The sequence below is a fragment of the Dermochelys coriacea genome, chromosome 13 (assembly GCF_009764565.3).
Source record: "Dermochelys coriacea isolate rDerCor1 chromosome 13, rDerCor1.pri.v4, whole genome shotgun sequence".
Lineage (NCBI taxonomy): Eukaryota > Metazoa > Chordata > Testudines > Dermochelyidae > Dermochelys > Dermochelys coriacea.
Window position 1 is genome coordinate 19920322 of NC_050080.1, and position 288358 is coordinate 20208679.

The 288358-nt window shown below is 45.5% G+C and overlaps 6 protein-coding genes, 3 long non-coding RNA genes and 1 pseudogene across 27 annotated transcripts; 6 read left to right on the plus strand and 4 right to left on the minus strand.

Annotated features, from left to right (window-relative positions):
• Positions 1 to 2664: 2664 nt before the first annotated feature.
• Positions 2665 to 12826, minus strand: LOC122456526. Its single transcript, XR_006275461.1, has 2 exons — positions 12418 to 12826; positions 2665 to 3307 (listed from the first exon to the last, which is right to left on the minus strand). It is a non-coding gene; the product is annotated as an uncharacterized LOC122456526 (long non-coding RNA).
• Positions 12827 to 18520: 5694 nt separating this feature from the next.
• HNF4A (hepatocyte nuclear factor 4 alpha) lies at positions 18521 to 50097 on the plus strand. The gene is made up of 10 exons (XM_038369851.2): positions 18521 to 18766; positions 27569 to 27743; positions 30881 to 30975; positions 34524 to 34630; positions 38744 to 38899; positions 43090 to 43177; positions 44161 to 44316; positions 45517 to 45753; positions 47078 to 47200; positions 49018 to 50097. The coding sequence occupies exons 1-10, from the start codon at positions 18646 to 18648 to the stop codon at positions 49158 to 49160; spliced, it is 1401 nt and encodes a 466-aa protein (XP_038225779.1). The 5' UTR covers positions 18521 to 18645; the 3' UTR covers positions 49161 to 50097.
• Positions 50098 to 71415: 21318 nt separating this feature from the next.
• TTPAL (alpha tocopherol transfer protein like) lies at positions 71416 to 86245 on the plus strand. 4 transcript variants are annotated; one of them, XR_006275494.1, is made up of 6 exons: positions 71428 to 71558; positions 76540 to 76993; positions 77725 to 77918; positions 80848 to 80958; positions 81413 to 81651; positions 81901 to 82033. XR_006275494.1 is itself a non-coding variant. In XM_038370090.2 (5 exons), exons 2-5 carry the CDS (start codon positions 76555 to 76557, stop codon positions 82174 to 82176), a joined length of 1020 nt encoding a protein of 339 aa, XP_038226018.1. In that variant the 5' UTR covers positions 71416 to 71558; positions 76540 to 76554; the 3' UTR covers positions 82177 to 86245. The 4 variants fall into 4 exon arrangements, 3 of the variants coding, with proteins under 3 accessions (XP_038226018.1, XP_038226021.1, XP_043352185.1); XM_038370090.2 differs by lacking the exon at positions 81413 to 81651 and having other exon boundaries at positions 71416 to 71558; positions 81901 to 86245; XM_038370093.2 differs by having other exon boundaries at positions 81413 to 86245.
• A 1402-nt stretch (positions 86246 to 87647) lies between these two features.
• Positions 87648 to 101509, minus strand: SERINC3 (serine incorporator 3). Of its 2 annotated transcripts, none has more exons than XM_038369098.2 (10): positions 101226 to 101509; positions 96563 to 96724; positions 95394 to 95587; positions 94518 to 94597; positions 93565 to 93702; positions 92678 to 92847; positions 91296 to 91386; positions 90533 to 90710; positions 89594 to 89821; positions 87648 to 88559 (listed from the first exon to the last, which is right to left on the minus strand). In XM_038369098.2, exons 1-10 carry the CDS (start codon positions 101376 to 101378, stop codon positions 88421 to 88423), a joined length of 1533 nt encoding a protein of 510 aa, XP_038225026.1. In that variant the 5' UTR covers positions 101379 to 101509; the 3' UTR covers positions 87648 to 88420. The 2 variants fall into 2 exon arrangements, with proteins under 2 accessions (XP_038225026.1, XP_038225027.1); XM_038369099.2 differs by having other exon boundaries at positions 101086 to 101329.
• A 16145-nt stretch (positions 101510 to 117654) lies between these two features.
• Positions 117655 to 150342, plus strand: PKIG (cAMP-dependent protein kinase inhibitor gamma). Of its 12 annotated transcripts, XM_043495599.1 has the most exons (5): positions 119367 to 119407; positions 119476 to 119490; positions 127175 to 127245; positions 146907 to 147088; positions 149598 to 150342. In XM_043495599.1, exons 4-5 carry the CDS (start codon positions 146941 to 146943, stop codon positions 149675 to 149677), a joined length of 228 nt encoding a protein of 75 aa, XP_043351534.1. In that variant the 5' UTR covers positions 119367 to 119407; positions 119476 to 119490; positions 127175 to 127245; positions 146907 to 146940; the 3' UTR covers positions 149678 to 150342. The 12 variants fall into 12 exon arrangements, with proteins under 12 accessions (XP_043351536.1, XP_043351532.1, XP_043351538.1 ...); XM_043495601.1 differs by lacking the exons at positions 119367 to 119407; positions 119476 to 119490 and adding an exon at positions 117655 to 117758; XM_043495597.1 differs by lacking the exons at positions 119367 to 119407; positions 119476 to 119490 and adding an exon at positions 117838 to 117906.
• On the minus strand, positions 121756 to 195267 carry ADA (adenosine deaminase). 4 transcript variants are annotated; one of them, XM_038369100.2, is made up of 11 exons: positions 195100 to 195227; positions 177611 to 177672; positions 173908 to 174030; positions 173570 to 173713; positions 171526 to 171641; positions 169293 to 169414; positions 164511 to 164582; positions 164019 to 164120; positions 162197 to 162264; positions 161547 to 161676; positions 121756 to 122177 (listed from the first exon to the last, which is right to left on the minus strand). In XM_038369100.2, the coding sequence occupies exons 1-11, from the start codon at positions 195145 to 195147 to the stop codon at positions 122052 to 122054; spliced, it is 1113 nt and encodes a 370-aa protein (XP_038225028.1). In that variant the 5' UTR covers positions 195148 to 195227; the 3' UTR covers positions 121756 to 122051. The 4 variants fall into 4 exon arrangements, with proteins under 4 accessions (XP_038225028.1, XP_038225030.1, XP_038225029.1 ...); XM_038369102.2 differs by lacking the exon at positions 121756 to 122177 and adding an exon at positions 152566 to 152645 and having other exon boundaries at positions 195100 to 195224; XM_038369101.2 differs by lacking the exon at positions 121756 to 122177 and adding an exon at positions 156682 to 159896 and having other exon boundaries at positions 195100 to 195267.
• Positions 195268 to 208399: 13132 nt separating this feature from the next.
• Positions 208400 to 217924, plus strand: LOC122456400. The gene is made up of 3 exons (XR_006275325.1): positions 208400 to 208410; positions 208735 to 208740; positions 217824 to 217924. It is a non-coding gene; the product is annotated as an uncharacterized LOC122456400 (long non-coding RNA).
• Positions 217925 to 249004: 31080 nt separating this feature from the next.
• CCN5 (cellular communication network factor 5) lies at positions 249005 to 266170 on the plus strand. Its single transcript, XM_038370000.2, has 5 exons — positions 249005 to 249290; positions 256446 to 256662; positions 259357 to 259608; positions 260221 to 260423; positions 263980 to 266170. The coding sequence occupies exons 1-5, from the start codon at positions 249231 to 249233 to the stop codon at positions 264001 to 264003; spliced, it is 756 nt and encodes a 251-aa protein (XP_038225928.1). The 5' UTR covers positions 249005 to 249230; the 3' UTR covers positions 264004 to 266170.
• LOC122456498 lies at positions 259446 to 268133 on the minus strand. Its single transcript, XR_006275418.1, has 3 exons — positions 268061 to 268133; positions 267497 to 267613; positions 259446 to 259564 (listed from the first exon to the last, which is right to left on the minus strand). It is a non-coding gene; the product is annotated as an uncharacterized LOC122456498 (long non-coding RNA).
• Positions 268134 to 273687: 5554 nt separating this feature from the next.
• Positions 273688 to 274755, plus strand: LOC119842145 (annotated as a pseudogene).
• The last annotated feature ends 13603 nt before the right edge of the window (positions 274756 to 288358 follow it).

Below are 288358 nucleotides of genomic sequence, written 5' to 3' on the forward strand. Positions count from 1 at the left end.
TTATCATGGCTCCTTGTTATTTATCCCAAAGTGCTGCTAGACATTGCAGAGCTGGACAAAGCCATGGACCCTGCCCCAAAGAGCTTCCAGTCCAAGCAAAGAGACAAGATGAGGGAACACAAAACAGAGGCAGGAGATAGGGGAGATGGTAGACAAACCCAAGGGTGCTCCAGGACAGCTCTATGCCAGCTGCTTCTCCTCTCCTTTGCGCAGGTCATGATCTGGGGCGAGGAGAGAAGTAAAGCAAGAGTGCAAACTGCTCCAGGGATCCTGGGGGACAGACTGGCTCCAAGGTGATTGTTCCAGTTGCTTTAAAGTAGAGAATCTTTACTGCTGCTCTGACTGGCTCCAAGATCCACCTCTGGTTTCCCCCTCAGCTATGCTGAGTATGAGGATGCAGCACATTCTATAGGCACACGAAGGAAATACTTTGTTCAGCCCCAACTCCCCAGGCACATTAGCCCCTATACCATTCCCCTGATATTGCCTCTCTTTCTGGATCATATCTGTATTTATCACAGAACCTAGGGAGCTCCTTGGGGCGGGACTGGCCAGGCCTAGCCCCATGGGGCCCTCCATTAGGAGCGTGACCCCCATGTCTCTTACACATCACCCCCGCCAAAGGCCATTGCATTCACCCTGTGGGAATGAGCAGGGCACTCCTGTGAGGCATTTAAAGACTTGCAAAGGAAGGCCCAGCTTATATTGCTGCAGAGGCCATAGCAATGGGCTGTGTTACAGGAACAGTGATGCAGGGAAGCCAGCAGGTCTCTGCTCAGCTTTAGGCTGAGTCATGGGAGTGAGGTCGCTCCGGGTCCTCTTCTGGTCCTGGTACAGGTGTCAGGAGCAGAGTAGGTCTTTCACTCCCCAGAGGTTGGTGCGACAAGCGTTTCCTTTGACTTCTGTCCCGAGGGGTACAATTGGCCCCTCCTTGCCCTGAGTTTCTTGTACCTTCCAGATCTCAAAGCCCAACTCAAAATCAATCCAGTTTCACACTGATACTGTGGATTCTGTCTGATCAGGGTACAGAATTGTCAAACAGCCCCAGGTCTGTGAATCTCAGGGATCCTCTCTGGGAAGCTGCTCTTAGTTTGGCGTTTGTGATGAAATCCAGGGGAGCAGGCGAGCTTCCCGTGGGATGGAGGCTGAGTGGAGAAGAGAGAGGTTTGGAGCTCCTGAGCCTGCAGACTGGGTTTCAGTGGTTTCTAGCAACAGGGAAGCCTCTTTACCTGGGCTCTGAAATCGCCATGCACAAAACGTGACCTCTCAGATTCAGTGACTGACCACTAGGAGGAGATTAGCAGGTTCAGCAAGTGTAGAAGGGAGCACCCCTGGAGACCTCCTGAGAAGGAAGCATGATCTAGGCTTGTCCTGGAGTGGGAGATTTCCAGCAGCCCGAGCCCCAGGATCATGCTAAATACAGGGACATTACAACAGCTTTCAGGTATGAGCATTAAATCCATTGCCCTGAAACACCTTCGCCCACCCGCCAGGTGTCTGGGTGACTTCACTGAAGAGCTGCCCTGCTGCCTGTCTCTCTTGCATTGTCTCTCCTTCCTCCAGGAGTGGGTCAGGATCCCCCCACTACACAAACAGCTTAGGCGGTGAAGTGTCAGAACTCAGCATGTTCTGCCCTGTCCCGCTGTGCCAGGCCACCAGCATGGAAAGGTCGTAGCAGCTCTGCCGCCAAACAGGAATAGAAAGATCAATAGAGGCCATGGCACCCCAGTTCCTGGGATAAGGCCGGCAATGGCTCTCTCAAGGCTTCGTTCTACTTTGCCAGCCAAAAAATCCCTTTATTTGCTATCAAGCCTGACCATGCCTCTCCCTCCTACATGCCACACCACAAAGGGCCCCCGGGTCAGGAATAGCCTGAGATCACTCCAGCTGAAAGCTCTTGATTGTGTTGCAAGTTGAAGGACCTGGATTTCAGTTCTACCATCACCTCTGATAGATTCACTAGGGAAGGGACTGGCGGTTAAACCAATGCACGGAACTTGCTGACAAATGTCAACCCGATAAGAGTCCTAGCCCACAATAAATACACCCCGTCAGCCAGCAGCCTGGGTAAATAAAGGAGCCTTATTCTGTGCACCTGGTAGGTTCTGCTGAAGCAAAGGGCTAATTCCAGAACAAAAGGCGACCCCCCTCAAGAGCTCCCTGACACCCCCCCTGCCCAAGATTATTGGATGCAGGGATTCTTAGCCTAGGTGCCCCTTCTGATTTCACCTGTTACAATAGTGCAGGTAGCCACAGCCACGTATGGCTTTGTAAGTCAAAATCAGCGCCTCGTATGACACGTGGGAGTGAACAAGAGGAAACCCGTTCAGCGAAACATTCCCCATCTGGCTAGCAGCACTGAGCTGCAGCTTGTGTAGCTTTCAGTAATAGCCCCATATAGAGTGCACTGCCACTATAGCGAGACTAGGACTGTATAGCCCATAGGAGGTCCCAAAGGTGAGCTTATTCCCGGGGTACATCTAAAGATGGAAAGCTACATATCAAGCATGCTCTAATGCACTGACAGTAATAGTGCTAGTAACACTGCCCATATATAGAGCAGCCCAATGCTTTCGATTATTACATCACTCCCTATCCTTTCGTAATGGGGACTGTGGAACTTGTGCCCCTCTGTGTAGCACAGGAGACTCACGCGCAGGCTGCTGTACCAAGGTATTTTATTATGGATGTTTGTACAGAAACATTTTCATATAAAGGCCTTTTGCTTCCTCCTTACCTTGCAGAGACGGACTCACACCGAGTCGTTTTGCTAAACTCAGCATGACACGTTTTCAAAAGCAGCCTCTGCATTTGCACACGCAGTTGTCACCCCCAAAAGCTGCAGCTGTGTGTGTGCAGATATGGGGGTGCCAGATCAGAGGCCAGGGTTAGGACACTTTGAAAAGGTGGCCCAGAAGGCACAGGGCACCCCTAGGGGCATGGTCGCAGGGTGCAGAGCTCAGGCCACCTTATAATTCATGTTCAAGCATTTGTCAGAACTCTTTAAAAGCTGTAACTCCATTGTATGAACTCCGGCTTCCAATCAAATCTCATTGTGACCAGCATTAAGAGATTAGCTTATCCCTGCAGCCCTTATTCCGGCTGGCTTCCCGGTTACTTGCGCTGAACATGGCTCCTTGTTCACAGCCCTTGTGGTACTTGCTGGGTAGAAATCCCTGTCTGGGGGTGACATTGCTCTAGCTTCTTCTGGGGCCCAACGGATCCTCTGGAAAATGAATGGCAGCAGCTATAACTTGCTCCAGGAGACGCCAGGTACTGGTAGTAGGTCTTTAACTTTACAGTCAGCCTAGTGGGGAAAGAATGGTATTTTCATAGCAAGTGTTGTGAAAGTTCATCCAGATGAATTCAGCAGAGCTGTGCTAATGACCCTCCCCCACATCTGCTGTCCACATGCCGGACTGCTCTGAAACCCCCACCGAAGAGAACAGGAGAGCACCGAGAAAGCTCCTGGGCAGTGGCTTTGGGAAAACATCCCTCGGGGTCAGTGCATTAAGGGATCCTTCAGGGCTAGGCAGGGGGGTTCTGCCTGCCTCTGAGGTACCTCATGTGTAACCATCATGGCACTCGTCTGGTTTAAGAATCTCCCAAATCAACATTTCTCCTCAGCCCCCGTCTGCCCCTTATATTTTGCCAGCTGTTTATGGGTGACCAGAACTGCTGCAGCCAGCACTGAATTCTCTGTTACCCTGAAGTCTCTGGGGCAGGGCCTGAATCTAGTGCCACAGTCCTGTTATCCCAGTCACTAGGCTACTGTCTGGAACCTGTATTGAATTGTCTGTCCCCCGGAGGTCCCCCGCCACTGACCAGAAGTAGTCTGCATTTCCTACTCGTCTGGAGTACCTGGGACTAAGGCATTCTCCCTTATTTACAGTGACTGAAAAATAGGTTTAGGACCCTCAAAGGATTCACTCCCATGTTACTGATCCTATCTCAGGCCTGTAAGGGTATGTCTACTCTGCAGCTGGGTGCAAACCTGCCAGCCCACGTGGACAGACTCATGCTAGCAGGGTTCGAGCTAGCATGCTAAGAATAGCTGTGTGGCCGTTACCACTCTGGCAGTGATTTGGACTAGCCACCTGACCCCCTAGGCTCGAGTTCTGGTCTCTAGCCCAAGTCTCTGCAACACACAGCTATTTTTAGCCTGCTATCTCAAGCCCCACTAGTGCGAGTCTGTCTGCCCAGGCTTGGCGACTCACTGGCAGCTGCAGTGTAGGCAAAGAGATCCCTGACTACTCTGCAATGCATTTTGCCTTCTTGAGGGTGAACTGTGTAGTGAGATCATGGCCTGAATTGTGGTGACCATGATGTCTCTGCTTCTCAGGAATGATGGGACTGCTAGAATAGCAATACAAAGGTATCAAACCACCATGCACCCTGGTCAGCCAAGAAGGATTCCATTTCTGCATAGCGGAAATCAGGGACTCTGCTTGGACATCACAAGTCCTGGCACTCTAGTCCCATTTCAGATGAACATGTATCGTTTCAAGGTGACATCCCGTGATGCGTATAGTCACAGCATCTCCTCACATAAGTGCTTTGTTAGGAGAATGTGTTTGAGTAACAAGGGGCCTCTTCTCCCCTGGGTGCATGGGGAAACAGCATCAGACCAGCCCGAGGGGCACAGAAGTCGCAGGAACACAGTGTAAACTGGAAGGTGCTTGCTCTTCAACCAACCCGAGGCTGCAGAATTCAACCCCAGCTTACTGAGTGGAAAATGCACCTGCAAGCTGGAACTAGCTCCTTGTCACAGTGGGGCTGCTCCACAGCATGCCTCGTTGGGCCAGGCCTGGTACTGCAGACTCTCCCTGCCTTACCCCACAAGTTGTGGCTGCCTGCTCAGAGCAGGGCAGCCTGGGCCGTAAATTCAACGTCAGGTCCTATGCAGTTACAAACACAGAATTTGGCTGCCTGTATGTTCAACAGTCAAACATCAAAGGCATATGCTTGGTTGCAGCACTTGAAAGCAAGGATCTGACCTGGCCCTGGCATTCTGGGTTAGCACTGAGTGCTCCTCCTCTGTCCCAGTCTCACCCCACGCTTGTCCTGAGAGGCAGCAGGCAAGCCTTCTTAACTGACCTGCTGGCTCCTGATTGGTCAGTGTCTCCTCCTGGCCTTTCTAGGCCACGAAATGACTAAGTCTTATTGGTAGCCCAATGAGATAGTGGATTTGCCTTGAGCAGGGTGTTGTTAGGGTGTGAATATCTCCATCGGGGGCGCAGAAGGCCTGAGAGACTCCATTACACTCCCTCTATAACGCCCATGGGCTGGGATGTTCGCTGAAAGGAAAGAGGATGGGAATGTGGTCGAAACTCACTTTTGAATTGAGACTTAGCAATCCTCCCGGTCGTTTGCTCAGCTCTCCTCACCTACACACCTCCTCTTGTCACCAGAGCATTCTTCCTGTCTGCCGACGACTCGGGATCAGGAATCTTGCCATTCAGGGTCCTGCGCTCACTCTGGGCTAAACCCTACACAGAAAGCCAGGCCCAGAAGCTGGTGGGCAGAGTAAGGCAAACAACCCACAGGACTATGGGGGAGGGTCAAATAAATGCAGTCAAAGGGGTTACCTCTAGCCAGTCTCCCATGATATGTGCACTGGATGGATAAACTCGCGCTAGCAGGGCTTGAGCTAGCTCACTAAAAATAGCTGTGTGGCTGTTGTAGCTTGGGCAGGAACGTGGGCTCCCAAGCCTAGGAAGTTGGGGAGGCTGAGAGCCCAAGCTGCAGCCTGAGCTGCAACATCCACACTGCTAATTTTAGCGTGATGCCTCAAGCCTCGCTAGCATGAGTCTATCTACCTGGGCTGGGAGGCTCACTCTGAGCTGCAGCATAGACGTACCCCTATAGGCCCAGGACAGAAAGCAGCTGGCACCCAGTTCCAGCCGAGACAGAGGAGAACTCTAGGGCTCAATCCTCATTTAGGACCCAAACAAACTCCCACTGAAGCTACTGGGACACTATCCCTCAACAGAGCCCAGCCCTGTTCTCCTGGCTGATGTACCTTTAATGAAGCCTGGCATCATGTGCTGAGAGACAAAGCTTCAACCCTTCGCCTGCAAGTCACTGGGTAGAGTCTAACTCTCTCTATACTCTGACATCAGTATGAAGTGCTGCTACATTCTCAGGGTCTATCTGCTCTGCTGAGCCCTGCCACTACCACCACATGCACTAAAATCCCCTCTAGCTCTGTCCATGTGGAGCGGAGACAGACTTTTTAGGAACTAAATAGGACACTCTTAGTCTAGGGAATATCAGACTCTCCAGATGCAAACTTTGTAGGCTGAAACTGGCCAAATCCCTTCTGAAAGTCAGAGACAAAGTAGATGATGATGGGATTATTTTTTACTAGCCCTTTCCCCCTATGCAAGCTGCACAGGGACAGTCCTACAATCAGGAAACCTGGTGAGTGCCACATATGCAAACTCCTCACTAGCCAAGTCTGAACTAACTAGCCTGGGACTCCCTGTGTTTTCACTCATAGCTCACTAGGGAAAAATTAGATTTCCCCAGACAGTGCTAGGGAAATCCCAGACTGGGGCTCTGCCCTCCCTCTTGCCTACAACACTTCCTAGCAACATCCCTGAACTTAATTCTGACATTTTGTAGACCGCAAGGCACATGAACCCAAGACTGACACTACGCCAATACACATGGTGTATGTTCTTAGATTAGGATAGACAGATCGACCTCCACAACATCCGATAAAGATACTGGCTCTGTAGTCACTGCCATTGAACAATTTGTTGATACCTTTTGTGAGATGGGTTGGTAGTCTGCAGTGCCATTCCTGATTTGTTGGCCCTCTCAGGAGAGAGGCCAAAGACTGAATGGGGCATGGAGATTGAACTCCCACTCTCCATAGAAGCAATCTCTCAGGTCAGGGTTGCCTGCATTGCCAACACTGCAGCTGCAACTCGTGTTCAGTTTTGCGCCTGTCCTTTGTCTAAAGGGTTCCCGTCTGCAGAGCTAGCAGTTTTTCCCTTTTCACTGGCACTAAAATCCATTTGAATCAAACAAGAGAGAAAGAAATTATGGAGGGATGTGTTTTGTAAAATGTTCCCATCGTGTCAGAAGAAGAAACAAATGCTGCTGCTTCCGAGAAGCAGCCAGGTCCATGCCCTGTCAGCCATCTCTCTAGATAAAGTCATCCTCTGCCAGCATGTTTTGATTAAACCTGCTTTGAGGGCACTTGTACTGGGAGTTATACCCAGTTAATCATTGCATTCTTTATCAGTTGATGATTGATTTAGAAAAGTTCATGGCTTCGGTGTTTGAAACATTTAGTTGACTCAATGTATGCAGTTTATGGTCATAATATATTTTAATGCTTTTATGACAGAAGAGGCCATTAGCCCAAGGTGCTGGGGGAACCAATTGTGATAAATAATAATGTTATTCTGCCTTTGAGTTCCGGGTTCAGCTTAAAGGGGAACTAATGATTTGCCATGACCTGTTATCTTGGAAGTTAGCCAGATGGTGCTACAGCATCCACATCTGTGTTGTTAATGTGACTGTTTGGATTATAAACCTCTCCTGCTATGGAGTTACTGGTGATTCTTGTGCCTTAACATTACATAGATGACATCTTTCTTCAATGAGAGAATCAGAAATATGAGGGGCAGGAAATATGAGGTCATCCAGTGTATCTGCCTGTGTGGAAGAGTGCCTGGGGCATTGCCTATTTTTGACCAACTCCAGAAACCAAGATTATCCCAGAATCTCACTTTTGAGACTTTTTTTTTAATGTCCAGCATGATTTTTCCTTTTGCTCTAGTTCTGTTGATCTATTCCTCCACCTACACAGTTCTGCTCCCTCCTTGATACTGATAACCCTGAAATATCTCTGAACAGTTCCGATCAGACCCTTTCTTGTTCTTTTCTGGATCCTTTACAATTTCCCCATCCCTGTATCTTGTATTGGGATGCCCCAAACTGCACATGAAATCTTCAGGTGTTTTTGGTGTCAAACTAATACAAAGAGGCTTTGAACAGCAAATAGCACAATGTCATTTCTGCTGAGAATGATTGGAAAAGATGGATGCGGTGTCAAGAGATGAAATATTGTTCAGTATCATGGTGCTAGTGTAACCTAGGCTCACTCAGTGTGGGGCTCTGTTCCTCTCTAGAGGTGGCTGGGCCACCGCCAGAGTTTGACGAGCCTGCTATCATCTTGGATAATAGAAATAGCAGTACAGAACGCTGTACACATCTTATCATAGACACAGGCTACCACAGCATATAAAATCTCCCTGTCCTCTCCTCCTTACACTGGCTTCCCACAGAATACCACATCAAGTTCCAGGCCTTGGTGCCTATCTTCAAGGCGCTCCATGGCCTGGGCCCAGTATATCTAAAAGATTGTCTAAAACGGTGGGATGGACACCCATGGTCAACAACTTTGCTACTCTGGCACAATGGAACTTTCTTCAAAAAGTGGAAAATTTGTCTATGTGGGAGACAGAACTTTTCAGAGCTGGTCCCAGACTGTGGAATGAACTCCCACAGGAACTAAGGACCATCCCACACCTCCCTACCTTCCATTCCAAGCTCAAGGCACATTTCTTTGACCTTGTCTTCTCTCACATAAACAAGTAGCAACGTGAAAACAAACATGTGGCAGATGTTGCCCAGTAATGGGAGGCCTTCAATAGAGTAGAGCTGGGTCCTTTAGCTTAGGCAGAGAAGTTCATACTTATGACCCAGAAGTCACAGGTTTGATCCACATTGCCAACAACCCACCCAAGGCATGGCATTACACTACCAGGATAAATTATAGCACAAGGAAGAAACTGTAGTTAAAGAAAGATGTTTGTGGTGGTGTCCCCATGGAGTCATGTGGTGGAATGTGTCAGAATGATCTGTTCTTCTGAATGGCCCCACCCCTGCAGTACCTGAGTACCCCCACACATTTTAAATGAAGCCTTACAGATGGAGAACTGAGGCACAGAGAGATGAAGTGACTTTCCAATAGTTACACCGGGAAGCCAGGCAGTGCCAGGAATTGAACCTAGCTCTCCTGAATCTCTGTCCAGAACTCCCATCACCACCACCATAAGACCAACCTTACTCTCGCATGAGCAAAGAGGCTCTTCCAGCTGAGACCATTCATTACTGCTCCTTATTGGCTCAGACAGGGAGAGGCTAATGTTTAGTTCAACTGGGTGAGCTGCTACTGCAGCTGCTGCCTATGAACCATGGAGGTCTCATTTTTTAGTCTCAGTTGTGTGAACATGTAGGATGCATCCAGAGCATTTCTGGGCCCCAGATGAGGGACTCCTCTAATGGATTAACTCCATTTGACAGGCCTAGAGTGAACAGCCCAATGCCCAGAAGAGGTCTGCCATGCTATCCTGTGCAGGACATCCATCAGGAAGGCTTTTGTTCAGGAAGATGCTTTTTATCCTTTGGGAAATCTACTATCTAAGCAGTGACTTTATCTCCTCTTTCCTTATCTATGCTAGGACTGAGATTCTCAGCAGGACATAGTGGTCAGTGGATCCCCTACTTTTCCACACAGCCCCAGCTTCTAATCCATTTGGGCTTCGGAGCAGTTTACCATCTCTTATGGTCCCTTGCAATTAGCCCCATTTGTCCATTTCCCATTCCTCGCAGTGGATGATGCAAATGGTACAAACAGTGAATCAGGTCCCTTTCTGGCAGGCAGGTCGTTCCGAGGAATTGTTTTGCAAAAAAAAATAAAAAAATAAAAATTGCTTTGTAACCTTTGTTGATTTTGGCAATTCTCCTCTGACAGCAGCGATTCTGGGTATCACTCCACTGGCTGGAATTATCCAGGAGCTTTTTCAGGTGTGTATAATAAACATGAAGTAGAAGCAAATGAAACCTAAATGAACTGCAAATGGCCTGCAGGGACTAGTGGCAAGGCGCTCGCTGTGTCTGCTGAGCTGTATGCTGAGCAGGGATCCCTGCATTGCAGAGCTGCAGGGATTCCCTGAGTCAGAATGGGTGGCATTTATCTCCCACATGCTCCAGACTTGCATCACTTCATTCTGGCCCTTTTGTTCTCCTCGAATTTTCTTTTCCACGAAATGGTCATTTTGAAACTGAAAATCTGCCAAAATGTATATACTGTATTTTGAACATTTCACTTTGAAACCACCTTTCCCCTCAAGACTGGCTCTTGCTTTGCTCCAGAATAGGCTAATTTTCACTGGAATCAAGTTTGTAATGAATTATTCACAAACATGTGGTGCATTTGGGGCCAAAAATAGGTCCATTTGTAATATTAAAATAAAACATGAAATGGAGTCTGCAGTTTTTAGCCAAGCTGGGGGGCACTGTATAAAAGTAACTACATGGAACTTTTCAGTTCTCTTCCCAGCTGAGCCAGTGACTCACTGCATGATCTTGATTGAATCATTTCAGCCCAGATATTCAAAGTGGCACACATGGAATTGTGTGCAAAAACACATATAACTGACCATTTGCACATGCAGTTACCATGACTATAATGCAGACTCAGTGACTGTGCATACAGATTAGATGTGCAATTGCACTGGCATATCTGTGAGTGCAGTTGTATGCAATTCTGAAAACCTGGGCCTTAGCTCTCTGTGTTAACTGTCTTATTAAAAAATCCAAACCAACCAACCAAACAAAAAAATGGCAGTAACAATAATTACTTCCTGGGGGTGTTTAGAGGCTTTGTCAGCATTAATAAAGCCCTTTGAGATCCTGGGATGAAAGGCGCTGTGTGGGCTAATCTTACCATGGGATATGTTTAAATGGTCTGAGTGTCTAAGTGTTGACAGTTCTCTTTCCCTATCCCTTTTGCATGGCAGCTGTTTATTATGGTTCCTTTAATTAGCTCAGGCTCTCTGAGAATGTTCTTTGCAACTTCCAGTTCAAATATATGGATGGAGATTTAGTGGAATCTTTTCCCTACTCCCAAGCATGCCTTATTCCACATGTTCCAAGTGCTTTGGAATACTCGATACCCTAAACCATTCCCAGTGGATCCTTGGCAGCATAGCACATTTTATGGACAAGCAACTGATTTTTCCTGGGCTTGGACATTTTCAGAGAACTCCTCTTATCTGCAGTGGTGAACTAGCCTGAGGTTGATTTAAGCACTTTGCAGTGTGTTTAGTTTGTTGTGCCCTGATCATGCCCCAAATTCCTGTTAGCAGGCAACATGTTACAAAATACACAAGTAATGGCATATCTGCCACAAGTGTGGGCCCCCCGGGCCCAGCAACCAGTCTGACTTGGCTGCCTTAACGTGCCATATGCCAGTCCCAGGCGATGCAGGCATGGCATTATCTCCTGTAAACACCAGCCCCCAGAAACAACTGGCCCAGGTGCCAAGACCAGATCTACAGATAATTCCTAGGAATTTAAATACTGGGTCCACCCTAGGAGTCTGAGTCTGTTGTGGTTCTTACTCATCACTTTCACCCCTTCACAGACTATGTAGCTTTCAGATTATGCCTTAGGGGTCAGTTCATCCCCCTCGCGATGCCATATATATGTCCTAGTGAGAGTTATATGTGGAGAACAAGGAGAAAATAGACCCCTAATTAATTCTGCTGAACCTTACAGCTCCCTGGAGACTTCTCCCACCTGTCAAGAATATTTCCAGGAAGTGTTACTGGGCCAGAGTCTCAACTGCTGTATGTCAGCTGATCGACACCAGCTCTTTACCTGATGCTTGTTTCAATTGGCTAGAGAACTATAGCTCCCTGCGCCACAGACTGACTCCAGTCAAATTCCTCAGAGCTGCTTATTAACACACAGAAAACTCTGCTCCGTAATTGTTTATGGAACAAATTCCGGCAAAAGGCAAATGGGATTTGACAATGTGGCCAAAATATCCCTGTTTACAAAAAGTATGACAAAATACAAGCCCTTGGCTTTATCTTTCCCATTTGGAAACAGCCACAGAGCAAATATACTCAGGGCACAGAAGGGGGGGAAACTGATATTGACTTTAGAAAAACTGTTCTTTAAAAAAATAATCTCTCTAGATGCCCAGATGCAGTGCTGGACCCCAAAGTCTTGCATAAGGGTTTAAAGCCTGCCTGCTAGCTTGCAGGGTTTGTGTGTGAGCAAGTCATGCAGTAAACTATTCTCTGTTAATTTTTTAATGCAAAATAAACAGGCCAAGAAATGATTAGCATGCAAGCAAGTTCAGCCGAATTGGGGAAATGAGAGAGTGAGGAGGCTAGCTGGAGTTATCAGTTAACCTCATGAAGTGCCTCTGCTTCCAAGAGCTAATTCTGCCTGTTGCTTTCTGTACCCTTTTAAATTGCCTTTTTAAAATTTAAGTAATGACCTAAAATGGCTAGTATAAGCACAATGGGAACCCTTGTTTTCTCTTCTCTTTTTCTGTTTATAATGTCTGTGCACAGGAATTGCAGGTGTTAAGGGTCCTACCTGGGTTATTACAGATGATCAGCATCTTCTTCCCCATTCCCAACTTCGAAAGGAAGCTGTTAGATTAAGACAAAAATGTGGAAATCCACTTTGTATGTGCGCAACCGTTCTGGTGAGAGTTTCAGTATGATCCCAGCAGATCCAGCGAGTGAACAGAAGAGACTGCGAGGCAGGGAAAAAGCATAACTAGGTAGTTGCTTGGAATGGAGTTTGGTCAGTGGTCGGAGATCTATATTCTCAGATAGACAGGACTTTGTCCACAAACTGGAATTTGAAATTTCAAAGGGAGAAAAGCAGAAGGGACCTTTCTGGGTGTGGAGATGACTATGCTGACGTTATTTCCCCAGGACTTTTGTTCTTTAGCTTGTAACTCAAGCGGTTTGCGCTTCTCCCTCAGTTTTTTTGTGAATGAGAGACTGAAAGATCAGACAGACAGAGAGAGATGTTTGTTGATGACATTCAATGTGGCAATAAACACACGTTCCAGCTGTGAAGCTGGGAATCCAGTACAAAACTTTTCCAAAATTTGGGGTGGGTTCAGACCCAGTATTTTGGGTTTGAACCCAGCTCTGCTTTACATACACTCATGGCAAAGCCACTTTGGTCACAGTGGAGGCCTGGAGAATGTAGGCCGAAATGTTTAGAAATGGCCTCTACATTTGCACCAGCTGTGAATTATTCCTGCAAATTGTAGCAACTGGACAGCTAGCTCTAGGCCTGAAGGTGTAATGCAGGATCTTAGATATCCAGTTATTGCCATTTGGGCTTGAAATTTGTTGTGGGTACAACATTGTGCATGAAAAACTAGAGGCCACGGGGAGGCCCAGCTGAAAAACAGATCTTGAAGGTGAAGCCTGGATGGTTACTGTAAACTTGTATGTGTTTGAGATTCAATGCTCCCGATACTACTCATTCCAAACCATGTGGCTGCAGCACTACCTGCTGCTTTGGCAAAACTTCACCAGGGATCTTAAGAATGTTTATTCTAAGTCTTTCTGATCCAGGGTCTGCTTTAGGGACAACAATGCAACTGACCACTTGAGGACACACTTTTCTGAGGCCTCCCTAGTCTATTCTGATTTTCATGGACTCACCCATCTCCCTCTCCAGTTATGGGACTGGGGATGCAAACACTCACTACTCATCACGCCATCTCCCACTCCTTCCAGCAGCTCAGAGCCGTAACTCTTGCCTTAGTCCTTTTCTGATGCCTCTTCAGCTAGCTCTCCTGCAGCAGCACAAAACTTCACTTTTTCTGGTCTGCTAATCCAACTCTGCATGGAAACCTTGCAAGTGAACAGGGGGCCTTGGGATGGCCATTGGGGTCCGTAGGGAGTGCAGGACAGAGCATCTGTCTTTGGTTCCTGGGAAATCAAAGTTCACCTTTGGAATCCTATTTTCAAGAGATTATGGAGCCTCAATGCAGTGCTTTTGAGGCAATACTCCTCACAAAATTATTCTGCCATATCATTTTCTGCTTCCAATGGCTTCTGCTTACTATAGGCCTCAGGCCCTGGATGCGAGGAAGGCCATCTCCATGCTGAATGGAAGGAGAGGCCTGAAGAATTGCTTCCCCTGCATCCTTCGCTGTTACAGATAGCACTTACTGGATAATAAAATGCCTTGAGTGTCTATCAGCTAATACCTTCAATCAGCCAATGGTCTCAAGGACTTTACAAACATTAATTACTTCAGCCTTTGTCTGTTTTACAGATGATAAATCAAAGCACAGAGGCGAAGTGACTTACTCAAAGTCACAGAGTAAGCCAGCAGAACGGGGAATCCTAATGCCCAGTCTGCTGCTCTCACCACTAGGAACACTGCTTCTCATGCCTCCCATCTGGTTATGGCTTCTGAATCATGACAGATTGTGTTTTAAGAAGTCACTGGGGTTTTCCTTTCTCCCTAAAGAACAACAATGATTTTTCAATCCACTTTCAATAACTCCATTGACAGGACAAGGTATGGAAGTGCTGCCAAAGGTCATGTCCCTAAATATCTGCATATAGAATGGGGTCCCACTTTAGTCATAGGGCAGTGCGGGTTATGCGGCCGGGGTCATGTTCTCTGGTGGTATAGCTCCATCGAATTCAATGGGTTGCCACTTCCACCGACTGTGAAGCTAGTTGTGCATCCCATTCCCTTCTTCCAAATTTATTCTTCCTTGATATTTAGAAGGGCGTTGTTACATTTATTTGTAATAGAATTAACAATCTAAAATTATCAGTATATGCCTGTTATAGATTTTGGGCTCAGCCACACCACACATATAAGCAGGCCAAGAGACCCAGTTACAATCAGCAGCGTGGACAGGCACCATCTGTGTTGGAATTTTGTCGTGTTCACAGTATAAACTGTAACTGGATTAGCAGACAGTCATGTTATAACTTCAGTGGCTCTGTGCAGGTAGTACAGACAGACCTCTCCTGTGTCTCTCTGAGTGTGTCTCTCTTTGTCTCTATGTGCACAGGAGTTGTGGATGATTATATCCTTCCCATGCCTGTTTATTAATTGCCCTGTATCCTGCTCATTTAATGAGGCACGTATCTTATTTGCTGGGAATCCCCTTTCCTCTTAGTGAAATTGCCAAGCCTGTCAGTTTGTATATGGGCCAGGATTAGTCTCATATCACCCTTGTATGAGGAAAAACACAGGAGAATTTACTGCTCTCTAATAAAATTGAACGATTACCCCACGTGCAGGGTACTCTGGTTCCTGGAATTCTAACAGTTTCCTATTACAGCTGTCTCATGCAGTATGAAGTCCTGGGAAGGCAGGTGGGGAGAAAGATTGGTGGGGTGGTAGGAGGAAGTTTCCCTCACCAACTGGATTCTGTCTGGGGCTCTGCTCAGTGCATGTGGAGCTGCCATCCACCGGGACTCTCATCGTCAGGACAGAACATGGAGAGACCCATTGTCCAGCCCAGATTCCACCCTTAAACCCTCCATAGCTTCTGCCCTCTTTCCTCCAGCTGCTGCTACTTGCTGAAACTGGGCCAAATTCTCCTCTCAGCTGCACTGGTGTCAATGGGCCTGATCTTGGATCCATTGAAGTTGATAAGAATATTTCCTGTGACTTCAAAGGCCATTTTGTCAGCCCCAGTGTGGGATTACTCCTCTGAAGTCAGTGGATTTGCTCTGGATTTTTACCGGTGAGATCAGAATTTGTCCTTCCCTCTGACTGGTACTAAAAGGGAAACATCTGCTAAGTGGGGCAGAAAAATTCAAATCAGCCTAAAAAGGAAGAGAAGATTTGTCCATTAAATAATGTTTTAAGGAGTCCCCTCTCAGGCCACCCATTCGCCGGTCCTGGTCTAAGTGCTTAGCCAGGATAGGTTGGTGTGTCATTCAAAGGTGCCATCACGCAGGGACCAATTTACCACTGATTCATCAAGGGAGTCTCTCCTAAACTCCCAATAGAGAAGTTGTCAGTCTCTCAGGGAGACGGGAATCCTCTCATACTAGACTGGAGCTTGGGTAACTTGACTAATGAGTAGGATGGTCTATTGTTGATGGGAGCAAAATCAAGCATTGCCAGTAGTGTACTCCATCCCTGCTTTGGTGTGACCATCCTCAAGGATGCAGGAAGTATGTAGTCTCCTTGTCCCAGTCAGTCTTTGACCTCTCTGCTGAGATAAGGGTTTTGTGATATGGGAGTTAGGTGTCTTTGAAGATGTGGGCCTTGTACACTAGGCACTGATCTGAAAACACCAGTAATGGTGAATTGCAGTCACCGCCAACCTAGAGGTGAAAGGCTCCTATGTCCTGTTGACAGTTCCCAGCCTCCTATGCCATCTAATTTTCCTCAAGCTCCCACATTCCCCTTTCATATACATCTCTTCATTTTCTATTCCTAGCATTCTGAACCCTCCCTGCCATATGTCCTCCAGACCTAATGGGAGCGAGCAAGTATTTCGGTCTTATTTAGTCAGCAGCCTAGCTGAACAAAGACTTGTTTTGCTGAACTAAGCAAAACGGGCCATGCTTTTATGATATTTTACTAGACACTATGGCAAATCCTGCACATATTTGACTTAGTGTCTGCACCATTTATCTAATCAAAGGGATCACTCTGGCCAAGCCTAGATTGGGACTGAGGTCCCAGGAATGAGGCTGTTAAGGGGCTGTATTCTACCACCCCCACCTCACACACATTGTTTCAAACAAATGAATTCCTGGCTCAGAATCCTCCTTGCTGAAGGGGAAGTGATATACCAGCCATGTGAGTTCAAAGGGGGGGTCCTTTGTATCTTTAATGATCCTTCTGCTCCCACCCCAGGAAAGAACACTAGACATCAATCCCAAGAAAGGAATGTGGGGCTTTCCCATACCTCCAGCAACCAAGATGAAGCAAGGTACCCTATGGAGCATACCTCAGTAGCCTCAGGGTATGGGTGGTGTCTGTGCCTTCAGATATAGACTGTCAGTGTCTTGGGGCACAGACTTTGCAAAACACCATGTGGAGGACATTACCATGATTTTCCGTTCATGTGTCGAATGTCACAGCCCAGTGGCATGTACCATTTCGGAATCCGAGGTCCCAGGGTTTCAGTGTTGAGCTGCCATAGGGAAGCCATTCCTATCAGTCAAGTCTTTTTGACTCAACATGGCCCAGTCTGTCCTGTGTGCCTGTGAAGAGTGATTAAAACTAGTTCAGGGCCATTAACTCGCAGTGTGTAGATTAAATTGCCCTGCATTGATTGAGAAATAAACTGGGATGTTTTGATTACACAGAGAGCTGACACTAGTCGTTAATTACTGGCCCTTCTATGCAATTTCAGCTGATGCTGTTAAGTGATAAATTGATTTCCACTTGTTGATCTTGTGTTATTGTGCAATGGAAATTATAGTGGATTGTACACAACCTTCCCAATGCAAACCACTGCCACACACTGGATAAACTGGCATCTCATAAAACCCCCAGTTGAAGCCAGGAGCTCAGAAAAAGAGCACCTCTGTTTTCTGACATTTGTAACGTGCATTCTTACTGTCCTGTATTATTTGAAGGTCTGATCCAAAGCCCATGGAGATTAATAGAAAATCTCCCATTGATTTCAATGGGCTTTGGATCAGGACTTAACTCTACAGCATGTGTTGCATGCTATAGTATATAAGAAAGACACCCTGCAGAATAAAGTTCTGTTGCATTGTAAAATGCCTGGTGGAATTTTTAAAATACAAACACACAGGGCAGATTTTTCAGATTGGCCCTTGAAAATCAATTACAGGAAAATGAGCTGCTCTTCCGGGGTGAGATTTTTCAAAAATGTTAGACACGCTCAAAAAATGTCAGTGCAATTTTATGCCTAATCCATCGTGCACTCAAAATGCACATAGAGTCACACTTGTGCTCACATTTGACATGTACCTTTGCATGCTTGGCTCTTCTGAAAATTTGTCCCTAAAAGTTGTTGGGAAAGGCTGTGGAGTGTGAGGTGTTTATAGTGAGCTCTGGCCCTGTAAAACTTGGTTTATAGGGAAGTAAAATGAAAGTCGCCCATTGTTACCATGTGTAAATGGCAATTCCGGTTAAAGTGACCTTCTGTAAAAGGAAAGCAAGAGAGAGAAAAGGGTGTAGGGGACAAGTGGGAGAGAGAGCCGGAGGATATTGAAGGGGAGGGAACAGAGCAAGAACTTCTTTCTCCAGGAAGGGTTGTTCCAAGTTCTTACACTTCAGCTAAAATTAAGACCAATAATAACAATTAAGCATCAAGATCAATAGCCCAGCAAATGTACTTCACTCAAGTAAAATGCTCCTCTTTGAGCTGTAGCTCACGAAAGCTTATGCTCAAATAAATTTGTTAGTCTCTAAGGTGCCACAAGTACCCCTTTTCTTTTTGCGAATACAGACTAACACGGCTGCTACTCTGAAACCTTTCTAAGTGCTGCCACCCCAGCATGTGCCCGGAAGCTGAAATCAGCAAAGTCATGTAGATTCAATAATAAACAGTCAACAAAATCACTGCTGCCCCACCAAAAAAAAAAAAAACCCAACCATCCAGCTTAGCGTTCACCAGTGGGTGAGATGATTAAAGATTAACCCTCCCTCGCCCCCCCGCCTCTTGCCTCCACCCCTCTGGGGAGTATAGGCCTTGAAGCTCAGCAAATCCTTTCAGAGAAATATTTGAAATAAAAGACAACAGATAGGGGACGCAGTGAAGGCAGCGGGAGGCTGAGGGGCCAATAACCTCCAACGAGGGAATCGCTGCAATCTGGCCCGTGTTTGCTGATGATAATGCGTCTCTCCAAAGCCCTGATAGACATGGAGATGGCAGATTATAGCGCAGCTTTGGACCCAGCTTACACCACTCTGGAGTTTGAGAACATGCAGGTGCTGGCCATGGGCAACGGTAAGTCTGCCTCCGGGTTTGCTTTCGCCAGTCGAAGGTGGGATCGGTGGTAGAGCCAGCCAGTGCCTTCGGGAGCACAGGTCATCTGGCAACAGCCATGTAGCTGGTGCAGAGGGCACAGGGGGAGCTGAAGCACCAAGTCAGAGGGGGACTTTTCCTGCTCCTGTAAAGAATGATTTCTGTTTAACTAACACGCCACTTGAACTGACCGAATGACATTAACTCAGATACCAACGCAATGGGTGTAGTACAAGAACCTGAATAGAACAGAATTTTCCTGCTCAATATCTGGCCCCGGCAGACACAGCAGAGGGACTGGGAGCCCGAGCTGACCGCGACTGTCTCTCACAAGTCCCTAACCCAAAAGAAAGGAGACTGCAGAGTGAAGTGTGGTTCTTTACCTCCCTTCTAGGCAGGGCTTCCAAGTAAGGAGCTTGCCATGGCTTGACAGAGATACTGTGAAGCCCAAAGTTGGGATAGTGAACATGGACAGAGAGCAGCCCCTCTAGCAGTGAAGTAGAATGAACACCCCAGAAGTTTTCAGTGCATCGCACCATACAGATTGTAATACCTCCACATAGAGACAAACTGCTCATGTGCACAGGTGGTACGACATTTCTCTTTACAACAGCCTGACCGCAGCTAGCTTGAACCCCGTTGCATGGCATAATTGGTACGAATTGAAACATATGTGGGGCTCTGAAGGGAAGGTTCAGTCCTTTAACTGGAAATAGTATCAATGTATCTTATAGTGATGATAAAGGGGCACTTTCACCCACACACCCTGGGGAGAATCACAGTTCTATCAGGATTTGCAACATTGTCCCACTGATTATATTTTGGAACTTGTGAGGATTCCTTTTTATTAGACACTCAGAGACACAATCAATGAAAATTCCTCTCTGTGTCCCCCCAAGTCCTCTCTAAATACTGGGTTAATCGCTAAGCTAAGTATGCTGCAGAAAGCAACTAACTAGCTCTCAGGGCTACCAGAATGACGTCCCGCTCCCTGGTCAGCTCCCTGAACACAAGCCTGCTCTGAAGACACAAACAGCTGATCTAGTCTCACTGTGGCTGCAAGAGAGAACTTCTCCTGCCATAAATCATATAGAGTTGGGCTCCCCCTGTATATTGTTCCTCTGCTCAGTACTCCATGGGGTCAGCATTTCCAGAGCATGTGAATCCAGAGGGAGCAGACTTGAGTGGTGGGTATAATCTGGCTGAAGTGGGACATGGACTATAACTACCATTAACTGCATCAAGGCTGTTCAGTGCATCAAGTCCCAGTAGGCAGAGCTCCCCTCTCCAGTGCTGTCTCATGCAGCTTGGCTAAGAATGCTGTCAGAAAATCTGACAGCTAGAGGTGGGAAAGACTTATTAAATCTCCAGACTCTGCCAAGGGGGGCTAGTTAGGGGCAGAATGGGTGAGAGAGAGAGAACATAATGGGTTATGCTATGGAAACTAATTCCACAGCCCTGAAACATCCCTCATCTGCTGTAACTCCTCCAGCCCTTGTTTTGCGTCTTGGTCCCACATTTGCACCTTGGCAGGCTGAGCGATTTGGCTTGGAGAGTTCAGGGTATACAAGGTGGCGGGATGCACAGAGAGGCAGCTGCCTTCACACTCCATCTCCTTGAATTGCGTTGAACCAGTTGACTTGCAGCGATGCCAGTATTTATTCTTACAGCTGGGCCTAAGCTTTACTACTAAGCTTAGGCCCCCTATGCGGCCCTTGTACCATCTATCTAATTTATTGAACCCTCTCATCCGTGGGGAGTCATCACAACCTCTAAGGCCTAGAAAGCCTGTTGAAGCTTTGTAGGGCCAGAGCAGACACTATCATACCGAGTTTCCTTAAATGCATTTTAGCAGAAATGGCTGACAAATTCTACAGGGATAGCCCTGATTTTATAAGCTGTAGCAAAGGTGATCACCATGCAACAGGCCCTGTGGGGAGAGGAAGAGGGTATCAGCTTCATTTCCTACAACTTTTCTCTTCCAAGAAGTTTGTGTGTTCAGGCCGACTAGGAAAAATGCCCTAGAAACAGTCTTCTAGTAACCCAGCCAATTCATCTGAACAGCTTCCCTCTTCGTGATATGTGACACTCCGGGGCCTTTGAGTTATGATGGAGAAGATTTTAGTGAAAGTCTACATCAGTGGCTCTCAACCTTTCCAGACTACTGTACCCTCAAATTTCACCTCATTTAAAAACTACTTGCTTATAAAATTAGACATAAAAATACAAAATACAGCACACTATTACTGAAAAATTGCTGACTTTCTCATTTTTACCATATAATTATTAAATAAATCACCTGGAATATAAATACTGTACTTACATTTCAGTGTATAGTATATAGAGCAGTATAAATAAGTCATTGTATGAAATTTTAGTTTGCACTGACTTCACTAGTGCTTTTTATGTAGCCTGCAGTAAAACTAGGCAAATATCTAGATGAGTTGATGTACTCTTGGCAGACCCCTGCACACCCCCAGGAGTACGTGTACCCCTGGTTCAGAACCGCTGGTCTACATCTTTAGAAAGGATGGGGACATGAGGGTTAACTCCGCATTCTGGCAAAATTCCCACTCAGGCAACCACAACTGGGGTCTCTGTGAAGTGCTGCTGTGTGCTGTTAAACAGATATTATGTTCTATTCCAGAGGTGGCTGCATTTCAATGGTGGATGCAGTTCATACCTCCTTTTATAATTTTGATGCTTCTAGTTTTGGAAAATGCTTTGGGATTAGTCAGGATAAAAATTGCTATATAAGTGTTAGATTACTTTCAGTTTGATTAGTTCCCTGGCTTTAAAAGGGAATTAGCTTTTTCATCCTGTTTGTCCTAACTTCTGACTAATCCCCATTAAACAGGCATTGTTGGGACAGCCAGTGATAGAGGACAGTCATTTAAGTTTCTGACACTATACAAATAATAATAGTTTGAAAATTATCCATTAGCAAATAATTCTGTTTCCGTTTCCAGTCAATAAGAATAGGAGACCGGTAGACTGTAAGCTTTTTGGGGTAGAGACTGTCTTTTTGTTATGTTTGTGTACAGGCCCAGTACAAAGGGGCCCTGATCCCTGATTGGGGTCTTTGGGGATTACCATCATTCATGTAATAAATAATGAGGTGATTGTGTGCAGTGCTTTCTGATGTTTTTCTTCTCTGTTGCCATGTCTTTGTTTTATGTTATATATGGTTGGAGGAAATTGACATATACTCATTTTTCTGACATGATTTTCTCTCTGACTGTCTGAGACCCTGTGAACTGTCAAACCAAGAGGAGGCATGTTTATAGGCTGCAGCCTTCCTGCAAAGCATCACATAGGCTACTAGCCGAAAGCTAACAAGACGGGACTCACTCACTCAGGGGGCAGGTGCCAGATGGGGTAGCACAACTATGAAAGCGACCCCTAAAATCCGGAGTATCAATGAGAGGGAACAAACCTCAGAAGGGCAGAATCCATGGGGACAGGTAGATATGAGCTCAGAGAAGGAGCAAGTTCATGGATGATATCGAAAATCCGGAGGGTGATCTGGAATTAGAATCAGAGATGGAAGCCTGTAAAGGGGACACAGGTTGCAGGGAAGGACAGGAAGGGAGTGTAAAAAATAACCCTCCTTAGCCCACCACAGGAGAGATCATACCAGCTCCAAATTTAACATGGCAGTGCAGGCTGATACTACAGCCTCCCGCATATACCTTGATCCAGGGGGCAGGGGATATTGCATGCTCTGTATGATCACCTTTCCCTACTAGAGATGAGCGGGGCTACAATTTATTCTGTTCTGTGTAAATTCAGTATGGTCCTCTCATTCCTGGCAAGATGCAAACACAGCCTGCTGGACTTGACAACATTTCAGAGCCCCCAAAAGCAGCCACTTAGAAAGCTTACATCCAGACAGAACCCTCCCTCTTACCCAGCCTCAGTGGCTGCTGCTGCAGAGGATGGATCGAGCGGACCCAAAGCCTTAGGGCTTGTCTGCATGGGAGATTTGCCCAGTTATATCAGTATAATTATAGTGATAGAACTAAACTACTCTGGTTATACCAGTATAACTCCCCCATGCAGACACTCTTATTCTGAAATAGGCTTTCACTGAGTTTGAGTGACATAAGGCAAACCAGAAAAAGGCCCTCTGTTAGCAGAATAAGAGTGGCCATGTGGGAAGTAGAACTCCAGTGCTTTAAATTCACACCCCAGCTTATACCAGTATATAACTTCCCCACACAGACAAACCCTTACTCAGAGGTAAGCGAGGAGATGTTTTGCTGGGAGTTTTGGTGCCATATATCTCTATGCAGTGGGGCAGGGGAACAATTTCCTAGGCTGTAGCAGTCCAGTTCTCTAGCCTCCCAGGAGCCTGGTTAAACAAACAGGCAAACAAAAGAAACTTCCCACAAGCAGGGCTTTAGACAAAGGGCTCACGAGGCTCCTTCAGCCTGGCCTCTAAATGAACTCTGCAGCAACAGAGCTTTGCCAGCAGCATTGTCGTACCCTCCTCTCCGCCCCAGGGTTTTGGCTCCTGTTGCCAGCCCCAGCCCTTCCATGTACTCTTATCATGTGCTAGTGAAAGGCCTAGTTTGCCCAGCCTTGCTTCTCCATGGATCTCTGCACCAAGGCAGCTGTGGCCTGTCCTGAGAGAGTGTTAACCCTCTTCCTGCCAGAGCCTGCGTGAGGTCTATACATCCCTTCACAACAGGAAAGGAAATCATGGGTAGGCCTCGATGGTGGGTAGAATAATGGATTTCTTCCTCTCAGACCAGACAGATTCTTTGTGGGGATCAGGGCAGAGAGTCATTCACAGTGTAAACCCAAGGAAGCCAATGGAATTACCCCAAGGATGGGTTTGACCCCCCTCCCCAAGTCCCATGAGATCCAGTGTCTGCAGTGTGCAAGGCAAAGGTTCATTCAAACCTTTTTTAGGATTCCAGTTCAATTTTAGTTTACGCTCTCTGAGTTTTTGCTTTGAGTTTCACACCTGGGTATGAACAGAGACCGCATCACCATGGATGGTTGATCATGGCCTTCTAGAGCCTCGACAGAAATTCCAGCAGTCTCCATTAGAGTCCTTCAGGTAGCTTTCTAGGGTTTTCTCATGGTCTCTCCTAATTCCTACTGGCCTCTAGCAGTATCAGTTGCAGGACAGTGATGGGACCAGTAGAAATCAGAAGACCAGCAGACTCATTTCTCTGTTTCTATGACCATCTGGAATCAGTAAATAAATTTAATCTGGAATTTCCATTGGGATAGGTGAAGGTGTCTGTGTTGATACATGGCACATGGAAGTCAGTCATAGTTACAGAGTTAGCAGCATTCGATGCCATCAGCCTTAAGGTTTGGTTGGCTCCCATCCTTCCCAGTCAATGTTTATGCAAAGTCCCCGGGGGAGATGAGATCACAGAAATATCAGACTGGAAGGGACCTTGATAGGTCATCTAGTCCAGTCCCTTGCATTGAGGCAGGACTCAGTATTCTCTAGACCAGCCCTGACTAACCTGTTCACAAAAACTTCCAGTGAAGGAGATTCCACAACTAGAGCCCTGCGTGGATAAAATTTATATCTGTTATCTGCGGATATAAATCGGTATCCATGAAACTGCAGGGCTCTCCCGGGAACCTCAGCGGCGAAAGGTGCAGAATGTGGGGCCACCGCTCCCAGGAGCCAGTGCTGACAGCTCCTCCCATGTGACTGTACTGCCCCCATCCTTCTATGCAGCTGTCTGCGTGACTCCATCTCTTGTCTGTGGTCCATACAGTCACGCCGCAGGACAGGGCTGGGGATGGGTTGGGGGCAGTACAGCCATGCTGGAGGAGCCACCGGTGCGGGACGCTGGCTCCTGAGAGCAGCAGCCCCACGTTCGGCTCCTTTCGCTGCTGCAGTTCCCGGGAGAGCCCTATGTTTCCACGGATACTGATTTATATCTGTGGATATCCGCATCCACGGATATAAATTTGTAGCTGTGCGGGGCTCTATACACAACCTCCCTAGGTAATTTGTTCCAGTGCTTAACTATCCTTACAGCTAGGAAGTTTTTCATAATGTCCAACGTAAATTTCCCTCACTGCAATTTAAGCCCATTACTTCTTGTCTTGTCCTCAGTGGATAGGGAGAACAATTGGTTACACTCCTTTTTATAACAATCTTTCATGAACTTGAAGACTGTCATCATTTCCCACCTCAATCTTCTGTTCCCCAGACTAAATAACTCCAGTTTTTTCAATCTTTCCTCATAGGTCATGTTTTCTAGATCTTTAATTATTTTTGTTGCTCTCCTCTGGATTTTCTCCAATTTTTCCACATACTTCCAAAATGTGTTGTCCAGAACTGGACACAGTGCTTCAGTTGACATCTTATCAGTGCTGAACAGAGTGGAAGAATTACTTCTTTTGTCTTGCTTACAACACTCCTGCTAATACATCCTAGAATGATGTTTGATTTTTTTGCAACAGTGTTACATTGTTGACACATATTTAGAATGTGATCCATTATAATGCCCCAGATCCTTTTCTGCAATACCTTTTCCTAGGCAGTCATTTCCTATTTTGTATGTGTGCAATTGATTGTTCCTTCCTAAGTGGAGTACTTTGCATTTGTCCTTATTGTATTTCATTCTGTTTATTTCAGACAATTTCCCCAATTTGTCAAGATCATTTTGAATTCTAATCCTGTCCTCCAAAGCACTTGCAAACCCTCCCAGCTTGGTATCATCTGCAAACTTTATAAGTGTTCTCTCTATATTACCATCCAAACCATTTAGGATGATATTGAATAGAACCAGATCCAGGACAGTTCACAGCAGAACCCCATTCAATATGCCCTTCCATCTTGACCAGTGTTAGATACTCTCTGAGTACAGTTTTCCAACCAGTTAAGCACTGACTTTATAGTAGGTTTGTCTAGGTTATATCTTCCTAGTTTGTTTATGAGAAGGTCATGTAAGATAGTATCAAAAGTCCTACGAAAGTCGAGATATATCACATCTACTGCTTACCCCCCACACCCCACTCCACCCCGTGTACAAGGCTTGCTACCCTGTCAAAGAAGGATATTAGGTTGGTTTGACAAACCCATGTTGACTGTTACTTATCACCTTATTATCTTCTAGGTGCTTACAAATTGATTGTTTGATTATTTGCTCCGTTATCTTTCTGGGTACAGAAGCTAAGGTGACTGGTCTGTAATTCCCTGGGTTGTCCTTATTCCCAGATGGTGGCTTGGAATGTAATGTTCTCAGAGACTCGAGGATGCTCAGATCTATGTCTCCCAAGTTCTACGGTCTCACCCCTCTCTTTCTGGGCTGGATTGCGCAGCCCTGGCTCAGATGGGGGGAGCACTGACTCACACAAGTCAATGGGGCTCATCATGTGTGGAAGGGCTCCCTCACCTCAGTAAGGACTGCCCAATCTGAATCTGACTGTGCTAGGGATCGTCATGAAAATGAACTGGCTGTGGCCTATCCTGACAACCCAGGTGTGGTGCCTGTTGACAGGAAGAAGCATTTATAGCAGTGGGCTCAGGCTACATTTGAAGGAGTTTGTCCACAGTTTCCACCAAGATGATTGATGCCCTCAGAGAGCTTTTGGATTAATTGCTGCTCCTGAATTGCCAGTTGGAAACAGTGACCCATAAGGTATTTTTCCATCAGCAGTTGGCCAAAAGACTGTCATGCAAACCTCACAATAACTATCCCTGTGTTTGTCACTACACTTCTCTAATACATTCTACTTACAGCTAGTCTGGGCTCTTTGAAGGCTACAACTAGTGCAGAATGCAGCTGCCTCCCTATTAAATTGGGTGGCCTACACTGAGCACGTGACACCTATGCTCCAAGCACTGCCCTGACTAGCTGTCTGCTTCCAGGGGCAATTCAAGGCATTGTGGTCAGCACCACAAAACAGAAACTGAAATGTGAAAATCCCTGATGAATAACGGCTCTGTGCAGTGCTAGCTGTGAGCTGTGTTGCCACAAAGTTTGAGGCTGTGTCTGGATTCCAGACTATTTGGATGCTAATCACATGGTGTGTGTACAGTGACTCTCACCAGAGGGTCTTGATGCACTTTGCAAACATGAAGTATTTACTGTCTCTCTTAAACTGAGCCATTGGGTGGCCTGATTTTAAGGGGTACTGAGCATCCAACCCCCTAACTGAAGTCCATGGGAGCTGTAAGTGTCCTGCTCCTCAGAAACTCAGGCCACTTATTTGGGTGCCAGAGTAGCAGCCGTGTTAGTCTGTATTCGCAAAAAGAAAAGGAGTACTTGTGGCATCTTAGAGACTAACAAATTTATTTGAGCATAAGCTTTCATGAGCTACAGCTCACTTCATCGGATGCATCCGATGAAGTGAGCTGTAGCTCACGAAAGCTTATGCTCAAATAAATTTGTTAGTCTCTAAGGTGCCACAAGTACTCCTTTTCTTATTTGGGTGCCTAACTTTAGGAATCCAAGCTGGAACATTTTGACCCTGGGGCCAGATTTTCCAAGGAGCCGAGCACCCCCAGCTAGGTACATCCATAGCAAGATATTGAAGTACATGCATGTGTGTGCGTGCATAGATACTAGAACTAGGGGTGCTGCTGCATCCCCTGGCTTGAAGTGGTTTCCATCATATACAGGGTTTACAGTTTGGTTCAATGGCTCTCAGCACCCACATGATACAAATTGTTCCAGCATCCCTGTGTGTGTGTACATGCATGCAACAGGGTCTCCCTGGTTACCTCCTGCCTCCTTGGGTAAAGAGCGGCTTCTCTGACTCTTCATTGTCTCCTTCTCTTTGTTCTTCCCGACGTAGACACGTCTCCATCAGACGCGACAAACCTCAACGCCGCCAATAGCATTGGGGTGAGCGCGCTGTGCTCCATCTGCGGGGACCGTGCCACAGGGAAGCACTATGGGGCCTCCAGCTGTGATGGCTGCAAAGGCTTCTTCAGGAGGAGCGTCAGGAAGAACCACATGTACTCTTGCAGGTATGAACTGAGGGCACCAGGGCATCGTGCTGTGCGAGGCTTCAGCTGCAGCAGGGCATGTGCCATAGACAAGAGGGGGAACGAGTCTACCAGGAACTGCACTGAGAATCCCCCAGAACTTGGGGTCACTATTCCCTGTTGTCTCTCTTTACCCCAAATCTCACAGTACTGGCCCGTCCCTCCAGCTGAGGAGGGCTGGACACATCTCCCAGCAGAGCTCCTCACCAGCCTCAAGCCAGGGGTCTTGAGAATAGTAGGGAATGATGGCAAAGCAAGATAGGATGGTTCCTACTGCCGGGGGCTGAGTACCTTGCCTCCACCACACTCCTAGTCTGAGGGGCAGGCGTGGTGCTGAACTCCCATCCCTCCGTGCGGGGCAGTGCAACAGGCATTGAGATATTACTCCTGCATCGATCCCAATAGTCTGGTCTGGGGTAAAATTTCTAAAAGTACTGAAATAATTTTAGAAGCCTAAAGCCTATTTTCAAAAGTGACTTAGGCACTTGGGGTGGGGGGGCGTCCAGATTTTTAAAGGGACGTCAGCATTGCTCAGCTGAGCAGAGCTACGCTTAAACTCTCGGCAGCCCTCTTCCTGGTGGAATTTTCAGCCTGGAGTGAGGTAGCTCCATGCTGCCTAGGCTCCCTATAGAGTGTGTGGGGATAGTTGAGTGCCTAAGAAAGCAGAAGTTGGCCAGCTGAGCAGGGAGCTGCCTAACCAAGCCAGAAATGAAATGCTGGAGAGAGGAGCAGGACTTAGGGGCCTAAGTGGCTGAGCTGGTGCACCTGGCTGATGGGCCAGAGACAAATTCCTCCTTCCGCCTGGGAATCCCAGCTGTGAACCCTCTCCTGGAGTTATGCACCTAAGCCTAGATAGCCCATGGCCTAGCAGCCAGAACTACCTCTCTCTGGCTCCTGTTCACATTCAATACCTCACTCACCCTCGCCCTGAGTATATCTGTGACCCTGGCTATCTTGTGTGCAGATGCTGAGCTTCCCTCACAATTTGCAGCCAGCCCTCCTGCTTTAGGGGGTAGCAGGCATCAGGTCTTAGGCATGCTAAGAGCATGTCTATGGGATGGAGCACCGAGTTTGAGAATCCTGCTTTGGGGCCTCTGGGGTTTCAGTTTGAGCTGGGGCTCTGAGCAGCTTGTTAACTGTGGGGCAGCAGAAGCACTTAGGCTACCTTGAAAATGCTGACAGGCAGAAACGTAGACACCGTGGGGGTTTAGGCAGCACCTGAACTGCAGCTTTGAAAATGTCAGAGGGGCCCCCATGGTGACCGGAGGCACCTAAATCCTTTTACAAAACTGGCCGTTGACTGCCTAAGTTTCACTGAAAGACAATGAGACCTCAAAGTCCCTTTTGAAAATGAGACTGAGGTGCTTTTGAAAATGGTATCCTAGACCTCGGAGAAGCTGGCTGGGAAATCTACATGGCAGTGTGAAAGCAGCACCTGGGGACCAGAGAGGAGCCCCAGATGTGTGACAGAGATGTAATTTGAAGTGTAGCTTGGAGCCTAGGGCTAAACTTTTAAAAAATGAGTGCCTAATGTTAGACTCCTACATCCATACTTAGACGCCTAAATAAGTGGCCTGATTTTCCAAACTGCTGAGCATCCAGCAGCTATGACTGACTCCAGTGGTCACAGTGACACACTCAGTGGTTTGGAAAACAAGGCCACTTATTTAGGTGCCTAAACATGGACTTAGAAGGCTACTGCTAGGCACCTATCCTGGAAAATATTGGCTATGGGCTTTAATAGAGCACAACGAAACCTACACTCTCAAAAGCTAAACAATTGACATGGTGAGGGCCCTTTGTCCCTTGGGTCACCCTACACACCATACTCACAGGTTTAGTAACCTGATGTGATCAGCCAGCTGAAAACTATATAGCGAGCATGAGACGTGCTAATAAAATCTGTACTGCAAACGGCTGTTGACATTGTGCTACACACTAGAGCTATAAACAAGGGAGTGTCATGGATCTGGATATAGCAGTGGGGAAGGAAGAAGTTGATTTGGTTATGATCAGTAAAGTTTGGGGGTTATACTGGGAGATGGTGTTAAGTATCAGGGGGTAGCTGTGTTAGTCTTTAAGGTGCCACTGGATTCCTTGTTGTTTTTGTGGATACAGACTAACAGATTTATTTGGGCATAAGCTTTTGTGGGTAAAACGCCACTTCTTCAGATGCATGGAGTGAAAATTACAGATGCAGGCATTATATACTGACACATGAAGAGAAGGGAGTTACCTCACAAGAGGAGAACCAGTGCTGACAGGGCCAATTCGATCAGTGTAGATGTAGTCCACTCCCAATAATTGATGAGGAGGTGTCAATTCCAGGAGAGGCAAAGCTGCTTCAGTATATAATGCCTGCATCTGTAATTTTCACTCCATGCATCTGAAGAAGTGGATTTTTACCCACAAAAGCTTATGCCCAAATAAGTCTGTTAGTCTTTAAGGTGCCACCAGATTCCTTGTTGTTTTACTGGGAGATGGGTCTGTTCAAGCTTTAGTGCAGTGTTGTGCGGTGATAAAGAGCTGGGGTCAGGATGCCTGGATTGTAAGCCCAGCTCTGGGAGGGACTGTGGTGCAGTGAAGTGATTCTCAACATATTCCATACCACAGCACCCATCCTCCAGGATCTCTCTCCTATCTAGCTGTGTTCTGCTGGGGACCTCCCACTCATTTAGCAGTACAGGGGGGCAGGTTGGTTCTGACTCACCTGTGTGTGACCCTGCTGGGGGTTGTGACCCCCATCTTGATCAACCCTTGTCTAGTGGTTAGAGCAAAGGGCTAGAAGTCAGGACTCCTGGCTCGTATTCCCACCTCTGCCATTACCCTGCTCTGCAACCTTAGGCAGGTTTCTTGGCTCCCACAGAAATGAATGGGAGTTGTATGTCCGAATTCCTGAATTTCCCTGCTCTGCCTTACCTGCGATAATTCTTCCTCCATTCCTGGGGGAATTGTAGGTTAATTGAGAGCCTCATATTAAAGCAGCACTGGAAGGGCCAAGTGTCAGTGTTCTTTCCTTAGGATCGGGGGCTCAGCTCTGGTTTTGTGTCTCAGAGCACAAGGATCTCTCCTTAGGCTCTAGGCTGTTGCTGCTACTCACCCCCCTTTCTCCTCCCCAGGTTTAACAGGCAGTGTGTTGTAGATAAGGACAAAAGAAACCAGTGTCGATACTGCAGGCTAAAAAAGTGCTTTCGAGCAGGGATGAAGAAAGAAGGTAGGTCACTGTGTGCTCTGTCTGTTCTAATGCCAGCCGCTGGTTGGGGTGTGACACCAATTACACAGCTGGTTTGGTTGCCTCTACTCTGCCAACCACAGACACCTACATACAACTTCACACAAATACATACCAATCCAATTATGTACACTTCCAGAGATACGCCAAGATGCTACAGACTCCCACCTGTGCACCAACATCTACTTACACTCACAGACATAGAAAATATTTATAGGCAGGCACTCCCTCCCTCCCTCCCTCTGACACACACACATACCTTGCACTTGCACACCCAGTGTAGCTGTATAAACATGTATAGGTCCAATATCACTGAACCGTTTAAAGCTTCATAATGTTGGCAAAAGCACCAAGCTTCAGAGCCCCAGTTAGTTTGGATACCAAGAAGATCGTCACATAATTAAGACCCTGAGTGCATGAAGCACATCAGGTCTGTTCAGTGTGAAATCAGGTGTCTCTCACTTTATATTAATTATTTTTGAGGGGGTTGGGATTGGCTGCAAGTTCTCTCCCCCTGGAGTATCTGATCATTCTGGAGTCCGGTGATTAGTCACTGGGAATTGAGTAGCCACTAGTGTGTGCCACAGGGCCCAGCAGACTTTTTTGGCCTTTCCTCATTTGGCCTGTGCCCTAAACTAGAGGATAGGTTACCTGGTTTTTTCACACCCCTGACTGACAGTTATGCCAATATAAGTTTTAAGTTTAAACCAAACCTAAGGTGTGACTTTAAATCAATATAGTTATACTACTCTAAATCCCAGTGTGGACACTCTTATTCCAGTGTAAAGGGGTCGTCTTTGATTTAGCTTATGTCACTTGGGAAGCTAAACCAAAAAACGGTACTTCTGTAGTGGAATAAAAGTATCCACAAAGGGAGTTATACTTGTGTAGCTGTATAACCAGTAAAACTTTCCCATGTAGACAAGACCTCAGTAGTGTTTTGTATCTGCTTCTTTCTGGAATGAGTCATTAGGCTTTGCTCTTTGGCATTGAACTTATTCTGCTGATGAGGGAATGTGAGGGTCTCCATTTGGAGGAGGCAGACATTTTGTTATCCAAATGCATCCGATGAAGTGAGCTGTAGCTCACGAAAGCTTATGCTCTAATAAATTTGTTAGTCTCTAAGGTGCCACAAGTACTCCTTTTCTTTAGACATTTTTGTGTTTCAAAAGCCTGGCCAACAATTTTTTATGTCGTGGCAAAGTTAGAAAATTCTTGATCCTCCTGCCCTGAATAGGGATTGGTGCAAAGGGCTATTTTCAATAAAGAACATTTTTGAATGAATTACCTGCTATATTTTTTTATCCTGAGGAAGTGCTGGTGGCTTTTATATAAGGAACAAATAACCAGGGACATTTTACACACACAAAGAAATGCCTTTTCACAAGTTTACCAAAAAGCAAAACTTTATTCATTTTTGCTCAAAATTTTCATTAGTAACCAGACAATTATCCACAGTGTGGGGCATACTGAGGGACCCAGCAAAAGGCCCATGTAGCACTTAACTCCCATGTAATCCCAAGTGGTGCATAGACCTCATGCTGGCCTTCTGCACAGAGATCAATGTTGCCCTATACACAGGCAATGACAAAATGTCCACTCCAAAATGGTGCATTTCCACCTCTAAGAAAGACCCTGGTGGAAAGTGCTTATAATTCACCGTCAGTAAAATGTGTGAATGGTCATCAAAATATCCACTGTCAGGTGTGGCTACTCACCACGGCCTTGCTTCACTCCACACACTCCCTGCATAGCTAACTTTGGGACCTCTGCAGTGTTTCCTGCATCTGTAACAAAGACACGATGGGCCGGTCAGTGGCATAATATCAGAGCTGAATTTGGTTCTGCAAACGCACAACTTAAAATCCAGAGTTCTCCTGATTCCAGCTTGTGTCCTCTCTGCCCTCAGCCCGTAGAATAAATCGACCTCCCAGGATAACAGACTCCTCAAGCTGCTGCAGCCAAAACACGGGCCCTTTGAGAACACCCTAACCCTGCCTTCCATGAGGAACACTTCTCCCCGCACTAATAGGGACTAGGCATTGCTAAGAGCTTGCCTTAAGAGAAATCCTCTCTTTTCAGAGCCTACTCATCTTGTGCTCAAAGCTCTGCTTGTGTCTGTTAATATTCAATAGAAGTTACATTAGGTCCATGACCAGCTAATACTGAGCAAACATTTAGAAAACATCTTGGTGTGACTGAACCCAGGGCCCGGCCACTGATAATAAGCAGCGTAACCTTGAGAGCTCCTATTTACAGCTGCTGACTGCAGGGCTTTTATTTCAGCCGAGCCTAGTTATTGCTTTTTATCAGGCTGAATTATACATTCAGAAAATATAAATCCAGGGAGCCACAAGCATTGTGCAGAGATTTTCATGATACAGTAGATCGATAGCCTCTTCCAGCAGATTGCTCGGATGACTGTATCTCTTCCAGCGTGGTTTGCCTACCATGGGTCACAATCGGCACAAGTGCCTTTCAACAGATACTGGAATTAACCTCTTCAGCATTATTGCTCCAACAGCAGCCTGCTGACACTCCTTAGACTCACAGCCTAAGCCCTTCAGAGGAACAAACCAACCAGGGAGGTATAGGAGAGAGAAACATACCTGTCACTTTTCAGAGTAGCAGCCCTGTTAGTCTGTATTCGCAAAAAGAAAAGGAGTACTTGTGGCACCTTAGAGACTAACAAATTTATTAGAGCATAAGCTTTCGTGAGCTACAGCTCACTTCATCGGATGCATTCACTGTGACTCTCTTCAGTCTCAGATATTCTGTGTCATACCTAACCGAGAGCTTAGATACTCTGGTAATAGTTGCTGCAGCTGCACAGTGACTATTTGCAGTAACACCGTCACTCTTTCCTTTATCATTCACGCACACAGGTGGTTCCCCAAAGCACTATTGTACATCTCTACGCTGCATGAAGGCAAAGCCGTATTGGCCACATTTTTGAAGGCTTCCAAAATTATATCCACAAAATCTATTTGCACCAGCTTTTGTGTGTACAGAGTGAATAGCTGTGAGTGTATGACAGCCTGTTGTCACAAGTCACTGGGAGCGGGGGTTAGTGCTAACGACATTTTTCATGCATGGCTTAAGAGGTTCCTTTAAAAAACTGGCACTATAGCATAGGGCCAAGTGAAGACACCCATTTCTACACTTGGGAGCAGGTCCACTACCCACTGAGGTCGTGTGGGGGGGCTTTCTATTGACCTCAATTAGCATTGGTTCAAGCAAGCCCTTACACTCTGATATACCTCAGTACCAAGATGTTTTAGGCACCAAGGAGAGCCCAAATGTTGAATTATGCGCTACATTTTGGTCACCAATGTGTGAAAATCAGGCTACCTGTGTTTAAAACTTGATTCAGCCGCATACTGGCCTGCCTCCCACACTGTGTAGCTGTGAAACCTTGGCTAAAGAAAGCTGAGGATTTAGTGTGTAAAGGTAACACCAACAGAGTGTGAGGGCATTTGGTAAACACATTCCTGACTGAGCTTTGGCTGAGCAAAAATACTTCCTTGCAGCTGTACAAAACGAACGTGATCGAATCAGCACCCGGCGATCCAGTTATGAAGACAGCAGCTTGCCTTCCATCAACGTCTTACTGCAGGCAGAAGTCCTTGCGCAACAGGTATCTCTTATTTCCTGTTAGCCTACTGCTAAAGCATCAGTGCCAAATGTTCAGCAGAGCCAGGTGAATAATCCATCACTGATTCTAGGGTTACCACCTGGGGTGGGGTGGGAGGTTGTTACTTATCTGCAGACTGAACACCATTTTTCTCAAATGTGGTTGTTATTTGAAACCATTTGTGGTATAATGATTAGTCTGAGCTGATCTGTGAACAGGCTGCTGCAACTACTTGACATTTCAGCTATTTTGACACAAAAGGCCACATCTTCAGCTGATGTAAGCTGGTATAGCATCACTGAAGTCAATGGAACCATGCTGACTTACACTCAATCAGATTAATAGGCAGCAGATTTAAAACAAATAGAAGGTGCACTTCACACAAGGCACCTTCAACCTGTGGAACTCGTTGCCAGGGAATGTTGTGCAAGCCAAAAGTATAACTGAGTTCAAAAAACAATTAGAGAAGTTCATGGAGGATAGCTCCATCAATGGCTATTAGTCAAGATTGTCAGGGACGCAACCCCAGGCTCAACTGTCCATACCTCCAACTGCGAGAAGCTAGGACTGGACAAAAGGGGAAGGATCATTCAAAATTGCCCTATTCTGTTCATGCCCTCTGAAGTATCTGGCCACTGTCAGACACAGAATACTGGGTTAGATAGTCTGACCCAGTACGACCATGCTTATGTTCTTACACCATCTGGCCTGTAGGTCATATGGTATGTTTCTATTCCCTGTTTAGACAAGAATAAATCTTGGAATCAGGCTTCCGGTGCAAATAGTTGTGATTTATGAATTCAAGGTTTGCTTTATGCAAATATTTTTGCCAATATTTGCTCAAAATTCTCTGTTTCTGTAAACATTCCTGCCAGGACACTCATTTGCTAGAATATTCACAGAAAGGGGCCCAGGAAAAGGAAGCAAATTTGTTTAAGAATTTGAATGAATAGCCACAGGCTTAAAAAAATTGACTTTGTCTGAGAAGAACTGAGCCCCAGAATTCCAAGAAAGGCAAACACTAGGAATGTTCCTATCATGCCTCCAGGTCAGAAAACATTTCAAACCATCTCCTCGCCATCAGACAACCTGAATCTAAAACACTGGCAATATCCAGCTGTGCAGCCTTAAATCCAGTGACATAATGCAAGAAAGTCATTCAAACCATTACTACTACAATGCAAGAAAGGTCATCTTGCAAGACCATGCATCACCCAGCCCATCTCAAACCTGTTCACCTTAAGCACACTTCCTGCCCTCTCTGCTCTGCCAATGATGCCAACCTGAATCCATCCAGGGTCTTTATTTCCTTTGATAGGCATCACCACGTCTTGTGCCATGTTGCTGCTTATACTTGATCTTCCCAAATCTCCAAGCCAAACCACCTACCTCACCTCATTCAAATCTCTCCTAAGAAGGGCCGGAGGGAGGATAGGTAAGAAAGGCGAAAGAAGGAAATTAACAGAAGCATTAAGGCATTTCCAAGCACAGCAGGGTGACAATTTCTTTTTTTGCTGATAAATGCAGATTTGGGGTACTGAAATATTTCATATATTTGTGTCAAATTTGCCATATGGCTGCAGTCAAACCAACAAACAAAAACTACCCCGCCAAAAAAAAAAACCCTCCAAAATTCTGAAAAAATTGAAATTTTATTTCAGTTTTTAAAATATGAAATGACTTTTTGTTTTGAAATTTATTTCAATTTCATTTAAAACACATATAAAAACTTTGTAAAAGCTTTAAAATGAACAAAATGTTTAATTTGACCTGAAACTATTTTTTTCCTTACTTTTTGGGTTACCAAAAATTTTGAAAACTTTTTGTTTCAGGACAGTTTGAAACAATGTTTTGTTTTGCTTTTCGGAATGGCCAGCAAACCGGAAAAATCACATTAATTTACACAGCTCCATGTCCAAGCTCTAGGGCTTGATCCTGAGAAGTGCTGAGCATTCCTGGCTTCAAAGGGAGTTGAGGGCATTCAGGATCCCAAAGGAGTGCTCAGTAGCCTACAGGATCGAGGCCTAGTGAGTAACCATGTGATCTTTTTAACTGTCCCCCTTGTCCTTCCCTTCCGCCACCTCCTGTCTGGTGCTACTCTCAGCGGTGCATTGGATAGAATGTCTGGACAAGATTTTCTAAAGCCACAAGTGATTTGGGGTGTCTCTGTCTCAGCTTCCGGGTGCCCAACAGGAAAGGATTTTCAGAGTCGGGTGCCCAGTTGATTTTTCTCAGCATAAAACCAATGCTCCCCAAATCATGAGTTATTTCTGAAAATCTTGGCTCACGTCTTAGCTCATTCTGCGAGGTTCCTAGCACATTTATGGGCCCTGTAAAGATAACATCACAACTGTGCTGCAAGGTGAGATAAGGGTCCTCTTGCCACGAGGCTTGCAAGGGAAGAGCATTTTACAATGAGACTGGATGTTCTGAAGCAGCATGATCCTCTGTTGAGTCAGGTCTGCCGATAAAGCCAGCAGCCCCGAAGAAACTCATGGAGGCTGTTCCATTCCAGCAGAGCACATGAAGACTTATTAAACACTGGGGACCCTAGCATGCTAATCGGTAACTTATATATGCCTGGCTAATTAGAACAAGATACTGCTGAGGAGCTGCTTTCTCTGGGATCTCAGGTCACTCACCCAGAGGTCTGTGTTTATTTGCTAAGCCTTCCCAGCTCCCTGATTAGGGTAATATATGGTGAGATTTTTACAGTCTTATTTATTCAATAACAGCTCTAGAGCTGGAGAGGTTCCAAGAAATGCAACCTGGGAAAAATGCTGGTGCCTTTCAAACCAGTGAGGCCATGAAAGAGGGAGCCAGGTCTGAGGTGAAAGTGCTGGAATGCACAGGACAGGAAGCGCTGATGCTGTCCGGGATTCCAGAGGGCAGAAGGAAGAGAGTGGTGGGTCTGTTAATCACTCACAAAGTCATAAGGGAAAACTGGTGATTAAAGCCAGATTTTGAAACAAGCTGAGTATGCAAGTGTGCATGCAACATGTGCACACACTTGCGCGTCTGATTGGCATGGAAGTTTGCTGCACTTTTGCATGCAAATGGGGTCCCTGCACATAAAGAAGTGCCAGATCAGACATTTGCAAGTGAAATGGCACCATTTGCCTTTGCAATAACAATAATTCTGCATGCAAATTGGACACACAATGTGGGCATATTTGCACATGTACAGCTTGGCAAAATGTTTCTGACTTTAAACTGGGGCTTCAGCATTTCAAATGGGGATTTTAAATTTATATGTTCTGATCTCACTTAAGCCAGCTTTGCCGCTGGGTAACTGACCTCAGTGGAGAGACTCCTGATTTATTTCAGCATGAGTGAGAGGAGAATCAGGCGCTATATTCAATACACTAATGAAAAAACCTCGACAAAGGCAGTGATGGCTCTGTTTGGTTGGGAGCAGGGTATGGCTGGCATGGCAGGTAGCGTAGTTCTCTGAACCCTCGCTGGTGGAGAGAAGTTTTTTCTCTAGCACCAGCACTACCCTTGATGAGCCTCTGCTGAAGGGAAACTGGGTTTATATCAGTGAGCGTGCTACAGAAAGAAGGAATGACAGCTTCGTGTATGGGCCACATTGGGCTCTGGTGTAAATCCACTGAAACCTGACTTACTCAATGGGAGGAAGAATTCTTGACACTGGACGTGTTTCTCACATGCTTTACAGACCACTCAAGTTTGGTCAGGGAACGACATTTTGATAATGGGGGTATCTGGGCTTTGCCTCTGTTTGTCATTCCCTTCCTCCTGCAATAAAGAAAGAAAGCAAATCTGGATCCAACTCCTAAGTTTCAGGGGGCATATGTACTGATCCAGGCTCCCTGTTCAGGCCTATCTTAGAGATAGCTCAGTTGCTAGTACGGAGCATCATTCCTGACGTCTCAGCTATACAAAGGAGGAAAAAGCTCCTGACTCCATTGATATCTGCCTGCCTTTTGATCTGTTCTTTGATTAATCACAAACCTACATGGTGTATCAGAGAAGGCAGAAAAGATGCTGCCCCCACCTTTCATGGGTCTTCCCAGCTTCTGGGACTTTCCTATCTCTGGCTCTTGCAGCTCTGAAATATGAAGATCCTACATGAGTCCCTTCTCATCCTTGCAGATATCATCGCCAATTTCTGTGATCAACGGAGACATCCGAGGGAAGAAGATTGCAAACATAACAGATGTGTGTGACTCCATGAAGCAACAGTTGCTGGTGCTGGTGGAGTGGGCCAAGTACATCCCGGCCTTCTGTGAGCTTCCCTTAGATGATCAGGTTAGTGCTGCCATTTGACTTCCCCTGGCTCTTTCCAGTGGAAATTAATCTGTGGCCAAGAGGAATGGCCCGATCTGCAAAGAAGTTGCACATTGTTTATGCAATTATCATGACTGCACAAGCAGATCAGATAACTGATACATACAATACTAGCACTGGCCATTTGCATGTGCAGTTAAGCAGACTGTTTGCACAATCGCTGTAACAATGTGCTCAGCTAGACAAATAATCGTACACACATTTTGCAAACAAAATTTTGCATTGGCAGATGGTTGGTGAATCATTGGTTAATGCTACTGCAGCACTTTGAAAACCTAAAGCACTATACAAATGCTTAGGATAATTAGATTGATTAGGTACTGTATATTGGCCTAACTTTTGAAGGCCTTTCTGTTGCCTAAGATTAAAAAAATCTATCTTTAATTCATTCACTGGGCCTGTGGTTTCATGGTGTCAGTGGTAACTGTTACTGATAGTGATTTATAAATTATAATAAAAATGTGTCTAAGCTCCCAAACCAACAGCAGCATCTCTGCAGACTGAAAAGTTGCAAATATATTTGTATTTAAAGCAAGATATTAAAGTAACTTACTTACCAAGACCAGGATAGAGGGCTCTGCATTCCCTTTGTAAGAACTGAACCATAAGATCTAAGGGTATGTCTACACTGCCAGCAGAGTGCGATTTCAGACATACCCTCGCTAGCTTTAATCTAGCTAGCTCAGGTCCGTGGCAGCCCGGGCTTCAGCACAGGCCGGCCACCCAGGTAAGAACCCAGGGTTCCAAGAAGGCTTGCATAATGCTACTGGTCCCCCCACTAGCTAGATTGAAGCCATCTTTGGCATGTCTACACAAGCTGCAATCATACTTTAGACATGCCCTAAAGCAGCCTCAGTGGCACAAGGAAATGCTCAGTGTTAAGGGCTACATTTCAAAGTTGCGTGCAACTGCTGAAGTGGTGAAAATGCACAAATACCTATGTATAGGTACTCTTTCTCAAAATTCACACACATGAAAGTGGGGGTATGCAGGGAAAACTAGTGAGAGTCCATTTCTGTGGAGGGCTCACAGTGCCTGTAATGGGGCAGGAGGATGTTTCCAAGTTAATTGTTTTTTGTTCACAAACTTAAAAAGGGTCATTTTCATCCAGGATCAGGGACCAGTCCAATGACATCCGGATCAGGAGGTAGTTTTTACCGAATAAGAAGATTAGGATATTTAGAAAGTGAGAGTGCCCAGCTAGTCAAGAAAACCCACAGTCATCTCACAATGCAGATCACTGGGAAGTCTGCATATTTTATAGCCTTTAGGAATGCTCCCATCTCTGTCCATTTGGGTGCTAGCTTTGAATTATTTACAGTGATAAACAGCATGCTAAATTCCTAAAGCAAATACACTTAGAAATCACAAAAAACAAAATGGTGTCCAACGGCAAATTATATTTACCTAGCATACAGGCTGCAGCATATAGAGGACTAGATGCAGCTATTGTTCTATGAAGTCTTTCACTGCCACTTGGAATGGATGCTGTAAAACCCAGTTAATGCTTTATAGGATCTACAGCAGTTTGCACATGGACCGTCCTCACCAAGTGTCTTTGGCTCAGTCACAGGAATTTTTTAGAAAGGAAATGACCAAGGAGCAGATTGCCTGCCACACTGAAGAGAGGTTTTTCACATGCCCCCCTGCCCCAGTGTGACTCCTGGTCTGAGTAACTGCTCATCAGTGTGAGTAAGGGGTTCACAGTCTGGCCCAATATGTCAGGGAAGAATCCAGGAGGAAAACATTAGATTTTTTTTTCTGAAATGCACATTAAAAAACAAACCCACAATTAGACCCACATTTTCAAAGGAAGATGAACCACCTGACAGTGTGGGAGCCATAACTAGAAAAACATGGCAGCAAAAATGTGTGTGAGTCCCTGAGCTGGCTGCATAGAAGACACTAGAGAAATTTTCCATCAGAAAATGCAGTTTTGTGGAAATCAAAATGTATTGTGAAAACGTCAGTTTCAATGTACGTCAGTTTCAATATACTTTCCAACAGAAAGATGTCAAAACAAATTAATGTTGAAACACTTTGTTCTAAGGTAAAATACTTCATTTCGGCTTTCTCATTCTGAGTCATTTTGTTTAGACTTTTATATTCAATTAAAATATTAATCTTAATATTATATTGGTATATGTTATAGATAATATTTTAATCAAATATAAGGTCAAAATGAATCAACAATATCAAAACAAAACATTTCAACATTAACAACATAATTCAAAATTATTGAAACAAAATGTTTCGATAGTTGTGAATCAAAACATTTTGGCATTTTCATTTCATAGGAAATTGTGAAACTTCAGCTTTCCGTTCTGATTCAAAACTATTTATTTTTTAAGTTCCGAATTCCCTGAGGAATGGAAATTCCAGTTTTGACCAGCTCCAGTACACACAGATAGCTGTAGTTACACAACAAACTGGGCGACTGCACATATCTAGCCATCTGCACATGCACTTCACGTTGTGTTGCACAAATGAGGATTTCACAACACCTTGAAGCATTCACCCTTTTTGCAGAAGTCCCTGTTCTATTTATTTGCATAATACCTTTGTCCCCTCAAGTGTCAGCATCTTTTCTAATCAGAGCTTTGTTCTAGCCCATTTGCATTCTCTTGACACTTATGGTAGAGTGAGGTTTTCCTTGGCTTCATCTGGTGCTGAAAGATAACACCCTGGAAAACTGATATGTTCTTGCTCCGTTGCTTCAGTCTCCTTGTCTCCCTGTTTGTTCAACGCATAGAGGCTGGACCATCCTCATTAGGACACACTTTTCCAAGTCTCTCCATTAATGTTTAATAGTTGTTTTCTTCAGCCAACATCCCTGGCTGGCTATTAAGAAGCAGCTTGGCCACACTGTCCAATAGTTAACCTTTATTTCTACAAAAGCTTTGAAATTGTTAACAGAAGTGGGAAGATCCGGGACATTCTCAGGAACTACTGAGGGGTGTAACATGAAGAACGTCAATTATTAACGTCAGGGCAGAAAAACATCTCTGTGCCTTCATTGGTCTAAACGGTCCATTGCCACTGGGGGAGCAAATGACCAGGAGATGACCCCACCCGCTGGTGGGACATAGCACATGGCATGGTGATCCCATCCGCTGGTGGGATGTAGTGCGTGACACGGTGACCGCCCTCCTGGTGGGATGTAAGCATGTGAGATTGTGACCCCTCTCAGTGTGGGACAAACGGGGGACATGGAAATGATCTACTCATTGTCATGATGTAGAATGTGAAATGGAGACCGCCCTCTCCCCTGGCATGAATGCATTATGCAGGAGTGACCCCTGCTCCCCCAGCTCTCTAGCATGGCACATATCATGCAGGAGTCACTCTGCCTCTCTGGTGTGAGTGTCCAATTCTATTCCAGTCAATGCAATATTATTGGTGTGACAAGTTCTGTGAGAAAAAGACAGACATCTCAGGTACCTGTCTGAGGCAGGAAGCCCCCCATCAGGCTGGGTCACAGACTCTCTGCTTGTCTTGATCCCTGCTTGTCACGACTATCCATTCCTGAGCCAGTGGCTGGCTGCTCTGTGGGGTGATGCCATCTCTCTCTTTTCTCCCAGGGTCAGTCACAGTTTCTCCTAATCACTTCTTGCCCTTCCTTATACTTGGGACACTGGAGCAGGAAGTGTGTGTGTCTCTCTCAGTCTCTGCTGCCATGCTGGGTGCACAGTTGCTTCTCAGACTGGGCTTTGTACCTCCTGATTTCCACCTCTTGTGTGTGATCAGCAATTGTCAGAGCCGGCCTTAGTGTTGCACATGCCAGTGCAGTGAGGTGGGTGAGAATTCTGAGCAGGGATCTGGACCAGTCCAGCTTGCTGCTCACTTTAATTTGTTCTTCCCAGTGGCTCGTAATTGTGTGTTTCAGATGCTGGGCTAGTATCTTGAGCATCTTTTGGTTTAGATTGTTGACTCCCTGGCCAAGGGGTTGGAGGTGCTGCAACTGAGGAGCAGTGAGATGGAGGAGTACATTGTTTTTGAACCCCCACATATAAGAGGAGTGAGGACCCCACTCCTCTGCCCTGAGTGCACAATGCAGGAGTGGGTACTTCCTCTACATTCTACTTATGTGAAATCAAAGCACTTGCCCCCCTTTTCCCAGTCACCCAGATAATATGTCTCTGTCCTTGCAGGTGGCACTGCTGAGGGCACACGCAGGAGAACACCTGCTCCTGGGAGCTGCTAAGAGGTCCATGGTGTTCAAAGACATCTTGCTATTAGGTAAACCACTTCTCCTCTATGCCAGGATTCTGCTGCTTCCTCTAGTAAAGCGGATACACTCACATAGGAGCATCCTATTTAGGGATTTGAAGGGGATGGGCATTTTGTTTTGTCCTGTGTCATTTTTGCTGAATGGCACGTTGGGTCAGAATTCTCATGTATCCAGGGAACCCAGCATTGCCCTGGGGTTTGGTTGGTGTTTCAGATCTAAGGGCTTGGTTCACATTTCCACCATAAAGTTCCATTACAGTGCTCCAGCAGGGTAGAGGGGCCTACAGGTCATTGACCCTCCATTAAGACCCCATCACGCTGCCAGAGAGGTGAAAAGAGGCCTTAGTGTAAGTGAGAAGCAAAGCCTCCATCTTCATTCAGCTTTTCCTTGTTGCAATGATCTTCCTTTGCCCAGTAATAGAGTGAGAAGAGGCTGCTTGGGTAACATAGGTCAGCATTTATGACCAGCACATCCCTTCTGCTACAGGAGAGGAAGGCAGTGGATGTATATAGAGACAGGCCCATTTGCTGCTCGGGGATGAGTGGAAGAGGAAACTTCACTTGTCCCAGGTGGGTTTATTCCTGTTCTGAGATAGAAAAAAAGCCCAGTTGCTAAAGCCCAGGCCTGTTGTGCTCATTAGGAAACCACTAGCATCTTGCAGCATCCTGTACCAAAGTAATGGTACCTGTCCCATGCATGGCCCACCCATGGGGAGCAGCTTTGTGATGTCCTTGAAGTCTATAAATGATCCTGCGTGCTTGTTGATTCAGGAGGCCAGAGTCATGTGTCTCCACTTACACTCACACCCACATACCACACTTTATTCCAGTCTTGGTCATGTGAGGTGAGGAGTGAATGTGTGAACCCCTGGTCAGCATTGTAAGTCTTGGTGGATGTAATAAAGTCTGAGGTGCTCAGGTGCCTCTTTGTTGCTGATTTGATCATGAGCAGCAAAGAAGGCTGGTGATATAGTTCTATTGTGTTCCTAAAGGAAATGACCACATAATCCCCCGGAACAGCCCTGAGCTGGTGGAGGTGATCCGTGTGGCCATCCGAATCCTCGATGAGCTGGTCCTGCCATTCCAGGAGCTTCAGATTGATGACAATGAATATGCCTGCTTGAAAGCCATCATCTTTTTTGACCCAGGTAGGCCCAAACCTTCAACAATTAATCACCGGAAAAGATCTCTTCTTACAAAACCCAGAGTAGCAACTGCACAAGAGCTTCGCCCTGCTCGCACACTAGCCAGTGCCCCAGCAATTTGGTACAGTGTTGGTGGGATGGACCTGGTTTTCTCAAGGTTGTTTCCTCAGTGCTTTCAGAGCCCCTTCAGGTTCCCAAATCCCTTCTGGGACCCTGTGTCTCCTTGCAGGGTGCTGCCTTTTGGATACAATGAGATAGTGCTGGGCCTATTATGACAGAGGAATTTGACCCCCTGAATACAGTTAAAAAGGCAGCAGCCCTGGCGGGCAAGACAATGGGATTGTTACTAGCAGAGCTTGGAGCTCTGGGAAGGTGCTGGTTCCATAGTGTTCCTGTGGGGTCAATGGCCAGACTACATCCATAACTTCCTTCATTTGTAGACTTTTACTACACAGGGCTTCTTGGTGCAAAATGCAATGTATATTGGTGAAGCTAATTCCTGACTGATGGTGGCGCCTATACAGCCCGGGGGCTGCATATTTGAGACCCCTGGTCTAAATAATACTTAGTCCTGCAATGCATGGACTGGACTAGATGACCGCTGGAGGTCCCTTCCAGGCCTATGATTCTATGATTCTTCAGGATGGTGTGGTCACTTTGTGCTGCTCAGGTGGCACAAAGAGACTAGATCCTGGCCTTAAATAATTAGCAGAGAATTCCCCTTGTGGAAGGGACTTCTCTTTTCATCTAAACCTGGAGAATGGGGCTCCTATGCCAGCTCACCCCCTCCTCATACATGGCAGGGGCCTGCCAGGTAAGGAAGGGGACATGTCAAGGCAGGCCTGGAGGTGACAGAACAGAGCTGTGCTACACTGAACCTCTGCTGGTGATATGTGCATTAGGGACCTTATACCGGTGGTGTTAGCACAGTCCTTAGGCAGCACCTATGGATGCTGGGGCAAGGTTGGTGCAGAACAATGGAGGCATAACTGGCTTATGGATGGCTCCCACCTCTGTGCCAAGCCAAGTTTGGATGCAGGGGAGAACTCGGCCCTAGAAAAAGAACCACGAATGTCTATAAAACCAGATTGCAGGGAGCCAGAAAGACAACCCAGGCCAGGCTGAGCCCAGGGCTCATGGCACTGGAGAGGGGCTCTCCCTTGGGAAACAGCGCTCCATTTTTTGTTCCGTGGTTTGTTTCAGACGCCAAAGGGCTGAGCGACCCCACCAAGATCAAGCGGATGCGGTACCAGGTGCAGGTCAGCTTGGAGGATTACATCAACGACCGGCAGTATGACTCGCGGGGCCGCTTTGGCGAGCTGCTGCTCCTGCTGCCCACCCTGCAGAGCATCACCTGGCAGATGATTGAGCAGATTCAGTTTGTCAAACTCTTTGGCATGGCCAAGATTGACAACCTGCTGCAGGAGATGCTGCTAGGGGGTGAGTATCTGTGCTCAGCCTCCGTAAACCTAATCCTCAGCACAACCCCATCACCCTCTCATCACTGGGTGGGAAAGAGCTGGGATCAGAATGGGGAGTGTCTTTGATTCCCAGTCCTGTGCTCAGACCTCTTGATGCAGGGAGCTGAGCACATCAACCCAAGGAGATCACCTATCTTCATTCAGAAGCTGCAGCTTGTGAGAGATGTAATTAATTCCTTCCCCCTGCAGCTTGCATTATGTTTCATGTACCATGTGCTGGGTAATAACAGGAGAGCACTGTGCTCTTATTACACAAAACTGGCTGTTTCTGCTATAGGCGCCGATTCCATGGGTACTCTGGGGCTGGAGAATCCACGGGAAAAAAGTAGTAGGTGCTCAGCACCCACCAGCGGCCCCACTGACCAGCTCTTCTCCCTTCCCCACAGTGCCTCCCGCCCACCGGTGATCAGCTGTTTAGCGGCGTGCAGGAGGAGCGGGGGGCAGGAAGAGGCAGAGCAAGGGTGAAGCATGCTCAGGGGAGGGGGCGGAATAGGGTGGGAAGAGGCGGGGTGGGGTGGAGCCTTGGGGGAAAGGGTGGAGTGGAGACGGGGCCTGGGGCGGAGCAGGGATCAAGCATCCCTAGGGAAACCAGAAAGTTGGCACCTCTGGTTTATGCAACTGTTTACAGAGCGTCAGGTTAGCATTCCTAGCCATGAGCACACAGACTGACTTCCTTTAGCCTCCTCCAAACCCTTTCCTCCTGCAACCTGTGCTCCTCCCAAGTTCCATGCAGGTTGCTACATGTAGCGAAGGTGCTGCTTCCTAAAAGAAGCAGTTGCTGAAGGGATGACAAGCTGCCCCTCTGTCCTTACATCACCCCCATGCACATTGAGAGGATGCATCTCCCAAAAGTCAGAGTCGGCTACTTACCCATGTCCTGTTTCCCCCTAAGAGAGTCATGGGAGCAATATGTGCACTAAAGGGCAATGGAAAGGTTTGGTAAAGCATGGCCCAGCTTTACCACTAGCTGCTAAAAGCTCAGATAACCTCATGTGATGTATATAGTGGAGCAGCAGTTTGCCCCTGTGCTGCTCCTGCACTTAGCTCTTCCCCTGAAGCCCAAGAGGAGAGGAGAGTGACACTGCAGCTGGTGTTGCTGTGGCAGAGGTGTGGTCTCAGTGGAAGACAGGGAGGGAGCGTGTCCTGATCATTTGCACAATAGTGCACCTGGAACTCCTGGCATAGCTGTGAACATTTTGCCCTCCCGGGCTATACTCTTTTGGACTGTCGAGTGCTTTCCCCTTCCGTCCTGCTCACAATGACTGACACTGAAATGGTTCTAGGCTCGTCAAGTGAAACGCCTCATGCTCACCACCCTCTGCACCCACATCTCATCCAGGAGAATCTGGGGACGAACGTCATAGTAGCGAACACGATGCCCGCTCAGATGCACAATGGGCAGATGTGTAAGTATTCCTAGCAGGACTGACAGCTGCCAAAACAGACCTTGTTTGTTTGGAATAAAGCTAAATGAAATGAGTAAGAAGTGTAAGAATCAGGCTGGCATTCCAGTGACATCCCTGAGCCTCAAGGGCCACCCCAGCATATTCTATACCGCAAAGCCACAGTGATGCAAGATGGGTATTATGGTGCTAGAAACTCCTCTGCAGAAAGACACACAGGGAGGCGGGGAGGTTAGAGTAGATTAGATTGAATGCTTGATTCAACTGAACACTCCCTAGCAGATTGTAGTTTTTACAGTAGCTCTAATTTGGGGACAAATGCTCCAATCCAATGCATGACTCCGAGTGCTGATTAGATCAGGCCCCGAAAGACTAGCCTGGTATGTCTGGGGGAAAACCAGTAAAACTTCTGCTAATGTTTTCCCTGTCTTGGCCTCCCCATTGTCTTTCTGTCCAAGAACCCAGCATGAGGGGGTTGAACACTAGGGTATCACGCTTGGCCACAGCACAAAGCTAGATCTCGAAGATGACATTCAAACGCAACCTACCAGTAGGGTTGCCAACTGTCGAATGGCACAAACCCAAACATCCTTGCCCTGCCCAGTTCCCCACCCCTTCCCCAAGGCCCCACCCCTGCCCTGCCCCTTCTCCAAGGCCCCGCCCCCACTCACTCCATCCCCCATCCCTCCCCCTCACTCACTTTCACTGGGGTGGGGCAGAGGGTTGAGATGCGGGAGGGGGTGCAGCCTCTGGGCTGGGAGGGTGGGGCCAAGGGGTTAAGAGTGTACAAGGTGGCTACAGGCTGAGCCTCAGGCAGGGGGTTGGGGTGCAGGAGGAGGTGCAGGCTCTGGGAGAGAGTTTGAATGAAGGAGGGAACTCTGGGCTGAGCCTGGGGCAGGGGGGTTGGGGTGCAGGGGCTCTAGAAGAGAGTTTGGGTGAAGGAGGGGGTGTGGGCTCTGGGAGGGCGCTTGGGTGCAGGAGAGGGGAGGGGTTGGGCTCTGGGATGGAGTTTCAGTGGGGACTCTGGGCTGGGGCAGAGGGTTGGGGTGCAGGAGGTGGACAGGGGCTCGGTGCTTACCTCGGGTGACTCCCGAAAGCGACTGGCACATCCCTCCGACAGCGGCTTCTAGGTGGAGGGTGGCCAGGGGGTCCCCGCATGCTGCCCCTGCCCACAGGCACTGCCCCCACAGCTCCCATTGGCTGCAGTTCCCAGCCAATGGGAGCTGCGGAATCACTACTCAGGGCAGGGGCAGCGTGTGGAGACCCCCTGCCTCCCCAGGAGCCACAGGGACAGTGCCGACCACTTTCAGGAGTGGCACAGGGCCAGGGCCACAGTAGGCAGGGAACCTGCCTTAGCCCTACTGCCGCGCTGGACTTTTAACACCTAAAATCTTCCAGTTTAGCTGCAGTAGACTCTAGGAGATAGAGCATTATTCTGGGAGACTCCCGGTGAAACCAGGAGGGTTGGCAACCATACCTACCAGGTGAATCTTCAGTGCAGAGTAAAAGGCAGGCACAGAACTCCTGATCCTGTGCTTCTTGCGGCTGTCTGCACTGGAGACTGTAGTGCAGCCTAAGCAGCAGCATGTGTACAGCCCACTGGAAACCATGTTTTCACTGAAGAACACATGGCCTCTCTTTTGCATCTATAACCCTTGTGTCAGGACTAGAAGGATCCAACCATACCCAGACTCTTAGCCCTCCCCCAAACTCTGGGGTATATGGAATTGGGATCCAGATCTGAATGTTGCATCTTGAATCCTCATAGCCCGGTAGCATCTGCTCCTTCTGCCTTTGTAACATAGTGTTTCTTTCTGCAGCCACTCCAGAAACGCCACAGCCTTCCCCCCCTGCAGGCTCAGGATCTGAGCAATATAAACTACTCCCTGGGGCCATCGCTACTGTAGCAAAACAGCCAGCCTCAATCCCACAACCCACTATCACAAAACAAGAAGTCATCTAGCAACTCCCAGAGGGAAACCAGCCTGTTTTAGAAAGACTGCGTAGGGGAAAACAGACTGACTGTCCCAGTGAAGACGGATGCTATCGGTGGATTCGCAGGCACAAACGCATCAGCTTGTTTATTGGAATAAAGCCAAAGGCTGTCTTTGTGCAGCTAGGGAGAGCATGTGCCATGGTCCAGCTGAGAGTTACATAACTGGGAGTTAAACATAGTGAAATCATTAGTTCTAATATGAACGGCCAGAACTGAAACTCATGCCTGCTGGTGACTCTTTTGAGATTTGCATTGACTGGCTGTGAGGTTGCGCCTGGCCATTTCTTTACTGCCTCGGAGTGGGTTCAAAGCAAACCAGACACTACTGAAAAAAAAGGACTTGTCCAATACAGACGTTGCATTTGAAGGAAAGGCAGAGATGTCTGCTGCTGTCTTTAAAGCTTCTCAGAATAGTCCCAAGTTTCAGCCGATGTTAATGGATCTAGAAATTCTCTGGAAAGCATCATTCCAGGGGTGGGGGTCTCATAACCCCTTGTGATAATATTTAGGTAAAGTCTGGTCCACATGGTGAGTGAGTTGGGCTGGGAAATAATTGGCGCTTCTGGATTCACTGCCATTTCAGACTGAAATACTGCACCGATCTCACTAGAATGATTGCTGGGATCCTGTGCATGTCTGTGCCTCCTAGTGGTACTCACACAGATTAACTATAAGCAAAAGCTTATCTGCAGCCTGTTCATGGGAGATTATGGTGGGAGGAGGCATGAAAGGGAGTGGGGAGGATTCAGAGGTGGAGAGATGGACCTAAGACACAAAGGTTAGACCAGAACCTCATGTTCCTCAAGGCTTGGGAGTAGCTGGACCCAGCGGCTTGGTCCAGGCCCATCTTTAATCCCAAATGATGAATTAGAGCCATGGCTGGTGCCATTTGGACTTCTACACAACAGTACAACTGGTTTCAGAGTAGCAGTCGTGTTAGTCTGTATTCGCAAAAAGAAAAGGAGTACTTGTGGAACCTTAGAGACTAACAAATTTATTTGAGCATAAGCTTTCGTGAGCTACAGCTCCGATGAAGTGAGCTGTAGCTCACGAAAGCTTATGCTCAAATAAATTTGTTAGTCTCTAAGGTGCCACAAGTACTCCTTTTCTTTTTGCGAACAGTACGACTGGTTGATCACAGATTTATAGGGTTTTATATCATGACAGAGATTAGTCGTGACAGTCCGAAAGATACAGACTGTCAAAGCATGAAGACAATTAGAAACCCTGGGAACCTCAAACTCTGCTGTGAAGTTCTCAAGAGGTCAGGGAGAGACGTTTTATTATGTCCCACCCTGGCCTGTACCCTCGCCACAGAAGCTCCTGGGTTTTACTTTGCTTGTGTTTTTCTTTTGCTCACTGAAGCCTATTGGTGCTATTCCCTGCAGCTCCCCCCACCACAGGGAAAGAAGGCCATGAAGCTAGCAATTTCTCTCTCCCTAAGAACTGAAATCGCCTCCTGGGGAAATACTAGCTTTTCCTGACCATACACTGTATTTCTGCGAGGTCTTGGCCTTGTGGGAACATCAAGAAGTGGTGGAGTCACAACTGCCAAAAGCTCTTGGGACAAATCCCCAGCTAGTGTAAATGAAAGCTCCTCTGATTTACACCTGCTGCAGATACGGCCCCTGGTTTTCAAATGCAAAAACCGACACCCTGCCCCTGTATGCGGGTATCAAAGTATTGTATTGTCTGACCCAATAGCATTTTGCTGAGTAATTTATTGCAATGATGAATCTAATCATTTTCTATACATTATTTTGTAAATCACATTGATTATTTATGATCAGGAAATTAAATGCAAACAACTTAATAACGAGACCATCTTTTTCCAAGTGTATGTAGAGATAGTGTGTGAGGAATATGTCTCAGTGCACATTTCATTCGCATGAGACATCCCCAATACAGTACATTAATTTTTTGCTGGTTACTGCCTTCCAATGGAAATAGAGGAATATTTCTTCACTAGAGTTTGTATTAATAAGAAAAGAAATAAATGCAAAAATATTTTCTAACTTTTCCTGGACAAATGGATTTTTTTCTTCTGGGAGGATAGTTCTAAACCTCCAGGCCCTAGTTAATTCTGGCAAAAAGGAGTGTGCATACCTTTGTTTTCCCAATTACACGACGGCTGAATTTGACCCATAAACCAAATGGGTCTTCAACAGTGTTGCCAGCTCTCATTTTATCACAAGTCTTTCAATATTTGGTATTTTTCTTAAAGCCCCAGGTGCTGGAAGCATACGATTGCATGAGAATTTCATTTGAAAAAGTAACTTTCTAGACATTGTGGTTGTAGAGAAAAGCTTCAACACATGTCAATTAACAATTACTCTGTGAAGGCTCAGAAACCAGAGAGTAAAGAAAAAGAAGCCAAAATCTATTTTTCTTAAATCCCAGGATTTTTTAAAGGAAATCACATGATTCTTGGGGGGGGTTGACTCATGATTTTTGACTGTTTTGAGGAGGCAATGCTGCTTTAGTTCTACACCCCACGTCCACTAGTTCCAGGGAGGTGTAAATGAAGGCAGAATTGAGCCTACAATGCCCAAAAGGATGACAAAGTGAATTAATCTGCCACATGTTCAGAAAACATGACCTATGAAGGAAGATTGAAAAAACTGGGTTTGTTTAGTCTAGAGAAGAGAAGACTGAAAGGGGACATGATAACAGTTTTCAAGTACATAAAAGGCTGTTACAAGGACGGGGGAGAAAAATTGTTCTTCTTAACCACTGAGGATAGGACAAGAAGCAATGGGCTTAAATTGAGGAAGGACGGTTTAGGTTAGACATAAGGAAAAACTTCCTAACTGTCAGGGTGGTTGAGCAATGAAATAAATTGCTTAGGGAGGTTGTGGAATCTCCATCATTGGGGATTTTTAAGAGCAGGTTGGACAAACACCTGTCAGGGATGGTCTAGATAATACTTAGTCCTGCATTGCATGCAGGGGACTGGACTAGATGACCCCTCGAGGTCCCTTCCAGTCCTACAATTCTATGATTCCATGGTTGTGAAGGTGAAGAAATACACTGACAATTAGGGAAGGCAGTTAATGACCTGCCCTTCTGATCAGATGAGTTTAATCTAAGCTATAGTGTTCACCATAAGACATACATCCCAACATTTCCAGTGACTAAAGTAGGATGAGTCCTGCTCCCAGTTCGTGGGGTTGGGGGGGATCAGATGCTGCCCCTTGGAGGTGGGGGAAGTTGTAGAGTGAGCCCCTTCTGCACTCACCCTGCAGCAGCAACTCTTGCAGCTCCAGTCCCATGGAGCAGGCTGGGCTCAGCTCCCTGGTTCGAGCATTGTGACTTGGGCCCAGACTCATGGGGTTGCAGCAATGCTCAGGTTTGGCCTGACCCCTCTGATGGGGTGTGACTGGGCCAAATTTGAGTGAGTGGCACTGCAACTGCATGCCCCAATTCGCAACATCAGAGGGGCTGAGCCAAACCTGAGTGGTGCCGCAACCCCATGCTCCTGAGACCAGCTCACAATGCCTTACGTGGGGAACTGAGCCCAACCAGCCCCACAGAACAGGAGCCACTCAACCAGACCAGGCGGTTTTGGGGAGCAAAGTGGAGCAGTCCTTCGAAACCCAGGGCTAGGACTGCCATCTGTCTAATCGCACAAACCCAAACACTCTTGCCCTGCCCCAAGGCTCTACCCCTTCTCTGAGGCCGTGCCCCCACTCACTCCATCCCCCTCCCTCCGTCGCTCACTCTCCCCGATCCTCACTCACTTTCACCAGTCTGGGGTAGGGGTTTGGAGTGGATGGGGGGATGCGGGCTCTGGGAGGGAGTTTGGGTACAGGAGGGGGCTCAGGGCTAGGACAGGGGGTTAGGGTGCAGAAGTCAACGCCCCACAGTTCCCAACCAATGGGAGCTGCAGTGTCGGCGCTCAGGGCGGAGGTAGCGCACAGAGGTGGCCGTCCCTGCCTGCACCTAGGAGCCGCAGGGACATGCTGCCGCTTCCAGGAGCTGTGCGGAGCCAGGGCAGGTAGGGAGCCTGCCTTAGCCTCGCTGCACTGCCCTCTTCAACCAGACTTTTGGCCTATTAAAATCTCCCAGATTGCTTTCAATAGCAACCAGGAGATTGAGGCCAAATCCGGGAGGTCTGGCAAGCCCTACCCTGGGCTGTTGGGAGGTTTGGCAAGATAAGAGAGGTTGAGAGATAGAGGCCTAGATTTCTGTAATAACTGAGACTTTGCTGAAGGAAAGACAATCATACATTGGCGAGGGGTGACAGGCTTTCAGTTGTAGGCTCCGTCAGATAGTCACCGCAAGCCATTCCCAACACAGGGCTGCTCAGTGGCCTATGTGAAATGAGTTGGGGGGTTCTCAGTCTATTTCCCAATGGGGACAGGCACTCACCTCACCTCTGGAGCTGCTTTTGTTGTAAGGCCACCTGGAAACCTGATTCTGTTTTAGGTGGAAAGTTGACAGCAGGAATGAGCCCAGGACCCAAATTCAGAGCTAGTTTCCCCATACTTTAGGGTTCATGTTACATCTTCAAAGCTTGGGAGCCCAGCTCTAGCTGGAAAATAGACAGTCCTGGAACCTGAACTCCACTGTTCAGTTACAGAACAGGTTCAGCAAAGGAAGTAGCAGGACAAGTTCCCATCTCCCAGTCAGGCACCTGTGTGGTTAGCCTGCTTTGGTCCAAGCAAATGGGGTCAGCTTCTTGCCTCTAATAATGTGCAGCTAAGCCCAGGCCTCGCTCAATCTGGCCCAGCAAATGTGTAATAGTGCCGTTGTTTTACCTTGGTATGTGTTCAGTAAATCCATAGACAACATCAAATCTGTGAAGCAATAAATTCTCCTGGACTGCTGCCCACAAATTGCTCCACTGAGGTTACCCTTTGCCTAGTTAATCTATTTTAAATCAGCGTAGACCCTACCTTGCTACCTACAGTTTGTGCTGGAAAAAAAAAACACAACCTCTCTCAGAAACAACTCTGGCCTCAAGTCAGCTCCACTGTTACAACACTCCCTCATCTTTCACCCCCGACAAGACACAACCAGGGAAGCTTCAGGCTGTCCCAGGCCCAGCAGAACAATGTTTTACCCTTTCTAAGGCTCTTGCCACTAAATGGCTCCCATGTCCATGGTTCATTTTGTTCTCTCTAAGATCATTTTCTTACACTATCTCTGACCAGGAGTGTGCTTTGTTCCCCTTTACCGGCCCTCAGATTTTAAGCATTTTCTGGATAGTAGCAGCATTATCTTCAGCAGTGAGGGTTTACCCTGACAGCCAAGCCACGTTGTGAGAAAGTGGGATTTTTAGGTGTGCTGTAAAATGGGATCTCATTCATTCCTTATGTCAGCCGGCTCTGAAATAGCTAATGGACCTCGGAACTTTTCACTTTTCCAAATGCTTTCATCTGTCAGTGGAACATAGGAATGGTAACTTGAGTTTTACAGCCCATAGAGCATGCCTGACAAAAGTAACTATTGCTGCTATTAAACCCTCAAGTACACACACAGCACTGATAGCCATAAAAGCAGGAGCCTGCAGGAACAACGTGGCACTGCTGAGACAGGCATTTCCCTGTGCCAGGCTGTACAGTCCCTTCAAGGCTGATGGCAAGAATTGCAGCTCGATTTCGAGCTACTCTGTTCTGCACCACGAAGACCCTTTCCATTCAAAGAGATGGCACTTGTGGCCGGAGGCTAGCGTGGACATTCCAAATCCGCCTCCCAGTTCCTAATTATAAACTGCCAGCAAAGGTGTGACCCTGTCAGTTTTAAACACAGTGAGAGAGCTGCAAATCACCAATAAAACACCACTACTCTGTCAGCCTTGGCAGGTATAGAATAAACAGACAAGCACAGTGCTGTCAGGCTTCACATTCACTTCCTTTAACTCAGCAAGGCCAGCTCTTCAGCTGGGGTAAAGCACTACAAGCCCATTGAAGTCAGTTTACACCAGCTGAGGATCTGGCTCTGAAAGAGGCCTCTTCTGAGCTTGCAAATTAAGGCAAGTTGGGAATTGAACTTCCAGGGTTTGCCTGCCCACTCTGTTACTCTTTAGCTCAAGTTGCAGCAGCTCCTGCTTTTCTTCTGGAGCTCCTAGGTTCACTCCCTGGGGTGTTGTCTAAAATGGCTGCCATCACAGATGCATGATCTGAGGCTGTGCCCTAAGGGTACTGCTGCAAGTTGGCTGCAGAGTCAGGACACCACGCCCTGCTCTAACCATTAGACAATGTTCTCCCTCTGGAGAGTGTCAAGAGGTGATAGACAGACATAAATAGGGGCATTTGAGCCTAGGGTGACCAGAGAGCAAGTGTGAAAAATCAGGACAGGGAGCTGGGGGGTAATAGGTGCCTATATAAGAAAAAGTCCCAAATATCAGGACTGTTCCTATAAAATTGGGACATCTGGTCTCCCTATCTGAGCCCCTCAGTTCCATACTGTTCTCATCACTCCACTAAAATCACCCTCAGCTGTCACTTAGGAATTACCCCTGGAGTCAGATGTATGTGAGTCTGATACTCTTAGTCCCTTTGGGTTGTAGTCCAGTGCACTCCCAGAGGCTCCAGGCCTGGGGGAGGGCCGGGCAGCTGGTTACAGGTTTGCTGGCTCATACCTTTGCATTCGAGTGTGCTTATTTCCTGTATGAAATGCAGCTCTTTGCCCCAAAGCTCTCAGTACTGCGGAGCCCACAGCAGAGCATTCGGCAATCCTGAGGCCATGCAAGAGGGGAGATCTTCATTCCAGTGTTGGCTTCTCTCTTGGCACTGAGAAACACGGACCATTTGCCGAGCAGAGGCAACAGGCCGGGATATTAATTAGCTGAGATGACAAAGAGCCCAGCAAGTTTCCCGCAGGGCTCTGCTGCTCCTTTCCTTTCCAGTGAAATTTGGTCTGGTGAAAGCTGCCAGATTGACAGCTTTTTCAAACCAGCGGCTACTGTATGGGCATCAGCAGGGCAAGCTTCCCCCTACTCTGCCCCTCTTACTGGAATGCTCTCCTCTAAGAGTCAAAACAGAGCAAACTCTGTTTCTATAATATCCTGGGCCTCTTTGCTGAGGCTGCCATCAAGGGACTGGCAAGAGGCACAGATTCCTGAACAGCTAGTCACTGCCCCCAAGATGACTAATCTTCCAAAGGATCCACAAAACCGTGCAGCTAGCTTTGCTTTCATTCCAGGGTGCTGGAGTGTTGGGTCTAAGTCTTAAAGAAGAGTAAATTAGACTACCGGAATCCTGTAATATTTAAGGTGTTTTGGATTCTCCAATCCCCACTCCACTTATACTCTATTCTCAACTTAATTCTTGCAAAATGCAGGCATTGTTGCACACCTAGACGCTGGGGGAAAAGGAGGGATGATGATTCTTTTCACATAATACACTACCCTTTGCATTGGTTTGCAGGGCTGTGTTGCATTGTGCCTTTGTGTATCATGTTTGCTTATGTTGTATTTGTGTATGCTTACATACTTGACGGTAAAAAGAAAAGGAGTACTTGTGGCATCTTAAAGACTAACAAATTTATTTGAGCATAAGCTTTCGTGAGCTACAGCGATGAAGTGAGCTGTAGCTCACGAAAGCTTATGCTCAAATAAATTTGTTAGTCTCTAAGGTGCCACAAGTACTCCTTTTCTTTTTGCAAATACAGACTAACACGGCTGCTACTCTGATACTTGACTGTGTGCTTGTATACAGTTTCCTGTTTGCATGTTGGCCTGAGTGGGTGTGTTTGGGCAGGTTTGTGTATGTGTGCATACAGTTGCTTCCTTGTGTAAGTTAGCAGATTTGTGTGTTTGCGTAGGTTTGCATATTTGGATGTGTTGGTATATTTGTTGCCATTGTGCTGTAAATGAATGGCTGTTGGTGTTGAATTTGCACTATACTGTGTATAGTTGCTGACTGTAACCATTTGCATGTTTACACGTTAGTGAACTGAACTACGTATTTACATAGGTTTATATGTTTGTAGGCAGAATGTTTACATGCCTTCTCAGAGTTAAAGTTGTCATTTTTATGTAAGCGGGGGAATGGTCCCACTATTGTGGGGGACTTTCTTGGCTTCTGCACTACCCCAGTGAGGTGGGCTAGTGAAAGGATTTGAGTCCTCGCTCCCACTTCCTTTATCCAAAGGCCTCCCTGCCCGTGAGGACTCCCCTTCCACTCTCCTGTCTGGCAGAGTCCTCGTAACCCCAACAAGGCTGGGCCCAGGATTCCTGGGGGGCTCGACCCCCAACCCTGCTGCAGTCACCAAGGACAGGGGCTAGGGTGTCCCTGCTCCAGGGTACTCTCTCTGCACTGGGCACTTCCCTAACCCACTGATCATTTCATACAATTTAAAGCAAATGCAAGTTATTTAATCAACAATTAATTAAAAAAATAAGGAAAAATGGGAAAGGTTAAAGGAAAACACATCACCCCGCTCTGTGGCAGGGAACATCACAAACAGTGTCTCTGGAACATCACTCTGCTCCTTGTAGGTCCCAGGCCTCCTTCTCAGGCCCTGGCGGTGCTGCAGGTTGGACACTGGCTCTGGTGGTGGCCACATGCCTCTGGGCTTTGGGTGGTGGGACCCTTCTTTCCAGCATCAGCCCCCCGTCGGGTTAAGATCCCCCTCCCAGTCTGGCCTGCAAGGATCCTTGGCTTGGGGTGTCTTTCTGCACTGGGCCCTTTGCCCAGGGTCCCCCCTTGGCTGGCCCCAGTTGCTCACCATACCTGGCTCCAGCTCCAGCCCCAGCTCCACTCTGCCTCAGCACTGATGCTACTACTTTGCCTCCAGCCCCCTGGGCTGCTTCTCTGGCCCCTCTGGCTATGTGGTTGCAGCCCTGCTCCTAGCACAGGATCTGCTCTCTCTGGGCTGCTTTTCTGGCCCTGCTGGCTGGCACAGCTCTACTCCCCAGCTCAGCTTGGGCCCCTGCTCTCTCCTTAGCTCAGCCCCACTCTGTCTGACCCAGGCAATTCCAGCTCACAAGGAGAACTGGACCCACCCTGACTCCCTGATTAGCCTGCCCGCCCTGTCAATCAGGCTGATCTGGAGCATTGGCTTCTCCCCATTGTTCCTGGGGGCCTATCAGTCTCAGGGTCCTGATTTTCCTTCCTAGTTGTTTTGGTACTGGGAGCTAGCCAACCAAAACACCCCCACTGAGTCTCAGTAAGGGGACAAGAGTCCCCTTACACTTATAAAAGTATCCTACAGGCCAAAAGTATACATGGGGTCATGGATGTAAGGGCTAGGGGGAAAAGATGACTAAGTTCCCTCTGTGCTTCCTGTATTCTGGGGCAGTGCATGGGTCTGCCTTGCCCTCACTGTAAGTTAGAGCAGCCTCAGAGCTGCTCTGATTTATGCTGTGCTTTCCAGGGCCCCCTATGAACCCTGGTAAGCAGAGAACAGATGCAGTGGGATGCACTGCAGCCATGCCCTTATCCATCCCCTATGCCATGGGCTGTGAGCAGAGCCAGGTTTACACCAAGAGGCGGCCCTCTGCGCTGTGGGAATGATCAGGATCTGTTTCCACCTACTTTAAGGACTCTTTACATTGCCAAAGTGGTGTAAATGCACCCAGGAATACCTGAGAATCAGGCCCATGTTGTGCACAGGGGTTTCCTACCCAAACTACATTCCAGGCTCTGCTTCTTGCGAGCTGGCTTTGCAAAGCCAAGAATTTCAGGATGGTCAACTCCCTACTCAAATACGGAGCAAATTCATGGTGCTTGTATCATTTGTAGGCCCCCAAGGCTCAGCCTACATACCCTGGGAACCTTTGCCAGGCCCTCATGTGCTAGGCACTGCACGTAGATTATCTTTATTACCGGACTGTTATGTTTGCTCAGTTTAGTGATTAAACATCAGTTTAAAGCTTTCTCCTCTTGCTCTGCTGTTTGAAGTTGTGCTCTATTTTTGGCTTCATACAAATCACCCATCCCACCAGGACTGTAAAATGTTTATTGCTAATGGTGGCAAACTTAAAGAAGCCAAGATAACTTTCCCAGGCTGGGCATTCAGATTGCTTGGATAAGTCAATGAGTGAAGCTCATTACATGAACCCATTAAATATAAACCAGCCCCAACAGCCATTCAGTTACAACACAACGACAACAAATATCCTAGGGCTGGGGAGAAGCCAGGAGCTGCAGAACTGAGAAAGGTAAGACTATAAGGTAAAGTCATGGCAGAGGACCATGAGATGGGTCAGATACACAAGCAGACACAATGTGTGGCCTCCAGAATCATAAAATGTAGCCCTGAGCACTCTCTCTCACACACCCCCAGAAGCACAAGGGGGGGACAAAGCCGTTTAGCGACAGGATTTAATTGCTTGGGAGCTAGGAGAGCAGGTAGTTCTTGTCCGTCTGCACAGGGAGACAATCCTGACTGGGCACACTTATATTCAAGAGAAACAGTCATGCAAATTCTATATGCAAATTAGTTATGGTCCTTAAGCTCCAGGCAAGTTGCAAAATATATTTCTCAGATGGTATCATGAAGCTTGGGTAGCCCTGTCTCACATGACTCTGGGTGAGCTTCACTTGGGGGCTGTGTGGCTTATGCCACTGTCCATCTGGGCAGAGGGCACCTGGCAGTGGATATTCTGCAAGGAGAAGGTGGCCACAGAAGGCAGCTGCTACCTCTCTCTTCTTAGGGACCTGCAGGGGCAACGTAGTTGGAAAAGTGGGTGTCTATCCCTTCAGGAGCTTCTTCACATGGGGCTCCCCTGGAGACCTCAGTGGGGGAGGGGGCGAGGGTAGAAAGCTGCCCTTTCTTGGCACAAACCCAGAGGGACGATGGGAATAGGAACAATTAGAATGAAGTTTGCATCTCCCAGCTCAGAATCTAGTCCTCTGAGTCTAGGCTCATCTGTGCCTCGTAGGTTTAGAAATCAGTCTGGAAAGCTCAGTAAAACAGATCTCCTTGGGAGATTTCTGCTACTTACTATTTAAATTCAAATGGGAAATATCATGGGAGCAGAAATTTTGGCATCCTGGGGCTTCCTAGAACAATGGGGCTTCGACCTGCTTAAGATCTCTCTCGGGGCTACTGCAACTTAAAGAATAGATAACAATGACAAACCAGGCAGTGCTGAGGTGCAGAGCAATTCATATTTTGAAATTTCCCAACATTTTCAGACATCATGAAACATTTGGGGGAGCGGTGTATGAAATGCAGAGACCATCCGAGCTGGCCCTTTCTCAGCATTGCCACCTCTAACAGTATTATCCTGTCTCGTGACATTTCATCTGTTTCTGTGTGAGTCATTCCACTTTCATTTCAAAGAAAAAATAAAATGTCACAGTCTAGGCCTCGCTATTGCAGAGAAATACTTGGAAAGGTGATCCGAATGCCCCCATAAGGCTCAGAAAGCAACGAAATGTTGGGTTCTTCTTCCTCTTTTTTAAATTTCATGATTTTAGAGCCAACTTCATGATTATGCGGGCCTCGCCCCATGATTGGCTTGGGACTAGCAAAACTGCTTTTCAAACCCTGATTTGCAAATATACTGCCTTGCTATCCACAATCTGTGATGGCAAACAGTGAGCAGTCACTGCTAGCCCCAAGGTTAGATGTTTTGACACAGACATAGACACAGAAGAATAAAATTAAGTACTGCCGGTATGTATCCAAATTAGGGGGGGAAATTCTGAGCTGAATTGGAGAACAGTATTCAGATCCAGGTAAGGCTTAGCCTGGAGTTTGGGAATCTGGAGAAAGGCAAAACCAGGGCTCGAATTTGGATTTTTATGCAACAGCCCCCAAATCTCATGAGCAGCTCTTGTCAGCTGTCTGCCATCTTGGTGTAAATCTCATGCAGCCTTTGTGGTATTTCAGCCCTCAAGGCTGTCCTTGACAGCTTTCAGCCCTAGCTGAACTAGAGGTGGAGAGTACACTCTCTTTCCAGGCTGAGAGATGACCTAGAACCAGTCACAAGAGTGAGTTCAGCTCAAGGGATTTGAAACACTCCTCCCACAGCATTCAAAATGTTTTGGATTTAAGGAACCAGCTTTGGTCCATCTCTTTAAAACAAATTATTTTTGCCAGCTGCATTAAACAAGCCTAATCCACAAACTATTTGGGAGAAAATATCCATATCCATTTATTTATTTGATGTTTTAGGGCCTGTTATGCTTGGTAAAAGAGAGCAAGACATACAATACATTAAAAGAGGCCCATTCACTGAAACAACCTAGAACAGACAGGGCAGACAATCTCTATTAGCACCCCAGTGCCTCATAAGAAAATCTGGGAGGTCAGCGAATTGGGTCTTCCCTTTCTCGCTTTACAGTGATGTCTTGCAATTGCATTAACTCTGCACATCTCCAAATGGCAGCACATCCCTCCATTCTGTTGCTAAAATGTGTGTGTTCCTGTGCCGGGATTCCTAGAATTGTATTTTATTTGTTTGTAAGATTTCCTAGTATGACAGCTGTTAAAGTAGTTGTTATTTTCATAAGTAGCAACCTACAAAGGTATCCTGTGCATTCTGTCTGCAATAATAACGTGGTTTCAATGTGATGTGATTTTCCAGAAGCCAATCTCAGCAGATTAGACTTTCAGCAAATTTCAGCAAATGGCTCCTGGCCCCAAATATTTGGTTTTGCATAAAGGATGTTACAGAGGCTGCAGATCTTTTTTCACAAACCAAATCATCTTGAAACTGTTCACTGGAACGAGCACTTCCATTGGCTTTGATCCAGGATAGCATCCCTATTCAGGAAAGCATTTAAGCCCAGAAACCTGGCTTTCCTGAGTGGGGTCCATAAGGGTAGAACGGAAAAGTATCCAGAGATCCAGATGACTTGTAATGAGATTTACTGTGGATCCCTCAAATGGATCCAATGTCTTAGATGATGTGATCCCCCATTTTGTATGCCCAGCCTCAGCAACTGTGTACCTACCTTTTTTCATGATCAGACCTTAACTTTTCACCATCCTCTGCAGCATGGGGTGCAGGTCACTTGCTAGGAGCATCTAAGTATCTCTCACCAAATCAATTCCCTGCCATTTGCCGGTGCCTCTGCCATTGGTGCACGTTAGTCCCTCCTATTCTCTACCAGTGGTACACAACAGTTTTGTCTCAAGAAGGCTGTAATACTTCAGTCTAATCCAAGTTATTGGAATCAACAGTGGGGTAAGTAGGTGGTGATTAGCAGACTGTGATGTGCAGGAGGTCAGAGTTGATGATCTGGTGGCTCCTTCTGACCTTGAACTCTATGACTCTAACTACAGATTATATTATTTTAAAGTTGCTTTTCAAAAGAATCGTCAGCAAGAACAGTGCTGGTGAAAGCTGCTGGCTTGACAGCGCTGGAGACTGAAATCCAGAGCAGCTACGCACAGGTAGTAGCAGTGCGAGCTTCCCACATGCTTGCCATGTCCTGAATTCAGATCTCTGCCTTCTAGCTGATAAGTAGGGCCAGATCCTCCGCTTCCATAAATCAGCATAGCTCCATGGTAGCCTCCCTGCATTCCTTAAGGTGTCACCACTCCCTGCTGGGAAGACACGGAATCCTGAACTCAGGGCTTGGCCAAGGAGAGGAGAGGGAGCTGACATTCAAATTCTTCTTCTTTTAAAAGCATTTTCAGTAATGTTTTCAGCACCATGGATTCTTTGTTGCTGGCTTGCAATATTTTTTTTTTATCAGTTATTATTGCTGGAGCACAGCATGTGGTCACAGAGCTGTGCAAAAAGTGAAGAGCTTACAAAAGCCTCCGAGGTCCCTTTTAAAAGCTGACTTTGTTCCTACCTGTGCTTTCTGAAAGGGAGCAAGGGACAATTTTCTTTCAATCTGAGAGAAAGTCTTAATAATTACATCGACTGTACAAGTATGAAAAAAACCCCAACAACAACAAAAGGCAGTTCAGGTCTATTTAGGGGGGTTGCTATCAGATCAGATCCTGGATCTTTGCTGTTTTTGATTAACTTTGTGGTCAGTCAATGAGTCTGAACTGCAGTGTGTTGCTGTCATGCTTTGGAAGGATTTGGAGTCCTGTCTGGTTTCCAGGGCAGTGTCATAGCAGTGCAAGGACACCTTGTGTCACCCCAGACTGGGTCGGGCCTCTGACTCAGGAGGTTAGCAAAACAATATGTGACTGGAAAAACACCATCATGTACATTTCTCCCCAGAAACATCAGGAGAACAGGCACAGAGGATCCCCACCCCCAGAACACCAGCATCCCATATTCTGCTAACTGGTCCCAATGTTGTTCACACATGTGGCTAAGGGACTGCAATGAAGCCCTTCCAGAACTCACAATCCACCCTCTTTGCCACACCACCTCCCAGCCCCAACACTTGGGAAATTATCATAATCCAATTCCAAAGAGATTTAGGCGGGGGGTAACTTAGAGCCAGGGTGCTGTACAGGAAGAGTGCCAAAAGTGCACAAGGATTATAATGGGGTTAGCTGTGTGGTTAAAAGTACATAAAAATGGATCCAAATACCAAAAAAGCCAAACTTGACTCCAGGCTTAACATTGGCTTGAGCCTCTTTAAACCTTGGGTCCTCCCGTGCAGATGCAAGCCAAGCCAAGCCATGCGCCCAAGAGAAGAATGAGGGGAAAGGTGAGCACAACAGCATTCTTGCTTTTAGGAGCATCCCCCCCCCCCCCGGCCCATTAAGAAACAGCAGTGAGCAGTATAGTTCTTTTATGGTATAGTCAGTTTAGCAAGCTCTGCTTGGCCCCTCCACTTCACACTGGAATTGACATGCCTGTAGACTGATGTGCTCTATTATTTAGACCAAGAACAAACACAGCATGGGCAGCAGCAGTGCAAACACCCCCACAGCTGAGCCGCCAATATACATAAAACCCTGGCCTGGAGGAACTGAGATAGGAGCTCAGTCTCCATGACCCATCCTTGTCCTCTAGGCTGAGAGTACCATCAAGATTGCTAATCATGGTGGGGAGGACTTTCAGTTCCTGCATCAGAGTCAGACCTTAATGGCCTATAGATTAGAGTTTCCATACCCACTAAGCCAGCTAGTCCTCCACAAGCCAGACATATCTTTCTTATTTCCACAAGTCAGCCGGCTGGTGACTATTTTTGCTCTTGGATAAACAAGGGATATTAGTTTTATAGGCCAATGGAGCGTTCTGAAATCTAGGCTGGCTACTCAGGGCAATTGCACTCACTGAGGTAAGAAATGTCTGAGAGGTTTGCTTCCCCCAACGCTGTAAGTGCCAGATAAATGGAGAAATGTGTCTTGGGAAAATTTCCCAATTCCCATTAAAGCTAAGTTTTAATCAGCTGTTAATATGATTGACATAAGGGCAGTGCTTTAGAGCTGTGCTCCGGCTCCGCTCGAACTCCAGGCAAAAACCTGCAGCTCCACTTCTCCAGAACTGGTCCTAAGGCTCCGTTCCAAAGCCCTGCATAAGGGACTGATCCAGCTCTCACTGAAGAGGAGTCTTTCCATTGACAGGAGTTGATTTAGGCCCTAACAACCAAAGATCCTTATATCAGGGAGACTTTGAGAGTTTGCAAATAAGGATGCGTGATAGGGAAAGCCTACAAAGAGCCAGTGTAGCAGCTGGAGGGAAGGGGGGGGAAATATGATGGAAATCCACACAAAATTAGAACTGTGTGAATAACTGATTTTTTGGTTCACAGGCAATTTTAAAAAATTGGTTTGTGTTGACCTGAAAAAAAATGGTTTGGAATCTTGGGTGAATTGAATATTGTCAAAAAATTATTTTGGGTCCAATGATATATTTTGTTTCAATTTTGACCATTTTAAAGCGGTTTTGATTTTATTAAAATAAATTAAAGGACATTTCAAAAAGAAAAGTTATTTTGAACCAAAAAATATCAAAAGACTTTGTTTTGAAAATGTTAGAATGAAAGATTTTGACTTTTTCTGAAATCTTTTAGCTTTAGGGGGGATGAGAGGGGACACAAACATTTTGGCAAAATCAACATCAATTTTCAAAAAGCCACTGAAGCTACATCCTTCTCCAAAGACGTTTCAACTGAAAATCGTTGCCCAGCTTTACATACAACACAACCCCTTCAGAAAAGTCCACAGCACAAAGACACTTGGCAAACAGAGAGACTGTAAGTCTGGAGAAACAGACTCTCTGCTTAGTGAACTATGGGATTAGCTGCTCTGACCACACAGGCTTTGGAACTTCTCTTTGCTGGTAAACTTCTGGGGGACTTGAAAGTTGCAGCCAGCCTACCATGTGTGCATCATTTTGCAGGCATGTGATTTGCAGGGCAATGTGTCATTGGGCTGCCAACTCTCCAGGATTGTCCTGGAGTCCCCAGGAATTAAAGATTAATTTTTAATTAAAGATTATATGGTGTGATGAAACCTCCAGGAATACATCCAACCAAAATTGGCAACCCTAGTGTGTCATTTAATGGAATAGTAAACAGTATTTTGGAATGATAAAATCTTGAACTGAGATAAAATTAAATTGAACCAGAAAAACTGATTCTAAGGGAAACTAACCCCTTCCCTCCATGGAAGGCTTCCTGCTAGAGTATTTGTCAAACAGCCTTTGACTCCCTCTGCTGGCTGCAGGTGTGTATTGCCCTGAAGGAGTACAGCAAAGCCCCCCAGAAATAGCCCTAATTTGTTTATGCGCCAGCTATCTTGATTGGCAGTAGTAGGGACGTCCCTGGTATTTTAGATAAGTATTCAATGCTTTTGTGCTTTGTCCCTTTGGAGACTTCTCCTTGTCCCCTGTATTGCAATGCAACAGAAGGGCATGTCTCCTCCCCCAAATGCTCCTATTTGTAGCTTTCGAACTCTGAAAGGTCTGGAGACTGAACATATGTTACTTATTATTATTTATTATTTGAGTTCCTATAGCACCTCAGAGCCCCAATCATGGACCAGGACCCAACTGTTCTAGGTGCTGGACAAACGCAAAACAATAAACAGTCCCCAAAGAGGTCATAGTCTAGGTAACAAGGAATGTTCAGACACTGAGATGAACCATGAGCGAGAAGAAATCAGATGGTCTTAAAGGTGACAGCTCCTGACTGATCCAAAATAATCCTCAGGAATGAACTAACCCACCCAAATGCCCCAACCCATGTCATGGCACGGTTGGGGGCTCTGAGGTGTAGGACTCTTGCTGAAAAATACTGTAGCCTCTTTATATAAGGAAAGGACACAGGCTCTCTTCCCTCAGGGAAAAAACTGTGTTTCCTCCCTCCAAATAAAAGATCATAAAATCATATTTACAGGCCAAACCATAAACGAGTCTGTATTATAAGGAAGTAGCTGATTGTTGCTTATTAAACACCTATGCTTGTTTCATTGTAACTGGAGCCTGTGTTCAGTTTTAGTCACTATCTGTGACTCACATGGTATCCATCATAATCCCTGAAGTTTCTATAGCGCCTGTCAGCACAGGTGTCTGCAATTCTCTGGATAAGTCATTGCTCGATAGGAGACCACGCCTAAATGCGGCAGAAATTGGCAGTGGTGGCTCGGTAGAGGGTGCTCTTCTTTTTGAGCCTAGACCTACTGTGTGAGCTAGGGGTGTGATTCCCAACTTGTGTTGATATACTTGTGCTAGCTCTCGCTGAGCTAGTGCGCTGAAGGTAGCATCCTAGCTGCAGTAGCACAGGTGGCTGGGAGCAGCAGCACAGCTAAGCCATCCAGAGGACGTATCCACCGGGTCCAGGCGGGTTTGTACTCAAGACAGCTAGTGCCGCCACTCACTGCTGCCTGTGCTACCATGGCTACATTTCTATTTTTAGTGTGTGAGCTCATGAGATCTAGCCCAAGTGAGTCAGTGCAGATGGGAATCACACCCCAAGCTCCAAGTCTAGACATAGCCTGAGTCAGGGCTGAAACAACACCCCTAGCAGGGTAATAAGAAGCACTGTGCTACTGGAGGTACCATGTTTTGAGATGAGCCATGAAAATGACATTCCTGAATACATAAGGTCATGAAAGACCCCATGCTATTGTCCGGTAAAACTAAAGGTTGGTCAATCCAGAGGCCTGGCCAAATTCTAGCTCAGATGATCGCAGTCTGCTGACCTATATTCCCCCTGAAACTTCCTGCAGGTCCAAGTCTTCTGTCCTAACAATGAACCTAGAACCGCACTTCCTCACTCCCTCTCTTGAACTGCTGTATAGCTGTACTGCATGTTGTTAAACAACTACCATGCTCCACGTCACAGGTAGCTACATTACAGTAGTGGATTAAATGATCTCTACAAATGGGCTGTCCCTTTCCCACCTCAGTGGAGGATTAGTTAAGCACCTGAAGTTCCTCACATGAAGACAGTCAATAGACAAGGACAAGCTAATTAAGTCTGTTGGATTCTACATCTTGCCAGCAAAGGCTAGATAGGCTTCCCTGGAGCGTGCAGTAATCCCTTGACGAATAATTTTGTGGCTCTGGAGCATCCTTTGCCTTTGACTGGATGATTGAGGTGCAGCTCTCAGCTTCAGTGCACTTTAAGGTTAGTTTTTTTTAGGAGAGGGCCAATGTTTCTCAGGCCCTGCAGTGGAGCTGTGACCCCAGTTTCCTAGTTTGGCACTCCAGATGCCTGTTGATATTTTTTCATCAGAGTTCATGACCCAAAGATGTGGCCTGGCCTGTTTAGATACCCACGCTGGCCCTGGAAGGTGTCATAGCTGAGTCACAGGAGTTCTAGAAGGAGCTCCCCAGCCTCAGTACCCCCTCTTAAGACATAATCTGACTGAAACAAAACATTCCCTCCACCCCAGGTCATAATGTGACCAGCCCCTTTAAGAGTGAGCAGGCTTCAATGCACCTGTGACTGATTACCTGCAGCCCCACTGAGCTTACGGTAAGGCACCTGTGCCTTATAAAGTGGGGAGTAGAAACTGTTCAGGCTGCAGTGGATGGTGGTGTCTCTCCCAGGTAATTAGCTTGTCTTAACTCAGAGACTTTAAGTTTGGGAGCTCTGGACAGGGTCCTGACGTGAGGACCTTATAAACTGATTATTATAATTGCTCCTTTCCCGAAACTCCATTAAAGGGCACATGCTATTCTGTGAGTATGTGTTGTCTCACTTCTCCTTGCCCAGATCTGTTAAAGCTGAACTTTCATCCAATAGAGAGAAATTAAGGTAGGTCACACCTGCTGTGCCATGCTAGGCCACAGGGGGGCATGTGAGGACAGCCCATGCTCTTACACCCCACTTCTGGCATCTGATACCCTACAAGTCCCTGAAGATCAATTCCAGATCAGTTTCTAGCTAAAAATATTATGTGTCCAGCAACTTTAATGCGCAGCTGCAGGAAACACCTTTGAGAAATATAACTACAAAATAGGGTAAGAAAAATTCATCCCTAGAACAATGGGATTTAATATTTCAAATTCCCTTAAGTGGCTGAATCAGAGACACTAGAGATTAGAAAAACCTATTAGTTTTCCTGGACTAACCCAGAGAAGGGTTGTAATTTATTATATATTTACTAGTGTTTTGTCCAATGAGTTTTAAAAACCCAAGCATGAGGGCTTCCACTGCTTTCCTTAGAGACTATCCCATACCCTGATACCTCTCTATCTAGATTTTCCTGATACTGAGCTAACATTTTTGTAATGCCATCCTATTTCTCTCAATGGAGCCCCCACTTTCATATACACCCACTAATAATTCCTTTCCCTTCTTAGTGTTCACACCCTTCAGATGCTGCCAGACTGTAACATGTTAACATCTCAAGCAGCCTGATCAATTTCATTGCTCTTCACCCAACTCGCTCCAATTTGTGTCAATACCCTTCTGGAACTAAGGTACCCAAAACTGAACAAAATATTCCAGGCACAGCCACATCTGACCCATATAGAGAGCGATAATAATCTCTCTGCTCCAGGACACCTTAGAGGTGTAGCCCCAAAATTCCACTGGCCTTTTCTGTGGCCATTTCACATTGCAAATGCAAATGTTGTCAGCTGTGTCCACTAAATGATTGTAAACTTCAGGGACTTTGTCTTCATACTTGCTTGCAAAGTGCACAGCCCCAAGAGGGTGCTATATGCATAATCAATCAAATAAAATAAAACAATGCCTCTCTCAGCTAGGTCTTTTTCAGCATTTCTACTTCTTAGGTTTCTCCCTGTCACTGAGCTGCCTAAATTATTTTTCCTTGGCTTTTTCTGGTGTATGTTTCCTAGCTGAATCTCCTTGTTTAAGTGTGATTTGCTTTAACACAAAAGTTATTGCCCCTAGCTCAAGGTAAGTTTATTCTGAATCTCATTATGATAGATAAAGATGAATTAAATACTGGACTGGAAGTTGATGGTTGCCTAGGGATCAGTGATCATGACCTGACTATATTCAATTTTGGAAAACAGGACAGTCATAACTAGTAATATCTTCAAAAGAGCTAATTTCCCAAATCTGAGGAAAACTGTGAGCAAAATTGATTGGGAAGACAAATTTAGACAGAAAAATGTGAATAAAAATTAAACTATTCTTAAAGAATTCTCATTACATGGCTAAAAAGCTATCATTCTACTAGCAAAAGAAGAGAACAGCTTTGGCTAAAAGCCCATCCTGGTTCAGTAGCGAAATTAAGGCAGCAAGTAAAAATAAATAAATATTTAATATACATATAACAAATGAAGGACTAGATAGCAATCTGCATATATTAGAATTTATTAAGTGCAGAAAATTGATGAGGGAAGCTAAAAACACCTGGAAAAAACCCCATAGCTACCAGGGATAAGGATAAGACGTTTTTTCAAATATACTAGGAACAAAAGAAATTCTAGCAATGGTATATGTTAGATGAATATAGTAAAATTGTTAACAATGATACAGAAAAGGTAGAAGTGTTCAATAAATAGTTCTTTTCTGTATATGGAAAAAGTAGGATGAAGTACTCGTATCATAGGAGAATGACAAAGTGCTGTCCAGTCCACTAATAACTGAGAAGGATGTTAGACATCTGCATCGAGTGATGAACATTTTTAAGTCAGCAGTCTGAGATAACTTGCACCCAAGAACCCTAAAAGAGTTGACTGAGGAGAGCTCTGGTCCACTGATGTTTTTAATAAATCTTGGAATACTAGGAAAATTCCAGAAGGATGCTAATGTTGGGCAATATTCAAAGGACAAGTGGGATGACACAGGTATCTATGTGCCAGTTTGACAGACATCAATGTAGGCAAACTAATGGCAAGCTGATATGGAATTCAACTAATAAAGAATTAAAGGATAGGAATATAATTAATGCCAGTCAACATGCTATTACAGAAAATAGGTCTTGTCAATAAATCCAATTTCATTCTTTGATGAGATCATAAATTTGTTTGATAAGGGCAACCATGTAGATATAATGTCCTTAGACTTTTATATGGTGTTTGACTCAGTACCACAAAACTTTTTGATTTTAAAAAAGGCACTATGTAATATCCATAAAGCACACGCTATATGTATTGCAAACTAGCTAACAAGCAAAAAGAACAGGAGTACTTGTAAAAAGAAAAGGAGGACTTGTGGCACCTTAGAGACTAACCAATTTATTAGAGCATAAGCTTTCGTGAACTACAGCTCACTTCATCGGATGTAGCTCAGGAAAGCTTATGCTCAAACAAATTTGTTAGTCTCTAAGGTGCCACAAGTCCTCCTTTTCTTTTTGTGAATACAGACTGAAACCTAGCTAACAAGCAGATCTCAAAAAAGAGTTGTCAAGCGGGAACGAATCGTTGACTAGGGATGCTGTGACATGGATGGGTTTGTTGTACCAAGAAGCAGGGCCCCGCTGGGACCAGTGATCCTGCAGGCAGCCCCAGTGCGGGCTGGGGACTGTGGTCTCCTGCCGGGGGTTGCACTGTGTTGTGCGCACCCTGCTCTGCTGGCAGGACCTGGAGCTGCTTCCCCAGCCCCAGGAGGGTGAAGGTACCGAGGTGTGGCGTGCACGAGAACACACGCATCTGGAAGGTACCACAATGTTGTGGGGGGGGGGGGGGGGGACGGGACACAGCCTCGCCCCCCGAAGGTACCATAACGTGGGGTGGGGAGACATGGCACAGCTTGACCCCCGCCCCATTCAGGTACAGCAGTGGGGGGGGGGCAGCCTCACACCCCAGAAAGTATAGCAATGTGTATGGGGGCGGGGGGGGGTGACAGCCTCGCTCCCCTGGAAGGTACCACCACGTGTTGAGGGGTAACGGCCCACCAGGCCACCCCGCAGCCCCGGAAGGCCCTACCACACGTGGGGGAGCAGATCCTCACCCGCCCGGAAGGTACCACGACGGCGGGGGTGGGGGGTGGGGCCACCCCCTCAGAAAGTGCGGGGGCATTAAGGACCCCCCGCCCCCGCCGGAGGCCGGGCGTTCAGCGCCTGAGCGCTCCCGCCGCCTTTGCGTCACTTCCGGCGGGCCGCGGGCGTTGTGGTTCCGGGGTCACGGCGTCTGATCCCCCGGAACGGTTCCTTCGGCTCGGAGCCGGCGCTCCGGTAATTTGCATGGGGAGGGCGCGGCCCGGGCCCGGGCGATGGGGCGTGGCGGGCCGGCGTGAGGAGAGAGGCAGTGGGGGAGGGGCAGCCTCTCTTGCCGTGGGACTGAGCGCGTGGAGGGGCCGGGGGCGCCCCCCCCCGGATTGGGGGGCTCGGGGCTGTCAGTGGGGGTCTGTGACATTGATACAGGGCCTGGGAGGCTGCCAGTCTTGCCCCTGGCGCAGTGGCCGGGTCCTGGCCCCTGGGCCCGACTGAGCAGGGTCCCCTGCCAGGGGGCAGGTGCTCAGGGAAATCGGCCCCCTCCCAATCCCGCCTGGGCGCCCGCTGTGGTGCCTAAAGGGCTGACAGCCCCGGCTGCGAACAGATGAGGGTGATGCTTAGCCCCTGCTGCCGCTATCCAGACTACAGCCTAGCCGCCCTGGGGTGCGATGAGAGGAGACACGTCCCAGGAAATAACCCAAACGCCCATCCTGCTCCCTCGCACCGAGTCCCTAGGCTCTGCTGTAGAAGATGAAAGGATGCAGTTGCATCAGAGAGTTGATCCTGTGCGATGTTTATACAGATGATCCCTACTCAATACTCTAGGGGAAGGCACAGCCTTCTCCTCGCCCAGCACCTCTTTCAGAAGGGCTCTGTGCAGGTGAATGTGAATCACAGGAGCCACAAATTTAATCCTACTTTTTCCTAGTGCCAGTCCCAAATCAAGCTCCAAGAAATAACTCAAATATAGTATTTCATCCTTTATTCTCTTCCCCTCTCCCTTGTCCACTCACCATATGTCCCTAACCCCTGTTTGCCAGAAGCTGGGAATGAGCGACGGGATGGATCATAGATACTAAAGTCAGAAGGGACCATTATGATCATCTAGTTCGACCTCCTGCACAACGCAGGCCACAGAATCTCACCCACCCACTCCTGCAGAAAACCTCTCACCTATGTCTGAGCTATTGAAGTCCTCAAATTGTGGTTTAAAGACTTCAAGGAGCAGAGACTCCTCTAGCAAGTGACCTGTGCCCCGTGCTACAGAGGAAGGCAAAAAACCTCCAGGGCCTCTTCCAATCTGCCCTGGAGGAAAATTCCTTCCCGACCCCAAATATGGCGATCAGCTAAACCCTGCGCATATGGGAAAGATTCACCAGCCAGGAAAGAATTCTCTGTAGTAACTCCGATCCCATCCCATCACAGGCCATTGGGCCTATTTACCATGAATAGTTAAAGATCAGTTAATTACCAAAATCATGTTGTCCCATCAGACTATCTCCTCCATAAACTTATCAAGCTTAATCTTAAAGCCAGATAGGTCTTTTGCCCCCACTGCTTCCCTTGGAAGGCTATTCCAAAACTTCACTCTTCTCATGGTTAGAAACCTTCGTCTAATTTCAAGTTTAAACTTCCCGATGACCAGTTTATATCCATTTGTTCTTGTGTCCACATTGGTACTGAGCTTAAATAATTCCTCTCCCTCTCCGGTATTTATCCCTCTGATATATTTATAGAGAGCAATCATATCTCCCCTCAACCGTCTTTTAGTTAGGATAAACAAGCCAAGCTCTTTGAGTCTCCTTTCATAAGACAGGTTTTCCATTCCTCGGATCATCCTAGTAGCCCTTCTCTGTACCTGTTCCAGTTTGAATTCATCCTTCTTAAACATAGGAGACCAGAACTGCACACAGTATTCCAGGTGAGTTCTCACCAATGCCTTGCATAATGGTACTAAAACCTCCTTATCTCTACTGGAAATACCTTGCCTGATGCATCCCAAGACCGCATTAGCTCTTTTCACGGCCATATCACATTGGCGGCTCATAGTCGTCCTATGATCAACCAATACTCTGAGGTCCTTCTCTTCCTCCGTTACTTCTAACTGATGCGTCCCCAACTTATAACTAAAATTCTTGTTATTAATCCCTAAATGCATAACCTTACACTTCTCACTGTTAAATTTCATCCTATTACTATTACTCCAGTCTACAAGGTCATCCAAATCTTCCTGTATGATTTCCCGGTCATTCTCTAAATTGGCAATACCTCCCAGCTTTGTATCATCCGCAAACTTTATTAGCACACTTCCACTTTTTGTGCCGAGGTCAGTAATAAAAAGATTAAATGAGATTGGTCCCAAAACTGATCCCTGAGGAACTCCACTGGTAACCTCTCTCCAGCCCGACAGTTCACCTTTCAGTAGGACCTGCAATAGTCTCCCTGTTAACCAATTCCTTATCCACCTTTCAATTTTCATATTGATCCCCATCTTTTCCAATTTAACTAATAATTCCCTATGTGGCACAGTATCAAACGCCTTACTGAAATCTAGGTAAATTAGATCCATTGCATTTCCTTTGTCTAAGAAATCTGTTACTTTCTCAAAGAAGGAGATGAGGTTGGTTTGGCATGATCTACCTTTTGTAAAACCATGTTGTATTTTGTCCTATTTACCATTGACCTCAATGTCCTTAACTACTTTCTCCTTCAAAATTTTTTCTAAGACCTTGCATACTACAGATGTCAAACTAACAGGCCTGTAGTTACCTGGATCACTTTTTTTTCCTTTCTTAAAAATAGGAAGTCTGTTAGCAATTCTCCAGTCATACGGTACAACCCCTGAGTTTACAGACTCATTAAAAATTCTTGCTAATGGGTTTGCAATTTCATGTGCCAGTGCCTTTAATATTCTTGGATGCAGATTATCTGGGCCCCCCGATTTAGTCCCATTAAGCTGTTCAGGTTTCACTTCTACCTCAGGTATGGTAATATCTGCCTCCATATCCTTATTCCCATTTGTCATCCTACCATTATCCCTAAGATCCTCTTTAGCCTTATTAAAGACTGAGGCAAAGTATTTGTTTAGATATTGGGCCATGCGTAGATTATCCTTGACCTCCACTCCATCCTCAGTGTTTAGTGGCCCCACTTCTTCTTTCTTTCTTTTTCTTCTTATTTATATGGCTATAGAACCTTTTACTATTGATTTTAATTCCCTTTGCAAGGTCCAACTCTACTTGACTTTTGGCCTGTCTCACTTTATCTCTACATGTGTTGACCTCAATAAGGTAGCTTTCCTTGCTGATCCCTGCCATCTTCCACTCCCTGTATGCTTTCTGCTTTTTCTTAATCGCCTCTCTGAGATGCTTGGTCTACAACTCCTGCCTATGAATTTTTTCCCCTTTCTTGGGATGCAGGCTTCCGATAGCTTCTGCAGCTTTGATTTAAAGTAATCCCAGGCCTCCTCTGCCTTTAGATCCATAAATTCTTCAGTCCAATCCACTTCCTTAACTAATTTCCTTAATTTTTGAAAGTCAGCCCTTTTGAAATCAAAAACCCTAGTTGCAGATTTATTTTTGTTAATCCTTCCGTTCAGTTTGAACTGAATTAGCTCATGATCGCTTGAACCAAGATTGTCCCCTACAACCATTTCTTCTATGAGGTCCACGCTACTCACCAAAACCAAATCTAAAATGGCATTCCCTCTAGTCGGTTCAGCAACTACTTGATGAAGGAATCCATCAGATATCGCATCTAGGAAAATCTGAGCCCTATTGTTATTACTAGCACTCGTTCTCCAATCTATATCTGGGAAATTAAAGTCTCCCATGATCACGCAGTTTCCATTAGTATTTACTTCATTAAAAACATTAAAGAGGGCTCTATCCATATCCAAATTAGATCACGGTGGTCTATAGCACACCCCAAGCACTATCGCAGGGGAGGCTCTAGTAGTTTTCTTCCCCAGTGTAATTTTTACCCAGACGAACTCTGTCTTATCCATTCAATCGCTTCTTATTTCTTTACATTCTACCTCATCGTTGATATACAATGCTACTCCACTACCTTTACCTTTATTTCTGTCTTTCCTAAACAGCACACAGCCTTCAATACCTGTAGTCCAGTCATGACTACTATTCCACCATGTTTCTGTTATCCCTATAATATCTGGTTTCAGTTCCTGCACTAATAGCTCTAGTTCCTCTATTTTGTTACTAGGCTCCTCGCACTGATGTACAAACATCTTAATTTTTGCTGGTTGGCCTCACTCACTTGATGATGACCTGTTCTGTTCATTCCCTCTGGGGCATCTGGCACTGGCCACTGTCGGAAGACAGGATACTGGGCTAGATCAACCTTTGGTCTGACCCAGTGTGGCGGTTCTTGTGTTTAGGCAATAAAGGACTCTGCAACATAATTCACATTTCCAGTTTGAAGGTATCTGCTGTTTAATCTACTATATATTTGAGAAACTGTTGCAATAAGAATTTGTTTCTGTATCTACTACACTTCTCCAGTCTGTGCACTGCAGTACTTTCCAGTATAATTAAGACATGTACTTCTGGAATGCTACACATCTGACTATAAAGTATCTAATTGCCCAAATGACATAAATGTCATAAATGCTCATTGGCAGTTACACACAACTTTGCAGGGGATCTCAATGAAAACTTCCTACTGCAAGCCGATAGTCAGAAGAGTTTCTTAGTGTAGTGACTGTGACTTGACCAATACTTTATGCAGAGACTTAGAAAACTTTAGTCAGCTGTACTGATACAGATCTGTTGGTGTAAGAGACCCTAAAAATCCCAATCAGGACAATTTATATCCAATTAAAAACTGAAAGTAAATGAAATGCTAATACAAACTTATTTCTCTTTGATTTACCGTTTGCAGTTTATTGGTGGCACAGCTCTATAGCTCTGTCATCATCAACTGACTTATGTGCAAAAGCTTCTTCTAATATTATTTTATACTGTTTTGGGGCATAAAACAATGACATGATCTAGTAATCTGATTCTAGGACAGGGAGACAGGAACTCCTGAATGCTAATTCTGGCTCTAATACCAATTCCCATTGTGCCTGTGATTGAGCCACTTAGCCTCTCTGTGCCATAATTTTCCCACCTGTTTCTTAGGGATAATACATACTATGTAAATACTAAACATTATGACTGATAGTATGGAGATTATTTGTTGTGTGTGTTGTTTTGGACAGACTTCCTGCTAACTAATGTCAGGAGACAGTGATTGTACCCGAACAAGCCCATCCGTGGGGTCTCCATCGGATAATGAGTTCCTGCCAGATCGGCCAAGGTATGTGTGCTCACTGTCTCCTGATCTTATTGCCAAGGCTCGTGAAGAGCTGCAGGAGAAACCTGAATGGAGGCTTCGTGATGTGCAAGCCCTCCGAGACATGGTGTGTAAGGATTACCCTACTCTGGGCACGTGTCTGGACGATGCTTTCTTGCTAAGGTTCCTTAGAGCCAGGAAATTTGATTATGACCGAGCGCTTCAGCTTCTGGTGAACTATCACAGCTGCAGGAGGAGCTGGCCTGAGGTCTTCAATAACTTGAAACCATCTGCAATTAAGGCTGTCCTAGCATCTGGCTTTGTCACTGTGCTGCCTCACTTGGACACTGAGGGACGCCACGTTGTCTGCATTCGTCCAGGTATTGTAATGCCTGAATTCCCTGGTTGGAACAAGATTCTTTGCATCTTTGAGGTATCTCTGACTGTGCCAAAGTCTATTTCTTGCTCCCTTGCGGACACTGGTGATTCTTGCAGATTACATGGCATTGCTTCCTTTTGAAATCTGAAAAGTGAAAGGATTAATGTCTGTTGTTTGTCCAATTTAGATCACTTTTTTCCTATTTTAGCAATAGCTGCAGTTGACTAAAACCAAAAATACAAAGTGGGTTAATGTGGTTGCCTGATGATTTGAGAAAAATATGAATGTGCAATCAGCCTGAGATAGCAATAAGTCTGCTGTCTTCTAGATGCAAGTTTATAATAAGCCTCTTCGACAACAAGCTGGGGGTTCAAGGTGGGGCAAAGAGCCTCTGACATCCCAAATCTGCGTTCAGTGCTGCCAGGTCTGCTGTAAACTGTTTTCATACTTCGCTGTCCCATCTACCTGCTTTCTTTCTGAGATGAAATGATTTCTCTTCTAGTAATCTATGCTGGGGAAAGTAGGGGGTTCTTAAGACCACAGCCTTTGCTCTTTGAAGTAAATATGGCATCTTGCTTGAGAAATGTTACTGTGAACTAGTAGTGTGGGTGTTAAAGAATAATTTCGGAGTTCTGGAAAATAGATCATCATTTTTTGGCATATATATATATATATATATATATTGTCATTTTATATTTACTTTCCAAATAACCATACGTTTTGTAACCTTAGACAGATGGATACCAAGTAATTATCCAATTACTGAGAACATTCGTGCCATATACTTAACATTAGAAAAACTCATTCAGTCTGAAGAGACCCAAGTGAATGGAATTGTAATCCTTGCAGACTACAAAGGAGTCAGTTTATCTAAGGCATCTCATTTTGGTCCTTTTGTAGCTAAAAAAGTGATTGGAATTCTTCAGGTAAGACCTGACTTGTGCACTGTAAACTACTGCTTCTATGTCTAGAGTTCTGCTAATGCTAAAAAAAATTCATATGTTGGCTTTTACCTGAATGCTTTTAAAAATGCATTTCTGCCCTCTGCCAGCTCTTAACTGGTTGATGCTGGCTGCTAATGGGTCTGACTTTATACTCCGAGCCTCCCAAGTCTGCTGCTACTTTGGGAACTTGAAGTTTGAGTTGTTGAGCCCGCTTGCCATCTGGTAGGGGGAGGATAAATGATGTAAGACTAGGGAGAAGAGACCCCCTTGCTGATCTTTGAATGTTGATAATATGCTCTGATGTATAAATGGTCTTTGCTAAAGGAGCTTCCAGTCTAGATGGGACATAGAACCATTCACACACTGAGTCTTGGGTGATCGCGCAAATTTCAAGTGGTGCTGCAGGAATTTTGCAGAGTTGACTTTTGAAAGGCTTCCCTGAAAGTTGTGTTTTGAGGAAAGATTTCTAAGAGGAAAGAGGTTGAGAAGAGGCTGCTCCAAGCCTAAGGGGGCAGCATAGAAGGAAGTGCAAAGCAGACACAGGTTACTTTGTCTGAGTGGCAGGAGAGCAAGATAATTTTAGTTGTAGCATTTTCTATAGTCTAGAGCAGGGGCGGGCAAACTTTTTGGCCTGAGGGCCACATTGGGTTTCTGAAATTGTATGGAGGGCCAGTTAGGGGAGGCTATGCCTCCCAAAACAGCCAGGCGTGGCCTGGTCCCTGCCCCCATCTGACGCCCCCCCGCTTTCGCCCCCCGTTCTCTGTCCCCTGATGGCCCCCCTGCCACCCCCATCCAACCCCTCCTCTCATTCCTGACTGCCCCCTGGGACCTCTGCCCCATCCAATCGCTCCTTCTCCCTGACCGCCCCTGGAACCCCTGCCCCGACTGCCCCCTGCTACCTCATCCAACCGCCCCCTCCTTCCTGACTGCCCCCCTCCTAGGACCCCTGCCCCCATTCAACCCCCCGTTCCCTGCCCTCTGACTGCCCCAACCCCTATTCACACCCCCCCACCTAATCACTGCTCCGAACTCCCCTACCCTCTATCTCTCCCCCCCCCACACACACACACACCTTACCACGCTGCCTGGAGTACTGGTGGCTGGCAGTGTTACAGCCGCACAGCCCAGAGCACCAGGACAGGCAGCCGTGCCGCCCAGCTGGAGCCAGCCATGCCACCATGCAGCACAGAGCACCAGGTCAGGCTGCGGCTCTGCAGCTGCGCTGCCCAGCAAGATCTCACAGCCCCGCCACGTAGAGCATTGCCCTGGCAGTGTTGTGAGCTGAGGCTGTGGGGGAGAGGGCTAGCCTCCGGGGCCAGGAGCTCAGGGGCCAGGCAGGATGGTCCTGCAGGCCGGATGTGGCCCACGGGCTGTAGTTTGCCCACCTCTGATCTAGAGGGGAGCATGGTAATGTAACTGTAGGCAAGCTCCTATTGAATGACTTTTTCTTCTTCCCGTGAGCTTTAGTCTAGTCTGAGGTGTGCATGCTTTTTTGCTGGATCCCTGCAGGGAGAATGAGGAGAGTTCTGTGGAAACAAGAATAGACACTTAATTGCACACTGGCTAATACTTCTCACTTCTCACCATTCTTACAGAAGTTCCACAGTCTGAATATGATTGTTTTGCAAAGTTCTGTCTGAATCTACAATTAACTTACACAAGTAAAATGGGTGATAAATTTCAACTGATAAGTACAGATATAATAAAATAATTACACAGAAGTGTGGTGAGGGACTAATACTTGACATTGAAGACCCCAGTTGAAATTTGGTGTAAGTCGCGTGTGAGATGAGTGCACTAGTTCTTATTCTATAGCAGATGCTATTTGGCACGCTTGAAAGCCTGTGGTGAGAGGAGACAACCACAGGACTAGAATAATCAGAGTTTTTGCTAGCTAGATTTGGGGTAACTTGGCTGACCCATGCAAAGAAACTTGCCCAGATTCTGACCACACTACCTTGCTTTTGCAAGAGTTATCAATCACTCGCTGCCGAGAGCCCCCAACTTCATTAAACATTTTACAGAGGGAAAACATTTGTGCAGTGCAAGTGTCCACTCTCTTCAGTCCAAGCAATGAATGTGTTCTCTGTACGGCCAGACTTGGTTATTGGTAGAGGGCAGCATCAATAACTCAATGATGAAACCATAATCCTTAAAAACATCTTTTCTCTTTAGTGATTCTTCCTCCTGAAAGCCTCCCAGTGAAAGCACCATGACTAACCTTATTTTTTAATTGCAGTTTGTACTGCAAAGCCCTGTGTTCCACTGGCAGCTGAGACAGCATTCTAACCTCCCTCGGCTCTATGTGCTGATGTGGTGTCCACCAGTGTAGGGCCCCTTTATCTTTTGCAGTCAACTTGACCAACTTGTCAGATTTCCAGTTGAATAGTAGCAATAGGTTTTCTCCTTCTGTGCAAATACATGAAAGTTTTTCCAAATAACATGGGCTCTGACCCTTAATCATTTAAAATGTTTTGTTTAAAACATGGGCTTCTTTCTGGCCAGTCAGTGCTTTTGATTCCCCAGTAGTACAGGGAATCCGACCCTCAGAATCCAGGGTCATTCATTTTGCATAATTTTTATATAGGAGCTGCTCCTGCCTTAATTAAAAACATTATATTTTTTCAAAAGAAGGCTGGGGCAAAAGTAGAGACATAGTAAATGAAATGTACTATTGGAGGTACATCTCCTGAACCAAGAGTGCTGTCAGGCTCTATGTGAGTGCCAGATACTCTGTTTTTTGTCCGATTCTTGCACCAATATACTCTACTTCACTGCATCAATTTACATTTGAATTGCAAATAGAATCTTGGGAGCAATTGGGTTGTGTGGGCAGTCAGTGTCAGTAAGGTTAAATAGAAAAAGCTGTCCAGTGTTTCTAAACTGCTGTAAAAATCTCTTCCTCCCCCAGGATGGTTTTCCCATTAGAATCAAAGCCGTCAATATTATAAATGAGCCTCGCATATTCAAAGGAATTTTTGCAATCATCAAGCCTTTTCTGAAGGAAAAGATAGCAAACAGGGTAAGTGATTGTGCCTTTTAATATTGGACTTAATGACAAGCTCTTTGCTGGACATGAAATGTAAAGAATATTGAAACAGATAAAAGTTGGAAATGGCAGTGTCCTTTATTCGATCTGCCTGTGACTATATCATCCTTTGCTTCCTAGCTTTTGTCTGGCTCTGTCATAACTGTATCACTTTGAACGTGCTGAGGGTTAGGGAGACTGGTCAGTAGGATTTCTCAGAAGAATGACAGAAGTGGTTGGCTTTCTTTGATAAATACAATCTGGCATTTTACCTGGTTAAATGCACATTTTTAGGACCTATATTATGTAATCAGTATAGTAACTTTCCTCTGGAGTTGGATTATTGAGCCAACAGCATTCTATGCATTAATGTTATGTTTGTTGGAGGAAATCTTCTGAGTTGTCTTTTCTCTTACTCCTCTTTATTCTTCCCCTTCCTTTCTCAAAGGTCCTGTGTTGTTGTAACTTTCTCATCAGCTAAACAGGTTGGATGCAGTTCCCCCTGCAGTTCGTTGATTCTTCCCTTTCACACGCAGAAGAGGATGCCTCTCTCCACAAGGCTGAGTGCTGCCTTCTCTGCACTCCCAGTCCTTGTGAATGAGTTTAGACTCAAACTGAACTGGAAACGTGGTTATTGTGATTAAGATTTACTAACTGGATCGCCTATAAGGCGAGACTTTCAAAAAGGTATCGAACTGGCTTCTACTCTTGCATGCACAATGTTGTGCACTGTCCTTTGCAAAAAGAAAATGATGTTGCTTGCAATTGTGCATGCAGAGCCAGTTGAAACATGCCCCCTTAGAATTATTTAAAGAGCAAAATAGACTCTCCCTACTTGTCATGTGCTGGTCTTGCTGGAGTTTTAAAATGCTTGATTACAAGCTGAAAAGGTGTCTGATACTTTAATAAAATATATTTTGGGATTTTCTTCCTCAGTTTTTTCTTCATGGCTCTGATTTGAATTCTCTTCATCAAAACCTTCCACAAAGGATCCTTCCTGAAGAATATGGTGGCACATCAGGGAAGCTGGATGTCGCTGCCTGGAATGAGTTGCTGCTCGCCTCGGAAGAGGATTTTCTGCATGACTTCTCTGAGCTGGTTCTTCCAGGTGACAGCTCACCATCTGAAGCTGTAGTGAGTGGGGATGCTGAGGAGAAGCAGAGTGAAGAGCCTCTGCGAGGCATGAAACCTCAACTCTACTACTGTTATTAACAAATCAGTTAAAGGAAGCTTCCTTGCACAGTCAGTCTAGATGCCCTCTCCTGTTCTGAAAGGAGTAAGAACACAGTGGGGTTATGAACTCTTCCTTACTCCTAAACCTCCAGTTTGTGAGTAGAGGCATTTTATGCTGTGGAACCAAAGCAAGTTAAAGAGGGTGAGATGGGGGCAAGGCAGAGTTCTCTTTGGAATCTAGGCAGGTCACACAATTCCCAAGTCACCTCAAGTGTTAAGGATTGTTAATCCCAGTGTGAAAGATGCAGTCTAGTAAATTCCTCTTAGTAGTGAGAGAAAAAAATATCTCATTAGAGTGAATCTCATAAGTGTCTCTCTCAGGGTAAAAGGCAGAAAAGACTTGCTAGTTTGGCAATCATCAGAAAATAGCATCATCACTGCATCCTGCAAAGTGATGCTCTGTCAGTGGAGATTGTCAGAAATGTCCAAGTCACAGTCCTGAACCTAATTACCTGGTCCTGTCTGTGCAATAGCATGTTCCAGGAGTATCAGAATGCGTACTGGAGCTTCTCCCTGATATTTTGCACGCTCTGTGTGTGGGGAATTCCTAACAGATTTGCCCTTTGATTTGAAAGGAGAAAGTTACCATAATTTTGTAAACATTGTGACTAGTTATTTCAAAGCATAGTGTAATCAGACACAAATTCCACTTCCAGAAGATTGAGCCCTTCAGATCATGTATTGCATAGCTTTTTTGCAATAAGATGCAACTTTGAATATTTACAACAATATAGACAACTTGAGAAGGAGTGAGGTCATTCACTCAGATATAATCAGTTGCTCTTTCCTTCAGGTGATCACTTGGATGCCCTGCCTTACTTTTCAACTTCCCTAAGTAACTTAAATAGAATCTATGTGGAAAGATTTTGTAGCGGGTAACATCTGTAGAAGGCAATATTAAGTAAGAGAAAGCACGGTAGTTCTTGAGCTACATTACTTTGGATAGAATTTTTGAATCCGAGTCTTTGTAAACCAAATGCAGACAGATATTTTTAAAGAATGTTCAGATTTGTTGTATTGCAGTTGCTCTCTGTTCATGTTTGTCCTGGTTTAAGTAACACTGTTGCTATTATTCATCCCTTTCTCTTTGGATGGCAGCTTCTATGTAAAGTGTAGACTTTGGTCAGTTCTGTAGGGCTTAAGCTTAGGTTGTGTGTTCCAGTACTTTAGATCCTTAGTTCTAATGTCAAATGAGGTTAACGCGTCCTGCATCTGTATAGGCTGTTCCTCAAGTTCATTCTGTGTCATGGTATTGAATTTTAAATGAACTCTGAGCACATTATCTTTGCACATCATGCACTATATAAATAGTGCAAAGGTGAAACCTCATTACAGCCAGGAAGGCACACCCCGTTATTTAAAAGGGTATGTCAGTGGACAAGAACACTGATTATAACCAAACACCTCATCTTTATAGCACTTTTTAAATGGCTGGAATTTCTTTGGGGGGATAGGGAAGGAGAGGGGTTGGGAGGGTAAATCTTTTTACGGAATACCAAGTGGGAAAGAGGGACCGGTTATCTTACTGTAAATATGAAATGTATGGTCTCAAGTAGTTGGACCATCCTTTTCTCTGAGTGCCAAACTGTGCTTGTTTGAATGTCTCTTCCTAGATTACACCATAGCATGACTTTGTTGCCAAAAAGAATTTGGGAAGGAATAGATTAGGGAAATCACAGCTCCCTGACTTGGTAAAATGCTAGCTCTTTTATTCAAGCAATAGAAGAGTGGGACTGGGTTTTGAAAGGAATGAAAGGTATAAAATTTTTTCTAATTAGCAGTTCATAGGTCCAATGGGGACAAGAAGTTCATATCCTGTCACTTGAACAGAAAGACTAGCAGATCCCTTTTACTGTTGCGTAGGATGCTGGCAAGAGTCTATTGAGAGAGAATATAGCTTTCTTCTTTCCTTCCCCTTTTTAGGTATGAAAGATAGTAGGAGAGAGACTCCTGCCTCTAACATCAATGTATGACAGCCCCTGCCCCTTTCTATACTAGTCTTAATTTTCATGGGGGAAAAGTATTTCAGATGAGAAATATCATTCCTGTCATTAACAATCTGTCAGCCCCCAACTTTTGTGCAGACCGGGCAGAAATGCAGGGCTGGCTAGTGTCTCTTCATTTGAGCAAAACTTTCCTCTCAGATCTACTGTGCAGTGCTTGCCGTTATTGTGGAGATAAATCCAGCTCTTCTTCCACCTAGCAAAATAAGCAGAATGTGGCATAGCTTAGGTTGACAATTATGGTTTTAAGCAATCTAACTAAATTAACTGCCAAAAATGCGTTGGGGTGTCTTGAATGGTTTGAGTGAATGCCGACTACTAATTCCCCTCTGTCCACCACCAAAAATTTTTAAAAAAAAAGACACTCCAGGATACAGCATTTGTCTTTGAAGTGGGTGCATGGCAGGCTTTATTCTTACTCTTTCACGGTTGGGTAGTTTCCCCTCTAAGACTACATCTGCACTATGTGTCCCTTTTGGTGGCATGTAGCATACATACACTGCATTTCTCCCTAACACTAGTATAAAAAGCAACACAGATGATAAAGTACTCCTTAGGTGAGTAAAGACATGCCTAAAGCTGGTGCATATGTATCTTACTTGCCCACATAGTGCCTCCCCGCTCACTGCTGTTTTTAGCAGCATAGTGTCCTGCTGCTAGAGTCTTTCCCCAAAGCACTGAAAAGTTCTGGCACTGAGGAGCTCCCAGAGCCTCTCCTGGCCCAGAGCCTTTCCTTGGCATGTGTAGCTACACATCAGTATGGATGCTCCCTGCTTTTCACTGTGACATGTAGTTACCTCTGCCCTGCATGTCACCAGGGTGCAGTGTAGACATAGCCTAAGAGGAGCTGCTCTCAACCAGTTTGGTAACAAGTTTTCTAACAGAGCTTTCCCTCTTCACTAAACTTCCTCCTTAAAAAGGATTTGTGGGGGGGGAAAATCTCCAGCAACCAGGGCAATACTTGATTTTTTCAATGCTTTTTCACTCTGGCATGCCTTAAACTATAGCAACCAAACTAGATTTCATTTGTAGCCTCAAACCAAGGTCATCTTTGGAAGACAAATTGACAGTTTGTAGTACTTTATTCTTAAACAAAATAGCTTTGGTCATCTTACTTGTAGATAGAGACTTAAGTTTTCCTCTCAGAACTTTTGTTTTGGAATTGTTAGACTTTGGAATCTAGCTTTTAAATTCATGATAGCTGTCATCAGTAATATAGCATACATAGACAAAGCCAGTACATTATCCATTATCAGCTATAACTTTTCCTAATTCCCTCATGGGGGCAGATGCTTTGCTTGTCTTCCTAGAGAAAGTGTAGACTCTCACAAGAGGAACTATAGCTTAACAGCTAGAAGCTGTTAATATTTTGGTACCCAAAGCACTATTTAAAAAAAAAAAAAAACTGTAGAAAAGTTGAGCTATCAAGCCCTTTAATGACAGGCAGCCCTTTTGTCTCAGAGGCAGATGGCATTATAAAGCTAAATAGGTTATGTATTTGACAATAGGCCCACACTTCTAGTGACTTCTTATCTTTAAAGTAGGAGGGAAGGAAGAGCAATGGAGTTAACTCAAAAAATCCCTTTCAGTGTTAAATTAACATCGGGCTGTTTCAACTAAACTTTCTAAAAATCAGTTCCATGGTAAGCTAGCTGAGTGAGGACAACGTCAGAAGTAACAATTCTGGCTAGGCAGTAACTGAGAGGAAGGTACTCAAACTGCCTTGGGCAACCTTGACTGTCTCATGGGAAGTAGGACAAAGGTTAATTGCATACTGTAAATAAAATACTTGAATTTATACTAGGGCAAATAGGGGTTATACATACAGGGGTCTTTTTCAGGGAATGAGGGTGTTTTGGCACAAGTTCAGTAATATGATTGTTCAAATGATTTTGCTTTTTGGTTTAAGTGTACCTAAAGTTGTTAGGTTTAATATACATCTGTTATTTTGATAAAATGTTTATTTTTATATTGCATTTTATAAAATGGAGTGGTCAATGTATGTACTTTTATTATGCATGACTGGGTATTAAACAATTCTAACAGAATCTAGTTCATTTTAAGTGTACAATACCCTTTTTCAAGTTAGTTTAGATGTCATGGAATCACTCCTAAAGATGCAAATTTAAGCTTATTTCCCTCTTGCACTTGTATTTAAGTACTAGTAAACTGAGCATGAGCTGCTTCACTCATACACAGGCAAATTGGAAATCTTGATTCATCAGATATATAGACTAGGCCAATGCTTCCAGCAAGATGGCTGAAGTTTGAACAACCAAACAAAAAGTGCTATCAACGTGAATGTTAAAGTTGGCCTAGTTAGCTCACCTGAAATGCCATTTGGCCATTTTAATTAAACAGACCGAGAATCTTCATAGGTGAGAGTAAGATGTGACCTGAATCTGCTGAGATTCAAGACGACATGTCTATTCCAACTACTTAACTAAGCATAGTTAAGTATCCTTAATAGGAGATAAATTTAACAGTAGACAGCATTTGGTAACTGGAAAAAACTCAAGTAGGCTAGTGTGCTGTACATCATACAGTCGGCATCCAGGATAAAACATGAAATGAACATCTGTTGCCTAGTATCTACAACTTTATTAAATAAAAAGGGAGTCCTAATATCAATAAATTAAAAGGTTCTGACGGCTAGTTGTACTTTAAGGGTGGCTGCAGGATAGAAGATAGAGGGTAGGCTTTGCCTCTTGTCTAGCTTTTCCATCTTTCCACTCTCCTTCCTTACCAGCATACAGTTGTGTGTCATTTCCTTTGTTATAAAACACACTTATTGGCCAAATTACAATTCCTTAGCCATAGCAGGAAGTGGCCATGCTGAGAAACTTAAACATACTTTTAGGTGTGAATTGTTACTAATATTTTACTAAAAAGAAAAAGTACTTGTGGCAACTTGGAGAACAACAAATTTGAGCATAAGCTTTCATGAGCTACAGCTCACTTCCTCCAGTGCCTTGCATAATGACAGGTTTCACAATAGCAGCTGTATTAGTCTGTAATCGTGAATACAGACTAACATGGCTGCTATTCTGAAACCTAACATTTTACTGCATCCTAGTGCACATACAAAGCTAAAAATTGAAGACAAACTTGGATACCTACCTCCTAGTAAAATAACTAGTGTTAGTGGTCTAATTGTAATAGTCCGCAGTAAAAAGGTAAGTCCACTTTGCTATGTGTTTTGTAAGTGTGCTCATCACAGACTCGCCATCCAACATCAGAGGACTGGAATGAAAGTGTAATCACCATGTTTAATCAGAGCATAGATTAAGTATTTGACACACAACTTGAGCCATTAATTTCTAGATACCACATGACTTAAAGGGCAGTTAATACAGCTGCTGAATTCAAAATATCATGGGAGATTATGAACTTTCTGCCCCAGGCCCTGCACCTACTTGGAACAGACAAAGTTTGAAAGATGCTTTGAACAGTTAATCTATTTTAATCAAATGCATTTATAGTGCAAATATTGACAATTTAATGTGTATTAACTCAGACAAGCACAAATTGAGAAATAAAAATTCCAGCATAATTTTAATTTGAAATAACAGAAGTATCCGAGTTTAGAGTTAAATCAAAGTTAAAACATTTGGCAAATATACTAAATCAAAAAGCATAGTTTCCATAAAACCTAAAAGTATTATTCTGGGAACAGGAATTACAGTTAACAGCTACACATCTTCAAGATATTGGTCTTGTAGGGAATGTATAAAATTTCTGCCCACAAACAGGAGAGTGCTCTTTTAGACAACCTTTTGCAATGGAATGTAGAAACTTACACAGCATGGCTTACACTTCCACATACTGAAGCATTTAGTGCATTATGCTAAAAACGCAGCTTGTACTTTAAATATATATATTACTTAGTATTTAATTGTTCTCTTCAATATTGTGTTGGAACTAATGGATACTACAGTTGTTTCTTCTGTGCTGTAACACTACTACAGCTGTGGTGGTAGATTTCAAAAATGCACTAATAGCTAACCTCACGTATAGGTTAAAATAAAATAGTATCAAAATCAATGAAGTTTAGATACTGCATCAAGCATTACACAATCCAGCAGTTTCTATCCACCTGCATGGAACATGAAAAGATGCATTTGCCTTAGTTTCAAGAAATAACTGAAGCAATACATGACGTTTTGGCTTTCAGCAGAGGAACTTTAGGCATTTTCATAATCTCACACAAGCACAATCATTTAAGTGAAGTCCCGATTGGTAAGGACAAGAGGAGCCACTAGGGTCCAGACATAGAGAAGGAGACAGACCCAACTTGAGGAGATCTTCACCCACACAGCTGGCCACTTGCTCGTCATAGTTTTGAAGTCTGCATCAGGGCTGTAACAATGGAAAATAGTTGTTAATGACAAGCCTCCTCTTGCCACCGTCTCTGCACTTTTACTGAATCGAAGGTGCAGCATGTTTGGAACATTCCACCATCATTTCCAAAAAGGCTCCTTGTCTTATAAGTGAAAACCCTAAACTGCAAAATCCCTCCTTTCAGAACTTGAGGGGTGTCCTGCCAGTCTAAGTACATCCCAGCCTATGTATGTTTATGCATCACCATTCTTACAATTGATGCTACAGCCAGTTATGAACCAACTTCAGTTCTTTATCAGAGGCAGCTGTTCCTCCATATACTCTTTCCTTGTTTAAGACAGCACTCACAGCAGCACTAAAATTACCCCATGTAGTAGGTCAGCCAATCACAAGAAAAAGGCAGTAAGTAGGTGGTGGGGACACAGCCTCAGGATGGATAGTCTCAATAGCTCTGGGGGAACCCTCAGTACGTAAGTGGCTTCCATGTCTGTAGCTGCCAATATTCCTTCTCCTATTTGTCTTCTCAATCTCAAGCTGCGCAAAACCAAAACTTTTCGAAGGACAGAGTCCCTGACTAACTCATTATGCCAACAGGAGGAAAGACACACCACAGGAATCTGAAGAAAAATCTAGTCAATCTGGTATCTTTTGCCCTTGCAAATTTGGACAATCCTTTATGCAGGCTGCTGCCACCACACACCCCCTCCCCCTTTCTGTCAATGCATTTAATGCTTTCTACTGTCTCTTTACTACCCTATTTCATCAACAAAAAAGTCTAATCACCGCAACTTTGATGCAGCTATCATGAAGGAAAGATCTGAAACCACAGATGTCCCAGATTTAGGAGTAGCCTTCCGACTTCCAATCCCTAAGCTACCAGTGAACTCACTGGATATCAAGGTGAATGGGGCATAAGAGTTACTCTCCTAGCAGGAATTAAAGCTGCACAGATAGTCAGATCAGCAACCCAGAGTTGAGGTAGCAGGTGCACCTTTCACCTACCTTCGTAAATATATTTTAATGTTTAAAAAGTTAACCCATTTTGTTCCTACCTGTACCAGTTAGTGAGTGTCATCATGATGTAGAGAGAGGCAAGGAGCAACATGAAGTGAAAGAAAGCATAGCTGTACTGAACTGCCCCTTTCTCATTGTCCATGACCCGACAAACTTCTTCGTCTTCCACAGATCCACCATTCATTCCCACAGCGTCATCCAGTATGGCACTGTCACTCCCAGACAAAGTCAGCTTGTTCACCTGGCTATTACTGGAAGAGCGGATGCTGCAAAATGACCCAAAAAAGAAAAGTTAAAAATCCACCCTAGAGAACTCAGGGGTGGGTTTCACTAGTGACTATAACTAGTCAAATCTTTTACATCCCCCAAAATGTGTTGCGATTGACTGACATTTTTCCAAAAGGGTAAAAAAGGAACGCTCCTTAGGAGATCTATTTCTATTCATGTTACATATCAGAGGCCCAAATCTCTGGAATAGGAACATATCCCTCTCCAGAGGCACTTGACACTGCTCTGGATATCACTGCAGGTGGCAGCATCACATCAGGAAGTTAACTCCTAGCCCCTGCTAGAGCTGGAAACTCAAGACTAAATAATTCCAGTTGCTATCAGTGGAAGCAGTGTGCTACTTCTGAACTTCCAGTCCAAGCAAACACCTTACCCCAATGTGTTTGTGATTGGAGGTCAGTTGAGAAACAACTCTCCTACTATTTACCTCTGACTTAAGTAACATCCCTCTCCCCACTTCATGCTATTATGGCCTATTTTAGCTTAAGACTTCAACTAATTAAGAACAGGGCTGATGAAGCCTCTACCCTCCTCACAGTTTTACTAGTCTTCCATATTTTTATTTGCCCACATCAAGCTAGATAGAGCCTTGTGTGCAAGGCAGGTAGATTTCATTCATAAACGCACCCAGTGTCCACAAAAGGAAGGCAAGTGCTGCCTGTTTCTGCTCTGAGTGACTCGGATCTTACCTAGAATACAGGAGACAAAGAACAAAGATACCAAGTCCAACAATACTCTGTGCATCCCACCACTGCAAGGACTTTGGTGGAGCCTGAGTAGCAGGTATGACAGTTGCATTAGCTGGAGTTATTGTGGGCGCAGTTATCTGTGTGATGATGTTCAACAAACTTGGGTTGCAGCTTCTATCTGAAAGAGGTTTACAAACAAAAAAAGTTTATTAAAACTCATCCCTGTCATCTTCTGTCAGCCAGGTTTGTAGTCTAGAGTTCCTGCTGGACTTCCAATTGGACTCCCTAGTAGCATCAGTGGCAAGACGTCTTCCCACATGCACTTGACTAGATTAGTGTACTCCAATCAAGCCCTTTCTTACATCTTTGCACAGATACCATCCTTCCCACATGCCAATCCCCACACTGCTTGATTCTCAAAATATTTAGTTCTGTGTTTCACTAGGAAGGATTTCACAGAAGTCAACAAATAAGCCTGGGCTAGAGAATTAACTTCAGTCCAGACCTTATAAACCAGGTCTTTGGGACCTCCAGAATAGATTGCTGCAATATGCACCACACAAAAAAAAGCCACTGAGAAGCTGAATAGACCACCTGACTACGCAGCAATTCTATACCTGAGTAAGCACATGTTGTAGGGATTCTCAAATGCATCATTTGACCAGCAATCCCAGCACAATGGCTTCTGATAACAATAAACTCCACTGACATATTTTTGTTTTAAAAATGGAATACCTTCCTACCAAGGCAGATAGACGCTTACCAGGCTCATTAGACATAGCTGACCAAGTGAGATACATTGTGTAGAGACTAATAACAGAGGACTGGAGGAGGCCAGAGTGAGGCTGATGTTCCTGTTTAAAGACAAAATACTCTCCAGAGTCAAAAAATGGCATCTCAGAGCTGCATTTAATCCTAATTGCTGCAGGATTTGCCTAACATCTAGTACAGGGATCGGCAACCTTTGGCACATGGCCCGCCAGGGAAATCTGCTGGCGGGCCAGGATGGTTTACCTGCAACGTCCACAGGTTCAGCCGATCACAGCTCCCACTGGCCACGGTTCGCCGTGCCAGGCCAACGGGAAAGCCAGAAACACACGTTCATCTCTTGACCCAAATACATGCACTGTGCACACCATCTTTGATCAGAAGCTCTTGCTTGACTTAACCGTGACAAGACTCTGACTGTAGCAGGTTTGCAAAATACGAGTCTAGCATATAACTTCTGAGCAACATCTAGTAATCCTCTGTGGCATATTAGCAGAAGTGGTGACTCAAAAAAGAGATGGGGGGGGGGGGGAGTGGCAGCTTTAGAACCCAAGGCCTATCTTTAACAGATATGCCCAGTATTCTTCAAAAGGGTATTATTTAACCAGGTGGAGCACATGTATTCTACCTGATGCAGAACTATTTTGTGTTTAACAGACATCAAAACAGGTCATCAAAGTATCTGCCTGTTACAGTCACCCAAATTCAACCCTCAATTTACACATGTGGAAACCCACATTAAATGAGAAGGGTTGCAGAATTATCATAAAAGGCAACTTGGTTTCTTACAATAGAAACACAAACAATCAATCAGAGCAAAGGAAGACTAATCTATCACCATTCATTGTTTGCTAACTAGGCCAAGGGTTCTTAGAAATTTTCCATAGCGCACCATATCTTATGAAAGATTTCAAAAGCATCTTAATGACTTAAGAACCTAAATCCAATTGATGTCATTTAGATATGCTGAAAGTTTTACCCAGCAACTCTTGGATGCCTCCCCTCTGATCCATGATAGCTGTAGTATCTGTGAGGCAACCACAGCAACTGCTTTCACTAAGTGCACCAAGAAATAATTTGGTGCATTGTATTTCAGATGTGCCTAATACAATGACAGAAATCAGCATCATGTGACAGCCAGCTTTCTGCAGATAGTCAGTAAAATGTTCTAAATGTCCACAGTTCAGGAACTATTGCATTAGGCTCAGTTTTCTGCTTATTTCTAGTTATCCCACACAATCATTAGCATGGTCTCACCCTATGACAATTTTTTCTGAATGAGTATTATAAAAACAGCAAAGGTATACTTCAAAGGAGATTTAAAGATATTGCTATCTGTGCACAAAAGGATTTAACCAAAAATAGAAAATGTAGTACCTGAACTTTTGGAAGGATAGAAATGATGGAAACAACAATGCACAAGATCATATTAAAGCTGATGAAGAACTTGTTCTCGGTACAACCATCAGGTTTAGTGTAGAATACATAGAAGAGCACAACAGAAATTATTGACAAGATGTAGGTCAAGCTTGTACAAGAAAATAAAGCTGAAAAAGAAAGACAAGTTAACTCAACACAGGGAGGAAACAAATACTTTTGCGGACTCCCTATTGGAGCACTTATCAGCCCTGAATTTTAGAGGCAAGATTTTCTCTCTACCCCACACAGACCGGGTGCCTTTATAGTGCCCTTCTTTCAAGTTATTTATAATCTAAGGAGCCAGAGACATTAGTGTTCTCAGCTAAAATAGTTAAGTTAAATTGCTAATTGTTATGGTTTTGTTGCTGGAGCCATTTAAAAAAAAAAAAAAATCACATCAACAGCCTACAAGCATGAGGTGCAAGCCACATTATCACCATTATACAGACAAGGTGACTAAAAAGAGCTGAGCTGACTTGCCTGAGGACATTAAGGGAGTCAATGGCTGTAGCCCTGTATTCAGACCATGCCTCTCTATGTAGCTGGGCACAACTTTTACATTTTATTTCTTATGACCATCAGACTGGATAATGACTGATAGGTCTACTTCCCATTTTAATTAATGGGACTAGAACCAGCGTGTACAGAGAGCTATAGTGGAGCAACACTGCAGCTTCTAACTCCTCAGGTACCTGTGAAGTTTCAGCTGTAGGATGCTGATCAGAGTACAGAATGTACACAGTGGCAGGGCTGTAAGAGGCTACACCTTATTTTTGTACTTACACTATGTACGCATTGTTTGTTTCTTCTAGTTAGGTTTTGCATTCTCTGATTTAGATACCTACCCACATACCAACACCTAGAGTTTCCTTCCTCCATTCGTTCAACCCAGGACTCATTCCACGAATGAGCAAAGTCCACAAGCAGCACCAGCTGGATGAGGATAAAGCAAAAGGCTCCAAGAGTGCCAATAATAAACCATGCTAGAAAATACATTAAAGGGATTTAAGTTAGAGTTATTTCTCATCATTTGTATTTTACTAGGTAGAAAAACTAGCCTCAGATTAACCTATAAACTGGCTTATCAGCTTTTAAGAGAAATAGTGAAAATATAGCCTGGAATTCAGTCCCCTAATACTCTTTGGCATCGATCCTGCAAATACTTACACATGTACTTGGCTCTAGAGCATGCAAGTAGTTTCACTTACTTCACTTACTCAAATTAAGCATGTGCAAGATTGGGCCCAAAGTGTTTTCAGAGAGAAGAATTCAAGATTTAATGTAAGACACTATTTTCATGTACGTAAGTAACCATCAAAGTTTATGAAAGGTGATTTAATTCCCCAACAATCCTACAAAATGGATGCAAACAGTACTAGTCATAGGTAAACACTTCCTTAGCATAGCTGACTGAAGAGAACAGAACTTCTTAAAGGTCTTTGCAGAAGATCCTTAAAATGCCTTGGCAAACAAAGTCTTTCCCGACACCTGCTAATATGAATAGTGACAGAATAGAAAAGAAGATTTTGTCAGTCATACGAACACTTAAAATAATTAAGGTATTTAACTATAAATATGGAGCTCGGCCCCATTTATCTGAAACACTGCAGCTATGCCCCAGGACATGTACTGCTTACCTTGTTACTTCCCTAATTACCAGAACATTCCAGGGAAATAGGGTTGCACTGTATGTATTGTAGAACCACCATAACTTGGAATGCACCAACTATAACCTCTGGTAATTTGTGAAAAAGTTTGTATTTTCAAAAGCGATTCCATGACTATATATTAACTTTACCTCTTGTGAAAGGCCCTTCAGGAATGTAAAAGGCTCCAACCATGATACCAACTATGGCAGCTATTTTGAAGAACCAGAACCTTTTTAAAATAAAAAGACAAAACATGTTTGACAGTGCTGGTCCTCTATCTGTACAATGAACCCTGTTTTAAATGAACAAAATATGGCTGATTAACAGACATGGATTGTATACAATTCTGTTCCGTTGTTATTAGACAATCTATTTGGGGATGCTCTGAGATGGTCTTTTCACACAGGAGACTGCCAAATAAGAGTAGTCTTTTGAAACTTGCACATGCTCAGACAGGGTACATATACACCCAAATGGGTTCTTGGTGATGAAATACCACCTATAACATTTCACAACTGAATAGTGTGAAAACACTGTTCAGTGCTTTAGCTTGGAGAGAGAATGTTAAATAAGATATTTAACAAACGCTCAGTTATTTTAAAAGGTTTCTTTTAATTAAAGTATCCTAAAAATATATTTGTCAAGAGTCTCCCTTTCCACTCCATCTTTATCTCCCTTTTTTAAAAAAAGAAGATGGCAGTTTTAAATGAATGCCAAACTCCAGAGAATGAGAAGTGTTTGGGAAAATGACAGAATAGGTGAGTTATCTGATTTCAAGGCATAATGTTTCAACATCTAATTATCAGTACTTTAGAAATGCAGTGCAAGTAGGCGGCTTCCTAGGGATCTTGGTTACCCACACACTTTCAGAAGCAGGGCTCTCTAGCAATCAGCAAAGGAACTAAAGGACTCAGTCCAGGCTGTTCATCCACATACACCTAAGAAATCTGTCACTATCTGGGGAAGAAGTTGGTAAGAGACAGATGAAGCAAGTTAACAGGCAAGTCAATACCATGCCTACATACCCATTGTGCACTGAGGCTCTAGGATCATTACTCGTTTTCACTTGTATCATAAGAAGAGAGAAAATGAAGAAGAACACTGCCATGGCAAAACTGATTCGATAGACTGCCCTGTATCCAACCAGCACATCGCAGTTGACAAAGCCATTCATGTGTGGTAGCCTGGTATGAAGCCCCTCATCACAAAATCCAGGCACCTGGATAAAGAGAGACTTGTAACTTGCAGTTCTAAGACCGCAGTCACAAATACGTGGAATACACAAATAATGCAAGGGTCTCAGCTAGCTTCCCTCTGGTGGACATTGTGAGAAAAGGCTTTGCATCTGGTCCACAGGCAGAGATCTGATTTGTTCCTAGTGTCACCTTTTCCTCCCCATATCGCTGCACAACCAAGACAGAGAGAGTAACTAATTTACCCAAGAGGAAAGTATCAGGGTGTAAGGCTTAGAGCAAGGATGTGAATTTGGTATCCTCATTCTCTAGGCTTGAGATATCTAAGTGTCAAAAAAGTGAAATTGATATTTCAAACTAAGAGCCAAACAGAAAGCCATTCCATATATATTGTGGCAAGTTTCCATTATATTCCTTTGCCCACTTCTGCCTGGCAGCCTCAGTGGCATCTCACTTCTGAACAGACAACTGGATATTTTGGCAGAACTCAGGCCACATGGGTCAGTTAATATTTTTGTTGCCCCAGGTCTTGGAATCCCCTTCTCCAACCACCACCCTAACAGGATCCTATCTCCAGTTGGAACAGGTGTTCTTCCTATTCAAGGATTTAAATCAACACAGCAGGAGCATCTGAATTAGTGGTGTAACATAAATCTCTTCCCCAGCAACGTAAAACCTGAATGAACTGCTCTACAGAGAGAATTTGCAGGACAGTGACAGGCAGCTGTGCTGAAGACAATGTGAATTTAAAAGAAAAAAAAAAACATAATTTACTTAGTTTATATTTCAATTATGCACATGGGTGACGCTCTAGCAATCCAAAGATTTACAACTCAGTTTATTTTTCTTCTGTTCTGAGAACTTCCCCCCTTTCAATATCTCCAATTTATTTGGGCACGTGTGTGTGAGGTAGTCCACGGCTAATAAGAAGAACTTGGGGCTACTAGCACAAGTCATGGCTTTGTTACAAAAAGATCACAAAATGTCTTATATATACACACCTTCTTCAGCTGCTCTTCCATTCCTGGTGCAAGCATGATACAAGCAACAAGCGTACTGAGAAGAAGGAGGAAGGCATAGATAAAACGTGTCACTGTGGAATTCTTGCTGTTTGGACAACATCGGCACAGCAAACATGAGGCACCGCTGCACAGACATGGAATCTGGAGAACCAACATGGGAACAGTAAGGGTATTTCTCTATACAGAGATCACTTTCAAAAGGGCTAAACATCATTAACCACAGTCCCCTACTCAGCCAAATACCGCTTCCCTGGAAATTAATAGCCCCAGTCACTCTCTTCCTGCAGAAGTTATCACAAAAATTAGAGACCAAAGTGATCAATTTAGACATCAAGATTCACCTTGATGGCATTACCCCCCCCACAATAAATTCTTTATTGCTTTATCGTCTTAATTTAAAAAGCGTCTTAAGTAATGGCACCCCCTTTCACACACGTGATTATATTTTTAGTTTTATAACAGTACTCCAAGGCATAAAATTATGCACGTACAATACAGTTTAGTTTACAAAACAGAAGATTATAGAAATATGGTATGGTCACAAGCCCTGTAATTACATTAGAACAAGTAGTTCTGCACTTCTCAGCATGATCGTGCAAGACTTATTTTGCTTTCTACTCATTACAAATGGCTACCAGGCTGTAGGGACCCACTAATAGGAAGGAAAAAACACAGGGGGCAGATTTCACAAGCAACACCACTCCCCTTCTTAGAAAAAAAAATTTCTATAATTCATAATGTGCATAAAGTTATACTGGGGCAGCAATGAATGATTTCAGGATGATGTCAGGAATTCTATTCCTCATGAATTGTGCACGCTCAGATTTGAAGTTCTTGATTACAGAGAAGCTTTAGGAGATGTTATTTATGAAAGGTTGAGTGTGTTCATTTCTTTCTACTGCGATCAGCATTTATCAATTATGGAAACAAGGATTTAAAACAAGTTTCTCAATTTCTTATTTAGAAAGTGATTTCAAGAGCATCAAGCTTAGAAAAAAAACTAACCTAACTGCTTCCAGTGTTTTATGGCAGTATATAGAACATACAGTACTAACAGTTTTACAACTATTTAGCTACATCTTAAAAGTGTTTCAAAGATCAGTCAGTAATTTACACCTACAAACATAAAAAAATGAATTAAATAATGTATAGGAAAACAGTTGTTGTTTAAACTTAGACATACCATTGCAGAATTTGCAATCTTAGCACTGGACTAACGCAAGAGAACTAAGACAGGTTTCAGAGTAGCAGCCGTGTTAGTCTGTATTCGCAAAAAGAAAAGGAGTACTTGTGGCACCTTAGAGACTAACAAATTTATTAGAGCATAAGCTTTCGTGAGCTACAGCTCACTTCATCGGATGCATTTGGTGGAAAAAACAGAGGAGAGATTTATATACACACACACACATACAGAACACGAAACAATGGGTTTATCATACACACTGTAAGGAGAGTGATCACTTAAGATAAGCCATCACCAGCAGCAGGAGGGGGAAAACCTTTCATGGTGACAAGCAAGGTAGGCTAATTCCAGCAGTTAACAAGAATATCAGAGGAACAGTGGGGGATGGGGTGGGAGGGAGAAATACCATGGGGAAATAGTTTTACTTTGTGTAATGACTCATCCATTCCCAGTCTCTATTCAAGCCTAAGTTAATTGTATCCAGTTTGCAAATTAATTCCAATTCAGCAGTCTCTCGTTGGAGTCTGTTTTTGAAGCTTTTTTGTTGAAGGATAGCCACTCTTAGGTCTGTGATCGAGTGACCAGAGAGATTGAAGTGTTCTCCAACTGGTTTTTGAACGTTATAATTCTTGACGTCTGATTTGTGTCCATTCATTCTTTTACGTAGAGACTGTCCAGTTTGGCCAATGTACATGGCAGAGGGGCATTGCTGGCACATGATGGCATATATCACATTGGTAGATGCGCAGGTGAACGAGCCTCTGATAGTGTGGCTGATGTGATTAGGCCCTATGATAGTGTCCCCTGAATAGATCTGCGAACACAGTTGGCAACGGGCTTTGTTGCAAGGATAGGTTCCTGGGTTAGTGGTTCTGTTGTGTGGTGTGTGGTTGCTGGTGAGTATTTGCTTCAGATTGGGGGGCTGTCTGTAAGCAAGGACTGGTCTGTCTCCCAAGATCTGTGAGAGTGATGGGTCGTCCTTCAGGATAGGTTGTAGATCCTTGATGATGCGTTGGAGAGGTTTTAGTTGGGGGCTGAAGGTGATGGCTAGTGGCGTTCTGTTGTTTTCTTTGTTGGGCCTGTCCTGTAGTAGGTGACTTCTGGGTACTCTTCTGGCTCTGTCAATCTGTTTCTTCACTTCAGCAGGTGGATATCGTAGTTGTAAGAATGCATGATAGAGATCTTGTAGGTGTTTGTCTCTGTCTGAGGGGTTGGAGCAAATGCGGTTATATCGTAGCGCTTGGCTGTAGACAATGGATCGAGTGGTATGATCTGGATGAAAGCTAGAGGCATGTAGGTAGGAATAGCGGTCAGTAGGTTTCCGATATAGGGTGGTGTTTATGTGACCATCGCTTATTAGCACCGTAGTGTCCAGGAAGTGGATCTCTTGTGTGGACTGGTCCAGGCTGAGGTTGATGGTGGGATGGAAATTGTTGAAATCATGGTGGAATTCCTCAAGAGCTTCTTTTCCATGGGTCCAGATGATGAAGATGTCGTCAATGTAGCGCAAGTAGAGTAGGGGCATTAGGGGACGAGAGCTGAGGAAGCGTTGTTCTAAGTCAGCCATAAAAATGTTGGCATACTGTGGGGCAATGCGGGTACCCATCGCAGTGCCGCTGATTTGAAGGTATACATTGTCACCAAATGTGAAATAGTTATGGGTGAGGACAAAGTCACAAAGTTCAGCCACCAGGTTAGCCGTGACAGTATCAGGGATACTGTTCCTGACGGCTTGTAGTCCATCTTTGTGTGGAATGTTGGTGTAGAGGGCTTCTACATCCATAGTGGCTAGGATGGTGTTTTTGGACACAAATCAGACGTCAAGAATTATAACATTCAAAAACCAGTTGGAGAACACTTCAATCTCTCTGGTCACTCGATCACAGACCTAAGAGTGGCTATCCTTCAACAAAAAAGCTTCAAAAACAGACTCCAACGAGAGACTGCTGAATTGGAATTAATTTGCAAATTGGATCCAATTAACTTAGGCTTGAATAGAGACTGGGAGTGGATGGGTCATTACACAAAGTAAAACTATTTCCCCATATTATTCTCCCCCCTCCCACCCCACACACACACTGTTCCTCTGATATTCTTAAAAAGAAAAGGAGTACTTGTGGCACCTTAGAGACTAACAAATTTATTAGAGCATAAGCTTTCGTGAGCTACAGCTCACTTCATCGGATGCATTTGGTGGAAAAAAACAAATGCATGTTTTCTCCACCAAATGCATCCGATGAAGTGAGCTGTAGCTCACGAAAGCTTATGCTCTAATAAATTTGTTAGTCTCTAAGGTGCCACAAGTACTCCTTTTCTTTTTGCAAATACAGACTAACAGGGCTGCTACTCTGAAATCTGATATTCTTGTTAACTGCTGGAATTAGCCTACCTTGCTTGTCACCACGAAAGGTTTTCCTCCTTTCTCCCCCCTGCTGCTGGTGATGGCTTATCTTAAGTGATCACTCTCCTTACAGTGTGTATGATAAACCCATTGTTTCATGTTCTCTGTGTGTGCGTATATAAATCTCTCCTCTGTTTTTTCCACCAAATGCATCCGATGAAGTGAGCTGTAGCTCACGAAAGCTTATGCTCTAATAAATTTGTTAGGCTCTAAGGTGCCACAAGTACTCCTTTTCTTTTTGCAAGAGAACTAGAAAGTGAAGGTAGCAAGTACATTTTCATTGTTTTAAGATTAATGAAATACAAGTAGTAACAACAAAAGACAACGTAAGTGACGTCACTAGATGTTTAAGATTCTTTGTTATAACAGACTAAGTAACCAGCATTTTTTAAAAGCTTCGCCTCCCCCACCCCCAGGGTTTGTGGACTTTGCCCTACAATAACCCAAATGAGCCCGTGCTAGGTTCTCAGAGCAATGTGTGTGTTGTTGATGATGACGCAACGATTACTTCCTGTGTTATGCCTCCCGAAGTTACAAACACGAGGAGGGACTCCCCACAAATAAACAAACGAAGAGAATGTTTCTAGTCTTCAAAGTGAGGCAGAAAACCACTGAGCTACAGCAAGAAATCCCCTGGGTCCCTCGGGACATTTACCAAGTACCACTTATCAGGGTCAAGCCTTCCCCCCCACCGCCTGCCTATCCAGCTCGAGCCTAGCAGCTCCTGAGGGCTGGGCCTGCCTCTCGCTACGCGACCGTACAGCCCCGTGCACAAGGGCTCTAAACTCGGCCACTACCTGAAGGCGCCCCCCGAACAGCCAGACACAGCAGAGCCCCGCTAGCAGCGGGCGACACTAGGACCCGGGGCGGGTGTCTCCGGGCCTGGAGACGAGCGCTAGCGGCAGTAACGACACCCACCCCCGGGCGAGCAGGCCTCACAGCCCCATCCCCCCGGTGGTGCGGCAGAGGGAGGAGCAGCGTTGTCTCCGCGCGGATCACACGGGCCTCACGCGCCGCCGCCGTCAGCACCCTTCGGGGGAGGCCACCCCGCCACTCACCCAGCTGGCCAGCGAACAGACCCCCAGCACGGCCCCCATGGTAACGCCGCAGCTGCTTCGAGCGCCGTTGCCTCTTCCGACTTCTTCTTCCCGCCCCCGAAGCGACGCCGCTTGCGCCAGCACGGGGCACCCGCCCCGCGGCCCAGCGCTCATTGGTCACGTCCCGAGCGTGGTGACGTTTGCACGCATGGAGCGATCGGTTAGGAGAGGGGAGGGAGGACGTAGATCAGCCAATGAGAAGACAGAGGGCGGGGCTGAGGTGGCAGCCTCCAGAGCGGTGATCGGTGACGTTTGGCGCAGCGAGGCGGTCATTGGTTGAAGAGACCAAGTGGGTGGTGCCCGTGTTCGAGCCCGCCTATGGGGGCACTTAGTCAGCGGGGTGGAAGGTGACAGGAAAGGCCCGAGGCCGTTCAAGCTCCCCTATATCTTCCACCCCGTGGGCGGGGCCATGGGCGGCTCCTCTCCCCCTCCCACCAACTGCCATGGCAACCGCCAACCGCCTCCTGGGGCACCAGGCCTCAGCCCCACCTCAAGGCCACTGTACCCAACCCCAGCAGCCCCTGAACCCCAGTATCTGGAGAGACCAGAGACAAGACCGATCAGGTCATTTTTTTAAACGGCAGAAGTGGGGCCACTGCAGCATCTTTTGCTGGCCACAGACTCTGTGAACATTCGCTCTCCTCGTGTATTGTGACGATAACGCAAATCCTTACGGCACGGTCCCACCCTGATGTCAACCCGCCGGCACCGGGGTGTTGCATGAGCGTGATGTCACCTCCTTGCATCCTCTTTTGGCGACACGTCGCAAGTGGACGTAATGTCATGTTCTGCCATAGGGAGGTGGGGCCCCAGTGGGCAAGCTCACGAAGGTGTCCTGTGAGGGGTGCTGCTTGGGATTTACTATACATGGCTGGAAATACCCATAAATCAAAACCAAATAATGAACCCCGTCTGTGCAACCAGATGAACCACGTCCGGCGTCGTGTTGTGGCCACTGTTTTTCTTGCCTGTTCTGATGGGGAGAGAGAAGAAAACGACCCCGCAAAAACCCAGGCAGCCTCCTAAAATACATGTCTGTCTGTTCACACTGTGTTTTATCATGGTAATAATGTAAAATGATTTTTGAATATGGTTGTAACAAATTTTAGTCCTATCAGCATAGGTAAAACCAAACTCTGTTATAGCACAGTTGGGATTACATCACATTACCCAACAGGGCATGTGATCATGTAGATAGGCCATTGTTGGATTGTCTTTCATTGTAAAAGTTCCCCCAGAGCTTTACAAACAACATACATTCATCACTGAAAAAGAGCCATCGCTGGACAGAATCTGGTAAATCTGAATTGGAAAATCAAAGATTGTGGAACTTTTCTAAACTTCACCCACTTGAGCTGCCAAAATTAGATGCAGCTATCAGTAGATTGTGAAGATGTTCAAATATGATCATGCATACTGTCTGGTCTTTGCTGGACTTGGCTTCTTCATGAGGGGTGGGGGGAGTAAATGATGATTCTCTCTCACACCCACCCACTCACGGCACTGAAATGAGCTGTCACTGAGCAGATTGCATGATGATTCTCTCTCCTTTCGAACATGTTTTGATGAGCAATGAAAATTAACAATGTTGACCTTTAGTATAGTATAGTATAGTATTCATTACTGGCATTTGAGTTAACTGCTGTTAGAGTGGGGCAGTTCACATGTCTGGGAGCTATTGTTTCCGGCTTTCTTCAAACTCAAGACATTGATGCTCAAGACACTCAAGACAAAAAGACAGTTACACTTTTACAGTCACAAAGGAAAGGGCAAAATCAATTTCAAAGCTCCCTTCCCTTATTCCCATAAATACTCTCTATGCTCCACCTAACCCGATAGGGGAATGAAAAACAGATACTAACTCTACCTCTGTTTGTTGTACATCTGTCTCTTCTCATATGAGTAAAACAATGAAAAGTCAGTGCCTCTCTCCTGTTAACTTGGGGATGAACTGCGTGCTATCTTTAAATTTAAGCACTGTAAGGAAAAAATGTATTCATGCTTCTGTGAGCTCTCTTCCCCTTCATCAGCAAGCTTCTCCATGCTTGCCTAGCAGGACTGGCTAGACTCCCGCTGGGTTTCAGATAGGTCCTGGCTCTCCATGGTTGGTGTCCCCTGCTGTATCTCCCCTCTCCTCTTCCTCCTCCTTACTATTCACAGCAGGGGTCATTGTCTCAGGCTCCACCTCCACGGGGTCTGCAGGGTGATGGTGGGATCTCTGCCAAATATGGCCTGCAGCTCGTAAAAGCGGCAGGTCTGCAGGACAGCACCAGATCCACTGTTGCCTTCTTCAGATATGTGGTATCCCTGGCAAAGTTCCTCGCATTCATGTGGAACTGCTGTTCATCCCTGCTGTATCCCTTTTCCTGCATCCCCCTGCAATCTTCTCATAGATGTCCAAGCTTTTTATGACTGTTCCACAGCTGTGCTTGCATCACCTTTTCTCCCCACAGGCCCAGGAGATCCAACACTTCCCGTCTACTGTGGGCAGGAATGCATTTACTACCTTGTGTGTGTGGAGCCAGCATGGTTGTTTGGGCAGTTACACACAGCAAGGATCAGCTGCTAGGTGTGCTTACCAAGGTGGGCAATCAGGAAAGGCATTTCAAAAACACACAAGGCTTTTAAAGGTGGAGGGAAGGGGAGGCAGGAGCAGAGGTTTCTGGCCTCTGAGACCCCTGGACACTGGAATTTAAAATTGTGACCAGACCATTGTTGGACAGCTGTTGGAAAACTGTTAGGGTTGACACGTCATGTAGAGTCCACAATCGCACTGTAGGAACTTAAGTAAAGTAGGTTGACCATGGTTCTATGCCCTTCAAGGGAGGTGATTTTACTGTGTCACCATAATGGGTTCTTACATTGGCTGGAGACAAAACTCAGTGTAGTCACATGCACGAATAGGTTGATGCAAGGTGACTCATATCAACTTAACTTTGAAGTGTAACCCAGGCATCAGTTCACATTTCCAAGGTTGACTTCACAGCTGAAACAGCAAGAGACTTACTCCTTTAAAATGAAAGCTGAGACTGGAAAATAAGAAGCAAACTTAAGAGAGGTGCTGAACTGCTATAACACAGCGTTCCAGCCCAGTTCATGCCCTGCCTCTAGTATATTGCATCTGGTTAACAACACACAGCAAAAATACAGATTTTAGCAAAGACAGCAAAGGAGAAGCCCATGTCTGGCTACCTAGATTCCCATATCAAAGCCATGCCTGTAGTATGTGAGCAAATGAAACTGAAAGGGAATGGAGGACGGGGCTGTAGTGAGGCAGACTAATTAAGATCAGTGGTAAATTAGCTAGGGCACCAGAGTTATATGCCAACTTTGAGGAAAGGAAACTTGGAATTTTTAACGGATACAAATGGTCAGAGCCTTGGTTGTACTTCTCATCTAAAAACTGGCTACAAGATAACCAGACATGCAATGAAGACGCCATTTTCAGCATGCAATCTTAATACTTAGACCTTCTAAACTTTATAATTTAAATGCACAGTGTAACTCAAAGCAGGGGGAAGTCAACAAAGCAAGCTGAAAACCTACGCATTTTGGCCACGCATGTAACCAGAGCACACTTAGCACATTAGATTGGGTTTTGCATCCTGAGTAGGGTGACCAGACAGCAAGTGTGAAAAATCAGGACTGGGTGGGGGATAATAGGAGCCTATATAAGAAAAAGACCAAAAATCGGGACTGTTCCTATAAAATCGGGACATCTGATCACCCTAATCCTGAGACCCATCATCTCTGGGCCCTTCCTCCAGCTAAATATGGGAAATTGCATGCTGGGACCTGTCATCTCCATGGGTCACACTTTGTAATCATAATGACAGGCATCCGATGAAATGAGCTGTAGCTCACGAAAGCTTATGCTCAAATAAATTTGTTAGTCTCTAAGGTGCCACAAGTACTCCTTTTCACTTTGTAATCAGATCATCTGTGAAAATTAAATGTGCTCCCTGGGACATGACTCTCTTAGTAAGTCACTAATACGGTCTCTGCCAGGAAATACCCAGACCTTTACCCTATTAGAAGCCTAACTTTCTTCTCCTTTTCACATGCACCAAAAAAATCTCTAGGCAGGAAAGGTCACAGCTGAATCTCAACTGTTTCACTGTGTGTGCAGCGTCAGGAATTCTGCATTCTCTTCCCAGTTGTATCACTCACTGTGTGAGCAAGTAAGTCACTAAGCAGTTAGATACCATTGTGATGGATGCTATAAAAAAGTTTTAGCTATAATATGGGGATAAAGATGTCTTCGCAGGCCATGTGAGGCTTAATTAATGTTTGCAAAGTGCTTTAGGCTCCTCACTCAGATGGCATGTGCTCAGGAAAGGCAAAGGATCATTATTAACATAGAAAGCTTTTCCCTTCAACTTTATGCATCACAAGTGATTTCCAAATGCTTGTTCTATTTCTGAGCATGCATTTGGTTCTGCATAACATCATTTCAAATCACACATGTCTAACAAGAGATAAGGATGAAGTCGTCCTAGTGCTATCAACTGTGGGAAAAGAAGCAGAATATGCCATGAGGTTATCCTAATCATTTACAAAAATAAACTGCTGTGGTATGTGAATTGGTTGGGCCAGGCTGAGCAAATGGTGCATCCCGTATGTATCTATGTGTTAGTTGAATGAAGGGGCAAGAATTAAGTCCTTGAAATGTAACCTTGCTTGGGCAGTTTCTAAAGCAAAGTGTAGCGTATCTGGCCAAGCCTTTTTGGAGACAATTCACTGCAGTTCTTTGTGCAACACTACTGGCAAGAAGCTATCAGGATTGTGGATTAGTGCTGTCCATATTAATCGCAAGGGTCTCCTTACATGATAGTGAAGATGTGGAACTTTCCTCTGTGTTCACTGTAGTAGATGATGATTCATTTTGCTTGTTTCTGTTTTTTCACAAGTGACAGATAGATCCTAAGTAGAATTGAAGAATTTAGAATTTTTTACTTTTTAGCCAGACATTTAACATATTGGAATTTCAGAACAGGAAAGTCTGGGTTGTTGACAAGTCAAGCGTATAATTTTACAATTACAGGTAACATGTTTTCCTTTGATCACTGCTGCTCTAACCTGTGTACATGGCTAGGCACTGGCCTGTCTTGTGGATTGTATATGTTTCAGAAACACTAAGATGCTGTAGTTTGCTCTTTTATAAACCCAATTAATCACTTCTCTGCCTGCTAATAATAATCACTGTACTCCTCTTTTGTAAAATGTTTAGTCTTCCCCATTATTAATGATTGCCACTTCAATTGGATCTACTGGTCATAATTAATAGTGGAGTTTTTATTTAGGAGAATTGTTTTCCCAGTAGTGTAGTTCAGTTCCTGTAGGTATTTTCTTTTAGGCTGAACTGTATTCAGTTATCCAGTCCTTACAACCTGCTTTGAAAACATCACTTAAAGTCATTCATCCCTAAGGAACATTAATAATTAAGTATTGGGCCAAGTTCTGCCTTCAGTTACTCTTACATGGCTGTCACTACTGTTGACTTCAGTTATTCTTTAATTGGACACTCAAATAGTTTCCACAAAATCTAGATGTTTTGTCAAGGCTGGGAACTCTCCAAATACAAACACCCTAACTGCTACAGAGTTCCCAAATAAGTTTCACTGGAACATGCTCTATTGGCATCCAGTAAATACGGTATTCTTTCACTGTTAATGTCTGGGTGTTAACACATATGGTTTGTCCATAATTCCCCAGTGAAGCACCAATCAGTCTTTTCAGTTGGATCTCTTCCCTGCTTACTGTCTTTTTCTAGTACCTCAAGAAAGCAGTGTTTGGTGGGGAGTGGAAATCTACAAGGTCTATATTCTTACGTGTTTGCATTGGTCCCATAATGTCAAGATCTTTCTTTTCTTTTTATTTCTCCTTGTCTGAAGCACTTGCTCACTATTTAATAATTTCCATATTTTCTTACTGTATGTACCATTACTGCATTGTTAGCATCCTTGCCCTTCTGAGACTTTCCACTCTTCTGTCATGTCATGTGGATAAATGAGTCATTCTATCTGTGATCTGCTGAGCTGATTGACAGCTAGTCAGGGTAGTGTTTTGTGCTCCGTGGCTGTTACTAATGCTGCTAAAAGTTTTTTAATATATTTTTTCTCTGTCTAAATCTTTAACAGGTTGAGTCACTGTTTCATTCCCATCTCCTAAATGAGTGTGCACACATGAGTCACTGTTATTTTGATAAAGGGGTTATAATCTCTGTATCTTTCTAGTTTTGTTTGACCAGTTGGTTCTTTCAGAATTTGTTAATTTAGGGTCTCATCTAAACCCCTAGAAATGGGAACCTTTCCACTGACTTCCATGGACTTTGGATCAGGCCCATTGTTTCCTGAAGGTGATTGGTAAAACAGTTGGAGAGACATATTAGTATCTATCTAACATTCAGGAATTCTATTATTGAGCTATTTCTTCTCATTGTTTATGGACGCAATAGTAAAATGCAAACATATCGAAGAGTACCAAAAATAACAGAAAAAGAAACTTTTGAAAAAACTTTAAAGACAGACATGCTAGTATGAATATTGTACAGAACTGCAGTGACATCTGTGAATCAACCTCCACAGGGACCAGCAAAATTAGGTTGCCAAGCAGAGGCAGGTCTTTAATTAAAATGTGAACATTTCACTGGAAATCACAAAGATCTTAAACTCTGACTTTTGGGTCCAGCTGAGCTGCACTGGGTATAGGACCTGAGAAGGAAGGGCCAGCATGTCTGTCCCAACCCCTGGGGCTGCTGGTGCCTGTTAGAGCCTCAAGGCTGTTCTAACTTGCACTGGTAGTAACAGCCCATAAGGCCTGTTATTTTAGCCTGGGGTTCTTGGAACCCAGGGCACACCACCCAGCCCTCTTCACATCCCAGCACATTCCCAATGCACACCAATACCAGAGGTACTGTGATATTAGAAAGTAGCATAAAGCCAACTCTCCCACCTGGTGGTACTAATTAGAGCTGCTTTATGATCCCTTTGTACTGCCAGAGCATTGTAAAGCATCTATGTGAGAACTGACCGGCCCTTAATTTAAAGTGACCACTTCAGAGACATGGGGTTGCCAATGGAATTTGGGGTCTTTAGTGTGTGCTTCTTTGTGTTCTGATATCCCTTTAGAATTAAAACAGACCAGGCAAGCTTTCAAACGGAGCAGTGTACACACCTATCCATGAACATAACTCCAGTCACAGTTTCAAATGTTTTTCAACTGTTTTTCTGGACTTCTTTATTTTGGTTCAAATGAGGTTTTGCTGCTTCTCAGCCAATGCCCTTCCATTGGAGCCTGCACTGAAGTCATGCTGTTAAATCTATAACATCAATTATTGCTACAGCAATAGGAGAGGCAGCATGACCCTAGTGGAGTAATCTCGGGACTGGGAGACAGGAACTCCCAAGTTAATCCTGCCTCTGTCAGTGACCTGCTGTGTGGCCCTGGGTCAGCCCCTTAACCTGTTAACTGCTCTCTCATCTATAAAATGGAATAATTAAATTAATGCAGCCCAAAGGGGTGTTGGTAACCTTAATTAACTCCTCTTTGCATACAGCTTGGAAGATATAGATTACTATGCAAGTGTTTACTCTTGTATTTATTAATTGATTCTGCTGTTATATACTCACAATTATGAATGACTTTGCTCCAGGATTTGGAAGAAGTAGCAGCAAGTCGGGGGGGGGGGGAGGGAGGGAGATCATAGGTCTTTATGTAAAACATAAACATACCTCAGCTGGTATCAACTGGTATTGCTATGAGAATGCTGCTGATTTACAGTACCTGGGGCCCTGGCTCAGATATCTTCAGTGATAGCATATATAACAATACAGAAAAATACAGAGCATGGCCATTTCTCTTTGTTCTTGACATCCTCTCTCTTTCTTTCCATTGTGCTCTAGTCACAGACTTCCGCTTTTCAAGAGGATGCTCTGAATGCAGTGAAGGAGTTAATACGTCTCATAAGTCGTGTTAATCATGTAAATCCTCCTGGCCTCATCACTGACATTTTAGATGCTAGATTTTTGTCGCACTGCCAGGAAGTATTTAACATGTTACAGTTGCTCATGTTGTTTTTGCACTGGTTTAAAAAAAGAGGGGAAAACAGTCGCCTTGTGTTTCCAGTTAGGAGACTGAATACATTCCTAAAGGAAAAACACATGATCACACAGATGCCTGAGATAAATCCCTGCCCACATTTTATATTTAAGTTGAATTATTATTGTGCCCAAATCTGATAGCTAGAACTGTTGCCTGGCTTGACTTTTCCAAACATCTTTCTCCTTCTGTTCAGAAACTTTAAGGGAAGAAAGCGAAAAATGAATTCCTTCAACTTAAAAAGATTTACTTCCTTGATCACATTACCAACACAAAAAGAAAAGGAGTACTTGTGGCACCTTAGAGACTAACAAATTTATTTGAGCATAAGCTTTCGTGAGCTACAGCTCACTTGTAGCTGTAGCTCACGAAAGCTTATGCTCAAATAAATTTGTTAGTCTCTAAGGTGCCACAAGTACTCCTTTTCTTTTTGAGAATACAGACTAACACGGCTGCCACTCTGAAACCATTACCAACACAAACATTTCTCCCTGCAGTTTGTTTGTTTATTCAAAGCTGGCTGGGGACCCAGGCTGTAGGTTCCAGAAATATTTTCAAGATAACAAAAGTGGACAGCAACCTCCAAAGAGGTTTCAAAAAGATTTGCATCTGTATTTAAACTCAAAAATGCCATTTATCAGGGTTTGTAGAAATTTGAGATTATACAAGTCTCAGTTGATCCTGGTGCACAGTAATTAGTAAAGATGCTTGGCCAAGATTTTAATAAATGGGTGCCAAAATTAGGCTCCGAAATTCATATTCAGGCCTCTAAGTAACTATATGTGCTGAGGAGCTGGCACCTTCTACTGACTTAAATAGTCAATCACTATATCTATCTACCTCAATTATGCTAACAGAGGCACAAAAACAAAATACAAAACAAAAGAAAACAACCCGTCTCTCCCATAAACCTCCAAACCAAACCATATATATATTTTCAAACTAGCTGGTCTAGCTTTAATCTTCTAGGAGTGTTTTACAACCAGTCTTTTGCAAAGTGTCCTTGTAATTGTATTGTGTGCAAACCACTAATTAACATAACCACAGTATTCTTGGTATACACATACTTTTCAGAGTCTTTGACAGAGAACAGGATTGCAATGTTTACAGTTTTCCTTTCTATTTACTGGGAGGTTTGATCCCAAGTGAAGAGGGTTTGGCCTTTGCAACATTCTTCTTCGAGTGATGAGGATTTAGGAAACATTGCTTTTCTGCCTCTCATTTCAAAACTACAGTTGGATTCTTTTGAGCACAGAAAACTTATACAGTGTTGAGATGAGGCACTTAAGGATACAGGATGCTTCATAAATTACTATTAATAATTTGGTCTTTCTCTTCCAAGTCTTCTCGTTCAGGGTGTGAAGTGTTCTTTCTGCATTCCAGCATGTGTGAGTGTTTTTTCCATCCTAGACTTTTTTTTTTTTTTTTAGTGCCCCTGGGAGTCTAATAACAAGATATCCAGCTCCAGGCCCCATCATCACCTTCAGTGGCGTCACTGCTTGGGAGATGATGAATCAACTGTTCTCTCCTGGGTAATGTTGGGCAAGTTAAACACAGATGTTTAGTGCTCATGAAATCAGTACACACTTTATGCAGAAACTGACCACAGTTTGCACTGTCTCAGGAGTGGGAAAGTGGGGATGTTGTTACAGGCAGCTATAAAGAATAGCTGCTGCAGATCATGCCTGAGACCACTGGGCCAGTCCAGGAAATTCATATGTTAAGACTTAAAAAATAACTTTTTTGCAGTCACATTTTTGCAGAGTTGAAAGAGCTCACTGAACACAAAAGCAGCACACCCTGCCAGATTTTGCCTCCATTAACATTTCAGTATCTGAAGTTAAGTATTTTTTCACTTCTATAAATAGCTCTATTATCAGTTTTCTGTTCTTGTGAAATACAGTCACACTTTGTTTTTCAGATTTCAGGGAAGAGTTTACATTTTTAATTAAAAGTGACCAAAATTTGCCCCTGCCGTAACTATATTTGCTACTGCTTTTAGGTCACTTCATTGGGCTTTGGATCAGGCTGTAGTGGATGAACAATTCGACACCATAAATGCTTCTAGTGGGTATTCCTCTCCAAAGATAACGCTACTTCTTCTTAAAAACACACTTTTCTGGATTCTTTCATTTCTTGTGTAATCGTATGTATCACATACCAGTGGAAGTCAGAATAGGGCCTGATGGTACATGCATGGATTTCAGAAGTTTTCCGTTGTGCCACTAATGAAGAACTGGTTTATAGGCTGAGAAAAACAAAGACTTTCCAAAAATACGGGATCCTTGGTTAGATGCAATGGTATCAAATAGACACTTCCTCTCATTGTACTCCCATGTACTCACTACATTTTTAAAATCAAAATCTTGCTGGATTTAGCAGGGATCTCTAGGATTCTCAACTCAACTAAAAAAAAATGGTGACCAAAATATGAAACCTCCTTGTCACGAATGGTAGCTGGCAGTGTAACCTGTCAGTTATCTGTCAGCAGGTGGTGAAATTTGGTTGCCATTTTGTGCAAGGCACCTGACACTTTTAACATGAAGCTGAACAGGGGAGGATTATTGACTCAGGGTATGCCCTGAAGCATGAGGATTAAAGTTCTGTAACTCAATGACATTTTAGGAAACATGAGTCGGATGCTAAGGCCTGATTCCGATCTTGTAACAGTATACGTCAGGAATATTGCCATTAAAGTCTGCGGCGTTACATTGTTGCGAACCTGTCTAATGGGGAGCAGAAATCAGGACCTAAATCTCTACAGGGTTTCTTCAGATCCGCAGTGAGACTCATTATTTTAGCTGTTAATAGGGAAGGGGGAAGGATCACAGCCTGTAGCCTTTAGCACCTGCTACACGGAGAGTGAAGGACCCCATTTACTTCTGTTTTATTAGTGCTTCATTCCACTCTCCAAACACTAGAGGCTCAAGTGACAATCTATCCTGTTATCTACTTTCCTGTAACTAGCTCAACTGGCTTTTAGGAAGGAAAGAGAAAATCAGAGCATAGCACCTGAAAGTCTCTCTGTTGTAAACAACTCAGAGCAACTCACTTACCAGATCTTCCCGATACTACATTATGTAGGCTCTCATTTTCCATTCCTGGTGTGTGCTTGGCCCCGGTTGATAAACAGAAGCCTCCAATAGCCAATCCAACCTAACATTTCATAAATGCACCATATATTTTTTTCCCCGTTCTGAATTATGCTGAGAGCTACCCATAGCAGATGCTGATACTCATGTCTGTTTCACTCAAACAAGACAGCTTTTGAAAGTAGGATTTTTTTGGATGAATAGGTAGCTGGGTGCATGATCTTTGTGGGCTTACACTGAAGAAACCTCTGGATCCCTTTGGACAAACAAACAAACAAGCAGGATTTATGCTTGCTCTCTCTGCTTTGCGCTGTTAAATGGTTGCTGCATTTCATCCCATAGGGTAAAGTGATTCCTATATCATAGATAGTATGTAAGTTAGTTTGTAACGTGCTTTGGGATCTGTCTGATGAAAGGTGCTATATAGATGTATATCAGGATTCAAATTAATCCAAGATTAAAGGCTAGGAATAAAATTAATGCTAGTCACCACTGGCTTATGGAAAATAAGTCGTGTCAAATAAACCTGACTTCATTCTTTGATGAGATTACAAGCTTGGTTGCTAAAAGTCACTGAATCGATGTGATATACTTAGCTTTTCACAAGGCATTTGACTTTGTACTGAATAACATTCTGATTTAAAAAATAGCACTATACACTATCAATATAGCACACATTAAATGGATTTAGAATTGGGTAACTGACAGATTTGAAAAAGTAGTTGTCAGTAGTGAATCATCATTGAATGGGGGTTTTCTAGGAGGGTTCCATGGGGGTCAGTACTAGGCCTGATGCTATTCAATATTTTAATCATGATCTGGAAGAGTCACTGCTGATAAAATTTGTGGACGACAAAAAGATTGGTGGAGTGGTAAACAATGATGAGGACAGGGCAGTCATACAAAGTGATCTGGATCACCTGGTAAACTAGGCCCATTCAAAAAATGTGTTATAATGCAGCCAAATGCAAAGTTCTACATCTAGGAACAAGGAATGCAGGATATACCTACAGAATGGGGAACTGTATCCCAGAAAGCGGTGACTCCAAAAGGATCTAGGGGTCATTGTGGACAAGCAGCTTAACATGAGCTCCCAATTCAATGATAGGGCAGGAAGGATTAATGTGATCCTTGGATGTATAAACAGGGGAGTAATAAGTAGAGCAGGGGGTGATTTTACCTCTGTACAAAAGCATTGGTGAGACCAATTCTGGGAAACCAAATCTAGTTCTGGTGTCAGCATTTTAAAAAGGATATTGAAAACCTGGAGGAAAAAACACCCCAAAAATGATTCAAGGGCTGGAGAAAATGCTGTATAGTGAGAGACTTAAAGAGCACAATCTGTTTAGCTTACCCAAAAGAAGACTGAGATGTTGGATGACAACAATGTATAAGTACCATCATGGGGAGAAAATAGGGCACTAAAGGCCTCTTTCATCTAGCAGAGAAAGAAAGGCATAATAAGACCCAGTGACTGGAAGCTGAAGCCAGACAAAGCCAAATTGGAAATAAGGAACAATTTTTTAACAGTGAGGGTGACTAAGCTCTGCAACAAAATCCTCATCCTTTGAAGACTTCAGATCAAGAGTGGATGCCTTTCTGGGTGTGAAAGGTACTGGGCTCAATACAGGGGTAACTGGGTGAAATGTAATGGTCTATGTTACACAGGAGGACAGGCTAGATGATCTAATGCAGTGGCTCTCAACCAGGGGTTTGGGGCCCCCTGGGAGGGCTGCGAGCAGGTTTTGGGGGGGCACCAAGCAGGGCCAGCATTAGACTCGCTGGGGCCCAGGGCAGAAAGCTGAAGCCCCACCACGCAGGGCTGAAGTCCAGGTCCCTAAGCCCTGCCACTTGGGGCTGAAGCCGAAGCCTGAGCAACTTAGCTTCACGGGGGGACCCTGTGGTGTGGGGCCCCGAACAATTGCCCTGCTTGCTACCCCCTAATGCCAGCCCTGGGCTTTATATGCATAAAATCAGTTGTTGTGGCACAGGTGGGCCGTGGAGTTTTTATAGCATGTTGGGGGGCCTCAGAAAGAAAATGGTTGAGAACCCCTGATCTAATGGATCCTTCTGCCCTTAAACTGTATGACTCATCATCATCAAGTGGTAGCATAGCTCACTATTAGATCTAAATCTGAGATCTGCTCACATATGCTGCCTCTATATATATATATTCATAAAAAGAAAAGGAGGACTTATGGCACCTTAGAGACTAACAAATTTATTTAAGCATAAGCTTTTATGAGCTACAGCTCACTTCATCGGATGCATTAGAAAAGAAAAGCCTTTTTATTTCTTAGAAAAATACATATTCTCTGGAAAGAGTTTGCGATCAGACTCAAGCAACTAAATAGCTGGGACAAACATTTAAAGAAGTGTTCGGTTAAACAGCAGAGGAGATAAGATGCCCTGGGACCAGTGGCAGGGCAGGGGAACAGTATAACCTTGTGGAGTGAAATTGTCCAGAAGCAGAGCACCACCACTCACTTTGCAACAAAAAGCTTTTGTGTCTCCATGCAGATTACTGGCACTATAAATAGTTTCTGCTCAAAGTAAACATTTTTTGAGAGTACTCTGCCCTGCTGGCATGAGATCCTCAGGCTGAGCAGCTCAGCAGCAGCTTCCCAAGTCGCTCTCTCTCTCTGCACGTCCACACATTCCCAGTGACACAAAGCTGCTAATGCCTCTCCCCTCACAAACCGTCATCAGACCCCAACCATTAATACAGACAATCCTGATGTGGCTTGTTAGTGGGTGAGGCTCTATACAGATTCCTCAATTTCTATATATTTCACAGCCTGGGGCTGAATATATCTGGTTTTATAACAGCTTTGAAATTGGCCTGGAAGCTCCAGGATGATTTGTATGGGGATATGTTGACGCTCCTGCATTATCTTAGGACACTGAGAAACAGGGTCCACTCTTTTAGATTTGGGGGAGACAGAAAGAGGGTAATTTGTCACTAAAACTGCTTTCAGCCAATAGTCTTTTTCTCATCTCAACACTGCCAGCTTTCAATGTTTTATTGGAAGGTTGCAGACTTCCCCACTTTCTTTAATGATCCCAGCAGCTTGTTGAAATGAGCTCTGCATTTTACAACCCAGTTTGTTTAAAGAGTGTGTGTGTGTGTGGCGGTAGGAAGTCTGGCAAAAATCAGAGCTTGCCACATTTTTTCCAGGCCTATATTGTGCAACTCCATATTTCTTTGCCATGTTGGCCTCATGAAGTAACATTAATGGAGTCCTTACGTACAGCTCAATGCTTGGGAAATTTAGTGGAAAACATAATTTATGCAAGGAACATAGATAATCCCATGTTCATTGCAAGCCTGCTGTAAAAATGTCAGAGTTACCTTCTGTGGAGAACTAGATTCAGACTGCACTTAAGTCAGGTCAGAAGCAGGTCAGGTCTTTCTGAAAGGAGAGACTATTTCCTTGCTGTGCAGGAATTCCTAACAGTCCTTTCTGCTGTTTGTTTTTCTTACTGGAACATTTAGTGGGTGTGCAGTTAAGCACCACACAGCTGCTGTGGCGATTGCGTCTCAATGTTATCAGCTTTGAGGATGGGTTCACGCAGCCCCCTGAGAATGCCACTGTCCCAGTTCCCTTTGATCACATGCTAAAGACCAACCATCGGCCCCAGGACACCTCGGGGCTCCTCACTGTCACACGCTTTGTTATCCTTTGCTGCACCAGAGTCCAGTGAAGTCCGTGGCTTCAAAATCAAAGTCCCAGCTGCAAAGCATGATAGTTCAGCTAATTCCTTGCAGGGGGCTCTGAAGACTGTTCCCTGCCACATAAAACATGAGTCTCAAGAAAAAAATATTGCAATTCCTTACAGGCCAGCTCTGGTGGCTCCATAGGAAACAACAGACATCAGCAGCGTGATACAGCCAAACCAACATTCCTCTTGTCAAAAATGGCCATGTCACTTCCCACCTGGCCTGGGCCACACAGATCAAGAAGGCAAGAAACAGAAAAACAAACACTTTAGAAAGATGCAGTAGTGAACTGGTGTAAAAGTGACATGCAATGGGCCTTAAGGCTAACTGTATCTTTTGCTGAACCAGTTTGCCCAACTTTGTGTTAATCTAGTCTATCAATTTCTTCCTATCTCTCTAGGCATATTGATACATGTTCATCATTTTGGCCTGGAAGGTTTTTTTTATTTATTTTTTAACCCACTACTTCAGAAAGTCTGTGAACCAGAAAGTCTCTGCCCTAAAGATCTTACACTCAAATCCAATAGAACAGTGGTTTTCAACCTGTGGTCCCTGAACCCCTGGGGTCCACAGACTATGTCTAAGGGGTCCACAAAAGGTTGCCATTACCATAGAACCGTGGTTTTCAACCTGAGGTCTGTGGACCCATGCCTAAGATTTCCAAAGGAGTCCGTGCCTCCATTTGAAATTTTTTAGGGATCTGCAAATGAAAAAAGGTTGAAAACCACTGGAACAGAAAAAGGCAGTACAAGGGGAGGTGGAGATGAGAACTATTAAGAAAATGGTCAGGGGAGGAGGGGGAAGTTTCCTTAGATATTTTTTTTACTTTCATCAAAATATCAAAAACTACCATTTTTTGGCCAACCCCCCCAGCCAAAGTTTTCAGTTTTTGGCCACAAAGATTTGGGTTTCCAGTTTTTGATGAAAAGTCACCATTTTGTTGAATTGAAAACTCATTGAAAACTGCTAGAATTTTTGACCAGCCCTGGTGGAGGCAGCATCAGTGAGGAGATGGCCTAGGTCCATCTAGTCCTCAGGGAACATGCAGGTTAGTGGGAGGAAAGGAAGAGGTTTAGGCACTTGGGGTAGGGAGGGCTGTTCTAAATATTGGAGGCAGGGAGAAAGAAGGACCAAAGCAGAGAATGGGAGAAGGAGACAAAGGGAGCAGATAGGAGGCAGGATTGGAGATCCTGAAGGAGTCATTTTATTTAAAGAGCAAATGTAGTGTGCCCATGCTCCTGCATCTCTATCATGCTTTATTATTATTATTTAATATTGGCACTGTGCTGGTAGCTCATAGGGGTCCCAGACAAGGAACCTAAAGGCCAGTCTTTGCCCCAAAGGCCTTACAATCTAAGTATTTGTGTGAGGCCCCCTAGTTTGTGGGTTTATTTAACATCTGATTTGGAGCAAGTGCAGGAACTCCAGCCCTTGCTGGATCAGCAGAGCAATCTGTTGGTGCTGTTTCTGGATAATGTGTCTCTCAGCAGTCACGCTGCAGATCCTCCCTCTGCCAATTATGTGTCTCTAATACAGGCATCGCTTTGTGTTCAGTGGTGAATTCCTTTCAGTTATTTTCGGGTAAGTAATAGTGCGTGACTCAAAAGTACCATAGAGAGATTGGTTGATGTCAACTGATATATCTTTGGAAATCAGACTCACTTCCTGAAGTTGGCCTCAGAACAGAAGAGAATTGAGTCAAGATGCTCAGGGATTCTAGGCTCTCCAGGTTGGTTTGGGATCAGAGATCATAAAGAGAAAGGGAGCACCTGGCTTTGCTGACTGGCTTTTCTCCTTCTACAATGACTTACTCAAATCACCCTGGCAATTCTTTTGCTGTCTACTTTTTCTTCTGGGTACTGTTCTCTCTTCCAGCATGTGTGGCAGGGGCTAATGAGGGTCTGTATCAGACTGAATGGTTTGTTCTTGTCTAATGAACATAAAAAGAGAGTCTTTCTGGAAGAGACAGAGTAAGACAGATTCACAGCAGACCCAGCTAAGCTGCCTTTTTTTGGCATGAGGGGATTTTCCCAGCTGGTGTGCAGGCAGCTAGTGAGGTTGAGGCCGGATGGCACCAATGTCCATCTGGTATCTTATGCAGGAAGCACAGGGTGGGAACATCTCCCAGCTACTAGTCTGATTTGGTTTCTATCATGTGTATCGCAAGATTGAAGCTGGAGAAACCAAGTTCACTCCTTTCTTGTTATTCTCGCCAAATTGCTCACCTTGGACCCAATCCAAATCTATTAAAGTCAGTGGGAAAGCTCTCATTGTCTCTAGTGGGAATTGGATCAGACTCTGTGAGTATGTAGCATATTTTCCATTTATGCCACACCCACTGATTATATTTGATCTTAAATCAGACTGTAAACTCTTTGGGGAGGGACTGTGGCTTCCTAATTTGTCTGTACAGAGCCTAGCACAATGGGGCCCTGATCCTGAGTGCACTAATGTAATACAAATAAATAATAGTATTTATCTATCTATCTATCATATCTGGATTTTCACATTGCTTGTCACTATGCTGTCTCTCTGCCTTCTGTCCTTAATTGTTGTATAGTGCTGTTAATAGTTGCTGCTTTTCATCCCAGAGCTGACTACATTTCAGTGGTGGTTGAAGTAAAGTGTGCATGGACTTCAGATCATTTTTTAAAGTATTGTATATACTTTGGGATCTTTTGGAGCAAAAAGTGCTCTATAAAATGTATGGTTGTTACTCTATTGGGTTTTTCATTTTGCTTTTATACCAGAACACTTAGGGAAAAGGAAAAACACCAAGGTGCAGCTGAGAAGTGAATCTGAACAATATATAAAGGGAACCTAGAACAGCTGTCCACACAAGGCACTAAACAGGTGGGATGTCTTTAGTGGTTGTTACAGTAAGTAGAAGATCTCTGTGATAAAGGCAACAGTGTTCAAAATTGAAGGAAGGATGTTAAGCCACATGCAGCTGCTGGGAGATGAGGTTTCAATACAAATCTAAACAAAGCTTTTGCTAAAAGGAAATAGATCCTCCTATGTGTAGGGAGGTTGAAACTGAGCAAGTAGCTGCTTGACATCATCAAGCTGAGCATTGGATTACAACAAACAGGGACTTGGAAAGAGAGGTAGGACACGCCCCCAAACCCTTGAAGTGCAACTTCATTTAGCAGCTATTAGTACAAAGAAACTGTAAGTCTGAAACTGACTGTGATAAGCTGGCCAGCTTGGCTGCTTGCCATACCAGGCAGGTATGCTGGGGGGTTAACTGAGCCTGGATTTGTTCATTAACGGCTTGATTTCTTAACTTGGAGAGCAGTTGGAGCTGTGTTCCGTAAGTACAGTTTTACATGCTGCTAAGAGAGAATGGGCTGCAGTGAATACAAACGTTAGCAATTTTTGGTGCATCAGATATAGGAGTAGTTATTTTTACCCAGTGATATGTATGCGATTACAAGGACGTGCTGATCTGGTCCAAAGCTCTCAGCATTGTTGTGTGGGAGCCAGAACTGTGACTCTGATAGATTATTTGTCTAAAGATATATTAAGCTTTTGCCTAAACTACTGGGAATGGCATAATCAAGCTGCTCACAAACCGCAGACTAGATGGAATCCCATTTTCCTACATAGTGTTTGTAGGTTGGTTGGTAGGGATGTGGCTACCATTCCACTTGAAAGGAATGCCATTCAGTGCTTGCTCCACAAGTGGAGAGAGAGTATTCTTTATTTAGCAATCAAAATGCAACGTGTCTCTGTGACACCAATGGGAGCATCTAGCCTGATTTCTGTAGTCTGTCTGTTTATTTCCAGAAAGTGACCAGGCACTGGCACAGAATATCCTACAGCATTGCTTTAGCCTTTGGTTTATGAATGAAAAAATAATACAAATCCACAAGTTGTCCTGAGGAACTCTGTGTATGGAGCATATACTGTACCAGGCACGTTGTGCTGCGATAAGGGTGATCATGTTATAACAAGAAATATCATTAAGGACTGCGAGGAATGGCATGTGTACTAACGGTTCAGTCTGCACCATTGATGTGAATGGGAGTTTTGTCACTAGCGTCAATGGAAGCAGAATCAGAGATGCTGTAGGGTCCAGCCTTATAAGCAAATGCCAAAAATTCACTGTTTTAAAATGTAGAGTCTTAAATAAAGCTACAGTGGGGATGGATCAGCAAAACACTTTAGAAACTGGATTGAAAAATCCTCCCTTGTGGATCAGGGCTTTGTCCCCTGAGCAACTGATATGGCTTATGGGGGTGCAGATCATATAAACCTCACAACAGGTGAAAAGGGATGGAGGAAGGGAAATGTTTCCATTTGCTCAGGAGGTAGTACTAGGTCCACAAAATGTGAACCAAATCCAGCTTGCCTTACTCACAGGAGCAGTCTCACTGGTGCCTAGACTCTCCTGGGATGGATGGATGGATGGATGGATAGATGAGTCTATTAAAGAGTACATCAAATAAGAGGCAGACTTAGACAATACGTTACACCAATGAAATAGCAATAAGGTGAGCCCTTTAGAGAGGGGAAAACTCCAAGCTTAGCCTGCAAGCCAGATGCAACCCTTGGAGTTCTGCACTAAGAATTGCCAGAACCCTCCTGTTTAATAAGAAGATGCAGCATGTAATGCAGTAAGCAGTCCATTCCCTGACTGCTGAATCCAGGCCAAGACCGACCCTGTGTGGTAACTGTGAAGCACAAGCTGCATTTTCCAATCTGCGAGCTAGAGAGAGCTACAGAATCATGAGTAACCAGCATCCTGAAGACACTTCAAGCCTCTTCTTTTTAGTGAGGGACACTACGTTGGTGGCAAGGACATATGGATGGGTTGAGGCTCAACATCTGGTTTCATTACGCCACAAATGCAGTTTCACTGAAGGTCTCTAGAGATACCAGTCATCTATCTCAGTGATACCCAGCCATCTCAACCACAACGGGAAACGCCAAGTCTCCCAGGCAAAGCTACACCTAGTTCCTAATATTCACTGAGAGATCCCATTTCACATATGAAAGAGTAGACTGAAAGCTCAAGTACCTTACAGAAATGGGTATAATGGGTAAGGTAGATGGACTCCAACCATGGATATCTCTGATAATGAAGGCACCAAAACCCAATAACCCAGATCAAATCAGAATATGCATGGATATAGAATATCAGGGTTGGAAGGGACCTCAGGAGATCATCTAGTCCAACCCCCTGCTCAAAGCAGGACCAATCCCCAATTTTTGCCCCAAATCCCTAAATGGCCCCTTCAAGGATTGAACTCACAACCCTGGATTTAGCAAGCCAATGCTCAAACTACTGAGCTATCCTTCCCTCCCCAAAACTGTGCTCCTCTGGGAGTGGCACGACTCACCCAACGTTGATGCTACCATTGGTGATTTTGAGGAAACCACAACTTTCTCCTTGTCATTGTCAGTGCTAGATGTCATCAGCTTGAATTTACACTAGAGTTGAGCTCTCTCATCACCGGAACTGCTTAGAGTCTTTCAGTTTAGTGAAATCTGGCTTTTGCAGACTTTTACACAAAGACTTTCTGGTTTTAATTTATGGGTTTGGACATTTTAAAAAAAAAAATGTCAACAGAAATTTTGAACAAAACATTAAGCTTTTGTTTATTCTGAAAAAAATGCTTTCTTTTCTGTTTCCACATTGACATGTTCCATATTGAAAGTTTTTGATTGGTCATTTTAGTCACATAGTGAGTTGGAATGTTCCATTTTCAAAATGTGCGTATTTCAAATCAGAAAAATGTTGAGTATAATTCTGTAGAACATTCAGAACATTAAAACTGGATCATCGTAAAACATGAAAAATGCTTTCAAATTTGCTGAAATTCCTGTGTATCAACAGTACACATATAGTCCTGGAACCAGTCTGAGCACCTAACTGTCTTTAATATATTTATCCTCAAAACTCTCTTGTGAGTTAGGGAAGAGAGATCCCCATTTTGCAGGTGGGGAACTGAGGCACAGAGAGACTACGTGACTTGCCCAAGTCATGCAGGAAATCTGTGGAAGAAAGAGAAAATGGAGCCTGAGTCCCAGATTTTTCCTAACCACGAGACCATCCTTCCAATTTCTGGTTTCAGAGTAGCAGCCGTGTTAGTCTGTATTCGCAAAAAGAAAAGGAGTACTTAGAATCATAGAATCATAGAATATCAGGGTTGGAAGGGACCCCAGAAGGTCATCTAGTCCAACCCCCTGCTCAAAGCAGGACTAAGTCCCAGTTAAATCATCCCAGCCAGGGCTTTGTCAAGCCTGACCTTAAAAACCTCTAAGGAAGGAGATTCTACCACCTCCCTAGGTAACGCATTCCAGTGTTTCACCACCCTCTTAGTGAAAAAGTTTTTCCTAATATCCAATCTAAACCTCCCCCATTGCAACTTGAGACCATTACTCCTCGTTCTGTCATCTGCTACCATTGAGAACAGTCTAGAGCCATCCTCTTTGAAACCCCCTTTCAGGTAGTTGAAAGCAGCTATCAAATCCCCCCTCATTCTTCTCTTCTGCAGACTAAACAATCCCAGCTCCCTCAGCCGCTCCTCATAAGTCATGTGCTCTAGACCCCTAATCATTTTTGTTAGGGAATTTGAGCTTTTCGTGAGCTTTTTTTTTTCGTGATGCATCCGATGAAGTGAGCTGTAGCTCACGGAAGCTTATGCTCTAATAAATTAGTTAGTCTCTAAGGTGCCACAAGTACTCCTTTTCTTCTTCCAATATCTGTGGAGTTGTGCCCCCCACCTTTTTCACCCCGATCTGATTCAATCTCAGCATCCCTTAGTCTTCAGTGGTTCACAAGACTCAAACCCCCAATCCAGCAGTTTCTAAAAGACTGTCTTAGCGCCAAAAAATTCAGCAATCAGATCTGATTCATGGGACTCATGGCAAATCAGTCAAAGCAGTCTGGGTATTTGAAAGACTCCAAGAGGGGAACCTCACTCTCAGTTGGGCTAAGTGGGAATTCCACAAATCCCCAGGAGAATATTTTGTCTGTGTCATTTTGGTGACTGGACTAGTCCCAGATCCTAACAAGGTAGCGGTTATCAGAAGCATGTTGGTTCCACAGCATGCCAGTGAGGTACACCACGTCCTAGGAATGCTTAACAATTGTGTATACATCATTCCCAGCTACTCAGGATCATTTCTATACTTTGGTAGTAACATCATTCCAGAAATCAACCAGTCTAGGGCCAGTGGTTTAAGTGTAGGGAAACTTTTCTCCACCGCCTTAAACTATTTATTCCTTGGCTGCAAACATTTTACTGTCTCACCCTGGGGGTGTGTATTTGTCCACTTCTCCCCTACGGTTTCATGGCTTGTGCTATGATTTGCTAAATTCTTTATATCGCAACCCAGCATTTACATTGGGATGAGGCTTTGAGACCTTTGTGTGGCTTCTCTTTGCTCACTCTCCACTATAAAGGTTTCAAATCACAAGTCACTGCATGGGGGCATTCCCATAAGAGCTCTGTAATACCTGGGTTTGTTGGTGATGGCAGTGCATGCACAACTTATCCCTCGTGTAGCTCCATTGACTTTGGCAAAGTTGCTTTTTACACAGAGCATAACTAACCTGTGGAACTCATTGCCACAAGATATCACTGAGACTAAGAGTTTAGTAGATTTCAAAAACAGATCAGGCACATATATGGAGATGAATATTCACAGTTATAATGAATAGCGTATACTTTTTGCTTCAGGACAACTACTAACTGAGGTGGGGGGTGGGGGGAATATTCTACAACTGTCCATTGCAGGATTTCTTGCACTTCTATCTGAAGCAGCTGGTGCTGACTATTGTTGGAGGCAGGATATAGGACTATCTGGGTCACTGGTCTGAGCTGATAAGGCAATTACTATGTGCCTCAGGCTGAATTCAGTCCATTGTTTGCCCATGAATCAAGAAGTGTGAGGCTGACCTTTTCCAAGCTGCTGTCATCTGGACTTAACCAAAAGGGATTTCCTCTCTGGATCAGAAGTGATACCAAAGCATCTGTTGTGCAGAATAATGCTGAATTATGCCAGAATAGTTCCAGGACTTTTGGAACATCTGTTCATTTTGAAACTGTGCTGGGATCACTGCATTAATTCCATGTGTTCAGCTGCCACCCAGTAACATCAGAGAATAGAGCACAAAAAAGATGTGTACTTGGCTGAAGGCAATGCTAGTGTGATTCATTCACATGCATTTCCACCAAATGCATCCGATGAAGTGAGCTGTAGCTCACGAAAGCTTATGCTCTAATAAATTTGTTAGTCTCTAAGGTGCCACAAGTACTCCTTTTCTATTCACAATCAGGTTCAGACAATCAGATACACTGGGGATGTTCCTTCAGGTGTCCTGAAATAGCTGCCCATTAAATTCACTAGATAAAGGTACCAGATAAAGATCTGAAATGCCAGTATTCCTGGATCAGTTACTCTAGTGTCTCACGCAAAGCCCAGAATGAGACTCCTACCGTTACAAAGGGAACACACTGTGTGAAAGTCAACCCTGCCTAGAAGGCCTTTGCATCACATTAATCATAGAATCATAGAACTCGAAGGGACCTCAAGAAGTCATCTAGTCCAGTCCCTTGTACTCATGGCAGGACTAATTATCTAGAGCATTCCTGCCAGATATTTGTCTAACTTGCTCTTAAAAATCTCCAATGATGGAGATTCCACAATCTCTTTAGGCAATTTATTCCAGTGCTTAATCACTCTGACCGTTAGGAAGTTTTTCCTCCCTTGCTGCAATTTAAGCCCATTGCTTTTTGTCCTGTCATCAGAGGTTAAAGAGAACAATTTTTCTCCCTCCTCCTTGTAACAACCTTTTATTTACTTGAAAACTGTTATTCTGTCCCCTCTCAGTCTCCTCTTTTGCAGACTAAACAAACCCAATTTTTTCAATCTTCTCTCATAGGTCATGTTTTCTAGACCTTTAATCATTTTTGTTGCTCTTTTCTTCTTCTAATCCAGCAATAGCCCTGGCTGGGAGGATGCATGAGCCACACAACCCCAACAGGAGGCATCTGCACTCCCACGTGCTCCAGAGGGGACTACATGCTAAGTCTATATGAGCCCTTGGGGGACTGGCCCTTGCCAAACCTCACGTATGCACCTCCAATGGCCCAGAATCCTCATGTAGGGGATTGGGGTGGGACAGTGCTCACTGTTCCAGTCCACAGGCTGGAATCAAGGCTGTGGATTGGAAAGTTGAATTCCATCCTCCAGCCAACCAATGAGTTGCCCTCTCAAAGTTGATTACTTTGGGGGGCAAAGGCGAATTCCACCCCAGAAGAGCAGGCCTGCACAATCCTTCCTCTTTGCTTGCTAGTTCAGGAGAGTATGCCCTTATGGGTCTTTTGTTTTAAGCTCCTCCTGGGGCAGAGCCACACCTGTATTTGCAGCAAATCTGGAGCACTGGGCTCTGGCTCTTTGGGCTGCACAGACAGTGAGACACAGAAGAGCAGGAGGGCAAAGAAGCATAATGAAAGAGCATGGACTTTCTAAGTGGGCATACTTCCTTCCTAGATTCATGTGCCTGGCTGGTACCCTACTGGGGGCAATGTATTTGCCAGACATGTGGGAATGCTCCTTCGTTTCCAGCCTGGCATGTTAGTGGAGCTCCTGATTGTCAAAGGAGGAAAGAATGCAGTAAATGTGTGTGGTCAAATTTTCCCTTCTTTATCTGGACTCTAATAATAATGCTTAGTATTTTGCATTTATATAGCCCCTGTCATCTGACCATCTCAAAGTGCTTCCCAAATATTAAATAAGCAAGTCTCCCAACTCCCTCTGTGAGAGAAGCAAGAATTAATAATAGTGCCATTCTACTGATGAGGAAACTGAGGCACAAAGAAGCAAAGTGACTTGCCCAAGGTTGCACATGAATCAATAGCAGAGTCAGCAATGGACCTCATGAGTCTTGTCTCCTGCTCCAATCACTCAATAATTCAGTGGAAAGCCAAAGAAAAAAAAGAAAGGACCAAGATCTGCACCATGGTTGCAGCTGGGGAGGGATTATGCCTGTCGTAGTGGTACATTGGGCTAATGAATGAAACCAGTTAAAGTTGCTGCAACAGTTACTTCTTGCTTTCCATTCTGCTAATATTTGCCCCTCGGACAAAAGGAAAAAACAGTCCATGATGTTCCAATTGGTCTGAAAGCTCAAACAGCTGCTAAAATAAATAAGTGCCTTGGCTGAATTTTGCAGGTCAGGAGATTGCAATCCACCAGCAGTTGTTAGGACTACAGAGGAAATTTATTTGACTGAGGTTCAGGGATATAGGGATAACATTCAGCTGCAGGCAATGGTGCGTAAACCTAAACTAAATAAACTAAACAAATCATCTAAAAGCAGAGTACCAAATTTCCCCTTTGATCGTAAAGTATCTAATAGGGAAGTTTCACTGATTTAAACTCCAATTTGGCTGGAAACTGAAATGTATTTACATTCTTGAGAGAGCCAGTGAATCCTCTGCATAATGACAGGTTTCAGAGTAGCATCCGATGAAGTGAGCTGTAGCTCACGAAAGCTTATGCTCAAATAAATTTGTTAGTCTCTAAGGTGCCATAAGTACTCCTTTTCTTTTAGTGAATCCTCTGACCCTGCTGGGTTCAAGCTGTCAGAAGTGGGGTTGTTGCACTTCTCCATAGCATGTGCAAATCAGTTTAAAAGAGATAGAGAGAGAGAAAAACCACTTTTGGAAGCAGGGCCTCTTCCTAGGCTTTGTCTGCATTGGGGCTATAGCCAATGCGGTTGCTGCACTGGTGCAAACCCCTGATCATGGTTCACACAAGCGGTTAAATCCCAGTGTAGATGAGTTCCCTGCCTTCGTGTCCATCAAGCCAGGCCCTGGAAAGCCAGGTCCCCAGTCTGCCGGGTAAGGCCCTTTCAGCACGTGCATTTCCTTGTCAGCTGTGGTCACAGGTAGATTTAAAGAGGGGTCCGCACAGTGAAGCTACTATTAAAGCATAGCCAATTTTCACGATAGTTATTTTTCCTTTCTCCTGTTCCTCAGAAACATTTGTCCTGATGTGTATGCAGCTGAACATCTGAAGACATGGATAATGGGAAGGTCAATTAAATAAGGTAAGATTTTACATCCTAATTGGTTATCTGGAAAGGCAGCTGGGGTGACTTGATTTTTTCATTTATAGGGTGACTTAAAATCACACAAACTGGAAGGATTTCCCCCCCCCTCCATTTTGTAAAAAGATGCATGACTGCTTGCTACGTTGAGAATAACTGTTAGAAGGTAGCTGAATGAAAGCTAAAAAGAAGCTTTAGGACACACCCATACATCCTACTGACTGGACTGTGTTGGCATCTAACATAGGTTCTCTTCTAACTTCTATAAAGGGTTAATTAGATAGTGAGACCCAAGCAATGGGTTGAAGGTACAGTAGTCTGGGAAGCTGACCTGTGAAAGGAGATAACATATAAGCCTTAGGAACTCATTCTGAATAATATGCAGAAAACCTTTGTGGAGTGGCATAGCTAGGCCATGGAATTAAGGGGAATTGTTGCAAATTCCCCATTTGTTTGTATTTGATCCTGGTGTCTGTACACAACCCCAACTCATGTATTTTAGCAAGGGTTTTGCCCCTGAAAGTCTGAACCTTAAAGTTTGTGTGATCCCTCCTAGACTCCAGACAGGACTCATTGCTGGATGTGCAGATATTGCACCCACCTTTATGGTTAACATCTACTGTACCATTGTACATGACTTTCTTACAGTAGGCCTATACTTACAACATATGCCATGGTATGGTACTTTACTGAACCATGGTGAAACGCTGGCTGCCAGGGCACATGCTAATGCAAACCATGGTCTGCTGTCTCTCAGTTTGCATGGCATGGGTCACTTGCAGGAGGATTCTCTGCACCTTTAAGTCTTTAAATCACGAGTTGAGGACTTCAATAGCTCAGACATAGGTCAGGGGTTTGTTACAGGAGTGGGTGGGTGAGATTCTGTGGCCTGCGTTGTGCAGGAAGTCAGACTAGATGATCACAATGACTAGATGACCTTAAAGTCTATGAGTCGATGTATTTTGTTTCAGAGTAGCAGCCGTGTTAGTCTGTATTTGCAAAAAGAAAAGGAGTACTTGTGGCACCTTAGAGACTAACAAATTTATTAGAGCATAAGCTTTCGTGAGCTACAGCTCACTTCATCGGATGCATTTGGTGTTTGTGAAGCATTTGCGGTATATTTTGAAAACAATGCTTGAGATACACACACCCTGCCCTTTTTTACACATTGCATTTACACATTTATTAAACATTTCTTGCCTATACAAATGCATGTCAAAGACCCTAACTCTGTGTTTAGATTGTATCTAAAAATCCCTGGTGAGCCCCAAATCCTCACCCTTTTGCAAAGCCTGAATAATGCACACAAGGGTTAAGAGATCCAGTGGACAGAGTCCTCTGGCTCTGTAGCCACTGCTTCCCCATTGTGGAGGATAGGTGTTAATGGATAAATCCATGCAATCAGAGTTCCACAGGCTATGCCCTCTAGTCTTCCCAGATTCAATCCCCCGCTCTATGGGTGAGCCATGGAGGCATCATCATCTATGCTGGTTTTTGGTACATATTGGCTGGTAATGTGGACCTCTCTGCCATCACAATTGCACTGTTTGTAGCTTTGGTGGACCATAATCCAAAAGGATTCTCTGGTGCATCCAGCCTCATTTTTCCTGCAAATCCTCTCAATGGTTTGCCATGCACCTGCTGTGCACAGCACTCTGCCCCTCAGGTGTATGAGACAGTGTATGTACAGCTATCCCAGCCTCATGGGAGATCGGGAGTGGAGGTGGAATCTCAGTGGATGCATACAATATGACTCCTCTACGTGCTTGGGAGCTTTCTCTGTTTTCCTGATTAAATCCGTCAAGTCCACTTGGGGGAAGACTACTGCCCCTGACTCTGCAGCATCTGCATTTGTATCTGGCTCTAGTTCTGCAATTTACACAGAGCAGGATTTAACCTGTCTGTAGAGAGAAGCTGCTGTTGCTTAATGCATGTCTGAGAAGGAATTCTCCACCTTTCTTTTCCAAAGCACACAGAGGAAGAGTTGTTTCAGCCCAGCCTGGCCATCTCACTTTGGGTGGGAAGTTTTAAGGAGTTTCAGTAAGTCAGCATAGCAGGTGAAGATGACAATTCTAGGCAGATAACAAAAGCATCTGGACTGGGCTTGTGAGTCCCCTTGCACCACAGCAGGACTGATTCTATTAAGCCTAAATTGTCTCTAATACATGGATGTCTAGTCTAGTCTTGCCGGAAAGCCACTGATGACAACTTTGCAACTGCCCCTGGGAGATTAATTCCACAGACTCGTTTTTTCTTATAGCCCCAAAGGCAGGGATTTTCCATCATCATTCAAGGCAAACATTACAACTGCCTTATTATGGATCATGTAAGATGTTTTCTTTTAATGGGAGGGAAGAATATATAAGATGGCACTTAGGGAGTAGACTGGAGCCAGTGTTGCTAATCAGACAGGCTTTTTCCTTAGTAAGATTCTCTAGAGTCATCTGCTTTATTTTTGTGCTCTTACCGAGAGCTGCTGGGGACGTGACCCACGAATAAGCTTGCTGCCTACTCCCCAGGGCCAGACCCTTCAGATCATTCCTATTCAAAAAGAAATATTTCTTTGGAAAGCTGAATGCGACTCTCCTAGGCTAGTGGAGGTTTGAATAGGAGGAGAACAATACAGGTGCCCTGGGTTCTGTGCATGTTGTACTCACATAGTCTACCTGAGCTCTTTTAGGCTGAGAATCGTATACCCTAGCCTGCAAGACAGGTGCCTGGGCTCTCCCTTCTTAGTGAGAAAACCAGCATTCTCACAAATCAAGAAAACTCTAGTTCCTCCCCTTCTCAGAATATAAACAGAGGTCACATCAAATTCATTTCCTTCCCTCTCTGGGTACAAAGCATTTCCCCAAATAGCAGAGCCCTCAGTCTTCCTGAATTACTGCTTACTCCCATTACCCACACCTTGTGTCTTCCTGCTTCCTTTTATACATGGCAACAGCCACTGGCCCTTGTTGAAAATGAGCCTCAGCTGTATCTGCTCCCCAGCCATTTAACCCTTCCATGCCTGGTTCCACACCCCTACAGCCCTGCCAGGGGACATGGAAGCACAGCCTTGAATGGAATGCCCTAAACCAGTGGGATTAGAAGAAGGGAACTGATGCAGTCCATATCCTGACAGGTCACTCAGAATTCAGCAGCCTGGGGAAAATCTCATTGCCCTAATGCACTGTGGGAGTATGGGGTAGTTTTCATCCTTTGAGTGGACATACACCAGCGATCAGAGTCTGCTTTGTGTAGACCCTCCTTTCAGTCTTTTCCATTCTCATTGTTTTATTAATATCTTCCATACAAACAACTAAAAAAACCCAGGGAAAAATAAAAATAAAAAATATGCCACCATAATACTCCCTGCTGCTCAGTGATATTCCCCCCTTCCAGCGCTCTATGAAGGGAACAAAGACATAGGTTAGAATCAGCAAGTAGGGGCTATCCGCCATGGAACAGCTCACCCCAGAAATACAAGGCTCCAAATGTTACATCTGTTTGGTGAGTAGCAAGTATAGTGCCCTGGATTCTTCTCTGCCCTGGTACAAAACCTATCACAGGATGGAGAGGGGAGGCAATGTGTCTGCCCTAGCCTGAGCCTCTTGGAAGTCGGCTAGGTCCAAGGTGCATGTCAGAGCAGGCCTGAAGGCTGCTTTACATTGCGACTGCTACAATGGCCTTCCAGGGCCATTGCAGCTCTACAGAATAGCCAGGGGATAAGCATGTTCTAACCCTACCCTGTCCATCCCTGACACCTCCCTGATATGCTACCTGTATCCACACCTGGCAGAAAGGTGCCCTACCACTGGGGTCTCCCCTGCAGGGCCTTGTGGCTGCTTGGGTTAGTATAACCGGGCCAAAAGGCACTGACGGTTTTCTTCTTCCAGCAGAAGTATTTTTATCATTATCACTAATGTACTCATGTGGGTGCTGGATCATCCCAGTTCTGTGGGTTCAGCTCTTGTTCTTTTTAAGCTAGATAGTTAACTTTAACATGCCAAATCTTCCCTTTCCTAGAGAGGGCTCATATGTAGAGATTGATACCCTGCAGAACTCTGTCTGCACTGACCCCTGCTTTGCAAGTGGAGCCCAGCTCTTCAGTAATGTGCTTCTTCCCTAGAGGATGTAGAAAGAAAGACCCCTGATTTATTAGCACTTAGAAACTATGGGATGCGTAAAACAAATTCAACATGGGAACAAAGCAAAAATACAAACACTGTCATGGCAACTGGCTTATGGCTGAGTGAAGGAACCAATTATTTCCATTAATCAACATGCTGAGGTTTAAAATGCAACTTTGAAAAATCAGGCTAGATCTCAGAAAAAACTTTATAAAAGCTTTGTTGCCAAGGGAGACTGTGAATCACTGTCCCGGGGGATTTTTCAGGAAAGACACTAGACCCGTGTTCCTAAGGCAGAATGAAATCAACCCTGCCCTCATGCAGGTAGACAGACTGGAATAGTGTCTCTTCCATCTCCAAGCAAGGGCCAGATCCTCAGAGGGTGTCAGTTGGCATAACTCCTTTGGACAGAACTGCAGTGACTCACACCAACTGAGGAGCTGGCCTCCCAGCTGAAAGGGAAGCTTAGCTTGGTCTGAAACTGACCTTCAGAGAAGTATCCATACCACAGTGAGGATAGGCAGAATAAATGCCTATCCAGACAGACAGATGATATTGAGGACAGAGAGAAAATGAGGAGAGAAGAGGACTGTTATGTTCAGTTGGCCCTTTCCTTCCCTTTCCCTCAATCTCCATTAGTTCAGACAGGAACCATGACAGTAACTTGGAGGGGCAGTTCTGTTCTGAATGGGATAACTGTGTAGAAATGTCACCATGGCCTCTATGTTAATTATTTCTCTAACTCAGGTCCAAAATGCTCCCTTTTCAAGCCAAGAGAACTTTTCTCCCTAGCTGCCCATGTCCCAAACTCAGCCTGGGTCTTGAAAGTCAAGCTGGGTTCGTTCTATGTCAGACATCCTCATCACCAGTAATAGAAATTCACTGTCTTCCGAGGTGTTGCACAGGGTGGAATATGGAACCGAGTAACAAAGGTTGTTGGTGTTTTGTGAGTCAGAATAGAGTCCAGCTCCCCCTACCATAGCTGGGTTTCAATCCCTTGAGTCAGCAGCTCTGACTCCAGATACTCAGAGGGAGCAGTTTAGTGGAGTAAGAAGGTGTCACATTACCTGTATTGCCAATCCCAAACATTGAAACTAATGATCCAGGACCCCAAGACTCGTGAGATTTTTATAAATAAATAAATTGGGAGTAATTTTCTTTGTCTTCTGGTTTCTGAGCCTTTAGGGGGCTCTTGGGTCAGGTTGTCAGACTTTTCCCTGCTCACATAGGGGCAATGAAAGCTGCAATTCTCACTTAACCCCTGATCCTAGAGCTGGGGCTGTAAGAAAAACACCCACTATTGCAAGCAGTGTCCCATATCACACTGGGGAGCAGAAGCACACTGTCTGGCTTAAAGTTAGCTCAGGTGTGTCTACACATGTTACAATCACACCTCCCATTTCTGTGTAGACACACCCACTGTCTCATAGTCCAGTCTCCCTTCACAGGCTGTTTCAGAGTAGCAGCCGTGTTAGTCTGTATTCGCAAAAAGAAAAGGAGTACTTGTGGCACCTTAGAGACTAACAAATTTATTTGAGCATAAGCTTTCGTGAGCTACTGCTCACTTCATCGGATGCATTCGGTGGAAAATACAGTGGGGAGATTTATATACACACACAGAGAACATGAAACAATGGGTTTTATCATACACACTGTAAGGAGAGTGATCACTTAAGATGAGCTATTACCAGCAGGAAGGAGGGGGGGAAAGGAGGAAAAGGAGGAAAACCTGCTGTTAATAGCTCATCTTAAGTGATCACTCTCCTTACAGTGAGGAACCCATGAGTGGAGCAGCGAGGGTTTACCACCAGGTCAGTGTGGAGGTGCACTGGCAAAGATATGTGTGGTCCTCAGAACTGGAACAGCAGGACGTGCATGAGGGCAGCAGGTGGGCTGAGGTGCATTGGCAGAGCAGTGTGTGGGTCCCAAGCTTGAAAGAGCAGGGAGTGCAAGAGAGCAGGTGAGGACTGAGATGTTTTGACGCTATGCAGGGGAAGTTCACCAGGCCCCTATGCACAGTCGTGTTAGCTCAGGCCACTTCAGATAGTTCTTTAATTCAGTGAGCACGAAATGCATTTATATTTTAAAACAAAATAAAATATAAAAGCATTAATCTGTTGATGAACACAGAGGGTTAGACCCTTAGATCTCCTTCATATGTTACTCCTTTATGCCCTGTCTTTTTGGCAAATCTTAAAGAACCCTTACATCTCTCCTCCTCTTGCAATAACCAGGAAGCTGAAGGAGGTGGCTGTGTTTAACTTGGGGCAGCTGAGCTTACTGAACTTAGCATGAGAACCAGAGGTTATTGAGAACTTAGCATGAGAGCCAGCAGTGTTATTTACAGTGACTTCCTTCCCAGAACAGCAGTGAGCTATATAACACAGTCCAGCCTGACATCTCATTTGTCTGGGCTGCTGCTTGGAGAACCTGGAAAAGCTAGTGGAGGTTCCTGGCAAGTCTTTCCCATTAGGTTCTAGTTAATAGGAGTTGCATGCATGGATGGATCCAAGACTAGAGACCCTCCCTCTGATTGCTTTTTTCCTTTGCCAGCCAAGGAACATGGAGCCTTTAAGATGCTGTGCTCCCTGCCTCCCACAACTTAATTGGGGGAGGGATAGCTTAGTGGTTTGAGCATTGGCCTGCTAAACCCAGAGTTGCAAGTTCAATCCTTGAGGGGGCAATTTAAGGATCTAGGGGGAAATTGGGGATTAGTCCTGCTTTGAGCAGAGGGTTGGACTAGATGGCCTCCTGAGGTCCCTTCCAACCCTGATATTCTATGATTCTAACTGCTAATGAGTTGGGAACACTCAGCACTTTGCAGCAGCAGAGCACATTAAGACTGAGCTTTTTTGGGGCAGGGACCGTCTTTGCTCTGTGTTTGTCCAGTGCCATGGAGTGCCATGATGGGGGCTCCTACACGTTACAGCAATACAAATAATAAGCAAGAAGAATGACAAGTTTGAAAGAGTTATATTAGGGGTGAGGAGGCAGTTTCTTGCCCCGCCCTTGTTTTCAGGGGCTTAAACCCCACTCAAAACCCCCTCGCTCTTTGGGTTGAAATTTCTTCTGCTCATTCACAGGCACAATGTCATTGGAACGGCTGCTAAAATTCCAGCTGGCTGTTATCAGAGTCCTGGTGAAAACCCCTTGACCCTTTGTGCTGGTTCATCCTTGTGGGCGAAGACTTGTTCCCCCTCTGGCTGAGGCTATACCACAGAAGTTTTCCCTGCAGATCTGAAGGAAGCACAGAAATCCTGTCACTCCCTTTTCTGTGCTCTAGCAGGCCCCTCAGAAGGAAACCACCTCATCCTATAAATATTTTAAGAGCTCAGCGGGGCTGGTGTGTGTGCTTTGCTGTTGTTATGGATCTTGCCCCAATAGGGGAGTTCTAATAATAGATCCTGTATTGTGGAATGAGAGGGCAAGGGGCTGATTCTTAGAAGAAAGCTGATTGTCTATACAAGAGATTGTACAAATTCACTCATGTCCCGCAGGGTATTAAAGGGGAAATGAAGCAGGATGTAATGCCTGCTGACAGCAGCTGATCATAGGCCCCTTTCCCCCTACAAACCCACAGTGCTATGCTTTTAAGAAAGATGCACCTTTTATTCAGACAGATCGGCATCACCGGTTCCTTCGGATTCAAAGCTTCAAGACGTTGTAGACTTTCAGGCCAGAGGGGACCATTAGATTATCTTATCTCCCATGTAACACAGGCCATAGAATCTCAGCCAATTATTGAGCCCAATAATGTGGATGCGCCTGTCCCTTCTGCCTTGCTGTCCATGTGTCATTCGTCCTGATCACACTTGGCCTGATGAAAAGTTGGCTGGACCAAGCCTTCTGGGTTGCATTTTCCTATCTGCCCAGCCTGGAAACCCCACGTTTCCTCATGGAGCTCTGACTTCTTCTCTCCTCCTTTCTGACAGGAGTAGGCAGCCATCATGGTCAACATCCCATCCCCGCTGCAAAAAGGGTAACTGGGGCTGGGGACAACTTTGGTGGAACTCGTCCCCACTCTCATCCCCCAAGACAGCTAAAGTTGTAGTGCAGATGGACTCTTCATTAATTGGATTGTGCAGCAATGCTCTGGGCGCCCTGGGTGAAAGGTGCTAGAGAGACACAACATAGGGTTATTACCCGTGTGATGCATGGCTGCTCAAGGAGGTGGAGGCAGGGGACAAAGCACTATTAAGCCTGGTGGGCTGGAGGAAGTTCAGCTGCAGTGACGCTGGGGCCTCATGTCTGCAGGTGCAGACTGAGGCTCCGATTCAACAAAGCCCTTTTGCACATGCATAAGTGCTTTGCTGAATTAGGGCCTAAAGAGCGCAAAACTCATCCATGGGGACAGTACAAATCAAAGCCTCCCATTCAGCCGATGCACCGTCAGTCACTGGGTACTGTGGTCCTGAGCGCAAGGAAGGCAGCCAAGCATCAAAGTGGGGGACCAAGGAGGCGCTGCCACAAGACACTGAGTTTCCAACTCCCAAGCCACAAAGTGATCCCCTTTTAAAACCCCTCTGCCACCCATACAGCATATCACCACCCCAGAGTTTGCCAGCTCTTTCCCCAGAGCGCCTAGCATCACTGCCCCAGGCAACAGCAACATGCATGGGGACTCAGAATGGCCTTTCATCTTGGCTTTTCTAGCTGTCCCAAGGACACTGAACTCAAACCACAGATACTGGGCAAAAGCACGTAAGGGGAGGGGATAGGATTTTCCCATTTTACGAGAAGTCAGATAACTCGTATCCAACGTGGCCTCCATTGGCAGTGCAACTGGTTGGGCTGTACCATCCACCCCAGCAGGCAGGTGAGAGTTCCAGTGAGAACTTTCAGAGCCAGCAGCAGTTCAGCTGTGAGACAGGTCCGGTTGGGGAGTTAACTCCCAACTGCCAGGTATTTTAAAGGGGGGAGAGGTAGCTGTAGCTCCCCATAATGTTTCTCCAGGTGAAATGAGATGGCTTTGTTTGCTTCAGCTCCCATTCCCGACTTAGCCCCTATCGCTTCATTGTAGTGCCAAAGGGCCCAGTTCTCAGTAGCACACAACTCTGGCAATGGAGAGGAGCCTAAATATAGGTGGGAATGCTCCCTTCCTCCCCCAGGAATACCTGCTTGCAGAGGGCCTCCCTGCCTGCTGCAGAGCTGACATAAGCCTTGCTTTCAGCCTCTTGCATACTGAGTGTGTGCGTCAAGGGTGTGCACTACCCTATGGCAATTCTCTGGTTCCCAGGGCCCATGGGAAGCAGAGTATAAACTATAGCAGCCCAGAGGCTGCCCTAACTTACACCCAGGGCCAGGCAGGCTCCTGCATAGCCCCAGAAAACAGGAAGCACAAAGGTGGTTTAAAGTCACCTTCCCCCATCATCCACCCTCCATTCCTGCCCCAAGCACAAGAACAGAGCAGCCAGGTTCAAAGTATCTCCCTTTGTAAAGGAAGGTGGGTTTTTTCTGCCTACCTCTGTGGAGAAATCTAGCATTGTTTTTAACTTTTGAACTTCCCTCCTTCCAGTCAGCCGAGGAGTGGCCACTTGATCTGGGTGGAATGTCTATGCCTGAGAATAGAAAAGGGAACCCTCTCAAAAAATGCCTAAAGTGCCAGGCAGAGCTAGACAGAGTCTCCTTCAGCATGCAGGGCCTATGTCCTCGCTGCAATGCCAAGGCAGGAGAGGACCAAAAGAATCAGAAAGGCAAGAGGTAAGGAAGCAAGCTTAACAAGGGGGAACAACACTTGAGTGCAGTGTAGCCATTTTATCCACTGCCATCTGGCAGTGGCACCTAGGGCTGTGTTTGTATCAATAACATTGATGTAGCCTAGACATGTACATGGCTGTTCCCTGCCCCAAAGAGCTTCCAGTCCAGCTCCTGCAAAAACAGTATCCCCGGCCATAGGCCAGGGACAGAGGCAATGGCCACAAGATTTGGAACACAGAGGCTTTGTGAAAGCAGGGAGATTTGAAGAGGGAGGTGAAGGCTGGCTCATGGAAATGGGAGTGTGTTTAGCTATTGATGGACAGCCTGGAGGCAGGGGCAAAGCAGAGAGAGGGATTTGGCAAAGGGAGCAGCTGTCTGAGGGAGGACTGCAGAGGTGCAAGATGGGTTGAAGGATGAAATAATAATGTAGATTGTCAAAACACTGGATCAACATGAACTAATTTACCCTCCCACGCACCTGCTATGCAATGTCCCCATTTACAGAGGGGGAAGCTCAGGCACAAGGGAAGTGACTTGCCTGAGGTCACACAGCAAACCCCATCCATATTGGGAGTTCCTGTCTCCTAGGGCTGTGCTTAATCCACTGGACCACGCTGCTTCTGCAAATGAAAGCAGGGAGGCAGTCAGGGCTGGAGTTGTGAAGAGCCTTAAGGGGGATGTGTGTCCAAATCCAAAGGTGGAGTCTTGCTTCTGACCAGACTGAAGGAGATTAAACGCACTCTACGTGGGCGTGGGGAAGGGCTTGCTGAGAGTGGACACCTTTGTTTTACTTTAAAGGTGTATATTGGTACAAACCAGATTTTGTACATTACTCTGTGCTGTCATCTCTTTTGACCTGAGCGGTTAGACAGCATTCAGGGTCTTACAGGTTGTCTCCATTAGGAGAAGAAATCAGGGACAGTCAGGTATTTCTTTATGTACACTGTTTGTAAATAAACAGGATTAAATTGCAGCAAGGGAAGCTTAGGTTGAACATTAGGAAAAACTTCCTTTCAGGGTGGTTAAGCACTGGAATAAATTGCCTGGGAAGGTTATGGAATCTCCATCATTGGAGATTTTTAAGAGCAGGTTAGACAAACACTTGTCAGGAATGGTCTAGATAATACTTAGTCTTGCCATGAGTGCAGGGGATCGGACTAGATGACTTCTCGAGGTCCCTTCCAGTCCTATGATTCTATGATTGCCTCAAGGTTCTATTTTCCTGAACACAGCAGGAATCAAACAGGAGGTTCACAGTTCTAAGTCTCTTTCCAGCTAGCACTCTACCCAAAAAGCTGTTCCTCTTGGCTTTTTCTCAGGGCCATAATCCACTGCTTCTCTTCCTGTCTGCTTGACTTTCCTGCTGCCTTCTCTGTCTGCTTCTGCTCAGAGACACATCTACCTTCATCAAATAATACACAGGGAAACCTCTCTGCCCACAGAGCTCGGTTTCTGCCTAGCTTTGCATATGACCTGTGTTTTTGTTGGCGACCCCTATGGTTTCAGCTGTCTTACTTGAAAAAGGAGCTTAGCTGCTTCTTGCATTTATCCTGATTGAAGGGCAGCCATTACATCCACCAGCTTCAGTGAGGTTTCACCCAACTTCCAAGACTCTGTCCAACTTGCAGAATTACCAGGCTGGATTCCTCTCCTAGCCAAACATCCTGTCACGGGGTGAAGGCTAAGTGCTGCAGGGTTGTTTGAATGGTAATTGCTATGTAAAAATTCCTGCTTAGCCAGTTTTCCTCAGGATCCAGGGGAGGGTAGTGCAAACCCAGCCATTAAAAGGCAGCTTTTCCAGTCTCATGGGGAGGGAGCTCGTCCTGGAAGAGTTAGCCCACATCACTGGCAGATTTCCTGAACAGCTCATCCTGGTGCCTTCCAGGAGCAGATGAGTTATTCTCCAAGGTCTGCTCTACACTTCCCAAGGGTGAAATTTTCCCTTTGCAGAGAGCCAGCACCAATCCTAGACATCCAGTTGCACTTTGGCCCTCTGTACAAGGGTGAATAGCACACAGAAAGCACTTCCACCAGTGCTAGCATCAGCGAGGCTGCAATAGTGCTGGACCACTGTGGGGAGAATATCTGAAAGCCCTCAATGAGGACTGATATGTAGCCCTAGGTAGCACCCATCCATGGGCTTGGGCTGAAAGTGGCTCTTGTCTTGGGCTGAAAGTGGCTCCAGGCTAGGGCAGATAAGATCTGCTGCCTGATAGAACCAGGTCCATCGCTGAGCATAGCTCTATTGCTTGGATCAGGAAGGTGAGTTAGATCCAGTGTCCCGCTTCAGATCCATCTCTGAGTGTTAGCTGATTTTACATTTACTGTGTGGACTCCCAGACTTTATGCTGAGTTTAGCCATCCCCCGCAAGTTCTGTTACATTTTAATAAAATTCATTATTTGTTTGTTCTATTACTCTCCCCCGCTTAGTCCCCCTGTTCTCCATGGGATTGTCATCCATCCGCAACCCCAGACAAAGGTAAGGGAGAAAAGGGAATTAACTGCTGAGTTGCTACTCTGACTCAGAGAATGAGAGAAGGTCAGAGTGGATCAACCTAGCAGAAATTGTCCCATTTCAGCCAGGTCTGTGTATCAAAAGAGGCACAGACCACAGGGTAAAAACATTGAACCCTTTACATACACACTTCAGCAGCGGACTTCAGAGTGCATAGGGTTAAATTCATCCCTGATTCGAGTGCCTGGAGTCCATGGAGATAGAGGAGGGCTAGTTTCTGTAAGCCAGAGAAGTGGGATGCCCAAAAGAACAGGCGAGTTTGGGCTAAGGGGCTGCAGGTTCTTAAGCTGCTGTTGAATTTAGGAATGACACTGGCTGAGGCAGAGCAATGAAACTACTCAAAATGCAGAGGCCAAATCAGTAAAGACAGGGAATTAATTATTACTCCAGCTCTGATGTTTCATGAGCAAGGAATAATAAGCGCATGCCAGAGAGTGTGTTTGTCAAATCAAGATGATCTCCACAGAGCAGGTGAATGGAAAAGGTGGAGGTCTTCCCCTCAACCCTTCGCCATTGCAAAGCTTCTGCTGTCAGCAACGAAGCCAGATTCACAGGCAGGAAATGATGTCTCAGCTCTTCAGGCAAGGGACTCTCACCGGTGCTCATGTCCCCTGCTGGATAACATCATCATCCCCCCCAGAGCTGAACTGAAGGACTCCTCTGTCCTGGGAAGGTAGAGAGGTTTGTGAGAGGCGATGAATGCTTAGTCCGAGAATCATCCAGACCGCTTTGAGCAGGGCCTCTGGTCTTAAATTACCCCAAAGCGCTGTTTCCACTGGAAAGTCTTCGGCACACACTTCCCTGTGACACACTGGTGCAGCAGCTGTTTATATGTTACTGTAAATGGCAAATGCGGAAAGAGATGCAGGCAGTGACCCTCCTGGGGTAGTCAGAGACATCTCTCTCTCTCAAAAGCCCAGGGATTTCTATGCACTGATGTGGATTAATAAACTGCTACACTGCATGCATACTTCCTCATGGAGTTCTTGGCAAGAGTCTGCCTCGTTTACAAATTCTTTCCTACCCCTCAACCTGAAATGAATATTAAAAACAGACAGTAAAAGGTCAGGTTATGATGCGAGACTAGATCCCAGTGTTCTCTAGGTAACTCTAGCGTGTTGTTGTTTTCCACAGTGGTGTTGGTTCTAATCTCTGCTAGGCAGAGAAGGGAAGACCGTTCCTTCTTGTGACCAACAGACGTTAAGAGACATTTTCAGTGACTGAAATTTACCAATACACTAAGTTAGAGACTCATCTACACTCGCCTGGAGATACAACATGCACAGTTACTATGCTGCCTTTTGAAAATCAGCCCCTAAGAACAAAATGAGGGTGATGTCTCATGGCTCCCCCCGCTTCTCTGTACAGAAACAGCTTCCCAATGAAAAGAGGGGCTCAGCCTGAGGCTTTTAAAGGCCTAGAAACCATGAAAAGTTTCCAGAGGAATCCCATAGCCTTAGCAGATCTGCTGGAAGCTTTCCCCAATAGTCCGTTCCCAGTGGGATCCCAAGGAGCAAGCCCTGCCATGCAATAGAAAATGAGCCAAGTGAGCCACCTGCTGGTCAAGACAGGGCATGGCCAAGGATTCTAGTTCAGATTTCAGAGACAGATTTCAGAGTAGCAGCCGTGTTAGTCTGTATTCATAAAAAGAAAAGGAGTACTTGTGGCACCTTAGAGACTAATAAATAATGCATCCGATGAAGTGAGCTGTAGCTCACGAAAGCTTATGCTCTAATAAATTTGTTAGTCTCTAAGGTGCCACAAGTCCTCCTTTTCTTAGTTCAGGAGAGCCTCATCAACCCAAGCCAATGCTGCCCATGATTCGCACAGTGTCTTCCCCTTTCCTAGAAATGCTCCAACAGCAAAGTCTCCACACGCTGACCCATGACTTTTCCAAACCGACAGGATGTTCCAGCATACATTATGAAACATTGCCCCAAATAATCAGAACTATTCTGCCTGGCACATCAACCAACTAATGCTACATTCTCTTGGCCTTTTTTCTCACCAGCTCCTCGATTTGTGGAATCCAGCCATTCACAACGTGCCATGCAGCCATCAGTGCAAATGAGTGAGGTTAAGATCATGCTAAGATCAGATTTGTCTTTAGTCTCACATCATGGGCAATTTGTTGAGATCAAGATCCTTCTGTGAAGACCTCCCGTCTCACCCACAGGGCCAACCCTACATCTCCTTCCAGGAACTACTGCATAGGGCATGTGCACATGGAGAAGTTGTATTGGAAAAGAGCTAAGAAACAAATGGAAATGCACTGTGAGGGTGCTGCATTAGTTCCCCCCCCTCCATTCCGTACCTGGGCTGTTTGCATCCTGTCCCTAGATTTTGGACTTTCCATGTATTTATCTGCCTGCGCGCTTTCCCACTGGTCTTATATCCTCTCCCCACCGCAACACTTTGCAAGTTAGCCCAGGATGCCTGTGTGTTTGCTTCCCCTGCCCCCTTCAATTTTGGTTTCATCTGCAAATATGGCTCAGGGTTGAATTTATGCCAAAAGAAATTTGCCTGCCAAGGAAAGAAGTGAAGCTGCTGCAGAGGGGGGTAAAACAGCCCTTGGAAACCCTTCAAGAATCCTCGCCTGGGCTGCAATCATGCTTGAACAATGACAGATACTTCCCCATCGCAAGAGAAGCCATTCTGTGCTCACCGAGAACCACTGGTCTAATGCATTGGACTCGGTGCCTTTACAATGTAAAGCCAATATTCTGACTAGGGGCGAGGGCAATAGCTGATCGTGCTTTCCCAGCACCTCTAACTGCTGGAGGCTGAAGAGGTGGAAGGAGAAAGGAAAAGAAAGATGAGAAAAGCAGCAGCTGTGATCTCTTTCTGGGGGAGTAGGAATGCAGATCGCTAACTTTCCTCTCCCTGCCTGGAGCACTGTGTTAGAATCCTGGGAACGCTGATAGCTAGGGAAATCCTGAATGGCAAGGAAGTGAGGAATCCTGACAGGAATTGACAATTGGTTTTGTGACTAGCTCTTGAATCATGTGGTTTCTTTCCGGTGCTGCCCTCCAGCTACCTGCCAAACCCTGTTACTAACGCTCTGGGAGCTCTGCCAACGATCCTGTGCAATGCTGTACAGGACAGCAGGGCTTTGCATTGTGCACTAATGAGAAAGTCACTGGCTTCTGGGGAAGTGTCATTCTCATGGTGAGGCCTGCAAACTGATAGCTATGGGATAACATCATGGCAGCATGCTAGGGAAAAGGCCAGAACTTATTCTAGCCGGAGGAGGAACTTCCTTCCCCAAATACTGACTGCAGGAAAAGTGATGCTGCTGGCACTGGGGAAACGAGGCAAGAGGTAGAGAATAACCAGAAGCATGAAAACAGTGGTTGCAGAGGCTACATCTGCTGGAGGAAGGTAATGGTGGGGAGGTTAAGAAAAGTGAGGTGAAGTTACAGAGAATCCTATTTTCTTCTTTCCCTGTAGGTGGGGGAGGCCGCCCTTTTGGCCTCAGCTACAGGATCTCTCCGTCGATGTAGTTCCAGGGGTGCAGATCAGTTGCTGGTGCTTTTTTATCTAGACCTGCTGTGAGCAGGGCTGGATGACGGGAAAATAAAAACACACAAGTCCAGTCTACACTAGCGTCCTCTCCATTGCTAGCACCAGTGCTGGAGCAAAGGGAGAAGAATTTCAGTCTTCAGCATAAAAGCCACCATAAACGTACCGCCTGCCTTCTTCCCACAGAGGAGTTTTCCTTGTCTAAGGCATATTGGGGTTATGAGATTAGCCACCGCACCTCCCGTTATAAGCCATATTCCAGGGCAGGGGTTGTTATTTAAGGAGTAGCAGAAGAGCACATATGCTTTAACAAGACAAGATTCTTGCCCTGAGGAGTTTACAATCTAACCTAAAACACAGGATAATTGCCAAGGGAAAGAGCTGTGGCAATATGACAATCCCCCTCCCAGCCAGTCCCTCTGCCTTCTGGAGCTGATAACTGAAGTGAGACTTTCATTAGCAGCGATTTCTGTGAAATGCACAGGGAAAGGTCTGACTCGTTTCATTCCCTTCACTTACTCTCTCCTTCCTCGAGGTATCAGTGCTGCACTCCTGACTCCATGCAAGCCAGTGGGAGTTTCGCCTGATCAAGTGACCAGGGTCAGGCCCTCACCAAACTCCTGAGCTGCATGGAGGGCAGTAGCTTGCATTTCCTGTTTGGAATATTTGCAATACTAGGATTTTGAGAAGCAGATTCCACTGTGTAGTGTGCAAAGGCCCTTCTTCAAATCCAACATCCAGCAACTGAGCCAACCCCAGCACTTCCTAAAACGACATTAACACTCAGAGTCACATCAGCAGCTGAAATATATCAATTTTATAAATATTTCCCTTGAGGCTGAGCCATCCGTTAAAACTCAGGATGAAGGAGTATTTAACCATTTCTTCTCCATCTCTCTATCCAACTCTCCCCACCAACCATCACCTTAGCCTCCTGAGATCACATGATTACATGAGTGTCGTGAGCTGTCAGCCTCCACCCCAGCCTTCTCTGTTGGCCTGACTCTCAGGTGTGGCTGGCCTATGTTCAGGGCAGGACCCAAAGAGAAAGGAAAAGTTGGCTTTTATGCATTCTTGATAGCTCTGCAATTCTTTGTTCAGCCCCTGGAGTCATCTAGAGCAACTTAGAGCTCTTCTAACTTATGTTGGGTCACCTATGGCCCCAAGCAATTGTTCTAGCACCTGGAAATAGTCAGAGAAGAGAGACTCTCCTGCCAATCCCCTTCTCAGCTGGCCTGGACTGCTGAGTTTAAGGCCTGTTTGTCAGTGGAGCAGCACAAAGGGGGCCGTACCATACTGAAGAAATAGGCCTTGCATTTCCACAGCCTGAGAAAGTCACTGCTGTGGGCCCTTGGAATGAGCTTGGCAGAGCTAAACCCAGCCCTACAGTACATAGGAGGGCTCCATTTACTACAGTGGGGAATTTGGCCCTCAGGGGCTCCTTCAGAACAGGTCTGTCCATTGTAGCAGCAGGCCCTGCTTTGTTTATTACAAGCAATGGGGAGCTCAATGGCTGATGGGTATTTTTCTGCTGGCAGGATACATGGGTTGGAGAGAAGAATATATCTGTACTGCTGAAGGTGAAAGTCCTTTTTGGGGCAGTCAGTTTTTAGCCCTGACTGTGTCCCCTTAAACTCATCAGTCATGAGTGTTGCAGCTGCTTTTTGGGTCACATGCCCAGGAAATTCTGTTTCATTCCTTTCTGTGGTAAGATCTGAGGAGGGACAGGAGTAAGCATGCTGCTGCTGCCAAAGCCTCCTCGAGCAGCTCATTGGCTTTAGAACTCAATACCCTGCCGAGCAGGCTGGGCAGGATCCACTGCATTGGCAGAAGTCAGCTCATTCCCTGAGAGATGGCACTCCCGGGCTTTCTTCTGAGCCAAATGCAGAATAAACAAGACATGAATGGATTTCAGTATATGGCTCCTGCCAAAAAGAGAGTTAAGAACAATGAGCAGTTGCATCAGGAGGCAGTTCCTTTTCCTGGATGTCATTTCCTGGCATGGGTCCATCTGAATGTGGCATCTTTGTCAGCTCAATGCTGAGCATAGTCTGGGTGGGAACTAAATCAGTCTCCACCTCACGCGGAGCTTCACTTTAGGGGCATTTAACCACAAGTCACAGAAACAGGTGATGGCTGAGGAGTTGAATTTTAGCTTACGTCAGCAAGGCACTGGTAATCAGGACCGTGCTCAGAGCATTTCCAGCGTCATCTAGGTGAAAGCTACTGCTTTCAGTGGCTCAGAATCAGAGAGAGAAATAACTGATAGTCTCTTACCTACATGCGGATAAACCAAACAAATGCCTAGTAAGCATGAACAGGAATCAAGAGTGACAGATTTCCAGAGCAAATGCAGAATTCCAAGTGAATTTCACAGTGAGCTCCAGGCTTAAAGACAGTGTATCTTTTCCATGGTCTCAGAGCCTGACAAAATCTCTGACAGGGTGTGCTGTACAAACGCTGGCAAGTTAGAGTCAACTTAAAAGAAAAGGAGCAACTTAAATACAAACCACACCAGAGAAGGAGTTTGCTCAGGGAGTTATTGACATGGCTGAGAGGATCTGGCCATTCAAAGTTCTCAGAAGCTGAGCACAGAAATAAGCCCCAGTGTCAAATGGCCCAAAAAGGTCATAGAAGGTTTGAATTTCACACCTTTAATTCCTTATTGCCAAGCAGTTTAAATGAACACTTCATTATATACATTTCAAAATGAACTTGACAAAAGCCAGCTGAGATCAGTATGGACTCAACGACCTAGCACTGCCCGCTCCAAGGGCCTTTCAGAGGAGATAGAAAGCAGATACCCTGACCATTTGTGCGTCCAAATTCAGCCATGGCATACAGAGGCATAACTCCACTGAGTGCAAGAGCTGAATCTGGCCCATGATCAAAGATCCCATGATGTTTTTTAGGAACAGAGGAAAGTTAGGGACAGGGTTCGGTAACATTGGAGCTCAAGTCATTAAAACCAAACCAGTTTCCATTCCCTCTGCAGACATAGGATGAAAACTGCTGTTCTCACATGCCTTGTTCTGACATTAGATCAAATCCTATCAGGGCTTTCTCTTTGCTGCTATCAGTTCCATGCCCATCAGAGCAAACACAACCGAGTTGGAGGTCTTCTGTTGTGTGGTGCACACAGGCAGGTTGTTCAGGTGAAATTCACCCCCGGCGTGATGACTGCTGCACCACTTCAGACCTATAAGTGGTTCAAGGGTAAAGCAGACAGGTGGTGGAGGTGGGGACTCCAGACCTGTTCCAAATAGACTGGTGTGGAAGATAGCAGGGCAGCAGCACTGTAGTGAATTTCATCCAAGGGACATCTCTGTGCACAACCCATTGCAGAAGGTCCTCCCTTCCCCCCAGTCTCCACTGACTATCCTCATAAAAACGTAACAGGAAACAGCAAAGATAAAGCTATTTCTGCAGAAAGGGCACAGCCATTTCTCATATTAACTCCTATAGGAGAAGGCTAAAAAGGAACAGTCAAGTGCCTCATCTTCTTTGCTTCCAATTGCAGAGGGTGTAATAATGGCCGGACACACGGGTGCTGATAAGAGACAGATCTTTATTGTCTGGCCCTGCTCACCAGACACAGGTCAGTGTTACAAGCAATGCCCTGTCACACGACAAAGGTTGTTCTCCTGCAAATCTAGTGGCGCTATTAGACGGCCCAAAGCAAAATTCACCAGAACTGTTTTTTTCATGCTGCAGTTAAACTCCATGTGATCATTTAACTTGAGTAGAGCTTGGAAGAGGATGTAGCAAGATTTCTCTGAGGACCTCTCACCTCAGGACTGTCTCTTCCCTACAGGAATTCCTAAGCATTTGGAAATGCAAGCGAAGTAATGGAGATTGAGCCCTCGTACACTGACTTTATTTCCTGTGATCGCACTGGGCGGAGGAACGCTATCCATGACATCCAAGGAGACTCAACCACTATCAGCATGCGGAAGCTGGCAGGCGACATAAGCAAGCTCTCCATTGAAGGAGCAGGTAAGTGTGCAAGGCGAGGAAACTGCCATGGGCTCCCTAGGCTTAGCCTGAAAGGCCAAGATATTTAACTCCATGCAAATTCAGGGAATCAGGTGTGACCTGAAAAGCTCACAGCTGGAAAACCCAAGGACATTGAAGAGGAATGGTCCATTCTTTCCTTGTGTCACTGCCTTCTTATTTAATGGGTACGTTTGTCTGAATTAGTCACTGTGAGCTCCTTACAGTGAGTCTGAGGGTGATTCAGGTTTTAATTTGTAATGGGTAAAACACTAACATGCTCCTGTCAAAGCTCTTTGTGTAAACCAGTTCAAGCGCTGATGTTTCTACTGCAGGGAATGTAATGGCAAAGGGCACCGGCAGGGCAAACTGACCCCCACTGTGCCAAAGGCTTCAGAATAATAGGTTCTTTGAAAACCTAAACAGTAGTTATGTTTCTATTATTTTTAATAACAATAGAATTTTTTTATGTAATCTTTCCCCTGCAGCCATTCTGCTGCTGCTGTCACAGGTTGCTGCTTTCACACATGCTGACCAGCAGGGTGCACTAAGGGAGGGGTGTCTAAAAGTGAAACCAACTCAAAGTAAAGTTTCAGAGTAGCAGCTGTGTTAATCTGTATCCGTAAAAAGAAAAGGAGTACTTGTGGCACCTTAGAGGCTAACAAATTTATTAGAGCATAAGCTTTCGTGAGTTACAGCTCACTTCAGCATTGATGAAGTGAGCTGTAGCTCACGAAAGCTTATGCTCAAATAAATTTGTTAGTCTCTAAGGTGCCACAAGTACTCCTTTTCTTTTTTCAAAGCAAAGTGAAACGGATCAGTCTACCTGCCTGTTGTGTAAAAAGCACAAATGGGGCAGTAAAGTTTTTGTTTTTAACATTCCTTCCATTTTTATCTTCTGAGCTTTGATTTGTAACAGGGATAAAAATGTGTTTTCAAACACTTTTTACTCTGATAATACTCCTTTAAGCATGTTACTAGTGGATTCTAATGTGACCCAGCAGCCATAGAGCAAATATATTGGCAACCAGCTACCAGGAGTTTCAGAAGACATCCGAAAGAACTCACATTGTTTCCTTGTGTGACCCTGTAAGTGCAATGTCCCCCGCTTAGAAAGCGATCGTTGCTCTAGCACTGCCCTACCTAAGCATTCCAGTATGTCATCTCAACCCCCTAAAACCCACTTTCGCACCCAGACTCCCTTGTTCTAGAATAGCCTTTTGAAGTTTGGTGCATGTTACAGGTTGCATTCAGCAGCATACAGCCTGCTGCTTTTAGGCCAGTGGTTCTCAAACCTTTGTACTGGTGAAGCCTTTCAGATGGAAGGAGGAAAGAACTGTAAACACTAAATGGGAACGTTCCATCAAATTTGCTGACAACTGAGAGCCAAACCAGAACAATGAATTCTCCCTTTAAACCTCTGAGTATGACCCCCCTTATAAATTAAAAACACTTTTTTATATATTTAACACCATTATAAATGCTAGAGGCAAAGTGAGGTTTGGGGTGGAGGCTGACAGCTCACGACACTCATGTAATAACCTCGCAACCCTCTGAGGGATCCCGATCCCTAGCTTGAGAACCCCTGTTTTAGGCCCAATATCTGGCCCCAGTGAAGTCAATGGTGGCTTTGCCACTGACTTCAGTGCGATCAAGATTTAGTCATTATTGGTCACTTTTGAGTTTGGGTACATGGCTGTGTATACATAAAACACAGCTGGCTATACAAGCACAGCAGAAGTAGTTTGCTGGTGGTGGTTGGGAGTGTGAGGGAAGGGGTATAAGCTTCAACCTGACTGGTGGCTTCTCTTTTAGTGGAAGTCTTATCAATGCTACTTTTCATTCATTAGAAAGAATAAGGGCCTCAGTCTCCTGCAGAGGGGCTAAATATACATCATGCTATTTTGGATCATGAAAGAGGGAGGCTAACATTTTGGGGCATTCTGTCCCCTCCTCCCGAAATGGCTTCTGAAAACAACATGCTTAACTGAAAACCATGATAGAAAACCACTCTCATTCCCTCTAGTGAAGTTCCCAAGCTTTGCAGTAGGCAAGTACAGTGGGATCAGAGCATACAGCCTGAAGCCGCTTCTACTCTATCAACAGCCAGAGAGCAAGAGCCAGCCCTGGAGTGGTTCAAAATTGCTGGTCCAAGTCTCTCCTTGAAAATAACCCAGAGGCTTGCAAATTCCATCCACTTCTCCAGGACCTGCTCTGGCATGATCTTGGGCCACTAAACCCAGCCAGGGGGGGAGGGGGGAAGAGGGGCGGGGAATGGAGGTCTCAGTGCCTGAGTTCCAGCCTGCGTGGGAACGTCTACACTGCTATTTTTAACTCAGTAGGGTGAGCCCCTCACACCAAGTCAGTTGATGCAGGCTCTGAGACTTGCTGCTGCGGGTTTTGTTTTGCAATGTAGATGTACTCTAAAAGCAGTGGCATTACAGATGAAGTGAGTAACCTTTTGTTCTCTTAGTCACAAGTTTAATCCCTCTTGCTTCCTTTCGGTTTACAGGAAGCCAAGCTGCTGCTGCTGCTTCTGAGAAGGAACCTGAAGTGAGACTCAAAGGGCAAAATGGCACCCCCCCATCATGAGCGTCACAAGAGTGGGGGGAAGGGTGGGAGGAGGAAAGAACTGTAAACTCTAAATGGGAATGTTCCATCAAATCTGCTGACAACTCAGAGCCAAACCAGAACAATGAATTCTCCCTTTAAATGCCTCTGCTGTGACCATTCTGTTCAGATACCTGTAGGAAGCTCATCAGTGAGTGGTACATCCATGGAACTCTACCCCCATCTAGAACAGCTTAGAACAACACTGCACGGGTGGTAGTCACATGACCCACTCAAAGTGCCTCAGTAGCAATTTTCCTCTACAGGACATTTAAAATCTACACTTCAGCCTTTACTGTATAAGGTACATTTTTTACTCTGTACATTTAGACTATTTATTTATTTCCTGTTTCCATAGATTAAAGATTTCGGTGCTTCCCTTAATTCACCTTCCTTCTGTATCCAGCTTAGAGATGAATGGATATTTAGCGCTGCCTACACAGGCACCTGGAGTTATGGGGATCACCTGGGAAGGGGTGAGGGCAGTTCCTGCTGCATTAATATTGAACACTATTAACCTGTGCTGCTGCTTTTTGGGAATCAGAAAAGGACTAAAACTCACAGGTGCATGGACAAACTCCACCTGCAGGCTCAGCAGCACCACACATGGGCACCATTTGGCATTGTAGGGTTTTCAGATACTGTTAGAAGAAGAAAAGGAGTACTTGTGGCATCTTAGAGACTAACAAATTTATCTGAGCATAAGCTTTCGTGAGCTACAGCTCACTTCATTGGAGGCTTTCCAATGAATGAATGTGAATGAAGTGAGCTATAGCTCACGAAAGCTTATGCTCAAATACATTTGTTAGTCTCCAAGGTGCCACAAGTACTCCTTTTCTTTTTTGCGAATACAGACTAACACGGCTGCTACTCTGAAACCTGTTAGAAGGGCAGAAGAGGCTTTTTTGTGCGTTTTGACAGTTGATAAAATTCAGACTAGACTAATTTCTTCCAGATTCCATCTAGCTCCAAGGTATTTATTTCTGGAAAAGTTTCACATGCTCTCACTTCGGAGACATTTTTCATGGTAAAAATTGTTTGATAAAACTATAAGTTTGTTGTAATAAAGAACACACAACTCTCAGATAATAAAGTTGAGTGGGGTTTTTCTGCAATTGTCTGTTCCCCACACTTCTATCTCCTAAAACATGGAATTGCAAGCTCCTCACACTAGATTACATCTATGTTGGGAACAAAGGGAAAGGAGCGATTTCAAGACACCAGTGCTGTCCAGCTTCATATGCTCTCAAGTGCTGGAGCAAGGAGCCCAAGAAATGAGAAAAGGAGTACTTGTGGCACAAGTACTCCTTTTCTTTTTACGGATACAGACTAACACGGTTGCTACTCTGAAAGAAATGAGATGACTGGGGAGCCAGGATAGAGACATTTATGGCTCTGAAGCGCCTAGAAAACAAGGATTTGGCAGCTAGGCAGAAGCTGCACCAGTTGTTTGTTTGTTTTTACAATCCAACAACCAACCTAGCTCAATCAGCTTCTGCTGGATCATGCTGCCAACTTTGCTCCGACATGGCACGTAAGAGCCCACTCTTGTTCCCATTGAAGTCCGCGGCAAACTGGCCACATTCTCAGTGACTCCAGTAAGAGCAGAGTTGGGCTTTAAATCTCCAAGTCTCCTGTTCTCTAAAGCTCCGGCTGAGTAGAATCCATGTCTCATCCAGCCTCCCACATGCTCACAAGAATGGAGCAGCCAGGCAGAGCAGGGGACAGAATAATACACATCTATAAACTCAAGGTCTGCCAGGGTCAGTCAAATTTTAGGTCTCTCAGCTCACAGGAGTGTGCATTCAAGTTTTATTTTTAGCCAAAATCAGCTGTTTGCAAACTAGAATTGGACAGCAAGGACGGGGGCATCAGGTTTCCCCTGTGAGAATAAGACCCATGTCAGCAGGGTGACCAGATGTCCCATTTTTAAAGGGACAGTCCCGTATTTAAGCCCTCCTGCAAGTGTCCCAACTTTTTCTTTAAAATGGGCAAATTGTCCCATATTTTCTGTCTCCTCCCACCCCCATCAGTAGTGGTGGGTCCACTCCTGCTGCTGGCCGGATCCTTGCTCGGCATCCACCCATCCACGAGAGGTGAGTGGGAGGGTCCAGTGGCTGACTATGGGGATGGGTGTGCAAGGCTAATGGCAGGGTGATGATGCAGCGCGCAGGGCCAGGTGCTCCCCCACTGGTTCGTCAGCGCAGGCCCCATAGGTGCTCCTCTACTGGTCTGTCAGCGCAGCCCCCATTTTGTGCCAGCTCTCGATCAGCAGGGCCCCATCCCATTTCTAGCCAGCACTGGCTGTGGGCTGCAAGCTATGGTGGCTGGTGAGTGCAGGTGGGGTAGGTGCCAGACAGGGGTGTGTGTGTGTGTGTGTGTGTGTGTGACCTCTCCCCCTGTATGCATGGCGGGGGGGGGTAGGGGTATATGCATCATTCCTCCTCATGTGAATTAGGGATGTAAATTATTGCTTACCAGTTAACCTGAAAGCAACAGTCTTACTGGTTAACCAACCTTAACCGTTAACCCTGTGCCAGCCCCAGCAGCCCTGCGTCGGCAGGAGCAGATCCAGCTCCAGCTGGAAGGGCCACAGCCAAGCCGGCAGGATCAGCCCCCACCCCGCCAGTGGCATCTGCCCCAACTGCTTAATCAGTTAACCCTTTAAATAACAAATTTTAATCGTTTAAATGGTTAACTTTTAAAATGGTATTTACATCCCTAGTGTGAACCCTAAAGCCTTAAAGGTAAGAAGTTAAAGAATCCAACTATGCAGTATTTCTTTTTAACAGGGGCTCAGTCAACTTGATGTTAATCTGAACGTTTGTACTGCATAGTTCTGACTGATTGCCATTGAACTCACTGGATTACAAGTAATTTTACCAGGTGTCCCGTATTCAGCATAGGGAAATATGGTCACCCGGCATGTCAGCTGCCATCACCAATTGAGCTGAAAGAACAAGCACATCATATTATTCAGTAACTTCCTGGCTTTCAGAGATGCTAGGCCCACAGAGCTCCCACTGACTTCAATGGGAAGTGGAAGTTAAACTCTGATCACGGACACACAGTGGTAGAAGAGCCTTGCAAAAGTGGGCCTCCAAAAGCGAGTTGACACTAGGATCTAAAAAGAAAAGGAGTACTTGTGGCACCTTAGAGACTAAAATTTATTTGAGCATAAGCTTTCGTGAGCTACAGCTCACTTCATTGGATGCATTCAGTGGAAAATACCGTGGGGAGATGATTTATATACACAGAGAACATGAAACAATGGGTGTTATCATACACACTGTAAGGAGAGTGATCACTTAAGATGAGCTATTCCTCGTGGCTGGACTTTACAAAAACTAGACAAGCCATTTACAACACACACTTTGCTTCTCTACAAAAGAAAAAGGACACTAAACTATCTAAACTACTACATGCCACAAGGGGCCACAACAGTGGTTCCCTTAACCCACCCAGCAATATTGTTAATCTATCCAACTATACTCTTAGCCCAGCAGAAGAATCTGTCCTATCTCGGGGCCTCTCCTTCTGCCCCTCCACCCCCACGAACATGATACAGTTCTTTGGTGACCTAGAATCCTATTTTTGACATCTCCAACTCAAAGAATATTTCCAACACACCTCTGAACAACATACTAACCCACAGAGACCTTCCTACCAACACTATAAAAAGAACGATTCTGGGTGGACTTCTCCTGAAGGTCAAAACAACAGACTGGACTTCTACATAGAGTGCTTCCGCCGACATGCACAGGCTGAAATTGTGGAAAAGCAGCATCACTTGCCCCATAACCTCAGCCATGCAGAACACAATGCCATCCACAACTCTAACATCATAATCAAAAAGGCTGACAAAGGAGGTGCTGTCGTCATCATGAATAGGTCAGAATATGAACAAGAGGCTACTAGGCAGCTCTCCAACACCACTTTCTACAAGCCATTACCCTCTGATCCCACTGAGGGTTACCAAAAGAAACTACACCATTTGCTCAAGAAACTCCCTGAAAAAGCACAAGAACAAATCCGCACAGACACACCCCTGGAACCCTGACCTGGGGTATTCTATCTGCTACCCAAGATCCATAAACCTGGAAACCCTGGATGCCCCATCATCTCAGACATTGGTACCCTGACAGCAGGATTGTCTGGCTATGTAGACTCCCTCCTCAGGCCCTATGCTACCAGCACTCCCAGCTATCTTCAAGACACCACTGACGTCCTGAGGAAACTACAATCCATCGGTGATCTTCCTGAAAACACCATCCTAGCCACTATGGATGTAGAAGCCCTCTATACCAACATTCCACACAAAGATGGACTACAAGCCATCAGGAACAGTATCCCTGATAATGTCACAGCTAACCTGATGGCTGAACTTTGTGACTTCATCCTCACCCATAATTATTTCACATTTGGGGACAATGTATACCTTCAAATCAGCGGTACTGCGATGGGTACCCGCATAGCCCCACAGTATGCCAACATTTTTATGGCTGACTTAGAACAACGCTTCCTCAGCTCTCGTCCCCTAATGCCCCTACTCTACTTGCGCTACATTGATGACATCTTCATCATCTGGACCCATGGAAAAGAAGCTCTTGAGGAATTCCACCATGATTTCAACAATTTCCATCCCACCATCAACCTCAGTCTGGACCAGTCCACACAAGAGATCCACTTCCTGGACACTATGGTGCTAATGAGCGATGGTCACATAAACACCACCCTATACCGGAAACCTACTGACTGCTATGCCTACCTACTTGCTTCTAGCTTTCACCCAGATCACACCACACGATCCATTATCTACAGACAAGCTCTACGATACAACTGCATTTGCTCCTACCCCTCAGACAGAGACAAACACCTACAAGATCTCTATCAAGCATTCTTACAACTATAATACCCACCTGCTGAAGTGAAGAAACAGATTGACAGAGCCAGAAGAGTACCCAGAAGTCACCTACTACAGGACAGGCCCAACAAAGAAAATAACAGAACGCCACTAGCCATCACCTTCAGCCCCCAACTAAAACCTCTCCAACGCATCATCAAGGATCTACAACCTATCCTGAAGGACGACCCATCACTCTCACAGATCTTGGGAGACAGGCCCGTCCTTGCTTACAGACAGCCCCCCCAACCTGAAGAAAATACTCACCAGCAACCACACACCACACAACAGAACCACTAACCCAGGAACCTATCCTTGCAACAAAGCCCATTGCCAACTCTGTCCACATATCTATTCAGGGGACACCATCATAGGGCCTAATCACATCAGCCACACTATCAGAGGCTCGTTCACCTGCGCATCTACCAATGCGATATATGCCATCATGTACATTGGTCAAATTGGACAGTCTCTACGTAAAAGAATAAATGGACACAAATCAGACATCAAGAATTATAACACTCAAAAACCAGTTGGAGAACACTTCAATCTCTCTGGTCACTCGATTACAGACCTAAGAGTGACTATCCTTCAACAAAAAAACTTCAGAAACAGACTCCAATGAGAGACTGCTGAATTGGAATTAATTTGCAAACTGGATCCAATTAACTTAGGCTTGAACAGAGACTGGGAGTGGATGGGTCATTACACAAAGTAAAACTATTTCCCCATGTTATTCTCCCCCCTCCCACCCCACACACACTGTTCCTCAGACTTTCTTGTCAACTGCTGGAAATGGTCCACCTTGATTATCACTACAAAAGGTTTTCTTCCTCCCCCCTCCTGCTGGTCATAGCTCATCTTAAGTGATCACTTTCCTTACAGTGTGTATGATAATACCTATTGTTTCATGTTCTCTGTGTATATAAATCATCTCCCCACTGTATTTTCCACTGAATGCATCCGATGAAGTGAGCTGTAGCTCATGAAAGCTTATGCTCAAATAAATGTGTTAGTCTCTAAGGTGCCACAAGTACTCCTTTTCTTTTTGCGAATACAGACTAACACGGCTGCTACTCTGAAACTAGGATCTAATTGGCTGCAGAGGGAACAGTTCCAAGTTCAGCTTTGCCTCACAACTCTGATTAATTCTGCACAGCTCAGAAGGGAAAATACACCAAACAAAACATTGTTTTTGGACTACATGGCAAAAAAATCACAGCCCAATGCCCAGTAATAACACTGTCATGTCTGGCAGTGACCGGTCTCTTTCTTCGAGCAAAATGGGGTAAATGATGTGTGAAATTGGAACAGCTTATATCGACAGCTCTGAGGAAGTTGTGAGCCTCCAATGTCTGAACAAGAGACGCGTTTGCACTTCAAACAGGAGTCTCCTCCCACACCAGTGTAACTCCACTGACTTTGAGAGAGTTACTCCTGATTTGTACCATTATGGGGGGGGAGTCAGGCCCCAAAGTTATTGAATAACAACATTTGCAATGTATACACCCAGGGCCTGATTCTGATCCAAGATGCATCCATTCTGTAACGGTGTAACTCCTGTGATTTCAGGGATGCTATTCCCAATTTACATGTCTGCTAAATGGGAGAACAGGTCCAACCTGGCCTCTGCTTCCATCCATCCCATCTCCAGTTTTTCCCTTCAAGCAACCAGAGCCCAGGCTGTGGCACTCAGGGTAACTACATAGATTCCACCACTGGTTGTGATTGACTGTAAAGGCCCTAGGGATATGGAGGTGAGAGGAAGTTTCCCATAGAACTACAAAAAAGAAAAGTAGTACTTATGGTACCTTAGAGACTAACAAATTTTAGAACTACAGTAAGGAAGAATTCACATGTTACTTTTTTGTAGGTCCTGTCAAAACAGCAGCTAGTGATGGTGGGCAGTAGGTAGATGATTTATCTTTAATATTTTGGCAACATGCTATTAGATACTTATATAAAAAAAATGCAGAGCCCATTATCCTCCAGATTCTAACAATGTGGGTCACATTTGGCTAGAACTATGGTGCAGAATTTGACATTTTCCCTTTAGCTCTTTAAGCAGAAGTTAGAAATACAATTTTTTTTTAAATATAAAGTTATTTTATTAAATCAGAACAACATTTCACTTAGAGTCTCCAGAATGCAAACAGCTGTTCCTTACAAGCTATTTCTGAAGAAAGATTACCAAACAAAAAAAGATTGTGGACGACAAAGTTAGAACCATTCTTAAAACTGACAACTTATCATTGGCTTTAAAAAAATAAAATAATTCATTTATATATTTGTGTATACACACACACAATGTATTTATATAAAAAAAAAAAATCAAGCCCATCACTGGCTTGCTGATGTCTGAAATCAGAGCAGTTAATCCCAGCTGTCTTCCAATGTCTAGGAGAATGGTGAATGTAGCCCTTTATCAAAGGCAACTTTTTGGTGTTGGTAGCTTTGGGGTCCAGGTCTCTGCAGCCACTTGTGATACTGGAGCTCTCCCTACTCCCTGCCCCCCAGTTTCCTCAGCCCCGTTTACAAACTCTTAGGTAAAAGTATCTGAAACCTACTGTCAACCAAATACGTAATCATTACTTTGCATAAAAAGGAGAACAGTGTCATAATGCACCAAAATGGCGTTGGAATTATGTTAATATTTTCTTTGTAAATTCTCAAACATACTAAAGACAGGACTTCCAGCAAGAATTCTGCTAAGTACCTTCTGAAACACTTGTGGCACCTGGGACATTTAACAATATATTGGACCTTAGCTCAATTAGTTTATTCTCTTAGTTCTACTAATAGTGCCTGAAGGTTACCTTAGGTCGGAAAGATTGAACATAGAAGTTAACCACATTTTAAAGAATCTTTTTTTTTTTTTTTTAAAAGACTAGAGTAAGAACAAAATTCAGCCCCTGGGAGTTTGACTCACATGCAAAGTGCAGAATGCTGGAGGGGAGAATCTGAGAGGAGAATTTTGTCCTGAAATTGTAAAGATGTGCACTAACTTTATATGTACATGCAGCAAACCTCTGGAGGCCTCTGGACTCCCCAAACAGACCCCCAGGTGTCCTGAAGCCGAGCTATATGCTCTCATCTGCAGTGACATTTTGAGGATTTAAGGTTTTGTGACACAGGTTTTTTTGTTTTTGTTTTTTAAATAAATGAAAAAAAGTACAAAATAATTGTTAAATTAAAAAAAAGTTACTGTATTTCTGCAACCAGAAAGCCTAAGTGCAACCACTGCTGCATTTTCCATCTTGTTCTTAGTCCCCATTTACAATACAAAATAAAATTTTGTTTACATATAGTTATGGCCAAACTGTGTTTTAACGCTGTCTTTTCTAGCCATACAAACAAGAATAAACTAGTTATTTAGGTATCTACCAGTGTCTGAAGCAGGTTCTCTCGTATGATTATAACGTGCATACTACAACTAGGTGAATAATGTATTTTTCAGTTCACTGGCCATTCTGAGATAATTCAAAAAAAATTCATTTTGGGTTGAATTGAACACAAGTATTTAAAAAAAAAAAAAATTGATGAATCAAAAAGTTGAAAAGTCCAGTTGAAGCAAAAGGTTTAATTCCAGCATGACATTTTTGAATTTGGGGCATCTGTCAAAAGCAAGAAGAAATCATGAAATGCCGGGTGGAGGTTGGGGGGAGGATGACCACCGCACTTATCTTTAGCCCAGTGGTGGGAGACCTGAGTTCAGTTCCCCCTCTGTCAAATGTGGAAAAGGAATTTGAATAGGTCTCCCTGCACTGCCCTGCAAAGTGCCCTACCCATCCGGATATAGAGTCATTCTCACTTACGTTCAGTGTCTTTATGAATGACTATGAACTGCCACTTTGAATGTCAATGAAGAGTCACTGGGAATAAAGTGAAAATGACTTGATAGCCTGGTTGTTAGTGGACCCACATTGAAGTTCCAGCTCTAACAACTATTTAATTATTTAAATACAGAACAGCTTTCACAGGCAAGATGGAGAAAGCCCCACATCAGAATATCCCATAGCCCAGTGGGTAGGGCCATCTCCTGCAATGTGTGAGACCCATGTTCAATTCTTTCTTCCTCATAAGGCAGAGAGCGGAACTGAACTGGGGTCTCCCACATCCCAGAAGATTAGGTGTGTCAGGGTCAGATCTGAAAAAACCTGACCCTCTGGGTTGAGCATGCTGACAAGTTGCAATACCTCCCACTTTGCAGCACACTCAGAGCAGCGAGTTGGGGGCAGCTGGCAGAGTGGGACACGCAGACACCACCATGGGCAGGAGGTGGCCGGAGAGGAGGAGTCGGGAGTCGGAAACTCCTACCAGGCCAAGCCCTAAGGACAAGGTGATGGCGGTGATGATGCAGGTGGGGATTGGTTCAAGAGGTCCGTTCCGAAAAAGACTTGACACTTTCAGGTCAGCTGTGTTCAGCTTGGGTTCTGGTCCAGTCAGGTCTTATCAGTAGGCCTGAGCAGCCCTCCCCAGGACAGTACCCTAACCAATGGGCTAAAGGCTGTAAAAGGGAGGCCCTCCCTGGCCTCTGCACACTAGACAAATGGCCACATTCAAAACATTTTGAGTTAGGTCACTGGTATTTTCAGTTTGTACTCAGCAAATGCAAGACAAATTCGCGAATGGCTCTGGGGTGATTAAAGTTGCATTTTTCAGCAAATAAATTATTTGCTGAAACAATTTCACCCAGTTTGAAGCACACAAGCAAGGTGGGGAAAAAAAAAAAACTGTCTTCTACCATGGTTTGACCACAGCCGCAGCTCAACATGATTACTTCTATAGTGCAAAGAGGGACTAAGGTAGAGCAGCAAGGAAACTAGAGCACCAAAAAGTCACATCAAAATGTTACCACCACCACCACAAAGAAAGAGGACCTTATTTTGCTCTCATTTACACCAGGATGTAAAACTGGCATAAGCCACAATGGAATTATGCCAGAAAACTCCACCTGTACATTTGTGAGTCAGAAATATAGGAAATCAGATATCTATTTAGTATGTGGGTGCTGTATGTAGGTGTATACGGTAGGAACCATGGAAATACGGCTTTATAGTGTATGCCTCGGACTGTAAAGGTCAGTAAAGTAATACCATGGCACCTCCTCCCACAATGCTCTCACTAAAACAAAGAGGAGTCAAGCACACATGGGGAGAGGTGAATGCAACTTGCTGGCTGGTAGAAGCAGGATTAGGATGGTTTGTTTGGGACCATCCCGTAGGCTTCATACAGCTTACTGAGAAGCTCATTCTTTTCTTTCTCAGGCAGGAAGCTGGACTTAGCTGCGTTGATGTTCTGGGAGGAAAAGAAAAAAAAAGACTGAGGTAGCTGGGTAATACCCACAAGTGTGAGTGTGGGGTTGTACGTGCACAAATCTTTGTGCATCAGTGAGTGTGAGCTAGTGAGTGAGTTGGTGTAAGTCAAATGACACTTTTGTTAGCGCTGCTACTCTTGAGATTTTTTTCAGCAGCCTCAGTTTTCAAAGGAACCTGCTCCTACTCAGGATTTGTAAGGGGCTTAAAAAAAGCAGGAGATAAATAATGCGTCTTAAATTCCTTTATCAGGTTCCAGGATGTGCAGTTCAGGGGCCTGATCCAAAGCCTATTAAAGTCAAGGGAAAGACTCTCATTGACTTCAATGAGTTTTGGATCAGGCCCTGCCTGATATGCTGCTGTTGTAACAAAGTTCACTGCTGGCTTCCCTTAACAATTTACAAAAATGTCTCTCTCCCCTTAATTTATAAGCTTCCTTTCATTAAACAGAAAGGAACAGCTTGTCTTCTGCAGGAGTCTGCTGCAAAACTGCCCATGGATTTAACAGTACAAAGATCAGAGCTTTCTACAGCTGGAAGGAAGAACTAATGCATAAGTCTACTCTCCAGGAAGACAGACTCTTGCTCCTTAAGTGAGGCCCTGGACACAGGCCCAGTGCTTTCTCCTGCACAGCTGCATTCTGCAAATTCATCTTCAACACACAGAAGGGAAATCAACTGGTTTCCAAGATATGGTAGGATACATGTATGCCTGGACAGTCAGTACACATCTCCTTTCAGCCCAGTGCACCTCTAATGGTGCAACAGGAAAGCATCAGAGGTTACCCACAAACAAGTGAAACTATCAGACTAGTTTCAGAGTGGTAGCCGTGTTAGTCTGTATCAGCAAAAACAATAAGGAGTCCTTAGTCTCTAAGGTGCCACAAGGACCCTCTCATTGTTTTTGTTTTATCAGACTATTTTTCTGTCCCTTTATCTTAGATACAAGGCAGATGAAAAACAGAATTATTAGGTTTTCAGGACACTGCTCATGCCAATCTGCACTGAAATATGACAGACACCATGTGACTATAAGTAATGGCAAAAGCAAATGGCCACTTTGTAACCAAATAGTTTGCTGCATAGCAGTTACATTAGGCTAATTGCAGGCTCCCATGAACACACACGTGTACACATTTTTGCACATGTGATCCCAGTCAAATACACAGGGAAGGGCAGCGAGTGACCTGCGACCGACATCCCCACGTTCTATTGCTCAATTCCAGTCTGAGGAACTATTTAGGGAACAATTTTCATCTCGACTCATGCTTAGTAAAGTTCCATGCAGTAAGCTAGTCAAGCGTGCTGCATCTTTGCAGATCATCCTGGTCTAAATACCCATAGAACTTATACTCTGTTTTCGGCATTCATTCCGGATGGCCATTTGTATGCCTCATGATGACTCAGTGCTGGCCAGCGCCCCTCCACCCCCACCAGCTGAAGCGGACTCAGAAAAAACCCTATCTTCACACTGCTTTTGTACCCCACATAATTCAGCTTTTTCTCCCCACAGTTTTAACTCCACTGAACTCTCTTCCGGTTTCATGTTTAAAAATGAGATTTATCTTAGAAAAAAATGGATCATGTTAGGCTCCAACACACGGCTTTGCACAGAACATCCCAAGACAACTTACCACTCTCTTGAACTCCTCTTCAGTGAATTCCAGGAACTCCTTAGCTAATTTGTAATCAGTCTCAATTGTGGAATGAAAAATGAGTGGGTCATCAGAATTCAGGGAGTAATTGGCTTTATCATTCATAAACCTGGGAAAACAGAATTTAAAGTGGGACAAATATTAGAGTTTGCATAGTTTGTGTTTTTCCAAGTGTAAAATACACTAAAAACCCCACAGCTTTCCACCAAGTTTGGCTACTTCGTGTCCAGCTAAATAAACAAATTCCTCTCAAAGCTGTAGTTTGCATTGCAAAATTTCACATTGCCATTCCCACCCTACTTTTTAAATGCAACAACAAATCATTTGTTGGACGGATGTTCAAAGTGTCTCACCCCACTACCCACTCCAGAGCCAGACAGCAATGCACTGCAATCCAGGGCTTAGCCCCTTGTCAGCTCAAAGCAGGGGCCTGAGGCGGGCAGAAAGCTTTCTCTAATGATAAAAATCTATCAGCATATTTGTTACAGTGCCTCTGAGCTGGTCCCTTAGCTGATGCACAATACTCTGACAAATGGTTAGAACTTGCTTCTCATGTGATGTAATAAAGCAGCTATGCATAAGTGAAGTCTGAGTTAGTTACTTGAAAATAATATATTTAAATGTCTTACTGAATTATCGGGTGTTTCCCAAAGTCTGGATCACATGCTCCGGTGAGGATACTGGACCAAGGACAGGCCTATATGCGTATGGAAAAAAAAAAGGCAGAGTCAGTCTCTTCCATAATACTGCTGCACACAAATTCCAAAGCTCTCCAGGCAGGGGCTGGGCCTGAAAAGCACCATTTACATGTACAGCTCAGTGAAAACAATAATGATCATTAAATCTCAGCCTTCGCAACAAGCATTTACCCCCACGCCTGCTGGATATAAACATTTTTGAGCTCTTATTTTCCGGCTATGTGTTTCTGCCCGTGCACAGAAGCCCCCCTTGTCATTCCCATCCCACCTCTCCCTCCCACCCCCAGCCATTCTGGTAGAACAGCCCGCATCAGAGGGAGCAGTGACCTATGACTGCCATATATAAAGAAAAGCCTGGCTAGGAAAGCGACCACAGCCATCTGCTCAGGATGCTTTTACAGTAGACCCTCGGAGTTACAGACACCTTAGGAATGGAGGTTACCTGTAACTCTGAAATGTCCATAACTCTGAACAAGACATTAGGGACTTCAACCATTGGTGGGGTTGGGGCTGCAGCCCCAGGGAAAGGGTTTTAAGGTTCTGTGGGGGGTGGGGGCGGAAGTGTTTGAAGGGTCAGGGCTTCTGACCCTTGGGAGCATCAGGGCTCAGAACTTTAGATTTGGGGAGAACGCTGGGGCTCCAGTTCCCTGGCTCCGCTCCCTGTTTCAGCCTCGCCAGGGGTGCCTGGGCTCAGGGCTTCAGCCCGGCAGCTCTGTTCCCAGCTTCTGCCCCGCAGGGGGTGCCAGGGCTCCCCATGACTCCGTTCCCCATTTCAGCAGGGCAGCGGGTGCTCTAGCTCCAGGGGGAGTGCTGGGGCTGAAGCCAAGAAAGGAGCCATGGGGCTGAAGCCCTGAGCCCTGGTGCTCACAAGAGTCAGAAGCCTTGATACCCACCCCCTGCCTGGAACCCTGACCCCCCTCACCCTGCAGCTACAGCCCTAACCATCTGCCCCCCGGCTGAAGCCCCGAGTCCTAGGGCTAAAGCTCTGAGTCAGTAAAGTATTTGCTTTTTGTGCATGCGTGTCTCTGCTGCTGCCTGATTACTTCCGGTTCCAAAGGGTGTCCGGTTGGCCAGTGAGCCTGTAAGTCTGGTGTTTGTATCTTTGAGGTTCTACCGTACTAGTTAGTATACACTAAGGATCCAGACTGGGTTTTGTTCTTTTGCACATCTGAGGAAGATATGCTCCCAAAGCTGGGACCTTTTAGAACCACCAGGTTCTTCAAGATCTCACCTGCCACCACTCTCCCCCCTGTGACTCCTGTGAGCCTAACACTATGGCCACTCATCCTCTGCCTGGGAAGGGGTAAAGGCATTGTTCTGCTCAGAGAGTCGGTGCTGTTCCAAGCATCAGCTGAAAATGGTCTAGATAATACAAGCTCCCTTTCCCCAAGGCTGAACATGACGCGACCTCTGGCACTCAGCACAGAGAAGGATCCAGACTTGTATCCCCTTGGTGACATCGCATTTCTGCTCAACAACCCAGTTAGCAACATGCTGGAGCCTTGTATGTCTGGTTTCTTCCAAGCACCTCAGCTAAATTTGAACTGTGGTGTGGAGAGCGGATTTCGCTCTAAATGCTGTTAGCACTTGGACTCCAGGTGGCAGCAATTTCACCCCTATAATAAAAGCATTTATGTCCATGTTCATTATTCAAAGTGCTGACTTGTCATGCAACCCAAGGGCTGATCTCTCACTCTCAGACAGAACAAGATGATCATTACACAACTGCCACCCCTGCAGAATTAGTCATTACCTCAAAATGCATCTTCCTACCCAACAGCTCCCTATAAAGGGCTGGGTCTTCCAGGACATGGTAGCCGTGGCCAATCCGCTCGGTCTTCAGGACATTGATTGCCTGTAGAGAATAGAAAACATGTAAAGTCTCTCTTAGCTCTGTGCAAGGGCCTGACTCCTACTCCCCAGAGAATCAGGCAAGCTCACAGGAGCTCTTGAGCCCTCCAAGTCCCATACCAGGACTCCAATCCACTCCTGCATGCAGGACGTGGGGGCCCAGTTCCTAGGAGAGCCTGCTCCTTCCGAGTGCTATATGAGGCTCAACCTCTGGCTCCCTCTTTGTATGATGCAGACTCTGCTCCCTTAGAGCAATGGGGGGATTTGGCTCCAAGGGGCTACTGAGCGATGGCCAGGATTTGGCCCTAGCTACCTTTGTCCCTTGCATTACAATACAGAGTATTTTGCAGCTCTGCTCTAACTTATTCCACTGCCCTGCGTTGGGGTTTCTTACCTCCTTGATGACAGACGGTGCCCCAACCTCCCCAGCGTGGACAGTGCGATGAATGCCACATCTTTCAGCTTCCTGGAAAAGCCCACATGAAGCAAAGAGTGAAAATGCTGCTGTGGGTTTGGGGAGGCCAGGGGATGGGGAAAGGGATGTGAACAAACTATCAGGACAGCAGCCCCACCACTGACTTCTCTCTGCCTTTAAGACAGAACGAATGCTTTCAACAGACCATTAGGCTGAGAGCTCCAACCCCAACAGTAACGACTGTGGAGCAACACAATCAAAACAAGAAGAAAATCAATTACCAATCTCAGACAGCATAGGAGCTGGGTAGGTGAGTGTCTGGGAAGCCCAGCCAGCACTAGGGAATGAAAGCAAATTCATTCCCTAGTGCTGGCTATGTGTAGCTATGAATGATGTTCTCAAATAACATTTTTTTTTTTTTTTTTAAAACAGATCATTGACTCTGAGAAGGTAATGATGTAGGAGTTAAGGCTGGGCTAGCCGGCCAGCTGACAGTTATTCATAGCCCACATGCAGCGAGTTCGGTCAGTCTCAGCCCAGTCCCTGGTGTCCACATCATACAAACACCACAACAACTACCATACAACTGTCTCTCTTGCTAGCAGTCTCAGCAGACAGGCCAAGGATTAACTGAACCGTGGAGATTGTTCTCCCCTAGAGGCATGCTGGCTGAGGTGACATGGCGGGGGAGAGTTCCCACTGCTGTGACTTGTGCCTTACCTGTTCAGGGCCTGCTGTCTAGGGGGGCGCTCAGCCTGGCACCTTTCATCAGTGACAAAACAGGATTCTATGGATCTGGGAAATCCCAAACCCAAAAGTCCTGGGCATGCGAATGGGCACTGAGCAGATGTTATAGGGATCTTACCGGAGGCAGCATGCATGTGCACACACCCCTTTCAGGAGGTTGCTGTTTTGTATTACTGAATTTTTCAGGTGCTTTGTGAATTTTCCACTTGGTTTGCAATCACTGCATATCCAGGCTCCGCTCTGAACTACTGGGTAAGACACTGCTCCGCTTGGTATGTTAATACGAAAAGCCCTAGATGCCTCTACATGAAACTAAATCGAGACTCCCTGTGTCTGCACTCATAGCTTTGTTTTAACACACATTTGTCACATGTCCTGCACAGAACAGGGACTCAGACAGTTACCCCGAAGGCTGACCATTCAGTCAGCGCTAAGCTTATCAGTCTTTCCCTTAACACTGGCCTTTCATTTGTGTCAGAAACTGCTAATTTGGGGAGTTCCGAGGATGAACAGATTAATCCAGCCCCCCCCAATATCTATGGAATGATCCAGAGGGCTTTGGATTGGGCTTTGAACTATCAGAGTGCAACACTTCTCCTACTGATCCCAAAGATTGATTAAGTAAGAGTCAATGAGAGTTTTGCCATTGACTTCAATGAAGCACGACAAGGCCTTCAGGTTAGGGCTCTGAGCAACGCGTTTGACAGAACCCAGAGTCAACAATCTAAAGACAGAAGATTCCAAGCTCTGGCAAAACTCCTGCTGAAGTCTGTGGGAGCTTTGACTGTGTCAGGACTGCAGGAGGTGGCTCTGAAGCCAGAGGTCTTAAAGATAAACAAAGATTTGATTTAAACACTATTTTGTTTCCAACGAGTGTTAAATGCACAGGCCAGCTCTTGGGGCAATCCTGCCCAGAGCGAGTCTCTCTGCCTGCCCAATTCCCATCATTTTGCCAGCTCGCTTTACCAAGGTCACGTGCATGAAGCAAATTAACCTGATCTGCAGCTTGCAGGAGGATTTTTCAGAGAAAACAACTATGTTTATCTCCTCTAACATCTGTGATCAAAGAGTGGCATGGTCTGGGGGTCGGGGTGGTGTACTGCACAGAGACAACGGGTTCTGCTGCTTTCCAAAATTCTACCTCCAACCTCACATGGCACCTTCCATTCCATCAGTTCCAGTTACTGGCTCTTAATAAAAGAGCAGATGTGTCTGCTCGCTTTTATTGTTCATTTACGTATCCCCCTTTGGTGCACTATACAGATTAGAAAACAGCGAGATGGGCAGGAATTTCTGTGGACGTGGGGGTGTGCACTGGGGAAGCCAGAAATCTCTCCCACACCTCCATTCTCAGGGTATGTCTACACCACAATCACAGGTGCAACTGGAGCTTGGATGGACATACGGGAGTAGATTTAATCTAGCTAGCTCAGGTTCCAGAGCAGTGAAGCTGCAGCAATGCATGCTTCAATGTGGGGTAGCTGCCCAAGAATTACACAGGGTTACAGATAGGTCTGCACAGAAGCATGTGCTCTCACACCTTCACTGCTCTACGATCTGAGATAGCTGGATTAAATCTTAGCTCAGGTATGTCTACATGAACTGCAATCACACAGCCCAATTGCTGTAAAGACATCCCCTCCAAACAGCCTCCTCTGACTCTAAATAATCCAGAACTTCCCAACCAAGGAGATAACAGGTTTCAGAGTAGCAGGTCACTCCGGTCATTCGATTACAGACCTGAGAGTGGCTATCCTTCAACAAAAAAAACTTCAAAAACAGACTCCAATGAGAGATTGCTGAATTGGAATTAATTTGCAAACTGGATACAATTAATTTAGGCTTGAAGAGAGACTGGGAGTGGATGAGTCATTACATAAGTAAAACTATTTCCCCATGTTATTTCTCCCCCCATCCCACCCCCCACTGTTCCTCAGACGTTCTTGTTAACTGCTGGAAATGGCCCACCTTGATTATCACTACAAAAGGTTTTCCTCCTTTCCCTTCTCCTTCCTGCTGGTAATAGCTCATCTTAAGTGATCACTCTCCTTACAGTGTGTATGATAAAACCCATTGTTTCATGTTCTCTGTGTGTGTATATAAATCTCCCCACTGTATTTTCCACCGAATGCATCCGATGAAGTGAGCTGTAGCTCACGAAAGCTTATGCTCAAATAAATTTGTTAGTCTCTAAGGTGCCACAAGTACCCCTTTTCTTTTTTCCAACCAAGGAGACTGTCCATTCTTCTCTGCATGCTTCTTTGGTTTATAACATCACTTACCTAGGACTTTAGCACAAGCTAATTCTCTAGAGTCACAGCTTCAAGGTCTTTACATGGCTTCCCATGATCTCCCCAGAACCTACTGCAGATAAGTCACAAACAGAACTCTCCCTGCTATCCCCAATTGTAGTGACAGTCATTGACTTCCCCCAGCCAGAGTTTAAATGGCAACACAACTGAAAACTGGGAACGCCAGTCCAAAGGCAGACATCTGATCCCTTCATCATAAGCCTCTCATTTCATAAGTCATATTATCCATGTTACTGTTGATGTGTGAAGCTCCATTGTGAGGGCAATTTAGAAAGGGAGCATTCTACCTTCATGCCGGCTGAGAAAGCCTGACAAATTGGCTTTTGTTCCTTCCGTGTTTCTCCGAGTCTGAATGAGACGCTGGCTTTCAGACAAGAACAATTCAAATCCTTTGGGTTGAGAAATTTGGACTTTGAGATCCCACGCATAGGCAAGCTAGATATTAATTGATTTTCCATCTTGTTTTATTTGCCTTTAAACTACCTGGATGTAACGTGTTGAGCAACTAATAGATTAGTCTTGTATAATGCAAGTATAACAGTTGCACAAGATGAAGGTACAACTGCTTGATTAGTGCTCATGACAAGGAACTTCAGCATGTTAGAAAGGATAAGAAACTGCTATGTAAGTAATATCTTATCAATAAGTGCTTAATGGAAAGATGATAGCAAGTGAGAAACTGCATGGATGTAAAAAATGGCACTGGGCATTTATGCAAGGAGACACCAATTGTGAAAGTACAGAATTTCAAGGCCATGCAAAACAAAGTATATTTCTTCCATACTCTTCCCCTCACTCTCAAGTTTTTGCTTTCACATTAGGACATTTGTAATGATTCCCATGACAACCACAGATGGCAGTTGGACTGTTAACTACAACAGTATACCCCTGAGATATCCCTGATTCTACCTGAACCAATTACCTGACACCCAGCACTATTTTTAAATCCAATGTCCTCTCAGGCTGGGTTCCTGAGCACTCTCAGCTCACACTGACCTATGCCAATCATGTAACTTCTTAAAATACAATCACCCCTAGAGTCCTAAAATCCTTATATACAGATGGGAGATATTTGCATGGGGCTTCCTTTTTAAGCTACAGTAAAGTAACATTGTCTAGTTAAAAAGAATACATTTCAGGAAAGAAATCTCCTCCAATACTATCATCTTAGTTTATTACAATGGAAAAAAAAAACTTTGAACATATGTTTACACTGTTTATCTGGTTGATTTAGTTTTTGCATTTTACTCAGCTGCAGACAGTGAAGAGGGACTAGCCAGTTTCATGTCTGGTATGGAGTTCTGATCCTGTAAAACAACATAAGCAGGCAGCCCTATGCAGATTCACTGGAGCGCCCAGGCAGATCTGAATGCAGGATCATTTTACCATCCATTTCACTTTGTGGTTCTGTGCACTAGCTCAGTGCTGCAGAACCAAGGCTGTGAACACAGCTGGGACACATTTAAATAAAAATATCTCTTTATACTTAAATTATGTATATGCTCTATTAGTAATTTAAAAACCAAATTAAAAGTAATATTTCTACTATGCCAATAAAACACTTCTAGTAATTTTAAGACATGTATAAGTCTTACAGGCCACTTTGGATCTGAACTTGCCAGATCCCCTTTGTACTGTGTGGTTTCTGCACTAACCAGAAAGAATTTGATATAAGATTTTTCGAGAAGCTCACTGAACAAACCTCATAAGCCTTCCTATGCTCTGGGAAGGTCTCAGCCACGAACTCATCCCCAGCCAGGTCTATGGCTACCACTGTATTGTTCTGGTATTTCTTACACAGCTCCACCACCTCCAATGACCAGCCTGGAAAGAAGAGCAGCAGGATTTAAGAAAAACATTCCACAAGGGTCACCCCTGAGCTCTTGTCCAAACATGGTTGTTCACATGAATACAAAAATTTAGTTCATTTGCCTTCTAGGATTTTTCCTTGAGTTTGAAGCCCTATAAAAGCAACAAAACCTTAGAGCCAGATTTACAGACCAGAGTCACAGCCTCACTAACAAGTGAGCTCACTGCCTCTAAAGTTGGTAGGCATGACAGGTTTTAGCCCTGGTTATTAGGCCTTCCAAGGGGGAGCCCTTCATTATCATTACAGCCCTTGACAAGAGCAAAACTCCACGAGTCAGCCACAATAGATTGTATTACACTGTGACTTTGCACTTTAGAATGTATGTGCCTGACTACATGGTATGGGAAGAACTCCCAGCTCCAAGCCCCTGCTTTCTCATTATCACAATACCCATAGAATGCTTTGCTTCGCAAGGCAATGCTTTGTACAGAGCTGAAAGCAGAAGGGGCTTTTCTAGTAACAGGAATCAAGAGGGGGCCATGGCTGGGCCATGGGGAGGAGGGGGTTCGGGCTTGGGGCATGGCTGGGCTCTGGATGGTGGGAGGGATTGTAGGTGTCTGGTACCCTTGGTTGGGCTCTGGGGGCGGGGGGAAGGGAGCAGAGAAACAGGAACTGGGTGTCATAGGGTTTTCTTTAACTCCCTAATCCTGGGGGAATTTTTGTGTTTGTCTGTATTGTTACAGACGTACTTGCTGACAGGTATTTTGAAATAAGTTACCAAAATAATTGAAACGGTGTGATTATGTAGTGTTATTTTGACAAATAAAATTTGCAGAATTTTAAAATATTGGGCGCAGAATTAAATTTTTTAGTGCAGAATGCCCCCAAGAGTATAAAATGCAGATAGGCACCCAGTGGGATTTTCAAAAATGTTTAGGCACTTTTCGAAATCCCACTAGGCACCTGGCTGCATTTTCAGGCACCTACATATTTTTAAAATGTTGGCCTTTAGTGAATGTGGCTTAGTGTATTTCACCTGTTTTTTGGACCTGATCCTGCAGAGCACATTCAAAAACAGTAGGTTATTTAGTTAGCCCTCATCATAACCAGACAATGGAAGTGCAGTCATTATATAATTGTTCTCCTTGCCCATGGAATGTTTCCAACTTGAGCATCTACTCTGCAGCTTTACCTGAAGTACTGGCAGGTACCTTTGTTACTGCTTTTAACTGCTGATCATTTTTGTTCTACACTGTGTTTTGGGATGCTGGGAACAGCACTAGAATATAAACATTTCCAACCCCACCCTTCAACAGAGCCCAAAAATTAGTTTCATTCTCAACTAGGAGTTCAAGTTTCTCCATCTTTCTCATGGAAGGGAATAATACTGAATGAGGTTCTAGTATGGACTGAAGCAGTGTATTTCAAGGGTTTGGTTTGTTTAATACCAGAGTTAGAAGAAGGCATATTATACATGGTATTTCAATTCATAACTAATAGTCTCTTCACAAGCAACCTGTCTGCCCTGAATCCCAGTTTTAAAGGGCAATCTCTGAACCAGACCACATCTCCTCGAACCCCAGCTGGAGCTCTCCTGTGTCAATCTACCCAGCTCTTGGTTTTTATTTTAAAGCTAGCTGCAGGAAATGGAAATGAACGACACACTCCACTTAACCTCTATTTTGCACCTCTAAGAGATGCTGCTATTCATCTGATATGCCGAGCATGTACCCCACCCCATAAAGTGGCTTAGACTAACCTGAACACATCTCTAAGCTGGTTAGAAACTGCTTTCTGCAGAAATAGGAAAAACTGAGCTGGCATTTTTCAATCTTGAGACTGGGGAGATGTCAGATTTACCCCCTCCCCAGAGAGAAAAGACCTGGAAATCACTGAGTGGGTATGAAGAGCGTCTTCTCCTCCCTCAGTCTCTCTCTTCCACCAGCACCTACATGGGAAATAGCCATCACCTTCCCTCGGCACTGAGACAACATTCAAACCAGAACTGAGCAACCGATGCTTCCCTAACATTTCCCCAAAGGATCTCAATTCAAGGCATTTCACACACCCCTCAAAGGGTCAGGAAAGGAGGGAGCAGAGCAGCAGGTGAACTGTAATACATTACTTGGCATATGGCGCATGCAGCATAGAATAGACCTGGCTTTGATGTTGAAATTCCTTTCTCCATCCTGTAATCCCTGATTAACAAGGTGAACCACTTCATCTGGAGTGAGGTCGCCCCTGCAGGAAGAAAACTTAGAAGTTAGCTAGCAAGCTCGTGAGGTTTGGCATCCCAGCAATTCCAGAAGAAGAGAAACTGCTTCCCTAATGGTAACATCACTGAGCCGGTTGTATTATTGCTGTGGGCTGTTAAATACAGCAGAATCCAAATACTGCCCAACCAATGTGACCACACTGGCAAAATGTCAGAAAGCTAAGGGCCACATTTATATAAAAAGAGGAGTACACTGTACCCCCCTCAGAGCAAGAGGGAGCACGGTCTGCCAGGAACTGTAGTTTCAGGGCCAGATTTACAAAGGTATTTAGGCCCTTAATAGTATTTACAAAAGCACCTAAGCAGGTTAGGCCTCCGACTCCCTTAGGTGCATCTGTGACTCTCCCTTTGCACTTATGTGCAGCACTAGCCTCCTTTGTAACTGAGGTCCTCAGTGACCCACATCTGTTTGGAGGATGAGGGAGGAGACACAGCAGGGTTGCGTGGGATGCATGTTGGCCTGAGAGATGCACTTTCATAAACCCCGCGCTAGATCACCGTATTTCTTTGAGTAAATGAACCAGTTTGCCAGCTGGGGAAGAGGAACTTTTTTTTCCCTTTTCTTTTTTTTGGCCAGAAAGTCTGATTAAGATGCAGAGTTTTGCACTATCCTGGCAGCAGTGAGTGGTGTGACGCAAAAAGCAGCAGAAGCCTCAAACCATGTTTTGTGAGAAATCTCAGAGGTCTCCTTGCAAAGCTCAGTGCTGGTTTACTTAGCGACACGCTGTTCTAAAGAGCACAGATGACATAGAAAGATGGACTGAGAGCTACAAGGGCTGCTCCCAAAGGCTCAGCCCACTAACTTTGCTGGCAGAAAATGTTACATTTTGGATGGCGGGTTGGGGTGGGGATGTGTATCTGAACTATGGTGACTTCTTTAAGGGGGAGCAGCTTAAGCCAAAAATCTAACAGCTATTTCCCCACACAAAGACAAGACAATGCCCCCGGGGCAAGTTGTTCTCAGGAGAGGGCAGCAGATGGAGTGATTACCAAAAGAACAACATTTTTAGAAGGGGGGCAGGGGAAGGAAAAGCATATACATGACTATTACTGCATTCCAGATAGAAATAAAAGGTGTGCTGCCCCCCTCTGGTCCTATATAAACAGGGATTGGATTATACATTAACTAACTGACATCAGTGCTAGGCTTCTCCTTGCCTGAGCTGAAAACAGTGGGACCTCACTGAGTTGTACGGATGGGGAGATTCATTGCAAATTTCAGTGAACTCAGTGAATTACCAAGTGGTGAATGAACAATTACAAAAAAAAAAAAAATATACTGCATCTCAAAATTTACTTGGTTCATTTACTTTGACAACAGCAGTTTAGTTTTGTTTGTAACCCTCAATAGTTAGCATGCTGAAGCATGTTCTGGAAAAAGATAATTGAGACTTCACTACAGCACTCTGCTATTAAGCCTTTGAGGAAATGGGAAGACAGGAGAAGGAGCAGTTACCAAAGGACAGATGAAACAGCTACTAGTGTATATCTTTGTTAAGGCATATTAATGTAACCTAACTTGTGCTTTCCAAAGAACCTGTATGGATTCAGCTCTACATTTTGTTTAGGAGCATAACTGCACACACTTATTTCTATGCACAATTATCAAAATTGTGCTTGCTCACTGGGTAATTACGAGCAAGTGTGTCCAATTAGTTATGTGCCTATACAACTACTGTAATTGCACATGTAAATTAGGCACACAATTATGCATATAAAACCATGAAAATCTGGCTCTCCATATATCTATATCTATATCTATATCTATATCTATCTATCTCCTCCTTATTGTCTGCCGGGAGCAAAACCGTGTTCTCCATTTGCTGGTCAGTGGCTTTCGCGCATATCTCAGCGTGCTGTGTTGGCACAGTCTTACACTTTATGGATCACTTACTCTTCTTGGTCCCATGGAACAGGATGAACTTTGCAGTTGGCTAGGAGGTGAGGGCTGTACCTGACCTCAACATAGACGACACCTTCTTTTGCTTTCATTTCTACAAACTCATAGGCTATTCTTCTCACAGCATCGCGGTCCCCCCTATAAGGAAAAGAACAGGATTAGTCTGATTCATGAGTTCTCAGCAACCTATGGGCTGCTGATCAACAAGATCAGGGACAGTGGACTTGCTGTGGGTCTCAAGACTACAGATGCCCCAAATCGGCAATTCTAGCTTGCATGTGCCAGAGACCAATAAGAAGCTTGCAGCAGTCACCAGGGAATAAGCTACTTACGCAATGGCAGGCATGTACAAAGCAAACTTTTCTAGAAACTGGGTGAGAGTGAGTGGCTCCGTGTAACTGATATGCTGCAAGAGGTCTTCAACAGTGTCACCAGAGAGTGGAATTCCTCTTTTCCTAGAAATCGATAAACATTTCACATTTCTATTTCTCCACAGAATGGATACAGCACAGAAAAAAGGTACCTCAAATATGTGCCTCTGGAGCCCCACCCAGATAAGAGAGGACTCTGATCTCTATCACCAACAACAGACCCAGAACCATCCAAAGAAACTGAGCCAAACAGAACCTTTCTTTTCCTGGTGCCTTGGTACTTCCTAGTCCTGGAAGCATAAATGACAAATTATTTCAAGAAAGAAATGTCCAGCCCCAATTATATAGACTCAAGAGCTGCCAAACATCGGATTGCTTTTACCTGAACTGAGCCACGGAACCTTCACAGGTTTGCCTGTTACTAGTCTTCAAGAGCCAGTCAATCCTTGACCTTTCTGCTGAGGCTGCGAACAATTGTGATGTGGTTTCTCTGACGTGGAAATCTTTACATTGTGAGCCAAGGGTGACACCCACAAGCCCCTTCACAGAGAAGCCACCAAAGATCATCCAGATAGGAAAGCCCATCCATCTCTACCAAAAGCGGGCTGTATCTGAGCTTGTAAGCTGGAGGGGAAAGGCTACAGATCTCATTACCAAGGCCTTGGCCTTCTCTAGTTCCAACATCCAACTATACAACCTATTTACAGGAAAACAGCCTGACTGATATTGCTCCTCTGCTCAATATACACATGTTTTATTGCTCTGTGGTGTAGGAAATCTACACTACATTCAGAGTTCAAAGGCAAAGGCAGTTACCACAGATTTAGCCCCTGGCACTCGGCATGTGTCATTCATTACTGTTAAGGATTACTCTTTCCACATTGCCCTTTCCACTCTGGTGACACATTGTTTGACTAGTTTAAATGATAGACACCTCCAAGCCATGCCCTACATTGAACACTGCCCTTCCTGAGCCTGTGAACAGGCCCTTATCCTATCCTCATTCAAATCCCTCCTGCAGGCCTATCTCTGTCTATGGTACACTTAACTACAGTGGGCTGGATGCAGGGTAATTTGGGATCGACTACACATATAAAGATATAAGACTTAGACATACTAGACTGTGTGGAAGTCAATGTATGCACCATAAAAGGTGGATGAGTGCAGTCAAGCCTGACAGAATTCAAACCTGTGCTTTTAGGCAGGGATTGCAAACACAAGGCTTAGAGCACCAATGCAGAGTCTCTCTCACATGTCACCACAACGTTGCATTATTTGGATGTAGTCAATCACCGCCCGGCAACTTTATTTATTTGCTGTTTGATCTGTACCAAGCAGTTTTTGTGTCATGATCACTAAGTCATGATCACAAGCAGCATTCTATGCTTGGGGCCAGATTTTCAAAGCAGACTCCTACACTTCCCCCACAAAATGCTGTCTCTGCACAAAAACCAGCATGTGTTTTTGCTCTACCCTGAACTGAGCACTATCTGCTGGGAGGCGCCAACTTTATAGCAGACATGAAAATAGCTCCAGTCACCTCCATTTTATACAAGCATGGGGCAGCCCTGAGCTCCTGCAAAGTTTCCAGCGCAGTTCCCTCTGGTGGTTGAAGTATGGACACTCCAATCTACAAGAGTCAAGAGAATCCCCCAGGTAACCATACAACCCGGTCACCCACATTGCCATAAGGAAGTAGAAGAGCTCCAGAGAGTCAGATGTGTCAATGAATCCCTCACATGCACAGGATACCTATCCATACACTGAAATCTTTAATCCACTCCTTTGCTCCTATGATAAGTATAGATGGGTGAAATCAAGGGGAATTCTTACACAACATCCCAAAGGGGCATCCAAAAATTAATGAGATGGATTTTCTTGATGCACCTTCTGAATATTTATCTTGGCTGCATCACAGAAACTATTGCAAGTTCTGAAGGCACCTTAGGCATGTCCTGAGAAGTAATTTTTTTCCCCATACAAAAATATTTTATCAAATCCTCAAATCCATTCATCTTAGATCATGCCACTTCTATTCCATTTTTACTGGAAATTGCTTTCATGGCTAAAGACTCATCAACTATGTTGAAGTGTTATTTGTTTGGACATGGGAAAGAACCTGCAAAGGCTGTTGTTAGATTCAACCTAATCATGACATTCTTGATCAGAGGGGTTTCTGCCATACTTAAGAAATCTGGCATTGTTTGCCAATGTCCTTTACCTTTAAATAAATGTTCACTCCTGGAAGAAGTTTCATGTTTATCTTGTTTAAAATTATAGAGCCAGGTCCTCAAGTTATTAATTATTTATCTAGCCACTCATCAAGTGTATGTCAATTAACCAGAGTTTGCCTCCCCGACAGAATACGTCTGCTCCTTCTTGCTTAAGCCAGCAATGAAGCCATAGCACCGAAGACTTTCCCTGGCAATGTGTTACAACTAGAACGAGACAACTGTTTTTCTGCAGAACCAATTTTTCCCTCCTGCAAAAAGCCAAAAACAACCCCAACCCCATAGATTTTGGTTTGAATTTGGCATGTTGAGAATAAAAGTTTCAACTTTTCTTCATTTTGGAATGTCCCTCAATTTTAAGAAGTTTTAAAATTTCAAAATCAAAACCAAATATTATGGTTGACATGACAAACCATTTTTTCCAACATTTCAGTTTGGCAAAAATTTCAACACATTTTCATTTCAGGTCAACCAAAAAAACAATTTTTTTTCCAGATGTGCCCCTGAGCCGAATATCTGGTTATCCACACAGCCTGAATTATACCATCTGCCTGGTTTTGAGATGGCAAGGCAGGATCAAACAGAAAATTTACAGAGTGCTAAGAGAGAAAGCCCCTGCTGAAAACACAAATACTAGCATTAATAGTATGGCAAGTACAACTGACCCAGCCAATTGTTTTCTGCAGCCCCAGGACTGGCAGTCAACTACAAGGGAAAGCCAGTGGCAATACTGGTGCACTAAGGTTGTTTGCACTTTGCAGAACTCTTGCAGTTATTAATATGACAGAACACTGTGCTGTTTAATGGATATATTTAGAAATGGGCTAATAACTCATTCTTTCTAAATCTGTTTGGAAGCCTGACCACAAAATCTGTTTCCTCATCTAACCTGCTCATGTTGTTGTCTATAGCTCTGTGGCTTGTGAGCATAAGAAGAGGGGCACTAGGTCATTGTCTGGTTACATATTTGACACCAATTCAGTCCAGGTTCCCTACTACACTATTAGAAAGTGGTCAGCTCTGTGCATCATGCACTCAGCCACAGCGCTGGTCTACACTCCGACTAGGACATGCTAGTGACAGCCGTTTGTTGTTTGCACATTTCAAGCAGAGTTTCCCTGATGGACATGGACAGAGAACTTTTTGTCTGAGAATTGGGATGTCAGAATCAGGGGTGGGGATATACAGTGATCTATAGGGTAGTCTGTTGGCAGGACTTAGTAAACAAAAAATCCTTGTCTTTGTCAGCTAGAATCTTGATAGAAAGGACGTATAAACATAATTCTAGCTAACACGGGCCTAATCAGCAAGGACAGGGCCAAATTCTAGAAGTTTTCCTTTTTACATGGAGGAGCCTCTGTTCAGGAAATCTTTAAAAATCAAAGCACCCAGCTAAATACACTGAAGCAAATTGTTATTTTTAAACAACTCACTTGCCAAAGTATAAGATTGTTTCTGGCTTAATGGCTCCATCCAGATGAACATGAAGTTCTACCTATAATATAAATAAATAAATAAATAAATATTGAGGGAAAAAAAAAAGACAAAGAACAATGATACATTGATATAACTGTGAAAGTAATCTCTGGATCAGAAGATGCTACAAATACAACCAGTGTGGTGGAGTCACAAGATGGGAGCTAAGAGAGAGAACTTAGAAAGCTACAGAATATAAAAAAAGATACTTGATAAGTATAAGTTTTTTATTGAATGTCTGAAAATTGACAGAATTGGATTCACTGTTCTTCCTGGAGGTCACATTTTTAACATTCCTTTACAAGCAAACTCTGTTTCCAAGAACCTTTACATTGCTCAGGAATTTGTCCTACCCATATTTGGTCCCCCAATAAATAGGGGCGGGGGAGCGACATTTGCTTCTATCTTGCTCCATCTTGATATTCATAATCTCTTAAACCAGTAGCCCTCATCCGTTCCAGACCACTGTACCCTTTTCAGGAGTCGGATTGGTCTTGTGTACCCTCAAGTTTCACTTCACTTAAAAAACTACTTGCTTACAAAATCAGATATAAAAATACAAAGTGTCACAGCACACTAATACCGAAAAATTGCTGACTCTCATTTTTACCACATAATTATAAAATAAATCAAATGGAATATAAATATTGTACTTACATTTCAGTGTACAATGTATAGAGAGTGGTATAAACAAGTCATTCTCTGTATGAAATTTTAGTTTGTACTGACTTTGCCAGTGTTTTTTATGTAGCCTGTTGAAAAACTAAGCAAATATCTAGATGAGTTGATGTACCCCCTGTCACGGAGTCCCCCGGGCGATGCTCTGGGACTGCTCCCTATGAAGCCAGGCAGGACTCTGGTGAAGTCTCCTATCTGTGAGCAGACTGTCTGCAGGGCAAAAAGCTCACACAGCTTCCACCTTCCTGGATCTGACCTTCGAGCATTCAGCATCCTCTGCCCCTTCGTGCGCCTCCCACAGCGAGTCCACCCAAGCGGGGTCCTGGGGAAGCCAGAGGGTCCTGCACCCCAACTTCAGTCAGACGCGACTCTTAGCCAGCCAGTAAAACAGAGGTTTATTAGATGACACGAACAAGGTCTAAAACAGAGCTTGTAGGTACAGAGAACAGGACCCCTCAGCCGGGTCCATTTTGGGTGGCAGTGAGCCAGACAACCACATCTGCACTTCACTCCTGGTCCCCAGCCAGTCCCCACAGCCCCTCCTTCCTTTGGCTTTGTCTCTTTCCCAGGCCAGAGGTCACCTGATCTCTTCGTCTTCAACCCTTTAGCTAAAAGAAAAGGAGTACTTGTGGCACCTTAGAGACTAACAAATTTATTAGAGCATAAGCTTTCGTGAGCTACAGCTCACTTCATCGGATGCATCCGATGAAGTGAGCTGTAGCTCACGAAAGCTTATGCTCTAATAAATTTGTTAGTCTCTAAGGTGCCACAAGTACTCCTTTTCTTTTTGCGAATACAGACTAACACGGCTGCTACTCTGAACCCTTTAGCTATCACCTTGCAGGTGGGAAGGGCCAGGCCATCAGTTGCCAGGAAACGGGGTGTCGGCCATTCTCTGTCTCCAGACCCCTGCACACACCTGCCCTCTAGGGCTCTGCAATGATCATACACCCTTATCCTACCAACTAGATACTTAAGAACTGCATAGGGGAAATTGAGGCACCCCCACAATTTTCAAAGAAAACATTCAGAACAGTCCCACTTCGTCACACCCCCATCAGACCTCTGTGTACCCCTGCTTGAGAACCACGCTCTTAAAGGCTGACTAATCCTGATTTCTGCTTGCCGAGAATGCCATTCCACAAGCACGTCAATTTCTCAACCAAAAGCTACTCCTGCTTTGATCATGTTTCAGAATGGTGCTTTAGTTTACGCCCATTACACGAGACAATAGCGCAAATCACCTTTAATTCTAAACCCCTGCTGCCACACACTTTCAAAGATAAATAATTTCTGCCAGGAGCAAGACCTCTTGGAAGATGAAAGACTGGTGCCTTTTCAACATTTGGTGGATGTTGCAAATTATTTAGGAGAAAGTTGATAAAAATTATTTGGAAAGCACAAAATTAAGGGGAAAAAGCCTTAATGATAAGATGTTTAAGCAATATTTTGTGTATGCAAATAAAATTGTTCTGGGAACACTGGGAGAGAATGAGACTTAAAAAGGAAAATGGGAAGAAGTTCTCAAGTTCATCACAATTACCAAGGAAGAACGGGATGAAATATTGTAATTAACTCCAGGTGTGTGGAGAGGAGAGAGGCATGGCTTACATCTTTCTTTATAATAAATGTTCAGTGTCAACATACCAGTGTTTGGAAGCATATGTAAACAAATGCTCTTCTGCACCAGGGGCCTCCCACGGAGGCTGTTTCTGATATCTTCTGGGATCATGTTCATCAAAACTGACTTTTTGGAAAGCGAAAAGCATTGAACAGATTCATTTTATTGAAGTTGTTGCCACATTACTAAGTCATTAAGGAAATTTCTCTTGTTTAATTGCACTAAGGGGAGCTGTGCACATAATTCTCAGCAATCTCAAGGAGAAAACGCCCCTCAGTTGTTTTTAAAATGTTATCCAGACCAAATGAAACATTTTTTAAAATCACAGCAGGCATTCAGCGGAGAGATGAGTGAGGACAGTCATAGTATGAAGAGCACAAGACCTTGGTTATTACATGTCTATTGTGTCCAGGTCTTTCTGACAACTGCATGGATTGCAATGTATCTACCTTGAAACAAAGAGACTATCCTGTGAATAGACACTTAAGAGATCAGGACTGTTCAAGTTAGAGAAAAGATGAATAAGTATGAATTAAGAAAGACAAACAAAGTAATGAATGGGACAGAGAAGGTAAATGAGGCACACCTGTTTGCTTGTTATTAATAGGAGAGATGAGGACATTCAAAGGAATTTTTAAAGGCAATAAATTTAAGACTGAGAATAAAAAAATGTAATACAATGCAAATTTAACCTGTCAAACTCACTGCTACAAGATATTGAACTCAGGAACTTAATAGGATTCAGTAAGACTGGACATTTATGTTGATAATGAGAATACCCATAGTTACATTAAATACTATTAAAAAAAAAGGAAGAGGTGTAAATCCTCTTGGCATCAGAGCATATGCCAACCAATAACTGACAGGGGTTAGAAAGAAACTACTCCTACAGACACGTTATTCCTTAATCATTCCTTAACTGTCCACTTCAGGGTTTATCTCTGACAGAGCTGCTACTGAACAAAGAAAAAAACAAGAACTGAACTAGCTGGACTACTGGTCCGATTTGGTAATTCCTGCTACTCTGTGTCAAAGTAGTGGGTTTTGGAGTTTGCTCTGCTCACGCCCATCCTGCTGTCTTTCAGGAGTTCCAGACTTTTGAGCCGTCACTGAGAAAGCTGTCTGCTGCATATAGGGGTTTGCAACCGTCCAGGTTTTCCCAGGATTGTCCCTTTTTCGAGGTAGCTGTCCTGGGAAATCTCTAAGAGTGCTCGGTACGCACTGCCAGCTGTCCAGTTTTGTGGGCTAAGGAGCATCCCAGATGTCCCATTTTTTTTCCACCTCAGAGGTGGCTACCTTACCTGCACATGAGTCTGATGCAAGATCCACAGTCTCATTGGAACATGCCATTGCAGCAAGCCATGGTCACATGGAGAGCTTTGAGTGAGACTAAAACCTGGAATTTGAGCCAGTCTTACATCAGGAGCCAGGGCAGACAGCAAAAACATTGGAATGATACACTCTTGGTGGCCTGAGATGCTGGACAAACAGACTGATCCATTCAAAACCAACTGCAGCTTTCAGTTATAATCATCAAGCCTAGATATCATGGATATGATAACTGTGGCTAAGTACAAAGCATTCTACATCATGGCTAAGGCTACATTTTAGTCATAGGTATTTTTAGTAAAAGTCATGGACAGGTCGCAGGCAGTAAACAAAAATTCACGGCCTGTGACCGGTCCATGAATTGTATTATATACCCCTAACTAAAACTTGGGCTGCGGGTGCTCCATGGAGGCAGTGACCCGAGACCCCTGCTGGTGCTCAAGGGGAAGGGGGGTGGTGCATAGCCTGGGACCCCGATGGTGCTGGGGAGTGTAGGGGGAGGCAGGCTCCCTACCCAGCTCTGCGCAGCTTCCCCGAAGCAGCCAGCATGTCCCTGCAGCTCCTAGCGGGAGGGAAGGTCAGGGGGGCTCTGTGTGCTGCTCCCACCATGAGCACTGGCTCCACAGCTCCCATTGGCCAGGAACCGCACCCAATGGGAGGTACGGGGGCAGTGCCTGCAGGCAGGGGAAGCGTGCAGAGTCCCCAAGCCCTTCCACCTAGGAGCTGCAGGGACATTCCAGCCACTTACCTCAGGGGGGGGCTCCCTGTAAGCGCCACCACACACCCCAACCTCCTGCCCCAGCCTTGAGCCAAGCCCCCTCCCACATTAAACTGCTGCTGCTGCTGGCCCAGGGGCTGCCCAAGTGCTCGGGGAGTCCCAGAGCCAGCCGCACCGGCCGCTGCAGAAGTCATGGAAAGTCATGGAATCCGTGAATTCCATGACCTCTGTGACAGCCTCGCAGCCTTAATTATGACCCTATGTAAGGGAAGGATGGAACTGCTCATCTTTAGCAATGGCCTCAGGATTACAGGCAATGCTTTTCTCTCTGCCCCGATTTGCAAATCCCTGAATTGGACTGGATCTAGTTACCTGAAACACCACCTCTCCAAAGACAGCTTTGCTCCACGGGAGCAATGAAACTGTCGACCACTCGGAGACTCATGATTTCAGGAGGCAGAACTTTCATAGGAGCCAAACCAAGACTATGGAACTCACTGCCACATGACATGAAATTAAGTACTAGCCTCACAGCATTCAGATCCAAATACAGTACCAACCTTTTTATTTCGACAGAACTTTTCAGCAATAGCTCTCTCTCGTGTTCTGGCACTCATGCTTCTTTCATTTATTCTTTTAAAACACATACACACAACCTCTGCTAGCAGGCTTGAAAGAGATATCATTGTTGTTTTTTATTCTAGGGTGGCATTCAGTTTCTATGGAGATGGATGCAAATACAAGAACCCAGACTGGACCAGGTTTTGACCTCGTCTTTCATTGGCATGAGATTTTTACCCATATATGAATTATACGGTTCTAGTAATTAGGACAAGGCTACCAGAGTGAGACCCAGAATGGAATCAGCTGTGGGGGAGCAGAGGACAAGGGAAGCAATAGAAGGAGAGAGGTAGCAGCAGGGAAGGAGGGATGGGAGTCAAGGTGGAAGAAGTTAGCAAGAGGGACAGGAGTGAAGGATGTGGATGCAAGAAAGTGCAGCAGCAGGAGGGAGCTGTAGACCATGCAGAGCACAAAGTGATACAGGTCCTGGATCCATCCTCCTCAAAAATGTAAAAACCAGGCAAGTTTTGAATTATTGGGCTCCAATTCCATTCAGTTATTGAGTCTTCACAGAGGTGTAACTCCTTGGGGGTTTTGGTGGCCACACAACCCTTTCATGGAATTATAGGCTTGAGGCTCACTATCCATCTTTATTCCACATTGTGCCATGTACAAAATCCTAGCAACGTGCATCTGCTTGTTCCTAGCTCATTTCAAACATTTCCTGCAAAAGCGACCCACAAGTGCAGTACTTTCATGGAAGTGACAGCAACATTAAGTAGCTTCCTTTAAATTGTGGGTCATCTGCCTCTACCCTTTGTTGCTATTGTAAACAAGACACTGATAAACGGCAGCAGGAAAGTAACAAGGTTCCACTCCATGTCTCCGGGAGAGGGTTCTCTCCCTCTCAAATAGCTTGCGATAAAACAGGGATAATAAAGTTGGGCAAGGCGTATCTGAGAAAAGTAGCATGCAGCTTGCAAGGAAAAATGCCCAGCACTCTCAGGTTCCCTGGGCTACAAGGAACTACCAAAATCTGACAAGAGCCTTGTCTATCCAAATGAAATGGACAAGTAGGAAACTGGATAAGCACAGGACTTTTTGCATTGTTTATCATGGCTGATTGACTCTTTGTTTCACTTTGCTTCCTTGGGACTGGGGAACACCATTCTCTTTCCCAGAAACTCATCTGCCAGGTGCTGTTGGTTCTTGAGGACATGGATGACCGTTACAAAGATCTAGCTCTTTTTCTACCCTATGCAGTCCAAACATCCAGTGATGTCTCATCCAGCTTCACCACTGCTGGGGAACTTGGCCCTCATCCACTGGTCCATCGTTGGCTCTCGCTCATTACTCTGAGCGGGGCTCTTATCAGGTACTACTTCAAACTTTCCATTGAAGGGCAAAGGGGTGCACACTGACCCCACCTGGCACCACCCCCAGAACCACTCCAGAGATTTGTGGATTCACAGGATTGAGCCAGATTTGGGAACTTCGCTACATGATGCCTGGTGTGACACGATCAAACATGGTCATTCTGGCTGGCACATTGGTTCTCAGTAGACCAGGCACGTTTGGGAAAATCATCAACATATGCAAGGGACATGACCTTATTTTAGATCAATGAGTTCTCCAACAACTAAGGGCTTAGATAAATCAGCTTTCACTGAACCACATTTCTACACAGAGAAGTGCAAATAAGCTAAAACAAGCAAAGAACTAAAACTTTTATATTATATCCTTAGAGGGGCCAGAACAGTGAGAGATGGAAGAGGCCATGCTCTCAAATACATTGCCCTGCATGACAGGACAGAGGAAACAGCTACAGTATATACAAAATGATATAGTACTAGTAAGGCCTTGCAGTTTGGACTAAGTTATTATTGTGCTGCAGATCAACTAGTTCTCGATCAGGTTTTTGCCTGTTGCACAATGTTCCCCCTGAAAGATCCCCTCCAGCTGGTGCCCTCACATAGTACTGCCAAATAGGCCAAGCCTCCCTTGGCTAGAAGCAGGCTACATCTGCACTGGCAGAAGACAATGGAAGGGATGATTGTGCTTGTTGGTTTATAAAACTAACTCCACAGTGGGCCAAATCAGATAAAGCTGTCTCTTGAATTCCTTTGAGTGTTAACTCTTTCAGGGCTGCTTGACAAATGGCGACCTACTGCTCAGTCCATGGAGCTTCATCAGTATTGTGACCAGCAACAATGTTCTTCAAGACATCTTTAAAGATGGCTGGGTAGATGCGACATGATGTCCACTTGCTTCCCTTCTGGAGATCTGGCTTCAAATCCTATTTGTGCCCTAGCTGAGAGTGAATTTGTTGATCATCAGCTGGTTGATCCGTCTCAAAAATCCACTTTGCAAACTGTCACAATATTCAAGCCTTGTTGAGAAGAGAGGTCCAAGACTGGACTAGCTGAGGCAATACTGAAGGTCAAGAGGGGTAAGCGTGCACAGAAAGTGCAGGTACCCAGCATACCTGGCTCTCAACAGGCCCATTTGCCCTTCACTTACATAATCAGTAAATTCACAGATGGCTTTTAAAAAAAGGTCATCAGATACAGTGACCCAGAAAAGTAGCCTTTGAGCCAGGTGACATATAGAGTGTTTACTCATTCTGTTTTAAGGCCTGATTTTCCTTTTCACTTACACCAAAGTTAGGGAAAGGTCCATGGAAGTTAATACGTAGGGGGATAAATACCTGGGAGGGTGAAGAGCTATTTAAGCTAAAGAATAGCGTCGGCACAAGAACAAATGGATATGAACTGGCCGTGAACAAGGTCAGGCTGGAAAGTAGAGGATGGTTTCTAATCAGAAGGATGAGGTTCTAGAACAATGTCCCAATAGGAATGGTGGGGGCAAACAACTTAATTAGTTTTGAGAGAGAGCTGGACAAATTTATGGGTGTGACTATATGACGGGGTTGCTTGTAATGGTAGGAAGCAGGGTTTACCAGCCCTGGGGCTCACTTCCAGTTTATATCGCTAAATGCTCATGCTCCAGGTTTTCAGCTGGCCACCTGCAGGGGTCAGGAAAGGATTCCAAGTGTATTCGGGGTGGTGGGTGGGGTTCAAATCTCCTTCCTTAGAAGCATCAAGGATAGCTACAACTGGAATAGGACATTGGACAGAGTGGGCCAGGCTTTGAGGTGGCACCAAGCATTCTCTCTCAGAGATGCTTAGCTGCTTGGATCTTGCTCACACGCTCAGGGTCTAACTGATCACCACATGTGTAGTCTGGAAGGAGTTTCCCCCCAAATCCAACAGGCACTGACTGTGGTGCAGGGGTTCGCCTTCCTCTATATCATATGGGTGCAGGTCACTTGTCAGGATTATCTTGGTATATCTCACTTAATTTTCCTGCCACTGCAGAGGCCTCAGTCCCTCTTATTGTCTGCCTGTGGCCATGGGTGGCAGGTATAATACATCAGGGAAGGAAAGGCAAAGCTGCCGCTGCTGGACACCTGGGCCATGGTGGCCCCGGCCCTTCCTCGAGACCCCCACTGCCTCCTCCACTCCACACCCCACCCCCACACAGGTCCCCACTGCTCACCATGTCCCTCATCCTCCAGACAGGGGAGTGAGGAGGGATGCGGAGAGCCGGCAGTCTGAGAAGGCTCAGCCAGGCGCTGGGGTCAGCAGCTTGGCTGGGAGGATGCGGGGGGTGCACTCAGGAACCCAAGGAGCTGGCATTAAGGGGCCAGCAGCTTGGCCTGGCCAAACTCTGGGAGGGGCGTGGGGGCGGCTCGGCCTGGCAGGCACTTGGGGGCCAGCAACTCGGCCCAGTGCTCAGTGAGACCAGCAGCTTGGCCCGGAGCTGAGGCAGGCCCGACTCTGGGGGAGGCGCCTGGCGGTTCAAGGGAAGATGGCGGGGGGGGGTGGCAGCTTGGCCCAATGTGGCTGGGGCGGGCAGGTCAGCCGTGGCTCCTCCAGTCGGGGAGGCCCCCTCAGAGTCAAGACTTCTCCTTTTATGGGGTGGGATGGGGGTTTTGGGGCTCCAGTGTGCAGGGCCTTGGGTGGAAGGGGCCGGGCTGGCAGGCTAGCCTCTCCAAAGTGGGGTTCACCTGCCACCCATGCCTGTGGCACATAATAGTCTCTCTTCCAGGCTACAATGCTTTGATCTAACGTTGGCTGTTGAGTTTGGTGTGCAGGTGCTGGGTGGTGTTGGTGGCCTGTGATACCTATGAAGGAGGTTGGAGTAAATGATCTAGTGGTCTCTTCTAGTTTGTATTAATGGTCACACAACTCCACCCATTATGCTGATCAACTGAGGCGGGTATTAATGGATAACCCAGTCAATGACTGTTTAATAATTAAAAAGGCCTTTAATCATCAGTCACTTTGCTCAGGTGTATGTATCAGCACATCATTATCAGCATTTTCTAAACCACCATATATTAACATGAACAATAACTGGAAACTATAGTCATTGCATGCTGTATCCGTTGACTCATTCAGTTACTGAATAACTTTGAAAACTTCAAGTAGAAAAAATTAAGAAAGGTCAAAACTCAGCATATGGTAAGAGAAAGGATGACCTGTACACGTGAATATCCACTGTCTCAAGCCAAGGTAGTGATCCGAAAAGCGAAATCAAACTTTGATGCTGCATGATAGCATCATCCACCCATTCTTGGTTTTTTTCCCCAAAAAAACCTTTGTACTGTACTTTGTCCCTATGTCAAAAGGCTTTTAGCAAATGAGAAAATTCTGGTAAGTCACAAAAATCTTTCTGTCATAGAAAATACCCATCCAGCTTGCAGCCTGTTGCTTCCTGGACAGTGACTGAGCATGTGCAATATCTACCATTAAAGTATCAATTCATTCCCAAAAAGCAATTCCACTATTTAGCATATCACACACACACACACACAGGGAGAAAACAGTCATCTTGTTTGGATACTACTATGTATAAATACCCAAAACTCCCTAATATCAAGACAGTGGTGAAATGGCTGTGGAAATAGCATCTAGATGTAGTCTCTAAAAGAAAACTTCCTGTTAGAGGTTTTTAATGCAAGTCATCGTATTAGAAATGTGAGAGAGATCTTTACAGCAAGGTTACAGAAAATGCTGTTGATTAGACAGACGCCACATATTGCTTTCTCATCTCTCCTCTGTTATTTTGTGTTGGGCGTTTGTCACCATTAAAAAAAAAGGCCCTTCACACACATTGAACCTTGGAGGGTTCAGAGTAACACCTGCCCTACATTAGAAGTGCCTGGAATTTATTTGGGTTTAATAACTCAACTGCAATGCTACACAGTCTGTTGGACAGCATATGCATGTCGCACGCCAGCCTACGTTCTCATCCCACTGTTCTGTCTGCTACCACTGTTCTTTTGAATGGACAGAGTACTGAAAGTGCAGAGATTCCTGCTCTCAGAAGCACCTTGCTCAGCTGATTCAGATGCATGCTGTCAATTAGGAACTAGTCATGCCTTATGTCTCAGGGAAGTTATAAGAGCTAGGATGAAAAGCAGGCACCTTGATGCTAATTAGAGACAACTCATGAAATCAGGTCCTTGTCAGAATACTAATACTGGTCATAAGATTGACAACAAGGGACAACATTTTTCTACTAAGACACTGGGTCAGAAATTCTATTTTTCTACTGTAGGTAGCATCTGTCCCCTGCCAAGGACTCTGAGTAACAGGAGAAAGTCATCCACTAAAGCAACAAGGGCTGTATCCATACTACATCCTAGACTGTAGCCTGACAGAGGAATCCAGAATACTAGTAGTTTTACAGACTGCTTTTTTCTAGCTTCTCAATTAGCTTGCTTAGGAAAAAAAGGTTAGACATCCAAGCAGTTGTTAGTACAGTCTCAATGTCAAAAAAGAGTTTCTTCGGTATTGTCTATTGCATGTTTCAGAGCGAGTGACAGATCCTTCTTGTCAAAACAGGGGTTGACCATATCTGTTCAGAGGAGTCTCAGATGTTCTGTACTTTTTTAGAATCCAGGAAGAGAAGGGGTCAGAGTCACAGGTGCTTTCTATGCTTCTTATGTCGTCTTATGTGAATAGGCTGAATTCCTGGAAAAAGGGCATTATGTTTCTGGTCCTGACCTGTGCTTAGCTTGTTCTTGGTGGCCCATGAAGCCAGCCAAGTTATTAGTGAATGTCTCTATGAAATAAGATGATAATTCTTGGCATCAAACGGTGCTACAACTGAGAAGAGGCAATCTAGGTTCACTAACTGATTTAGGATCTGGAAAAGTTATGCAAAGCATGACTTCGCTACCTATCAGATTCCAAATTATACAGCATTTTTCTTCCAGGATCATATCTTGTCTTCACTGGCTCCTACTACTCCACTGTTTTAACAGTCAGTGAGATGCATAAATGAGAGAAACAGTCATTTATGCTTCAGATGGCAAAAAATTAAAGTAATCATTGTGGGTCAATTTCTGCTCTTAATGGCACTGACAAAATGTACTGATTCTCTGGAGTTCCATCATTGAAATTCCAAGTAGGATTTGGTGTTTAACATCTAAGGATGGCTAGGGTTTGATGGCATGACTGTAAAGAAGCATCTCCCACCAGAGATGGCACATACATTACTGGAATAAAACATGCGTAAGAATACCCGTGTACAGACTTTTCTAAGTAGCTGTATTTTTCTGATGTCAGCTCAAGCTAAGAGGAGAAAAAACTCAGAATGAAAGAACATGAACCTTACAAGCATCTAGAGGATAATGGGATGATAAATAATGACCACCATGGATTTATCAAACACAAATCATGCCAGACCAAACTAATTTCCTTCTGCCATAAATATAAAGGCAAGGGTAAAACATTTAAATCCCTCCTGGCTAGAGGAAAAACCCTTTCACCTGTAAAGGGTTAAGAAGCTAAGATAACCTTGCTGGCACCTGACCAAAATGACCAATGAGGAGACAAGATGCTTTCAAAGCTGGGGGGGGGGAAACAAAGGGTTCTCTCTGTCTGTGTGATGCTTTTGCCGGGACCACAGCAGGAATGCAGGTCAGAACTCCTGTAAAAAGTCAGTAAAAGTAATCTAGCTAGATATGTGTTAGATTCTGTTTTGTTTAAATGGCTGATAAAATAAGTTGTGCTGAATGGAATGTATATTCCTGTTTTTGTATCTTTTTGTAACTTAAGGTTTTGCCTAGAGGGATTCTCTATGTTTTGAATCTGATTACCCGGTAGGTATTTACCATCCTGATTTTACAGAGGTGATTCTTTTACTTTTTCTTTAATTAAAATTCTTCTTTTAAGAACCTGATTGCTTTTCATTGTTCTTAAGATCCAAGGGTTTGGGTCTGTGTTCACCTATGCAAATTGGTGAGGATTTTTAATCAAGCCTTCCCCAGGAAAGGGGGTGTAGTGCTTGGGGGGATATTTTAGGGGGAGATGTTTCCAAGTGGGCACTTTCCCTGTTCTTTGTGTAACACTTTGGTGGTGACTGCGTTTAACCTAAGCTGGTAAGAATAAGCTTAGGGGGTCTTTCATGCAGGTCCCCACATCTGTACCCTAGAGTTCAGAGTGGGGAAGGAACCTTGACACCTTCTTTCACAGGATTACGGGCCTAGTGGATGGGAGGAAGCAGCAGATGTGATAGATCTTGATTTTAGTAAGGCTTTTGATATAGTCCCACATGTTACACTCATCAACAAACGAGGGAAATGCGGTCTAGATGAAATTACTATAATATGGGTGCACAACTGATTGAAAGACAGTACTCAAAAAGTAGTTCCTGCAGGGGTCTGTATTAGGTCTGGTACTAGTCAACATTTTTATTAATGACTTGGATAACAGAGTGAAGAGTAGCCTTATAAAATTTGTGGATGACACCAAGATGGCAGGGGTTGCTAGGAAACTGGAAGGCAGGATTCGAATTCAAAATGACCTTGGGAAAAATTGGAGAACTGATCTGAAATCAAAAAGATGAAATTCAATAAAGGCAAGCGCAAAGCACCACACTTAGGGAGGAAAAAATCAAATGGAGAATAACAACTGACCAGGTGCTGAAAAGGATCTGGAGATTATAATGGATCGCAAATTGAAGATGAGATATGTAATGCAGTTGCAAAAAAGGCTAATAGAATTCTGGGGTGCATTACCAGGAGTATCGCACGTAAAATGTCCGAGATAATTGGCCCGCTCTATTTGGCACTGGTGAGGTCTCAGTTGAGTAAATTTTAAGAAAGACATGGACAAATTGGAGAGTGTCGACAGGAGAGCAACAAAAATGATAAAAGATTTAGAAAGCCTGACTTATGAGGAAAGGTTAAAAAAATTGGGCATGTTTAGCCTTGAGAAAAGAAGAAGGTGAGGGGCGGGTCTTCAAACCTGTTAAGGGCCGTTATAAAGAGATCAATGATCCATTGTCCTCCATGTCCTCTGAAAGTAGGACAAGAAGTAATCGGTTTAACCTGAACCAAGAGAGATTTAGGGTTGATATTAGGAAAAGCTTTCTAACTATAAGGATAGTTAAATACTGGAATAGGCTTCCAAGGGAGGTTGCTGAATCGCCATCACTGGTGGTTTTTAAGAACATGTTGATAAACATCTGCAATGGGTGCATATACTCAGTCCTGCCTCAGGGTAGGGGACTGGACTAGACCTCTTGAGCTCCCTTCCAGGAGTCTACATTTCTATGATTCTGAGGAACTGAAAAAGAAGAGAGGCATTTTCAGCTGTTTGAAATTTTAATGAGTTGGTGCAGATGTTTATCTTTTACTTAACCTCTCATCCTGCAGAAAAACCAGGAAGATGGCTCAACAATGTGATGTCTCACATCCACTCTCTTTCTTCCTCCTTTCAGCTGAGGATAACTAACCACAGATTGAGAATTGGCTGCTACCCATTTGGATTAAGTGCCTGTTGAAAGCTGAATTCTGTCCTACCAGCAGCAACCAAAGTAAACTAAAGATTGAAGCGAGTCAAAGATTCAAAGAGAGAGCCAGATTCTGCTATCATTTATGCCAGGTTTGTACCACAGTAACCAAGATCAGAAGCTAGCCAAGAGGCGGCCTCTTTGGTGATGTTCTCTGCAAGAGACCAAGGATATGAAACTAAGCATCTATTTTCTATTCTTCCCCCTCTCCTTTTTTGTTTTCTGTCCAAGTATAAACACAATGAACACCATGATTTGTATAAGTAAACTGTAACTTATGACCTTGCTTCAGATGTATTTGTACTGCAAATGGCTAAGTGAAATATCAGAATACATTTTACAACTGTGATCTGTGTGATGTCTTTGGGCAGACAGAAATTGTCACCAGCAAAGAACTGAACAAAATATACCCAAATAAATAAAAAAAATCTGAAACAGAAAGCCTGTTACAACAAGGGTTCTAAGAGAACAAAAACCACTCCCATATGCTCAAATAAATTTGTTAGTCTTTAAGGTGCCACAAGTACTCCTTTTCTTTTTTGCAAAAACCACTCTATAACCCAAAGCCAGAGCATCCTTAGTACATATCCCAAAATCCTATCAACATGCGATTATCAGCACACTGTCACTGAAGCTAATATTTTCTATATATATAAAAAATGTAAGCTCAGAGTTTGATTTTTTTCTAACAATGGACTACTCGCCACTAGAGGTTCTCCAGAAAGCCTAAGTTTTAAATAATAAGCTACTAAGGAAAGTGGTGTGTGCACTTGTGTATAGTGACCTTTATTTTTCATTAAATGAGACACACTGAGATCACCTTAGACCCTATGCTTATTTCTGAACAGTTTAATGTCAAACATACTGCACATTACACAAAAGAGGTATTTATCTAAATTCAATAAAACCAAGAAAACTTTTTGGTCTATGCTCATCTAACACAGAGTGTAAATTATTCTTTCAATGTGCTGAAAGTAGAACATTCTCAAGTATCCTTTGTTTTAAATGGTGGTTATAAAAGTGATAGGAGGCTGGATGACTCAGGGAATTGAGAATATACACAGCATTTCACCTACAGATCAGTAGCTCTGATGAAACTCATACTGATAGTGACTGAAAGGGATCATCTAACAGTTATTTTGTGGCCTCCCTCCAGATCAAAGCAGACAGGTATCCACTCAAAAATACTACCACTAGTTTCCCCCTTTGTTGGCAGTAGCAACCAGGAGGCAAAGAACCACATGCATCATGTAGACTGAACTCTCCTCTGATCCTAATGGGGGAATTCCAGGTCAGCATTGAGCTACAATAGCAGGATAGCTTGGAGGAATCTTGCACTGCTGCTTCCCATACTGTGCCCCTGGTCTGCCATTAAAGAGGACTTCATACTCCATGACCATAAATGTGACACCTTTTTCCAGCACTGATTTCACTAGGAGGCTTAATGGGTACATCGTAAGCTTGGGTAGTCAACAAAGAATCTTCCAGGTCATTCCTAGAAGGTAATCTCTCTTGCCTTCTTTTCCTGCTTGCTCACATTAACAGAAAGTTTAAATCTCAGTGTTAGACCTTTTTTCAATACAGAAATTAGTTCTAAAATGGCAAAATTTACAATCAATATTTTGTGATTTTTAGTTGTCTGGAGTGAGTCTGAAAAAACATCCTTTGCCCTCCAGTCTTGGATGGTGGGGAGGAGGGGAGAGAGAAGACAGGATGGATGGATACAACAGACCATGAGCTAAACTTCAACATCTTACCCCTTACATCATTTTCTTTATAGGCTTGCTTGTGCTGCTAGATACTTTTCACTTCACTGCTTGTACTGTTATCAACTCTATATACTGACAGTACTGCAGGGATACATTTGCTGGTGACTGTTGTGAAAGGATTCCATCAATCTCTAGCTAATTTAATACTTGGTGCTTAGTTTTTTAAATTATTTTTGCATTAACAATCTTTTTATATGTTGCTTATTTTCCTAAACGTTGGCTAGCCACAAACATCACTCACTGCCAGGGGCAGTGAGTTGTATGGGCCCGTGGTGCCCGGGCTCCAGCAATATTCAGGGCCCAGGGGCCCAGCCCCACCAATGTTCAGGGCCAGGTCTCTCCCCCGGCCCTGTCTGATGCTCCCGCATGCCTCCCCCGAACGTCCCCTGGTCCCTTCTTAATGCCCCTGCGTGCCTCCCCAGGGCCCTGGAGCAGAGTCTCTCCCCTGCAGCTCCATGCTGCCTCTTGGCATCAACAGCCTCTGCAGGGTCCTAGTGACCCCCAATCACTACTGCCAGGGCAGGCTAACCCTGAGCCTGCCCTTCCCGCTCAGACCCTTTCGTTTTCCAGCGGGACCCTTCACTAGCACAGGGGGCCCCCCGCCCGCAGTCACCACTCCTGCCCCACACTGGACAAGGGGAAGCCCCCCCCCCAGTGAGGCTACAGTGAGGGGCAGCAGCAGGGGAGGAGGCGCACATGGGATGGCAGCCCCTCGGGCACCCACCACAGAGGAGGTGAAGGGGCTTTCTGTACCTGAGAGGGGCCCTAGGAGCATGTGCAGTGACAGTGGTGCGAGGTGAGTGCGGTGCAGGGGGGAAGTGGGGGCCCCTCCCCTGGAGCTCACTGATGCCTGCAGGGAGAGGGCTGGGGGGAATCCTCCTCACAAGCCCTTGCCCAGGAGACAGCCTGTCTGCACCCCAAACTCCTCATCCCAAGCCCTGTCCCATCCCAGAGCCTGCACCCCTGGCCAGAGCCCACACCCCAACCCTCTGCCTCAGCCCTGAGCCCCTCCCATACCCCAAACCCCTCATCCCCAGCCTACAGCCCTCACCCCAACCCTCTGCCCCAGCCCTGAGCCCCTCTCACACCCCAAACCCCTCATCACTAGCCCCACCCCAAAGCCCTCACATTTTAACATTATTTTTAAAAATATACAGTATATTGGCTTCCAAGGCAGGGAGGGGGGACTTGGACCTGTTCTGGGGCAGCACCAAAAATTATTCAAACCTGCGGGCCCTGCTCACTGCTATCAAAAGGCATCAACAACGGGTGCAGCCGTAGTTGGAAACTACAAACACTTGCAGTCATACGGTATCAATGCTGGGCCAGCGACTCTCTCAGCAGCAACAGGGATTGCAGTTCTGCTCTCGCAGACCACGCTTCCTCCTACAGTCCCTTTAGGGCGAGAGCCGGACAACGTCTTCCTGCGTGCACAGGCAGCGCCTAGCCCAACGTGGGTGCTGCTAACCGGCGTACAAATAATAAGTCGGCAGGACGAGCAAGAGAGAGAGTGGAAGCCGCAGAAGACAAACCCTTTACCAGCAAAACGGGGGGCGATCGGTTCTGGTTGGCAAAGCCCCTCAAGGTAAATACAAGCCCGGCTCCGCACAATGGCCCTTCCCGTGCGGTGCAGGCGCCTCTGCAGGCAGAGGAACAGCTGGGTCTCCCCCGCGTCCCGCGTGTCCCCGGGAGACCAAGGTGGGCTCGGGGCTGGCCCGGCGGGCGTGCTGGCCACGGATCTGGCTCTAGGCAAGACCCCCCCGGGGCAGGCACGTGCCGGGGTGCGGGGGGCTGCCCAGGGAAGGGAGGCAGCCCCCGGCTCAGACCCAGGAGCGTCCAGCGGGGGCAGCCGGCGCCCGGCTCAGAGCCTCAGCTCGCGGCGGGGCCGACCCGCTCGCTCACCTTAGGCAGGTCGAAGACGGGCGCCTCCTGCCCCGCGCCCCGCTCCATGCTGCAGCCGCTGCTCCCCCTCCAGCCCGCTGTGGCGGGACACCAGGGCTGCCGGGCGGCGGGAGCCCGGCCCCGCCCAGCGCTCGGGCCGGCCCCGCCTCGCGGACAGCCGCGCGCGCCCTTTCCTGAGCCCCCCCCCGCCCCCGCCCCCTGGCGGCTCCGCTAGGGCGGGGAATCCCTGCAGCCTGCCCCGGCCCCCGCTCCCCTCGGCAGCCCGGGGCTCCCCCCCCCGCCCCTCCCTTGCAAGCAGCTTCCTCCTCTCTCCCCCAACCCCCCGGGCCCCTCAGATCCCCTACAGCTCCCCCGCCCCCTACTGGAGCCTTTGCGGAGGTGCCAGCCGCCCGGAGAAGCCCCGTGGTGGGCTGCAGTATAGAATCATAGAATCATAGAATATCAGGGTTGGAAGGGACCCCAGAAGGTCATCTAGTCCAACCCCCTGCTCAAAGCAGGACCAAGTCCCAGTTAAATCATCCCATCCAGGGCTTTGTCAAGCCTGACCTTAAAAACCTCTAAGGAAGGAGATTCTACCACCTCCCTAGGTAACGCATTCCAGTGTTTCACCACCCTCTTAGTGAAAAAGTTTTTCCTAATATCCAATCTAAACCTCCCCCATTGCAACTTGAGACCATTACTCCTCGTTCTGTCATCTGCTACCATTGAGAACAGTCTAGAGCCATCCTCTTTGAAACCCCCTTTCAGGTAGTTGAAAGCAGCTATCAAATCCCCCCTCATTCTTCTCTTCTGCAGACTGAACAATCCCAGCTCCCTCAGCCTCTCCTCATAAGTCATGTGCTCTAGACCCCTAATCATTTTTGTTGCTCTTCGTTGTACTCTTTCCAATTTATCCACATCCTTCCTGTAGTGTGGGGCCCAAAACTGGACACAGTACTCCAGATGAGGCCTTACCAGTGTCGAATAGAGGGGAACGATCACGTCCCTCGATCTGCTCGCTATGCCCCTACTTATACAACCCAAAATGCCATTGGCCTTCTTGGCAACAAGGGCACACTGCTGACTCATATCCAGCTTCTCGTCCACTGTCACCCCTAGGTCCTTTTCCGCAGTGAGTGAGGCTGGGGGCTGCTGGGTTGAAGGAGAGGAGAGGACGCCTGCAGCCAGGGGCCACGGTGCCACCCTCGCCAACCCTGTCAGACCCGTCGCACCCGGCTCAAAGCAGGAAGAGAGAGACAAGCAAGGGTCCATTGCAGCCCAGCGGCCAACAGCCGCCCGGGGCGGGGAGCCGGTCCTGGGAGACCTGTGTGCAAGTGCCAAACCACCGTGCAGAAGGAGCCGGCCCCATTGCAGTTACGAGAGAGCGGGAGCGTTGTGACATTTGCTGCCAACACATTATTCGCTCTGTCCGTGTATTAAACTCCTTTCCCCGCCCTGTGTCTTTCCTATCTGCTTAATGGGATCCAGCTCTTCAAAACAAAGATATCCACCACTTGGGCTGACGGTGAAGCTCCGTCTGCTGCCATGTGACCATTCATTTAACTCTGAGTTACAGAGACGATGTTTAAAATCGAAGCTCCTTGTCCCTCAGTCGATAGAGTGGCCTGGCCCAGTTATCATCAACTGCTATTGATGTGTTTCCAGTTGCTACAGAAAACCTCAAACTGGTTGCCCCTCGTTTGTTTTTGCCTTTTAGCCCATAACATCAAGGGCAGAGTCCTTGTCAGGCACTTACTATTAATAGTAATAAGGAGGTTGCAGCCTGAATAGGAGTTTTTTTCAGTCCTGGAGTTGCTGTGTGTCTCTTAGTGGAAGATGGTGAGATCTCTGTTGGCCTGGCATCTTGTTCCCTGCCAGCCATGCTTTACTGCTAAATAAACATAACTCTAGAGTCTTCAGGCCAGATTTTAAAAGATATTTAGGCACCTAAAATAAGCACCCAGGAAGATTTGGAATCAATGGGTATTCAGCATCTAGGCCAGTGGGTCTCAAACTGTGGGTTGGGACCCCAAAGTGGATCACGACCCTGTTTTAATGGGGTCATGAGAGCTGGCTTAGACTTGCTGGGGCCTGGAGCCAAAGCCAGAGCCCCACCGCCCAGGGCCGAAGCCCGAGGGCTCCAGCTCTGGGTGGCAGGACTCAGGTTACAGGAACCCTGTTTGGGGCTGAAGCCCTTGAGCTTCAGCTTTGACCCTCCTCCCCCCACTCAGGGTGGTGGGGCTTGGGCTTTGGCTCCCCCACCTCAGGGTGGCGGGGCTTGGGGGAGGGGGAGCTGAGGCTTTGGCTCTCCCCTCCTGGGGTCATGTAGTAATTTCTGTTCTCAGAAGGGGGTCGCGATGCAATTAAGTTTGAGAACCCCTGATCTTGGCAATTCTGAAAATTCCAATGGGTGCCTAACTATTTTTAAAGATCTGGCACTTCATAACAACACTAACCCTTAAAGCCACACTAAAATCAGACTCTGCGTCTCCCTTCAAAATGAACCCTCTAGTCTCAGCTCTGTTTTCTCTTTATTCCTAACCCTCACCCTTCCTTCTCCAATACTGTACCAGCAACATCAAATATCATTATAGCTCAGACATCCCCTCTTCCTTTTTGCTATCTTTTTTCCTAACTCTGGGCGGGGAAAATTTTTCCCCAAACCCTCTCCTTACAGTCACCAGGAAGCCCAGGACCTGGTCAGGAACATGGCAGCCTACCTTTGTCACCAGATCACTCTGTTTTCTATGGTGAGGCTTTGAAAGGTGCTCTCATAGGCAGCAAGTTATAGGGGCCTATGGTGCCCATGCTCCACCAATATTCAGGAACATGGGCCAGTCTCCACCAATGTTTGGGCTTATATTTAATCAGAGTTGTCCTGTCCATAGGCAACTGCCCTGGGCCCTGCGCTTTGGGGGCCCCTATGCTTCAGGGTGACGCAGGGTCCACGGCAGCCTGGGGGGTTAACGGGGCCTGGCACTAGCAGCAGCAAGCACCCCGGCCCCAGCCCGCCCCCCTCTGCCCCGCCCCCACTCAATCCTTCCCCAAACCCCCACCCTGCCTCTTCCCGCCCCTGCTCTGGCCCATTCCACCCCTTCCCCCAAGCCCCCGCTCCTGCCCTGCCTCTTTCCTACTTCCGCCCCCTCCCCTGAGAGACGCCAGGAGCTGGTGGGGCGGATTGGGCTGGGGGCTGGGTTGCTTGCTGCTGCTGGCACCAGGCACCCTGCTCACCCCCAGGCTGCCCTGGACCCCTATCCCCCTGAAGTGTGGAGCCCCCCCAAAGCACAGGGCCCGGGGGGGTTGCCCCAGTCAGTCCTATGGATAGGATGGCTCTGCTTGGACCCGTTCTGGGCACCACCAAAAATTATACAAACCTAGCACCCAGGTGTGTGGCTCCCCCCCTCAGAAAGCAGATATTGACCTGCCCACACATATGACAGGATCAGGTATTAGACTGAATGAAATCATTTAGAGGGCAGGACTGAGTTTCTCTTTGTCAATATTGGGACACCATTTAAACTGGCATTGAAGAAACACCAAGGAATTTTCTTCTGATTCTGCTTTATTAATTTAATAAGTCTGCATATCCAAACACACAGACACTGACCTGCCCACATATATGACAGGTAAGTATACACAGGTTCTCAGATCCTTCTTCTTTCTTTCTCTTTATTAATCCTTTCACAGGCCTCTAATCCTTATTCGTGCATTACAGTTTTTAGACACTGCAGGCACAGAAACATTACACTTGCTTTGGCCCGAGTCAATCACAGGAAAGAGTTTCATTTCTTACTATCTTTCTTTACGTGACAAATTTTAAATGAATACAATACATTTGTAGATTTTAGCCCTGGTGAAAGGTGCTGGATTGAAAGCCCTGGATACTGAAGTCGTCTGTTTATCTGCAAGCCAGATATAGTATGGCAACAGTACTGCGAGCTTCCTCACAATGGACAGTAAATCCACAGCACACGTCAGGCCTAACACATTGAAGTCCTTCAGTGGGTACATCTACTTCAGCTGGAAGGTGTAATTTCCATCTTGAGGAAACAGATCCGTGCTAACTCTGATAGAGCTAATGTGCTAAAAACAGCAGCATCGCTGAGGCTGCGCAAGCAGCTGGAGAGGCTAGCTTTCCCGAGTATCTACCTAAGGTTTCAGAAGGGACCATAGTTGGTAGCTCATCCTGCCTCGGCTACACTTCTATTTTTAGTGCACAAGCTTGATCAGAGCTGGCACAAGTATGTCTCCCTGAGCTGGAAATTACAACAGAGATGCCACAAGCTTTTTTAAACCATATTTGTTATGCCTGTTTATGCATGCATTGTAAACCCAGCTAGGACAGGGAGAATAGTTTAACTTAAGGAAGCTTTATTTTTCCAAACATTTGTGGTAGCATACATGTGTACACTGTTAACCTCTTTCTTTGCTTACATACCATAGCAAGTAATAATAATATTTTACATGTATATAGCACCTTTCTTTCCTATGTATCCCAAAGCTCTTTACAAACTAAGGCATCCATTACCAGGGGATCTACAATATCTACACATCTTATTCAAAAGATCCCTACACAGGAAACTGCATGTATATTACGCACAAAAACCTACGTTAAAAAACGTTATTAAGTTTGCAAAGTCAAGCATTCAAAAGTTAAGAAATGCAAATATTAAGATTGCCTGTGCAACCTTAATATGGCGCCCTTGTGCGTATGCATTGATAGTCTTTAATTACATGATCATGTAGTGTTTTTTCCATGACTGAAATGTTTTGGCTGACAATTTCCAGAAAAATTCAGCCTAAGGCAGGTATCTGGCATGCAAAATTTCAGCCCAAATGGTTAAAGTTTCATAAATTTAAAAACAATTGAAAATAGGATCTTCTAATGGGAAGTGTTGAGCAGCCTTAGCAGCGCTGCCAGCCCCACCTATAATGTAATACCTTAGAAGCAGAAACTGTTGAGTACTCTGCTGAGATTTGAATCTGGGGTTGCAGGTATTTCACATCTGAGACTCAGGTGTTGTGTAAAAACAAAGTTGCATCAGTTTAATTAAAGGTGTGTGTTTTAAACTGATTTAACTAATCTGGTGCAGACCCTTGTGAGGGCACTCTTAACTCAGTTTAAACCTGATTTATATCAATTTAGCTTATTTCAGTATGGAATAGACTTAAACTAAATCGATATAAGCCAGGTTTGCATTGATTGAAGACTGTCCGCATAGAAGTTTCCCATAGCTTTTTAAGGAGTTGTTTGTATAGGCTGAGATTTTCAAAAGTGCCTGAGTGAGTTAGGTGCAGAAGTCCCATTGAAAGTCAATGAGACTTGTGCTCCTAAATTACTTAGGCTCTTTTGGAAATCCCTTCGATAGTGCCAAGCATAGTGGGACCCTGATCCCTGATTGGGGTTTATAATACAAATAATAAATAGTAACCATAAACATCAAAAGAAGAAAGTGTCAGGTGAGGAAAAGATAGCATTTTAAACCCACATTCAAACCTCTGAAGCAACTCTTGGATGCAGTAGTTGGTGGGGGAGGGAGGAAAAGTCTCACCAAAATGTTCTCACTCATTAACTACTCCCTTCCCCACACCTCACGGCAAGGATTTGTTGAGATCTTTGATTTTGTGTCTTGCACAGCACTGAGCGCATTATTGGCATTTAACCAATAACCAGCAATAACCTTTATAAAATCATTTCTGACAGAGTGTAATTTAGTTGAGAACCTGCAAAGAACAGAATGAGATATATTAGACTGTGGGACAGTTTTTCAATGGAAGTAGTGAAAGCCACTTGCATGGGGCTTTTAGAAACAGAGTGGACAAAACAGTAGGAAATATGTTGCATTGGCCAATGGGAGATGCATGGGATGATGTAATGGGTTTTTCCGGCTCTAGTTTCCATGATTCTCTGAACCATCCAAACTTTTGAGGCCACATTTTGCAAGGGACTTCAAAAGATTTTCCGGGTCCTCCGTTCACACATGGAAAATACCACATTTGTGCATGCAAACTTGTGCAAAAATTGGACATCTGAATGTGCTAATGGGCAGCTGGGTGTAAAATTTCCCAATCTGTGTGACCAGCTGGATTTTGGCACATGCAAACAGTTACACGTGCATCTCCCAGTACAATGCTTCAGTTTTCTTTAGGCTGATTGTATAACTGCAAAAAACTCACTATAAAAACTAATTTCCCCCAGCTGATACTCACACCTTCTTGTCAACTGTTTGAAATGGGCCACCTTGTTTACATTGGCCTCATTAGCACTAAAAAAGTGATTTCCACCCCTTCTTGTCAACTGTTGAGAATAGCCCACTTCCACCTTAATTGAATTGGATTGTTAGCACTGACCCTCCCACTTGGTAAGGCAACTCCCATCTTTTCATATGTTGTGTATTTATATCTCCCTACTGTATGTTCCACTCCCTGCATCTGATGAAGTGGGTTTTAGTCCACGAAAGCTTATGCCCAAATAAATGTGTTAGTCTCTAAGGTGCCACAAAGACTCTTTGTTGTTTTTGCTGATACAGACTAACATGGCTACCACTCTGATAACTGCACAAGGGAAGTGATGAGTTATAAATTGAATGTCATCAACTGAGTAAAAGATCCTTAATGAGTAAATCTGCCTCTTTCCTGTGAGCAACTTCCCATAAGTGGAGAACTGGATAACTACTTCTCTGTCAGTGTCATGAAATGCATCCACAAACATAACACAAAGAAGGATGGAAAAGAGTGTAAGAAACAGCACACAACCTTGTTTGGTGCCATTGGTGAGTGGAAAGGGGTCTGACCTCTTGCCATTTTCTACCATTCTGGCCATCATCCCATCATGAAAGGACAGAAATAAACTTTTCAGGACATCCGAGGATGAACAAAATTTCCATAGTTGAATAGTTTCCAGACTGAATAGAATTAATGCCTATCTTGTGGAAACCATCTTCTCCAAGTCTCAGGGTAGATTTCAGTCTGCAAGGGGCACTGTAGACTTGATCTTCACACCTCGTCAGCTTCAGGAAAAATGCTGGGAACAAAACCGTGGTCTTCATATGGTGTTCATCAACTTAGCTAAAGCTTTTGACTCTGTAAATCATGAGGGAATTCATCTGTACTTATGCATATTTTTACTGCTTCCAAAGAGAGAGATTTCAGGGCCTGGTAGAGCTTAGGGGAATAGGTATTTGTAAGTATTCTCATGCTAACGGTGATACTTGGTGAGAGAACTGCCTGCCCTCTTCCCTTCTAGAATAACAAATGCTACATTAGACTTTACTGTTAGCAAAAACCGAAAGCAAATAACAACAAGCATTTTATTTTGGCCCTGATTAAATCTGTGGGATACTGAGGAGCTGGAAATCCATCTGACCTAAACAACAGCAGGTATATTACACACAGATCAGAGTCACGCTAAGGAAAAGCATGGCAGTACAGGCCTTTGGTTTGACCTTCCCCACACTCAGTTTTACATTCATGCCACGCCACTGACTTCAGCAGAGTTGTTCCTAATTTACATCTGTGTAAGTGGGAGGACAACACAGACTCATAGGGACTAGGATTTGGGGGTATCTGCATCTGAGCAAGGTTAAGGATTGCTAATTCCACCTCTGGTCACAGAGTGAGTCAAAGACGATCCGTATCTGCCGATAATGGGGGCACAATGAGGGAAGCGGCTTCAGCAGATGTTACTGAGCATGTTCAATCTATGCAAGCATGCTCAGTACAAGCCAAGCAGCAACTCTGAGGGGCACATGATTCTGCATGCCCCCCTGCACATCACCTCTAGGGGGGACAGCTTTTCAGCCCTTCCTGGGCTCTGCTCAATCTCTCCTCTCAACCCACTCTGTGCTCCTTTAAACACTCTCTTCTCTAAGCAGCCACTGCCAGCTCTTTTTACCTGGAGTCTTCTACAGGCTCACAGCGTACAATCCAAGGGTGTGTCTACACAGCATTTTGAGACTGCCAGCCCAGGTCAACAGAGTTGGGCTAGCATAATAAAAATTGCTGTGTGGGCAGTGCTTTGAAGTAGTGGCTTGGGCTGCAGTTCAGGTTCTGAAGCCTAGAGCTTGGGGTTGGGCGACACAGCCAGAGATCCAACCAAAACTGAAACTTCAAAGTGCTGTCTACACAGTGTGAGCCCCTCTAACCCGAGTCCATCCATCTGGGCTTGGAGGCTCACTCCCATAGGCTCCAAAATGTAGACATATTTCAAGTGGCCCTCCAGGGTCAAAGGTCTCCTGCAGGATCCTCCTGTTCTCTACAGCTTCTGCCCCAGCTTTCTCTCCCTACTTCTGTTTCCCCTCTGGCTCTTAAATAGAGACCAGCTGTCCTCTATCAGACCTCAGTGAGATGCAGTAAATGAGGCACAGGTGGGCTGGACCTCTGCAAGGGCCCAATATCCCCTGTGACACCCATTACTAAAATATTTATAAGTGTTGATGCCACTTGCACTGTTACTTTAAACTTTTCTGAGTGAAAATCCTCAGCCACAATTATCAGTTGTTTCTGCAATTTTTCTTGAGATGCAAAGCTCTGACTCTTATGTCATCAGTTCTCAGCTAACTTCCTATCAGCATGACAGAAGGAGATGAGCATCAAGCAGAGATGTGGACAGCTGATATAGAAACTCCTGCGGCTGAATGACCTGCCAGATAATTGGGCTCTGATTGACTGACTTTCCGGCTGCATGACATCCTCTTTGTGTCATGAAGCTTGCGGTTAATGTGAGGCCACATAATGTGACTATATCCCAGCACTCTGAGGTCACAGGATGAGGAACAGATGAGAAGACCTGGAGTCATTTGCTCTCGGCCCTGCCCATGCCCAACTTTGCAATTTGTATTTGTTCTTGACAGAATGTATTTAGCCATTGGTTGGATTGTTTGCTAAAATCCCAGCACATCCCAGGGGCAGTTTTTGAAGAAATAATTTATTGTGACTCTCTCTCCCCACTACCCCCTTGGCATTTTTAAATCTTAAATACACAGAACAGAGATTAATAGTAAGAAACAATGTTATAGCAAAATTCAGGCTAGGCATAAAGGCCAAGCTATTGAGAACAGATGTCATGTGTCCCACTGTGTCATATGGCTGCTGGCACCAAGCCCAGCACCTCCGTGCAGATAGCCCTTTGCTAGCAGACCTGAGTGGCTCCTTACTGTAGACCCTCTGCCCTGACAATACTCCTTGAGTTGTCTTATGTATGAATGTGACAAAGCACCCCGCTCCTTCCTTTAGGCAAAACATGCCTCCTATCTTCCTGCTGCAGATTACAGCACGTGAGACAGAGCCTAAAGTAAACTAGGTTTGCATCAGTGGGAGCCATGAACAAGGTGGTAAGCCTCTTCTCAGGCCACAACGTCAACAGTCTATCAACCTTCTGCAGCCTGCAGCTGTCAAGTTGATAAGGGAAGAGGGAAGTATCATATCTCCCCAGCTGAAGGTGCCACGTTTTTCAAACCCGACTCCCTCCTCACCCATAGTTACACGAGGCTATCATGTTTCTGTGCATTGTGGGAAGGTGCTGTTACCAGCACAGGGACCATTCATATCAGCAAAGAGATGTCTGCAGGGTGGGGGCCTAGCTGGCTTCAGAGCAGGAACACTCAGGATAAGGGCAAAGATACCAGTTGAATTAGCCAGGTGGATTTTTTTTACTCTTAGCTGTGTCAGGGCCCAGAGAATATGGATTGACTGATTCCCAACAGGACCTCAGCTACAGGGTGGTTGGATGGAGGGTTAATTATTGGATTTTCTTTCTTTGTGGATGTTTCTTTGTATTAACAAAAAATGAGAATACATCAACTATTAATGATATTGTCTGTTATATAACTGCAACATACACCAGCACTTCTGTCATCCTTACCAACACGCTTCCAACTCACTAATAGCCAATCCAACCGGCAAGGTGACAAAGGATCATTATCTCCATTTTATGGATAGGGAAACTGAGGCAGAGAAGTTGAGTGACTCACCCAAGGCCACAGAGGGATAATACCTTGTCTGCACTGGGGTTTTAGTCACCAGCACATTGATGTAGCTATGCTGGGGCAAACCCTTACTATAGACAGCATGTGCTAGCATAAGCTACACCTTACACTGGTGCAGCTTCCTCAGTTCCAGCCTAGTGCACCGTGTCCCTCCCCACTAAGCTACTGAGGCTATATGGGTGCAGCTACCCGCAAAGCTAAAATCACTAATATAGACAAGGCCTCAGTGTCAGAATGGAGGAGTTCCTGAGTCCTAGTCCTGCACTCAGACCACACCTCCCCCAGATAGTTTGAATATCCTTTACGGCCCAGACAGGAACAAATGGATTCTCTAGGCTCAGCTAATCACAGCAAGACCGTCTACTATGCTGCTATTCTCCTGCTAACAAAACAGGAAAGCCACTGGGGCCAAATTCTGCCCTGATTCACAGGGACATCTGGTACATCCCCTATTGAACACTGGAGACCTCGAGGAAGAGATGTGGAGTTTTCTGATGGTGCTAAAAAGAAGCAAACTGATATTTGTGCCAGATATTGTGCCACCTATTGTATGGCTAGTGACAATATAGTCACCCTTCCCTAACTTGAAGCAATGGCACAACCCTGGGCTGTTGGGGGCAAGAAGGGGATGCAGGACATGTTTTCTCCCACAGTTGTGGGGCAGGGAGCAGGAGCCAAAGAAACCAAAGTGGCTGAGAAATTAAATCTTTTGTATTTGATTATCCACAATCATTTCCCCTCCCTCCGCCCTGGAAAACTTAATTTCAGAATGATGGATTTTGTGACCAGGTGGCTGCCTTAATCATCATGGGGTGATTTCCAATACAGGTGTCTGAGGAGGATTTCGGGCCAGATGACTTCAGTGGCAGTTCAGAGTGCTGGTGGCTTGTCAGCCAGTGGCATACCATCAGGTGAAAACTGTACCAAACTTCCTGATCTGTGCCACTAACATCACCAGATATTAAATATATTAATATATTAAATATTATTATTAAATATTATTATTTAATATTATAACCATTATAACCAATATTAAACCAGAAGGAGATTATAAATACCACAGCTCTGATCCTGCAATTGGACCCACATGGGCAGACCTCCCACACTGTCACTGGGTCTAAGCACAGGCAAAGGGTCCAGTCGTGCAGATCCCATGTGAAATCGTGACCCTTGTTTGTCTTTTACCCATGATGCTGTTTGGTTTACTTTTGGCCATTTACCCAACCTTGGACAGCTCAGAGGGACTAGTCAATACTATGTTTTGGTCCTTCTTACATGCCTTATTGGGTTCTTGACATGATGGAGGAGGAGAGCCCAGAGAATAAGGTTTTGGGTTTGAGGTTTTTGTTTGGCGACCTAACTGAAAAATCCAACACAAAATTTCCATTTGTTTTGAATTAAAGCTGAAATTGTTTTTTCCCCTCACTGAAACAAAACAAATCAACCAAACAAACAACAAAAATAATTTTGGATAAAAAAACTACAACCTGAAATGGAAAAAAAAAAGAATCAAAATAAATTTTGGAGTTTTTTTTACTTAGTTTGAAAAAAAATGAAATTTTTCTTCAGCCAAAACTATTTGCCAAATTCAACTGAAATTTGTGAACAGTTTCGGGCCCCTGAAAAATGCATTTTTTAGCAAATTTACTATTCACTGAGAAAAAAATGCCAAGCCTTACAGGGGAGTCTTTAAACCAAAAAGTTTAAAAATTTAATTTTAAAAAACAAAACAAAACTTGAAAATATTTGTATTGATCTAACAATTTGTGGAACAGAGGAATTGCCAGACTGAACCAGACCAATGGTCCACTTAGCCTAGCAACCTGTCTCTGACAATTGTCAGCATCAGTGTAGCGGGGAGGGAAGTAAATAAAACCTACCCTACCTGTCAGCACCCCTTTTAAATGGCTTGAAATACACTAATTGTGATTAAATCACAAATATGGCCTGAATTCTCAGTTATGCTAAAATGCTCTGGGAATGTAAAGGGGTCAAGTCCCAGAGTGGTATAAAGGAACAGAACTGAGAGGCAGGCTCTGTATATTTTATTACATTTTAGTCACACAGAAAGCAGCATTGCCAACTCCCCTTGATTTTTTTCGTGAGCCTCACAACAGCTAATATTTTTCCTAAAGCCCCAGCTGTTGGAATGACCGGATTGCATGAGAAATCCAGCTTTCATTTTAAAAATAGCCCTTGTAGTTGTGTAGAAAAGCTTGAAAAGCTGAAGCGAGTGCCCACTAAAGGCTCAGAAACTGCAAGGCATATAAAAAGAACCCAAAATATATTGCTTTTTAAAATCTCATGAATTTTAAGGCAATCTCATGATATTTTGAGGTCTGGCTAACGATTTTTGAGTGCTTGGGACTCAATACTGAGAAAATCCTCTGGACTCTTTAACAAACAAATCTAAAATTTATCCCAACGAGGGCAAATAACCAAAATAAGTACAAAGGCAGATGCCAAAGAAAAGAAGTAAAATGCTATGTCCTCAGCATATGCTGACTAGTAGCAAACCATTTGCACCAGCTCTGCAGCAGTGTGGAGGCTGTCCCTAGAGTTAGCATACCTGAAATCAGTGTTGAGAGCTCCCCTTGCTAGCTCTCAAGCAGTACTGTCACTAATGCATGCTTCCCAGAGCACAGATCAGTGTTGACCCTTGTGCAGGCAGTGCGGCACACCCACCCTGGTGCAATAAGGAGCCACATAGGCTGAAGTTGTGGAGAACTCCAATATGCCTTTCAGCCTTGTTCCAAATACAAGGGGGTAAACTATCAAGCAAATAGGGAAGGCCAAGAGGGGTGGACACTGTTTATTTCCCAGCTCCTCATCTGAATGGAAGAGAAATACACTGCAGATTTTTTTAAAAATGAAACAACAGTGGCTTTTTGGAGCCAAGTCCTTCTTGCTCATGCATAGTCCCAATGACAAACACTAAATTTCCACATTAGATGTGCTTGTTAGTATGGTGGGGTGTATCCCTAGCTGTTACATGGAATATGGGGTTCAATTCCCTGCCAGGTAAGTGTTGGCTTCTGCTAATCTAAGTAGTTTTAAAATGGAGCTTGTTACATTTCTGAACAGGATTATCTGATGGGGTTGCCTGTGGTAGCAGGGGATTGGAATCAGTGACCCAGAAGGAGCATCGCTATTGGCCAGGCCTGAATGTCCAGAGGGGAACATTCGTGGAACAGTACGAGGTGTGCAAACAGTAGAGTGATCAACAACAGGAGACTCTACAGCCTCATGAAATCCCATCTTGTCCTGGGAAAAGGGGACCATAGACTTGTTCACTTTTAATGACAGGAACTACACAATCACAGGTTTCAGAGTAGCAGACGTGTTAGTCTGTATTCGCAAAAAGAAAAGGAGTACTTGTGGCACCTTAGAAACTAACAAATTTATCTGAGCATAAGCTTTCGTGAGCTATAGCTCACGAAAGCTTATGCTCAAATAAATTTGTTAGTCTCTAAGGTGCCACAAGTACTCCTTTTCTTTTTACACCTTCACAGTATCTTATTATTCAAATTTCTGGGAGGATGGTCTAGGACACTGAGGCAAGAACTGTGACGGGGAATCTAACAGCATATTTCGCAAGGTACAGCATACTTGACATGCTCTGCTCAGGCAATAGACCACAACAAGCTGCAACAGAATTCAAATGATTCAGCACCAGGTTGGAATCTAAGCACAGGACATCTTCCCCCTAAGTATCCACAGGGGAACAGGAAGGCAGAGTCATCAGTAAAGACACTGAGAGATTGATGGCAAAGGCAAAACAGACAGGAAGGAATCCAAACAGTTTAGGCCTCAAACCCAGTCTAACAGAAACATTTTCATTGGTTTAGAACAAATGTCAATAGAAACCAATGTTTATACTGAGCCATCCCCTGCAATGTTTGCAAACCTGTGATTAGGAGACACCCTGGATGTCAGAAACACAGAGAGAATCAACAGTCACTCCATTATTTGGCAACCCCCGGCACACGCAAGTGATTTTTCTATGACTCAAAGCTCACTTGGGATTCTTTGGCTTCTACAAATTAGCATGAAGCAGACTGAAAAAGATTGGGTCTGTCCTGTGAAAGCGAGGTGGGTGGCAGCGGGATCACTGAACAGTGCTGACTGCAGAAACTGACCTGGGCAGTGGAGCAAATATCAGCTCATTAGAATCAGCTTAACTGCACCAGATTCTGCTGCTGTTGAGCAGGCAAAACTCCCAGGGGAGGCGTTTACCAACGGCATCCAACAGCAAGAGTCTTAAAGTCTGCATCATCCCATTGCTTTGCACCTAGAGCAGTAATTTACATCTGTGCTAAGTAAGCGCAAAGATGGTGTGAACTGCCACCAAAGCCTGAGGGTACTCCCGTTGCACTCGCTGGGCCAGATCCTGAGCTGATAAATGCAGGGAGCACCATTGGCTATTAGGTCCCGTCTACACTGGCAAGTTTGTGCGCAGTAAAGCAGCTTTGAGCACTGTAACTCCCAAGGTGCACACACGGCCAAGCCACTTAGTGCGCAGACACTGCGCAGATGCAGCACTTTAAAAAAACCCACCCCGACGAGAGGTGTAGAGCTTTCTGTGCCGGGGCGACAGCGCTGCAGTGCCAGTGTAGACACCGAGGTGATTACAGTGCTGCGATTGGCCTCCAGGAGTGTCCCACAATGCCTGTTCTCACCTCTCTGGCCATCGGTTTGAACTCCATTGCCCTGCCTTCAAGTGACCAACTGTCAGCCTCACCCTGGACATTGCTTTGCAAATTTGAAAGTCCCCTTCCTGTTTGCTTGGTGTTGTGTGCAGTGGTCTCAGCGCATCTTTCCAGGTGGCCATGCCTGCTCCTCGCACCAGGCAATCCCCTGCTTGGAGCAATGCCGAGCTTCTGGACCTCATCGGCATTTGGGGAGAGGAGGCAGTGCAGTCAGAGCTGCGCTCCAGCCATCAGAATTGTGATACCTACGGACCGATTTCTAGATGCATGATAGACAGGGGCCATGAGCGGGACTCACTGCAGTGCAGGGTCAAAGTGAAGGAGCTGCAGAATGCCTACCACAAGGCACGGGAGGCAAACTGCTACTCTGGTACTGTGCCCAGGAGCTGCCAGTTCTACAAAGAGTTGGACGCAATATTCGGTGGTGACCCCACCTCCACTGAGAAGGACCCTGTGGATACTTTGTTGCCATGTCGAGAGTGGACCAAGCCTGGAGGAGGCAATCTTGGAAGAACAGGGGGATGGGGACCCAGAGGCAGAGGATTACTTGGAGTCCAGAGATGCATGCAGTCAGGAGCTCTTTTCTAGCCCAGAGAAGCCTAGCCAATCAGAGCTTGGTGAAGCGCAAACAGGAGAGCAGGCCCCCAGTAAGTGGATCTGATTTTGGGAATTGCTGAAGCGAGTTGTTGGGGTCAGGAGGGTTGCAGAAAGCAGGCTTGTCTCCCACCTCATGCCTAGCCTGAGTGGCAGAAAAGGCTGTTGATACACTCCCTCACTTCACGAGAATCTCCCTCAGAGATCTCCAGGAAACTCTCGTGGAGATACTGGGCAATTTGCTGCTGCAGTTTCCTTGGCAGAGCTGCTTTGTTTCTTGCCCCATTAACGGTAACTTCTCCATGCCACTTTGCTGTGACGGGTGGGGGGACCATTGCTGCACACAGGCTAGCTGCATAGGGGCCAGGGCGGAAGCCGCTGACTTGGAGAGGACCCTCCCTTGATTCCCTGCTCACCCTCAACAGCGAGATATCTTGCATAATGATCACCTCGTGTGGAAAGTGTGGGGACAGGAATGATTATCAGGCCCACCCCACCGTGCTGGCTTTCCCCAAGAGCCATGTGCCCAGTGTACAGCAGGGTTCAGGAACAGTGATTTACCCTGCCCCTGCAGCTACTCACCAATTTGGGGGTCTTATGACTCATATGTATTTGCCTGGGGTCAGCCAGTTAGTGACAGGTGTGTGAGTAATGGCTGTGTTTTAAAGCACTGAAACAGTGTTGTCTGTTGCAAACAATACTGCGTCTGTAAAATGTTGCATTTAAACTTCACAGAGATAACCTTGGGAGGCCAGCCTCCCTTATCAGCGGCAGAACAGCTGCGCAGAATTCGAAAGCGTCCAAGAAGAACTAAGGAGGACTTTATGCATGAGGTTATGATGCACTCCACTGCTAAGAAAAAAGAATTGAAGGAGTGGCGGGGACAGCAAGAAGAGGGACTGAAAGGAGAACACGGCACACCAGAAAGAAGCCACGGAGTGGCTCCTAACAGTTATGGAGTGCCAAGCGGACACACTCCAGGCGATACTAGCTCTTTGAACCGAGCAGTTCCGCGCCCGCCCTCCCCTGCAGCCTCTGTTGCAAAACTCTTTCCCATGCCCCCCCCCCAACCCACTGTTATCAACCTCCTGGCTTCACTCTCTACCTGCAGTATTCCACTCCTCCCTCCTCAAAATCCAGCAGTGTGGACTCCCACTACCCACTGCACTCAACACTAGGGTGACCAGACAGCAAGTGTGAGAAATTGGGACGGGGGGGGAATAGGTGTCTATATAAGACAAAGCCCCAAATATCTGGACTGTCCCTATAAAATCGGGACATCTGGTCACCCTATTCAACACCCATCCCTCTGCAGTTTGGCCCTGCTGAAGTCCAGCACCCACTGCACTGTACTCCAAAGGAGAAGGTTGGGTATGATCCCTGGACATACACAAATCTGTAGCCGTCCCGGGACCCCTCCTCCTCTTGAGACCTTCCCTTCCCCCATCCCCGATCACTCTCCCTGCTGATGATTTTTTTCGTTTGACTCTCTCCTCTAGTTGTTGTCTTTCAATAAAAGAATTCTGTTTCTTTGGAAGCAATCTTTATTCTAAAAAGAGCACTGCAAAGCAACATACAATTATGTTAAGGTCCCTTCTTGCATCATGTGCACCAATCACCTCCTAGCATTACAAGCACTGCAATCCTGAGCATAGCAACAAATATTAGTGGCTTTCAGATTCAAATTGCTGCCTCAAAGCATCCCTGATCCTTATGGCCCCGTGCTGTGCCCCTCTAATAGCCCTGGTCTCTGGCTGTTCAAACTCAGTCTCCAGGCACTGAGCCTCTGTGGTCCAGCTCGGAATGAAGCTTTCACCCTTCCCTTTACAAATATTATGGAATGTACAGCACACGGCTATAAGCATAAGAATATTGTCATCGACCATGTCCAGCTTCCCATATAGACATCGCCAGTGGGCTTTTAAATGGCCAAATGCACACTCCACAGTCATTCTGCAGTTGCTCAGCCTGTTGTTGAACCGCTCCTTGCTGCTGTCAAGTTGCCCCGTGTATGGCTTCATGAGCCACGGACTTAAGGGGTAGGCGGGGTCTCCCAAGATCACAATGGTCATTTCAACTTCCCCTACGATGATCTTCGGATCTGGGAAGAAAGTCCCTGCTTGCAGCTTCTTGAACAGGCCAGTGTTCCGAAAGATGCGTGTGTTATGCACCTTTCCGGACCAGCCTGTGTTAATGTCTGTGAAAAGCCCACGGTGATCCACAAGTGCCTGGAGAACCATTGAGAAATACCTCTTGCAGTTAATATACTCGGTGGCTAGGTGGTCTGGTGCCAAAATTGGAATGTGTGTGTCACTGATCGCCCCTCTGCAGTTAGGGAAACTCATTTGTGGAAAGCATCCACAATGTCACGCACTTTGCCTAGAAGAAAAGGAGTACTTGTGGCACCTTAGAGACTAACAAATTTATTAGAGCATAAGCTTTCGTGAGCTACAGCTCACTTCATCGATGAAGTGAGCTGTAGCTCACGAAAGCTTATGCTCTAATAAATTTGTTAGTCTCTAAGGTGCCACAAGTACTCCTTTTCTTTTTGCGAATACAGACTAACACGGCTGCTACTCTGAAAACTTTGCCTAGAGTTACAGTCTTTCGGAGCAGGATGCTATTAATGGCCCTGAACACTTGCATCAACACGACTCCAGCGGTCGACTTTCCCACTCCAAACTGGTTAGCGACCGATAGGTAGCAGTCTGGAGTAGCCAGCTTCCACAGTGCAATCACCACACACGTCTCCAACAGCAGGGCAGCTCTCATTCTAATGTCCTTGTGCTGCAGGGCTGGGGCGAGCTCATCACACAGTCCCATGAATGTGGCTTTCCTCATGCGAAAGTTCTGCAGCCACTGTTTGTCATCCCAGACGTGCAACACGATGTGATCCCACCACTCAGTGCTTGTTTCCCGAGCCCAAAAGCAGCGTTCCACTGTGGTCAGCACCTCCGTGAATGCCACAATCAATCTCGTGTCGTAGCTACTACATGTGGCGAGATCAACGTCGCACTTCTCTTGACTTTGTAGTTTAAGGAATAACTCCACTGCCACTTGTGACGTGTTGGTCAGTGCGAGCAGCATACTGGTCAACAGCTCGGGATCCATTCCTGCAGCCTGAAGAGACAGGGCAGGACACGCAGTACACAAAGCATTGAAAGATAGTGCCAAATGCAGATGGGAGCACAGGGATTGCTGGAATGTGAAGCAATGCATCCCGAGGCATGGGAACTGGACCCAGGATGCCCCACAACCCCTTCCACCTTCCCACAAGTCTTAGCGGCAAAAGAGGAAGAGATGCTCTGTGGGATAGCTGCCCAGAGTGCACTGCTCCGAATAGCACCGTAAGTGTGAACACGCTATTGCGCAGGCAGCTGTCAGTGTGAACACAACAGCAGTTTTCCATCCATGCTCTCTGTAACTGTCACTGTAACTTTGCCAGTGCAGATGTGCCCTTAGTCTATCATAGAGTTTTATATTGCCACCCATCACTGCTTTAACAGAGATATGGTGACTTACATCACCTGAGGATATGGTCCTTTCTGCGTAGGTGTAAGTGACCAGGCAAGTACGTGGAGAATGAGGCCGCCTGTTATATTTTTACAGTAAATAACCAATAGCTAGGGCCCTTTGTTTTCAGTTTTTATTTTTTTTCGGGGAATTTATCAGTGTTTATTACTACAACAACATAAACAGGTGAAAATCAGTGTAAAAACTATTAATTTTTCTGGGTAAATATCAGGATTTGTTCTGGTGGATGGAAAGACGGGGGAAAGTATTGACTAGATTAATGTTTTGAATTCCATTCATTTTTTGTGATTTGCTGCAGAACTAAAACAGAACTCAAAACACAATGCCACCTCTGAGTTTAAGAAAACAATATATCCCTAATCCCCAAATAAAACTTTTCATTTGAATGACCAGTTTACTGTTGTAGACTTAGAACTATTAGCCTGTAAATATTACATTTAATAATTGGGCCACACCATTTGCCTCGCATACACTCAACTTTATCCTTTTCTCCTGGTTTTGTTTTTTTAAACTTTTGAATATGTCCTTGTGTTCTGAAACGTATTCTGAGGCAGATTTTTGTTTTCTTCCCATTTTAGTGTGTCAAAACTTTAAACCGTTATCTGCTGCTTGAAATGTGCACGTGGTGGGCATGAGATTCATCAGTACGTTCAGATGTGCACACACTTCAGAGCTTGCGTGCCTGCCTGTTTGAGAACCCTTGGTCTTCTAGAAGATACACACACTAAACTAACTGGGGATCAGGACCCCTCAGAGCGTCACGAGGTTATTACGTGGGGGGTCGCGAGCTGCCAGCCTCTACCCCAAACCCTGCTTTGCCTCCAACATTTATAATGGTGTTAAATATATAAACAAATGTTTTTAATTTATAAGGGCGGTCGCATTCAGAGACTTGCTATGTGAAAGGGGTCAACAGTACAATAGTCTGAGAACCACTGTTATAGAGTAATACATAGCCTCACTTCAACAGGCAGCTTTGAATATACACAGAGACTAATGTATTATTGTAATACATATAGCTCATGTAATGTATTATATTTTCCTAATAAAACACGTTATTTTTATATATTTGAATGACACAAAAGTAGGGTGAAAATCAGAAAAAAAATGAATAATACTTTTTGTAAAGCCTGGGAATTTTTGGGTGAAAACAAAGAGGCTTACCAATAGCCTAATATGGTGTGTACTTTATTATTAATGACAGCATCCAGTTCTATGGAGGCACCATTCATTCCGAAGGGGGCCATGGATTCCGTACAGACTGCACAAGCCCTCTGTAGGATACTATCAGCCCCACAAGCTCTCTTCTGTTTCTAAGTTTGCATTCATCATGTTCCAAAATACTTTCCTTCCTGGCCCCTCGCCACTCCCATCACAAAATGCCCAAAGTGCACTGCCCACAGCTCCCTGTTCAGTTTAGTTACAATGCGCCAAAGTGACAAAGCATTGCCCAGTGGGCTATGGCAGCTCTCACTATAATCTGACTCTCCAGCATGGGTCCCTTTGCTCTTCCAGATACTGAACCTTTTCACTACTGCACCCCCTTGTGGCAAGTGCAGTGCTGCCACTGTGGGATGGCTTAGTGGCCCATGTGGCAAGTAGAAAATACCTAATTTTGTTGGCACTATAGAGTCCAATCCCAGCAGGATCAGTTCTGCCTTTCATCCCTCTCAGACAGATGAATTGAATTCCAAGCACTTCATTATGTATGGATCTTTGGAATGGGTCCTTAAAAAAAAAAAGCGATGGAGTCCTGTATGCTTGGCCTGGATGTTAAAGATCCCATGTCACCTGAAAGAGTCAAGGTTTACACTGGGGTTCGTGGTCAAAATTATCCTCATTCCACTGCTCTGTGCCTGTGTGACACTGGCAGACCTCATGCTAAGGGCCAGGGCCTCACTGAACCCTGACAAAGGCACAGCTAGTACCAGTATGGCTCACCTGTGGGTTAGTATAGTTACAATAGATATTAGCGTTATAAGCATGTGTTTAGACTTTATGGACTGCTTGTAGGATGCTGCATGTATTAGTCCTACTTACAATAGCTGTATCCCGTGGTATAAAGCAGTAGCTTTCAAATCTTTCCAGACTATTGTACCCCTTTCAGGATTCTGATTTGTCTTTCATTCCCCCAAGTTTCACCTCATTTAAAAACTACTTGCTTACAAAATCAGACATAAAAACACAAGAGTGTCACTGCACACTATTGCTGAAAAATTGCTGACTTTCTCATTTTTACCATATAATTATAAAATAATTGGAGTATAAATATTGTACTTACATTTCTGTGTATAATATATAGAGCAGTATGCACAAGTCACTGTCCGTATGAAATTTTAGTTTGTACTGAATTCGCTAGTGCTTTTCATGTAAAACTAGGCAAATATCAAGATGAGTTGATGTACCTCCTAGAAGACCTCTGTGTACCCCCAGAGATACATGTACCCCTGGTTGAGAACCACTGGTATAAAGTTATATTGAGTGTTTGCATTGTAAACCTCTATAATTGTATAACTCACACACGATGAGCTATTGAAGGCAAATGAAGTATTGTGTAGCATCAAAGGACAGAGAGACCTTGTTGGTTGCATTCCTAATTCCCTCCAGGAAGGGGAGACCTATGCATAAACTCATCCTATCATCTTGGATTCTGGGTTGACAGGAATAAAAATCCTTGACAATGAGAAACTGGGTCTTTTTATGCTGTCTGGACTCTGAGGGGCAAAGATTCCTAAACATAAACAAGAGATTCCCATGTTGCTTGGCGAGGGTCAGCCCTAAAGGACATATAGAGCTGCTTATTACAGAACCTTATATTACCTTTTCAAATCTAAGGCTGTAACTCATTTGTGTGTATACGTTTCCTGTTTCAACCTTGTTAATAATTCTCTCTCATTTCTTTTTCCTAGTTAATAAACCTTTAGTTAGTTTATTACAGGATTGGCTACAAGTGTTGTTTTGGTGTGAAATCTCAGTACAATTAACCTGGGGTAAGTGACTGGTCCTTTGGGACTGGGAGTAACCTGAATATTGCCATAATTTTTAGTGTAAAGGACCATTTATAACCAAGTCTAGCTTACCTGGATGGCAAGACAGACTGAAATGCTCAAGGGGACTGTGTGTGACTCCAAGGTGAGATTTTTATAGTGTGTTAGGAGTTCACCCTTTTACTGGGGTTGGTGAAATCTAATTCTAGAACATACAACCAGTTTGGGGTGTCTGCCCTGCTTTTTGACAGTCTGCCGTGATGTTTCATAGTAGCAGCCGTGTTAGTCTGTATTCGCAAAAAGAAAAGGAGTACTTGTGGCACCTTATAGACTAACAAATTTATTAGAGCATAAGCTTTCGTGAAGCTGTAGCTCACGAAAGCTTATGCTCTAATAAATTTGTTAGTCTATAAGGTGCCACAAGTACTCCTTTTCTTTTTGCTGTGATGTTGGCACTCATGGTCATGAGCCACTTCAGACAGCATGACACAGTCCGTTTCTTGCCATGCTCCACCTTAGAGGTTGCTGCATTTCTCAGTAGGGCTTGTAAACTGCATAAAGATGAAATTTCACTGATGGTGCACAGAAACCCACACCGCTCAGTCCATTGAGACCCCATATCATCTAGTTTCTATGCCCCTGCATGGAACCAGAACTCCCTCTATACTCAATCCTCAGGGCTTTCCGTTCGCCCTTCTAGACCCCTCTAGTGCAAGTGCCAGTCTCCCTTGCACTGTCACAGCTTTTAGCTCCCCATTTGCTCTGGCAGAACTTGTTCCAAAGAGCTGGTGCTTCTCCTCCGTGGCACTAGCGCTCCCTCTCCAGGTCTAGTTAGACGGAAAAGGAAAACCAAGGAAAGTAATGGATCGGTTTTGTGCCAAAAGTAATTTAAGAATCACTAGATGGCGCTGTTTGATGTAGTGTGTTCACTGCAGCGCTTAATTTGTAGTGAAAGAGATGCTGGGGTTCAAGCAATTTTTTACTTTCATAACTGATGCGGCAAACCCAGGGGTGCTGGGGCTATGAACTGCCAAGCCTAGAGGTTCCAGGGCTCAGCCCTGGCGAAAATTAATCATTGGTTTGCTGCAAGGTATTGGCTGGACTTTGAGAGCTTTATGCCTTACATCTGAATCCTGGGCTGCAGGGGTTGAGGGGAAAAGGGACGCTTTCCCCTAAACTGCACCCATCCAGAAACAGAGCAGTGAACTAACACGCACTGAGGGCCCCACTATTTGACCAGTCTTTTAGCTGTGCGGTGAGAGTGTAACTGTACAATCAACTGGTCCATTCCAGTGTCAAATAAGCTCTTCTCAGAATCATAGAATCAGACATAGAATCATAGAATATCAGGGTTGGAAGGGACCTCAGGAGATCATCTAGTCCAACCCCTTGCTCAAAGCAGGACTAATCCCCAATTTTTGCCCCAGACCCCTAAATGGCCCCCTCAAGGATTGAACTCACAACCCTGGGTTTAGCAGAACAATGCTCAAACCAAGTGTTGCCCTACTGTGTGACACCCTACTACATGCAGTGATGAGGGGTGTCCCATACTGTTTGTGCCATGAGCAATCTGCCGTGTGCAGATTGAAGGGCACCACCGCCTGTGCATCACTAGCCCCTATCCTCCTTCTCCAATCCCGCTTCATTAGGACACACTTTCTCCTACACCTCAGACCAGATGCTGGCCCTGGCTCCATCCCGTTTGCAGCTCCAGAGCGTCACAAAGAAGTTATCTAGGAATTGCTCTCGTGTAGGCACAACCATGTCTATGCTACCCACTCCCCATTTCAGGTGTAAGGAGCCTATTGGGGATGATCCCTAGCAGGTGTCAGCATAATTTAGAGCAACCAGAAGGCTGCTCTGAATTATGCAGGGATTGCTTTAGCCCCTGAACAGCTGCAGGATCACAGGAGCAGACAGATCACTTAGTTTCTCCCTCCCCTGGGTCCTGTGCTAACATCAGCTCAGCCAGACCTGGAGATCTCGCCCTACATGTTTATTACTTATCATTAATATGGCAGTACTGCCCAGAGGCCTTAACCAGGGTGGGGTGCTGTACAAACAACAGTCCCTGCCTCCACAGAGCTTACAATCTAAAAGACAAGCCAGGGCTGGTGAATGAGACAAAACAAGCAGACAGGGAGAAAGGAGAGAGCAACAAAAGTAACAGGTTGTTTAGCACTGAATGCAGGGGTAGTAGGAACCCATTGTGCTGGCATGTCGAACTCCAGTTAGCTGGAACAATCACGATCCTCTAGTGGCTGTTTGGTGGCTTACGTTCGCAGTTCGACTTCTAGTGGCGAGGTGTCCCACCACCCACAAACTAGCAGCACAGCCAGCACCTCCAGGCCATAGAGACTCAACTCCCTTCTCCCAGGTCTGGCTGAGGAAGCTCAAAGCACTGCTGCTGCCCTTGCTCTTTTGTAGATTCACAGAAGACTCCAGGCCCCAGGGGAGCCTGGGCACAAACCTTCTCTAGTTCTTAAATATCTAAAAGTAATGATAATGTTTTAAAAAGGAACTGATCCTTGCTGTTCAGAGCTTGAATTCTCTGGAGACTCCATTTGACTTATATAATTCAGGGCTCTGGCCCAACTCATATTCTATAGAAACTCTTCTAGCTTTTGTTTTGTTTTGTTCTTGGCAAGATAGACTGGTAAAGAAATTGAAAACAGATTAATGGGGAGAAAACTACTTCAATTTTTAGGCAACTGTCTCCATTGCAGCTGGCTCCATTCCTGACCATTCCCCAGCTATGACGCAAGTCTGGGCTATAATAAGCTCTTCCCCAGTGGCAGCTGGACGGTTCTGCTTTAAAAAAGGGTAAATATCTGGGAACAATGCTGGGCAAATAATGCAAATATTCATTGGAATCTGTACGTGAATCCACATTCATCGTGTTCACATTCCCAGGCACATCCGAGGGCGAGAATTTTACTGGCAAACATAGTCACAGAAGGTGAATTGCAGTCCCCGCATATGAATGCATGGGAACTGGATGCTAAATTTGCCTGGATAATTATACTATGTTTGGGCTGAGAACAGGACTTAAGCCCAGGACCTTAAGAGCTAAAAGCACAAGTCTCTACCACTTAAAATAAGAGTCTGTCTATACTGCTTTCAGAGGTGATTGCAGCTCAGGTAGGCATATCTACACTAGCTTTTATCTAGATAGCACAGCTAAAAATTGCAGTGAAGCAGCAGCTGCACGGGCATCGGTGTGGGCTAGCAATGTTGAAGGGGACTGTGCTGACGCATGTGCCACCAGAACTTCATTGCTAGTTCAGCTGTGCTTACTCAATTAAAGCTAGCAAGGTGTTCCTACCCACACTGCAGTCACATCTCCGACCGCAGTGCAGACATACCCTAAATCCTGTACAAGACTCGGACTCCTCTTGCATGCGCCAGCCACTAGAGGAAGACAGAGGACCACACACTCTAGTGGTTAGGTTCTCATCCAACCAAGAAATAGGAAACAACCCCAAGTGATTTAACTGACCAGCCTCAATCTTAGAAGTAGCACTGCCTGAATTTCAGTTGTTCCTTGTCATTGATCAGTCTATAGAGCTAAAAATATGAGAAAATATGCATCTGGTTAATTCTCATGATAAATACAATTGGAGGAAACTGCAATCCACTTAATGTTCCACAAACAGAAAAATTCACCAGAGCAGTTATTTATTGTAGTTTATTCACTTCACTCTACTTTGGCGTACTTTCATTCGATTCTCCTTCCTGGCCCAGCTAGCCTCTTGGAGAAAGGAAGGTTGGAATGAATTATGCTAATTAGGTCTAACACTTTTCTGAATGGCTATTTTCTCCTTCAGCTGCAGTTTGCATGAGACATGCAAGAGGCTGGCTTGTGTTTCCCATTCACAAATTCATCAGAAGTGAATGGCTGGGAGAGTGGATGTCTTGTGGAGTCAGCAGTGGTCCAGAAGTGATAGTATAATCCTTCCTTTGGGGAAGGATTGTAAAAGAGTTCTACTGGGATATTGTGAGGGGTCTGCTATAAACCCCAGGGTCAGACTCAGATACGGATAGAAATCTCTTTAATACTATTACAGATAAATACTTTTGGAATTGTGTCATAATAGAAGACCAATTCCTGCAAACAGAAATGCTCCTAATGCTGATAGGGCCCACTTATTCCTGGATGTGATAGATGACATATCTGGCAGTTTTCTTAATCAAACTGTGACCAAACTAATGAGAGATGATGCAGTGTTATACCTGGTTTTGGTAAGTAATAAGGACGTCATAGAACAGCTGGTCATAGGAAGTAAGTTTGGATCGAGTGGTCACTGGATCGAGTGATTCAGTTTAAATTGCATGGAAGAATAATCAAAACCAGATCATCAACTATGATGATAGTAGACTGTCAAGTAGACTGAAGAGGTCAAGAATTTAAAATGTGGAGAACATGTGGAATTTCTTTAAATCAGCTATACAAAAACTATCTGAAATTTGCATCCCAAGCAATGGGAAAACTTGTAGAGGAAGGTTTCAGATCCAGCAGGATGAACCACCTCAGAAAGGCTATTAGGAGTAAGCAGAGAGCCTCTAGGAAATGGAAAAGGAAAGCTACATCATGCAAATAAGCTACATCATGGAGGTTAGAAAGTGAAGGAATAAACTGAGAATTGCGAAAAGCCAAGCTGGATTAGCTCTTGCCAAGGAAATTCAAATAAGAGGTTTCTTAATTATATAAATAAAAAGAGAATAAGGAAGGATGAGGTTCGGCTGCTATGCAGTGTGGATGGGAAGAAGATTAAACATGATCTAGGTATGGCCCCAAACCTAACTAAGTACTTTGCCTCAGTTTTCAAAAATATGGAACATGTGAGTGAAGGCAGTGTGGCTGATGAAAATGAATGTCTAGAAATGGAAATGACCATATCTGAGATGAAAGAAAAACTGAAAGAGCTTAACACACTCAAATCAGAGGGGTGGAAGGACCCGATAACTTCTATCCCAGAGTACTGAAAGAACTGACACATGAGATTGCTAGTCTGGTAGCAAAGATTTTTAATAAATCTGTTTTTTTGGAGGTAGTAGCATATGATTGGAGATTAGTGAAGGTTATAACCTACATTTAAGAAAGAGGGGGAAAAGTGATCCAGGAAATTAGACCTGTTAGTCTGACCTGAGTAGTATACAAGGCTTTAGAACAAATTGTGAAGGAAAGAATCATTAAATTCATGGAGTAAATGGTAAAGGGGCTGCAATGCACCAAAGGTTTAACAAAAGTAGATTATGTCAGACTAACCTGATTTCCTTCTTTGAGAAAATAACTGATTTTTTATATAAGGGAAGTGCAGTACTTGGAGTTCAGTAAAGCAAGTGAGATGTTACCACATGGGAAATTATTAGTTACATAATGAGAAGATAAGTATCAGTACAAGAATTGTAAGGTGGATAAGGAACTGGCTAAAATGGAGAAGCAACAGGTTGTGCTAAAAGGTGGATTATTGAACTGGAGGGAAGTTACTAGTAGATTTCCTCAAGAATTGATCTTGGGACCAATCTTATTCAATATTTTTCTTAATGACCTTGGCACAAAACATAGCAGGGTGCTAATGATATTTACTGATGAAACAAAGGTGGGAGGCATTGCCAACACAGAGGAGAATCGGAATATTAAACAGGGAGATCTGAATGACCTGGAAGACTGGAGTGAGAGAAATGGAATGAAACTCAATAGTACAAAGTGTAAGGACATGCACTTAGGGTCTAATAATAGGAATTTCTGCTACAGAGGAGGAGAGAGACCTGGGTGTGGGGGTCGATCAAAGGATGACTATGAGCCACCAATGTAATGTGAAAAAAGGCAAATGCAATCCTAGGATGTATCAAGTGAGGCACTTTCAGTTGAGATAGAGAAGTATTAATGAGGTTGCATCAGGCACTGGTAAGAACTCAATGGGAATACTGTGTACAGTTCTTCTCACCCATGTTCAAGAAAGATTTCAGAGTAGCAGCCGTGTTAGTCTGTATTCGCAAAAAGAAAAGGAGTACTTGTGGCACCTTAGAGACTAACAAATTTATTAGAGCATAAGCTTTCGTGAGCTACAGCTCACTTCATCGGATGCAAATGCATCCGATGAAGTGAGCTGTAGCTCACGAAAGCTTATGCTCTAATAAATGCATCCGATGAAGTGAGCTGTAGCTCACGAAAGCTTATGCTCTAATAAATTTGTTAGTCTCTAAGGTGCCACAAGTACTCCTTTTCTTTCTGTTCAAGAAAGAGGAATTTAAATCAGAACTGGGGCAAAGAAGAATGAGCAGGGAAATGGAGGGCCTGTCTTATGACAGGATGCGGGAAGAGCTTGGCTTGTTTAGTCTAGCAAGAAAGCAGCTAAGAGGGGACAGGAGTTGTGGGAGCTGTGACAGAGTTCACACACTGTTGGAGCACTTCCATGCGGCTATGTCTGGGGATTAGCTTCACTCAGGTCTGATGCCCCCTTTTTGCACTATGGCCTCTCTCTCCAGGACTGGGGTGCTCCCTCCTCATTACAGGTCGTAATGCCATCCTCCCAAGAAGCAGCTGTAGACTACTCCTTTCTTTAGCTTCTTGCCAGACTCTGCAGCCCCAAACACCTCTCCCTCTCAGACTGCAGACTGCTCCCCTGGCAGCCCTCTTCTGTTCTCAGCTCCCTTTATATAGGCCCAACCTGCTCCTTCCCCGCTGGGCTCCATCTTCACTTAGTGCTGATCCTTCAAGCCTCAATCTTCTCCCAGGTGCAGCCTACTAGGTTAATTGACCTAATTTAACCTGCTCTGCCTTGTGGGGATGGACACCCCATGACAGGGGCAAACAACTGAATTGTTTTTAAGAGAGAGATGGACAAATGTATGACTGTGATTGTATGACAGGGCTGCTTGTGATGGTAGAACAGGGCTCAACAGGCCCGGGGCTCACTTCTGGTTTATGTTTTATGTTCCTAAAAACTCTTGCTTTCAGCATTTCAGCCGGCCTCGTGCAGGGGTCAGAAAGGGACTCCCCTCCACCCCCATCAGTTCTGGATTTTTTTAACTCCTTCCTCTGAAGCACCAGGGATGGCTACAGCTGGAGATGGGACATTGGACAGGGAGGACCAGGGCTCTGAGGCATCGAGCATTCTTTCTCTCAGGTGCTTGGCTGGCTGGTTCTTGTTCACATGTTCAGGGTCTAACTGATCATCATATTTGGGGTCAGGAAGGAATTTTCCTCCAGATCAGACTGGCAGTGACCTTGGGAGTTTTTCACCTTCCTCTGTATCATGTGGGCACAGGTCACTAGTCAGGATTATCTGGTTATGTCTCATTTAATCATTTCCCTGCCATTTCAGGGGTCTCAGGCACTGGTGCAGCTCGGTCCCTCCTATCCTCTGCCTGTGGCACATAACAATTTAGTCTCCAGAGGGCTGTAATACTTTGGTCTCATTTCCATTGTTGGATTTAGTGTGCAGGTCCTGGGTGGTGGTGGTGGTGGGCTGTGTTACACAGGAGGTCAGACTAGAATAGATCTGGCGGCCCCTTGTGGCCTTAACCTCTCTGACCCTGTGAGAACCTTTCATCTGTAGGTAACTGGTTCCACTTCAGCTGGGGTTAATAGTGACCAAGAGCCACTGCTGTCTGAAAACTAGTGACCTATGGTGGGAAAGGAGTCCAGTCCCCGTGTGATATGGACACTTGTTCAATGTCATTGCAATGCAGGCCAAAAGTCTATGTAGGAACAGCTCTGCCTTATGCTTAGGTGGGGTCCTTCTAGGTCACTGTGGGGAAAGCTTGATCTTCTGCTTTGTGGCTTTAGAGAGAACTTGACTATGCAGCACTGCCAGCCAGCCCCATTCATCAGTGTGAAAATCACTTTAAAAAGAAGAATTGGGGGGGAGAGGAATGCAAATCAGGATGCATTGTTCTGCCATACTCTGAATTCCCCAGCATCGGAGCAGTTGAGTCATGCCTATAACATTAATACAGGACAGGATTTTGTTTAATGCAATCCATACGTACACACACTTGCGTCTCATCATTTGCCAGGACTTAATCTTTGGAAGCACCCAGAGCCAAGTACATAATAAATCAGGCACCAGCCTCCATCCAAGACACGTTCAGCCAGCATATTCTTCTGAGAAATGAGCATGTAGCTTTTAATCTGTACACCTGCAGTATGCAAGAAAACCACATGGATCAGAGACAGGGTGTTGTCTCGCCACTGAAAGGTATGCTGCTATTTCAACATCATTTCCTTAGTCATTTCTCTGCACCCCATCTTTAATCTTTCACCTGCTCTGGAGGGTGGGGGAAGAGCAGACTCATGTGCCCTGTTCTCTCAAGCTCTGTGTCTATTTGAGCCCAAATTCACTGGCTAACAAAGTACATCCAGGTCCATTGGCGTCAGTGTATTTACACCCATTTATGTCAGCATTGAATGTGGCCCTGCCTCTCCAAATAGCCGGTGAGAGGTCTTTGCTCCCAGTGACCTGCAGAATCTCTTCCCCGTACCAGTGCACCAAATGTGGAGAAGAGGGTGGTGATATGTGTTCACATCTTCCTTTAATGCCCATCATCCCTATGGATAAGTGGGCAACAGAGCCTCTCCACTCAGGAAAGATTTCCTTAATCACAGAGATTACATGCAACTGCAGCAGGGCCCTGGTGTTTTGTGAATAGCCCCTCTTCTCAATGCATGAGTTGGGTCTCTGCACCTGCGCGGCACAGCTCGCCATGTGCACTGGGGTATTTGCATACAGGCATGTCAGAAGTGTGCACGCAATTTGGAAATCTGGACTCTGCCTCCACATGCATGCAACTGTGCAGGATCATTTGCACAAACACAGAGACCACGATGGGACGGTCTCCACTCAGAATGTAAACCCTTCATTTAATCTTCCCATCCCCGCCTCGTTCCTACGCTGGCCTGATTGTTATTTAACCTGCACGGAAGCTTGCGTCAGCCAAGGAACATCGTGAACAGCTTGACCCAGAATAAAACCAATTCCATGGTGCATGGTCTTCCAAGTCAGCTGGGTCTGACACTCCAGCCTCTCCCTCCCTTCATCCAAAGTACCCACCTGACTCCTGGTCTCAGCTCATGACAAACCCAAGAGAATGGAGATGAAGCAGAAGGGGGAAAGCAGGATGCTGGGAATGTCCTTGAGAAGCGGTAGGGGAGGATTTGCTGAACTGCCTCTTGTGTTCTGGTGCTGTATCCCAGGGCAGCAACAGGACTGCCCAGTCAGTGGGTCTCAGCCCAACCTGGAGGGAGTTGGGAGTTCTGTCTTCATGATCCATTCTGTTCTTGGCTTCTGCTGAGATTCCCGATAAGGGGGCCCATTCGTGCCAGCTGTGAGGATGATTTGTGTGACGCAGACACCTGACCATAGGAACTGGACTGAGTGAAATGACCCAACTCATTTTGCACATGGGAGCACCAAACAACCATCAGCTGGAAACGCCTCTCACTATTAACTTGGCTTGGATTTGAACTGGCACCCAATTCCCTGGACCAGCTGGGTCTCCCTAGTCTGGCTATTGTCTACTCTTCGTAACTGCACTTAACACAAAGCAGCTTATGAGATCAGCAGCAGATGAAACAAAACAAACCCTCTCCTTTTAATGTAGAAGCACTGAAAGTGTAGTATCAGGTGATCCACCTGGCAGAGCTGGGGTGGGCAGTGGGAATGCAGATGCCCCAAAATTACAAGGAGAAGGCATTGTCCTCCAGGAGGAAGAGGGGTATGCAGAGAGAACCACCTTTGCTAACACTGGCCCTGTTCTTTCACACCTCTGATAAGTATTCAGCATCTGCCAGGCAGCTGTCCCATATGGCCTAGGAATTCCTGGCTGGAGCAGAGAGCCAGAAAGGAATCTGTGCCTTCGGCAGAAGTAATGGGAATTTGGGGATTTCACGGTTTCAAGCTGGAGCTTCACAACTGATGGTTCAGCTGAGCAGAACCCACACTGGAGCAGTCAGTGCTGCCCAGTTAGCTGTGGAGATGCACTAGAAAAGGCTAGTGCTACTGCTAGAAGCTGATTTGCTGTGCTGCAGGGCCAGGGGAAGTCAGTGCAGTCACCCAGAGACAGGACGTAACATCCACAGGTACACACAGGGCCACAAAGACATGCAGAGACAGCCGCCAAGACACAAAGTCGTAGAGACATGCAGAGATAGGAAAAGCTAGAGACAGGTAGAGATTTAGGAAATGAAGAATACTTCAAGTAGAGCTTCCAAGAGTGATACAAGAGAGAAAAGCAGAGACCCCATGAAATCCACTAGGGACCTAGTAACACAGATCTCATTTACCTGGGAAGCATTTAGATACGATAGTGATGGATGTAGCTGAATACTTTCTGTTTTTCACATGTCCCCCCTGTCCCATGAGTCCCCACCCCCAGGTCTCCTCTATGGTACCCCATCCCAGGGCTGCGAGCTGAGGCTGTGTCTAAGCTTTGCCCCCCCTCCTCGTACCCTCTTTCAGTTGTGCTGCAAATGTGATGTAGTTTTCACTAGTGCAAGCCCTCTTGTGCCAAAGTCCTGTTTCAGGAGGTCAGGAATAGGGGCCAGACCAAACAGGAAAAAGGCAGGTTCCCTGGACTGCTATTTTTAACTCCTCAAACAGCTTTAGTGCCACAATGTTTAGAAATAAAAACCCAGCGTTTCCTGCCTTCCTGTTCAATACTGTCAGCTATTTCCTGGCAGATGTTTCCAGGGTCCTGTGCTTGGAGGCAGGAGGCGAGATGCTGGGCAAAGGAAGGGAACTTGTGCTTTATCCTTCTAGACAGGCATGTCCCTGGAAAGGGCATATCTCTCACCAGGGTGTCAAAGAGAACGTGGCCCAAGAGCAGGGCCCACCAGCCCAGCACTCTGATGATAATGACTATCAGCTGGTGTGCCAGGCAAAAGCCACACACTGCTGTAGAGAGTCACCCCCTCCTGGGGCATGGTTATATTAACACAAAGGTAGTTCAAACACTCCCCGAATCTCAGCCTACACTTGGCTGCTCTGCAGAGGGGCATGTGGGTTGGTTATCTGCCTGTGATCTTAGTTTCCTCTCCTATATTCAAGGTGGGGTCTAATGAGCCACACCTGCCCCAGGGAACCTGCCTCTCCTTCCAGGATTCCAATACCTGTTCATGGGGTGGGGCAACCAGAGGCTTCTATTCCTGACCACAGTCCTATGGCAATACCAAACGTACATGGCCCATTACAGAACAGACCCCTGACCATGCAGCTTGCAGTCAAACACAGAGAAAACAACACCTGGGGCAATAGCAGGGATTTCCCAAGTCCGTGAAGACAATGCTGCCTAAGCCATCAGTGTCAGGGGATCCGCAGCTGCAGTGAGGCAGAGGATGGCTGGCACAGGCAGACTAGGAGGCTGGTCTAAGCGTGGCAGATAGCATCAAAGAAGGCACAAAGCTGAGCACAGGAGAAGGAGACTGGGGGAGCAGTGTGGCTATCACCACAGCCTTCATTAGTGATGACAACAAATATGTAGGACACAGCTATGGGTCAGAGGAGAGGGATCTCCACAGTTAAACCTGAAAAGCAGGATTCTCAGCCTGCCAAGGCCCAAATGTGGGATAAAGACCCAGAATGCAGGGCACATACCAAAACCAAATACTGAACATGGGCTACATTTCATCAGCCTAAATAACATTGTCATTAACTTCAAGCTCCAGATTTTGCTTTTCCTGATGTTGATAATATGCAGAAATGGCACCGAGAACCCCCAAAATGGAGGTAGGATAGCAACAAATTTGGACTCGAAATGTAAAGATGATGGCTGACAGTTATGTGAATGAGACAAGGTAGGTGAGGATCTTTTATTGGACCAACTTCTGTTGCTGTAAAATAAAAGCTTTTGAGCTACACTGTGCTCTTCTTCAGCTCTGGGTAAGGAAGCAGGGTGTCTGAGCTAAACACAAATTGGGACAGTTAAGCAGAATATGTAAGGCATGGTGGAGGTGGCCTGGATACCTGTGTGGGTGAAACCACACAAAACATGACACTCTTGAATGAACTCCCACAGAAAAATGATAAAAGACAAAACCACATTATCACCCATGGGCGAACACTTTTCTCACAGTGATCACTCCATATCTGATCTTTCAATACTTGTCCTCAAAGGAAACCCAGCACAACATCTTCAAAAGGCAAGCCTAGGAACTTAAGTCTGCTAGACACCTAGAACCAAGGACTTAACAGGGACACTGGTTTTATGGCTCATTACAACAATTTGTACCACATCACACTTCCTGCTACCCTTAATTGTCCACTTCAAACCTTTTATGCATAACAATTTAAGCCCCAAATGCCCACTTCATTTCAAGTGACTACCTCCACTTGAGTTGGTCCAGTGAAAGATATTACCACACCTACCTGTCTCTTTCATATCCTGGGATCAACACAGCTAAAACAGAACTACAAAAATGTTATATAAATGACAAATATGGATGTGACCAGATTCTCAGAAATGTTCAGTTACACACACAAAAATGTGCTTGCATTTGTGTATCTACCTTGCACATGTAATTACCAAGCTTATGTTTGCAATTGCAGCAATTGTGCAGAGAACTGACCCATTGCACTTCTAACCATCTGCACATGCAACTACCAAGACTGTGGGGTTTTGCATGCACAATGGTGAAAAATCCCTTCCTCTGCTTATAAGGTTAGTTCACAAATATTGATTCCTAGCCCTGAAACATACAAAGGCTCAAGGCTGTGTGCACATGCAGACAGGCTTCATCGACAGGATACAGGCTCAGGACCTTGGGCTCTGACAGCATGTTTTCCTGGACACCAGATCAATGGAGTGCTGCATTAGCATAGGCCGTAGAAAGAGCTGCTGTATCTCAACAGGACTGGGAGAAGTGAAGAACGCCAGTGGTTTGACTAGGGTCAGCTGACGATTATAGTGGTCACTGGTAACCTGTGCCACTGTTTCCCTTTGCCAGTCCACACCTTCTAAGGCCTGGTCTACACTAGGGGGGGATCGATCTAAGATACGCAACTTCAGCTACGAGAATAGCGTAGCTGAAGTCGACGTATCTTAGATCGACTTAGAATCACTTACTTCGCGTCCTCGCAGTGTGGGATCGACGGCCGCCGCCACTCCCCTGTTGGCTTCGCTTCTGCCTCTAGTCCTGGTGGAGTTCCAGAGTCGACAGCAGAGAGATCGGCGATAAATCGATCTCCGATAGATCGATCACTACCCGCCGATCCAGCGGGTAGTGTAGACATGGCCTAAGTGTGGTTTCCAGCAAAGCCATATCATGGGGAAGCCATGGTTTACACCTGGCCAGAGTAATTCTGGATTGCTCCAAAGCGTCGGGCATATCCCAGGAAATGCTCCAGTGTGGCCAAGGTTGTGAGGTAGGTTTTTACAGCTCTTTCATTTGAATGGATCTTCTTTTCAAACTGAGACTGAGACACACACAGGCAGGAAGAAGAAGAGGTTAATACTGAAAATATAAGCAGCTTATCTTTTGTCTTGATGACCATCAAGCACTGGTCATCAGCAGGCTTTGTACTTAGGACCTTCATATCCACAGCACAGATCTGTATGTAGAAGGCTGTTACCCTTTACTGGGCCAGCCTGTAGTGGGGAATGGGATACGTACTTTGCCAGTGTATTGCCTGTGCAAATCCTTTGGGTGTTCAAATCACAATCTGGAGTCTGGGATGTGAGAGGAGCAGCCTTGTGAGAAGACCCTTTGATGTGCTTTCCTAGTGAGAGGGGGGAAAGAAGGGTGCATACTTCTTCATTGCAGGCAGCTGCTTCACTAGGATAACTTGCACCTTTTAGTCCAGCTGGTGATAAGTGCCTCTGCTTATCCCCAGATCAGGTACAGCAAAGGTAGCAACAAGGCAAAACTCTCTACAACGCCCTGCTAGTGTGCTTTGTCCCTGATCTGGAAAGCTCATCTCTAGAGGAGTCCAGTGTCCATGCTCCGTTCACCATCATGCCACAGTCCTCTCCTCCATTTCCAGGATTGGCATTTCACACTGTTTCTTAAAAGTGGTTGTGGAAGGACAGAATGTAACGTCCTCTGAACTGGGTGAGTGCAGGGTGATTTGGATTCGGATATGCCAGTCCCATAATCTAGCCACTCGCACCTTTTTCTGGCATCACCCGGCAGGCAGAAGCAAACCCCACAGGGTCTTGCTGCCCCTTCTCCTGAGGGTAGTGGGGTGAGGGTGCATTCCAATCCCTAAATAAAGCCCAGGCTGTGTTTATTTGATACTAGGACCAGTGAGCTTGGGGAAGAAGCTACTTGCTGCAGTTCCATTCCATCTCCACTGTGAGCCAAGTTGCTGGTCCTGTTCCCAGGTTTGAGGGAAATCGTTATGGAAAGAAGTGTTGCTCTGTTGATCCCCAGCAGGGGCTCCTGCTATTTTTGCTCTGTGTCACAGGAATCTGGGCTGTGTTCAGTATAGTAACAGATTTCACCATACAGGCCAGATTCCCACACAGAGATGAATGTTAAAGTGGCCCTCAAGGCCTCCTCTCAATCCACAGGCCTGCAGCTCTCCACAGACCACCTCTCACATTTTAGGTTGGGCAGGAGACTTTACCTGCTTAGGCTTTTTAAAGGGACAGTCAAAAGCAACCTCTTTACTGGTGACCTGTTTGCCCTGGTGGTTCGAGTGAGGGAATTCCAGAGTGCAATACTACCAACAGAACAGGCTGAATTAAGCAAGGAGAAATGACAAGCCATAAATTCATGGCATACGGGACACAAACTAGAATTAGCAGGCAATAATTCAGACCACGACAAATCTCACTGAGCCAAGCATGGGCTTTTTTTTTTTTTGCTTTGTTTTAAATAAATAATTATAAAATGCTTCATTAATCACCAGCAGAAAATCTAGAAGTCCCAGCAAGTTCTAACAGCTCACAAAGCTGTGTGATTCTCCAGCAGGGGTTCAGCAGGGCAGGTTTATGCAGTGAAAGGCTTGCGGATTTGGCTGGGCATATTTCCACTTTGTAGCCAATGAGATTCCCTTGAAACGGAGCAGGACAAGCATGGTGGAAAGCCTGTGGGTTTCCATTAAATGAGTGCCGGAGGATTTTGCTGACATATCCTGGAAAGCTAAATCAGTATCTACTACACAGGCCCTTTCCTTGCAGTGTGGCAGGGAGACCGATGGTATTGTGAAATACTCCCATAGTTTGCTGCAAACACTCATCCCTGTTCCATGCTCAGTCAATCTGGGTGGATGGGGATAAATTCCAGCCCAGCAGCCAACCAATCCAGATTTTATATTTCTAGACCTTTCCCATTCTGGGGCTCAGGGGCTCCATCCTGAGAAAGAACCAGGCAGAGGGAGGTGTTCATATTTTGCCTCAATGTTGGGTTTTTCCACTCTCTCTGTTCTACCAGGTTTCTATTAAGCCAGTACAAATATTATTAGCTAAGTTGGAGCCTGTCTCTTCCAGCTGATTAACTGAAACACAGAGAAAGGAATAACAAGGGACTCCATCTACACAAACTGAGAAAAAGGTACACCCACTCATTTTTCTGTTCCTCACTGTATCAGGGAAGTTCCTCAGTTTGAGGTTCAGTTCATCCCTGTTGGGATCTCTTCATATTTTATATTTTAAGATCCAGGCCTCGGAAACTTCAGATGCTCAATTCATGAGGAAATCTCCTGCATCCCCAAGGCATCGCCAGGGACTGACCCCATCACAGCCTGCAACACCTGAGGATTTCCCACGACAGGTTTTTCCTCTGGTCCCACTTCACTGTGATCCCCGGAGATCAGTGATATGACAATATATCGAAGGGCTCAATGTTGTCTTGACAGCCCAGGAACAGCGTGCAGTAGAGCTGGGTGAAATTCTTGGGTGAAAAATGCAGATTTGGTGACACTGAAACATTATGCAAATTTGTGAGGGCTTTGCCAAATTGTGTCAGCCAGGAAAAAACAATTCTGACATAGTCAAAATATTTGGTGTCTATCATTTTGATTTTTCCAGTCAAAATGACTTTATTTTGTAATTTTCTTCTATTTAATTTTTTTAAAGTGTCAAAACTTTAACCCCTCTCTCCCATCAAAACAAAACATTTCATTTGACCCCAAACTTTTTTCCTCTTTTTGAATCTCCAAAACGTCAAAAAACAACAACATTGTTTTCGGGTCAACTCAAATCGATTCCTGTTTCTTTTTTGGAACAGTCAGAGAACAGAAAATTCACACCTGAGCCCCTGAATCAGGCATGTGATTGCAGCAGCTGTCAGAGAGTGCAACTATGGCTCACCCTTCCAGGGCTGTGGAGCGTCCATCACCCTGAGCTGGGCTGGCAATGCTGGCCAGTTGGAGGGCCTGCGGGGCCAAGGCACTTTCTCTTCCTGCGCTCTTTGTGGTGGCCAGCATTTCTAGGGGCACTAAGCAGCAGCAGGCCCTGCAAGCTGGGGAACAGACTGCAGTTGTGCTTGGTCTCTACACTGCAGCATGGACAGTGCAGGCTCCCTGAAACCTCCCCGACTTGGTGAGCAAGAGCAGAATCTGGCCCTATTGTAGAGGGCACTCTGGTGCCAGCTGTGTTGTGTTGTGCTGGAATACAAAATAATCCTAGCCAAACAGTCCGTTTGCTTTTAATTAGGTCCTAGACCCGAGCAAAGCAGCTGCCTATGCTCATGTGCCTGAAGGCGATGTGGATTTTCCCTAAGGGATGGGAAGGCAAAGACCAGGTTTCAGCTCTCAAGCCGCCTCCCTCCCCCCTCCACAAGAGTGGGTCACCCTGCCCCACAGTTAGCAGTACAACTGAGATAGAACTCCAAGGCAAATACCTTTCACAAATCATTGTGCATAGTTTGCATTCCAGGCCATTTTATGGGCATTTCAGCTCCTCATATTGATCAGGGCTGGAGCCGAAGTAATTAAGTTAATCAGAAATAATTTCCACGGATTAGTCATATTTGAGCGGGTGCCCACCTCCTCTCCTAACACCCCCGATACAGGGAGTTCTCTTTGCTCTCCGGTACATATTTTCCAGGCGACATCGTTGCTTTCATAACCGTATGGAGACGGAGAGGTTTGTTTTTCTCAACTGAATCCCACACACACACACCAAGGTTTCAGTCGCCTCTTTATTGACTTGGCTTGGGATGCTGACAAGAGGAGCAGCTTACACTGGTTTATATGATCTCTGTGTGTGAGAGAGACGCCTCCAGATGTCTCCAGCACGGAGGGTGGGTGGACAGATGTGGATGGAGCCATGGCTGCAACATCCCCAGCAGCAGGATTCTAATCCTGTAGGTTGCCACCGGAAATTGCTCTGCAGATGGGGAGTTTGTAAAGAGAGCCTGGCTCTGGCTTTGCCAGCAGCTGTGGTGTAAGGAGCTTGTCCCCGCGTTCAGGCAGGAAGCTGAACTCCCACCCGAAGCATTGCAGCGAACTGAGGGCTGTGGCTGTTGAACAGAAGCATGTGTCACAGCTGAGCTCCAGTGCAACCCACCCCTGTTTGGCTGCTGTTTGTTCTCTTTAAATATTGGATGTGAATCAAGTGCGAGTGAAAGATGCTGAATTGACAGCTCTGGAGACTGAAGTCCTTCACTCACCCCCAGAACAGGCCCTAGGGCTTCTCCACGTAGCCCTGCTAATGTGCCGCATGTCTGACCCAGCAGGGCCCCCCTCTATGGATGAGAAGAGAATTCAGTCTCACCAAACAAGGATGCCAACAAGTGCTAGCTGCAATGATAATTATTTGGGACAGGGACACCTTCTGCTGGGAAATGGAGTCCTTCTCCTCATCATCCAGGCCAATCTCAATGGGCTGTGGCCTCCGTTCAGATGGAGCACTGGTTAGATTGGTCTCCGTCTAGGTCCTTAAGACAGCATGGCTGGATGTTCTTTGTCTATCGTTGCCAATCTTATCGTGACCGCTAAACACATGGTCACCAGTGGCGCACTTTCTGCCATGTAACAGCATACTTTGGTAAACACGCTTTGTGCTTCATTGGGCTTCCATCCGAATAGACTGTCCTTACCATGATGCTGGTAACCCAAGCGTCAGCTCTGGCAAAGGCCTAGGTGTCAGCTGAGATCTGACAAACTCATGGCTGGAAGCCAGACCAGCTCACTTGTGTGGTAGTATAGTTCAAAGATAAAATGTATAAGAATGTGCTTAGTGTTTAGTAAATTTCATGAAGACTTGGAAGATGTTATATGCATTGTTTCCACTTATCTGTACCCTGTTATAATGGAATACCAAACATTTGCATTGTGCATACCCCTGTAACTAAGTAAGCCATCAAACAAGAAAGAAGCCTCGTAGAATGAAAATGAAAACTCTAACAGGAAAGTGCTAATTCCTGGGCATGGCAAACAACTGGTCATTGTGTGTGAGAGCAAACATCAAAGACTTTGTTAAGTGCATTGCCCTCCCCTTCATGAAGAAGGGCCCTACATGGAACTGTTGCTGTCAGCTTGGTTTCTGTGAGAAGAAGCTATAAATATGGACACAAGGAAAAATTCTTCATCTCTGGACAGTTTGGATTCTAACAGAGGCCTGCTGGAGACTCATCTGTAGAATCATAGACTCAGAGACTTTAAGGTCAGAAGGGACCATTATGATCATCTAGTCTGACCACCTGCACAACGCAGGTCACGGAATCTCACCCTCCAACTCCTGTAACAAACCTCTAACTCATGTCTGAGCTACTGAAGTCCTCAACTCGTGGTTTAAAGACTTCAAGGTGCAGAGAATCCCCCAGCAAGTGACCTGTGCGCCACACTGCAGAGGAAGGCAAAAAAAACCCAGGGCCTCTGCCAATCTGCCCTGGGGAAAAATTCCTTCCCGATCCCAAATATGGCGATCAGCTAAACCCTGAGCATGTGGACAAGACACCAGCCAGACACCCAGGAAAGAATTCTTTGTAGTAACTCAGATCCCACCCTATCCAACATCCATCACAGTCCATTGGGCATATCTACCGCTAATAGTCAAAGATCAATTAATTGTCAAAATTAGGCTATCCCGTCATATCATCTCCTCCATAAACTTATCAAGATTTGTCTAGAAGCCAGATCTGTCGTTTGCCCCCACTGCTTCCCTTGGAAGGCTGTTCCAGAACTTCACTCCTCTGATGGTTAGGAACCTTTGTCTAATTTCAAGTCTAAACTTCCTGATGGCCACTTTATATACATTTATTCTTGTGTCCACATTGGTACTGAGCTTAAATAATTCTTCTCCCTCCATGGTATTTATCCCTCTGATATATTTTTAGAGAGCAATCGTATCTCCTCTCAGCCTTCTTTTAGTTATGCTAAACAAGCCAAACTCATTGAGTCTCCTTTCATAAAACGGGTTTTCCATTCCTCGGATCATCCTAGTAGCCCTTCTCTGTACCTGCTCCAGTTTGAATTCATCCTTTTTAAACATGGGAGACCAGAACTGCACACAGTATTCCAGATGAGGTCTCACCAGTGCCTTGTATAACGGTACTAACACCTCCTTACCTCTACTGGAAATACCTCGCCTGATGCATCCCAAGACCGCATTAGCTTTTTCGACGGCCATATCACATTGGTGGCTCATAGCCATCCTGTCATCGACCAATACTCCGAGATCCTTCTCCTCCTCTGTTACTTCCAACTGATGTATTCCCAGCTTATAACAAAAATTCTTGTTATTAATCCCTAAATGCATGACCTGCTTTAGCCTCTCAATAACTCTCTTTCCTTTTTCTTAGCTAATAAACCTTTAGTTAGTTTACTTTAGAACTGGCTACCTGCATTATCTTTGGTGTGAGATCTAAGATGCTAATTGACCTGGGTGAGCGAATGGTCTCTTGGGACTGGGTGTAACCTGAATATTTTGTGATTTTTTTTGTGTGTGCAAGTGACATTTATCAGCTTGCCTGGGTGGCAAGATAGACTGCAGTGTCTAAGGGGACTGTCTAGGATTTTGTTATGAGACTATTGTAGTACATTGGGAATTCACCTGTGATAGTGGGTTAGTGAAATCTAATTATAGAATGTACTCCCAGTTGGGGTGTCTGCCCTGAGGTAGGCACTCACGGTCATGAGCCACTCCAGACAGCGTGACATATACCAAGCAACCTGGTGAAACTAGACCATTGCTGATGAAAGCGGTTGCTGGGTTCAGCTATAAGTACCCCGATGGCTGATCTTGTCCTGGGAAACAGACTAAGGCCATGTCTACACTACCAGCTAAATCGCCATTGCTGCGATCAATGCAGTGGTGTCAATTTAGCAGGTCTGGTGAAGATGCGCTAAGTCAATGGGACAGCACTCTCCCGTCGACATCTGTACTCCACCTCCCCGAGAGGCGGAAACACTCTCCCACTGACATACAGCTGTGTCTACACTGCATTAAGTCATCTTAAGTTATGTCGACTTCAATTACGTAACTTACATAACTGAACTAGAATAACTTAGATCGACCTACAGCGTTAGTGTAGACCAGCTCTAAGACCCACCAATTCATTTACATGGAAGCCACCAAACAGCCATCAGATAACATAGCTCTCACTCCCTATGAAGCTAGGTTAGATTTTTGCCACTGCCTTTCAGAGGAAGATGCTCCACCTCCTATTCGCTCTCACTTAGGCCACACAGCCCCCACATAGCTGGGTTCTCCTTTGAAATACAGGTTTGTGGAAAGCAACACTCAGCTCAATAGCTATTTGCTGAAGAAGAGAACAAGCAGCAGAAATACAATGTGGTCCCCATTCTCCTAAGGTTTTTGCAGTAAAATATCACTCCCCCATCCCGCCAAATCTCTTTTCTCTTTGGGATCTGTCCTGCCTTTGGGGTCTGGTCCCTCTGAGAAAAACAGTAGCACTCAGAGGGACCACTCTGCAATCTTCCCTTCAGGCTTGCACTGGATGGATAAAACAACAAGTGGTAACTTGCAGTGAGCCCAGGGGGCGGAGAGCAGCCATCGCGTGAGCTTGGAGGGCCTCATTCTCCTGAGCTAGCCCAAGAAAAATAAAGCTTCTGCAGCTAGAGCCAAGGACAGGAAATAAAAATCTCTTCTACAAGTGGCTGACTTTCCAACACCACCCCATACATATCTCTTGTTCTCCTCTTTCCCTTTCCCACCCCTATTCTGAAAAGCCCCGTCACAGTGTCCTGCCAGGGAGAGCTGCCTGCGCTCTCTCCAGAATCCACCAATGCCACTGTGCAATCCAGACCTGACTTTACACGTCATTTTCTTTTTAACATCTCCACTAGGTGGCGTACCACACCAGGCGCTAGGACCGCAAACTGCAAGGAGGTAACTGGATTCATAGAATCATAGAATCATAGAATATCAGGGTTGGAAGGGACCCCAGAAGGTCATCTAGTCCAACCCCCTGCTCAAAGCAGGACCAAGTCCCAGTTAAATCATCCCAGCCAGGGCTTTGTCAAGCCTGACCTTAAAAACCTCTAAGGAAGGAGATTCTACCACCTCCCTAGGTAACGCATTCCAGTGTTTCACCACCCTCTTAGTGAAAAAGTTTTTCCTAATATCCAATCTAAACCTCCCCCATTGCAACTTGAGACCATTACTCCTCGTTCTGTCATCTGCTAAATGATTGATTCACCTTTGTCAACTAAGACCTCTTTGATTACTTGTTTGTGTTCCAGGCCCTGCTGATGGAGGCTAAACAAGCCCTATGTGCTGGTTTAGCTCTGAATTACGTACATTGAGAATGTTAGGCTAGCTCCTGAACATAAGGCAAACAGCCCAAAAAAAGAGAGAAAAAATCTTACGTTAATAGACATATGCCATGTACCTACCTCTCATCCCAAAGCTCTTTACCATGTAGTCATCTGGAGTGCACCTACCTCTGGGATGGGACACTGCAGCTGTTTAACAGTACACAGTAACGCAACATGCTAGATTATGACAGGAAGTGAAGAAAAATACCCTATGTAGCTGAAACTATAGGGAGAATCACAGCAAGCAGAAGGAACAGCAATTTGATCAGGAGACCTGAGTTAACAATGCTACTCCTGCGAAAGTTACCATGGGCTCTTCTGTCACCACACAAGGCCAGGACCTTGGTTTTACATCTCAGCGGAAAGACAAAACATATATTAAGATTTTTTTAAAGGCACTTATGTTTGATGATGTTTGATAACAAAAATAAACTCTCAGAAGACTATAGTGTTTGAGATTTGAAGATTCCTGACATTGCTTACCAAACAATAGTGAAAAAGGCTCCTCTGAATGAAGTCTACGGGCACAAAAGCTTTGTAATACAAATTCCTATTCTCTGGATTATCTGAATATTGAATTTATGGTGACAATTATAAATTATTTTTGTCTGGCTTCTAGCAAAAATCACACAGAATTCCTTCCAGGATGAAATGTCTACTCAAAACATTTTTATTATCCTTTCACAATGGTTGATCTATGGTTGGCTACACTGTAGCAGTAATAACAATAACCCCCCCGGGTTTGAATTATGAAATTTCTCCATGTATTTGGCTAAGCGAACTATTTTTTCAGTTTGCATTATTGAATTTTTTTCCCCGGTACAATCTCTTGGCTTCTTCTCCCTGGACATTTTAGAATTTGACAACAGACAATTGGAGCATGAGTACAGAGAGCCATTTTTAATATTTTTTTAATGGTGTTAGTTTAGTGCCCCTGACAGATGATGAACAGACAGCACTGAGAAGAAAACCCTTCTCCACAGAATAGGGAGAGTGTGAGCACTGGCAGGGCAAGCTAGCCCTCTCACTGTCCCACGTACATGCCTCAAAGCTGACTTGCAGGGACCATCTTTGGGTAGGCGGGGATAATTCATTGTCATTGCGCACTCACTCCTCAGCCTCTGCTAACATAGAGGGGGTCAATTGGTCCCAGATGAGCTTGTGGTTTTATGATGTGGTCACCTGACCATTAGAAACTGGACTAAGGCCTACATTCTTTTCTCACAAGTCATTTGAACAGTCACCAGATGGTAAATACTTTCAGCCTCTACTAGTTTGGGCCTGGATTGGAACCAGTGAACCAAAGATAAAAGACTCCACATCCCATTCCCAAGCCCCTGGACTAGCCAGTCCTCCAACCCCATACTTTATTTTTTAAGTGATGGTGAAACAACTGGAAGAAGCAGAGTAAAGTTTCCAGCCCTGGATGGAGATTCCTGTTATCATGGCTAGCCTTTGCAATGCAAAATAGAACAGGATGCCCTGTTCGAGCTACAGGACATAACAGCTTTAAACAAATGAAAGGTATTAGGGGAAAATGTGCTATATTAATCACAGATGTGTGTGATTTCAGTGGAGTACAATGCACTGAAAATATATGTGATGTTATCAACGATGGTATGTTAAATGGCTTTGACGTGAAGAATAGCTGCATAAAATGTAAATTCATTGTGTCCGTTTCTTTATTTCTATAGCAACAGCAAAACCTGCCAACGTGTTTCAAAGGAGTTTTATTCAGATCTGTGTATCAACTATTTTCTTGCACAACTGACCTCAAGAAGAGGCGCCAACTGTTTAATACCACGGAAAGTGCAGAGCATAACATATGGATTTAATTATAAATGATGAAATCACATGCATGGTACAGAACACATATGGGGCACACACTCCAATGGGGAAAATGTTACAAGGACTTTTAAATCAAACCACCAATCTCCTTGTCTTGTGCTGCTGGAGGTCCCTTTGTGTATCAGAATCTGAGCATGGCCCATGTCATTCTCATGGGGATGAAGATCCCCCTCCTTCTTTCTCTTAGACCCTTTACTCAGATGCCGCTGGTGGTCCAAGCTCCAGTTGCAGGCAGCAAAAGAACACCCAGCTTCGCTCAAGGCTACCATGACCGACAGTCTAGGAATCAGACAGCAGAGACTGAGTGTGTCATTCATGAGAAATGCCAGACATCTCAAGGCTACTCCCAATCGGCAGGTGCAGAGTCAGCGTGGACCTTACAGGTACTGGAAGCAGTTCAGCTTGGGGCAGTTTAGCCATCAGCAGAAAATATTTTTACCCACGAAAAACAAATTTTTCCTTCCTAAGTCTGCAGTTGCGTGTCCCACTGGAAGTGAAGTGGGAGGCTGGGCTGGAATGCAGGCTTGTCCCGTTCACATACTAGGATTCCACTTCTGCAACTCAGGACACTCGTTTAGTGCTTATAAAAAACTGATTGCCCTTTGCAGGGCTAGGAACAGTACTATCTTCTAGTCTAGAGGCTGGTGCACCTCCCTGGAGCTAATAAACAACTAGTCCTAGCCCCATCTCCAACAAGCATCACCAGCCAGTTGGACTACCCCCTTCCATGCATAGGCTGGTAACAGTCAATGCAGTTGTAACAACAGCCCTGCTTGGATCACCTGTAGGGATTGAATCTAGGACCTCTGAAGCTGTAAGCATAAGTCACTGCTGTTTGAGTTAAAAGGCCTAGTCCATTAGCACAGAGGCAGTAGCAAACTCATAAACCTCTGTAAGTAGCCTCTGAAAGACAACAGAAAGCCACCTGGTGTTAGCATGGGTGATGCAGGCATTTTAGCCAAGTTTGCAACTAACACCCAGGTTCATGATGTAGCCTGTTTTCCCTTTGACTATGTACATCAGGTAGTTGCTCCAGAGCGCTATATAGCATCCAGTAACTGGCCAAGTTGTGTAATATGGTCAGCAGCGACAGGCACATATCTTATTAAAGTGTCTGATCACCCAGCTGCTTACTACCCAAATCTTCTCCTTCCCCAGTACTTAGCTTCCCTGATATCCTTAGCACGGAAGCAGGTGTGATTCAGTTATTCAGTACCCAGCAACCACTGCAGCCTAAAACAGTGAAATAATCAGACATTAGTGACTCTATGAAGAACCTCAGTTGAACTTCTCTGCCTGCCAATGTTCTCTTTGTGTTTTGAGTTTCTCATCCCATCTTACTCAGGGACAGATGCATATCCTACTGAAGTCAAAGCAAAGACTCTCGACTTCAGTGGGCTTTGGATAAGCTCAAGAGGTTTCTGAGCCAGTGTAGTAAACTAAAAGCTACACTAATGTAAGCATGTCTCCATCTGCCTAACTCCCCATCCCCTGTGCCAATTGCCTTTCCTTTGCAGGCCTTATTTCCTCAAGCATTTCTCTAGTTGGCAGGACTCTCCATTAGTGGGTGCTGCAGCATGTGGGTAAGATCCCCAGATATGGAGACATACACCTTTATGGATATTAATAAAATGCTGCCTCCCTTCATTTTTCAGTTTTGTTAGGTAATTCCTGTGTTAATGAGTGGTGCCAGGCTGATGGTGCTGGACTCGAATTTAGACTCAGAACAGTTACAACACGCAGCTGAGAGTAATAGCAGTGCAGGCTTTCCCAACCTGCCCAGTGTCTCTCAGCCCAGCCCTGGAGAAGCCTCCTGTGTATGCAGGAGGGGAGTTCAATTTCCATGGATCATTCCTTGCTTGGCCTCTCTGTGAGGCTGCCAGTAGGTGAGCGCCAATGGCGAAGGGATACCTGTTGCACTGGCACTCTCTCTGTAGAAGATTCTGGATTTTTAAAAATTATTTTCATTTTTGGAAGGAAATGACTCAGCTATGATCAGCTGGACCATTACATTCCTGCCCTTCACACTCCACCCTGATCACAGGGGGATCGCCTCCAAGTGAGGAAACAGGACACCAAGGGCTAATCCTTGGCTACCAGTATCTCTCTCCTACTTTTCAGTGCACGTGGCAAGGGGGCACAGTGTTTTGGAGGATCATTCATCATGGCCTCCTAGGTAATCACAGGAGTGGGTGGCTCTCCCAGTGCTATAGCAGGGCTGAAGTTGGTCCTTAGCATGTGCTCCTTGGGAGCCTGTGATGTGGCTCCCGCGCACATGCCATTGTACGCACTGCAGGAATCTCACTTCCTTTCATCTGAGCCTTTCGTTCTCACTGACAATCCCCTCTAATGCTCTTCTGAGCAGGAACCATAGGTGTCGACTCCATGGGAGCTCTCGGCCTTGCAGCACCCATGGGAAAAAAATAGTGGGTGCTCAGCACCCACCAGCCACCCACCGATCAGCTGCTCAAGGGAAGGCAGGAGGCACTGGGGGAGGGGACAGGTGCGTGAAGAGGTGGGACGGGCCTTGGGGACAGGGTGGGGTGGAAAGAGGTGGAGTGAGGGTTGGGCCTTGGGGGAAGGGGCAGAGCAGGGGCGGGACCTCAGGGTGGAGCACCCAGAAGAAGAAAGTCAGCACCTGTGGCAGGAACCCGCCACAGATCAGGGCCAGACGAGAAGAAACCTGCCAGGCCAGTAGATGTGGTGTTTTCTCATCATGGTCCTCTGGCAGCACAAAACATCTCCTGTGGCGAATGTCTGACAGTCCTGCAAAGCATAGGCAAGCACAGCCTGTGCCTTTCGCTGGGGCACATGTGGGAGAAAATGCCAGCAGGTGCTAAAGGTGGGGCAGGGAGCAGGAGAGAGAATGGTGTGCCTGGGGGTTTGCAGAGTTGTCAAAGGGAAAAGTACCGAGACTACTGATGGGGGATGGAGGCGAGGCCAGGAGTTCATCCAGGTGCTGGGGTGGAGGAGTGGGAAGGTGACAGGAGATGAGGGTTGAAGTTAACTGGGTCAAAGGGAAAATGGCATTATCCTTGAGGGGAAGATGCAAGGAACTTCAAAGCCAGATGCACCCACCCTGTTATTTGCTGATCTGATCTGACCAGGCCCATAGAGGAGAAGGTGATGGGAGCTGCTTAGTCACATCTCTCTCTCAGATAGATGTGCACCTTTTACACTAACTCCATCGACTCCACACTCCCACATGGGCCTGAGGAGAGGAAGGCAGGCTGCATGCTCGCTGCCCCCTCCCCCCGGCAGAATGGCACCAGGCAGATGGCAGCCTCTCTACCACCTGTGTGCCTGGAGGGTCCCTTCTGCAGAGCTGAGCATGGAGCAGCAAGGCCTCCTCTGAGTGGCATTTCACCGGTAACCAATCCGGCACCTTGTCTCCAACAGCTCACCCTCCTCCTCACTGACACCTTGGGTGGAAGTTAACGGCACATATCCCCCTCCTCTGCCAGCTCATAAGCATCCCAGCCAGTGCGGCAGCCTCCTTAAGGACTGGAGCTAGAGGGGTTGTGGGTAAGAAGCCCAGTCCCTGGACTGGTTCCCTCCGAGCAGCCAGGAAATCTAATGAGGTTGGAGTGGATCCCTCTGCGGATACTTGTTCAGTAAACAGCCATGATAAAATCCTAAGTATGGGCAGTTGGCTGCGCTCGGATTTGTGGTTTTGGCATCCTTCATCCCTTGCTATTTTCTTTAACGCTGCAGCTTCCTCTCGCTGCCTGAGCTCAGCTGGGTTCCTAGTGACATCACTTGTTATGGCAATTTCAAACTCTCCCTCCTCCTTGAAGGGCTCTCTTCACAAGTTACTTTGCGAACCAGCTCAGAGAGAAAGCCCAGCCTGCAGGGGAGACTGCCATCCACTGGGCATTATTTCCCTATATCCACCAGTGACAGATGACCCAGGAGCCTCACAAGCAGGGTTTGCAGTTCAGCTCACTGTATATGTCATTAGTCTTGAGAGGGAGATGATCATAAAGAGAACAGAAGACATTGTGTCTTGGAGTCAGGCATTCACTAGTGAACATGTCCTGATCTTGAGTGCCAGGCATGGTGAGGTTTGGTCACGTGGCTAGAGCAGGGGGCCTGGGAGCCCGGACTCTTATTCCAGGTTCTGCTAGTATCAATGATTTGTATTGCTGTAGCACAGGGGTGGCCAACCTGAGCTTGAGAAGGAGCCAGAATTTGCCAATTTACATTGCCAAAGAGCCACAATAATACATCAGCAGCCCCCCATCAACTCTCCGCGCCCCCCAGCTCCCAGACCCTCCCGCCCACTGCCAATCCCTGCCAATTGGTGCCTGCTGATTGGTATCCCTGCCAATCAGTGCCTCCCCCTTCCTCCCCACACCTCCCGATCAGCTGTTTCATGGCGTGCAGGAGGCTTGGGGGGGGAGGGCATGGCAGGCTCAGGGGAGGGTGCAGGAAGGGCTGAAGGGGGGGGGCCTCTGGCAGAGCCAGGGGTTGAGCAGTGAGTACCCCCCAACACACTGGAAAGTTGGAACCTGTAGCTCCAGCCCCGGAGTCAGTGCCTATACAAGGAGACGCATATGGCTTCGGAGCCACAGGTTGGTCACCCCTGCTGTAGCACCTACAGCCCTACTGTGCTAAGCACTGTGCACACATATAGTAGGAAACAGACCTGATCCCCCAGGCTTACTAGAGAAGCCAGACAAAGAATTGAGAAATTAAGCTTTCGTATCCTCATTTAGCTGATGGATACCTTAGATTAAGTGACTTGCCTGCAATAACACCAAGAGTCTGGTGTAGAGCCTGGAACCGAACCTAGCTCTCAGGAGCCCCAGTCCTGTGCCCGAACCACAAGCCCATACCATGTTGCCAGGTCTCCTACTCACTCGGACAAGCCCCCTTGCTTGCCTATGCCTCCCTTCCCTGCTTTGTAGCAACAACGCCCTACTCCAGGCAGGCAGCAATGATCACTAATGTCCAGCATGTGCTTGGAGGTGCTTGGCTCACAGGGCTGTATTCCTGGCAGCAGCTCATCTATGCCAAGTGCAGCTATATACTCATTAACAGCAATACACGGAAAGTGGGCCGACTTTTATGAGGTGGGACACGCTTGATCCAGGAAAGGATCATAAATCTACCATAGACAAGGGAAGGCTCCTCCTCCTTCCATTGGCATTATAGTGAGACTACACTCTGTGGCACGGTGAAGATGGGTGGAGGGGGAGCTTCACTGGCTCCCCAGCCTTTTCCATGCGTCTCTACTCCAGCATACAATGGCTGGAGCACTCTTTAGCCCTGTCAGAAACCCGGAGGCCTTGGGCAGACTGCTAATTGATTCATTGTAAGGAGTTGCTCTTGAAGCTGCTAATTGAAAAGAGCAGAGAGCATGCTGCAGAGATCGCATTTCCATGAACGCAGCTCCAACGTAATTTCCACATTGCAGCTGGACTTGTTGCCAGTTATCAGCCTCCCCTAATAATGAACAAGAGATGGGAATAATTAATTAACTCACTACACCTGAGCCAGGCGCAGACCAACCTTTCAGCAACTCTCAAGGAGTAACTGACGTGGGGTTCTTCTTCTGCTGCCATTTCCAGCGGCCTGCCTGGGGCCTTGTGACACTCAGTGCAGCATAGCTTCCAACACAGCATATTGTTTTCCTGGCAGCTTTTGAGGCTTCACCAGAACTGCTCCCTCCAGACAGCTAGAAACAGGGGACAAGGTGGAACGCTCGACTTTGCTAAAGCCTTTTTACTGCAAGTTGCGACTGAAAGGTGCTTGTGGAGCAGCATCCTTGCTCCACCAAGGAACACGGCTGCTTGAGACTCTACTGGACACTACACGGTCTTCAATCCAGCCTGCCCAGCCCACTTGAAAACCGCGTCTCTGCGTGATAATGGATTTGAGAAAGAGACCCTGATTGTCTGACACAGCCTCTCCTGAAGTGGGGAGACTATCGGTTTTGCCCAGAATAATAGGAATTCCTGCCCTCTGTTCTGTACAATTTTACAGCAGCCTTTGGGAGGTGGGATTATAGCTGCACAGAGGACAAGGTCTCATTAACACATTGCTTACAATTAATGCTTTGCTGAGCTAGAACATTGAACTCCCACAGACAGCTGGGTAATATGGAGGTGGAGAATCAAGTTGGTAACTGAAAATGTCCAAGTATTTTCTTGATGCACTCTTTCCATTCCTGCTCTAAGTTTTAAGAACAGATATGTTCCTGGTAGCGTTTGCGTATTCTTTGTAGCATCTGCTTTCAAGTACCAAGGAATGCAGAAGGCTTGTACAGCAAAAAGACAGGAGCAGAGATCTAAGACTGATGCTACAGTGACAAAAGTTTCTTTTATTTTTTTTCTTCCCTTTCAGGCAATCTCAGTGACACAAGGGCTTTGACAGTTTGCACCCAGGAAAAAAGAGAAAAATGTCTTTTCCCGCTAATTGTCATTTTAGCCCTCTACTTCACTTTAGAGTAAACACTGATACAAAGACATACAAATAAAGGTTCCAGTGGTTTCATCAGGCACAGAACTAGGGGAAATCTCACCAGCTCCATACCATGACTGGAATACAGAGCATCACTAGAAGTAGTTAACACATGCAGCCCACACTGGAATTAGAGTCACAGATCTTGAGGCCAGAAGGGACGACCAGATCATCCAGTCTGTGTATTACAGGACCCCAACACCACCCAGCACCTGCCCACTAAACCCAACAACCAAAATTAGATCAAAATATCACAGACCTCAGAAGAATAGGAGGGACCAAGGTGCACTAATGTCCGATGCCTGTGCAATGGCAGGGAATTTATTAGGTCAAATGCAGCCAGATAATCCTGGCAAGTGACCCGCACCCCATACTACAGAAGAAACTGAAATCCCTCCAAGCTCACTGCCAGTCTGACCTGGGTGGAAAATTTCTTCCCAGCCCCACATACAGTGGTTGGTTAGACTCTGAACCCGTGAGCAAGAACCAGCCAGCCAGCACCTGAAGAGAGAGAATTCTCTGTACCACCTCAGAGCACCGGCCCACCCATCCAGTGTCCCATCTCCAGCTGTGGCCATCTGTGGTGCTTCAGAGGAAGGAGATAACAAAACAAAACCCCAGAATACAACGGGGGAGAATCCTTTGTTGACCCCAGCTGTACCAGTGTTCCTCAATCAAAGGTAGGATACAGACCTTAGGAGATGTCCCCTACCAGCAGTAGTACCAGACTGAGGGCAATATGTGATCCCTGGATGGTCCTCAGTGGTGTCAATGGAGTGGGAGTGGAACTATGGGGTTAGAGCTACGGGGACTCTGTCACGGTATATCTATGGCAGATTGCCTTAATCCAGCCCTGGTACCGTGCCCTTCCCTTTGGATTGTGGAGATCATGCCCATCCCTCTATGAAAGGTCCTGTTAAAGATGGCAAATTGGAACACAGTGCCTCCCCCCCCAGCGTTACCAACTCTCATGATTTTATCTCAAGTCTCGAGATAGTTGGTATTTTTTTTAAAGCCCCACCTCCCCATGACTCATGAATTTCAGCTTTCTTTTTTTTCTTTTCTTTTCTTTAAAGTAAGTTTCTAGCTCTTTTGGTTTTGGAGAAAACCTGGACACTGTGACCCCCACCTCCCAAATGGGTTAACACCAGAAGGCAAATAAAAAGCACCCAAAATTTTGGCTTAAAAATCTCATGATTTTTTAGGGCCTGCCTCATCGTTTTTCAACACTAGGGACTGGCAACACTGCTGTAAGGGCCAGATTTTAGGCCCTCAGATGCCCCTTGTACCTGTCCTTTGCAGACACCAACACCACTGCATGTAGTAAAAACTGAACACACCCTTTAAATAATCTCTCCCAGCAACAGAAGCTGTGTGCAATAGCCTGGTGAGCCACTGCAACAAACCAGTTCTACAGCGTTAATGCAACACCTCGACTTAGAAGAGATAAACCTGAAATTAGTAAGAGAAGCTCACCTTGCAAACTTTGTGTCCTCAGTTTCTGGGAGCCTAAAGCAACTCATTGAACTTCCATAGTGAGTGAGGTACATAACCCTGAGATATCCGCACTGCCTGAATAACAACACAGCACCCTGACACTCTCCACTTTCAAAGTCCTATCCCAGCATGTGGGCTCAGTGTAAAACCGAGGATGGATTCCCTGGGGCAGGCTCCTCTCTGGTTGTTCCAACATCCTGGTCAGAAGTTTGCACGGGATGCCAGATTATCTGTGTATGTTGATTTTCCACTGGCAGGAAATGTGAGAATGGGGCAGATATTCCAGAAAAAGGTTTATAAAAAGTGGAATCACTTTTAACGTACAATTCCAGGGATAAACAGGTCCTGCAGGCTAGAAATTCAAAATCAGCAGGGAAATAGTTCAGTAAACAAATAGGTTCTATTCATGTTGAGTTTGAAACAGCAGGAAATGGTAACTAAGCATGGAGCTTTCATACCAACCTCAGCTATGGCCAATTTGCCATTCCCTACTGCAGTCTCTCTGTGCTATGCACATTTTCCTGCATTCTAGTACAGCCCATTCTCCCCTCTTCTGCTGCTTCTCCTGCTCCTGCAAGCCCATGGGAGAATCTCCCTTCTCTTTGCTTTCTCAATGGGCTACACATTCTCACCTTGGGGTGAGTGGAAATGTCAGCTGGAATGTGGGTTTCGGGGAAAAAAAAATCTTGATGCTTGTCCAAACCTACTCATGTTTATATTGGAGCCTGTGAGTGACATCAGAGCAGGGAAGAGTATAAACACCAGCAGGACCTTACTCCGAGACTTTTAAAACTGCAAACACATTGCTGCCTCCAAAGTGCCTGGGGACTGATGTGCTGAAGTGCCAGAGAGTAAGGCAGCATGAGAAGCCAACTGGAAAAGCAGCTTCTCTTCTTCTCTCTTCTCTGCATCCTTTCCAAGGTAAGGAAGCTGGGGGCTTTATTTTTAGTCAAGGAAGCTTTTGGTTCTTACTTACAAAGCAACCTGTAACCAATAGAAACTAGCTTTGTAACTGCAACAATTCAAAGATCTTACCAAGTTTATTAGTATGCATGCTGCAGAATGTATCATATTCATGCAACCCCTTGAAGGTACAGGCAGGGAGTTCATGACTATCAGGAAAATGTTGAATTAAGTAGCAATGATTTAAAATTAATGAGCCACGTGTATCTCTAGTGCAATTCCACTAAAGACAGAGGAATGACAACAAAGGTAAGTTTGGACCTATATGCATGACCTATCTCCATTCTTAATTGTGTCCAAGGCATGCATACCTGCTATCTGCAGACAATTGTATGTAATGGTTTATAGACCTACTTCTCCAGATTCATTGTCCTGCACTGAAGCCTCTGGGGACATAGAGCCAAGCAACTGGCACTGCTTTTTCAGGATTACTCAGTCATTATCCAGTTTTCACTCCCAAGATGCAGTGAAGCACATGTACAGCTGATGCCTCCTACAGGATTTTGGTTGCTCTAAAAACAAATTTTTTCCTGAATCTGAGGTGCTGTGAGAAACAATTCCCTTTGCAAAGAGCAGGAAAATTTAAAACTTTTTAATTTTTCAGTTGCAAATTTCTTGAAATGCTGCTTGAATTCCTCAAGTTGGACACACCACAAGCATTGAGATCATTGCAATGTGATGCCTGTTTGAATTTTAACCCGCAAACTTTTGGAGTTTAATCATTAGGACAAATTGTCATCTAAGGACAAGCTAACTACAAAGGAACAGAGGAAAACAGGATTAATGGAGCCAGATCAGATCAATCATCTGGATAATCTTTCCTCAATAGTGGCCTATAGTAGATATTTCATAGGCAAATGAAAACCCATTATAAAGATACATCTGGACAAAGCTGTACATGAAGAAAAATTTCTTCCTGACCCTTGTAGCTCTCAACTTATTTCCTGAAGAATGATGACTGTTAGCTCTTCTTATTTCATCCTAGCCAGTGTAACTGTAGCTGTTGCACCTATTGTTATTCCTGTAAATCTCAGTACGCTATTTGTCTCAGTAAAAATATAATTAAATAATAAAAGTGTATTAAAGAGGGGATTGTGCTAGCTATCTTGGATACATTTGACTCGTGCGCCTGCCACTGAAGGTACTACAGGGAGATAAAGGGTCATCATGTGAGTTGCACGGCTGCCGATGAGGAAAATAAACAGCAGCACCAAGATCCATTCTGTCCAGGTGTAGGCTGCAGAATGGGAGGGTGTTGCTATGAGACATGCTGCTAATGAAAGAGGGAAAGGAAGATGCTCATTAATATGAACATTCCAGTGGACTCCACGGATTGCTCCCCTCATTGTCAGTCACAGCAGAGAAGCCAAGGTCTGAAGCAGCATGGAGACTGAACTCTGCTCTGGCTTCATTTAGTAGGCAGGAATGCATGGCACATTGGTAGGGGCAGTGTGCGTTCACAGGAAGTTTACTCTGCTACTGTTCATGTTGTACACAAGGGGGCTATCATCCAGCATTTTTCACCAGCAATGAATTCACTTGAAAAATACAAATGAATAGCTCCTGATGTTTTTTCTGTGATAACATAATAAATGTCACAGCCAGATTTGCAAACAGGGCCCTTCCTGTGTCTGCGAAATATATTTGCACACAGGTAATTGTGCATGCAGAATGGATAATTGATATTTATATCTATCTATCTACCTACCTAAACTCCTGCAGGTCACTGCACTGCAAATCAGCTGACTGTGCATGCAAACAGGCATTTGTGCAAAAACTTTCCTAAGCAATTATCCATTCTATCTGAGCAGCTCTATTTTCCAAGCACAACTAAGCTCCCATTGTTTAAAAATTTCAGCCAAGTGTGCCACTTGCAAAGTGTGCCTGGCCAAATTGGTGCAGAGGCCGCAGCAGCTGGGGCTCAGAGCATCACTAAGGACACACTAGGGGCCAAAGCAAGAAGTAGTGACACTCATTTAGTTTCACTCATTTGATTAAGCAAGCCTAATTTTGGGTACTCATAGAAGATGGTAAGATGTCCCACTGGTCTGATACGATGCAGTGCCTGTAGGGAAGCTGTTCCAACGTACTACTGTATGTCAAAAAGAAAAGGAGTACTTGTGGCACCTTAGAGACTAACAAATTTATTAGAGCATAAGCTTTCGTGAGCTACAGCTCACTTCATCGGATGCATTTGGTGGAAAAAACAGAGGGGAGATTGATATACACACACAGGGAACATGAAACAATGGGTTTATCATACACACTGTAAGGAGAAAGAAAAGGAGTACTTGTGGCACCTTAGAGACTAACAAATTTATTAGAGCATAAGCTTTCGTGAGCTACAGCTCACTTCATCGGATGCATACTGTAAGGAGAGTGATCACTTAAGATAAGCCATTACCAGCAGCAGGGAGGGGAAAGGAGGAAAACCTTTCATGGTGACAAGCAAGGTAGGCTATTTCCAGCAGTTAACAAGAATACCTGAGGAACAGTGGGGGGTGGGGTGCGGGGAGAAATAACATGGGGAAATAGTTTTACTTTGTGTAATGACTCATCCATTCCCAGTCTCTATTCAAGCCTAAATTAATTGTATCCAGTTTGCAAATTAATTCCAATTCAGCAGTCTCTCCTTGGAGTCTGTTTTTGAAGCTTTTTTGTTGAAGGATAGCCACTCTTAGGTCTGTAATCGAGTGACCAGAGAGATTGAAGTGTTCTCAGACTGGTTTTTGAATGTTATAATTCTTGATATCTGATGTGTGTCCATTCATTCTTTTACGTAGAGACTGTCCAGTTTGACCAATGTACATGGCAGAGGGGCATTGCTGGCACATGATGGCATATATCACATTGGTAGATGCACAGGTGAACGAGCCTCTGATAGTGTGGCTGATGTGATTAGGCCCTATGATGGTGTCCCCTGAATAGATATGTGGACACAGTTGGCAACGGGCTTTGCTGCAAGGATAGGTTCCTGGGTTAGTGGTTCTGTTGTGTGGTGTGTGGTTGCTGGTGAGTATTTGCTTCAGACTGGGGGGCTGTCTGTAAGCAAGGACTGGCCTGTCTCCCAAGATCTGTGAGAGTGATGGGTCGTCCTTCAGGTTAGGTTGTAGATCCTTGATGATGCGTTGGAGAGGTTTTAGTTGGGGGCTGAAGGTGATGGCTAGTGGCGTTCTGTTATTTTCTTTGTTGGGCCTGTCCTGTAGTAGGTGACTTCTGGGTACTCTGGGTACTCTGGGTACACAGCTTGTGCCACACACTCTCAAAGAAACTGCGGAACCACCTGATCAACATCCTCTACAGCAAACAGGGAAAGATTAAGAATGCGCTCTCAAAACTGGATACTCTCATAAAGAACCAACCTTCCAAACAAACTTCCTCATGGCTGGACTTTACAAAATCTAGACAAGCCATTTACATCACACACTTTGCTTCTCTACAAAAGAAAAAGGACACTAAGTTATCTAAACTACTACATGCCACAAGGGGCCACAACAGTGGTTCCAGTAACCCAACCAGCAATATTGTTAATCTATCCAACTATACTCTTAGCCCAGCAGAAGAATCTGTCCTATCTCGGGGCCTCTCCTTTTGCCCCTCCACCCCCATGAACATGATACAGTTCTGTGGTGACCTAGAATCCTATTTTCGACGTCTCCGACTCAAGGAATATTTCCAACACACCTCTGACCAACATATTAACCCACAGAGACCTTCCTACCAACATTACAAAAAGAAGGATTCTGGGTGGACTCCTCCTGAAGGTCAAAACAGCAGCCTGGACTTCTACATAGAGTCTTTCCGCCGACGTGCACGAGCTGAAATTGTGGATAAGCAGCATCGCTTGCCCCATAACCTCAGCCATGCAGAACACAATGCCATCCACAGCCTCAGAAACAACTCTGACATCAAAATCAAAAAGTCTGACAAAGGAGGTGCTGTGGTCATCATGAATAGGTCGGAGTATGAACAAGAGGCTACTAGGCAGCTCTCCAACACCACTTTCTACAAGCCATTACCCTCTGATCCCACTGAGAGTTACCAAAAGAAACTACAGCATTTGCTCAAGAAACTCCCTGAAAAAGCACAAGAACAAATCCGCACAGACACACCCCTAGATCCCCTACCTGGGGTATTCTATCTGCTACCCAAGATCCATAAACCTGGCAATCCTGGACGCCCCATCATCTCAGGCATTGGCACCCTGACAGCAGGATTGTCTGGCTATGTAGACTCCCTCCTCAGGCCCTACGTTACCAGCACTCCCAGCTATCTTCGAGACACCACTGACTTCCTGAGGAAACTACAGTCCATTGGTGATCTTCCTAAAAACACCATCCTAGCCACTATGGATGTAGAAGCCTCTACACCAACATTCCACACAAAGATGGACTACAAGCCGTCAGGAACAGTATCCCCGATAATGTCACGGCTAACCTAGTGGCTGAACTTTGTGACTTTGTCCTCACCCATAACTATTTCACATTTGGGGATAATGTATACCTTCAAATCAGCGGCACTGCGATGGGTACCCGCATGGCCCCACAGTATGCCAACATTTTTATGGCTGACTTAGAACAACGCTTCCTCAGCTCTCGTCCCCTAATGCCCCTACTCTACTTGCGCTACATTGATGACATCTTCATCATCTGGACCCATGGAAAGAGAAGCCCTTGAGGAATTCCACCATGATTTCAACAATTTCCATCCCACCATCAACCTCAGCCTGGACCAGTCCACACAAGAGATCCACTTCCTGGACACTACGGTGCTAATAAGCGATGGTCGCATAAACACCACCCTATATCGGAAACCTACTGACCGCTATTCCTACCTACATGCCTCTAGCTTTCATCCAGATCATACCACATGATCCATTGTCTACAGCCAAGCTCTATGATATAACCGCATTTGCTCCAACCCCTCAGACAGAGACAAACACCTACAAGATCTCTATCTTGCATTCCTACAACTACAGTACCCACCTGCTGAAGTGAAGGCCCAACAAAGAAAATAACAGAACGCCACTAGCCATCACCTTCAGCCCCCAACTAAAACCTCTCCAACGCATCATCAAGGATCTACAACCTATCCTTAAGGACGACCCATCACTCTCACAGATCTTGGGAGACAGGCCAGTCCTTGCTTATAGACAGCCCCCCAATCTGAAGCAAATACTCACCAGCAACCACACACCACACAACAGAACCACTAACCCAGGAACCTATCCTTGCAGCAAAGCCCGTTGCCAACTGTGTCCACATATCTATTCAGGGGACACCATCATAGGGCCTAATCACATCAGCCACACTATCAGAGGCTCGTTCACCTGTGCATCTACCAATGTGATATATGCCATCATGTGCCAGCAATGCCCCTCTGCCATGTACATTGGTCAAACTGGACAGTCTCTACGTAAAAGAATGAATGGACACACATCAGATGTCAAGAATTATAACATTCAAAAACCAGTCTGAGAACACTTCAATCTCTCTGGTCACTCGATTACAGACCTAAGAGTGGCTATCCTTCAACAAAAAAGCTTCAAAAACAGACTCCAACGAGAGACTGCTGAATTGGAATTAATTTGCAAACTGTATACAATTAACTTAGGCTTGAATAGAGACTGGGAATGGATGAGTCATTACACAAAGTAAAACTATTTCCCCATGTTATTTCTCCCCCCCCACCCCACCCCCCACTGTTCCTCAGGTATTCTTGTTAACTGCTGGAAATAGCCTACCTTGCTTGTCACCATGAAAGGTTTTCCTCCTTTCCCCCCCCCCCGCTGCTGGTAATGGCTTATCTTAAGTGATCACTCTCCTTACAGTAAAAAGAAAAGGAGTACTTGTGGCACCTTAGAGACTAACACATTTATTAGAGCATAAGCTTTCGTGAGCTACAGCTCACTTCCTCGGATGCATCCGATGAAGTGAGCTGTAGCTCACAAAAGCTTATGCTCTAATAAATTTGTTAGTCTCTAAAGTGCCACAAGTACTCCTTTTCTTTTTGCGAATACAGACTAACATGGCTGCTACTCTGAAATCTCCTTACAGTGTGTATGATAAACCCATTGTTTCATGTTCTCTGTGTGTGTATATCAATCTCCCCTCTGTTTTTTCCACCAAATGCATCCGATGAAGTGAGCTGTAGCTCACGAAAGCTTATGCTCTAATAAATTTGTTAGTCTCTAAGGTGCCACAAGTACTCCTTTTCTTTTTGCGAATACAGACTAACACGGCTGCTACTCTGAATACTGTATGTCAATAACTCACATTTTAACTGCTCCACAACAGTACAGACCAGCACAGCTTATTAACAATGTAACACACTTAGGAGCTGTTGTCTAACACCTGCATCATTTTTTGCACAGCCACACTGTGTCGGTGTGTAGAGTTGTTGTTGGGCCAAGTCCTAAGGCTGTGACTCAGTTTCTATTCAGTCCTTACTGTCTGTTCTCAGGCTAAACTCCCATTAAAGTACCAAAATGGTAACAATACTTAATGCTTACCTAGTACTTTACATTTTCAAAGTACTGTGTAAAAAATAATTAACTCAAACTCCTGTTCCAGAGCAGGTCAGTATTATCAACCTCATTTTACCAATGGGGAAACTGAGGCACAAAGCCGTTATGTGACATTCCCAAGGCCTCACTGCAAAACATGGTCATTAAGGTTAGGGGGAAAGAGAGGGAGACTCAGGTACTGGAGGAAATAAAGAGACAATGCAGTAAGACCAATTCTCATTGGTTTGTTAAATCAAAACTGGACCAGTACATAGGATGCCCCCCGCAATTCACTCTGAGTAATTTCTAATCTAGGGCTTAATACTGTGCAGTGCTGAGCATCCTCAAATCTCATTGGTTTCTGTGGGGGCTGAAGATGCTCAGAATCTTGTGGTATCAAGCCCTATAGGAACAGTTGTTTTCAGATCTATCTTGAAGCCTCTCTGTGGAATACAGAGTCTCCTGAGTCATGCTGGGAACAAAACCCTGACCCCTATGAAACTAAACCCCCAGCAAGCCTGAGGTGTACTCTGTGGGATTCACTGTAAGGTTGCAGCATCAAGCTAAGGAAAAACCCTTTGTGAGAACTTATGGTTTTGCTTCTGCAGGTGTGTACTCAGCTCTGCCGGACACCATGTTACTGCCCCTGGATCCCGCCCCGCTGCCCTCCTGGCTCCCCTCTGGTTCTGGACGGATGCGGCTGCTGCAGGATATGCGCGCGACGGCTGGGAGAGCCCTGCAATCACCTCAGTGTGTGTGATCGGAGCCAGGGCCTCATCTGTGATTACAGTGATGCCCACCTGGGGAGAGGAGGAACCTGCAACTGTGAGCACATTCCTCTCACTCTTTTCATTAAAGTCTGGCTGACATCGGGGGAATGTCTTCCCCCAAATCCCAGACTGTTAAGTTAACCCCATCCTAAAACGGTTGGGAGCTGCAGCCAGACCAGGTAACCTGACCCACTCTCAGGGGAGTGGTTAGGAAAAAGTGATTCTGGACGCCTGGTGTCTGCTCTGCGCTGTAGCTCAAACCAGTTTGCAAGATGGTTTTACTGACCCGGTTTCAAAGCCAGTTAGAATTTTGAGGGAAATGTCCCCAGTATCGACCAACCCACAGAGCTAGCAAAGAAAACAACTTTCCCAGGGTAGAGAGGGCTGTTATTTATATGGAACATGCTTATATGGAACCCCAGATCCGACATTTAACCCCCAAAACATGCCTGTTAAACAAAGGCTCTGATCTCAGCGCAGGGAACAGACACAGTTTTATGCCACATCATCAACTTCTGTTCTATCTGGAGTTCTCACAGGAGCGTAAACAAACTCAACAAACACTCCTTGAGTTCCTGTCCTCCTCAGAGAGCTCAAGTCAGCTGACAGAGATGTGAGCTGAGCAAACAACAAACCTTCCCCAGGTTACAAGAGCTAATGGGCAACGGAATCACTTCCTTTGGGGGGTTCCCAAGAAATGCCAGTTGCTGCTAGTTTGGAGGACTTACCTGTCTTTTTTAGGTATTTCTGGGATGCTCAATACCATAGTACCTAAGCTCCCATACCACTGGGTTTTGTGCTGTGCTAGGGGGCAGTAGGGCTGTCACAGTCCTAAAACTTTGCAGACATGAAGGACATTTGCAAAGTAAAGTGTCCATGATTCTCTTGTAGGCTGATGAACCTCTTCTCTGAGCAATTCACAAGGAAGTAGGCGAGAAGATTGGGAAGGAGGATGGGACCCCTTTGGAGGAGAAGCAATAGACTCTATTGAGAAGCTCTTCTCTCTCTCTCTTTCTTTCTGTCGCTCTCACACACACACAGACACACGCTCTTCAATCACTCTCTCAGTGGCCTGATATTCTTCAGTCCAATTCAATCTTAGTTTATCCCTTCAGGACCCTCTCAGGCAAGAACACAGCTTTTTATGATCCCACACAGGGTAATTTCTGCTGCCGATGACAAATTTCTCTGCTGATGACTCAGGCAATGAGAACAGGGTCCCTCCTATACCTGCTCCCCTTCTGTCTTCTCAAATGAGACCTTCAAAGCACATGGGCCATGGGACCATGTGGCTGCTGCTCCTCAAAAGTACTTTCCATCCAGAGGAAGCTGGCACAGCCAACACCACTTTCAAGGCTTAGTTTACACTACACTACAGAGTTAGGTCGATGTAAGGCTGCTTATATCAACCTAACTCTGTAAGTGTCTACACTAAAATGTCTCTCCCACTGATGTAACTCGCCCATGACACCAACTCACTAACTCCGCCCCTGCAAGAGGAGTAGCACTTAGGTCAATGTAGTTAGGTTGACACGGTGTCAGTGTAACACTGTGTTCCTTACATCAACCGTTGCGGCCTTCACAAGCCATCCCACAATTCCCCACACTGACAGTTAAATGGGGACAATGAGGACACATACTGCCAACACAAGGAGTGAAGTGTGGACATGTAAAAGCGATTCAATTACTGCAGTTGGTTGCATATCAATGTAACTTAGGTCGACTTAATTTTTACTGCAGACTTGCCCCAAGAGGAAGTCTTTGGGGTTCTGACTCCACCCAGGACAGGGAGGCAGCAGTCTGAGAGCTTTACATTCAGTGTGTCAGTCATATTGTGAGCGACTCCCACTCAAGAGAAACGCAGCAAAACTCCTGTTGTCTTGCTCCAGTGAGGAATCCCCTACAAGAGCTGCTGCCTGTGGCCAGTGATGGTCCAGGTTCCAGGCTCAGCTGAGGAAATGGGCTGGATGCATACAGAATGAGCTCAGCCTCTGATGAGGATCCCGGTGAGCTGCTACCACCTGGCAGCTGAGAGTACTAAGAAGTCTGGACTTTGAGTGTCCTTGAGGAACATGCTACACACTGATGGTTATTATTTATTTATTAGTTAGTGCTGGTCCAATGATTCATCATGAATAAATTATCTGACACATTTTGGCATTTGTCTCAGAATTAAGCATACATCATCGTTTTCATTCTCTCACCAGCTCTGCAGAGGGACAAGTGATATTCTTTTCATAATTAATCCAAGAATTATTTGCACTAAAAGGTTTATTTGAAAATAAATTACATCACTATTAGACCAGCTCTATTCTTATTTAATATTTATATCCGGTGCCATAAGCATGCATAGTCGTCCACAGAGAGAATTCAGCTACTTCTCTTTGTCCAGGCACTTACATTGTGATCACCACCTCCTGAGCCAGGAGAAAAACACAGGACCTGGCATCAGGAGCTCACCAGATAGACTTTGTAGTTTATCATAGCCCCAGCAAAGCCAACCACCTGGCTAATCTGGTCGGTTACCTCCTTCACCTGGCCATTCTAGGCCAGATGCAAAGCCCTTTGAAGCTAATGGAAAGACACTCCGATTTCAGTGGGCTTTGGATCAGACCCTAAGCTGAGCCCACAAACGACAGAGTCCCCTTTGTAATTATTATATGTTTGCCCTCAGTGGCACCTGAGTCCTTCTCTCTGCATTTGATTGGTCGCTTTGTTACTGTTGGGTTACTCTGGGTGTTGGTTGCAGTTGAGGAGGGAGATGACAGCTGCAAGGTGAATGGAAAGGTCTATCAAGACGGTGAGGTGTTCCAGCCCAGCTGTAAGATCCAGTGCCGCTGCTCAGATGGAGGTTTCACCTGCGTTCCCCTCTGCAGCGAGGATGTCCGCCTGCCCACTCCGGACTGTCCCCATCCGAGGCGTGTGGTGGTCCCAGGGAAGTGCTGTCAGGAATGGATCTGTGAGAGGCAAGACAGTCACTTCCTTCAGGATGCCAAGCCAGGTAAAGTCCTGGTGCCCTTATAGGTAAAGTAAATCCCTGGAAGGTACATTCACCACTGAAAGGGTTAAACCAAATGGAACCTGTTCTTGCAACTGGGTTCCTTACATTGTGTAACCTGCAACAGTGAGCAACTAAGCAACAGTATCTAAGAATGCCTTATCTTTGTTCTGGAGGGAGCCCTCTAAGGGTGGGATGACAGATAAGTCTACATCAGTGGTTCTGAAACTTTTGCACTGGTGACCCCTTTCACATAGCAAGTCTCTGAGTGCGATCCCCCCCCCCGCAATAAATTAAAAACACTTTTTCATATATTTACCACCATTATAAATGCTGGAGGCAAAGCGGGGCTTGGGGTGGAGGCTGACAGCTCGCAACCCCTGAGATAATAACCTCACGACCCCCTGAGGGGTCCCGACCCCCAGTTTGAGAACCCCCGGTCTACATGGCCCATTCATTCATCAACCTCGGACAGCAAAAGGAGAAACCCCAACCCCAACTCCTTTCACAGATTACAGGTGCTCCTTGGTCACTACCAGCCTGGGGTGGATTTGTACCACTGACCCAGAGCAAAGTACATTTGTGTGTGGCTTAAAAGTCTCTTTCCATGTCCAGTGCTTAGGCCACCTGGGACCGCATCAGCAAGCTTTCCCTACCCCTGTGAAGAATGGAGCACAGAGTGGAGTACCTGCTCTGCAACCTGTGGCATGGGGATTTCTACACGGGTGTCAAACCAGAATCGGTACTGCAGGTTCGAAACTCACCAACGCCTGTGCATGCTTAGACCCTGCCAGGCTCTCCCAGGAACTTCTAATACAGTAAGTGTTGGCTTCAGCCAGTAAAACACTGCTAGCAGGTCTGTAGTTGGCCACAGATTTTATAGAAAAAGAAAATCCCAACCACCACTCTGACGTAAGGACCACTGTAAGCCTCTTAGCCGCCTGTGCGCACGCACACCAGTCACCAGCTAGCTGTGTGCCAGGGTGAGCTTCTCAGAAAGGCTGCCTCCTTTTTGCAAGCACAAACTGCAGCTAGAAAATCCCTGAAAAACTGAAACTAAACTGAGTGGTGCAAACCTGAGTTTTTGCCCATTAACTATGTGACTCCAAGAGCAGTGAAGGGTCCAACTTTACCCAGAGACTGCTAATGGAATTGGCAAAGCCTGGACATACCCTCTGACAGAAGGTGCATTCACAACTCCCCTGGTCCCCTGATGTTTCCTCCTTATTATCAGTGTTATCTACATCAAATCAGGACTGAGCTGAAGCCAGTTTGATCCCAGGAAAAAATAGAGGTTTTTATTAAGCTATGAACCCCTCAAAGAATGTCTGTGACATTCACTTGGCAGTTTGAAGTGGCAAACTAATGTGCCATTAGAAAAGGAGTACTTGTGGCACCTTAGAGACTAACAAATTTATTTGAGCATAAGCTTTCGTGAGCTACAGCTCACTTCATCGGATGCATTCAGTGGAAAATACAGTGGGGAGATTTATATACACACACAGAGAACATGAAACAATGGGTATTACCATACACACTGTAAGGAGAGTGATCACTTAAGATGAGGGCCTTCCCTTCTTTACCAGGCACCTTTTAACACCTCCTGTGAGTAGCGTTAGCTGTCACCATCCTACAGGGTAAATTATGCTCACACTAAGGACTGGCCTATCCAATGATTTTTGTACTTGTCTAACTAAGTCAGTTGGGGCTGTGATTTTTTTTTAAACCAATATACAGTATACTGCTGTTTATCCAAAATCCTATTATCCACACCTCTGCATTATCTGAATTCCTTCCTTGTCCCCCAGCATGACATACATCAGTGGCTCTCAACCTTTCCAGAGTACTTTACCCCTTTCAGGAGTCTGATTTGTCTCACGTATTCCCAAGTTTCACCTCATTTAAAAACTACTTGCTTACAAAATCAGACGTAAAAATACAAATGTGTCACAGCACACTGTTACTGAAAAATTGCTCACTTTCTCATTTGTACCATATAATTATAAAATAAATCAATTGGAATATAAATATTGTACTTACATTTCAGTGGATGGTATATAGAGCAGTATAAACAAGACATTGTCTGTATGAAATTTTAGTTTGTTTGTACTTTGCTAGTGCTTTTTATGTATGTTGTAAAACTAGGCAAATATCTAGATGAGTTGATGTGCCCCCTGGAAGACCTCTGTGTACCCCCAATGGTACGTGTACCCCAGGTTGAGAACCACTGACATACATGATATACATGCCCTATGAATGGTGAGGAACCAGGAAGGGATTTGGATAATGCAGAGGTTTAGATAATACGCCAGAGACCCCCTGGCCAGGATTGTGATGAGGAACAGGAGGACAATCTTATTATTACTGATGTTGACACAAAAAGTGGGAATGTGCTAATAAAGTTTGTGGATGACACAAAGCTAGGAGGTATTGCCAATACAGAGAAGGACCGGGATATCATACAGGAAGATCTGGATGACCTTGTAACTGGAGTAATAGTAATAGGATGAAATTTAAAAGTGAAAAGTGCAACGTCATACATTTAGGGATTAATAACAAGAATTTTTGTTATAAGCTGGGAACGCATCAGTTGGAAGTAACAGAGGAGGAGAAGGACCTCAGAGTATTGGTTGATCACAGGATGACTATGAGCCGCCAATGTTATATAGCCATCAAAAAAACTAATGCGGTCTTGAGATGCATCAGGCGAGGTATTTCCAGTAGAGATAAGGAGGTGTTAGTACTGTTATACAAGGCACTGGTGAGACCTCATCTGGAATACTGTGTGCAGTTCTGGTCTCTGATGTTTAAGAAGGATGAATTCAAACTGGAACAGGTACAGAGAAGGGCTACTAGGATGATCCAAGGAATGGAAAACCTGACTTATGAAAGGAGACTCAAAGAGCTTGGCTAGTTTAGCCTAACCAAAAGAAGGCTGAGGGGAGATACAATTGCTCTCTAAAAATATATCAGAGGGATAAATACCAGGGAGGAAGAGGAATTATTTATATACCAATGTGGCCACAAGAATAAGTGGATATAAACTGGCCATCAGGAAGTTTAGACTTGAAATAAGACAAAGGTTCCTAACCATCAGAGGAATGAAGTTCTGGAACAGCCTTCCAAGGGGAGCAGTGGGGGCAAAAGACATATCTGGCTTCAAGACTAAGCTTGAAAAGTTTATGGAGGGGATGTATGATGGGTAGCCTAATTTTGGCAATGAATTGATCTTTGACTATTAGTGGTAAATAAGCCAAATTTCCTGTGATGGGATGTTAGATGGGGTGATATCTGAGTTACTACAGAGAATTCTGTCCTGGGTGTCTGGTTGATGAGTCTTGCCCACATGCTCAGGGTTTAGCTGATCACCATATTTGGGGTCGGGAAGGAATTTTCCTCCAGGGCAGATTGGCAGAGGCCCTGGGATATTTTTTCGCCTTCCTCTGCAGCATGGGGCACGGGTCACTTGCTGGAGGATTCTTTGCACCTTGAAGTCTTTAAACCATGATTTGAGGACTTCAGTAGCTCAGACATAGGTCAGGGGTTTGTTACAGGAGTGGGTGGGTGAGATTCTGTGGCCTGCGTTGTGCAGGAGGTCAGACTAGATGATCATAATGGTCCCTTCTGACCTTAAACTCTATGATTTTATGATTCTATGTGGCACCAATCTTGCACCTGCAAAATGAATTGCAGGCACCCGTCTGAGCATTTGCCCCTCTAACTACTTGATTTGTGTTTGCAATGCAATTGCAGACATAGAAGTGGGGGTGCAAATTCCTTCCATAAAGGGAGAAAGCACTTTTGGAAATCTGGCCCACAGAATGTAAAGAGAAGTCAACCGGGGGTAGAGTTACACATCATTGTCTGTGTAAGGGCTTTTCTAAACACAAAAGTTGTACTGCATATAAATACATATTTGGTGGGTACAGAAAGTAAAGGCAGGCAGCAGCCTGGAGCAAATGTTGGTCTATCTGCTTGTGTTAAATGGAGTTAGTTCTGGCACATGTGTGGCAGGGATGGTGAAGCCTGACGCTAGGCGTAATTACTAACCGGTATCAATGGACCAGAAGGCAGCTGCCATCCCAGACATCATCTGCCTTTGAAGAAAATAGTATTCTGACTCCCAGGGTGATTGCAGGGTCATAAACTCAGGTAACCTGTGATGTCTCTGAAGTTAAAGCACGGCATTCATGTCCGGTTAGAACGCCATGAGAGATTCCTCTCTCAGTGCACAGGTCATTCTCACTCAGGTTTGAGAGGCATGTCACTGACAGTGACACTAGAGAAACAATTCTAAGATGCTTTAGTCTCCGGGTTGTCTGTACACTGTCAGTGGGTAAGAGAAAAGTGACACTGTCTGCTCTGTCTTTCCAGAGGGCAAGAGGAGGTGGTTTGTAGCCCTGCCCACACAGTTCAGGTTTTGGTGTCAAGACTTCATCTCAGACTGACCCCAAGCCCAGGTTGCTATGGTCGCAGCAGAAATGGGTATTCTACCCCCCCATGAAGCTAGGGGAGAACAGACTGACTTCAGCTGCAAAGGAGGATGAAGAATCTGGAACAAGATCCCCGGCTCCTTGCTCGTGCCCATTATGGTTTCTCTAGACAATGTGGGGAAATCCTGCCACGTGTATTTTAAACCGTGCAGTGGCAACGTAAGCTTATTGCCAGCTTGTGACTGCTGTTGTAGTACGTCCCTTGGAAATGATGCTGTGTGGGTTCAGTCACTCATGGGATCATGCACGAACCCCTCTGTGGGAGAGTAATTATAATGCCCCAGCAGGCCAGGCTGTCACTGCTTTTCCAAGTAGGTTTTTATCATTCAGAATTAAGCAATGGGGTTAGTCTGGAGTTAGCTTTGCATGTGGAGCCTGGAGCTGTCACTCTCAGGCAGGTTCTGGCTACCCGCTGCATGAGGGGATCCCTTAGGAGTGCCAGGATCCCCCAGGGAATGCTCAAATGGAGCAGTCACTGCAGTAGGGGAGGCAAGGAGGGTACAGTAAGGCTGGATCTTCAGACACAAATGTGCTCGGCGTTCCAGGCTAGCTCCAAGGCTCACTGAAGTCGATGGACAGATTCCCATTGATGTCAGTGGGCTTTGGATCAGGCCCTGAGAGTGCTGAAGAGTGCAATTCCCTGTACTTAGATGTAAAAGCATTATTAAAGGTTAGCAGATCTCTGCCTCTCCTCTGTCTGTATTAGGGTTCCGTATGGAACGTTCGGCTATCAGCATTGCCTATGGGAATGTCTGCCTCAGATTATCCCGGATGCGTGCTCTAAAGCAGTGAATGCCTTCCCAAGCTCTGGAGCAGTATCCACAGCATCACTGGTGCTTCAGCGCATAGGCGCCAACTCCGTGGGTGCTCTGGGGCTGGAGCACCCACAGGGAAAAATTGGTGGGTGTTCTGCACCCACCGACAGTCAAACTCCCCACCCCGCCCCAGCTCACCTCATCTCCATCTCTGTCTTCTCCCCTGAGCGCACCGGGTCCCTGCTTCTCCTCCCAGTTCTTGCCGCCGCAAAACAGCTGTTTTGCAGCATAACAAGCTCTAGGAGGGAGGGGGGAGGAGCAGGAATGCGGCGCGCTCAGGGGAAGAGGTGGGCTTGGGGCGGGGATTTGTGGAAGGGGTTGGAATAGGGGCAGGGAGGGGTCAGAGTTGGGCCAGGGACTTTGGGGAAGGGGTTGGAATGGGGGTGGGACGGGGTGGAGTCAGGGCAGGGGGGCGTCGAGCACCCACCAGCAGAAGTTGGTGCCTATGCTTCAGCGGCCTTTGCAATTGGTACTCTAGGATCCCCTGTCTATCTTGGGATGAGTCTCTATGCTTGGCCTACCTTCCATTCGGTTGTGCGCCTTCCATAGAGCTTCGGCTGCTCACCACTGTGAGACAGGAGTATGAAGCAGGCCAAACACCATGGGGTTAGAGTAGATACAGTCAAATGGAAGCAATCATTACCTGCTGGTAGAGTATGACTCAGAGTCCATTAATTTGGCACAGTTGCCCAGAAAAAGTTTGGGAACCTCTATATTGAAGTATGAATAAAAAAACAAAAAGTTAGAACAAGAAATAGGTATGGCCACCCCAAATCCTTCTATTTCTCCAGATGCAGCCTGCAAGGAGGGGAATGCTTCTTTCCAAGGTCTGGGGATGATTTCTTGATATATTTCTTACTTGCCAGATTTTCAAAGGCCCAACATGCCTGTAGCCAACTCCTGATACTTGTGTACATTAGGGTTTGTGCACACACAAAAGAGAGGGGTGCATCAAAAATGCTGCTCCTTCACCCAAATGTCACACATACTGCTCTGCTTTGTTTTAATTTGCCAGCTAATGCCAAGACATTGATTGTCTCAAACATTAGAAAAAACACTGTAGGGAACAATTCTGTACGGACCTTCAGGGAAAGGACTAGATGGCACCTAATACCATAAGTTCTTATCTCTGATTTGTAGAGTTCTATGATTCACATACAATCAGCTCATTATATCCAGCTACTACCACAAATAAATAGCACATATTCAAATTGTCATCAGAACAGAAGTCTTCCTTATGATAGTTTTAATTCACCTTCCTTCTCTGAAAATACTTCCCTCTGAAAGTAACAATGAGGTTCCTATCCAGCAGAAAACATTCTCTTTAGCATCGCTGCATTCTGTCTACAATACCAGTGGCTTGGCATGTCTCTCAACCAGGCAAACAAGCAATTCACACACTGGCGATCCCATTCTGAAGCTCCGGACATGCCACCTAATATCCAAGCACAAAAACCTAAAGTCCATGGCCAAAACAAAGGCAGCAAAACAGCAAACGAACCGCAAAGCTGGGAAAGGGCCATCTTCAAACACGGAGGGGCTGTTCCAGCAGGAGCAGCTGAGGAGAGTTACTCTGCAGGCAGCCTGAGCTTTATTTTCTCAGAGTGATAATCTTTCAGGGTTATTCAAAACTGAAGTTTAAATGCCCTCTAATGGCCTTGATTTAAATCTGCAGAGGCAACACACTTCTCATCCCATGGACAAATGTGAATTGCAACTAGAACAGAGCTGTGTTTTAGATTATGAATCCAGACAAGATCTGGCAATTTCAGGTTTGTATTTGTGAATTTGAAAATAAAAATGAGATCAGAATCAGGCCCAAACAGCTTGGCTATGTCTGGAGTTCAGGAAGCTTAAAAATTTGGATAAGAGAAACGCAGGCAAAATAAAAACATTTAAAATTTCATAACATTTTGTCAGCTGTTTGCAGCCTCTCAATGTTTCTTAAACACTGTTAAATCTTTCCATTACATTGGTTTCTATTTTAATTTGCTATATTTCTGTATACATGCATATGTACCAGCTGGGCTGTACATGGATGAATAGTATTATTATTATTTGTATTACTGTGTCACTTAGGAGTCCCAGCCATGGACCAGACCCCATTGAGCTAGGCATTGGACAAACACAGACAAAAAAAGATGATGTGTGCATGTATCTGTATGTGTTGTACCTGTTGGACTGTGGCTATATCTTTAGGCATGCACACATATGATTGAGTTGTGTGTATATGCATTAGTTTGTGCCTCTGTACATGAGGATGCATACCACTTGGGCATGGGGGGGGGAGCGGGGTGTAGATGATTTAAATTACAATATCATTTCACTCTCCCTCATTGTGTCAAGTTAACATTAATACACATTACTTTAACCACTCTTCATCTTCCTGAGAAATTACGGGCGGAATTCTCCATCCTTAACTCAGCACTTACTCAAGCTAAATCCCCACTGACTCCTTGACTACAGGATCTGGACCAATATTTTTCCACATTTTGGGCTGCGTTCCCTAAATGTCATCATCAGATTGATCCCCCTCCCTACCACACACACACACAAGTGAACACAGGTACACAAAACACACACCTGGGAGTGCAGAAACAAAAGTCTGAACAACAGATGTTACTTGTCTCTCCTGCAGACAGAGCACAGCTGCCAAAGGTGAAACTGACCTGTGGTTGGCTGAGAAATGTGCAATGCTCACTGAAAAAATATGCATAACCCTAGTCATACTCTTTGTTAACCAGCAGAGTACAGTGCATTTCAAGTCATGGAGTAAATCTCTTTGGAATGCTTTCTTTAAACATATTATGTATATATGACATGTAGGTACTCTTTGTTCATTAAGGTGACCCCTTTTGATCAAATATGTTGACAATTTTGCTCCATGTCCCTGTATATAGATAGGGCCTGGCTTCTGATTTTTGAACGGTTGGGGTTGTTCACAGAATCCTAGAAGGGGGAAGCCAAACCTAACTAACAAAAAGTCCCCTTGAAGAATGCATCCAAACCAACCCAGCTACCAGAGTTCCTAGTTCTTTTATTGTTTTGGGACTGAGGTAGGCTTTCTCCCTTTCCTTTGGGTGCTAGGTCAAGAAAGAAACCACTTAACCCTCTTCATAAGACCCTTAGCTCAGAGCCACCAGCTACAGTCAGAGAAACAAAGTATTTAGCAGCCAGGCTTATGATCTGACTCTACACCCTGCAATAACAACCATACCCCTCTCTCTCAGCTTCCTTTTCCTGTTTATATAGCCCAGCACCCAGGGTGGGCCAGGGTGCTCCTTGATTGCACTCATGCTATGTTGGCTGTAAGCTTCAGACTGTTCCTTAAAGAGGTAGCACGCCCTGCCACAGCTTGGCAGTACAGGGAATGGTCTGGCACCGACATGCTCAGTACAGCTGAATATTTGCAGTCACCTTCTTTAATACCTTGAGCTGGTAAATAAATGGCCTTGAACCTATTACCTGAATAGTCTGGGATTGCACCAAATTTGCTAACATTAGTAATAAACATATTATTCATCAAAGCAATGAGATGAGGATGGTGATAATCCTGATATAACCCCTTTCTACCTGTCAGCTGTAACTATAAGGTACCCTAAGGCAGTGGTTTTCAAACTTTTTTTCTGGTGACCCAGTTGAAGAAAATTGTTAACGCCTGCAACCCAATGGAGCTGGGATGAGGGGTTTGGGGTGTGGGATGGGCTCAGGGCTGGGGCAGAGGGTTGGGGTGCGGGGGTGAGGGCTGCGGGGTGGGGCCAGGAATGAGTGGTTCAGGGTGTGGGAGGGGGCTCAGGGCTGGGGCAAGGGATTGGGGCACAGGGTTAGGGCATGGGCTTACCTTGGGCGGCTCCCAGTCAGTGGCACAGCAGGGATGCTAAGGCAGGCTTCCTGCCTGTCCTGGCACCATGGACCACGCTGCACCCCGCAAGTGGCCAGCAGCAGGTCCGGATCCCAGGCGGAGGTGTGCAAGCAGCTCCATTCAGCTCTCGCTCAGAGGCACCAACCCCCCCCCAGCTCTCATTGGCTGGTGGAGTGCGGAGCCGGTGTTCGGGGTGGGGGCAGCATGCAGAGCCCCATGCCCCTCCTCTTCCCCCTGCCTAGGAGCCAGACTTGCTGCTGGCCACTTCGGGGCACAGCGTAGTGTCAGAACAGGTGGGAACTAGCCTGCCTTAGCCAGGCAGCACCGCTGATGGGACTTTTTGCAGAGCAGTCGGCAGTGCTGACCTGAGCCGCTGCAACTCAGTACTGAGTTGCAACCCGCAGTTTGAAAACCACTGCCCTAAGGATCACTACCCGAAGGATCACTACCCGAAACTCCTAGTGGTGAAGGAAGGCAAGAGAGACTGTGTAGGACAGAGGGTTATTTTCCTGAAGAATGAGTAACTTCTGGTTAATACCTCCTGTCTGCACTGTTCCAGGATTCTTGTGCCAAAGTCCCAGCCATCTGTACCTCTACTATCAGGCAAACTTTGGCCCACAATAATGGAAAGAATAAAATTTATTTATATGGTAACCACTTCACATTCCCTCCTATCAAAGGTAAGCCACAGAAACTTAGTTGGGGGTTGCTCCTAGCAATTTGACTTTGCCACATAGTCATTTAATAATCCATATCCTCCTGCAGAACAATTTCAGCTCTGTGAAGCATCTGTTGTCTCTCTGAATCCAAGATAGATGCCTATAATTAGTACCACTTTGGCAAACCCTCTTATCTAGGGGAGTCCAACTTCCGCCAGTACTTAGGTGACATTTCACAAACTTAAGCAAATTGCTAATACATGTGCTGCAGGGAACTAGCCGGTTTATCTTCTCTATCTCTAATTTCTACATGTCACAGAACTGGTAAAGTTACCTCTGCTTCTTCTTAGGACACTCACTTAGGGCAACACAGTATGGGGAGGAGGTGAGCAGCCCTCAGTGGTGAGAGAACAGGTTAAGAACTATTTAGAAAAGCTGGACATGCATAAGTCCATGGGTCCAGATCTAATGCATCCAAGGGCATTGAGGGAGTTGTCTGATGTGATTGCAGAGCCATTGGCCATTATCTCTGAAAATTCATGTCAAACGGGGGAGGTCCCAGATGATTGGAAAAAGGCAAATATAATCCCCATATTTTAAAAAGGGAAGAAAGAGAACCTGGGGAACTACAGACCAGTCAGCCTCACTTCAGTCTCCAGCAAAATCATGGAGCAGACCTCAAGGAATCCATTTTGAAGCACTTGAAAGAGAGGAAGGTGATCAGGAACAGTCAACATGGATTCACCAAGGGCAAGTCATGTCTGACCAACCTGATTGCCTTCTATGATGAGATAAGTGGCTCTGTGGATATGGGGAAAATGAAGGATGTGATATATCTTGACTTTAGCAAAGCTTTTGATACGGTCTCCCACAGTATTCTTGCCAGCAAGTTAAAAAATATGGATTGGATGAATGGACTACAAGGTGGATAGAAAGCTGGCTAGATTGTCGAGCTCAATGGGTAGTGACAATTGGCTCGATGTCTAGTTGGCAGCCGGTATCAAGTGGAGTGCCCCGGGGTTGGTCCTGCGGCTGGTTTGTTCAACATCTTTATTAATGATCTGGATGATGGGATTAGTTGCAGATGACACTAAGATAGGGGGAGAGGTAGATATGCTGGACGGTAGGGATAGGGTCCAGAGTGACCTAGACAAATTGGAGGATTGGGCCAAAAGAAATCTGATGAGGTTCAACAAGGACAAGTGCAGAGTCCTGCACTTAGGTAGGAAGAATCCCATGCATTACTATAGGCTGGGGACTGACTGGCTAAGCAGCAGTTCTGCAGAAAAGGACCTGGGGATTACAGTAGATGAGAAGCTGGATATGGTTCAGCAGCGTGCCCTTGTTGCCAAGAAGGCCAATGGCATATTGGGCTGTATTAGTAGGAGCACTGCCAGCAGATTGAGGGAAGTGATTATTCCCCTCTATTTGGCACTGGTGAGGCCACACCTGGAGTATTGTATCCAGTTTTGGTCCCCCACTACAGAAGGGATGTGGACAAATTGGAGAGAGTCCAGGGAAGGGCAACAAAAATGATTAGGGGTCTGGGGCACATGACTTACGAGGAGAGGCTGAGGGAACTGGGGTTATTTAGTCCACAGAAGAGAAGAGTGAGGGGGGATTTGATAGCAGCCTTCAACTACCTGAAGGGGGTTCGAAAGAGGATGGAGCTAGGCTGTTCTCAGTGTTGGCAAATGACAGAACAAGAAGCAATGGTCTCAAGTTGCAGTGGGGGTGGGGCGGAGTCTAGGTTGGATATTAGGAAACACTATTTCACTAGGAGGGTGGTGAAGAACTCGAATGGGTTACTTAGAGAGGTGGTGGAATCTCCATCCTTAGAGGTTTTTAAGGCCCAGCTTGACAAAGCCTTGGCTGGGATGATTTAGTTGGTGTTCGTCCTGCTTTGAGCAGGGGGTTGGACTAGATGACCTCTTGAGGTCTCTTCCAACCCTGATATTCTCTGATTCTATGGTACAGAAATTACATATTGATGACAATGGGTGTGCTGCTCTGGCCGGCTGGCCAGCCTCTCTCTCTCATATTTATACTGCTGCCCATCACCCTAGTATTTCAGCACTTTCCATGTAAAATCATTAGTGATAGTGAAGTCCCTAGGGGACTATATGTAGTTTCTGGCACTTCTCCCTCTCTGGGGTCAAAAACTGTTGGAGTAGGGTGGGTTTTTGGGTTGTTTATGGTTTAGGGTAGGAGTTTGGAGATAAAGGGCATGTCATTCTTGTCATCCATTGTCACCAATAGTGTCAACAGGTGTAGCTAAACTGGTTCTAAACATGGTTTGTCCTTGTAAACACCTGAAGCTAAACTGTGTTCAACACTTGTTCCACTGCACCTGTCATTGACACCCACTATTGGCAATAGGTAATTATTGTAGTGTAGCCAGGGTTGTGCGGAATAGCAGTTTCAGGGGTAACTGATCTTTTGTCTTCCCCGCCCACCCGTCCCTGGTCAGTGCTCCAGAAAGCTTTAAACATTCCTGGCCTATGTCACGCTATGATAGTTCAGTCTTGGCATTGCTTTGAGACAAGGACACTTGAGGCTGAACACTGGGAAACATTCCCTGATGGGGAAATCTTACTGACTGGTGGCATAGACTACCAGGCGACGTGGTGACTCAAGTCATTTAAAACTGGACTAGACAAAACAATGGGGAATAGACTGTAGGGAATAACCCTGCCCTGGCCCATAGAGGGGACGGACTGGTTGAGACCTAATGAGGCATCTCCATCTCTAACATGTCTGGTTGTATGAGATGCTGATATGAGGGTCTAATTTAGAATAACTCTTTTGTCAGACTCCAACTCCTGCCCCCTCCATGTTGCCAGATGAGTGTTCACACCAGAAATAGCCACATGCTGTATAGCTCCCCGGTGCTCTGATCAAAGATATCTCAGTGGGGTGGAGGCAGGGGCTGGTGCTGCAAAACAGAGACAATTTATATTCAGTTACTGTGAGCTCCATCCGCCTCCTTGAATTAATTCAAACCCAAAAATGAACTGGAGCAGCTTAGCATCCCCCAAACCCGTCCCATGCTGGGCAATCCTTGGGTGCCATGGTTGCCAGTGGGCAGCATTTAGTGGGCTATGACCCACCCCCACCGTAAGCAGCATAGCTCAGCTGGAGACTGCGGCCTGCACGTCACTAGTATTGATCATTTTTGGTGCCAATCATTGCCAAGAACAGAGCCAGCGCTAGCCATAAGCAGACTAAGCAATTGTTTAGGGCCCTGAGCAGCTGGGGATGAGGCGGGGCAGTATTCGCTTTTTTAGTATGGGGGGAGAGGGCAAAATATTTCTTCTTACAACCCCCAATGCGCTAGCACCGCCTCTGGCAAGAGTCAGAGAGAAGAGGAGGACTCGGGGGGTGGAAGGAAATGGGCAGGGGGAGAGGAGTAACACCTGTCTATGCAGCTTGCAAAGCTCTTTGGGATGGCAGGGTGTGTGTGTGTGTGTGGGGCGGGTACAGCAGCTCCTGCTCCTGCCCCTGGCTAATGGGTGGGTGGGGGTGCATCCTGGGTTAGCCCCTATCTGCCAGTGCCTGGTGCAGTGCCCCACTCCTGTGGGGTGCCCCTTTGGGGACATTCCTCCTGGGCTGCTCCCATTCCCAGGTCCCCCCTGCAGCACCGACCCCTGTCCCCTGCCTGCCCTCCTTTCCCTGGGTCACCTCCCAACGCCAGCTCCCGGTTCCCATTGCGGGCCCCACCCCGCCGGCTGCCCCTAGCGGAGCCCGCGCCTCGCTCCATTTGCCGGCACTGCGGAGCAGCGCAGCGGCTTCGGGCTGAGTCACCCGGGATCGATACGTGGCGGTGGCCGAGTTTCTGCGCCTGAGGCTGGATAAAATCTGCGGGGAGCCGAGTGGAGATCGGGGGGGGGGGAGCCGCACAGAGGCCGGGGGGATCCCCCCAGGGACCCGGAGTTTCCCCCTTAGGGTAGGGACTGAGGTACCCGCTCCTGCCCTCCCCCATAGAATTCTGGGGAGCCCCTCCTGCCCTGCCCCCCTTAAGGACCTGGCATCCCCACCTCCCCCTCCAACATAGGGTTCTGTGGATCCCTCCCACAGCCCCAATTGCAAGAGGATATTTTCCTCTTAAGGACTCAAGGATTCCCTTCTGCACCACCCTTAGGACATGGGAGATTCCACCTTGCACCGACCCCTCATGCGTCTTCCCTAAGGACTCACTTGTTCCCTTGCTGCAACAACCCTCCATCTGCTTCCTGTAGAACCCTCTGCAGTAAATGGCACCCGTGGAGGAAGTCGTTTCGATTTCTGATACCACCAACTTCACCTTCCATCCTGTGTCCCGTTAACCAGGTTTTCACCCATCGCTTCCTGCCGCCGGGTACCTCATCATGTCCCTGCTGGGGCTGCTGGGGAATGGAGTGGGCCTGTGGAATATGTGTGCCAGATCCTGGAGGAGCAGCTGGAGCACCCTCAGTGTGCTGGTGTGCAACCTGGGGTGGCAGATCTACTCTATGTCATCACCTTGCCCTTGCTGGTGACCTACTATCTCCGGGGGGACATGTGACTCTTTGGAAAAGGCTGCTGCAGGTTGACGTGGACCCTCTTCCACCTCAATCTCTATGCCAGCATTGGCTTCCTGACCTGCATCAGCATCCACCACTACCTGGGCATCGTAGATGCTGAAGATGCTGGGTAGGTGCCAGACCCTGTGCCCCCCGCTTCTTCATCAGTGCATTGGTCTGGGCATGGGTCATCATCTAGGTGTCTCCTGATTTTGGCTTTAGCAAAACGGATAGCAATGGTACACGGTGTCATGATACAGCAGGACATGAGAACCTGGGCATCTAGCTGCGCTACGTCCCGGATGTAACTATGACTGGCTTTGTTGTCCCCTTCCTCATAATCATTGGCTGCTACTGCCATGTGGTGGTGGTCCTCTGGAGGAATAAAAATGTGGACACAAACCTCAAGAGAAGGAGCATCAAACTGGTGGTTTTACTGATGGTCCTGTTCTCTGTCTGTTTCCTCCCATATCAAGTCTTCAGGAATCTTAACTTGCTGTCCCAAAGCTGGCAACTCTAGGGTCCTGCACCCAGACTTCAAAAAACATCTATGTCTCCTATCAGGTGACCCAAGGCCTGGCCAGCTTCAACAGTGCCCTGAACCCCCTGCTGTACCTAATGACCAGTGAGGACTGTGTGTCACGTATGAGGACCATCAGTCAAAGGGCTGGCCAGTCTCTGGGGTCTCTCTGGGAGAGGAGAACCCAGCGCGAATCAGATCAGAAGAAAACGAGCATCATTCTCTGTGAAGAATTTGAAGAGGCATGTGATGAACTCTGAATTAGTTAAAAAAATAAGAGCATAGTCTGACTAGCTACATGGCAACTTACTTGTGTGTGGTGCTCCATTCCCTGCCCCTCCAGCTGTCTGTTTTGCCTTTTTAGGGTGCAAGCACATTGGGGCATGGACTGAGCCTCCCTCTTTGTTTGTGCAGCAGCTAGCCCAATGTGGGGGTTACTCAAAACTATTACTAAAAAAATGGGTACCAGCATTATAGGGCCTGGGCCAACCTGCCAAGCCCAGTTTTGTATACATATTCTGCTTATCCTGAAATATTTATCAGTTTCTCCCCAAAACAGTGGGTAAAACATTGTTAAAGTTCAACTTTTGTACTGGCCCATCAAGCTAACAACTCCCCCATGTGTTTATGAGGACAGGTACCCCTGCCGCAAGAGCAAGTGCCCTACATCCCACCACTCTACTCAGCCGATGTGCTTCATCCTGTGAGCAGGCAGGGATTTGAACTACCTTCTCTCCCTTCACCTAGGAAAGGGCATATTACTACTTACTTACCTACCTCAGAGGGGCGTCGTGAGGACTGATTGTGGCTTGTAAAGAGTTTTGAGGATGACAAGGTCTATAGGAGCTCTGAGCAGTACAGTTATATCTTTTATTAAGTAATACGACAGCTCCTGGGTTCGTTGGTGATGGCTATATGGTTGGCAGCATGCCGCAGGCTCAGTCACAGTAGGTTATGTATCTTACTGAGCATACATGCCTTAGGTCCTCTCCATCTCTCCTCCAAGACCGACAGCAAACTTGCCTTTTAAAGTTTTAGGAGGCTGGTGCTCTATTAGGATAATGACTGCAGAATTCTGAAGGATGCCTGGAATGATGCAGAAGCTGATTATAGTGGGGAATCCTACAGAGAATTTTTCACAACCTGTAGGCATGCAATTGCATTTTACAGTTACTCTTGTGCACCTAGACCTAAATTTTCTAAAAAGTAGGTGTGCAACTGCATGCCTAATTTGAGTGTGCATGTGATGTGACTACATTCAACGTCATAGTAAGTATACATGAAAACGATCCATTATGTGTGGAAGTGGTAATTTGCAATAGCAATTTTCACACTAGCACGTTCAATCATGGTACCTGCACACAGAAATTTTCTGGAAATTTTGGCCCTAAAATATTTGAAAATGTGGAAGAGATTAAAAAAATAATGTAGACATATAAATATGCATGCAAAATAAGCACACAGTTACATACCCAAACTGTGTACACAATCTTAATAACTGTGTGTTTGCAAATTAGTCACATATTTTGTTGGTACTGTCATATGCTTAAACTTGATGAAGATCTGTCCCAATATTGCATGAAATCGGTGAGCATTAAATGTTACATGCCGATGATGCTGATATTTAGGAAGAGAAGACTTAAGCCCACTGCAGTGAAATGCAAGCAGGAAAAGGCCAAAGAGCTGACAGCAAAGATCATATTTTCATTGTCTCCAAAGTGGATTGATTGTTATTGCTGGCAGCAGTTGTCCTCTGCATAGTGCAGAAGCTATAGCCACAAACTGGTATTTTACCTTCTTTTCCTCTCTGTCTTTTCCAGTTCAGATGGCTTGAATATTTCAGCAATTGTTAGAACATTAAATGACATTCAGCAGTAGGTTTTTGCAATTCTGAAGAGAGCTTTAAACAATAAGAATGATCCAGATTTGTGCAGCTGCCAAAGTGTGAGAAACTTTGCTATTTGGAAAAATGCCTGATATTTATCACATTCAGCTGCTGCAGGCTCCAGATCCTCCTTTGATATACACCAAAGAAACCATGGGTAGTTTATACTGAGTTAATATATCATGTTAAAGAGCAAATAAATACTTAACTCATCACTGGAAGCACAGTTTGGTTTCTTTAAAACTTACAAGAACACAAGCCAGATGGCCTGAGGGATAGAGTTGGAGGCCTGCCTTGCCATGACACAGGAGAAGTAACAGGTTTTGGCTGTGGGATTGGCATTGAATGCAGGAGCTGCTGCTTACCCAGCTCCCTGGCAAGATCAAGAGTGGCAAGACTCCAGCCATGGAGAGGGGGAGCAATGATACTCTTGCTGGTGGACGGACTAGAGGCACGATCCCACAAGATGCTTAGCACTCTGTCCCTAATCCAGCAAAGCATTTAGGCATGTGCTTTATTTTAAGATAAGTAGTCCCATTGAAGGCAAACGTCATATTAGACCATCCCAATTTGTGAACCTTGGATGACCTAATATGTCTTTTCCACCTCTAATGTCAGTGAAGTGGGAAGGCCCAGGGGATTGCTGCAGAGTCCTCAGAGGTGCATATCTTCATGGCATTACACTGTTTCCCTCTAATGCTGATTTCACAGAATAAGTACCCAACAGTGCCCTGGCCTGTGAAAGTTCTCAGTTGGCATAACTCTCCAGCACAGGTTTCAGATCCTAGATTCAAAGGCAATCCAGTTGGAAGGGATCCTCTGGGTCAACTTGTCCAACCACTTGTCAGCCAAACAGGTCCCAGTGCTACCCTTTCCATGCACATATTTCATCTCAGCTTGCAGCTGCATTTCAGAATAATGCTTGGTTTTTGTACATCTGAGTCACCCGCAACCGCACTCTTGCTTAAAAAAAATAATTATATTTTACTTCCACATCCCAGCTGTCTCCCTGCTTGCAGTTCTGCTTGATAATAGGTTGATTTTGCTTTGTACATTCTTGGTAGATGAATCGTGTTCTTCTGAGACAGGGAGAATTGCATAGGAAGTAACAGTGAAACTCAGCCTCCATCCCTTTGAAAAGCCTTTCGCGACACCACTGCACAACCTACCCTTTTCCAGTACAGCCCAGTGATAACTCCTCAGTCATTTTTAATGAATAATTAACTGACCTGAGTCCAAAGTCAGTTTATAGCACATTCTCCTCGGTTATGGAGACAAGAAACCCACTAGCTCTCTACTACTGCTTGTTATTGGGTAACTGGAAGAATGGCAAAGGTTTTTACATACGTATAATGCCTCTGTCGCTAGACCTGCATCATAAGCAAAAGTTTTAGTGAACTAAGCATCCAAACTTTCTCTTGTAGTTTGGCAGGCCGTGCTCATGAGATTTGCATAGTGTTAACGTATTGCTCTGAAACTGGATTATATTTGCAGGGCCATAAAGAGACTTCTATATCCCACGGATGAAATTCATTCCAGTGTGGATGATCCACACAGTCTCATGCACCACTTAAGTACACGTAAGCCCCATGTTAAGAACTTGAGGCCTCTCAGGGTATGTCTACACTGCAACAAAAGACCCTGAGCAGTGAGTCTCAGAGCCTAGGTCAATTTACTCAGGCTCTGGCACTCAGGCTGTGGGGCTAAAAATAGCTGTTTAGACAGTCCCACTTGGGCTGGAACCCGGGGTCTGAAACCCTGCAAGGGGGGAGAGTCTCAGAGTCCAGGCAGTGCCTGAACGTCTACACTGCTATCTTTAGCTATGCAGCTTGAGCCCCATGAGCCCGAGTCAATTGATCTGGGATCTGAGATTTGGAGCTGTGGGTTTTTCTTTGCAGTGTAGACATACCCAAAGACCCCTGTATACTTCAATGGCTTTTGGATCAAATCCTTAAAAAGAGTTTAAGTGATGCATTGGGCATAATGCAGGCCTTGATCATGGGTGAATTTCACTCCAAAGTGTGTGATTTTGGAGCTGCTTGTGTATATTCATGCAATGGAAATTCACCACTGTGCAGAAGGCCCACACAGGCCTATGGACATAAGCGCTGCACAGGAACAATTTCATCCTAGGCGCAAAATGCATTCTCACTAGCCACTGTATATTTAAAGCCCATACAAACAATGGAGAGCAAAATAAAACAGAAGTAATAGAAAAAGAATCTGAGAATAAAATGAGGATTTTGTAAGAAACCAGCAAAAATTCAAGAAATTCAAAACAACTGCATTTGCTGAGAACCGACTCCTACTGTTTCAACCCTTTTAAAGAGGATTAAGGCTATTAGTGTGTCAGGTTTAACACTGCATTTCTTGACTTTTATCACTTTGTGCGATTCTTGAGTTAATCCTCAGTGAGTTTGTTTCCTCTGAACTGCATAAGAAAGTCCCCTCCGTGCATATAGCCAAACACTCTCAATTGACTATACACATGCCTTTGTTGCTAACGTTCATTGCTGAGTAAATAAGCAGTAAAACCTATTGTAAAGCCTGCACCCCTTTCTCCAGAACTTATTATAAAGTGAAAAGGCAAAAGTGCAGGATAATTCTTTGTAAGTGCAATAGTTGTTGCCTTGTTTGCTCTTTCCTGAATAGCTCAAAAGCCATTGCAGTTAATCTTTAATATGTGTTGTGTCTTCCATGCAATCCTCATCCCCAGAATGCCCTAAAGATCTAGGGCCAGTTTCTTTAGGCAGGTTGCAACAGAAGGGGTCAGCTCCCTGATTTCCTACCTAGCCCTGAGTGCAGGTTAGAATGGGCTTTGACTTCAGTGGTGTTTGGATAGGGCCCTAAATTCAGAATGAATCCACTTTGACCCAAGTCCCTTCCTTTCTGCTGAAGGTGCCTTTTAATTCTTGGTTTCCCTTTATGTAACCTCACCATTTGGCATGATGTGAAATTGCTTTGCGGGGAGCAACTAAGGGTCTGCTGTGCAGAAGTGCTGAGAACCCACAAGTTCAGTGAAAGCTAATGGGAGTGAGGGACACTCAGACTTTCTGGAAATCAGGCACTGATTGTGGATTTTGATTGATTTGTCTATGAAGGGGTTTTAATCCACAGTGAGTTGACGTGCATTAGTTAACGCACAACATGCCAGCCGTTCTAATGGCATACACACAGGACAGCTGTGCACTCTTTCAATTCACATTGTTGTGTATAAAGGCTGAGATCCTGTGATCATTGCAGAGTGTACTCTGGGATGTCTCTCGCTGCCCATTGTGGGGTGCTTAGTGGAGCCAGAGAGAAGCCTATGGAATTCTGGGACACGGGGTCAAATTCCAAAAAACCCCATGATTTCACTGTCTCTGTCCTATGCTTCCTCTCTTTCTGGGTAGGCTAGTGCCATTTTCAAATTGCTGTCAGCCACTGTGGACCCAACAATGCTCCGTGCCACTGTGCTGGCAACTTCGCATACGCAGAGGCTGTTTGAGCTGTATTTCCGCTCTTGAAGCCAGGTGGCTTCAGGTTTGGACTTCACCAGCCACACCACCGAGCCGATGATGTGGCTGCAGGAGTAGTTCCTCCAGCAGCTGTGGTGGTAGTGGAGGAAGGAGGGCTAGGAAGAAGAGGATGACACTGAGGAGGAACTGCTACGAGAGGAGCTATTCATGGAGCAGCTTCACACAGGGCTGGTCTACACTGAAAAGTTACACTGGCATAGCTACAACTCCCCTGGGTGTGAAAAATCCACACCCCCGAGAGATGTAGTTAAGCTGACCTAGCCCCCGCTGGAGACAGGGCTAGGGCGATGGAAGAATTCTTACTGCTTCTCAGGGAAGTGGATTAACTTTCCTTCCGATTGCTGTAGTAAAGTGTCTACACTGAAGCGCTGCAGCTGTAGTGTTTTAAGTTACATAGCCACTGTGCAGCACTGTTTCTGGACTCGGGAAACCGGCATCAATTAGCATGAAAGCATTATTCTCCAGACCTGGGATGACCTCCAGTGGCAAGAGAATTTCAAGATGACAAAGGTGAGCTTTTTTGAGACTTGTGCTGAACTCACCCCAGAGATTCAGTGGCAGTTTACCAACATCTGGTGCCCCAAATCTGTTGAGAAGCACTCGCCATTTCCATCGGAAAGTTGGCCACTCCCAAAGGTTACCAATCCATAGCCAATCAGATTGGTATAGGGAGTTTGACTTTGTTGGTCATGCAGAGGTGTGCCACCATGCATAAGGTATTGTTGCCTCAGATTATAAAGCCTGGTAACAATCAGGAGATTACTGATGGCTTTGCATGCATGAGGTTCCCAAACGGTATTGGGGCAATTGATGGGACCTATGTGCCTATCATTTGCCTCCTGCACCAGGGCTCAGGATTTATAACTAGAAAAGGGGTATTTCTCAATGATGCTCAAAGGGCTGTTTGACCATCATGGCAGGTTTACAAACATAAATGCAGGGTAGTCTGGGAAGGTCCACGATGCTAGGGTCTGTTGGAACTCAGCTCTGTGTAACATAATGAATAAAGAAGAGTTTGCCCCCCAAGATCACTATGGACTTTAATGGTGTGGCAATTGCATTGATTAGCCCAGGAGAACCTCTGCTTGTCTGGTTAATGAAGCCAGTCACAGGCCACTCGGACAGAAGGGAGGAACTGTTTAACTATCACTTCTGTAGTTGCAGAATGACAGTGTAGTGTGCGCTCGGCCGTCTGAAAGGAAGGTGGTGCTGCTTTTGGAACAGATTAGAGCAGGGGTGGGCAAACTTTTTGGCTCAAGGGCCACATTGGGGTTGCGCAACTGTATGGAGGGCCGGGAATGGAAGGCTGTGCCTCCCCAAACAGCCTGGCCCCTGCCCCCTATCTGCCCCCTCTCACTTCCCGCCCCCTGACTGCCCCCCTCAGAACACCCGACCCATCCAACTCCCCCTACTCCTTGTCCACTGACCACCCCTCCCGGGACCCCCTGCCCCTAACCGCCCACTGGCACCCCACCCCCATCCAACCCCCCCTGCTCCCTGTCCCCTGACTGCCTCCCCCGCCCCCTATCCACACCCTCACCCCCGACAGACCCCCCAGGACTCCCACAGCTATCCAACCCCCCCCGTTCCCTGACCACCCCGCCCAGAACCTCCGCCCCATCCAACCCCCCCTGCTCCTTGTCCCCTGACCGCCCCCAAACCTCCACCCCATCCAACCGTCCCCTGATCCCTGTCCCCTGACTGTCCCCCAGAACCTTCTGCCCCTTATCCAACCCCCCCACTTCCTGCCCCCTTACCATGCCGCTCAGAGTGGCAGGAGCTCACAGCCTGCCACATGGCCGGAGCCAGCCACACTGCCTGCATGGCTAAGGTAGCCCTGGCCCTCCAACCCTGCCAGTGACGCATGGTGGGGAGGAAGGCTCTAAAAGGAGGAAGCTGCAATCAGTGTGGGGGAAGTCCTGAGAGGGAGCGGCTCCTGAAGCAGCAGGAGAAACTCCTATGCATCAGACCCCTCAGCTCCGCAAAGAGTCCAGCGAACCCCAAGAGCAAGCCCGGCAGGGAGAGACTGATTTGGCTACCCAGGCACCCCTGCAGGAAAGTGATGCCACTGACCTTTTATCTTTTGGCTGACCCTAGGTGGGGCTTATTCTCTGCTGAGTTTGAACTTTTGCTTTTCCCCATGCGTAAACGAAGTAAGAAGGCACCCAGAGACCAGGCCCATGGCAAGGACTAAGAGGCGGGAGCCTGGACAGGGCTGTCCCTGTGGTGGCAACTGAGCATGGCAAGGGGCCCTGCCCCTGCTAGAGAGGCACCCCGGAAAGACTCTTTTACAAGTATCCAAGCTTCTTTCCACAAACCCAGTGTCTCAATGAAGCGCGACATTTTGCCCCGTTGAATGTTGCGGTTATTCAGGAATGCTGTGGGGGGCAGCAGTCTAGTCAGGGAAAAACAAAATTTACCCATTTCTCATTCGGGGAACATGGAGGTTAGTTTAGATTAGTTTCCCCACTTCTTTTATTACCACTTCACCACTGGCAGGAGGGGAGGCAAGATGGGGTAGAGACTGCGGACGTCATTTTGAGTTAGCAAACAGGATTGGTGGGGATGGGGGCATTCACTGGGCAGGACAGAGGCGGGGAGGGGAAAGGAAAATAGGTAGCTGGGAATGTGCCCTGAGTGACACGGGCTGGTAAACAGACAATGGTCAGGGCTTGAGCAGGAGACAGAAGCCAGTTGCCTGGCCAGAGCAGACACCATTTTGAAAACGGACAGTATGGGCCACGGAAGGAAGGCAGGGCTGGAGACTCACACAGGCTAATAGTTCACATCCCCCCCCAGAATGGCTATGGGGCACCCGGAACAGAAGCTAGTATAATAATAAATTGTACAGAGAGATGCTTACATGTCCAGCTTCCCTCCACAGGATTTGCCTCCTCAGTCCTGGCCTGGGTTTCTGGCTGGGAATCGGGCTTGCTTCCTACATGGCTGGAATTGGGGTCCTGAGTCCCAAAGAGATCCTGGCTTTCTGGGGAAAGCTCTTCACTGGCCTCGTTGTGTTCTGCCACTGATCACTCATGTGGGAGGGATGGGTGTCGGTAACAATGTCATTAATCAAAATCCTATCCAGCTCCTCCAAAAATGGACAGATTATAGGTGCATGACTGGACGGTTTCCTGGCATCCCTGGTTTTAATGTAAGTCCTTCTGAGCTGTCTGCTCTTTATCTGGAACTGGGCGACATTGCGGTTCTAGCCCCTCGCACGCAGACAGCTGCTTATCAACGCCCACAAAAAGATCTTTAGTGCGATGCCTGGCCCCAAGAGCTTGCTGCACTGATGCTTCTCTGCAGATGGTGAGGAGATCTGGGGTCTCTGAATGGCTCCAGGCAGCTGCTCAAGACATGTTGTAAGGCTTCTGGAGTAATATCGCAGCAGTGCTGATATATTCTAACCGAAGAGCAAATGGGCAAACTCTGACCCCATGCCAGTTTTTAAATGGGGGAGGGGACATCTGGTCAACTTGATCCTAGAGCAGTGGCGGGAACACAGGTTGACAAGTCAGTAACAGACACCTGCAAACCAGTATAGGATAGCATTGGGAGAACAGCCAAGGTAACGCAGCAGCATTGCATGCACACAAACTCAATACAGCACACTAACTCAATTTGCAGCAAACTTAGTACACTTTGAAAGTGGACTCCAGCGTTCACAGTAAATGTGGAGTTACTGTGCTCTAATGAATTGTGTCATGTGTACACAGGCATCTTCATATGGGACTATCGCGAATTAATGTGGATTATCCCCCCTGTACAGATGCAGATCTAGTTAATAAGAATACAGCAGGCACATGGACTGCTGCTTAGCTCACGTCTATGCTTTCAAAAATCAACCCTTTCATTGCTGCATTATCCAGTGTAGGTGGTGAGTATTTTCTCACTCGTTCCCGTTAGATCCAAATTGTTTTCTTCTGAGGTTTGGTGTTGGTGGCCGGCAGGCTGAAATACTTGACCTGCAGCATTACTTTCCTTTCAGATCAGGAGAATATGGGGCCATTTTGCCTCTCTTCTTGTCCTTATATGAATTGACAGGTGTGTGACAATCCAGTAAATCCACCCCTACCCCATCACCAGCTTGGCACAAAGATTCTTTCCTGGGTATCTGCTGGTGAATCTTGCCTACATGCTCAGGGTTCAGCTGATCGCCATATTTGGGGTCGGGAAGGAATTTTCCTCCAAGTCAGATTGGAAGAAGCCTGGGAGTTTTTCACCTTCCTCTGTAGCATGGGGCACAGGTCACTTGAGGGAGGATTCTCTGCATCTTGAAGTCTTTAAACCATGATTTGAGGACTTCAATAGCTCAGACATAGGTGAGAGGTTTTTCACAGGAGTGGGTGGGTGAGATTCTGTGGCCTGCATTGTGCAGGAGGTCAGACTAGATGATCAGAATGGTCCCTTCTGACCTTAATATCTATGAATCTATGAGCCCTAAATTACACATGAAGGGACCAAACCATGTTTCAGTGAAGTCAACGAGAGTTTTATTGAAAGCAAGAACAGGCCTGGAATATTGTGGCATTACTTTCCTGGCTCATTTAAATAAACATCTCTCAATCAACGATTTGTTGCAAGTGTAATTAAAACTCATTGCATCTGATCAGAAATTCTAAACTGACAGGCTAATAAAGCCAGCCCTACAAAATGAATGTGGATTAATGTGGATGCACACAGACGCATGCACTCATACGCACAATTTGTTCTCCTTGAAATGAAAACTGGCTTTAAAAGAAAGCACCCCCCCCCAAAACCCCAACGTTTTGGTTGGCATGCAAAACAACCTACAAGAATCAACTATCACTAATTCCAGAATATTAGCAACAGGCTAAATACACACAACTCAAACAAATTCTGTGTTTTTTTTGTACAAACAGCACAAATTTATAAAAACAGACAGCAGGGTGGCTATGGAAACACAAAGTCCTTTAAAGCATGACAGGTTTAGATGTCAAAACAAGGCACTGTGATTACCACAGAGGGTCAAAAAATGCAAACACTGAAAGAAAGGGTGGAACTGTGAATGCAGCATGAACTACCGAGACTCCTCGCCTTTCAACTGAACTATCGCCAAAGTGCATTTAATAGTTGTTAGCTACATAGATGGGAGTCTCTTGAACAGTGTGAGTAGAAAAGATCTGGACTCAAAAGGCAGACAGAGTCCATGGCTTGGAACACATGGTCTTTGGCTGAAATCTAATGCTGACAAAGTTCCCCACCCCACTTCAGAAAGTTTGGCTACAAAATGTGTCCAGTAAATCCTCATTCGTTAAACAAAAGCGGGCTGGCTGCCCTGGACTGTACTAGCTGGCCTTATAAATATCTCCATACCAGTGACTTCCAGTGCTCTGGGAGAGAGTTGGATGTGGTTTTTAAACAAGTGCTCGTGCTGATGGAGACATTCCTGCAGGACTTAAATGGTACTAAGGGTCAAAATATCCCATCTAGCCAAAGTTTCCCTGTGTGAGTGTAATGGTAGATAGACTCCTTTACATGGTAAGGTAGTGTCTTCTACTTCAGTCAGTCACCCACTGTAGAGAGTTGTCATTTAGATAAGAGGAGGCCCAAATTCTGACTAAGATAGAAGAAGACAGAGTCAAGGGAAGATCCATGTGGTAAAGGAAGATGACTACAAGTAGAAAATTACATGATTCACCTATTGTTACTGACTATTAACTACCATCATGTGATATGTGAGCTGTGGTCCATATTGTGGTGGTGACGAGGGATCTAAAAATCACCCACATGTTCTGACGTAAAAGCAGATGAACACAATATGAGGATGGCACCACGCAGATACAGTCTGGGGTGAAGAGACGGCTGAGATAGGAAATGAGGCTGTTCTGAGGGAGAGGAATTATTCCGTGGCTTGGAGATTGTGAGAGCAGGAGCACAAGCCAGAAAGGGAAGCTTCAAGCTGATTATCAGGCAACAATTCTGAGTGGTGAGGTCAGTGTGGCAGCTGCAGAACCCTCTCATGTGATGGGAAGTTATAGAGCCTCCATCACTAAAGGTGTCAGGGGAGATCTGGATATGACCCCAGAGCACTCAGCCTTTGGCCCAACCCTAGGACATTTTTATGTGGAGGTATAAGGGCCAAAAGCAGTTTAAAAGCTGCACACTGGGATGAGAGTAGAGGAGATGCCACGCAGAGGAGCTCCACACGGGGCCTTCTCCGCTCGCCATGTCCATGACAATGGGTTGGCCAGTGGTTCTGCACACAGCTGGGCTGCACCCTGCTGACCAGATGCCCTGGACTTTGCCATCAGTTTGGGGATTGAGGAGTCCTGTTCTGCTAGGTTTACCACAAGATTTACCACAAGCAAAGCCCTTGGTCCTCGGGCTTTGTCTGAGGAATTACTGTTCGGTCGCTTGTGCAGGCAGAGGAATTAGATCACCCAAGTGTGGCCCCCCAACCCCTGCAAAAAAAAAAAAAAAGGCCAGATTTGAAAGGAACAGATGAATCTCCAAAAACTCCTGGGTACCCACAAAGAGCTGTGTTCACTGACACAATGGCTGTGTGTGTAGTTTTGCAAAAGCATCTGTTGCACCCACTGGTCTGGAAAGCCTGGAGAGTAAACCCTTGTTCAGGGGTGGCAAGTTATACGGGCCCTTGGTGCCCGTGCTCCAGGAATATTCAGGGTCAGGGGCTCAGCTCCACCAATGTTCAGGTCCGGATTTCTCCCCCAGCCCTGTCTGCTGCCTCCGTGTGCCTCCCCCGGAGCATCCCCTGATCCCGCCTGCCACCCCGGGTGATTTAAAAGGGCCCAGGGCCCCCGGCCATCACTGCTGCTGCTGGCAGCACAGAGGGGCTAAGGCGGCTTCCTGCCCACCCTCGCTTCGCGCCACTCCCGTAAGCGGCCGGCACGTCCCTGCGGCTGCAGGATGTCTCTCTCTTCTCACGCTGCCCTTGCCCCAAGTGCCGACTCCACAGCTCCCATTGTCAAGGAACTGTGGCCAATAGGAGCTGCGGGGGTGGTGCCTGTGGGCAGCAGCATGGAGAGACCCCTGGGGCCCCCCAACCTAGGAGCCACTGCCACATGGGTGTGCAGGTCGCTTTTGGGAGCCACCTGAGGTAAGCACTGCACCCCTCACCCTCTCCTGCATCCCAACGTTCTGCCCCAGCCCAGAGCCCACACCCAGACTCCCTCCCAGAGCCCTCACCCCTCCTGCACCCAAACTCCCTCCCAGAGCCTGCACCCTCTCCTGCACCCCAACCCCTGACCAGCCCAGAGCCCGCATCCAGCACCCAAACTCCCTCCTAGAGCCCACACCTTTCCCGCGCCCAAACTCTCTCCCAGAGCCTTACGCAGATTGGGGGAGGGTGGGACTTGGACCCGTTCTGGGCAACACCAAAAATTATACAAACCTGCCACCCCTGCCCTTGTTGGTGTAAAGGTGCAGAGGCCGTCTCTCTATAGAGTAAACCAACACCTGGAGAAATGAAGACTAGTGAGTGTATTGTTAATGCTGCATCCAGCTAACTCTTCACCTGGAGTTGTCCAGGTGCCCATTTCTCAGATTCTGGGAAAGAAGGAGGCAGTTGAGCAATATCCTCTCTTATGTTATTCTCTGGTCTCCCTTCCAAACTTCGCAAGGTGCTTTGACATTCTGAGGCTAAGTGTCATTGACATGCACATACCAGTAATCTTATCACAATGGTGTCAGACCCTGGCAGGCAGAACATGGGGCCAAGGTGCTGGGATTCCTGCAGATGTCAGCTCACAGCTATACAAGACTCAAGAGAGTTTGGTTTTATGTTGTGTCTTTCCTAACATGCCATTTGAGAGATCGCATTAAAAAACATGATTAGTATATGATCCACTCCAGTCAGTAATTAAAGATCACAACATCCTGTAATTTAAATTAGAGGGGCATTTATTTTTTCATCACTATTATTTCATCCTTCAAAGTACCTCTGACACATGTACATGGCAGGATAGAGCCAACAGGCCGTTACCTTATTTATAAAAATGTAGGCCAGTTTGTTATAAAATATTTGGTGCATAAGCAATTACAACAATTTGCATGGGCAAATGTAGTTAATATACATGGAGAGTGGGCAGCATAGGTGAATATTTTAGGTCTAAAGTTTTTGAAAATCTGTCTCTTTATGCGATGCCAAATGCCTAGGCATCTAGGAACCCAACGGTTTGCTAAAAAAACCAAACAGCCAATCATTTAAGGCAAGTCAAATCTCATTTAACTCAGATCCAGGACACCCCCTCCCCACCCATTGTGCTTTTATTATTATTCGCATCTATAAGTCATAGAGCTGTAAATACGTGATAGCGTACAATGGAGTGTGTAGGAGTGAGTGAGTGAGGAGGCCCGTAACTGAACTCACGGAGATAATACAAACAGCAAGGCAGCTCTCAGTTAGCTCAAATGGGAGAGATTTATGTTGTGTAAGCAAAGGAACCAGGTTGTAATGTGTGAGATTTACACTGT

Bases quoted from the DNA above. Each gene is read 5' to 3' on its own strand.
- HNF4A (XM_038369851.2), top strand. From the start codon at position 18,646: ATGATAATGCGTCTCTCCAAAGCCCTGATAGACATGGAGATGGCAGAT. The intron at 38,900-43,089 runs GTTAGTGCTGCC...CTGTCCTTGCAG, and splicing joins AGCTTCCCTTAGATGATCAG to GTGGCACTGCTGAGGGCACA. The intron at 45,754-47,077 runs GTGAGTATCTGT...AAATGGTTCTAG, and splicing joins GCAGGAGATGCTGCTAGGGG to GCTCGTCAAGTGAAACGCCT.
- TTPAL (XM_038370090.2), top strand. From the start codon at position 76,555: ATGTCAGGAGACAGTGATTGTACCCGAACAAGCCCATCCGTGGGGTCT. The intron at 76,994-77,724 runs GTATTGTAATGC...TTGTAACCTTAG, and splicing joins CGTTGTCTGCATTCGTCCAG to ACAGATGGATACCAAGTAAT. The intron at 80,959-81,900 runs GTAAGTGATTGT...TTTCTTCCTCAG, and splicing joins AGGAAAAGATAGCAAACAGG to TTTTTTCTTCATGGCTCTGA.
- SERINC3 (XM_038369098.2), bottom strand. From the start codon at position 101,378: ATGAGCGCTGGGCCGCGGGGCGGGTGCCCCGTGCTGGCGCAAGCGGCG. The intron at 95,588-96,562 runs GTGTGTATATAT...CTCTTTATCCAG, and splicing joins TGGAAGAGCAGCTGAAGAAG to GTGCCTGGATTTTGTGATGA. The intron at 93,703-94,517 runs GTAAAGTTAATA...TGTATTTTCTAG, and splicing joins TGAAGGGCCTTTCACAAGAG to CATGGTTTATTATTGGCACT.
- PKIG (XM_043495601.1), top strand. From the start codon at position 146,941: ATGGAGATTGAGCCCTCGTACACTGACTTTATTTCCTGTGATCGCACT. The intron at 147,089-149,597 runs GTAAGTGTGCAA...TTCGGTTTACAG, and splicing joins GCTCTCCATTGAAGGAGCAG to GAAGCCAAGCTGCTGCTGCT.
- ADA (XM_038369100.2), bottom strand. From the start codon at position 195,147: ATGGAGCGGGGCGCGGGGCAGGAGGCGCCCGTCTTCGACCTGCCTAAG. The intron at 177,673-195,099 runs GTGAGCGAGCGG...TTTATATTATAG, and splicing joins CCGTCTTCGACCTGCCTAAG to GTAGAACTTCATGTTCATCT. The intron at 169,415-171,525 runs GTAATGTATTAC...TCTTCTTTCCAG, and splicing joins CTGCATGCGCCATATGCCAA to GCTGGTCATTGGAGGTGGTG.
- CCN5 (XM_038370000.2), top strand. From the start codon at position 249,231: ATGAGAAGCCAACTGGAAAAGCAGCTTCTCTTCTTCTCTCTTCTCTGC. The intron at 256,663-259,356 runs GTGAGCACATTC...TGTTGGTTGCAG, and splicing joins GAGAGGAGGAACCTGCAACT to TTGAGGAGGGAGATGACAGC. The intron at 259,609-260,220 runs GTAAAGTCCTGG...TTCCATGTCCAG, and splicing joins CCTTCAGGATGCCAAGCCAG to TGCTTAGGCCACCTGGGACC.